At 44.7% G+C, this 243,793-nt stretch overlaps 1 protein-coding gene across 2 annotated transcripts; it reads right to left on the reverse strand.

Moving 5' to 3' along the window:
* Positions 1–102,719: 102,719 nt before the first annotated feature.
* RNF2 (ring finger protein 2) lies at positions 102,720–234,186 on the reverse strand. Of its 2 annotated transcripts, none has more exons than XM_069231508.1 (8): positions 233,944–234,186; positions 184,476–184,538; positions 177,497–177,585; positions 176,385–176,545; positions 160,654–160,869; positions 156,083–156,355; positions 129,637–129,808; positions 102,720–104,685 (listed from the first exon to the last, which is right to left on the reverse strand). In XM_069231508.1, the coding sequence occupies exons 2-8, from the start codon at positions 184,501–184,503 to the stop codon at positions 104,584–104,586; spliced, it is 1,041 nt and encodes a 346-aa protein (XP_069087609.1). In that variant the 5' UTR covers positions 184,504–184,538; positions 233,944–234,186; the 3' UTR covers positions 102,720–104,583. The 2 variants fall into 2 exon arrangements, with proteins under 2 accessions (XP_069087609.1, XP_069087610.1); XM_069231509.1 differs by lacking the exon at positions 233,944–234,186 and adding an exon at positions 233,774–233,793.
* Positions 234,187–243,793: the final 9,607 nt, after the last annotated feature.

Consider the following 243,793-nt stretch of genomic DNA (forward strand, 5'->3'; position numbering starts at 1 on the left):
CAGGCTAGGTCAGGTGCTGCTCTACGGTACCGTCAAGAACTTGTGATACCCTACCAGCCGTCCGTTATGCTCAAGTAACCTGTCCCTCTGCTAGTCTCTAAAGTTAAACTGGCATGTATGAGAGGCCGCCCCTTCTCATATTTGGGCCCCAAGTTGAGGAACGCCTTACCCGAGTCCTTGAGAAGTTGCACTTGATTGAAAAAGGGAGATAAACCAGTACATATATACCCTTACATCATTCACCTTCACCACCATTCAATTTTTAAAGGTTTTGAAGGGGCCATTTTTATGCTAACCAACACATACCGTTTTATCACAAAGCAGTATATTTCATTCACATATACAATACAGGAAAAGTGCAAGTCTCTAATGGTCACATTTCATAATCACATTCCAATCAATTCCATCTTCTTATCATAACCCGGTCCCAAATTATTCTGATAATTCACCATTCCAGTCCACATATTCCAGACTGACTGTACTCTATGATGACACCAAACAGATGAAATATAATTTAAAATATATCAAAATTCTATTAGTCATCCTTACATCCAAACGTGTTATACACCAAATCTTAAACCTCACAAAAATATTTCTAACTGCACAAAAAGTAAATCTATCCCCACATTGGAGTAAAAAATAAATCTATATATAATGCATCAGGAGAACTTTACTAACAACCCAATAATAAGTTAAGGTAACAACCAGCTTTGCCGGATTCCAAAAATATAAATAACATGTCCCACATTCCCATCACAAGGTAAAGTATTACAAAAATATGGACTAACACTATCTCAAGTAATAGATTGAATTCCACCTTCCATGTGTTAAAAAAAATCAAATCACAAAACAAACAGTCAGATTGGCATTGACCATAATCCCCTATTAGTAAGCTTTCACTGGGGGCAGCCGCAACCTCCAGTTCCCACATGAAGGTTCCAACCTGGGACATTGGAGGACCAGGGGTTCAGGAAAACCACACAGGAGGCCCTGACGCAATAATTGGCTGACAACTGGGGTACAGCAACCACTCTCGCAGTTGAGTGAGAGGCATTAAAAGCAGTAATACGTGGTCACTGTATTCGCACAATGGTGGGAGTTAAGGCAACAATACACAGGGAACTAATCCAACTAGAATCCAAGCTGAGGGAGCTGGAACTTTACTCACATGACTCCCCTTAGGGAAATCGCCACTTATTTACTGAGATGCCTAGACTTTAAAGCATATCAGGCTAGGATACATGCTGAAGGAAACAAGTCGGGTCATCGGTTTGCGTGGTTATTACGTTGCTCCACCCCCAATGCCACCAATCACAGTGATCAGGATATGCCCCACATGACTACTTACCAACCAGGTGGATGATCATGATACCCTTACCACCGAGACCTATGTAATCCCCGGCCGATAGATAGAACCCAGAGGATACGTACTTTCCTCCAGGAGGTCACACTACCAACACTACACCCCTCCAGCATAGGGGACCTTAATGCACCCATTACAACCCAAAATATACATGAGGCAATCAAGGCATCAGCTACGAGCAAAACCCCTGGGTTAGATGGGTACCCCAGAGAGTTCTATAAAGCCTACTTGCCGTTATTAGCCGCCAAGCTACTGGAGGTATTCCAAACCGCACTGCAGGAAAGTAGATACCCTCCATCCTTGAGGGAGTCCCTGCTAATATCCCTTCCCAAATCGGGTAATGACCCATAGGAACTAGCTTCCTACGTCCTCTCTCAATGCTCAGATCTGATTATAAAATTTTAGGCATAATTATCGCCCCCAGGTTACTGAAACAGATGCTCGGGCTGGTACACATAGACCAGAATGGTTTTATCCCAGGCAGGTCCACAACGCTTAATATCCGGAGGGTGCTTAGAATTATGGAGGGGGCGCTCCAGCCCAATGGCCATACGCTGCATGCCTAGTAATAGACCTCGAAAAAGAGTTTGATACGCTAGATTGGAACTATTTGTTTCCAACACTTCCTTTGGCATCACAGGCCATCTACACAGCCTTATACACCTCCTGTATGTGGACCCTATAGCACAAGTGAAGGTAGGACAATGTATTTCCCCTCCCTTCCCAGTAAACAGAGGCAAATGTCAGGGCTGTCCCCTATCCCAACTTCTTTTCATCTTAGCCATGGAGCCACTGGCACAGAAACTACGCCAGTAGGTCTGGGATTGGGGGATACACCTGGAAGGGACACTGCCTCCTTGTATGCGGATGATGTGCTGATTTATATTTGCGATGCTAGAAGTGGCATGAACGCCATAACTGAGATCCTATCTGAATTCCGAGCAGCATCAGGTTTAGGAGTAAACTGGTCTAAGTCCTGCTTATAGCCCTTACATCCACATAGTCCTCCAACAACAGTTGTTAGTAGATTCACGAGAGGTGCACTGGGAACCAAGTACCTTTCGCTATTTAGGTATAAACACTTATCATACCACCCAGGATTTGATGGATGGTAACCTTACAAGAGCTATTACATCTATAAGCTCTTAGATGACCTACTGGAGCACCCTCCAACTCACAGTTCAGGGTAGAATTGCACTATCTAAAATGGTTATATATGCACGTTTATTATATTATTTTCATAATCTCCCGCTGCATATCCTTAAATAAGGCTTCCATAACACATTGGGTACTTTTCTCTAGCACAAAGGCAGGCGTTTGGTGGCACTGCGTGAACTGCAACTCCCAAATGAGAAAGGAGGGCTCGGAGCCCCAAATTTTGAACATTACTACCTGGTCGCACAACTTGAATGCCTACCAGATGGCTAGCGGGTCACCTGTTAGAAGAAGTGGGTCAACCCACTACTATAACCGCACAACGTATAGTCCAGCAAACCTTTCTCCCATCAGCCGCACCACTGCCACACTGTAGTATACTGCTGACAGAGGCCCATGCTAACTACAGGCAAAGTATCAAACTAGTGCCCCCACTCCCTCCTTATTCCCCGGATAATGCTGGGAAGAGTGGGTCTTCAACAATGGGAAGCGGCGGAAATCAGCACAGTGGGAGCCCTATTCCGTGACAAAGTACTCAAACCTTTTGATCACTTACAAACTGACTGGGGTCTACCCACGGGCCACAATCTAGCACATGCCAAACTTCTTGCCATATTGGCTGATCTTTGGCAGATAACTGATTCGGATCTCAACCCTCAACCTTTAGTGCAAACACTACATCTCACGAGCAATGGTAGCCGCCTATTTACCTGGTTCACCCGGGCATTGATACATACGACCTGAGACCCCTTGTTGTTGATTCGCAGAAGCTGGGAACAGGATGTGGGAACAGAATTCCTAGATAAAGAATGGGATAGGGTGCTGATATACCACAAAAAGGTATCAAGGAATACCAGATTTCAATATAATATTTTGCACAGAGCCTACCTCACACCAGATACACTACAGAAAATGTTTTGGTCCCCTTTGGAGTGCCCTCAATGCCACAGTCCGACTGCTAACATGTTACACATGTTCTGGTCCTGCCCAGAATCGAGCCGCTTTTGGCTTCATATTACGGAGACCCTCGCAGAATTGAGTGAACGTACTGACATTCACACTACTGAAAGCACCCTCTTGGGCCACTTTAACCCCCCCAAATGAGCGAAAGTAACTAATCGCTTTATTGACTTTGTACTAACTATTGGCAGGCGAGCCATCACCATGAATTGGAAATCACCCATGCTCACAACTATCCCCCATTGGTGGGCAGCACTGTTGAAATGGGACAAAGCTGAGACAGTGGCAGTCAGACATGAAGAGGCTAGAGGATTGCACAGAGTCCATATTGCAAGCGGCTGGGACATGTACATGAAGGAATTGCAAATATACCGAGAGCGAATACAACCCTGAACATTACATTATGGCAGCAGGACTCACTTGCAAACAATCAAACATGGTAAGGGCTTGGGTCCTCCCAATATCTCCATCTCGGAGACACATTTTATCGTCTGCTACAGGACACATGGACGGCAAATACTTGTGTCCACAAACCACCAGAATCTGGCTGAAGTAGCCTCTGTATTGTAACCATACATGTGTCTTGCCAACAGTTGTTTGAATCTAATGTTGCTGCCTAATATACACCCTTATTAACCACTTTATGCAAATGTGTTTGACTATTTCCCCTTTTAAGTACTTGAAGTTTTACTTCCTTCTTTAGTTTGAATTCCAACTTCAGTTCTTAATGTTGTTAAACCTTGAACCAGCGAATCCTGCCTCACCATTAATGCATATTCAGGCATATTTCACCCACATACCAAGATAAATCCCTGTACCAAATGCACAGCTGTATTAAACAATGACCCCTATGTATGTATCGGAAAATTAACAAATTTGGTTCAAAACAAACAAAAGTACAATTGGAATACCAGGATCTAAAGTTATTAAACAAATACTACCTTCCTTAAATTAAAATTTCCAATCACAAAACAGCGGAACAGTCAAACTGACATACCAAGATCAGTGTTACCCATCGTGACAAGCACTCCAAGTTTCAAGTAGCTAAAATAGTGCCAATAAGAAAGTATCCTCCTTATATATTCATTACTAACTTACTCACAAGAAACATCAGTAGATTTCTCCAATTCAAGTCAATCATGAATCCCAACTTTCCATGGCCTCCATATTGTAATAGTTCTCGCTGCCACAAATATCCAAACTCACAATCGTCTGATCATACGACCAAACATAACTTTACATGTTTTTGAAAGTAATATTATCACTTATTATTCCCAATTCATCACTATTGCATTTCCCAAATCTGAAAAACCCAATGTTAGTGACAACGCATCTCCATTCCAACATTAGTTATGACACATCCTCGTTCCAACATAACACTATACCAAACCTTGCGATTCAAGAAGGCAAAATCACTGCCTTTCCATGGCCGCTATCTTATAGTAGGGAGAAAGAAAAGTTCTTGATGCCAGAAATACGCAGACTCACAACAGTCCAATCATAAGTCAAACCACAAACTCACATATCATTAAGATAATAATAGTATCTATTATTACCAATCCATAACTCCTCCATTCCTCATCCCTATTCCAGCAAAACACTATAACAAACCATGTAGTTCAAACCTATTACGAATCACGGCCATTCCATGGCTGATATCTTGTAATATTGAAGAACAAGTTACTTACCTTCAGTGATGCCTAATTTGGTAGAGACACAGACTAGCCGCAGATTCCTTATCTTAGAATTCTCCCCCAGGCATCAGCCTGGATCAGGAAACTTTTCTTCAGCAGTACCTCTGCGTGTCAGTAGAGGGCATTGAGCAACTCCGCAGCAACGTCATCCCCGGACATGGCATCAACGGAATCCATATGTTCCCTCCTCCAACACGCTGACGTCAGTTTCTTTGGTGAATTGAAGCCGCAGACCAACGCAGAGCCACAGAGAAACTGGCAATGGAATAGAAAAACAGTGCAATAGTGTATATGCCAACCAGAAGAGCAAGAGATGTCATGAGACATAGCAGGACAACAAAACACCCCAAACCACCGTAAGCGAGACTGAGGAGTACACAGTCCGCAAGCGGGCGGATGGATGGGTCCATAAGGAATCTGCGGCTAGTCTGTGTCTCTACCAGATAAGTCATTGCCGAAGGTAAGTAGCTTATTCATCTGATAGACAACTAGCTGCAGATTCCTTATCTTAGAATAGGATCCCCAGGCAATCCCAACCAATGGCGGAGGGAAAGAACAGACCACACCAGTCTCGCCCACCCAGTAACACAGAGAAAGAACCAGGCTCGAGACAGAGTGGCGAGAGAAAACTAGAAAAGACGTATACTAGACAAGTGAACTGCAATACCACTGGGGTAAAGCAAAGGTAGAGCTTGGTAGGAACAAACCTTCACCAGAGGCTAGGCAGTAACCCCAACCGAAGGGAAGGTACAATGGGACCAAACAAGCAGGAGGAGGAAAGAAAACCCCGTAAGGGGCACCAGAATGACACACATAAACGTGAAATTAAAGTGTCAAAGAAGCAAAGTAGAAAGACAACTGTGACATAACAAGCTCACAGGCAGAAGGAGAAAGAACTCCAGTCAGAGAAGCGAATGAAGACCAGATGGAGGGGCTCAGATGGCGCAGAGAAACAGCACCAGGCTCAAATGGGACAAAAAATTGGGAAAGACCAAGAAGGCTTTGCGTGAGTGCAAAGTGTATAGACATACCCCAAGCTGGGTAATGAGAGGAAAGAGAGAGAGAGAGCACTGAAGGAGAACCGAAATGCCAAGGTAAAAGGAGCAGAAGGTCTAGTATGAACACAGAGCAAAAATGTAGTCCAGAAAACCAGTCGACAGGGAAATTGGAGGCAGAATAAACAAAGCAAAGGACTGTGCAGTATGAAGCAGAGAGTATAACAGAAAGAGCATACTAAAATGTAAGAGCGGGGTTGAGACGCGAACCTCTGGAGAGGGATAGCTTACTACACCAAAACAGTAGACCTAGCCACCCAGCTGTAAATATACAAGGACACCAACTATGGCACCCCGCAAAGAATATAAGTGGGGGGGAAATACGGCATGTGAGACCCTTGAAAGGACAAAGGTCAAAAGGAGTGAGGGTCTAGGAATAGGTCCCAGAGGACAGGAAAAGACAGGGGAAGACCACCACGGCTTATGCCAAGGATAAGAGACAGAAAACAGGCAAGGTATCAAGAACACCAGCAGTAAGGAAAAAACCCAGATACATCTGGAGGTAGAAGGACAGAGGATGGTGGAGAAATCAGGTAGCAGGAAGTAAGATTGACCAAATAGTCAAAACCACTAGGGAAGAAACCCTAGAGGTATGCCCAGAAGGGAACCAACACATGAGATCCGCGAAATACCAACCAATGAAAGGAATTCCGACTTCGGACCCAAAAGGTATGACGCCCTCTAGGCCATCACAACTAACAATGAAGGCGAGGGACCAACAGGGCACCAAGCAGGGCGTAAGCCCAGCAGAAGACAGAAGTGGAAGTAACACCATACCCCACCTAGTGAAGTGTGTGGGGAGGTGAAAGAAAAAGCATCGCCACGAATGAAATCCAAGAATGAAGGATACCACAGTGAAGGTGAAAAAGAGGTACTGCACTGCCTCCAGAAGACGGAGTACGAGAAAAGAACCACATCATGTGGAAAATAAAGGAAGAACCCATGAATAATAGCACAGGGAGGGCCCAGTGTAGGATGGGGATAGAGGAAAAAAAAAACAAAGAGAAGAGTACAGTACCAGTACAGTACTACAGTAGAAATTCAAAACGCCAGAGATCTGATCCCTCGTAAAGGTAATCCAAAGGCAGCGTGCTATAGGTGGGATATGAACACTTGATGTATAGATGACCATGACACCAAAGGCACAAGACGTGACCCCTGAGCTACAATGCCTGCAGGAGACGAGGAGCCAGTGCCCTGAAAGGCAGAAAGCATAATCAGGGAGCCAGAGCAAATGGACTGGAAAGAAACATTAGCAACAGCGAACACCAAGGCCTGCAGGCCCAGACAGCAGTGGCAAGTCGGGGAACCCTTGTCCGGAGGAGCCTATACTTCTAGAGGCAGAAGACCCTGCCATCGAGCCATAGCTCCATAAGTCGAAAAGAGTGGAACCTGCAACAAGCACAGTATGAGACGTAGCAGAGGAGAAACAGAAAATGGAACATGGAAAAGAAACATTCCAAGGAAGGGATCCAGAGATAAATAACCTAAAAAGTAGGCAAGAATTGGCTCCAAAAGGAGTACAAAATATATGTCCACATGGGGAATAGAATAGAGAAATGCGCGAAACAGCATCCACTACAAAAAGCTCAAAGAGTGAATGTCCAACTCTTAGCAACAGAGATGGAGGGTAAAATGTCTGGGTAAATGAAAGGATAGGCAATAGGGCAGGTACGCCCAACAGAAAGAAATCCACCAACCGTGGTAGAAAAAGCCCAAGGGAAGGCGGACGTTCATCCAGAAATTGGGCTAAATGAGGAAAGGGCTCTCTGCCCGTCTCAAAAGTAGAGACACACCAAGCATGGCAAAGCCTTGCCTAAGGGAAACAAAGGGAAAGTTGAAACTCACCAAGAAAAAATCAGAGGACCATACTGTTATGGCAGCGGAAGCAACCCCATTAACAAAGAAGGCTGCACCAGCCGAGGCTCAAGAAATGCTCCGGGACCACTGCACCGCTGAAAGGAGCAACAGAAAAGAAAGGCGCTGTGCACACCAAAGGATGCACAACAAAATCCAACGTGGATGGCAAAAAGCACAACCCAAAAATTAGTCGAAAACGACTCAGCTAAGGAAACAAACACCAGTACAATAGACAAGGGGTGAGAATTACCCCACTTGAGAGGAACATGACAGTCCCCTGAAAGTCACAACAGACGAGGACGTGCGATAGAAGAGGAAGGCCACTAGTCCCCACCATGAGAATCACAGAAACGACGCAAGGCAGAATCGGCATGCGCCCCAAAAAGTGACTAGTCATCAAATGGCATATCAAGTACAGCATCTCTCACTGGAGATGACAAGTTGGAAGACGATAACCAAGCCCTGAGACGTATGGCAACAAAAGCAGCCATGATTTGTTGGAAAGTAATATCTTTCTTGACATGTTAACCCCAATGTCTGCCTGATTGTCAGTGTGTTTTGACTGTGTCACTGGGATCCTGCTAGTCAGGACCCCAGTGCTTATGGTTTGTGGCCTACATGTCAGTATGTTTTACTGTTTTGTCAGTTTGCTTGACTGTGTCACTGGAGTCCTGCTAATTAGAACTCCAGTGCTTATGTTCTCTCTGTTTCCAAATTTGTCACTATAGTCTAGTGACTACATATTTCACTCCAGATTGGCATACTGGACCCCCCTTATAAGTCCCGGGTATATGGTACCTACGTACCCAGGGCATTGGGGTTCCAAGAGATCCTTATGGGCTGCAGCATTTCTTTTACCACCCATAAGGAGCACATACAAACACTTCTTCAGGACTGCCATTGCAGCCTGAGTGAAATAGTGTAAGCACTATTTCACAGCCATTTTCACTGCACCAGGTCACTTTTAAGTCACCTATATATTTAACCTTCAGACCCTGAAGGCTAGGTGCATAATACCTGTGGGTGAGGGCACCCTTGCACTAGAAGGGGTGCCCCACGTCGTCCAGGCCCATTTTCCCGGACTTCGTGTGTGCGGGGACGCCATCATAAGTGTGCACTACATATATGTCAATACATATATGAAGCTTCACAATGGTAATCCCAAATATGGCCATGTGAGGTGTCTAGGAACTAGAAATTGTACCCCCAATCCAATTCTGTTATTGGGGGCCAATTCCATGCACCCTGGGGGCTCCACCATGGACCCCCAGTACTGCCAAACCAGCTCTCTGAGGTTTTCACTGCAGCCCCAGCTGGTGCAACCTCACAGAAAGGCTTCTGCCCTCCTGGGGCTTGAGCAGCTCAATCCCAAGAAGGCAGAACAATGCATTTACTTTAGGAGAGGGTTGTTACACCCTCTCTCTTTGGAAATAGGTGTTACGGGCATGGGAGTGGTATCCTCCCAGAGCTTCTGGAAATGCTTTGAAGGCCACAGATGGTACCCTCCTTGCATAATCCAGTCTACACCAGTTCAGGGACACCCAGTCCCTGATCTGGTGCGAAACTGGACAAAGGAAAGGGGAGTGACCATTCTGCTGTCCATCACCACCCCAAGGGTGGTGCCCAGAGCTCCTCTAGAGTGTCCCTGGGTTTTGGCATCTTGTTTTCAGGATGGTCAGGGAACTCTGGGAGCATCTAAGTGGCCAGTGCCAGCAGGTGATGTCAGAGACCCCTCCTGATAGGTGCTTACCTGGTAAGGTTACCAATCCCCCTCTCAAGGCTATTTAGGGTCTCTCCTGTGGGTGTTTCCTCATATTCAGTTTTGCAAGATTCCAGCAGGAATCCTCTGAAACCTCTGCTTCACCCTGTATCATCAAATCAACCGCAAAAATGCTCCAGGAACTCTACAACTGCAACAAAGTATCCAAGAAGGCTACTGCAACCCTGTAACTTCAGCTCCTGCCAGCAACTGCAACAGTTTCCAGGTCATGCACGCTCTGAGGGCTGCCTGTCTTCATCCTGCACCAGAAGAATCAAAGGAATCTCCTGTGGAATGACTGAGTCAATTCCCTGCTTCAGCAGGAACCTCACTGAAGTGACGACTGGTACTCTGGGTCCCGTCTCCTGACGATGAGCGTGGGTCCTAGAACACAAGTGGTGGACTGAAGTGACCCACACTATCCAAAGGTCCAACTTTCCAGATTTGGTGGAGGTAAGAGCTTGCCTCCCCGAGCCAAACAGTACCCCTGTGCACCACGTGTTTTGCAGCTCCTAGGGCTTCTTTGTGCTTCTCCAAGGAAGCCTTTGTGTACAGCATAGCCCAGGTCCCCAGTATTCTACCATGAGACGCTCAGCTCCTTGAGTTGTTCTCCGGCAGCATGGGATCCCTTTGTGTATTGCTGTGACGACCGCGAATTGCAACTCCTTTGTACCCATTTCCTGGGACTCATGTGGGTGCTGCCTGGTCTTGTGAGGGCTCTCTGAAGTGTTGAGAACCCCCTCTGTCTCCTCAGTATGAGTTGAGACCCCGAGGTCCCTCCTGGGCCCAGGGAGCGTCTTTTCCCACCAAATGCTTATTATGCGTGAGCCAAGGCTTGTTGGCGGTATCCAATTACAGAAACCAGCCTGCATTCTTCTATTCAACAAGGGACATCTCTTGCACCAAGCAGGAACCCGCAGCTGTCTTCTTTGGTGCATTTCTGACTTTTTCTTCCAACTGAAGAATCCATTTTTGCACCTTGATCTGGGTTAGCTGGGGCTCCAGTTCTTAGTGGACTCTTCAGCTGTTCTTGGACTTGGCCTCCTCTCTCCACAGGTGTTCAGGTCTAGGAATCCATCATTGGTGTCTTGCAGTCTTGCTTGGTTTTTGCATAATTCTTTATCACAACTCCTAGTGTGTTCTGAGGAAACTTGCTGTACTTTACTCCTGCTTTCCTGGGCTCTGGGATGGGGTACTTTACTTATCTTTTGTGTTTTCTTACACTCCCAGTGCCCCTCTACACACTACTCTTGCCTAGGTGGGAAACCGACAGTCGCATTCCACTATTTTAGTATATGGTTTGTGTTCTTCCTAGGCCCATTGTGATCTATGGTGATTTTCACTATTTGCATTATTTTCTGACTGTTTACTTACCTGCCTTTCGTTACTAGTGTATATTTTGTGTATAATTCTTACCTCCTAAGGGGGTATAACCTCTAAGATATTTTTGGCCTTGAGTCACTAAAATAAAGTACCTTTATTTATGGTAACACTGAGTATTGTCTTTCTTGTGTGTAAGTACTGTGTGACTACAGTGGTATTGCAAAAGCTTTGCATGTCTCCTAGTTCAGCCTTGGTTGCTCTGCCTACAGCTACCTCTAGACAGCCTGGCTTCTAGACACTGACTACATTTCACTAATAAGGGATAACTGGACATGGTATAAGGTGTAAGTACCCATGGTACACACTACAAACCAGGCCAGCCTCCTACATTATGATCCGGACAGTGGAATCGGTAGAATCCATACCGGAGCGAACTGCAAGGTGAGCAGCCAGTTGACCATCCCTGGTCAAAGACTTCAGAGCGAACATCCTCAGAAAGCGATGGGAGTAAACGTTCCACAGAGTCCCAAAAAGCATGGGAAAAGTGGGCCAACACACAGGAAGTGTTGATGGAACGAAGGGCAGCACTAGAAGAGGTGAAAATACGCCTGCCAGCAGCATCCAGCTGCCAAGAGTCCCTGTGCGGCAGAGCAGATGGAACCTGTTCCACAGCAGGAATGCCCAAAGCAGTTAGAGTAACAAATCCCAGAGGGGTATGGTGGTGGCGAAGACACAAAGGGTCTGCCTGTGCCGGCTGATGCCTGTGCGAAACAAAACGATCCACTGAAGGACCAGAGACAGGCATCTAGTCCAGACATCTAGAAGGATGTCGTAGGGAGCCTCACAAAAAGGCAGAACTGGTTTGGTGTTAGTTTGATCCGGGGTAAAAGATAACAAGGGATCAATAGACAATTGCTCCGTAGGAAGATGCAAGTCCAAAACATCAGACACCCGCCTCAAAACATCGGTGAATGCAGTGCTGGCTTCCGTCTTTTAGTAGAAAGAATAAGGGATTACTCTTCAAAGGATTGCCTAAATCTGGGCCACATCATTCAATCACATAACATTCCTGCATATTATTATTCAATAACGTGATCGATTAACACAAATCTCATACTTTTTGAAAACTAAAACATCCCCTTCCGAGTATAACTAATTTCCCTTCTGTCATCATGCTATAACGAACAATACAATTCCATGATCACCATCTTTTAACAGAGAAAACAAGGGATCATGCTTTGGAAAACATCCTAATTCTCAAGAGCACCCAATCCTAAATCAAGAGACCACCTGAAATGTTGTTATTCATACATAAATCAACAATGACAAAATTAATGTCATCAATCCTGAATAAAATGATCAAGGGGCATATATCAAAATAGAACCAAAATGTATTAACCCTTAACTTTTACTCCACAGAACTAAAGATCACCTTTATCCATATTTACAAAAAAATGATGAAATTTACAATCTATGTTATTGCCCTGTTGGACTTTTTTTGGTTATGCAGGGTCATCCCCAATCTTTTTGCCTCCTGCCTCCAATGTTGTCTGACCTGTTGCTATTGGCTTTTGAACTCTGAGCACTTTACCACTGCTAACCAGTGCTAAAGTGCATATGCACTCTGTGTAAATTGTATGTAATTGATTTATCCATGATTGGCATATTTGATTTCCTAGTAAGTCCCTAGTAAGGTGCACTAGAGGTGCCCAGGGCCTTTAAATCAAATGCTACTAGTGGGCCTGCAGCACTGGTTGTGCCACCCAAATAAGTAGCTCTGTAATCATGTCTCAGACCTGCCACTGCTGTGTCTGTGTGTGTAGTTTTAACTGTAAATTCGACTTGGCAAGTGTACCCACTTGCCAGGCCTAAACCTTCCCTTTTCTTACATGTCAGACACCCCTCAGGTAGGCCCTAGGTAGCCCCAAGGGCAGGATGCAGTGTATGGTTAAGGTAGGACATATAGTAATGTGTTTTATATGTCCTGGCAGTGTAATATTGCTAAATTCGTTTTTCACTGTTGCAAGGCCTGTCCCTCTTATAGGTTAACATGGGGGCTACCTTTAAATCTCATTAAAGTGTGGATTCCTTTTGGGAGCGGATGGACATTTGGAGTTTTGGGGTCTCTGAGCTCACAATTTAAAAATACACTTTTAGTAAAGTTGATTTTAAGATTGTGTGTTCGAAAATGCCACTTTTGGAAAGTGAGCATTTTCTTGCTTATACCATTTCTGTGACATTGCCTGTTTCTGGATTCCCTGTCTGGGTCAATTTGACAGTTGGGCTGGTTGCACCTCACACTAGACAGTGACACAAAGGGAGTTGGGGCGTAGTCTCCATTTCCTGATTAGCCATCTGTGCTAGGACGGAGGGGAGGAGTGGTCACTCACACCTGAAAGGGCTGTGCCTGCCCTAACAGAATGCAGTCTCCAACCCCCTGGTGAGTGTCTGGGGCCTGGCCTGGGCAAGGCAGGATTTCACATTCAAGAGAGACTTTGCTTTGAAGTAGGCCTACTTCGAAGGAGAAAAATGGTATAAAAGGGCACCCAAAACCACATACTTTGAAACACTTCTGGAAACAAGAGGAACCTCTGCTTGGAGAAGAGCTGAAGAGCTGAGGAAGAAGAGCTGCCCTGCCTGTGACTGTGCTTTGTAGAGCTATCCTGCAGTTGCTGCTTCTGCCAGAGTAAGAGGGCAAACACTAGAAATGTGTGCCTTCCATCTTGAGAAGAACTCTCCAAGGGCTTGATTCAGAGATTGCCTCCTGTTGTTTGAAGTCTCAGGGACAGCAAAGACTTCTCTCTGACAGCACCTGGAGTCTCTGGAGAGACTCCTGCTCTGCCCTGTGGTGCCCATCCAGTTCCTGGGACCCTGAAAGGAGAAGCTGGCAGCCTAAGAGGAGGAAATCCACACACAGAGTGCTGAAAAAAGATGCGCTGCTGGCTCTGCGACTGAAAATCTATGCTCTCCGGAAACGCAACTGAAGAATCGACGCACGGAGCTGGAGAAACGATGCACAGCATCGCTGACGTAGGCTGGGAGATCACAGCCCACGCTGTGTGGTTTTCAGTTCATCGTGCGGCTGGATTTCCGACACAAGCGTCGCTGGGCGTGTAAAAACAACGCAAGGCCTGCCCAGACCCGAGAGCTCCGACCCGACGAAAGGAGAAATGATGAAAGGTCCTGCTCGTGAGTGGAATCGACCGATCGCAAGCCCTTTTTGACGCACTGGAACCTGGTAGCGAGTACCTGGTTACTGATGTCGACCCTGGGCCGACCGCCCAGTGCCCCAGGGGCACCGAGGAGCGAAACAACACAGAAGAGTCCTACACAAACCCGGATATCCAGGTTTCCATGAAAATAAAGAAGGCACTTCCGACGCGTGCGGTGTCCGAGAGATACACCGAAGATGGAGAGGAGAGAGAAGAAGAGCGACCGATCCCGGAGGACGAAAGAGGAACCGCAGGAGGTCAAGACCCAGAGACGCTGTCGGTAAAACAGCGGACAGGAGCTCTTTCCCGCCACGTCCCTGGAGGGACATGGCTATCGCAGGTACGTACCTGCCTCCGAAATCCATAAAGTGCAATTTTCGGGCGGGAGGTGAAAGCGGGTGGTGTGGGGGCGAGTGCTGGGAAAAAGTTAATAAGGACAACTCAGCACCACTGCTATAACAAACAAAATACTATTCTTTTTTCTTCTTTCTTTCTTTGGGCATTATTTGAGTGTCTTACTAACACGCACCAACGACGGCTGTGATGCTAACAGTCTCACTGATTAAGTTCAAAAGAATAACTTGGAGCGTATAAAGCAACACCACACAATCTGGTGATATTCTGGGCACCTGTTAAGGGTTTCCCGGTCCCATCACCCACCATGCTACACTTTCTCTTCTAACCCCTACCCCAGAAGCCCCTGAATAGACAACTTACCTTTTTTTTTTTGCTTCTTTCCCTCCGACTTTCATCCTGGCGGTACTTCTGGTTTTGTTCGGACGACGGGGAGCGTCTCCCAGAAGAGAAGATTCCTAAAGAAAGTCAAAACAAGGAGTTAGAAACAAAGGGAAGAGAAGATTCCTAAAAGAAAGACTAAGCAAGAGAATTAAAAGCAGAGGGAAGAAAATAACGGAAAAGACAGAAAAAGCCAAAAGAAAGGAACTGAGAACAAAGAGAACACTGACTATGTAGAACACATGAGAAACGAAGAGAATGAAATAAATGAGGCAATAAAATAACAACACTACTAAAACCAGAGTATGTCTATTACAGAGTCCTTTACATTGTTTCTTTAATATCGCTATACACTCACCTCCTACAGTGGTGTCAGAAGTGGGGTAGCGACAATAGAAGAAGAAAGGGGCCATAAATCATCCTCTGCAATGGAGGTTAAACCCATGATCGAGGACATGATCCAGCAGCTGGCGGAGGGGCAACTCCATCTGCAAGTTGTATGGGAGGAACACCAAAGTGAAGCTAAGACAGACCGAGAAACCCTTCAAAGTGCGTTGAAGAGCCAGGCAACCATTATAGCAAATAACCAGCTGGTTCATGAGACTGCCTTGCAAAAACTAACGGATACCATAGCTGCAACGTGAGTCCATCCCAACGTGCCTAGCTCTGTCCTCCAGAAGTATCAAGAAGGTGAAGACCCTGATGCATTCTTCACCAACTTCGAGAGAGTAGCTACATCCGCTACATGGCCAGAAGATACTGACAGGCAATCTACAAGCTGCATATAAAGCGGTTAACCCTGGGGGAACTACCCCTTACGCAGATATAAAGAAAAGTATATTGGAGCGGGTTGGCTTTGATACAGAATATTACAGGCTCAAATTTAGAAAAACCAAGTAGTGTCCGTCAGAGAACCCCTGTGCCCTCTATTTCCGAGTGAAGGATTTGGGATTGAAATGGTTGGGACCCATTGGCACTGACAGAGAAGATGTTATTCGAACGATCCTTCTCGAAAAATACCCGGAGGCCTTACCGTCAGCCACCCACAACTGGATCAAACAGCACCCCAACGTAGCTAACACTACGGCAATAGACCTGGCATGTGCATACCATCGCTCTGCTGACTTTAGACCTGGACCATCAAAAGGAACCAACCCCACTGGTCGACCGATAGGACCCTCCTACCATCCTATACCTCAGAAAAACCCAGAGGAGACTTTTATTCCCAGATTCAATGAGAAAAATCCTAACCAACAACCCCAGTGCTACAGTTGTGGAGAGTGGGGTCATATCGCCCGCATGTGTCCCCACAAGGAGGAGAAACTGGAACCCATGGAAATCGGCGTTACCCGTGGAAGAGTCTTTTATACCGGAAAAGAGAATTTGAAGTATATGAAAGAGATGGTTGTTAATGGACACAACACTACCGTACTGGTTGACTAAGGTTGCAGTCAATCTGTCATTAGAGCCAACCTGGTGGACCTCAACACTCAAATACCCAGGAACACTGTCTCTATATGTTGCATTCACGGTGACATGAGGGACTATCCTTTGGTCTCTGTCTCTGTTGAGGACCGACAAGAAGTAATAGAGATGGGAGTCATCGACCATTTGGTAGAGGAAGTCATTGTGGGCACCGATTATACATATTTTGCTGACCTATTGGGTAGTATACAAAGCAAAAGTCAGATGGACCTATGGTGGGAGGAAGCACCCTTCACCAGAATACACATAAGTCCGGGGGGAGACCGGTACAAACCCAGCAAGAAGTTAAAAAGAGAAGAAAAGAAATTGCATCACTTAAAAGAAGAGAACAACGAAAGGAGGGATGTAAGAAAGAAAGCAGTTACCTCTATTCCCCCTTTCCGCAGTAGCCAAAGAGAGGATCCTACCCTCCAACATGCCTGGAAATCATCCACATCCGAGATAACGGGAGAGGTGGGTCCCTATTTTGTTGTACAAAGAGGCCTCCAATATAGGATCACAAACTATAATAATCAAGAAAAGACACAGCTGGTGGTCCCAGAACCCTACCGCGTTCAAGCCTTACATCTAGCACAAAGTCACATGGGGGGGCATTTTGGAATGGAAAAGACGGAAGAATACCTGCTGCGCCAATTTTACTGGCCTGGGGTAATTTCACACATCTGACGTTTCTGCCAACAGTGCCCTAGATGCCAGTTAGTAGACCTGGGGCCCAAAAAGAGAGCACCCCTATATCCACTGCCTTTTATCGACGTCCCCTTCTCAAGAATAGGTATGGATTTGGTGAGCCCACTCGTTCCCTCCTCCAAAGGATATACCTATATCCTCGTCGACTATGCAACTTGGTACCCAGAGGCTATACCTTTATCTAGTTATGACCACCAAAAGTGGGGCGCATGCCATGGTCAGGTTTTTTTCGCGAGTAGGGTTTCCCTAGGAAATTCTATGTCACATCTAATGACTCAGATATGTCAGATAATAGGCATGAAACACTTAAGGACCTCCGTATATCACCCCCAAACGGACGGCCTCGTGGAGAGGTATAACTATACGCTAAAATCCCTTTTGAAGAAAACCATCTCTGGATCAGGAAAGGACTGGGACAAAAAGCTACCCCTGGTCCTTTATGCGAAAGGACTCATGTACAATCCTCTACAGGCCATAGTCCCTTTGAGTTGGTTTTTGGTCGACAACCCCAAACCCTCTTAGACATGGCCGTAGAGCTGTGGGAGGAAGAAGAGGGTGGGGAGAAAGCCCTACTAGAGTACACCCAACAACTAAAGTCCCAACACCAGACAGTATTGGAGGATGTTCGAGTACATCTCAAGAGAGCCAAAACAAATAAAAAAGATACTATGACAAGAAGACCCAGCTCAGACAGCTACACTCAGGGGATAAGGTCCTTATATTACTACCTAGTTCAGACAACAAACTATTACCGAAATGGCAAGGTCCATATAGAGTGCTGGGAGCCATGACTCCTGTAACCTATACGATTGAGTTGTCAGAAAACCCTCAAAAAACACAAAGACACCATATAAATCTATGAAAGAAGAGGGAGGAACCTAAAGATACCACCCCTGCTCTGACAACAGGATTCCTCATAAACACAGTTAAAGAACTAGAAATCGGGTTATGTCCAACAGGACAGAAATCAGTCCCCAAGAAACCCCATATAAATGCCTCCCTCCTACCTGATCAACAAAAACAACTAAGTTCTCTCCTTACCAAGCATAAATCGCTATTTTCCTCAACCCCTGGGAAGACCACCTTGACGCAACATCAAATTAAAACCCAACCGGGAAAGATTGTTCGCCTCCCACCTTCTCGAATCCCAGAAGCCCGAAAGCAGCTAGTGGAGCAGGAAGTGAGGAAGATGCTACAGATGGGTATCATAGAACCCTCTGTGAGTCCATGGTGCTCCCCAGTCGTTCTTGTGCCTAAACCGGATCGGTCCATCCGATTTTGTATTGACTTTAGGCAGTTAAACAATATATCGCAATTCGACACCTACCCTATCCCACGGGTTGACGAACTCCTAGAACGGCTGGGAAAAGCCCAATACATGCCCACCTTGGACCTCACTAAAGGTTACTGGCAAATCCCTTTGTCACCAGGGGACAAAGAGAAAACAGCTTTCTCCACTCCATCAGGCCTCTATCAATTTACTGTACTCCCTTTTGGGTTACATGGGTCCCTAGCAAACTTCCAGAGGCTCATAGACACCTTATTGCGGCATCATAACACCTATGCTGCCACCTATCTCGATGACATAGTGATCTATAGCGAATCATGGACAGAACACGTGACTCACCTACACAACATATTCTACCTGCTACAAAATGCAGGACTCACTGCCAACCCTTCTAAGTGTCGCCTAGCATGCAACGAGATTGAATATCTTGGCTATTATATAGGAAAGGGTCAGATCAAACCCCAAATGATTAAAATAGAAGCCATCCTCCGAATACCTACCCCGTCCACGAAAAAAGAGTTACGCTCCTTTCTAGGTCTGGTGGGTTACTATAGAAGGTTTATCCCTCACTATTCCACACTGGCTGCTCCTTTAACCAATCTCTTAAGAAAGGGGCAACCCGCTGAGATAACAAGCCTAACTTCTGCCCAACAACACAGTTTTTTCGTCCTACAGAAAAGTCTTACCACCGAACCAGTATTACGTTGCCCAGACTTCCGTAAACAATTCCATCTTCAGACGGATGCTTCTGACGTGGGAATAGGGGCCGTATTGTTTCAAAAAGATGAGGCTGAGAACAACCACCCCATCGTGTTTATAAGTCGCAAACTTCTACCCCGTGAACAATGCGAACCCCATAATCGAAAGAGAGTCTTTAGCGATCAAATGGGCCATCGAAAATCTTCAGTATTATCTGCTGGGTCATCCCTTTGTACTATATACCGATCATGCTCCCCTCACTTGGTTGTCCTGACATAAGAATACTAATTTGCGCATACTACGTTGGTTTATGGAACTGCAACCATTTACCTTTCAGGTGCAACACCTCCCGGGAAATCAACTGTTGTCTGCTGATTATTTGTCAAGATACCCCATTGACCAGGAACTCAAACAGTCCCTTTCTAGGAGAGGGATGTGTAACTGGGTCACGTGGTCCCTGGTTACTGATGTCGACCCTGGGCCAACCGCCCAATGCCCCAGGGACACTGAGCAGTGAAACGACACAGAAGAGTCCTACACAAACCCGGATATCTGGGTTTCCATGAAAATAAAGGAGGAAATAGTGACGTGTGCGGCGTCCGAGAGATACACCGAAGTCGGAGAGGAGAGAGAAGAAGAGCGACCAACCCCGTAGGACGAAAGAGGAGCCACAGGAGGTAAAGTCCCAGAGATGCTGTCTGTGGAACAGCGAACAGAAGTTCTTTCCCGCCACGTACCTGCCTCCGAAATCCATATAGTGCAATTTTCGGGCAGGAGGTGAAAGCTGGTGGTGTGGGGCGAGTGCTGGGGAAAAGTTAATAAGGACAACTCAGCACCGCTGGTATAACAAACAAAATACTATTTTTTTCTTCTTTTTTTCTTTGGGCGTTATTTGAGTGTCTTACTAACGCGCACCAACGATGGCTGTGAAGCTAACAGTCTCACTTATTAAGTTCAAAAGAATAACTTGGTGCGTATAAACCAACACCCCACAATCTGGTGATATTTTGGGCACCTGTTAAGGGTTTCCCGGTCCCATCACCCACCACGCTACACTTTCCCTTCTAACCCCTACCCCAGAAGCCCCTGAATAGACAACTTACCTTTTTTTTTGTTTGTTTTTTTGCTTCTTTCCCTCCGACTTTCATCCTGGCGGTACTTCTGGTTTTGTTCGGACGACAGGGAGCATCTCCCAGAAGAGAAGATTCCTAAAGAAAGTCAAAACAAGGAGTTAGAAACAAAGGGAAGAGAAGATTCCTAAAAGAAAGACTAAGCAAGAGAATTAAAAGCAGAGGGAAGAAAATAACGGAAAAGACAGAAAAAGCCAAAAGAAAGGAACTGAGAACAAAGAGAACACTGACTATGTAGAACACATGTGTGTTTTAAACTACACGAAGACTCTTTTTGCTTTTTAATTGATAACTTGACTTGTGTATTGTGGATGTTTTCGTTTTGGTCTTGTTTTGTTTAGATAAATATTTCCTATTTTTCTAAAACTGTGTTGTGTCATTTTGTAGTGTTTTCATTAGGTCACTGTGTGTGTTGGTACAAATACTTTACACCTAGCACTCTGAAGGTAAGCCTACTGCTCGTGCCAGGCTACCAAGTGGGTAAGCAGGGGTTAGCTGAGGGTGATTCTCTTTTACCCTGACTAGAGTGAGGGTCCTTGCTTGGACGGGGGCAACCTGACTGCCAACCAAAGATCCTATTTCTAACAGGCCCCATCCTATAGACCAAAAATGTCAAATTAATTTTGCCTCAGTTTGTCTCAAAAGTATTACCCCTGTATATTAATTGATTGATATGTGGTCAATTCCATGTAACCATAGGTTTGGATTATCTGATGTTTCTCATTGTAATGCTGTGCAATAGGGTATTTTGTGTCCCCATTCCATAAAGCCCTAGAATATTCCTGAATCCGAGATTTTAATGTTCGAAGTCTGCTCCCCACATATATCAAGTTACAATCACAACCAATGACAAATGACAAACAGAGTATTACAATCATTAAAATGCCTTATCTCATATTCCTTGGTAGTCTTGTACTTAAAACTCAATGTCTTATTCTTGCTAAATGTACACACATTGTAATCAGTTCATATAAAACAAAAAACAATCGTTTAGATGGTATCCAAATGCCATGTTTCTGTATAGGGGCCACATAACTAGGATATAATAAGTCCTTCAATGACTTACCCCTCCTAAAGACCACTTTGGGGTTCTTAGAGATGTAATTTTTTTAACTGAGGAACTTCTAAAAACAAGTGCCAGTGTTTCTTAGAGAATCTTATAAATGTTATTACAGTGTGTTGTGTATTTAGTAAAAAAAGGCTGTCGCTCTTTGTTCTAAATTGCCAAGGTCTTTCTTTTTCAGAGTGCCATCCTGAGCGACCCTCTGTATTTTCATTTCTGCATTTCTTAATGTTCTGATTTTAGTACTCTCTAAATCAGCCTCAAATGTGCTTTGGATGAGCAATAGAAGCATGTAGAATGCACGTGGTTGTCTTTCGGAACATTGTACTCTGTACTACACTACCCTTTACATAGAACTGTAGGTCTAGAGAGTCAATGTTCTCCTTATTGAAATTCAAAGTAATTTTCATGTTTAAAAGATTATCATTAAGATATCTCTGTTACACGCTCAACTGATCTACCAAATCCATCCATAACATAATGAGGTTGTCAATATACCTTCCCCAAAAGACTATGGGGGTCATTATGACCCCGGCGGATGGTGGTAAAATGGAGAAAAGTACTGCCAACAGGCTGGCGGTACTTTTCCCCATATTAAGACATTGACGGTTTGACTCAAGCCAAACTGCCAATGTACCAATCCGTCCGCCACGGCGGTAACGACCACCGGGCTGGAGACTTCAGTCTCCAGCCAGGCGGCCGTCACTAGCCCACCCGCGGGATTATGACCCCAACTACCGCCATGGGTTTTGTGGCTTCCTTACCACCACGAAAACCATGGCGGTAGGCACTATCAGTGACAGGGAAGGAATTCCCTGTCACTAATAGGGGTCTTCCCCGTCCCCTCCCCTGGTTTCCCCCACATTTCCCCCTCCCTCTCCAGAGCCCCCCACGACATACACGCACCTTCACTCACCAACGAACACACATATACACACACTCATACCCACATTCATCCACGCATGCATACATCCATTCACACACACACTGACATACATATATGTACACACGCATGCACACAACACAACATACACGCACTCACACATCCATACACGCACACAGACAAAACGCATCACACACCCACATACATGTACACACAGACATACACACATGCCTCCACACACTCACATAACACCCCCCCACCACCCTCCCCTGTCAGAACACCCAACTTACCTGATGTCAGGGGGTCCTCCGGCAGGAGGCGGGATGGGGCGCTGCTGCCAGCAGCAGCGTCCGCCAGCAGAACACCGCCAGGCCGTATCATGGGTCATGATATGGTCGGCGGCGGTCTACTGCTGTGGAGGTGCTGCTGGCAGCAGCGCCAACTTACTGCCATCCGCCGGCATGACCACAGACGGATTTCTGCAATCCTTCTGGTGGAAATCTAGCTGTGGTCATAATCCAGCTGACAGCTGGTAGCCGCGGCGACGGTCTTCTGGCGGCCGTCGCCGCGGCGGTTGGCGGTATATACCGCCAATGTTATAATGAGGGCCTAAATATTCAGGGCCATATTTATACTTTTTGACGCAAAACTGCGCTAATGCAGTTTTGCGTCAAAAAAATTAGCGCCGGCTAACGCCATTCTGAAGCGCCATGCGGGCGCCGTATTTAATCAATGACGTTAGCCGGCGTTAGCCACCGGCGCTGCCTGGTGTGCGTGGAAAAAAACGACGTACACCAGGCAGCGCCGGCGTAGGGGGATATGGAGCTTGGGCGTCAAAAAATGGGGCAAGTCAGGCTGAGGCAAATTTTTCGCCTCAACCCGATTTGCGCCATTTTTTCCGACTCCCAACCCCCATAGAAATGACTCCTGTCTTAGCAAAGACAGGAGTCATGCCCCCTTGCCCAATGGCCATGCCCAGGGGACTTCTGTCCCCTGGGCATGGTCATTGGGCATAGTGGCATGTAGGGGGGCACAAATCAGGCCCCCCTATGCCACAAAAAAAATTAAAAAAAATACTTACCTGAACTTACCTTCATGTCCCTGGGATGGGTCCCTCCAGCCTTGGGTGTCCTCCTGGGGTGGGCAAGGGTGACAGGGGGTGTCCCTGGGGGCATGGGAGGGCACCTCTGGGCTTCTTCCGAGCCCACAGGTCCCTTAACGCCTGCCTTGTCCAGGCGCTAAAAAACGGCGCAAAATCGGCCGTACGTCATTTTTTTTTACCCGCCCACTCCCGGGCGTGAATTTTGCCCGGGACTGTAAATACGGCGCACATGCCTCGGAGTCAATTTTTTAGACGGGAACGCCTACCTTGCATATCATTAACGCAAAGTAGGTGTCCACGCTAAAAAATGACGCAAACTCCATGGACTTTGGCGCTAGACGCGTCTAACGCCAAAGTATAAATATGGAGTTAGATTTGCGTCGGAATTGCGTAAAAAAAAACGACGCAATTCAGGCGCAAACAGAGTATAAATATGCCCCTCAGTTCGGGGGGCCCATCAGCTTTCTTAAAATACTTTGGGAATTCTCAACTGTCCCCAATGTATTCCAAGAGTTGAGCTTGAATAGCAAATAAGCCTCTTAGCATCTTTTGTGGAATGTTTCACTTTCCCCAATATTCTACATCTGGAGTTAGCATAGTAAATGTAACTTCCCAGCGTTCGACATGCCCCTGTGACCTTGGAAGATGGGGTTCATTCACAGCCTATTCAATTCTTTTGGAAGCCTATATGTAGACTATATTGTCCAATATTTCATGTACTTTTCTTCAATAAATAATTAAGGAAAGCAGCAATAGTGTAGACAGGTACACTCACAGCCTTTAAAGGTTTTTAAAACTGCCACTGTTAGTTTAAGGAATTGCATACCTCCAGTGTCCAATCATGCCCCATGCTAGGGCTAGGTCAGTTGGAACTGATTTTACATACAAAGGATCCTGGAAAGACAGTACACATGTCATCAGTATTTTCTGTCAGGCAAAAGGAAAGTTGTTAATGACTAATAAAGATTACTCTGTAAAACTAGGCAAGTAGCTTTTCCTTTGCCTATGTGGTATATAAGCACTGAATAGAATAACACAACTAACCCTACAGAAAGCAAGGAAACTCAGGTAGGTAAAAAATGCACTATGCAAACTATACTCAATGAAGCCTGTTCTGCTTGAGCATCATCTCTGTGGTCTGATTGCAGGGAGTAAAGCCTTGATAAGGAGGGGCCAGGCTTCAAAGTAGCTGCTTTGCAGAAGTCTGCTTTTGGTATGTTGCTTAGCAGAGCAGAGGTAGCGGCCTTGCCACTAAAAGAATGAGCTTTGGGTTTACCAGCCAAATATTTGTTGGCCTTTTGATAACAAAGAAGGATACAGGAAAGAATTCAAATTGAGATCAAATCTCTCAGTTGCAGCTACTCCAGTCCTTAAAACCTATAATAGCCAAAAGGTTGCTTTGCTTCTTAGGGTCCTTACTTTTGTCAAGATACATTTTCAGCACTCTTCTAGTGTCTAGGGAAGAAGTTCCTAAGCTTTCATTCATCAAACAAATACACAAATGATGAAATATTTAATTTAACTCACAAATAAACGTTTTAAAAAAAATAAAAAATTTATGGGAAGGTTGGAGTTTTTCTAAATTCAATTAAGCCAACTCACCATCCGTACTATATTCTGTTTGATGCACTTGCACTGTTCTCATGACTCAATCTGAGAACACATACCTAATTTTTAGCCTCTAATTTCAAATTCCTTCAGGTTTACAGAACATTTTTACATTTTTAAATGTACTTCTTTATTTATCTACACTTTATTAACCTGTTAATTGTATTTAATTTACCAAGCAGTTGCAGATGCCCAGGGATCTCCGGACCACAGGTTAAGAACCACTGGTCTAGGGTGTGAAACATTCGTTCTGCAGTGGTAGATGGATTTTGAAAAAAATGCAGGCAAGGTAAAATTAATCTACTTTGGGAATTAAATCCGTATGTTCCCTGACATTATTCTTGTCAAAAAACGTTTGGAGTTCACCAACTCTACGTGCTAAATTAATAGCTACGAGGAAAGCTGCCTCCCAAATTGAAAGCTATAACTAGGCTTTGCGGATTACTTTAAATGGAGGGCCCAAGAGCTTAGGGTTAACTAAGAAAAATGGATCGTGGAGTTTGCTGGGTGACAGTGGTTGGCATCTCTCACTGTGTCTTGGTAGGTTAGCTTTTTAAATATTATAAAGGCCACTAATCTGATACTGTTCCATGGGAGGGCTTCCCATTATTACAAATCTCATAAAAAGGGCATAACAGCAACACTGCCTGCATAACCAAAACAAAGAAGCATTTTACACAAACCAGTGAATTATCTCCAGAGATTATTTTTTGGGAAAGTCTTGTTGTAAAGTGGAGCACCAACTTTAAAGGAGGAAAAAAACGTTAAATGAAATGACGAATTTCAAAAGTGTCAAAATGCAAGTGTTTCTCATTAAAAGAGTGCTCTTTATCATTCTAAAAAAAGTCCCGCAGCCTTACAATTCAATAAAGAAGATATGAGCAAGACAACATTTTGTAAGACACTGGGTTTGGATGGGAACACTTTATGAATTACCTTTACATTGTTTTTGCACGTTTGCTCCTGCAGGTTCCTTATCTAAGCCATCTCTTGAGGTGCCTGGTTAGATCTGGAATATTTTCAGCACTAGTCACCTGAACCACGTGGGCTGAATGAAGTGATCTGTGGAGCCTTAAGTCCACTGAAAGAGACAACATTGCAATACACAGGGCGCATGTCACATAAGGTGTTGACATCTGTTCCTTTTTCCCCCATGCCATTATAGCAGAATGATTTATGGTCACCAAGATTGTTTGTTTTGGAAATATTGGCAAAGATTTGCGAAGCTTTTCTCCTCCCATCCGTCTTCAAGCCCAGTGGCTCTTATCTTAAACAGATTCTCACACCAATTGTCTCTGGTGCTTTGGAATATTAACATGAGGCCATCTTTGTGTCCTCCTGCACTCTAAGGCAATTAGGGAGAGGGATAGGGAGGCAAAGCTGCTGATGACCTCTTTTAGACAGAAAACAAAAATCTCTTTCCATGGCTAGAACACATTGTCTAACCAGTTCCATACAGCACCATCACAAGTACCACAAGAACGATAAATTATCTGTAGTCCTAGTTCTCCTGGAGGAGAACTCTCATCGAAGTAATAAACAGTGAATTATCCTGCCTGAGGTACCTTGGAGCACATTATTAATAATCAGTGTATATTCATGTAAAGCTTTCCAGTAAAAACGTATGCTCAATTAGAGAAAAAAAGCTCTCCATGCAGACTATAAGTAGGCTAAAAATCGGGAGATGTATTTTTTATTTTAAAAAAAGAAGTCAATTATGCCAAATAGTCATTACATTAGTGTGACTAGAATCTTTTACAAAGCTTTTCAGAAGGACAAACAATTAAGGGCAACATTAGCAGATAAGCTGCCATGCACATGAGTAAAGGCTGACACTGCACCTTTAAGGGCTTCACTCTTCCTCCAGTTTCCCATCATGTCCCCCAGGTGGCAGTTAGGTCAGTACATTTCTGCAGAACCAAGAGGATCCTGGGAAAAACATGCTTTCTTGTCTGGGATAGTAGGAGGGTTGCTTATGATTTTAATAAGGAATCTCCAACAGAAGTACATGAATTTCAGGAAACTTTTCCTTCTGGGGGATTCTCATCAACAGACATAAGCGTAGAATAACAAGCCCATCACTTTAGGAAAGAAGGACAAGAAAGCAAAACTCGATCAACAATCACCCAACAAAGACTCCTCAAAGAGATCTGACCTACTGAGGTCCACTTTGGGGTCCAAATCAAGGCAATCGTTCCTTGTAAATGTAAGTATGAACCGCCATGTATCGGCCTCACAAACCTCTGAAATACATTTCTTATAGTTACTGTAGCACTTTTTCCAGCTCTCATTTCCAACAGGTTAATATGATAGGTCTTTTTCTTTGATAATGCTCCTTAAATTTAGAGATGATCGATGTGTGCACCCCATCCTTGAAGGGACGCGTACATGACTTGTCTGTGTTGCCACATTGTAGTGAAAGGGAAACTGCCTCACCAGATGCTTTAACTGGCACCACAAGGAAAATGAAAGATGCAAGAGCACATCTATCCTAGAGGGGATATTATCTTGCATGTCATCAGATGAAGTGTTCATAATAGACTGCAGCACTTCAGCTGGATTGAAGATAGCCTCTCCTCAGAAGGAAACACTTGTGAGTATCCAGAGTTGCATTCAATTAGTATAACCTTTGAATTGGAGAGGCAGTCGACTAATTTAGGTTGACATGGAGATCCAGGCAGCAGCGAATATCTGAAACATGATCAAAATTGTTCAGAGCTTCCTCTGCAATCAGAGCCTTTTTTAACCAGTCACCCAGATAGTGCTAAACAAAATTCTTCTGCCTTCTGAGATGTGCTTCAACAAATGATGTTGGTATTTGCTGAAAAGGTTTGTGGTGCTAACTTCAGCCTGAACAGGAGGACATTGAAATGGAAGTGATTGTTGCCTACCGCAAACTCCAGGGAAGGGATCTGTCACATTGACCAGTAATATGGAGGCACTCGTAGACTTCATCAATGTAACTGAAGTCCCCCCACTTGCTCATATTGTCTGGAGGGACAGTGGAGGTCAAAGATACCACATGTGATTTTCTGGTTGCCAAAACAATGACATACTCCAGGCAAGGAACAGAAGATCTTGATCCGGTGGGTTTATACTTTTTCTGAAGCCTATGCAGAACTCAGGAATAACTGCATCATATGCTCCAGAAGGCAGAATACCAGAAGCAGAAGAGGTCTGGAAGTATATTTGAAGTACTGTGGACTCTATTTTGCGCTGTGGGACTCCACGTCTCAGGATACCTTTCTGAAAGGGGCAGGGCCCCTTGCATAGTAGTATAAAGCACGTCCACCTGTCTGTTGGATGGGACACTGTGAACTCTGTTTAGTACTGTGGGACTCCAAGTCCCAGGATACCTGTTTGAAAGGAGGTGGTGGAGAATGAGAAGGGCCCCTCGTCTTACACTATAAAGCGCAACCATCTGTCCTGTTGCAATGGACTCACACAGGTAAAGCCCGGGCAAAGAACGGGCCTGCTCACACCTTTCAAAGTCAAGATAAGGAAGGGTCTCCCGTCCCCTGGCTGTGATTTTTTTGCTTTGGCACATTGGGACAGGACTAGACTTTTTAAAAGTACTGAGCATATTTAAGGTTATTTAATGCACTTTGCCTGAGTCAATTGGGAATCTGCATTGTATGGCCCTTTCTTGGGTCTTATATCCCGTTACATTGAGTCTGCAAATTCAGTATGGGAGAAGAGCTGATTGTAGCCCACAGGGATCCCCAAATTATAAAAAAAAACACTCTGCTAAAATGATATATTTAGGAACATTGGTAATCTGATAGACGAGGTTAAATCTAAGCTTAATGATAACGCCCCAAGACAAGGTGCTCCAACTAAAGGAAACAAACTGGCCAATATATTTGAGAAAAAATATAAAGCACACATAATTCATCTGGTACATCAAAGTCTGAAATATTCAAGAAGCATGTTCCCAGCCTGTTGCTTCCAGTAGCTATGGGTACCCCAAATCGAACTAGTGACTCTATTCTTGTAGTTCCAAATACTGATTGCTCGAATAGATTTCAAGCCTTTCCACCTAAAGAGGGTAATACTTAGGAAAAACAGGAGGGAACTCAACTAGAGATTCGCCTACCAATATCATTGCTGGGAATTCCTCCCAGGAACTCCTAGCAACAATATTAAAAGAGACTGGTGATTAGATTAATTCCATGATAGCAAAGATTTGCGATCTAAGGCAAGTGGTTGCTATGTCATGCTAGGTTAGGTTATAAGCACGTAGTATAGAACAACGAATCTCCCCCGAATGGGGTATCTCGGCACTATAGTGCAAAATAGGTAAAAAGAGAGGAGCACGAGATTCAAAAGAGCCAGTTCTGGAGAAGCTTTATAAAGCAGGCTAAGTCTGAGCAAGACCGAATGTGAAAAGGCAGACTATTCCAGTGGTGGCGACCAAGGTAAGAGAAAGATCGACCACCATATTTAACTGCATCTATAAGACAAGGGCACAGTAAGAGTTATCCTTTCAATCTCAGATTCCTAGTAGGAAGATATGGGAGGAGTTTATTTTGACGATAAGCAGAGTCCTTACCAGACAAAGATTTGTATACAATGCACAGGAGTTTAAAAATGGAAAGTTTCCGGACTGCATGCCGGCAACCAAGCCAAGCAATATTAATCAGGTACAAATCAATAAGGATGCTCAGTAAGGAGCAATACACCAACAGTGAGTACAAGGTAGTTTTAATAAGATCTTAACATAAACACATATAGCATCAATGATGGTTATACATTAACCTATACAGAGGCAGAAGGCTGAAACTACTCACAAAACATTGAATGTAAAGCACAACAGTGACTGTGTCAGTTAGACTAGCACAGAATTTAGTCTTTCACTCCGGGTGCTGAAGGACATACATGCATACAGTGCACTACTAGCAAATTAGTAGTGAAACACAAGGTCTGAAATCAATTGCAATGCAGTTAATCATAGATGCAATAATGAATATGACAAATAATTACTAGATTCAATAATGGATGAACAATATAAGAACAACGGCTTGTATATTTATAGCCCAGTGCTGGCACAATGATAGGATAGGAAAGAAACAGTTATTCACAATGCAGTAAATCAAGAGCCACACAACGATTCTATAAATCAAAATAGAGCATGAGGATCAGGCCCTTCTCCCCTGGAACTTAACACTGGGAAGGCCGCTCCCCCTACATCTCTAACCACTCGGAAAGGGTGTGACATGGGCTGGCGGTGGGCACGAGGATGGCAGCTCTGCACAACTCCATTAGTGAGCTTCCCAGAGGTGGCCACCATCTCCCTTTTTGTATCCTAAAATTGGCTTGCACAACGTTCTGTTGCCTTCTCGCAGGTTCTTCTCCTATTATCGGTGTTTACAACTCCATTCTTACTAGTACTCATTAATGATTCTTTCAGGGCCTTTAGACTTCTCCCAAGCCCCTTCAGGGTCAGTACACCGTCAACGGTATGTCTCTCCCACGATTCACATGGCTGCCTGGTACCGTAAATAAAACAGTGTTGCCTTGGGAATGGTGAAACTAAGCATCATACACATAGTGCAACCTGGTACGATAAACAGAATCTTTTGACCACTGGTTGCACCTGTAGAATATCAAAAACAAGCATCACAGGCTGAGGCGCAGTACATGGGTTTTCTGCATGGATTTCCACTTATGAAGACTACCTCAGCTAGCTAACCCTTTTATGTCACAATTGGTTCCACAAACTTTTCCCTATGTACAGTACACTCCACCCCTTTTGATGACTGTTAATGCATGTGAAAACCAAGTCATTTGATTGCACACAGATGCAGATCACTAGGGGATTCAGTTAACATTCTATTAAGGGTCTTACACACATACGTTTAATACTTACATATAGAATAGCTATGTCTTGTATACTTAGCAGCTGTGTCAGATTTAGTGGAAGCAATCTCTGCATACTGTCCGCTACTCTGCAATCTAAACTAAATGGCGAGTGGTACTTCCCATTCCCGTGGTCACAATATTAACATATATCGTTTGCTCCCTGTGTATGAGGACATACCCACCCCTTTGGTGATACTGATTTTCAATATAATCTGATTAATGATAATTGAAGGCAGAGCTTGTTTGCATCTTATCCAATAGATATCTACAGAATAATTGTCTAAGTTGCCAGTTATTTACTTCTCAGCAACATAATACATGCCTCTTACAGTGATACATTAAGGATGGCAAAAAGAGCAAAATTTCATTATAGTATTTACATGTCATGGTCAAGATAGAAGTCAGAGCCTCACAGGCGCTCTTTTTAGCTCAGTTAGTCCAAATGTATGGTGTATTTGTGGTCTTGTCACCTTCTGAGGTCATCACCTTGGCAGTCATCCATTTGCATCCAGGGATCATCATGTTGCTGAGCGAAACCACCCCTTCATTAGCTGTGATGATGGGTGGTTGCAGTACACAAAAGACATGGAGGTAATCGGTTATATTCTCATACATTTGGCTGTACCCTTATGACTCCCACAGTTGTAGCCGTCAAGGTGGACAGAAGCCCCAGTGTTGGAAAGTATCTCCCCCTTTATGATGGCGAAGTAAGCCTCACTGCAGGTATAAATACAAGCACATTAGAATTCTTTGAAAGCACAACATATGTACTTCCTTTTCACTTACTTAGTATCTCTCCAGCTTTTGCCTCCTTTCCTGAATGGTGTACTCACACCTTTTTTCTACTGCTTCCAAATCCACCTTCACCCTCACCCCCACCCCCACCTTTGGGTAGTATCTGTGGGCCCAAATCGTTCCTCTATGTGTGGGATTTGTGCTTTCTCACAGATAAATTCCACAATCCTAACATGTTTGATATGACACAGCAGTATCTTCCTGGGTCAGCTCTACCCCCTTGATATCCCCTTGGTAATCTGAATCAATAACTCTTCCTGAAACTGATATGCCTTAACCCCCAGGCTAGACCGCAGGCAGTCCTGCCATATGTTCTCTCTGACACTTTCACTTCTACTCCCAGGGTATCACCTTTGTCTGTCCTGTCTGAATTTCCTCCTCCTCTAGGGCACATAGGTCTAATCCAATACTGCCAGTAGAGGCCTGTAATGGAAGTCTGACTCTGTGGTCTGTTTTCCAAACAGTCATAGTAAGTGTAAATGCAGTGTCTACCGCTGTCATTTGAATAAGTGGAGGTTACTGTCCTATTGGTCTATTGTTCAACTTAAACAACACTGGGTTTAGATTGTCACTCCATCCTATCCTAAAAAATGTGTGTCTCTGTTTGTCTGAATTTCTTCAAGCACCCCAGAGTGTCTAATTAGGTAATTTAGCCTAAGCAAAGCGGATTGTTGGTCTGCAGACTTACAAGGCAAGCCCAGTATGGAAATAGAATGAGTGTGCACAACAGTCAATGCATAGCTTCTACCCCTTTCCTTCGCCAGGGGTCCAGTACAGTCCATTTACCACACTATGGCAGCTGCAGTTCCTCTTTCGATGTGTCCGCTCTGTCTTCCAAGCCCATTCGGGGTCAGTACACCGCCAACGGTATGTCTCTCCCACGATTCACATACCTGCCTGGTACAGTAAATAAGATAGCAGTGTCTTAGGAACGTTGAAAACAAGCATCATACACTCAGTGCAGCATGGTACAATAAACAGAATATTTTGAGAAATTGTTGCACCTGTGGAATGTCGAAAACAAGCATCACAGGCTCAGCACAGTACACAGGCTTTCTGCATGCATTTCCACTCATCAAGACTGCCTAAGCTAGCTACCCCTTTCGCATCCCAATGTCTTCCTTAATTTTTTCCCTATGTACAGTACAGGAAGACAATGCAGATATTTTAGAGTGATCTCTGATGGAGAGCAGGGAAGAAATTGCAAGCCAAATGTGTAGCGGTATTCTGAACCATTTGTAGCTTGGACATCAGCAATTCATTTGCTGGTACCGGAAGGGCATTGTCATAATCCAAGAGGTTTACATTGAGTGCCTGAGTAAGAGTTCTTCTAGTGTGTAGCACCAGCCAGCGAAAAACCTTTCTAAGCATATGCATAATTCCAAAACAGGCCCTGCAAGTGGAAACTACGTGCAGTCTCATGGAGAGGTCCTCATCAATCAGGATGCTGAAATGTTTTGCCACCTATTAAGGGTGAGGAGTCGCGCCCAGTTCGTCACCAATATGACCAGTAAGCGTGAGCCTTGCTGAATAGCATGATCTTTGTTTTATCACTGTTTAGCTGAAGGCAATTCAGGGACATCCAAGAGGCATCTTTACTCATGCATTTCCTAAATCTATTTGGTGGATTCAGGACTAGGACCCATGGATGTGATCAATTGTTTGTCATCTGTGTATGATATGACTTCAAAACTGTATTTTCTTACCACTTGAGCTAAAGGTTCTACCCAATGTCATAAAGTTTAGAGCTCAAAGAAGAGCCCTGCGGTACCCCTTTATCTAAAGTCATCGTGCGAGATTTGAAGGATCCCAGGTGTATTCTCTGAGACCAAAATGGTCTATGAGGGAATCACATCATTTCTGAGAGGCCGAGATTGTGGATGCACAAGCAGTGGGCTTCATGAACTCGTTTGAGACTTTAAACAATTCTTTGGCTGAATTCCCCGTGTTGTCTAACCTATTGACAATGAGGGACTTTCGGGCTCTTCTGAACTTTTAATGATAGCTTCCTAGTGCAAGTTTATATGCAGATTTGTCAAGAGGAGATTTAGAAATGTGCCATCTTCTCTTCAATTTTCTGCAGGCAGTTCCTCTTGTTTAAATTCTTCTGAAAACCAGGGGTAGTGAGACTTAGAAGAGTTGAGATGGTACTGTTTAAAGGGAGCAACTATATCAAGGGCCTGGGAAATAGAGTCCTGAAAATCCATGACAGCACTTTTAATATCAGAGGTCTTAACAGTGTATTTGGTAGGGAAATGAGGGAAAAATGAGGAGTTGGAGACTTTTTTGAGGGCCTTGTCTTTTTAAAACCTTGATTCTTGCGGCCAGACAGTTTCCCTTAAATAGGGAGCTAAAAACGAATGGAGGAATAGTCTGTCCAGGCTAAACGTAGAGGAGAGTCTACCTGTAGGCCTGAGGCGTTAGTAAACACAAGATCTAGGGTGTGTCTGTCTGTGTGTGTGTGTGTGTGGGACCCATTACTTTCTGATGTAATCCCAACATCTCCAAATCAGAGAGCAGAAGTTGCATCTCTGGGTCATATGCATGAAAGGTAAAATCACCTTAGTGAAATTTGTTTTAGAGGCAGGCACATGGGGGGCAAGACATTCAGTCAATTTGTGGCTAAAGTCTGTTTTTGGCCTAGGGGGGGCAGTAAACTACAAAGTAACTGATTTGCCTAAATACTTACCTGGGGCCTAACAGGGAAGCTCAGTTTTATCCACTTCTATCTGCAGTACTGAAAAGAGACTTCGGCCCTCATTTTGACTTTGGCGGGCAATTTCCCTGACAGTCAAAGCCAAACCCACCACCAGAACGCCAGCAGACCACCATACTACGCGTGCTTGCAGCCGTCCACCACATTTGTGGTGGAAAGTCACCAGCACTTGTGCTGGCAGTCGGCGGTGCAGAGGCAGGTGGATTGCCAGCGCCGCCACAGCAGCAGGACTCCACCCGTGTATTACAAGCCATTATACGGCTTGGCAGAGTCCTGCTGGCGATGCAAGACAGCCAGGACCCATCTCCTTTTGGATGATGTCCTCGACTGAGAAGGTAAGTGGGCGTCCGGAAGGTTGCCTGTGTGTGTGGGTCCATGTGTGCGTGTCTGCGGAGGAGGGTTGTGAATGTATGCGTGTATGCGAGTAAATGTGAATGTGTGTGTGCGTGTCTGTGTGGATGAATGTGAGTGGGGTTGTCTGTGTTGATGAATGTGAATGAGTGGGGGTGTCTGAATGCATGTATGCGTATGCTGAATGGGTGTTTATGTGAATGTATGCATGTGTGAAGGAGTGGGGGGTGTTTGTAAGTGTGTGGACCGGAGGGGGGGGGGGATGTGTGCATGGGTGGGGGGGATGTGTGCATTTGTGTGCCGGTGACAGGAATGGAGATTCCTGTTGCCAGGTGTGTGACCGCCAAGCCTTTTGTGTCAGAGTGACCGCCACGGAAAGCCTGGCAGTTTGCAGCCTCGTAATCTGGACGGCAGGCTGAGGCCTGCCGCCAGGTTGGAGGTGCTCACCTGAATACAACAGGTGCATGAATCAGCAGTGTACGGTATATACAGGATATTGCCCCTTTGCCAAGGTGGCCCATCAGAAACTTGGCCTCAAGAGGGCTGAACTTAGGTAAGTTGCTGGAGTCACTTAAGTTAATAAATATTTCTAATACGAGCATGAACAAGCCTAAAGTATTTTCTACCCTTCATTTTCTCGTTAATATTTTAAAATCCCATACTAATACTGGAGCTGACTTCAACACGAAATTTACACCGCTTGGTTTAACTAGATCTGGCCTGGGGCAAGGATGCATACCGGGGTATCTTCAATCTAGCAGCACCCTGTAGGAAACACTTGAGTAAGTCTGCACTCCAGCTTGTGGATATTACTCCATTGCATGGCTTGCAAGCCTGTAATAGTTTCATTGCTCAACAGCAATTCCGCTCCCACATTTTAGAGAAGTGACTGCACAAGTAACATAGATTACATCCTTTTGGATCTTTGTTTATGGTGTATAATGGCTGATATATATGTAATCCCCAGGCATGAGAGTGATCATGATCCACTAGTTCTCCATCTAGACAGTACACTGATAAGTGATCTGTCTAGATCTGCGAGCCCAAGTATGGATATTCTGACAATCACAAATAAAATATGAAATGGAATATGGGTGGACATTAGTAGATGTCCCAATGTTATTAAAGTAAAATGTGAAAATGTAATCCCTGCACTGGTCATTTTTAGGTCGCGCATAGCAGCACGCAATCGCTGCTTTTCTGACGTGTTGAAATCAATGTAGGCTTTTAGCTACGCCCACCTCAAGCCCATCACTTTAATTCGTTTGTGGGCTTGCCTTTAAAAAATATTTTGATGACATTGGTAAATGCTTAACGTTTGTCCCGCCTTGGAGTGGTTTTGTTACTGCCTTGGGGACTGGCCCTGTTACATGGATTACTGCACGATCGCAATATACTTCTGCATGGGCGAACTACTTTTTTTCTTTTGTCTCTCTCGCTACATTTGCTCTTTGTGGGCTACTGCCGAGTGTGCCTGCGTGCGATCCCTGGTATTACAGCCTTTCACTGACTGGGGCCCAGAGATGCATGTTGTTTGCAAGGCTACAGTACCTCAACTCAAGGTGGGACGGACTCAGTTCTTGGTGAATTCTTTAATAAACCCCCACCCCCAGACGCGCCTCCTGAGAGCTCTGCTCTCTTCACCTGTGCAGAGAGAGAGCACGTTCTGCCGTCCGCTGACGATCTTACAGAAATTTCCGTGGAGTCATTTTAATTCCTGTCAGATACTCCTCCCCGATGCTTCCCTTTCAAGCGCTCCTGCTGAGGCCCATAGGACTCTTGATTTGACAGCCTTCTTTTTATGTAAAGGAGGAGAGCATGCCAAAATGGCTGCTGCAACACCACTCGCTGCCTTGCGATGTGGCCTCTCAAGGCCGACAAACACTTGGCTAAGCACACCAGGCATAATTAAATCATCCCACCCAGCTGCACACAACACGGAGCGGCTCCTTGGCAGCACTTTTGTCCTCCCCATGACCTTTCATGTTAACAAGGCTTTATATACGTCTTTGTCTCCTGTCTGTCTACAGGACCACAGCGCTCCTAAACTGTCCCTGGAAGTACCTTGAGGTAACCAGCTGTCCCTGAAGCCCCTCCCCTCCTATAAACTCACCAATCCCTAGCTACCTAAGCTTGGCCTGCTCCACCCACCAAAACCACACCGATGGTGCGACTCCTTCCAGAAGGCCGCCACTGGGGCCCCATTCATGTTGCTCATGGGTGCTTTATGAGGCCCACGGTACAGATCCACTCCACATTTCCTGTATTATGGACTCCTTAGTCTTGCCTAGGGTGCAGTCCCTGCCGTCCGTGGCCCATAGAGATCAGCAGGTGCGCAGACTCCCACAAGTCTCTCCAGGAATCGAGACCAGTGGCAGCCAGTGCCTCCAAGTGCGCTCTATGCTCCTTGCGCAGCGTTGCAGTTGCTATCTTGTCCGTCTCACCACTCTGATTTGGCCCTGCTGCACATCTGCTCACCCTCAACACAGCTCTCTTTACCTCCATAGAGGTCCACTTATAATGTTAGGAGTTCTTTCACCCAATCTGCTTCAGGTTGGCCTCCATGCGTGCTGGGAGGTCTCCCCAGGTCTGCACCAGGAGTGGAGCAACAAGACAATGCATCCATTGCCATCTTGGCTGAAGCCACGTCCGTCTCAACCAATTTTAATTTTAATAAAGGTGTTGTGTGCCCCTTTATTTTTGACACTGACTACGCTGTATAACTGATAAAGTTGGGCAATGCTCGTTTTCCTTGTCCTGAATGTCAGATGGGTTTAAAATGTGCCCCAGGTGATTTTTGTCCCTGCAGGTAGTGCAAACGCTTTTAATTGCCTATTTTTGTTTTTCTTTTAACGCATGACCACGCTGCGCTTTTCATGGAAGCAGCTGTTGAGTCATGAGCTAGGCCCCTCCGCGACTCTTGTTGGTATCGGCAAGAACAATAATCAGACAAGGACACCTTTGCCAGTTACTGGACATGCGGGATCACTCCCCGGTCCCCTTTATTCACTCTGGTTACGTCACCGGCAAAACCATTGTCCCACTCTACTGTAGGGGAGATTAGCGCCATCTCCCTGTGACAGTGAGCGTCATGGGGGGGCCCATGACCAAACATAACATTCCTCCTTTACCCAAAACAGAAACACAAACAAAAACACCAAAACACATTTCAAAATGACTTATGAAGATAACACAGTGTTCATCCTGAACTTTACATACAGAATACATTCTTTGCATGATCAGTCTACCACAAACCCTTTCAATCTTGTAGAACGTGATGGGTGTGGCCGCAAACTATAACAATCTAACCGTTGCCTTGATGTTGTTGAGCCAATTGCCACCAATCCAGGTACCTCAGGCTCTGAGAATGGGTGACGCTCAGAGTTCTGCACATCTGGGCTCTGTATACCAAAGGATAAAGAGCTGTTGGCAACCAACCTTGACTCTGAGATGTGGATTCACCTTCATCATGACCTACAATGCTCCCACTGTCTGAACCAGCTGATGACACCTCTCCAGTCCTTACCACATCACAGTCCAGCATAAGCACCACTTTGAAAAACGAAATGTTTCTCGTGACCGTCTCCTGGTCTTTCCTGGCAGTGATCATGGTGTCTTTTATGCCACTCACCACCCACAGATCTTTCTAGAAAGGTAGCACAAATTTGCTTCTCCCTCTCCTGTTTCTTACAAGAACCAGATCCCCTATGTGGATAACTAGTTTCTTCGCTCTCCTCTTTCTTGACATCTTGTCATTCCTGTCCTTCCTTTGTGACAGTGCCTTCCCCACACGACTGTGGAGTTCGGATGGTTCCTGAACATGAGGAATGGTATCTCGTACCCTTTGATTTATGCATAAAGAACCAGGTGTGTCACCAGTGGTGGTATGAGGAGTAAGTCGATACTCCTGCAAGAAGGCATATACAGCACAATCCACATTGTGACCACCAGCAACTGCAATCCGTAGCACTTTGTTGAGTCCTCATGAAATGTTCCACTTCTCTATTAGCCTGAGGCCAACAAGGGGAGATCTTTTCATGGACAATTCCTTGAGACTGCAGGTACTCAGTAAACTCTTGGCTTGAGAACAGGGGCCCGTTGTCAGTGCGAATCTCCTTCAATAACCTATGGGTGGCCATAATGTTCTCGAAGCGAGGAATGATCTGAGACGCTGTGGATTACACAATCTCAACTTTGGGATACTTTGAGAAATCGTCTATCACTACAAACGTGTGACGTCCATCTGGCAGACTCCCGAAATCAGCACTGGCTCGAAACCACGGAATAGGATGGATAGGCTCGGTAAGAATTGGTGAGGAATGTTCGGCTCAACCAACCGCTTGACACATCATACACTGACGCACTACTCATTCAATGTGGTCGTCAAGCCCTGGAAACCACACCTTACTTCTCAATCTGGACTTTGTCTTAACCATTCCTTGGTGAGAGGCGTGGGCCAGCTCCACTACTGGATGTTGTAATGAAATTGAAATCACCAGCCGGTGTCCTCTGAGCAGACATCCTTCGGGAGACACACCCAGCTCTTGTCTGACCTTGTGCAACAAGGACAGCATGGTTCGGGCCTCTGCCGTCCTGAGAGTCACATTTTGAAGCACATGATGCCATTTTCCGGAAACGACAGCCGACATCACCAACTGCAGACACTTATCGCCATCTGTGGCTACCTTGATTTCATCAAGTGAAAGAGGCAATGGCCGGGATCTCTCCACGATCAGTCTTACATACTGTTCTACCTCGTCCGCATCCGCGACCTCTCGAGAGGTAGCAGGCATGTCGTGAAAGGTAGTCAGCAGGATTCAAAGAGCTAGGTCAATATACCACCTGAAAACGATAATCTTGCAATTGCAAAATCCACTTTTCTATTTGTGGCGGGGGTTTGGAAGATCCATTAAACAAAGGTATCAGGGGCTTGTGATCAGTGTGCACCATAAACCGCTGACCATACAGGTAGAGGTGAAAGTGCCTGCAGCCCCAGTGCACCGCAATGGCCTCCTTCTCGATTTGAGAATAACGTTGCTCAGTCTCTGTCAGAGCATGGCTGACATAGGACACAGGAGCCCATTTCCCATCCAGCTGTTTTTGTGCCAACACTGCCCCCAACCCAGTGGGGCTAGCATCAACGGATAGCTCGGACTACTTCTGAGGATCAAAATAGACTAGGGTAGTGTGTTCTGACAATGCTGACTTGGTAGCTTGGAATGCAGCATCTTGTTCAGGTCCCCACTCCCATACCGCATTGGCCTTGATGAGGTCTCTGAGAAGAGCCGTCAGTGCTGTGAGGTTTTTGATAAAACACCCACAGTAGTTTATCATTGCCAAATAGCTGCGAACACCGGATAGATTGGTGGGAGCCGTAGCAGATAGAATGTCTTTTACCTTGGCAGGATCCGGCATGACTCTCCCCAGAGAAACAGTACCCAAAAAATGCCACTTCCGTCTGCAAAAAGGAACACTTGTCTCTATGAAGAGTTAGGCAATGCTCTTGAAGTCTATGGAATGTCGCTGAGAGCTGAAGAAAATGTGATTCTGTGGTGGGAGCATGCACAAGTATGTCATCGCTGACATTGATGACTCTGGGTAGACCAGCAAGCAGCCCACGAATGGTGTCTAGAAACACCTCTGCGGCGCTGGAGATCCCAAAACTCAAACGCTTATACCTTCTGAGGCCCACATGAGTGGAGAAAGTTGTTATGCCTCTGGAGTCAGGATGTAACATGAGCTGGTGGTATCCAGCTTGCTGGTCCATCTTCAAGAACCACCATGACCCTGCAACCTCTGCAACAATATCATCCACGGTAGGTGTTAGATGACGTTCCCGCTTAATGGCGACATTTGGCAGACACATGTCGACAGAGATCCTCACCTCTCCCGGTTGTTTGGGTTTCCTAGCAATCACAATGGGTGACACCCACGGAGTGGGACCGTCAACCTTCTCTATTACATCAGCCTGCTCAAGCTTCCTGAGCTCTTCCTCCACCTTTGGCCACAGATGGAAAGCAACTTGGCGATGCTTTTATGCCACTGGCTGTATGGACTTGTCAATGTGTAGACGTAGCATGCGGTCCTTCAGGCAACCTATGCCTTCGAATAATGGCCCAAATTCAGTTAACAGACTCTCCACAGTTTTGAGGTGAACACTGAAAGCAAAAGAAATTAGATTGAGCTGCTCTGCCGTCTGGCAGCATAGTAGAATGTCAGATCCAGTTTTTGTGACAAACACTCTGGTTTGCACTGCATTTTCCTCATGAGGCAGTGTTGTGGTGAAAACACCTGCCAAAGGCAGTGGCTGCGACGACCCAAATGCATACACCTGAGTCATTGTAGGTCACAACTTGGGTTGAATGGGAAGACCTTTCAATAATGATTGCACCAGTATATTAACGGAGGCACCAGTGTCAATCAGCGCATCAATCTTTTGGCCTGCCAGAAAAACAGGACACTGTGGTACCCGCTTCCGAGGATACTCACCAGGCTGCAGAGCATGTATCACGTGGACAGTCCCTTCATATTCCTCATCCTCATCCAGATCATCATCTTCTCCTGTTACCATGGGTGGTTGCACTAAGTTGATGGCGTTGGACTTCTGTGACTTTGGAAGGACAGCCGACCAGCATACCTTGGCAAAATGATTCAATTTGTTGCAGCTCGAACATTTCTTGCCTTGCGCAGGATACACACCTTGATGAGGGAATGGACCAACACAAGAAAAACAGGTTTGTGACGACGTGGTAACCTTTGGCGTTTTTTTTTTTTTTCACAGCAGTTGCGGTGATGGCATTCACTGGCTCAACTTTGACCTGGGTTTGCAGCGCTGCTTCCATAAGAGCTACGCATACTTTAGACAGTTCCTTGGATCTTCCCATCGTGAGGATGTTTGCCATGGACATGCCAGGTACCTCTAATATATGTTCCCTCAATTTTACAGATGCACATCCCTGTATGAATCGCGCATGGACCTCGTCTTCCACATCCAACAACGTGCAGGTGCGGGATAGTTCTTTTAACCTGGCATAAAAAGTGTCAACTGATTCGTTTGGGAGTTGTCTGGCCTGTCTTAATAAGAAGCGCTCGTAGTCCGGATTCGCCGAAGGTTCAAAATGAGCTGTTGGCGCCTGTTTTAATGACTGATAGGTGGAAGGTGGACCCTCTTCTGCCACCGACCGTCCAAGTTTATGAATAGCTGCACCTCCTAAGTGTAGGAGCATGAGGCGGCACCTCTCATTGTCCAGTGCCGTTGCCGCAAAGTAGGTTTCCAACCTGTCCACCCACTCCTTCCACCGAGCTGCTTGAGCGGAAGGAGGACCTTCCATAAAAAAAGGTTCCAACGCCGGGACTGACGACATGACTGCAACGCGAGCTTGTGATGTATTAGCACTCCTCCACCTGTGATATGCATGTGACCTAATTACCCAGGTGCCGTCTCTTGCCGTTGGGAGGCTTTCTGTCACACCCACACCACTGCAGAGCCAGCTCCCGTGTGAAAACAGAACGTGTGTAATGTTCTACGCAACTTCAGGCGATATGCCTTTGCAAAGAGTGCGTTTGTGACTTTGGGACAGTGAAAATGGACCACGCCACCCCTGGGCCAGCAGACAGGACAGTGTCCTTCCAGAAATGGTGTTGCTTGCTGTACTGTACTCTGTGTCCTTGTATTGACAGTTTATCTGTTCTTATTTGATATGCTTTGTTTGCTGTTTTTTATGTTGTTGCTTGTTGTGTATTTTTTCTTTTTATATTTAACACAGTTCCCAAAAAAAAAACAAAAAAAAAAACTCTTGCAGACTGCAGTGCGCTGAAAGGCAGATCCTGCGCACTATTTGCAGCAAAGTCAATCTGGGCAGCGTCCTGCCACTTAGCACGCCGAAACCTGTGCACAAAAAGAGAAGCAGGGGGCCTCACACACCCAGCGCCGCTGCTGCTCACCTCGGGGAAATCCCTCCTGTAGGCTGGTTGCTCCAGCAACAGCCGAAAGACTCGCTTCAGGCGCGTGTAGTCAGGCAGCACAGCTGACACGCCCCCGGCACTCGGAGCCAGCACACCTCAACCGACAGAGCGTTGAGGCAACCACGAGGCCGCAAGACAGGCAGGGGCCGCCGAGGGACAAAGCACTGCTACAGGCGGTGCACACCGGCAGGTAAGGGCGCGAGGGGCACCGACAAACAGGATCTACCTCCTCGCCGCCAATTTGTTGGGTCGTGAGCTAGGCCGCTCCGCTACTCTTGTAGGTATCAGCACAAACAATATTCAGACAAGGACTCCTTCGCCAGTTACTGGACACGTGGGATCACTCCCCGGTCCCCTTTATTCACTCCGGTTACGTCACCGGCAAAACCATTGTCCCACTGTACTGCGCCATTTCCCTGCGACAGTGAGCATCATGGGCGGGCCCATGACCAAACATAACAGCAGCATACAGAGGGTAGCTCGTGTACCCTGTGTAGCTTCTCTTTTGATCTTTCCTGTCAGCTGTAGTCGGTTGATGCACAAGCAGTCAGTTGTCTTCTTTTCCCCCATACATTGCCTGTCATTGCGATCGCATTAGCTTTGACAGGCAGCTGCCTTCCAAAAGAAACGCTTCGTGATTTCAGATTAGTTTTGTTGATAGCCATATATTAAAAAAAGAGACATTGAATTGTTCGCATTTGTAAAATATAGCTAGAAGCACATATTTTTGAGGAGGTGTCAATTCAGGATTTTTTCACTTATGGTTTTGTGGTTTATATTTACTTTAGTTATTTAATGGAGGAGACATTCAATAGTGGCTTGCATAAGCTGAAGTTTCCTCAGGAGCTGGCTCTGAGTAAGAGAGTTTGGGCTCCTCCTCAGATTAGGATACTTCTTTCAGGAAAGCAAGCAGGCGTCTGTTAAAGAGGACACCCAAGTAACATGGGTGTTGATTCATCGACATGCCAGGGGCAGCGGAGGTGACATAACATACCCTTTGCCCTTAATAACATCACAGGAAGTGCCATCATATGCCCCTTGACCTTTATTTATTCCCAAGAAGGCATGTGACATGACCCTAACATCACAACCCTTCACATCGATGACGTTCCACAATAATTGCACAATTAGTAGGACTGCGTAACACAAACAAATGCCTATTTTAGATACCACTCATTCTATGGTGCAGACTTGATCTTTGAATGCTCTAGAGCATAATACTTACCCTGAAGTGCAGTGAGTGAACAAAGTGAGTAAGTCAGACCTCTTTTAGGAGGTTTCCCCATCTGAGAACATTTAGAAAAGAATGTGGTGAAACTGTGCATTTTAAAGAAAAATTTTCACAAAAATTTGCTAAAATACCATGGATACTTAAAGAGCCTATTTATTTCAAAATGTTGCAACATGTGCCCTTTATGTCAAAAATATCTCCACTGAACGAGACCCAGAATTTTGTCATGGGTGCCCCCATATTCCTCAGGTGCACCTTATAGGCTTTGTTTGTGATTCATAATCATACTTATACAAATTTTATCCACTCAGAACCAACTGTTTATATAGCACAGTTATGGACACAATCCTTGACCGCATATCAACAGGATTCAAACGTAGAAATTAGACACATATACGTACATTCACAGAGTGTTACAAGAATCAGCCATTTGTTACTGTCTCATTGTCCCATTTCACAGAGCCTAGATCTCCCACATATCTTACAGTATTCCTAAGGTGAAAAACCATTAAGGCGTATTACACAGATCGATCATTCTAGTTCTGGTCCCACACCTATCTCAAGAAACCGCTCTTACTGAGAAAAAAACACAACGTATAGTTCCCTAAAGAGTAGAATAAATGTTTATCAAAACAAACATATCTCTGTAATCAAAATTGCACATAATCAAATTTGCACATAACTCAAAAACTGTAAATGAACCCCCATAAGGAGGATCCATTCAAACTACACTATGGTCCATATAATCACCCCTGCTGACTTTTTCAAATCAAAATGATAAACAATCACAAAGGATAATAAACATTCTAAGGTCAATGTGGGGAGTTTTTCCTCAGTTCCTCATAAAAAATAGTGTAAATCATGTTCTGAAATGTGTCCCTTTACCACAGCCCGTAGTCTACTGATCCATTTGACTCCTGTGATAGAAATAACTCATGGTTTCCTCCCTATGGCACAAACATTATTTTCTGAATACTATTCCATTGGAATGAAAAGTCAGATGTCACTGTAAAGTTATCTGTATGTTTTACTACTGTATAACATAGATCACTGTTTCTCATTGCCCTGCAGTGTTCCTGTATGCGTGTCTTAAGGTGTCTGCTAGTACTTTCTACATACACTCTCAAACAATTACATACTATTGTGCAAATGACATACATACTGTTACAGTTAATAATAAACTGTTCAATGTAATGTTGTCTTTAACCACAACATAACGCGACATAGCACAGCGTAGCATATCACAACATAGTATAACATAACACAACATAACATAACACAACATAGATTAGCATAACACAATACAGCACAGCATAAACACAACATAGCAAAACACAGCAAAGCATAACATAGCAAAGCATAACATAACACAACATAGCATAACTAAATAGCAGAATATAGCATAACACAACAGAACATAGCATAGCATATCAGACCACAACTTAGCATAGCATACTACAACATAGCACAGCACAACATAACATAGCACAACATAACACAACATGGCATAACACAACATAAGACAACATAGCCTAACATAACACAATATAGCATAACATAACAGCACAGTATAACATAACACAACGTAGTATAACTTAACATAAAACAACATAGTATAACACAACATAGCACACATAACATAACAGAACACAACATAGCAGTATAACACAACATAGCATTACATAACACAACACAGCATAACACAACATAACACAAGACAAAATAGCATAGAACACAACATAAGACAGCTTAGCATAGCATAAAACAACAGAACATAACATAACACAACATAAGACAACATAGTACAACATAACACAGCATAGCATACCACAACATAGCATTGCACATCACATAACAAGACAGCATAACAACATAGCATATCATAACACAAGACAGCATAACAACATAGCATATCATAACACAATACAACACAACATACCATAACAACACAGAGCAGTATAATATACCACAACATAGCATAACACACCATAGCATAGCATAATACAACATATCACAGCACAACATAACACAACATACCATAACATGGCATAACACAAGACAACATAGCCTAGAAAACACAATATATCATAACATAACAGCACAGTATAACACGACATAGTGTAACTTAACATAAAAAACATAGTCTAACACAACATAACACACATAGCATACAAATAACAGAACATAGCACAACATAGCATTACATAACAACATAACACAGCATAGCATAACACAACGTAACACAAGACAAAATAGCGTAGAACACAACATAAGACAACCTAGCTTAGCATAGCATAACACAACAGAACATAGCATAACATAACACAACATATGACAACATAGCCTATCATAACACAATATAACACAACGTAGCATAACACATCAAAGCATAATACAACATAGCACAGCACAACATATCATAGCACAACATAACACAACATAACACAACATAGCATAACACAACATAACAACATAACACAGCATAGCACAAAACAAGACAAAATAGCATAGAACACAACATAAGGCAACATAGTCTAGCATAGCATAACACAATATAACACAACATAGCATAAAACAACATAAGGCGACACAGCATAGCATAACACAACATAACACCACATTACATAGCATAACACAACATAAGACAACAGGCTAGCATAGCATAACACAGAATAACACAAAACAAAATAACATAACACAACATAGCATAACAACATAGCATAACACAACATAACCCACATAGTACAACACCATACACATCCACTTCATTCCAAACCAAAACACATGGGTATCTGTGTCTAAAGTGTCCCCTCCAGTCTCTGCCGTAGCGCTCCCCTTGTCCTCCGTCCCACTGGTGCACTCATCGTCGGTGGACTCTGCCTCCTGGGTCCTGTGGGATGCAGCTCCCTCCATCGCCAGTGCCTCTGCTCCTCTGCCAGATGATGCTAATGCACATAAGGAAAGGATGACAAAAGAAGAAAGGGGGGGAAGAGACAAAGGATATACTGGGCCAAAGGCTGAACCAACACCACCGTTGGCGTACACAGCACACTCACACACAGGGAACAGCCCTACGCACTATGCCTTGCACTACCAGAGAAATTGCTAGCCACCAAGGCATGGGGAGGGGCACACACCGCCAAATGTAGCACACATGGGACCCACGCAGCACTGACCAGTAGTGGATGCCTACGAGCTAGGTAGCAGGATTATCCCTTCAGAACCCTAGCCACCAGGGGACCTACGCTGCAATGCCAGGCCTGGCCTGTGGGCACCCACTGACACACATCCACCACCCGGATACCACCCTACCATGCGTAAGTTGTAATGATGGGCACTGTACTCACCCCCTTGTGGCTGCTGTGATGCCCTCAAGCGCCCATCCAGCTCTGGATAGGCCACCACCAGTATGTGGGCCATCAGAGGGGTCAGGGTTCGATGGGCACCCCTTCCTCATTGGGAGGCCATCCTCATCTGGGCCTCCGCCATCTTCCTTGCCCAGCGTCTCAGGTCCTCCCACCGTTTGCTACAGTGGGTGCTCCGCCTGCCATAGACCCCCAGGGTCCGCACGCCCTTGGCGATGGCACGCCATATACCCTTCTTTTGATGGGCACTGACCTGCAGAGGCAATACACACAGGGAAATACCACTAGACAAACAATCCTGCCTGTTACACATATGGCCCACCTTACCCGTTCCCATCGCCATTGCCACTCACATAGCCCAGCACACAACGTGTACACCGCCAAGAGGACAATATTTCCAACCCCCCTTACATGAGGCCTTCACACACACAACTCCATGCATTCATGCCACATGCATCGTGCCCACAGTGTACTCACCTGTTGGTCTAGAGGCCCATACAGCAGTCCATACTGGGGTAGGACCTCATCCACCAGTCTCTCCAAATCCTCCAATGTGAAGGCTGGGGCCCTTTCCCCGGTCACACAGGCCATGGTAGGTTCCAGCCACAGGTCACAGCAGCACATGCAGTGTAGGTCCTCTCCTATGTAAGGTCAGGTAGCAAGTGAGGAATATGATAGAAAATGGGTGTCCCGTCCGCGGCGGTGCATACCGTCACCGCCGGTGTAGATCACCATTGGCCACTGTACCCTATAGGGCCCAATGTTAACCAATGAGGACTTGCACGGCCAATCCTGACAGCCTCCCGCAACGGCACACAACGTCAGTAGAATTACCTCATTTCCACCTGTCCCTCCACACAGGACAGGCAGACACCATTTCGGAGGGGGGCAGGCCCTGTATTAATTCTGTGTCACAAGAGATATTATCACATACTGGACAAATCACACTGCCCCATTACATGTTTACAGGATGCAAACTACTGTTGTAGCTCCATTGTTCAGTTTGTGACCGGCTCCTCACTCTTTGGTCCCTTAGATTTCTACCGCTGAGGAAGAATACGAGATGGAGACATACCCCTGTGTACAGACCCTTGGTGGACTTGGCAACATTATCCTCACCTATAGACTTGACAGGGCCACAATCACAGAGCTGTCTGCCCAGTTGGAAACTGACCTGATATCTGCTATCTGTCACCCCACTGGGATCCCACCTCTTGTGGAAGTGCTATCAGTACTCCATTTCCTGGCAACTGGTTCTTTCCAAGTGACAGTGGGCTTAGCAGCAGGAATGTCACAGCCTATGTTCCCAAACGTGCTGACAAGAGTGTTGTCTGCCCTGATAAAACACATGTGCAGCTACATTGTTTTTCCCCAGGTTGAGGATTTGGCAACAGTGAAGGCAGAGTTTTATTCATTGGGACATATCCCCAACATAATTGGGGCAACTGATGGAACATATATTGCATTTGCCCCCCCCCAGCAGAATGAACAGGTGTTCAGGAATTGTAAGTGTTTCCACTCCATGAAGGTTCAGATGGTGTGCTTGGCGGACCAGTACATCTCCCACTTCACTGCTAAGTATCCTGGGTCGGTGCATGATGCCTTTGTCCTGAGGAACAGCAGCATCCCAAATGTGATGGGCCAACTACAGAGACACAGGATGTGGCTAATAGGTGAGCCCTGGTTCCCACCCAGTATATGTTGGTGTATGGGTATGGTGTGGGCCATATAGGATAGTGTGTGGCTAAATGTTGTCCCTCAATATATGAAGGTGACTCTGATTACCCAAACCTATCATGGCTGCTGACCCCTGTGAGGAATGCCAGGACAAGGGCAGAAGAATGTTATAATGAGGCACATGGGAGAACCAGAAGGATCATTGAGAGGACCTTTGGCCTCCTGAAGGCCGGGTTCCGGTGCCGCCATCTAACAGGTGGTTCCCTGTGCTACTCACCAAAGAAGGACTGCCAGATAGTAGTGGCATGCTGCATGTTGCATAACCTGGCCCTCAGACAACATGTCCCATTCCTACAGGAGGAGGAGGCTGGAGATGCCCATGTGCCAGCAATAGACCCTGTGGACCGTGAGGATGAGGATTCAGAGGATGAGGATGAGGACAACAGAACATATGTGATCCGACAAGACTTCCAATGACACACAGGTAGGACAGTGTTACTTTATATTTCAATGACTTTAGTTGTAATTTGTGTGGCAATGGCATGCTAATTTCCACATTTATGCCCACTTACTGTTCTCTCTGGCAAATAATTTCGCAGATGTTGGTGACCGGGCATATACTCCTGGTGTGATCACTACAGCCAGCTACAAGTCACTATTCTATGCTCATTCTCTGTACAGTTAATTTGCAATGTTTGCACCTGTTTCAATGAATACATATTTGATATACATGACATACTCCAAATGTTTTTTTTTTCAAAAGTGTTTATTGAAGTGCTAATATATAGAGGGGCAAGTGCAATGGGATGGAGTGTTGATGGAGGAAAGTCCAGGGTATTGTTTCAGTCTGTTTGTAGCACAGGTTCATTGTCCAAGGGGACATAGGAAGGGTAGCAATGGCAGTTCAAGGTGGACAGGGTGACTGAGTGGGACACAAGGGTGACAATCAGGAGAGTCTCATTTACAGGCAGAGGTCTTGGAAGTGTCTCTGGCTTCTGTCTGGATCGCAGGGAACGTTTGCCGGGTGGTTCACCTTCTGCAGGGGGAGGGGTGCTGGTGGCCTGTGAGTCCTGTGGAGGGGTCTCCTGGCCATTAGCGGAAGCGGAGGTGGAAGGCTGTTCAGATGTCTGGCTAGTGGAAGGGGCCCGCTGGTGTGCCTGCCTCATAATGTTGGCTATGTCTGCCAGCACCCCTGCTATGGAGACCAGGGTGGCGTTGATGGCCTGCAAGTCCTCCCTGATCCCTGGTACTGTCCCTCCTGCAGATGCCTGTTCTCCACGTTGTCCAGGATCTGGCCCATCGTGTCCTGGGAATGTTGGTAGGCTCCCAGGATCTCGGAGAGTGCCTCCTGGAGAGTCGGTTCATGGGCCTGTCCTCCCCCTGTCCCTGTTGGCCTGTGCTTCTGTCCCCTGAACCATGTGCCAACTGCCACTGACCCCAGGTCCCTGATTGTCTTGGGTGTGAGGTGTGCTCTGGGGTCCCTGTAGAGGTGGACACACTGCTGATTGACATGTCCTGGGGACAGAGGTATGGGTACGCTGGGTGGGTGCTGGGCATGGTGTTTCCTGATGGGGGAGGCTCTGTGGTGGTGTGTGATTGGGCTTGGGGAACCGACTGTCCAGTGGTCCCTGATGGGCCAGGTAGGTCATCCAGATACTGAAGACCAGAGTTGCTGTTACCACTGTGGGCCTCTTCAGTTGGGGGGACTGGGTAGTGCCGGCACCTCCTCTCCGCTGACATTGGCCGGGGTACCTGTGGGGATGTAAACGATGCGTTATGGTTTCTGTCTCTGACATATTGTTCATCCGTGGCTTTCCCTCTATGGTTGGAATTGCCCTGCCAGCTTTCACTTGTGTATGTTAGTGTATGGTGGGATAGTTAATTCCCTTTGGTATGCATGCTTTAGTGATGAGTGTCCATGCAGGGCTGAGGGGTGTTCTTGCATTGGTACAGCATGCAGGGCTTGGCATTGGGATGAGTGGGTTGTGATGGTGGGATGTATGGGATGTTGTGGAGTGAGGGTATGTGATGGCATGCAGGTAGGGGGGTGATAATAGTGGAGAGTTGACTTACCAGAGTCCAGTCCTCCTCTGACTCTGGCCAGGCCCTCAGGATGCAGTATTGCCAAGACTTGCTCCTCCCATACTGTGAGTTGTGGGGGAGGCGGTGGGGGTCCACCACCAGTCCTCTGGATAGCGAGCTGGTGTCTTGCTGCTATGGAACGTACCTTCCCCCTTATGTCGTTCCACTTCTTTCTGTCATCATCCCTAGTTCGGGGTGCTGTCCCACTGCGTTGACCCTGTTCACGATTCTCTTCCGTAACTCCATCTTCCTGGATATTGATATCTGCGGTACCTGTGCTCCAAATAGCTGTGGCTCTACCCTGACGACTTCCTCCACCACGACCCTTAGCTCCTCCTCTGTGAAATGGGGGTGTCTTTGTGGTGCCATTGGTATTGTGTGATGTGTGTTGGTGAGGCAGTGTTGGGTAATGTGTTGTGGAGTGCATGAGTGGTGTAGAGGTTTGAATATTGTGCAGCTCTAGTAGTATCAGTGGTCTTGGTGTCTCTCAGCTGGTAATGAATTGTATTTGTGAAGGGTTGTGATTAATGTGGGTGTTTTATAGTGGTGTGCGTATGGTGTGTGTATGAGTGTCAGGTGTGTGTTTTTTTTAATGGTCCAATGTGGTAGTGTTTTCTTTGTGAATGTCCATTTTGAGCACGGTGGTATGTACCGCCAATGGTTTACCGCCGTAGAATGTCCGCTGTGGTGATTCGTGGGTCATAATGTGATGGGCGTAGTTGTGTTGGCGTAACGGTTTGGGTTTTGATACCGACCACTTTATCACTGACCTTTGGGCTGGCGGATTTGTGTGTGTGGCAGAATTCTGTTGGATTGGTGTGTGTGTGTCATAATATGGTGAACGGGTATCCGCTGCCGCGGCGGTAAGTTGGCAGCCGTCAGCTTGGCGGTAATTGGGATTTACCACCAATGTCATAATGAGGGCCATACTATTTTATGGGGATGGGTGCAGAATAATTAGACCTGAAGTTCACACTCAGGTGAGCGATTGGGTTGCACATTTTAAGGCCCTCTACACTGTTTCCTCCTAGACTGATATTACTGATGCCCCTACAGCCGTATGTTATGACATGAACATATTGAACAGTAACTGTTCCATTTGATTATTCCTCTTTGTTTCCCTTAACACTAGTTGTGCCTAGACACCGTTTAAGGCCCCGGGATTAGATAAGATCCCAGGTGATCTTTTTTGACTGAGTCCTTAATCTGGGCACCTAATATGAACACCCTGTCAAATGCTAAAACAGCAATTTCAAATTCTGGGATGGGCACAGAGATAATTCTCCTACCTAAAAAGGGCTGACAAAGTCTGCTGGTGAACTAGCATCCAAAATGTTTTGCAAGGAGGTTTGTGATAAGTTGTCAGCTTGGCTTTCTAAAAACAAGCATTGGCAAAGCCACTTGGTGTTGCATATAAAATAGCTATTGGCTTTGCCAATGTGTTCTAGCCATGTTGTATACCAGCATGGCTACTGTTCAGCATGGCTAAAAATTAGTGGCGTAGAGGAGAGCGGCGAGGCGTTGAGAGTGAGTGGCAAAGAGCAGAGTGGCGAAGAGTGAAGTACAGTGTCCACAAGTGTACAGAAGTGTTGAGGAGTGGAGTGCAGAAGCCTATAGTGGAGTGTGGTAGAGTGGTGCAGAATGTTGTGGAGTAGAGGTATAGATTGGAGTATTGTAGAGTGGAGTGACATGGAGTGGCATGGAATGAGGTTGCATAGAGTTGAGCGATGTATAGTGGCAAACAGTATCATTTAATAGAGTGTCGTTGAGCAGAGTGTTGTAGAGCAGTGTGTCAGAGTAAGGGGGTAGAGGGGAGTGGCATATTGCGTTGTGAAGTGTTGTTGAATGAGAACAGCACCTCTTCCTCTGATGGTCTCCCTAATACATGGTGTCCTTATGGAATGATGAAGGAACTGTTGTAGAAGACCCACTTTTCCACCCTTCCTGAAGACGCCTTCTGGAGTGTCCCCTGCATGCGTCCCAGTCTGACCCAGTCTGATTTTCTGCATGTGAGGATTTGGGTGTAGTATATGATATGGCTGTGAAGCCTTATCATGGAATACACTTGCAAACACTGTCCTGAGTCCAGTCAGGTTTGTGTCTCTCACCTTCAGCTCAACCCTGGGTAGCTGTGGCTTCCAGGAGCAAGGCTCAAAGTAACATAGTATAAAGCATTTAACAGTACCAAACAAAAAAAACGAAGTCACAACACCAAAGCTCCAAGACACCAAATTCTAAAAATAGAGTATATTTCATAAATTTGTACAGACCTTAATGAGCATGAACCACTGGAGGGTTGCCGAGATACAGATTTTAGAAGATGCTATCACTTTTAAATGCAACTGCAAACAAGCATTGGTCAACAAAGTTTGTAAACTTTTGAAAAGTTTGAAAGATTTAGGGGGTCATTACGACCTTGGCGGGCGGCATCAACCGCCCGCCAAGATCTGACCGCCGTACGGCCGCACCCCGCCACGGCCATTTGGAGATCCCTGCTGGGCCGGCGGGGATCACGGCCGCAACATAGGAGCCGGCTCCAAATGGAGCCGGCGGTGTTGCGGCTGTGCGACGGGTGCAGTTGCACCCGTCGCGCTTTTCCCTGTCTGCATAGCAGACAGTGAAAAGCTGCATGGGGCCCTGTCAGCAGTGCAGGGGCCCCCAGGGGCCCCACAACTCCCCGTTCCGCCAGCCTTTTCCTGGCGGTGCAAACCGCCAGAAAAAGGCTGGTGGTCGGGGACTCGTAATACCCTGGGCAGCGCTGCAAGCAGCGCTGCCCTGGCGGATTATCACCGCCGGGGCAAAAGTGACGGAATACCGCCGGCCCCGGTGGTGCGACCGCGGCGTAATCCGCCTGGAAGCACCGCCAGCCTGTTGGCGGTGCTTCCGTCATTTTAGCCCAAATGACCCCCTTAGTTTGGCTACTCCAGGCTGGCTTGGGCGAATAAATCCAACAGCTTGGAGGTCTGGGGGGCTATAAAGGATAATTTGGGCAGGTACACCTAACCAGAGCTTTTTTAAAGTAACTTCCAAACTTTACAGGATGACCGCGTAGACTTTAACGGTGTGATCCTGATGCTGTGGATGCAGGCGAAAAGATACTCAATGATGCTCTTGGTGAGGAGCGGTCGACAAGGGTGCCTTTGTGGGGATTCCTCGGTCCATGGGTGAAGTGGGGAGACTTTGGCCATGGAGGCTGGGGTCATTCGAAGTCGTCTTTGTTGGAGAAGCTGGCCAGCCGATGCTGGTCTACTGGTCTCTGTGCACCACAGTTGGAGCAAAATCTTTAAGTGGGGGCTAGTGTCCTTTGTGGGCAACAAACTCAGACTCTGGTAGCACTCCTGGTTACGGCAGACACAGGTACAACTTTTGGCTGTCTAGGATTTGTCCTTTGGCGCACCCAGCGACTGGTAGCAGCAAAACATCTGCCGGGGCCACCAATTTGCCGATTTGGGCTTCTTCAGCTCTTTTGTCCCTGGAGCAGGTCCCAACCAGGTAGTGGTATCAGGGGAGCCCTTGGCTTTTGCTACTTGCTTTGCCACCAGCCTGGTAGGTAATACAGTAGTGACCGAACTCCTTCACCTTTTCTGACATCTGAGGCCAGCAAAAATGGTGAACCAACCTGAGTCTGCCTCAGAAGTGCAACTAAGGGGGTGCCATGGGACACATTAAGGAGGAACTCTCTATACTTTTGGGGGTCACCACTCTCCTGGTTGCCCCTTGTTTGGGGTCCCCTGCCTCACTGTACAGGCTTCCCTTATTCCAGTATACCTTATGGGTATCAGTGACATCACCATCCTCCTGTCTGAGAGCAAAATGCCTCAGGCTCTCAAGAGTGGGACAAGCCTCCTGCCCCTGGCGGACGTCCTCTCGGGAAGGACTACCTGCTCCTTCGAGTTCTGTCAGGTCAGGAAAGTCTCTCAAGGTAGCATCCTCCTCTTCAAAGACCAGGCCTTCCCCCATGAGGGTTAGGGTCCCTTGATTTTCCCATAAGACCTTCTGTGCTCTACTGGACACACACACACCCACTCAGAGATCCAGCATTGGTAAATGAGTCCTCCTCTCCACCTTTACCAAGGCAGAAGTTTCAAGGTCATTGCCCAATAGACACTGAAATGGGATGGCAAAGGGGCATAGCTACTTTCTTAGGGGCAGCAACCCTCCCCGCTCAAAGTCTACCAAAGTTACGGGATGAGACTTTGTAACAATGTCAGAGTTAACTATCTAATGCACCCCATCAGGAAGAATCTGGCTTATGGAAACCAGCGAGGTCATAACCATGGTGATGCACTCACCTGTATCCCTCAAGGCCTGGACTTCAATCCCATCATTGTCACTGTCTATATTTTACCATCCTGGCAGGCCAGTGGGCCAAGGGTTCAGTTTCCTCCCTGAGGGAATCGAGTGTGGCTTCAGTATAACCACTGCAACTCCAGTAAACAACCTCTACCTCATCCCTAATCTGGGAATGCCCTTGGGAGTGTCACCAGTGGGTGACTACTTGGTGCATGCAGAATCACTCCCCCCTCGTGTCCTGGTTGTTTACAGTCATAGAACACCCCAGCCTTTGATTGGTCATAATTCTTTGCCAGGTTCCTGGTTCCCTTTGATGTGGGTCTGGGCTCTCCTCCTTGGGAATCTCCTGCGGTTTCTCTGAGCTTTTCTGACTTTTTAAACTTGCGCCCCCCTCTTTCCCATGGGGGTGTGTGGGGCTGGTCCCTCATGTTTACCACTTGGGAATTCTTGAGTAACCTAGTGCAGTGGTTCCCATCCTTTTGACTTCTGGGGACCCCCACTTTATCATTACTGGAACCTGGGGACCTCCACTGAATCATTTCTGGAACCTGGGGAAACCCACTGAGTCACTACTGGAAGTCGGGGAACCAGGCTTAAACATTGTCAATGATTGAACCATAAAACAATAAACAAAAATACAGAAACAAACATTCTATCAAAAAACACACAAATGATAACACATTTTATTTGATTTGCAAACAAATAAAATAAAAACAATGAAAATGTTAATAGGAAGGCTGTAGCTTTTTTAAATTCAATTAATTAATCAATCAATATTTGTATCATGCACTGATCATCCGTGAGGGTATTGAGCTGCTGAGGTCTGTGCTGCTCAATAGGCATCAGTTGAAAATACAGGTTTTGAGTACTTTTCTGAACTCCTGAAGAGAGGGTGAAGATCGGAGATGGAGGGGAGGCAGTTCCAGGATTTTGCAGCAAGATAGGAGAAAGAGCATCCACCGCAGGTGCTTCTACAGAGGCAAGGGGGGGGGGGGCTGAGGTAGAGGGAGGGAGAGCGTAGGAGTCTGGAGGGTTTTGGAAGTTCAGGAGGTGGTTGATGTATGCTGGACCTTGGTTATGCAGGGCCTTGTAGGCATGATTTAAGATCTTGAATTGGCAACTCTTGTGGATGGGGAGCAAGTGGAGTTTCTTCAGGTGTGGGGGGGATAATGTGAGTGCATCTAGGGAGGTCGAGTAGGAGCCTTGCTGCAGTCTTCAGCCTCTTGAGGTAGTGGGAGGTGATTCCTGTGTAGTGTCTGTTGCCGTAGTTTAAGCGGCTGGCGACGACTACTTGAGTGATGGTGCGTCTGGTGTAGATGGAGAGCCATTTGAAGACCTGCCTGAGGATGCACAGGGTAAGGAAGCAGGTGGTGGAGAATACATTGATCTAGTTCTTCATGGTGAGTTTGCTGTCCACGATGATACAGAGGTTTCTGTTGTAATGTATAAAAAGTAAACGTAGTGTGTTCCTACTCCCCTCTACCCTTAGTGTATTAGTACATTGCAACAGTTGTTAAGGAGCTGGACTTGAACTGGAATGAAGGTCTGAGGAGACTGGAGGTGTGAAGATGGAGATGGGACTAAAGGATAGAGATTAAAGGAGATTGTTGTCTTCATTATATCACTGGCGACGAGCTGAAGTGCATAAGGAGGCATTTTCCATCTTCACCCCATTTCATCTACTCATTCCTACTTCATCTATTTAATATTTTTCATCAAAGGTAGTGTACTATTTAAACTTTTTTACAGACTAATCAGATAATCAGTGACAAGCAATATAAATTAAATATATTTTCGAGCAGAAAATTAATTATTAGTACACCTCTACTTAACACAGTGAATTAATTTTGGAGCTTCAAATACTAACGCTGTGCTAAGATTAACTAGCCTGCCAGTGTAATAAATTAAGACATTATTGTCAGAAGCAGCAAAGATAGCATCTACTATTCTATCAATAACTAGAATTTACAGTGTTTGGCAGCCTAAAAAAAAAAAACCTCTAATGAGCACAGTAAATCATAACTGTTTAAAAAGCTTCATTTCTGGCTGGCAAAATAACACACGGACAGGCACAGCAGATTTGAAATAAGCCTGTCAACATCGAAATTATACATATCTCAAGCAGGTGGAACAACACGCTGACAGTCACAGCAAATTTAAAAATAGCCTGTCAACAGCAGAGGTAAAGCATATATTAAAGGAATCCCAGACCTTCACAGCAAAATGCATACATCGATCAGCATATCTGTTACAATATAAGGTTTATTAGGAATAAAAGGAATAGACTCTCGCTGCGTGAACTAACCGCTAGAAGCTTGTTATAAAGCATTGGTTTCCGTCCGGCAGTTCATGCGCTGACATGCAAAGCTGTTCTGGATTTGACCTTTCAAATCGAGATTGTACGCATTTCATAGCATACTTCTGCTTCCTGACAGAAATCTTTCTCCGAGGTCGAAGTTTCATGCTGACAGGCACAGACAAATCGTGGGGCCTGTCAACTTCGCACATGAAATATTTTGTTAACATTTGACGAGACAAATAGAGGGATCTACATAGCAAAAAAAACAAAAAAAAACTAGACCGTATTTTATTGTGTTCACACAGGAATTTTTCTCAACCATAGTGAGGGGCATGTTTATTTCAGTAATCTATTAATTTGGAATGGTGGAAAGGATCTGTGGTACTGTGAAACCAACCCCTTCAACTTGAAACTTAGCAGACACAGACTAGAGCGCATTACTTTTTAACAGTGATACGCACACCTCCATAATGCACTATATTTGGTTTAGTCATATTAAACAAACTTCTACTGCCATTTAATTTGATTGAGTTCTGACTCACCCAATTATATGCAGTGTTATCACCATAACGGGGGTAATTACTTGTGGATCATTTTCTAACATATCCATTGAAATTATCAGTAGTATTTAGTCAAGTGTACCATCTTAACTTTTCAAATATAAATACCAATGTCATTTTCATTCATAAGGTTTAGAGTACGTTATACAACTAATTCTTTCAGCTGTTTTGCTTTATAGTAACCATATTGTTAGTAAAATAGAAACAAGTTATTTATCCATTTTAATTACATATAGAGAAACGTTTTCAAGTATTATATTTATTTTATTAACAAAATTGTGCAAATCTTAAATAGTATTGTAGAATTATTGCACTCATGATGGCTGCCGCAGGAATGTCTCAACCTGTTCCATTTTTAAATGAAATTGGGGAGCCGAACATTCCATGGAAGGAATTGGTGAGAATATTTGAGTCCTACTTATTAGCTATAGGGGGTGACAAATTTAGCCCTGTAAGGAAGCAACACGTATTAGTACATAACATGCGTATGCACGGCAGGAAAATTTATAAATCCTTACCGGAGCCAGAATTACCTGAAGGTGATTATGACGAGTATAAAATCACATATATTAAAAAAGAAAAGCAATTTTGAGACAGAATCAATATTGTATTAGAACGCCACAATGTTTTCTGTTGCACTTAGGGTAATCAGGAAAGTGTAACAAATTATATAGGTGCTTTAGGAGGACTGAGCACATTGTGTAACTTTGGGAATCTTAATGATTCCCTCATTCGTGATCAATTAGTACGATGTGCTGCTAATACACAAATACAGGAAAATTGTTACAGAAACAACCAATTTACAGGATGTTATAGAAGTAGCGAAATCAATTGAACATACAGCAATTTGTTTACAAGAAATCGGATCCCAACCCTCTTCTGAACAAGTATCTGAAGTTATGGAAGAAAAATCAGAAGTTTACAAAATAAGGAGTAATGATAAATTACGCCAAAGAAACAATAGTACAAATCTAAATTGAAAGTGCTATTGTTGTGAAAGCAACAATTATCTTGCAAATTTGACTTCATGCCAAGCAAGAACCGCCACATAAAGGAAATGTAATAAAAAAGGTCACTTCGCAAGGGTATGTAAGGATCTTTCCAAAAACAACAAACATTTTGATAACAAGAAAATAGAAGAGAACCCTCAAGAAGTGAAGAGAATAATTTTACAAGTAAAAAAAATGAGAAAATCCATACCATCCAATATACAGAATGTACAATATACATTGATGATAATCCTATCTAAGTATATGCTGACTCCTGTTCTCTTTTCACCCTCAAATGTTTCAGAAGTTTAAAAAATGGCAGACAAGAATGTAATAAATGTATTCAATCACAACATCAAGCCTAGTGGATATAATAAAAACCCCATTCCTCTCAAAGGGATGTTTAAATCCCTCATAACATTCAAAAAACGTTCCACAGTAGGAAAAGGTTATGTAGTGGAAATATTATCCATTTTATTGGGTTGGTAGCACCAGAAAGAACAAGAATTGAATTGGATCTCAAAAACCCAGACAGGTGATGGTAATCAATCACCCAGCTCACATGAACAAATTTACAAGGAATTTCCAGAGGTTTTTAATGAGAATTTAGGGTTATTCAAGAACTTCCAACATAAAATTAAACTGAAGTTAAATGCTAGACCCACTGTACACAAAACTAGACCTATACCACATTTAATGAGGAAACCTCTTGAAAAGGAACTCAATAGATTAGAATATATGGGAATAATACAACCCACTGAAAGCTCAAATTGGCTAGCCCCCATTGTAATCGCAATAAAAAAACCATGGCAATGACATCAGAGTGTGTTTACATACGAGATTTAAATAAAAGCATTTGGATTGAAAGGCATCCTCTTCCTAGAATTGATGAAATGTTGAGCACTATGGGTGTAGCTGTGTGTTTCTCAGTTCTCGATTTGCTGAATGCTTACCACCAGGTAGAGTTACATCCTGAATCCAAATGGCTAACTGCGTTTACCACTCCCATGGGTTCATTCATGTTTAACAGGATGCCTTTCGGGTTGGCGTCTGCCACTGCGGTATTTAAAAACAAAAAAATGCAGCGCACTTTAAAGTGGTTTCCTAAACGTCTATGCTTCGAGGATGATATTCTAATATATGTAGCCACAGTTGAGGAGTATGACATGAGTCTGAAAACCGTTCTAAACAAACTTAAGGAAGCTGGGTCCACGTTAAAAAAAAGAAAAATGCCAAATTGGAGTGAATACTGTGGAATATTTAGGGCATACCATTTCCAAAGATGGGTTCAAACCAAAATTATGCTAATTGGAGGCAGTCATAAAAGTGAACGCACCCAGAAATAAAGATAAACTTAAGTAATTTTTGGGATTCCCAAAATTCATTGCTAAGTATGTTAAAGACTTTTCAGAGCTTACATACAACCTAAGAGATTTATTAAAAAGTCACATCTCCTATAAATGGTCTGAAAACCATCAAACATCATTCAAAAATGTAAAACATGCCACATTATCGGCACGTTACCTATGCAATTGTGAACACAATAGGAAAACTGTCCTTCGAACAGATGTAAGCAACAAAGGGTTGGGTGCACCTCTATCTCAGAGCATACAGCAGTGGTTCCCAACCTGTGTTCTGGGGTCCCCTGGGGGTCCGCAAAGCATCCTCAGGGGGGGCAGCGATTGCTTAGAAAATTAAATGATATTAACAGATTAGATCACCAGGTTTCAGTAATGACTCATTGGAGGGGGGGGAGGGGGGGTCCCCAGATTCCAATGATGATTCAGTGGGGGTCCCTGGAGTCCAGTAATGATAAAGTAGGGGTCCACAGAAGTAAAAAGGTTGGGAACCACTGTCAAAGAGGGTAATGAAAGAATTGTAAATTTTGTATCTAGGGCCCTTAGTAAAGCAGAATGTAATTACTCAGTAGTAGAAAGAGAAGCACTTGCTTGTTTTAGGCTATTAAAACACTTCAAATTCTTTCTATGGGACATACAATTTGACATTAGCATAGACCACAACCCCCTGGTCAACATGTTCTCCACAAAAGGGTCTTACAACAGCACACCAAGGACCGCCAAATGGATCCTGTGACTGGAAAGTTTCTGTTTTAGAGTAGAATATGTCCCTGACAACGAAATCACTGCTGCTGATTTATTTTCTAGAGCTCCTTTAGATATAAAGGAAGACTATGGAACACCTAAGTATCCATCGTGACAGTTAGTACTTCTTCTATTACAAATGATTCATGAAATACAGCTAATCAGCAAGATGATTCCCTGCCCAAGCTTAAATTGTTTGCAAAAGAAGGTTGGCCAAACACAAGAAGTGATGTCGAAGATGACAAAGGTTACTGGGAGGTAAGATATGAAATCAATGAAAATAATAACTTCTTATGCAGGAATGACCAAATCATACCTCCAATAAACGTAAGTAGTAAAATAATAGAGCTTGCCCACGAGGGTCGTTTGGGCAGAAGCCTGACCAAAGCTTGTATTAGAGAACAGTATTGGTTCCCTAATATGGATTCCATGATAGGAGCTAAGGTCAAGGATTGACCAATATGCGCAAACAGTGACAAATCAAGAGTAGTCCGCAAAGTCCCTACTTCTCGAGTATCCATCCCAGATAAGACCTGAGAGAAATAAGCTCTTGATATAATTGGACCTATTAATATGTCAGGAGTGGTAAAACGTTTTGCATTTGTATTAGTTGATTACCACTCACATTGGATTACAGGGAGAATGGTTACCCAAATTACAACGGGGTCACTCATAAAAACTTCTAAAAGACATTTTCAACAGAGGATATACCAGCTACTATGGTTACAGATAACAGTGTACAGTTAACATCGTCAGTAATGACAGAATTTCTCACACATCTCAACATTGTTCACCAAAAAAACTGCTTTATATTGTCCACGGGCAAACCGTCTAGTTGAAAGGGTTAACTGTATGGTCAACGAGTGTATCCAGCTGGCTAGCATAAATCACTTAGGTGTGGAAAATGCTATTCAAGAGATGCTGTGGGCTTATCACACTACACCTAAATCCATTACTAATATATCTCCCTTCTCAGCATTGAAAGGCAGGAAACTCAGCACAACGACTCAACAAAAAACAAAATCACTTTACACCAAAATAAATATAAAAGATATTAGGGCATCAAACATGCCACAGAACATCAACTATGGAAAGAGGGTGATTGGGTGTATGTTAAAAAAAAAAAAACAGTTGGGAAGGCGGGAACAGGTTTGAAATATTTGGAACCCACACGTATTGCAGATATCAAACATAATGTGGTTGTCATGGATAATGGCCAATGCTGGAGTATGGATAGGCTTGTCAAACAGATACCATCATCTAGACCCAACTGGAAAAATACCTTTAAAACCCATTGTAGAATTGTGGACACCTCAAGTCAAAGAAAAGGAGGAGCCTATTTAAGAAGAACAACTGGTAGACAAATCCATGCTCCTGTTTGGCAAAAAGACTATGAAATTAACATGTATTCTTGAGGAGCCTATTTAAGAAGAACTAGTAGACAAATCCATGCTCCTGTTTGGCAAGAGAACTATGACATTAACATGTAAAATATTCTTCAATTTATAGGTTAAATTCTACATGTTGAAATTTTGGGAATATAATCCAATGTTTCTCCTGGTAATATAAAGGTACATAAAACTGTATTTGTTTATTAGGTGGGAAGATGTGTTGTAATGTATAGAAAGCAAAAGTACTCCCCTCTCCCCTTAGTGTGTTAGTACATTCCATCAGTTGTTCAGGAGCTGGACTTAAAATGTTGAGTGTGGCATAGAGGTCTGAGGAGACTGGAGGTGTGAAGATGGAGCAGTGGAGATGGGAATAAAGGATACAGATTAAAGGAGATCATTGTCTTCATTATAACAGTTTCAAGTGTGGTTGGTGGGGATGGGCCCTAAATCAATAGGCCACCAGGAGTCATTCAACAGTGATGAGTTGTTTCCGAAGATCAATACCTCTGTTTAGTCAGTGAAGAGCTTGAGGCAGTGGAGTTGCATCCAATTTGCGATGCTGGTCGTGCACTCGTGAAAGACGGCTTTGGTGGTGGAAGAATCTTCAGGGACATAGGTGGTAGTTTGAGTTCATTTGGATCGGCAGAAGGTTTCTTGAGGAGGGTTTGAGTTCAGCGTGCTTCCACTCCTCCAGGACGGTGGCTGAGGTGATGGATGTAATGAGGATGGCTGTCAGTCTGCTGCTGATGGGGCTGTTGCCAAGGCTGAACATGTGGTGTGTGGACAGGGGTCTGTGGGAGCTCCTGATAAATTAAATTAAAGTCATGTATTGTCCATACTATATTCTGTTTAATGGGCATGCATTGCTCCCACAAATCAATGAGGACAGTGATTTAATTTTTAGTCTCCAATTTCAAATGCCTTGACATTTATAGCACGTTTTAAAATTTTCAATTGTACATTTAGCCACTTTATTTATATACACTTTATTAATCTGTTGATATTATTAGTTAATTATCGAAGCAGTCATGGACCCAGTAAGGAGGCTTTGCGGACCCCCAGGTGCTCCCGGACCCCTGGTTGGGAACAACTACACTAGTGCATACCGACCCATCAGCTATCTTTCCCAGCTCTCTAGGGCTAAATAGCTTAGAGTGAACCAGATGCTGGTGTAACTTCTCTGAGTACAATTTGTAAGAATGTATTCCTTCACCACTAAATTGATGAGCCCCTCATAGGTATCAATCCAACTTGTTAGTCTTAATCCAGCCTTCCACTGACTTCACAGAGGCATTTACAAAGTCAACCCATGTCTGTGTTACCCCCTTGTGTATGTTCCTAAATGCCTGCCTATACACCTCTGGGGGTTAGACCAAAAAGCTCAGTGAGCACCACCTTCATGTAGATGCAAGACTATCACCTAATCCGCAAGTGTGAGTAGCCCATCTCTTCCTATTGTTGGAATGAGCTCCCATAGCAAAGTCCCGGAGTGTTGTGCACCCACCCTTCTCATCCTGAAACCTCTCTCATAGAATGCCAGCCACTTGTCTATGTCATCCCCATCTTTGTATTTGGTAAAAATATCCTTGGGCAACCTGGGATCATAAGCAACCTCTGCCTCTCTGTTACTGCCACCATGATCTTGAGGTTTCATCTACAGATTGACCCTACTCTCCTCCCGGGCCAACTTCATTTTCACCAGGGCCAGCTTCCTCTCTTGGATCTCTAAGATGTTGAGCTGGGCTGCTATGTCCTATGGTCTCCCCACTGAAGAGATTCTTTCACTCCCAGACAGGGTGTTGATCCTTGATCAAATTGTTTGGACTCCACTGTCATTTTCCCCTTCTTTTCCAGGGAACTCCATCATCTCCTCATCCCCACTGTCAGCGGGTGCAATTTCTTCTTCCAGCTAAACTTGGGCCCTCCTGGATTCTACTCAAGCTTTGGGGGCTGTCTCGAGATTCTCTTTTGAGGCAGGACTGCCTGAAAAGAGTTTTCTCTCCCTGCGCAGGGTCTTTAAAGTGTTGATCTTGAGTGTGTACAGGGTAGCCAAGTCAATTCCCTTGGTCTTTATCTTTGAATGCTTTGCAGAGACTTTTTGCTACTTCAGGAAAACCATTGGAATATCAGAACTCGGCAACTTGTTAAACTTCTTGCTCTATGTCGACTTGGCAGGTTCCTTCTGAAGTTACTAACTTATTAATTGTATGGTACAGCTAAATACACGTTCTGAATCCCACTGCTAGGCACCAATGTGAGGATTTGGGTGTATTATATGATATGGCTGTGGGACCTTATTGTGGAATATACTTGTAAAAACTGTCTTGGGTCCAGTGAGACTTGCTTGTATCACCTTTAGCTCAAACCTGGGTAGCTGTAGCTCCAAGCAGCAAGGCTTGACAAAGGAACTTAGTGTAAAGAATGTAACAATACCAAACAATGAAATATGGTCATACAACATGAAAAGCCAGGACATAAAGTTATAAATAGAGTATATTTTTAGGACATTTTAGAGAACTTGAAGAGCAAAATCCGCTACAGAGTTAAGGAGATACAGATTTAAGATGATGATTACTTTTAAATGCAACCACAAACAAGCATTGGTCAACAAAAAGTTTGTAAACTTTAAAATTTAGAATACGTTAGTCCACTGCTTTGGTTCAGCATGGGTGACCAAATAATAAAGGGTGGACGTTTAGGGGATCAGAAAGAATACATTAGACAGTTACCTGGCCACCAGAGCATGTTCAAAACAAGTTCCAAACTTTACAGGATGATCAACATAGGCTTTAATGAAGTGGTCCTGATGCTGGGGATGCAGGCTAAAAGATGATCAACGATGCTCCAGTTGAGCTGCAGTCAACAGGAGTGCTTCTGTGGGGGTTGTTCGATCCTCAGGTGAAGTGGGGTTACTTTTGCCACAAAGGTCAGGGTCCCTCGAAGTCCTCTATGCTGCAGTAGCTGGCCAGCCAACACTGGGCTTCTGGTCTCTGTGCACCGTGGTTTTGACAAAATCCCTAGGTGGGGGCTTTGTGGGCTAAAAATACAGACTCTGATGGCACTCCTGGGTCCAGCAGACATGGGTGCAACTTTTGGCTATCTGGGATTTGTCTTTTGGGGGCCTGGTGACGGGCAATGGCAAAACTTCTGTGGTGGCTACCAACTTGTTGATTTGGGCATCTTTAGCTCTTTTGTCCCTGGAGCTGGCTTCACAGGATCTGCTAACTGATCTTTGGGGTCACTGCTTTGATTTGGGGCCAGGAATCAATTTTTCCCTGAGCCAGGAGCCACAGACGGTCTGAACTTCACTAGCCAAAAGTGCAGCAGGTGCAGTCCTTTAGACGGTGCAGCCTCTCTTTGTAAAAGGTTCAAAGGCAGCTTCACTGTCCTTCTTCAGTCCTTGCTCCAAATTCAACGTGATCTGTGGGGCAGGGTGCCATATTTATCCCAGGAAAGCGTCCTGAGGGGACCACACTGTCACTGGCCAATGGGCTACTAGGTCCCCTTCCATCTGGTGACGTGTTTCCTGCAATGTGTGGCGTCTGGTTATGCCAGAGTGCTCTATTCTAACGGTTCTGAAGATGTCTGAAGCCCTCATCGGTCATCAGGAGCTTGGTAGCACACCCTAGAGGTATGGATGCCTGAGGGCTACAGGCCCACAGGAAAACACTGGGTTTCTCCCTTTGTCCCACTGTCCAACTTGTCTAAATGAACAAAAGGCAGCCTGCCCCAAGAGTGTTAATACCATTTGCTCAACAAAGGTGGTTTCCCCTTTGAGAATTGGCTTTTGGGCTAACATTCCTAGCAGCTATCCTGGGAGAGGTCGTCACACCTCACTCTGTGGCAACTGCCTTTATTCTTAAATACATATAAGAAAAAAGGTGGCTGTGTAGAGGAGAGAGCGCACTTTCCAAATATAAGCTATTGTTTGTTTACAAAGTCCATGATGACGTAGAACGATGGGGGGAGTGCTCGAAGTGGTATGCACCCAGCCACAGAGTGCGGAAACTGTTGCCCCAAAAGAGGGTTGCAGTTATGATATGCAAAGAAGAAAAACCACGGCACATCCCAAGTGGTTATAATGTTCCAGTTTATTCCTCGTGATGTCTTTAGATGAAACAATAATCTGTGGCCCAAGGTAACATCTTGGAGCCAGAGTCAAGAGATGACAACAGAAATCCTTTTCAAATGAACATCAGCCCAAATAGACAACAGCCGACACGTGTTTCGTCTGGGTAGACTTTATCAAGGCTGTGGATATACACAAGGAAATAGAGTATCAACTACTGGAAAACAATTTAAATGAGAAAAGAAGTGTTTGTGACCAATGAAGAAAACAATTATTTGAATTAAATTAAAAGTAGGGAAGCCCGATTGTTAGCCAAAAAACGTGGCCCGAATAGAGAGATGTCGTTATTGCTCTCCATATTCATTTAGGATGTAAGTCACCAAAAGAGTGTCAGAAAAAGAAATGTGATCTGAAGTAGGTGTATCACAAATAGAGTGCAAAGGGAAAAAAACCAGAGCTGGGGAATGTGAATTATTGTTTTTGAAGAGTACAGTCAAGTAAAGTTAAAAGGGAAACAAAGACAACACACACACCTACAGTATTCTAGTGATGCCATAAAGTATAGGGAAAACCATGTGTTGAGATAAAAGTGTGTCCTAGATGTTGAACCACGAAAGGGAAGACATGCATCATTGGAAACATTAGTATTATGTGCAGAAAAATGAACAAAAGGTGGATTAACTGATCCGATAATCGAAAAAACATACCTATGATGCAGATAAATAGCTCAATATTCCAAAGTACCAGAGACAAATTGATGTCTTATGTTTTGAGAAGGAGGTCGAGTAAGAAGAGGCTAGAGGACCATGGTAAGCCTGTATAGTGAGAAAGAGGGCAAAGAAACCTGGTAAGGGCGGTCCATGAAATATATATTGACCCTATTATAATGGTTATTCAAAATTAGCATGGACTAGTAGGAGTGTCGTTATTTAGAATGTGTTATTGCGAGAAGAATGACATGGTGATCATAACCCATATGGTGAATGTATAGATTGCCGAAGTAAGAATATATATAAATAGAGAGTGGCGTTTGCGTAAAACCTAATGTATCGTAGATTATATGTAATGTTTAAGACAAATAGCAGGCGATGTATAGCATCCGTGAAACTCCCATGGAGTTTCCGGGCTATATCGTTAATGAAAGTGAATGCTTAAGGCCATCGCCAGTGATGTAAAACATCCACATAAACCCCATATAAGACCTGGACTAGCGCACTGCACTATCAATTAATAAGTGTCCATACCTCAGATGTCTCCAAGCGTTTCTTTCGGCGTGGTATGGACGGCGCTGCAAATAGTAATCGCGCGCCGGTGGCGGACTCCCTCTATTTGAAGCCCAATAGGGAGTGGAAATGGAAAAGGGACTGTAAAGCTGGAGCTGTAGCCAAGTAGGGATGGAAAACGGGCGCCACATTGAAATGTCAAAGAAGGAGATAAAACAGAGGAAAAGAGAAATATATGTGAGACACCCACTGAATAGTGGAAAAGAAAAAGAAAAAAGAAGAATATGGAGAGTTATTTCTGAAGTATAATGTCGTATAGGATCTGAAATTTGTTGAAAAAATATAATAGTAAAAATATGAAAATGGCCAAGAAATAGCATTGCATGCTAAATTATAAAATCGAGAAGGACGGAAGGGGTAATCCCATATTGTTGCATGTAACAAGTCTATTCAAATTTTCATAGGTGCTATGCATGAAAGAATGATGCAGAAATTGACAGACGCTAGAAAATAATGTAATAGACCAGTGATATAGAATAGTGAAGAAAAATAAAGAGAAACAAAACAACATTCCTGTACATGCACGGATAATACATGGAGAGAAAATATTTGCAAAACATCAGAGATCAATGAACAATATGAAAATCGACAAAAACACATATGTACACTGCATCATGAAATCAAAGGGGATAAAGGAGATAATCCGATGTCTTTGCATCTAACATATATTTCAGAATATCATAAATACTGTACATGGAAAGGTGATGCAAATAGTGAGGGCAGATTTGGAGATGCCGAAAGTGCTAGAGAAAGACATGTAAGTCTTTGTCCGAGTTTAAACCCATCTCCACTGCTCGCAATCTTATAATCCACCTACTCTCTAATTGCCTTAGTTGAAGGGTTTTATTACCACCCCTAGGGCAGCCGCCCAGGGTGGCGATTCCAAAAGTCTGCACATTTAGCCTCTCTTGTAATGGATGTTTCTTGTTGAAATGAGCTGCAAGGGGGTAGTCAGTGTTGTTGTTTCTGATTGCCCTGATGTGCTCCTGTAATCTTTCCTTAAAGGGTCTGATGGTGCTCCCAACGTATATCTTCTTGCATGTGCAGATGATACAATATACAATGTATTTAGTGTTACAGTTCATGAACTGTTTGATAGTATATGTAACATCCGTGTTGTGCATGAACTGTTTAGTTTTGTCCTGTACATAATCACAGATATTGCAGTGTCCGCATCTATAGAAGCCTAGGGGTGGTGAGGGAAGCCAATTGCTTTTAGTGATCGTGGGCAGGAAGCTGTGACAAAGGTGGTCCCTCAAGGTGCGTCCTCTGCGATAAGTCATGTCCGGTTGTGTCCGTAGACGCTTTTCCAGTGTCGCATCGGATGTAAGAATTTTCCAATGCTTTCTTAAGATTTTAAAGATGTCGGCACTAGCGCAGCTGTAGGTAGTTATGAAAGATGGTGGCTTCCTTGTGCCAGCCTGTCTATGTTGTTTTTTGGAGAGTAATGTAGTTCTATTAGCTTTCATGATTCGATCATGTGTGTGACTAAGCAGTTTATTGGAATATCCACGTTTGGCAAAACGGTGTTCCAAAATTTTCAATTGTGTGCCAAACTCCTGGTCATCCTGACAGTTCCGTCTCACTCTAGTGGCCTCACCATACGGAATAGCCCTGATTTGTGAGTGTGGATGTGAACTGCTGGCATGAAGAAGCGAGTTGGTTGCCGTGGGTTTCCTATATAGTTTAGAGAAGATACAAGTATCTTTGATGTACAGTGTTAGATCAAGGAAGTCCACACAGTTGGTACTGGAATGGCTAGTGAACTGTATGTTGTAGCGGTTATTGTTTAAATACTGAATGAATGTGTCTAATGTATTGAAATCACCTGACCAGAAAAGAAGAACATCATCAATGTAGCGGCCCCAGTAAATGATGTGTTGTGTAAGTTCTGGCGGGCCGCTATTCCATAGATGATGATGCTCATAATGACCCATGTAGAGGTTTGCAAAAGATGGTGAGAATTTGGCTCCCATGGCAACACCCTGTTTCTGTCTATACCAGGTCCCCTCATGTAGGAAGACATTGTTGTCCATGGCAAGCTCAATTAGGTCCATAACCATATAGGAGTGTTGTAGAAAGCTTGCATCCCTCTTGTCCAAAAAGTATTGTATGGCCAACATCCCCTGTTCTTTGGGTATACAAGTGTATAAAGCGGTGACATCTAATGTTGCAAGAATGTGGCCACTGGTCCATTCGAAATCAGCAATGATACTAAGAAGATGGGAGGTATCCCTGATGTACGAGGGTAAATTACACACGAAAGGCTGTAGATGAAAGTCGATATATTCAGAAAGTTTTTCTGTGGGAGAATTGATACCAGAAATGATAGGTCTCCCGGGAGGAATAGTAGCCTGTTTGTGTATCTTGGGGAGAGTGTATATACATGGAAAACTAGGTGTGGGGTTGTATAGATATTTGTATTCTAGATCCGTGAGCAGACCCTTGTTTTTCCAGAAACAGAGCTTTGTCTCTATGGCCTTAGTGATATTTGCAATGGGGTTGCCCTGTAGTTTACAATAGGCGTATGGGTCTTCCAATTGTCTATCAATTTCTCTGATGTAATCCGACCGATTCATAATGACGATATTACCGCCTTTATCGGCCTCTTTTAGTACTAGGTCCTCATTGAGTTGCAGAGTATGTAAGGCCCTATGTTCCTGTGGGGTCAAATTATGTGTGCGAGTTTTACGTCCAAGTGTGTATTGGTCTTCAAGATGATATAGTTCCTTAGTGACTAGTTTTTGGAAAATGTCAATTGAGTTATCTGGTGGTAATAGTGGTGTGAATTTGGAAGAAGGTCTAAGACCACTGTTACAGGTTGCTGAGTGAGTCATACCTAAATCAGCCAAAATGTCTTCACAAGTAGGTACTGTGTTGTGGCTATTATCCTCCAAGGAGAGGAGAGTTTGAATGTCCTTAAGATTGCCAATGGACAGATCATAGGGCGTGATGTTTACCACATCATCTATAGTATATGGATGTTTAAAGTCAAAGTGTTTCAAGAGTTTGCACTTCCGCACAAATTTGAAAAGGTCAATATGTGTTTGTGTGAAGTTGGGAAACGACGTAGGTACAAAGCCTAGACCCTTTTTGAGAACACTCAATTGGTCACTATCAAGTGTGGTGTTAGACAAGTTCATGACACAAAGATCTTCATTGTGATTTAAATCTATGTCTAAGTTTTGAGATTGCGGGCTGTCGATCTTGTGATGACCCTGGTTGTGTTGGTTACTGGTTCGGGCACTCTTTCTCCGACCCCTTCTAGTTCTCTTGTATGTGTGGTAGGAGGCATTTTGTTGAATTTTTGTCCTCTGCGAAATCTTTCCATTTCCAACAAAAAAGTAGATTTATTGCTGGAAGTGGTTGCCTGTTGTGGTGGGACACTGTTGGTGTCATCACTTGCGAGACTAGAGCAACTAGATAGGTCAGTATCGCTGGCGGTGACATTGGAAGTACCAGCTAAAGATGCTGTAATGGCCCTGTTGTCTGATCTGTCACTGTTTACGTTGTCGAATTTGCGGGCAAATGTAAAAACCCTGCCCTTGGCATAGTCATTTGCATCTCGTCTTAGTTTGTGTAATTTCTTCTCTTTTATGTATTCCTGATGTTTTTGAAGTACACCATTTAGGATGTTATAATTTTTGTCTATGGCCTCTGTGAGATTGGTGTCCTGAATCTCCTTTTCTAGATTTTTTATGTCTATTAGTAGTCGTTCTCTTTTATCCTTGGCGTCCCTAATCAGTATGTCCATAATTCCGAGGGAGGAATTGATCAATAATTGTTCCCATTCTTGTAATAGGACGGGGTTGAGATCCCCAAAAGAAGGGAACAAGATGACACGAAGCCCCCTTGGGACTTGTTTGATTTGAATGTATTTTTCAAGAATGGTGAAGTCCCACCATCTCGAAAGCTCCTGTTTTTTTAGTCGTTCCAACCTTATGAATTTGATCCTAAGTCCCTCTTTCGTGTTACTCGTTGTGATCATAGGTGGTAGTGTTTGTGTTCACATTGAAGAGTTCTTCTAATAGGGCTTCCCTATTATCATTGAAAGTTGACATTCTTATAAATTAACAGTACAGGATAGTTTTAGTAACATGTACACAATGTATAATAAAGTAACACAAACTATTTAAATAAATACAATCAATGTATAGCTATAGGTGCAGCTCTAAGACACAGAGTATATAAATACATATAAGAAAAAAGGTGGCTGTGTAGAGGAGAGAGCGCACTTTCCAAATATAAGCTATTGTTTGTTTACAAAGTCCATGATGACGTAGAACGATGGGGGGAGTGCTCGAAGTGGTATGCACCCAGCCACAGAGTGCGGAAACTGTTGCCCCAAAAGAGGGTTGCAGTTATGATATGCAAAGAAGAAAAACCACGGCACATCCCAAGTGGTTATAATGTTCCAGTTTATTCCTCGTGATGTCTTTAGATGAAACAATAATCTGTGGCCCAAGGTAACATCTTGGAGCCAGAGTCAAGAGATGACAACAGAAATCCTTTTCAAATGAACATCAGCCCAAATAGACAACAGCCGACACGTGTTTCGTCTGGGTAGACTTTATCAAGGCTGTGGATATACACAAGGAAATAGAGTATCAACTACTGGAAAACAATTTAAATGAGAAAAGAAGTGTTTGTGACCAATGAAGAAAACAATTATTTGAATTAAATTAAAAGTAGGGAAGCCCGATTGTTAGCCAAAAAACGTGGCCCGAATAGAGAGATGTCGTTATTGCTCTCCATATTCATTTAGGATGTAAGTCACCAAAAGAGTGTCAGAAAAAGAAATGTGATCTGAAGTAGGTGTATCACAAATAGAGTGCAAAGGGAAAAAAACCAGAGCTGGGGAATGTGAATTATTGTTTTTGAAGAGTACAGTCAAGTAAAGTTAAAAGGGAAACAAAGACAACACACACACCTACAGTATTCTAGTGATGCCATAAAGTATAGGGAAAACCATGTGTTGAGATAAAAGTGTGTCCTAGATGTTGAACCACGAAAGGGAAGACATGCATCATTGGAAACATTAGTATTATGTGCAGAAAAATGAACAAAAGGTGGATTAACTGATCCGATAATCGAAAAAACATACCTATGATGCAGATAAATAGCTCAATATTCCAAAGTACCAGAGACAAATTGATGTCTTATGTTTTGAGAAGGAGGTCGAGTAAGAAGAGGCTAGAGGACCATGGTAAGCCTGTATAGTGAGAAAGAGGGCAAAGAAACCTGGTAAGGGCGGTCCATGAAATATATATTGACCCTATTATAATGGTTATTCAAAATTAGCATGGACTAGTAGGAGTGTCGTTATTTAGAATGTGTTATTGCGAGAAGAATGACATGGTGATCATAACCCATATGGTGAATGTATAGATTGCCGAAGTAAGAATATATATAAATAGAGAGTGGCGTTTGCGTAAAACCTAATGTATCGTAGATTATATGTAATGTTTAAGACAAATAGCAGGCGATGTATAGCATCCGTGAAACTCCCATGGAGTTTCCGGGCTATATCGTTAATGAAAGTGAATGCTTAAGGCCATCGCCAGTGATGTAAAACATCCACATAAACCCCATATAAGACCTGGACTAGCGCACTGCATTATCAATTAATAAGTGTCCATACCTCAGATGTCTCCAAGCGTTTCTTTCGGCGTGGTATGGACGGCGCTGCAAATAGTAATCGCGCGCCGGTGGCGGACTCCCTCTATTTGAAGCCCAATAGGGAGTGGAAATGGAAAAGGGACTGTAAAGCTGGAGCTGTAGCCAAGTAGGGATGGAAAACGGGCGCCACATTGAAATGTCAAAGAAGGAGATAAAACAGAGGAAAAGAGAAATATATGTGAGACACCCACTGAATAGTGGAAAAGAAAAAGAAAAAAGAAGAATATGGAGAGTTATTTCTGAAGTATAATGTCGTATAGGATCTGAAATTTGTTGAAAAAATATAATAGTAAAAATATGAAAATGGCCAAGAAATAGCATTGCATGCTAAATTATAAAATCGAGAAGGACGGAAGGGGTAATCCCATATTGTTGCATGTAACAAGTCTATTCAAATTTTCATAGGTGCTATGCATGAAAGAATGATGCAGAAATTGACAGACGCTAGAAAATAATGTAATAGACCAGTGATATAGAATAGTGAAGAAAAATAAAGAGAAACAAAACAACATTCCTGTACATGCACGGATAATACATGGAGAGAAAATATTTGCAAAACATCAGAGATCAATGAACAATATGAAAATCGACAAAAACACATATGTACACTGCATCATGAAATCAAAGGGGATAAAGGAGATAATCCGATGTCTTTGCATCTAACATATATTTCAGAATATCATAAATACTGTACATGGAAAGGTGATGCAAATAGTGAGGGCAGATTTGGAGATGCCGAAAGTGCTAGAGAAAGACATGTAAGTCTTTGTCCGAGTTTAAACCCATCTCCACTGCTCGCAATCTTATAATCCACCTACTCTCTAATTGCCTTAGTTGAAGGGTTTTATTACCACCCCTAGGGCAGCCGCCCAGGGTGGCGATTCCAAAAGTCTGCACATTTAGCCTCTCTTGTAATGGATGTTTCTTGTTGAAATGAGCTGCAAGGGGGTAGTCAGTGTTGTTGTTTCTGATTGCCCTGATGTGCTCCTGTAATCTTTCCTTAAAGGGTCTGATGGTGCTCCCAACGTATATCTTCTTGCATGTGCAGATGATACAATATACAATGTATTTAGTGTTACAGTTCATGAACTGTTTGATAGTATATGTAACATCCGTGTTGTGCATGAACTGTTTAGTTTTGTCCTGTACATAATCACAGATATTGCAGTGTCCGCATCTATAGAAGCCTAGGGGTGGTGAGGGAAGCCAATTGCTTTTAGTGATCGTGGGCAGGAAGCTGTGACAAAGGTGGTCCCTCAAGGTGCGTCCTCTGCGATAAGTCATGTCCGGTTGTGTCCGTAGACGCTTTTCCAGTGTCGCATCGGATGTAAGAATTTTCCAATGCTTTCTTAAGATTTTAAAGATGTCGGCACTAGCGCAGCTGTAGGTAGTTATGAAAGATGGTGGCTTCCTTGTGCCAGCCTGTCTATGTTGTTTTTTGGAGAGTAATGTAGTTCTATTAGCTTTCATGATTCGATCATGTGTGTGACTAAGCAGTTTATTGGAATATCCACGTTTGGCAAAACGGTGTTCCAAAATTTTCAATTGTGTGCCAAACTCCTGGTCATCCTGACAGTTCCGTCTCACTCTAGTGGCCTCACCATACGGAATAGCCCTGATTTGTGAGTGTGGATGTGAACTGCTGGCATGAAGAAGCGAGTTGGTTGCCGTGGGTTTCCTATATAGTTTAGAGAAGATACAAGTATCTTTGATGTACAGTGTTAGATCAAGGAAGTCCACACAGTTGGTACTGGAATGGCTAGTGAACTGTATGTTGTAGCGGTTATTGTTTAAATACTGAATGAATGTGTCTAATGTATTGAAATCACCTGACCAGAAAAGAAGAACATCATCAATGTAGCGGCCCCAGTAAATGATGTGTTGTGTAAGTTCTGGCGGGCCGCTATTCCATAGATGATGATGCTCATAATGACCCATGTAGAGGTTTGCAAAAGATGGTGAGAATTTGGCTCCCATGGCAACACCCTGTTTCTGTCTATACCAGGTCCCCTCATGTAGGAAGACATTGTTGTCCATGGCAAGCTCAATTAGGTCCATAACCATATAGGAGTGTTGTAGAAAGCTTGCATCCCTCTTGTCCAAAAAGTATTGTATGGCCAACATCCCCTGTTCTTTGGGTATACAAGTGTATAAAGCGGTGACATCTAATGTTGCAAGAATGTGGCCACTGGTCCATTCGAAATCAGCAATGATACTAAGAAGATGGGAGGTATCCCTGATGTACGAGGGTAAATTACACACGAAAGGCTGTAGATGAAAGTCGATATATTCAGAAAGTTTTTCTGTGGGAGAATTGATACCAGAAATGATAGGTCTCCCGGGAGGAAAAGTAGCCTGTTTGTGTATCTTGGGGAGAGTGTATATACATGGAAAACTAGGTGTGGGGTTGTATAGATATTTGTATTCTAGATCCGTGAGCAGACCCTTGTTTTTCCAGGAACAGAGCTTTGTCTCTATGGCCTTAGTGATATTTGCAATGGGGTTGCCCTGTAGTTTACAATAGGCGTATGGGTCTTCCAATTGTCTATCAATTTCTCTGATGTAATCCGACCGATTCATAATGACGATATTACCGCCTTTATCGGCCTCTTTTAGTACTAGGTCCTCATTGAGTTGCAGAGTATGTAAGGCCCTATGTTCCTGTGGGGTCAAATTATGTGTGCGAGTTTTACGTCCAAATGTATTTTGGTCTTCAAGATGATATAGTTCCTTAGTGACTAGTTTTTGGAAAATGTCAATTGAGTTATCTGGTGGTAATAGTGGTGTGAATTTGGAAGAAGGTCTAAGACCACTGTTACAGGTTGCTGAGTGAGTCATACCTAAATCAGCCAAAATGTCTTCACAAGTAGGTACTGTGTTGTGGCTATTATCCTCCAAGGAGAGGAGAGTTTGAATGTCCTTAAGATTGCCAATGGACAGATCATAGGGCGTGATGTTTACCACATCATCTATAGTATATGGATGTTTAAAGTCAAAGTGTTTCAAGAGTTTGCACTTCCGCACAAATTTGAAAAGGTCAATATGTGTTTGTGTGAAGTTGGGAAACGACATAGGTACAAAGCCTAGACCCTTTTTGAGAACACTCAATTGGTCACTATCAAGTGTGGTGTTAGACAAGTTCATGACACAAAGATCTTCATTGTGATTTAAATCTATGTCTAAGTTTTGAGATTGCGGGCTGTCGATCTTGTGATGACCCTGGTTGTGTTGGTTACTGGTTCGGGCACTCTTTCTCCGACCCCTTCTAGTTCTCTTGTATGTGTGGTAGGAGGCATTTTGTTGAATTTTTGTCCTCTGCGAAATCTTTCCATTTCCAACAAAAAAGTAGATTTATTGCTGGAAGTGGTTGCCTGTTGTGGTGGGACACTGTTGGTGTCATCACTTGCGAGACTAGAGCAACTAGATAGGTCAGTATCGCTGGCGGTGACATTGGAAGTAGCAGCTAAAGATGCTGTAATGGCCCTGTTGTCTGATCTGTCACTGTTTACGTTGTCGAATTTGCGGGCAATCTTAAGGACATTCAAACTCTCCTCTCCTTGGAGGATAATAGCCACAACACAGTACCTACTTGTGAAGACATTTTGGCTGATTTAGGTATGACTCACTCAGCAACCTGTAACAGTGGTCTTAGACCTTCTTCCAAATTCACACCACTATTACCACCAGATAACTCAATTGAAATTTTCCAAAAACTAGTCACTAAGGAACTATATCATCTTGAAGACCAATACACACTTGGACGTAAAACTCGCACACATAATTTGACCCCACAGGAACATAGGGCCTTACATACTCTGCAACTCAATGAGGACCTAGTACTAAAAGAGGCCGATAAAGGCGGTAATATTGTCATTATGAATCGGTCGGATTACATCAGAGAAATTGATAGACAATTGGAAGACCCATACGCCTATTGTAAACTACAGGGCAACCCCATTGCAAATATCACTAAGGCCATAGAGACAAAGCTCTGTTCCTGGAAAAACAAGGGTCTGCTCACGGATCTAGAATACAAATATCTATACAACCCCACACCTAGTTTTCCATGTATATACACTCTCCCCAAGATACACAAACAGGCTACTTTTCCTCCCGGGAGACCTATCATTTCTGGTATCAATTCTCCCACAGAAAAACTTTCTGAATATATCGACTTTCATCTACAGCCTTTCGTGTGTAATTTACCCTCGTACATCAGGGATACCTCCCATCTTCTTAGTATCATTGCTGATTTCGAATGGACCAGTGGCCACATTCTTGCAACATTAGATGTCACCGCTTTATACACTTGTATACCCAAAGAACAGGGGATGTTGGCCATACAATACTTTTTGGACAAGAGGGATGCAAGCTTTCTACAACACTCCTATATGGTTATGGACCTAATTGAGCTTGCCATGGACAACAATGTCTTCCTACATGAGGGGACCTGGTATAGACAGAAACAGGGTGTTGCCATGGGAGCCAAATTCTCACCATCTTTTGCAAACCTCTACATGGGTCATTATGAGCATCATCATCTATGGAATAGCGGCCCGCCAGAACTTACACAACACATCATTTACTGGGGCCGCTACATTGATGATGTTCTTCTTTTCTGGTCAGGTGATTTCAATACATTAGACACATTCATTCAGTATTTAAACAATAACCGCTACAACATACAGTTCACTAGCCATTCCAGTACCAACTGTGTGGACTTCCTTGATCTAACACTGTACATCAAAGATACTTGTATCTTCTCTAAACTATATAGGAAACCCACGGCAACCAACTCGCTTCTTCATGCCAGCAGTTCACATCCACACTCACAAATCAGGGCTATTCCGTATGGTGAGGCCACTAGAGTGAGACGGAACTGTCAGGATGACCAGGAGTTTGGCACACAATTGAAAATTTTGGAACACCGTTTTGCCAAACGTGGATATTCCAATAAACTGCTTAGTCACACACATGATCGAATCATGAAAGCTAATAGAACTACATTACTCTCCAAAAAACAACATAGACAGGCTGGCACAAGGAAGCCACCATCTTTCATAACTACCTACAGCTGCGCTAGTGCCGACATCTTTAAAATCTTAAGAAAGCATTGGAAAATTCTTACATCCGATGCGACACTGGAAAAGCGTCTACGGACACAACCGGACATGACTTATCGCAGAGGACGCACCTTGAGGGACCACCTTTGTCACAGCTTCCTGCCCACGATCACTAAAAGCAATTGGCTTCCCTCACCACCCCTAGGCTTCTATAGATGCGGACACTGCAATATCTGTGATTATGTACAGGACAAAACTAAACAGTTCATGCACAACACGGATGTTACATATACTATCAAACAGTTCATGAACTGTAACACTAAATACATTGTATATTGTATCATCTGCACATGCAAGAAGATATACGTTGGGAGCACCATCAGACCCTTTAAGGAAAGATTACAGGAGCACATCAGGGCAATCAGAAACAACAACACTGACTACCCCCTTGCAGCTCATTTCAACAAGAAACATACATTACAAGAGAGGCTAAATGTGCAGACTTTTGGAATCGCCACCCTGGGCGGCTGCCCTAGGGGTGGTAATAAAACCCTTCAACTAAGGCAATTAGAGAGTAGGTGGATTATAAGATTGCGAGCAGTGGAGATGGGTTTAAACTCGGACAAAGACTTACATGACTTTCTCTAGCACTTTCGGCATCTCCAAATCTGCCCTCACTATTTGCATCACCTTTCCATGTACAGTATTTATGATATTCTGAAATATATGTTCGATGCAAAGACATCGGATTATCTCCTTTATCCCCTTTGATTTCATGATGCAGTGTACATATGTGTTTTTGTCGATTTTCATATTGTTCATTGATCTCTGATGTTTTGCAAATATTTTCTCTCCATGTATTATCCGTGCATGTACAGGAATGTTGTTTTGTTTCTCTTTATTTTTCTTCACTATTCTATATCACTGGTCTATTACATTATTTTCTAGCGTCTGTCAATTTCTGCATCATTCTTTCATGCATAGCACCTATGAAAATTTGAATAGACTTGTTACATGCAACAATATGGGATTACCCCTTCCGTCCTTCTCGATTTTATAATTTAGCATGCAATGCTATTTCTTGGCCATTTTCATATTTTTACTATTATATTTTTTCAACAAATTTCAGATCCTATACGACATTATACTTCAGAAATAACTCTCCATATTCTTCTTTTTTCTTTTTCTTTTCCACTATTCAGTGGGTGTCTCACATATATTTCTCTTTTCCTCTGTTTTATCTCCTTCTTTGACATTTCAATGTGGCGCCCGTTTTCCATCCCTACTTGGCTACAGCTCCAGCTAAAGACATCACGAGGAATAAACTGGAACATTATAACCACTTGGGATGTGCCGTGGTTTTTCTTCTTTGCATGCCTTTATTCTTAAGCCTGGGAGTTGTTCACACGTCTCCCGAAATGGGCGGAAAGCTGTCTTTGAGCAAGAGCCTGTGTTAGGCTACTGGACCAGCTGGTGTACAGTGTGTCAACTTTCTAAGTGTTGCAGAACTTCAATTGTGGCATTAAATTTGACCTGGGCATCAGATAAGTTTAATGCCACAATTAATTTGAAACCTTACAGTACCCAGTTAGGTAGTCTCATTCAGGATTTAGCCAGGCTGGGGTGCCAGCCAGTAACCCATATGTTATCCAATGGGGCTACTAATTTTTCTCCAGAAAACGACATTTAAAAGTGTTGCTCTTAAGACTTGTGAAAAATATATGTTTTACTTAAAAGTATATAGCTCCCTGACATAGGGCTCCATAGGACTTCCTTAGGGGAGACCTACATATAGGGTTATGGAAAGTGATGGGTTTGCCATTGGTTTAAATGGCAAAGTCAAACTAGCAGTGTAAAACTGCTCTTCGGGTCTACAGTGGCAAGTTGAGAACCATTTTGTATTTTGTCACACTCAGGGTTGCACAAATAGTGCTTCAGCCTGGGTGGCTGCTCTGTCTTACATGCCCTTGATACCATATACTAAGAACTTATAAGTCAGTACTCGCCAACTGGATATAGCCAATTTAACATATCATTTGTAAGGGCTTAGAACACTGGCACGGAGATCTGGTCAGCAGGCCTCAGTGCACTCTCTGAAAAAAACAGCTGCATCAGCCCAAAAATGTGGAGGTGAACATGCAAAAGAGGCATTTCCTTACACTGGATGTCCTTCAGGGTTCTCCTGGACATCTTCAGGCAGTGGCTGCAATTTTCAAGGCAATGGTCTTCTGGAAGACACTTTATACACAGGTCACAGGGGTCTGTTGGACCTTCTTGCCACAGACAGGGCACTTCACAAAATGTGAAGGCTTTCGAACAGCAAAAATACACATTTTCTATCAGAAAACATCGACAATAGCAGTTCTTAACCTGGGGTCCATGAGCCCTGGGTTTCTATGATGGCTACTCCCACGAATATTTAGAAAATGAAATAATATTTGCACATTAATAAAGTACATAAAGACAAAAAAAGTAAAACTGAAAAATGTTAAATGCATGGAAATGTAAATGATTTTGAAACTGGAGGCTAAATAGTAAGTTATCTTTAGATTGACTCGTAGGGGTAGCACAATTACAGCAAACAATCAAGTATGGACAATTAGTGGCCTCAGTTTAAGCTCTGTTATGCACCGACAAAAAGGCAAACTGAAATGCTAGATTGTAGCAAATCGCTTTGCCTTTTAGAAATAAAACTACATTTTGAAAGGCTCTACCTTTCCCATTAAAACTTTTGTTTATGAATTAAACTATTTCATAACTTCTGTATTTATTTGCTGAATATGTGTCTGTATTGTTTTGAGGTACAAAATGCAGAAATTTCTTAGGCTGGGGTCGTTGGTTTCCCTTAGTGGGGTTTATCCGATGATCTATGTCACACTCATACCCCTAGGGAGGTCGAGCAAAGTAAGTTTGGAAAGGTTTAGAAAAGCATTCAGAGAAGAAACAACCACAAAGGCTGAGATCAATGCTCCTGAAATCATGTTATGAGGAACCAGAAAAACCAAAAGAGAACCGACCTGTCACCCCTAGGCATGATGGGATGTGGGCGCAAGGGTGAGGCCCTTGAAGGCATAGTGCCGTTTTACTCATGTTTATGGCAGCCTATCTGATAACATTGTCTTTCAGTTAATTATTTTTTGTTCTAAAATAGGTTGTGAAAGATGTTTCTAGTCACTTTTTTTTTTAATATAGTGCCTCTATTTGGCTGAACTTTTTAATTAAATATAAATTAAATTTGGACATTTTTAGTCTGCTAATAGTCTGAAGAGAGAGTTTTATTTGTATTTAATCTAATTTTCCTGCTGAAAAACCTTGTGCAAATGTATATATGGAAATATTTACATATATTTTTCAAAAAGTACTCCGGGGATGCGGGTCAATTCAGTGTTCATTTTGATTGATGAGGATTCCTGGAAGAAGAACGAAGCATTCTTTCGCAACCTCCCTTTAGAAACATAAAAAGTTATAGGGGTGTTCTTTCTGATTTGTGCCCATCAGTGTGCTTAAGAAAGGCCTTCACACAAGTTTCCGCCCTTGGGCCCTCTGAAGGTCAGACTGAGGTTTTTCAAAAGGCACAGTGGGAATGGGCTTTACTCAACTCTATTGTAGTACAGTAACGCCACTCAGTCCGTTTCTACTTTCACTCCTTAGAAGCTGTCATCTCATCTGAGAAAGAGTATGGTCCTAATCAATCATTTGCCTCCTGTTCTCTCTTAACAGCTTAATTTAGGCCACTGTCAGCAAAGACCAAGGAAATACGTGTCTCTAATTAAAAAGGTAGCCAGGGGCGTGGTTTGGCCACATACGAGAATGGCCGTCTGAGGACGAAGCCCTGCGCACCGAGTCGGATCTCAGCCCCGGCGGGAGCACTATACGCCTCAGGCAGCCTCGCAACAGCCTCCCGGAACCACAGGATGTGCAGTCCGGGGAGACAACGGATTTTCCCGTCGGTACTCAGCGGCCGCGGCAATATCGAACGCGGAGCCATTTAAGGCCTGCGGCCGAACGCCCAGCCGCGGGCCACAGTAAGAGGCCCGCCCGTTTAGTGACGCGGCCTCGAAGGAACCTACGCAGCGGCCGCATCCCAGCACAACACGGCCAGAGATACCAGCTTGAGACCGGGCGCCGGAGGGCACGGGGGTAAGAATCAGCAGCATCGGAGCACCTCTGCCCCCCCAACTCACACCCATGAACCGCGGGCAGCACTGCAATCCAGGATTTATTTACCCTACAGCATGAAAGTAATGGCCCAGCAGTACTCAAAAGGGGACACGTGGCTCCAGATGATTCCCGATATGAAGAATAAATAATGCAGGACATTTCTCAATAAAGGTTATTGATCCCTAATTGCAACACTATGCTTTAAAGGGAGAAATCCTCTCCATGCAACTCTATGATAGAAACATGGGAGGCCCTTATCAACAGGATCGCTATAGCCCCCCCCGTCCGCCGCAATCTGCTATTCTGCCCAGAGGCCCAGAGAGTGAGAAGGCAAAAGTGGTAAAGAGGTGCGATACCACCAGAGAGACAGAGTGACAAGATGAAGGTGGTGAAGAAGTGGAATGCCACCAGAGGGACAGACTGAAAAGAGGAGGGTGGTGGAGAGGTGAAATAACAGCAGAAAGACAGAGTGAGAAGACGAGGGGGGGGTGAAGAGGTGGAATACCACCAGAAGGATGGAGTGAGAAGGCGAGGGCGGTGAAGAGGTGAAATATCACCAGAGGGGCGGAATGTAACGAAAAGGGCAGTGAAGAAGTGTAATACCAGCAGAAGGATAAAGTGAAGAAAAAAAAAAAACGAGGGTGGTGTAGAAGTGAAATAACAGCAGAAGGACAGAGCGAAAAGACAAAGGCGACACAGGTCCCCACACCAGAGCACCACAGGGAAAGAGGGACAGGCTTTGATACCCATCGACAATTTCATCCTCCTCAACTCAGTGGGCACTCTGGTTCAATTTAGAGGCTCTCCCCTCGCTGTAGATTCCGTCTCCTTTTTAATAATCCCATTGCCTGAAGACGGTCTGAAGGCATACTTCTCGTACCACCTCCACCCCACACCCCCAACCATTGTCTACGAGGACCAACCTCCTGCAACAGACACGGCCTCAACCCCTAAATTAATAGGGCATAAGGATAGCAGTCGGCACAACTCACCCTCACCACGTGCCCACACAACAAATTCTGCCCTCCAGAGACCCTCATATCCTGAAGGAAATGCCCAGTGGGAAGCCTTCAGGCAAACACTCCAGACAACTCCTGTTCTCGAGGCTATCACTCAATCAAAAACCATGGCGGCACAAACGGCAACACCGGGCCCAACGTCCTCGCCAACGGACCATCCTGCCCGATGAAGCCACAGTGCGTATACTGCAGGAGATTGCCTCAGTGGGACGTCGTCTCAAGGCAATGGACCTGAAGATAACAGATAACCATAACCTCCTCCTCCATCCGAGCGGATATAGCCAGCTTCAAAGAAACAGCGGATGCCCTAGACCAATGACTCACTGCTGTGGAGGATCAAGTGGCAGCATTACCGGATCAGGAAGCAGAACTACGATCCCTCTGAGCAAAGGTCACTGATCTAGAAGACCGTAGTCGTCGAGACAACATACACCTTTTCGGTATCCTGGAACGCAAAGCGGGATCCGATATCAAGTCCTTCCTCCAATCACTCCTGCCCGATCTCTTTGGTATTGATTTCTCACCACCACCAGAATTTCAAAGAGCACACAGAATCGGTCTGCCCCATAAAGCTACCTCAGACAAGCCACGACCTATCATAGCATGCTTTTTATGACATGAACAGGCTGGACAAGTCCTCTCTGCAGCTAAAACGCAAGGGCCGGTCTCCCTAGACGGTCACGAGATTAGAGTGGCTGCCGATTTCTCTAGACTGACAAATGAAAAACGAAAGGCGTTCCTAGCCCTTAGACCGCAACTCAGGAACCTAGACATTAAATATGGCCTTTTTGAACCTGCAAGGATGTGGATCACTCACCGTGGTAAATCCAAAGACTTTCCCGAACCGGATGACTTCAGCTGATTTCTCAACGATCTTGCCTCATATCTTATGGACATGTCTTCAGGACGTGAAGATCCTGACCCCTCTCAAACTGAGACCAACCCCTCTGCTGCACTATTACAAGCCCAGCGCTCTACTTCACACAAGAGAGGCAGAATGTATGACAGCCTCCCTAAGCCACAAGACAACCGTGAGCAAGTACTGCAGGCAGTAATGGACCACACCCAAGACACAGGCAGGGACAAATCTCGCTCCCCCTTGAAACCGTCACTGGACGATCACTCAGCTCACTGACAAGCATGAATACCCAGAACCCTGAAGGAATATCAGATCTGCATTCAACAACAGACCTGCCTATCGTCGTACAGATAAGTGGCATGCCCAACTGTTCTAAACCAAGACTGCATCTTTGATGGGGTGGGACCCAGGCGGTTTGGGATTCTACTGCCACCCTCCAACTATGAGACGCAGTTTCTTAACAGGTGTTGTCTGTTGATTAGGACACTATTAAACCAACTCAGAGCCATAATCAAGCTCCCTACACGGATATATAGTAATAATTCCAAAGGGTATAAAAATTGTTTAGAATGTGCCATTTCCGACTGTACACTCTATTTTTTAATGGTGTATGACCAAACCTTCCTAATACCTGTACTATGAGGTTGAATGCACGTCCCTCCCTGAGGTACCTTTAGCACACATAACTTTACAACATGCTATACCAATTAGGTATGGGAAAGACTGTCCCCATGCTATCATACTGCCTCACTCACACGCGACAAATAGGGAAAATAGGCAGGGCACCAGTCTAACAAGGCCACATAGCTATATTAGATCATTAGTAAACCCATAGATCCCTTATACACACAGTCGTAAGACTTCAGGCCCGTGAACAATTCTTGATGACCAGGTCGCCACTAACAGAGACACGATGAATAACACATGCTTATTCGGACCCATGTGGCAAGACCTACCTCAGACAAACACAACAACACCATTCACACTCAATGCCCCTCAACATAAAGCCCCTGCTCTGAGTCCCCACATGACCCCCCACAGCCTGCATTATTATACACTTTAATTTATGAAGCTTGAGGCACTATTACCACATACATGTTAAGAATTCCACATACATACCCCTAACGCCCTGTTATTTACATACATGATATGTAACACAAGGAGGCTGCCTGATGGCCCCTCAAAACTATTTAAGAAATACCAAAACGCCCCTCATTATACTTATACCCCATACCAATATCCTTCTGGCGCGCGGACCCTATAGGTTCAAACCCGCAGATTAATAGTTTATAGGTAGCAAGTTTTCTCTCTCTACAGGTCTCTTTCCCATCCCTTTACCCACTAGCGTCCGAATCAATTCTTCACTTTCAGAGCTTATTAACCCTTCCTCTAATCATATTGACCTTCTTTATCCCCCCTGGTGACCGAGGGACCTAGACACACCACTATCCCCTCTACACATCCCGGTGAGGTTACTCTCCATCCGACACCCCCCTTCCCTATTATCTCCCCCACCCTCTCCCCTTTCCAAGGAGAGAGGGTGCTCCCATAAAGCACCCATGGGAACTACGACCCCGCTCACAATCCTCTCCTGGAACGTACATGGTATGACCCACTATGTCAAACGACAGAAGATACTATCCTATTTACGTTCTAAACATGCTGATATTTCCCTATTACAGGAAACGCATCTCACCTCAGCAGAATCTGAAAAACTCTGCAGAGACTGGGTGGGCAAAGTGCTCTATAGTAGGGCCATCCATGCCCGACGAAATACAGGGTACTGGAAGGAAATGCGGGGTGGCAATCTTCATACGTCGTTTGCTACAGTTCCGATTGCTTAAAACATGGCATGAACCCAGAAGGACGCTACGTCCTCGCCAAAATCAGGGTAGGCCTCTCCACGATCTGCATAGGCTCAGTATACGCCCGATAGGCTCTAAGCGTACTTTCTTCCTCTCTCTCAACCGACTACTCACACAGATTGGCGCCTCACAATACATACTGGGAGGAGACTGGAACATTGTACAAGACGCCATTCTTGACCATACAAGTTGCCTCGATATATGCAACAATGCAGACCAGACCCTTCTACCTCTGATCATGGTTTATTAGACTGTTGGCGTCTACTACACCCCTCTGACTGCCAATACACCTTCCTCTCCTCAGTCCATGGGACCCAATCGCGATTAGATTACTTCATGATTGACCAGAGAATGACGCAATCGATAATAGTGTCGGACATCCTTACATCTGCACTATCTGACCACTCCCCGGTCCTAATAACATTGGAACAAGGGATGATCAGACCCGGTCGTAAACCTTGGCGTCTCCCCAACTCCAGATATAGAACCCCAAAAGAAAAGGAACAACTTAAAGCTCATTTAACCACATACCTGAAAGACAATAAAGGCTCGGTATCCTCACCCCAACTTCTGTGGGCAGCGGCAAAGGCAACTATTAGAGGCCAGGTAATGAGGGACGCTGCCATTGCCAATGCTCAAAAAGAGATCAATAGGCCAAACTGGAAGACAGGATAGCTCACACGACTAGAGAATATACGCAAACCTCTACTTCACTTAACCGCCGCTATCTGGAACAAGCTAAAATGGAACTCAATTCTCTCTACACTTCGCGGACGGAATATGCATTACAAAAGCTAAAGTGCCGACACTATGAGCACAGCAAGAAAGCGAGCCATCTACTAGCCGCCCAACTACACCAAAGAGAAAACACTCTAGCCATACCAGCGATTAATAACCGTAATAACTATCTCCTTACACACCCGCAGGCCATTGCGAACGAATTCGGCAGCTACTACCAAGCCCTCTATACCCCAGAAACAGTAGAAGCCACTGACCGCTTAGATGCTTTCTTGCAAAACGCAAATATACCCTGTCTTATGGCCGAAGGTAGGGCGCTCTTAGAGGCGACATTAGTAAGGTAGAGATCCAACAGGCGATAGCCAAATTATCATATCACAAAGCTCCAGGGGAAGATGGGTTCACGTCCGAATTTTTTAAATGGACCGGGACCGATACAGTAGAAACCCTATACGAAGCTTTCCAGGGTGCCGATCACACGGGATCCTTACATCCTTTCTCCAACAAAGCCACAATCACAGTTTTACCTAAACCAGGGAGAGATACCCTTCTCTGCGGAAGCTACCGCCCTATTTCACTACTTAATGGAGACACAAAAATACTAGCAACGATATTAGCAGCACGACTCAAAAAGTCATTCCTTCCCTAATCCATCACACCCAGGTAGGCTTTGTAGCGAGCCGCTCATCGAGGAACCATCTCCTTATGTTATTTCATAACATCTGGACAGCACAAGACTCACAGGAAGAGGCTCTTGTCCTCTCATTAGATGCAGAGAAGGCATTTGATCGAATAGAATGGTGGTATCTCTTTGAAATCCTAAAACGCTTTGGATTGGGGACTAACTTCATCAATAGAGTACGATTACTCTACGACTCCCCGACAGCCCAGGTAAACTGTGGGGGGTTTCTGTCTGACACCTTTCCGATATACAGAGGAACCCGACAGGGCTGCCCACTGTCCCCCTTGCTATTCTTATTAGCTGTAGAACCCCTAGCGGCGGTAATTCGGAGCTCTAACCTAATATCAGGAATTCCAATCCCAGGCGGATGTTCCACCATCTACCTCTATGCAAACGATATTCTGCTCACCCTCACTGACCTACCCAACTTGCTACCAGCACTCAAACAGATAGTAACCAAATTTGAACATCTCTCGGACTACCGGGTTAACTGGGATAAAAGTGAGGCTCTACCTCTCTCCCCCATAACAGTCAGTTCTTCACTACAAGGATTACCGGTTAAATGGAGACACTCACGCCTTAGTTACCTGGGCATAGATATAAATAGAGGCTTAGAAAAAATAGTGACAGATAACCTAGATCCCTTAATTAATAATATGAAACGAGATTTCGATAAATGCAAACAACTAGGATTTTCCATGTGGGGCAGGGTGCAAGCAGTACTAATGGTAACCCTTCCAAGGTTCCTTTATGTACTAGGTATGCTCCCCCTGTATATACTATTAGCCCTCCTCCGAGAGATCGACCACAGCATCCGTGCCTTTGTCTGGGGATCCATGCACCCACGACTGCCTAGAGCCACATTATTAGCCCGACGTGAATTTGGAGGTTTAAATCTCCCTTCTGTAGAACACTATTCTTCCGCGTTACACCTATTGCAGCTGACCCTCTTACTTCCGAATGTATGAGATCCACCATGTTGGGTGATAGTAGAAAGAACACTCACAAAGGCTTCTCACGACCTCCAGATAATATATAACACAGACCTGATGGGCCAACGAACCACCAACCCCATAATTGGAGCCATGAGGAAAGCCTGGCAACAGGCACACCGCTCTCTGAAAATAGACCCATATCTACATGACAGAGCCCTCCTCTGGGGCAATAGAGGGTTTCAGATAGGGGGTAAGACTATTCACTGGAGAGACTGGTATCTAAAAGGTATCATGAGGATAGACCAACTCATCTCTGGAGACAGCTGGAAGACGTTCAGGGAACTCCAGGACGAATTCAATCTCCCCGAACACTATAAATGGCGCTACCTACAACTATGACACTGTCTAGTACAACGGCTGGGATGCTCCCCCTGACGTCTCGCACACTCTCCAATACTTCAATACCTGGAAACATGGGGCCAATTAAAAGGGGCCGTATTGGGACTACAGGCGGTGTTGAACCGGCACCTTTTCTCACAGCCACTACTCAACTCCCTTAAGGCTAAATGGCAAACCCGCCTACAGAAAGATTATGATCTAGATGAGGCTAGAGATCGAGGAGCCCGGGAGTCATGCCTAAAATTCTGTCTTTTCAAGACTCTACACGACTGGTACTGGACCCCCCCAGAAGCTATGCGCGGCACGACTTCTGCCCCATGCGTCCTGCTGGAGATGCCCTCACACCCATTGTGACCTCACCCACATCCTGCACGATTGCAGCGCCGTACAACCCTTCTGGCGGGTGATAGGACGCACTCTTAGGGAGGTCTTACCCTTACCACCAACCCTTACACCCTCCCTCATACTCTTACACGATACAGAGGAGCTGCATCATCTCTCCCGACCCCAAAGCCGATTACTGCATACCGCACTAGCCACGGCAAAACTATGTATCCTCAGACATGGGCGGGCAACAGCTCCTCCCTCCCAAGAAGAGTGGATTGGCGCAATGTATCAGGCGGCCTCCCATGAGCGCCTCATATACGATCTACAGGACAAAACTGACATTTTTACAAACGTGGTCACCCTTCCTACCGAACCTGACGAGCTAAATTTATCCTACGAGGACCCACAGACACCTAATCTACGCAAACAAAAGATCACCATCTCCCCATTGCCCTTCGCTATATCATATCCCCCATTTTTTATCCCCTTGATAGAGTCGCCACAACAGTGACGCCTCAACAATGACACCCTGTAAGGAAATGCCTCCTTGGCATGGTTGCCCCCTGACTTTTTGCCTTTGCTGATGCTATGTTTACAATTGAAAGTGTGCTGAGGCCTGCTAACCAGGCCCCAGCACCAGTGTTCTTTCCCTAACCTGTACTTTTGTATCCACAATTGGCAGACCCTGGCATCCAGATAAGTCCCTTGTAACTGGTACTTCTAGTACCAAGGGCCCTGATGCCAAGGAAGGTCTCTAAGGGCTGCAGCATGTCTTATGCCACCCTGGAGACCTCTCACTCAGCACAGACACACTGCTTGCCAGCTTGTGTGTGCTAGTGAGAACAAAACAAGTAAGTCGACATGGCACTCCCCTCAGGGTGCCATGCCAGCCTCTCACTGCCTATGCAAGTATAGGTCAGTCACCCCTCTAGCAGGCCTTACAGCCCTAAGGCAGGGTGCACTATACCATAGGTGAGGGTACCAGTGCATGAGCATGGTACCCCTACAGTGTCTAAACAAAACCTTAGACATTGTAAGTGCAGGGTAGCCATAAGAGTATATGGTCTGGGAGTTTGTCAAACACGAACTCCACAGCACCATAATGGCTACACTGAAAACTGGGAAGTTTGGTATCAAACTTCTCAGCACAATAAATGCACACTGATGCCAGTGTACATTTTATTGCAAAATACACCCCAGAGGGCACCTTAGAGGTGCCCCCTGAAACTTAACCGACTGTCTGTGTAGGCTGACTAGTTCCAGCAGCCTGCCACACTAGAGACATGTTGCTGGCCCCATGGGGAGAGTGCCTTCGTCACTCTGAGGCCAGTAACAAAGCCTGCACTGGGTAGAGATGCTAACACCTCCCCCAGGCAGGAGCTGTAACACCTGGCGGTGAGCCTCAAAGGCTCACCTCTTTGTCACAGCCCAGCAGGGCACTCTAGCTTAGTGGAGTTGCCCGCCCCCTCCGGCCACGGCCCCCACTTTTGGCGGCAAGGCTGGAGGGAACAAAGAAAGCAACAAGGAGGAGTCACTGGCCAGTCAGGACAGCCCCTAAGGTGTCCTGAGCTGAGGTGACTAACTTTTAGAAATCCTCCATCTTGCAGATGGAGGATTCCCCCAATAGGGTTAGGATTGTGACCCCCTCCCCTTGGGAGGAGGCACAAAGAGGGTGTACCCACCCTCAGGGCTAGTAGCCATTGGCTACTAACCCCCCAGACCTAAACACGCCCTTAAATTTAGTATTTAAGGGCTACCCTGAACCCTAGAAAATGAGATTCCTGCAACAACAAGAAGAAGGACTGCCCAGCTGAAAACCCCTGCAGAGGAAGACCAGAAGACAACAACTGCCTTGGCTCCAGAAACTCACCGGCCTGTCTCCTGCCTTCCAAAGAACTCTGCTCCAGCGACGCCTTCCAAAGGGACCAGCGACCTCTGAATCCTCTGAGGACTGCCCTGCTTCGACGACGACAAGAAACTCCCGAGGACAGCGGACCTGCTCCAAAAAGACTGCAACTTTGTTTCAAGAAGCAGCTTTAAAGAACCCTGCAATCTCCCCGCAAGAAGCGTGAGACTTGCAACACTGCACCCGGCGACCCCGACTCGGCTGGTGGAGAACCAACACCTCAGGGAGGACCCCCGGACTACTCTACGACTGTGAGTACCAAAACCTGTCCCCCCTGAGCCCCCACAGCGCCGCCTGCAGAGGGAATCCCGAGGCTTCCCCTGACCGCGACTCTCTGAAACCTAAGTCCCGACGCCTGGAAAAGACCCTGCACCCGCAGCCCCCAGGACCTGAAGGACCGGACTTTCACTGCAGAAGTGACCCCCAGGAGTCCCTCTCCCTTGCCCAAGTGGAGGTTTCCCCGAGGAAGCCCCCCCCCTTGCCTGCCTGCAGCGCTGAAGAGATCCCTTGATCTCTCATTGACTTACATTGCGAACCCGACGCTTGTTCTAACACTGCACCCGGCCGCCCCCGCGCCGCTGAGGGTGAAATTTCTGTGTGGGCTTGTGTCCCCCCCGGTGCCCTACAAAACCCCCCTGGTCTGCCCTCCGAAGACGCGGGTACTTACCTGCAAGCAGACCGGAACCGGGGCACCCCCTTCTCTCCATTATAGCCTATGCGTTTTGGGCACCACTTTGAACTCTGCACCTGACCGGCCCTGAGCTGCTGGTGTGGTAACTTTGGGGTTGCTCTGAACCCCCAATGGTGGGCTACCTTGGACCAAGAACTGAACCCTGTAAGTGTCTTACTTACCTGGTAAAACTAACCAAAACTTACCTCCCCCAGGAACTGTGAAAATTGCACTAAGTGTCCACTTTTAAAGTAGCTATTTGTGAATAACTTGAAAAGTATACATGCAATTGAAATGATTCAAAGTTCCTAATGTACTTACCTGCAATACCTTTCAAACAAGATATTACATGTTAAATTTGAACCTGTGGTTCTTAAAATAAACTAAGAAAATATATTTTTCTATAACAAAACCTATTGGCTGGATTTGTCTCTGAGTGTGTGTACCTCATTTATTGTCTATGTGTATGTACAACAAATGCTTAACACTACTCCTTGGATAAGCCTACTGCTCGACCACACTACCACAAAATAGAGCATTAGTATTATCTCTTTTTACCACTATTTTACCTCTAAGGGGAACCCTTGGACTCTGTGCATGCTATTCCTTACTTTGAAATAGCACATACAGAGCCAACTTCCTACATTGGTGGATCAGCGGTGGGGTACAAGACTTTGCATTTGCTGGACTACTCAGCCAATACCTGATCACACGACAAATTCCAAAATTGTCATTAGAAATTGATTTTTGCAATTTGAAAAGTTTTCTAAATTCTTTAAAGTCCTGCTAGGGCCTTGTGTTAGTCCCTGTTAGCATTTCTTTTAGAGTTTAAAAGTTTGGTAAAAGTTTGAATTAGATTCTAGAACCAGTTTTAGATTCTTAAAAAGTATTCCAACTTTTAGAAGCAAAATGTCTAGCACAGATGTGACTGTGGTGGAACTCGACACCACACCTTACCTCCATCTACAGATGAGAGAGCTAAGGTCACTCTGTAAACTAAAGAAAATAGCAATGGGCCCCAAACCTACCAAAATACAGCTCCAGGAGCTTTTGGCAGAGTTTGAAAAGGCCAACCCCTCTGAGGGTGGCAACTCAGAGGATGAAGATAGTGACTTGGAGGGAAATTCCCCCCCTCCAGTCCTACTTAGGGAGAACAGGGCTTCTCAAGCCCTGACTCCACAAATAATAGTCAGAGATGCTGGTTCCCTCACAGGAGGGACCAACAACTCTGAAATCACTGAGGATAACTCCAGTGAAGAGGACATCCAGTTAGCCAGGATGGCCAAAAGATTGGCTTTGGAAAGACAGATCCTAGCCATAGAGAGGGAAAGACAAGAGATGGGCCTAGGACCCATCAATGGTGGCAGCAACATAAATAGGGTCAGAGATTCTCCTGACATGTTGAAAATCCCTAAAGGGATTGTAACTAAATATGAATATGGTGATGACATCACCAAATGGTTCACAGCTTTTGAGAGGGCTTGTGTAACCAGAAAAGTGAACAGATCTCACTGGGGTGCTCTCCTTTGGGAAATGTTCACAGGAAAGTGTAGGGATAGACTCCTCACACTCTCTGGAAAAGATGCAGAATCTTATGACCTCATGAAGGGTACCCTGATTGAGGGCTTTGGATTCTCCACTGAGGAGTATAGGATTAGATTCAGGGGGGCTCAAAAATCCTCGAGCCAGACCTGGGTTGACTTTGTAGACTACTCAGTAAAAACACTAGATGGTTGGATTCAAGGCAGTGGTGTAAGTAATTATGATGGGCTGTACAATTTATTTGTGAAAGAACACCTGTTAAGTAATTGTTTCAATGATAAACTGCTTCAGCATCTGGTAGACCTAGGACCAATTTCTCCCCAAGAATTGGGAAAGAAGGCGGACCATTGGGTCAAGACTAGGGTGTCCAAAACTTCCACAGGGGGTGACCAAAAGAAAGGGGTCACAAAACCTCCCCAGGGGAAAGGTGGTGAGACAGCCAAAAATAAAAATAGTAAAGAGTCTTCTACAGGCCCCCAAAAACCTGCACAGGAGGGTGGGCCCAGAACCTCTTCACAAAACAATCCTGGGTACAAGGGTAAAAACTTTGATCCCAAAAAGGCCTGGTGTCGAAACTGTAGTCAGTCTGGACACCAAACTGGAGACAAGGCCTGTCCCAAGAAAAGTTCCACTCCAAACTCCAATCCAGGTAACACTGGAATGGCTAGTCTCCAAGTGGGATCAACAGTGTGCCCAGAGCAAATCAGGGTCCACACTGAAGCTACTCTAGTCTCTGAGGGTGGGGTGGATTTAGCCACACTAGCTGCCTGGCCTCCTAACATGCAAAAATACAGGCAGCAGCTCTTTATTAATGGGACAAGTGTAGAGGGCCTGAGGGATACAGGTGCCAGTGTCACCATGGTGACAGAGAAACTGGCTGGAAAAACCTATACAGTCACCAATGCTGACAATCAGACTAAAGCCCATCCCATGGCAATGGTAACTTTAGAATGGGGAGGGGTCAATGGCCTGAAACAGGTGGTGGTCTCCTCAAACATCCCAGTAGACTGTCTGCTTGGAAATGACCTGGAGTCCTCAGCATGGGCTGAGGTAGAACTAAAAACCCATGCAGCCATGCTGGGTATCCCTGAACTGGTGTGTGTAAAAACAAGGGCACAATGCAAGGCACAGGGTGAAAAAGTAGAGCTGGAGTCTGGAAAAATGGCCCAGCCTACCAAGAGAAAAGGAAAGTCAGTTGGGAGACCAACTGCAACACAGTCAGAAAAAGAGAACCTCTCTTCTCAGGAAGAAGTTCTGCCCTCTGAGGGAACTGAGCCTTTGGAGCTTGAACCTTATCAGGTTGAGCTCTTAGGCCCAGGGGGACCCTCAAGGGAGGAGCTGTGTAAGGGACAAGAAACCTGTCCCTCTCTTGAAGGCCTTAGGCAGCAAGCTGCTGAAGAGTCCAAGGGCAAGAAAAAAGGAACACATAGGGTCTATTGGGAAGATGGACTCCTGTACACTGAGGCCAGAGACCCCAAACCTGGTGCCACTAGGAGAGTGGTAGTGCCTCAGTCGTTCAGAGAGTTTATTCTGACCTTAGCCCATGATATTCCCCTTGCTGGGCATTTGGGACAAACCAAGACGTGGGAGAGGTTAGTCAACCACTTCTACTGGCCCAATATGTCCCAGAAGGTTAAGGAGTTTTGCCTCTCCTGCCCCACCTGTCAATCCAGTGGCAAGACAGGTGGGCACCCAAAGGCCCCCCTCATTCCACTTCCAGTGGTGGGGGTCCCCTTTGAAAGAGTGGGTGTGGACATAGTTGGTCCACTGGAACCTCCCACAGCCTCAGGAAATATGTACATCCTAGTAGTAGTGGATCATGCTACTAGGTATCCTGAAGCTATTCCCCTTAGGTCGACTACTGCCCCTGCAGTAGCCAAGGCCCTCATTGGTATCTTTACCAGAGTGGGTTTCCCTAAGGAGGTGGTGTCTGACAGAGGTACCAACTTCATGTCAGCATACCTAAAACACATGTGGAATGAGTGTGGAGTGACTTACAAATTCACTACACCATACCATCCACAAACTAATGGCTTAGTTGAGAGATTCAACAAGACATTAAAAGGCATGATCATGGGGCTCCCAGAAAAACTCAAAAGGAGATGGGATGTCCTCTTGCCATGTCTGCTTTTTGCTTACAGAGAGGTGCCACAGAAGGGAGTAGGATTCTCACCCTTTGAACTTCTGTTTGGTCACCCTGTAAGGGGACCACTTGCTCTTGTTAAAGAAGGCTGGGAGAGACCTCTTCATGAGCCTAAACAAGACATAGTGGACTATGTACTTGGCCTTCGCTCTAGAATGGCAGAGTACATGGAAAAGGCAACCAAAAACCTTGAGGCCAGCCAACAGCTCCAGAAGTTTTGGTATGACCAAAAGGCTGCACTGGTTGAGTTCCAACCAGGGCAGAAAGTCTGGGTTCTGGAGCCTGTGGCTCCCAGGGCACTCCAGGACAAATGGAGTGGCCCTTACCCAGTGCTAGAAAGGAAGAGTCAGGTCACCTACCTGGTGGACCTGGGCACAAGCAGGAGCCCCAAGAGGGTGATCCATGTGAACCGCCTTAAGCTCTTCCACGACAGGGCTGATGTAAATCTGTTGATGGTAACAGATGAGGATCAGGAGGCAGAGAGTGAACCTCTCCCTGATCTTCTATCATCAGACCCAAAAGATGGCTCAGTAGATGGAGTGATCTACTCAGACACCCTCTCTGGCCAACAGCAAGCTGATTGTAGGAGAGTCCTACAACAGTTTCCTGAACTCTTCTCCTTAACCCCTGGTCAGACACACCTGTGTACCCATGATGTGGACACAGGAGACAGCATGCCTGTCAAAAACAAAATCTTTAGACAGTCTGACCATGTTAAGGAAAGCATCAAGGTGGAAGTCCACAAGATGCTGGAATTGGGAGTAATTGAGCGCTCTGACAGCCCCTGGGCTAGCCCAGTGGTCTTAGTCCCCAAACCTCACACCACAGATGGAAAGAAAGAGATGCGGTTTTGTGTGGACTACAGAGGGCTCAACTCTGTCACCAAGACAGACGCCCATCCAATTCCTAGAGCTGATGAGCTCATAGATAAATTAGGTGCTGCCAAATTCTTAAGTACCTTTGACTTGACAGCAGGGTACTGGCAAATAAAAATGGCACCTGGAGCAAAAGAGAAAACAGCATTCTCCACACCTGATGGGCATTATCAGTTTACTGTTATGCCCTTTGGTTTAAAGAATGCCCCTGCCACCTTCCAAAGGTTGGTGAATCAAGTCCTTGCTGGCTTGGAGTCCTTTAGCACAGCTTATCTTGATGATATTGCTGTCTTTAGCTCCACCTGGCAGGATCACCTGGTCCACCTGAAGAAGGTTTTGAAGGCTCTGCAATCTGCAGGCCTCTCTATCAAGGCATCCAAATGCCAGATAGGGCAGGGAACTGTGGTTTACTTGGGCCACCTTGTCGGTGGAGGCCAAGTTCAGCCACTCCAACCCAAGATCCAGACTATTCTGGACTGGGTAGCTCCAAAAACCCAGACTCAAGTCAGGGCATTCCTTGGCTTGACTGGGTATTACAGGAGGTTTGTGAAGGGATATGGATCCATTGTGACAGCCCTCACTGAACTCACCTCCAAGAAAATGCCCAAGAAAGTGAACTGGACTGTGGAATGCCAACAGGCCTTTGACACCCTGAAACAAGCAATGTGCTCAGCACCAGTTCTAAAAGCTCCAGATTATTCTAAGCAGTTCATTGTGCAGACAGATGCCTCTGAACATGGGATAGGGGCAGTTTTGTCCCAAACAAATGATGATGGCCTTGACCAGCCTGTTGCTTTCATTAGCAGGAGGTTACTCCCTAGGGAGCAGCGTTGGAGTGCCATTGAGAGGGAGGCCTTTGCTGTGGTTTGGTCCCTGAAGAAGCTGAGACCATACCTCTTTGGGACTCACTTCCTAGTTCAAACTGACCACAGACCTCTCAAATGGCTGATGCAAATGAAAGGTGAAAATCCTAAACTGTTGAGGTGGTCCATCTCCCTACAGGGAATGGACTTTATAGTGGAACACAGACCTGGGACTGCCCATGCCAATGCAGATGGCCTTTCCAGGTTCTTCCACTTAGAAAATGAAGACTCTCTTGGGAAAGGTTAGTCTCATCCTCTTTCGTTTGGGGGCGGGGGGGTTGTGTAAGGAAATGCCTCCTTGGCATGGTTGCCCCCTGACTTTTTGCCTTTGCTGATGCTATGTTTACAATTGAAAGTGTGCTGAGGCCTGCTAACCAGGCCCCAGCACCAGTGTTCTTTCGCTAACCTGTACTTTTGTATCCACAATTGGCAGACCCTGGCATCCAGATAAGTCCCTTGTAACTGGTACTTCTAGTACCAAGGGCCCTGATGCCAAGGAAGGTCTCTAAGGGCTGCAGCATGTCTTATGCCACCCTGGAGACCTCTCACTCAGCACAGACACACTGCTTGCCAGCTTGTGTGTGCTAGTGAGAACAAAACGAGTAAGTCGACATGGCACTCCCCTCAGGGTGCCATGCCAGCCTCTCACTGCCTATGCAAGTATAGGTCAGTCACCCCTCTAGCAGGCCTTACAGCCCTAAGGCAGGGTGCACTATACCATAGGTGAGGGTACCAGTGCATGAGCATGGTACCCCTACAGTGTCTAAACAAAACCTTAGACATTGTAAGTGCAGGGTAGCCATAAGAGTATATGGTCTGGGAGTTTGTCAAACACGAACTCCACAGCACCATAATGGCTACACTGAAAACTGGGAAGTTTGGTATCAAACTTCTCAGCACAATAAATGCACACTGATGCCAGTGTACATTTTATTGCAAAATACACCCCAAAGGGGACCTTAGAGGTGCCCCCTGAAACTTAACCGACTGTCTGTGTAGGCTGACTAGTTCCAGCAGCCTGCCACACTAGAGACATGTTGCTGGCCCCATGGGGAGAGTGCCTTCGTCACTCTGAGGCCAGTAACAAAGCCTGCACTGGGTGGAGATGCTAACACCTCCCCCAGGCAGGAGCTGTAACACCTGGCGGTGAGCCTCAAAGGCTCACCCCTTTGTCACAGCCCAGCAGGGCACTCCAGCTTAGTGGAGTTGCCCGCCCCCTCCGGCCACGGCCCCCACTTTTGGCGGCAAGGCTGGAGGGAACAAAGAAAGCAACAAGGAGGAGTCACTGGCCAGTCAGGACAGCCCCTAAGGTGTCCTGAGCTGAGGTGACTCCAACTTTTAGAAATCCTCCATCTTGCAGATGGAGGATTCCCCCAATACGGTTAGGATTGTGACCCCCTCCCCTTGGGAGGAGGCACAAAGAGGGTATACCCACCCTCAGGGCTAGTAGCCATTGGCTACTAACCCCCCAGACCTAAAGACGCCCTTAAATTTAGTATTTAAGGGCTACCCTGAACCCTAGAAAATGAGATTCCTGCAACAACAAGAAGAAGGACTGCCCAGCTGAAAACCCCTGCAGAGGAAGACCAGAAGACAACAACTGCCTTGGCTCCAGAAACTCACCGGCCTGTCTCCTGCCTTCCAAAGAACTCTGCTCCAGCGACACCTTCCAAAGGGACCAGCGACCTCTGAATCCTCTGAGGACTGCCCTGCTTCGACGACGACAAGAAACTCCCGAGGACAGCGGACCTGCTCCAAAAAGACTGCAACTTTGTTTCAAGAAGCAGCTTTAAAGAACCCTGCAATCTCCCCGCAAGAAGCGTGAGACTTGCAACACTGCACCCGGCGACCCCGACTCGGCTGGTGGAGAACCAACACCTCAGGGAGGACCCCCGGACTACTCTACGACTGTGAGTACCAAAACCTGTCCCCCCTGAACCCCCACAGCGCCGCCTGCAGAGGGAATCCCGAGGCTTCCCCTGACCGCGACTCTCTGAAACCTAAGTCCCGACGCCTGGAAAAGACCCTGCACCCGCAGCCCCCAGGACCTGAAGGACCGGACTTTCACTGCAGAAGTGACCCCCAGGAGTCCCTCTCCCTTGCCCAAGTGGAGGTTTCCCCGAGGAAGCCCCCCCTTGCCTGCCTGCAGCGCTGAAGAGATCCCTTGATCTCTCATTGACTTACATTGCGAACCCGACGCTTGTTCTAACACTGCACCCGGCCGCCCCCGCGCCGCTGAGGGTGAAATTTCTGTGTGGGCTTGTGTCCCCCCCGGTGCCCTACAAAACCCCCCTGGTCTGCCCTCCGAAGACGCGGGTACTTACCTGCAAGCAGACCGGAACCGGGGCACCCCCTTCTCTCCATTATAGCCTATGCGTTTTGGGCACCACTTTGAACTCTGCACCTGACCGGCCCTGAGCTGCTGGTGTGGTAACTTTGGGGTTGCTCTGAACCCCCAACGGTGGGCTACCTTGGACCAAGAACTGAACCCTGTAAGTGTCTTACTTACCTGGTAAAACTAACCAAAACTTACCTCCCCCAGGAACTGTGAAAATTGCACTGTGTCCACTTTTAAAGTAGCTATTTGTGAATAACTTGAAAAGTATACATGCAATTGAAATGATTCAAAGTTCCTAATGTACTTACCTGCAATACCTTTCAAACAAGATATTACATGTTAAATTTGAACCTGTGGTTCTTAAAATAAACTAAGAAAAGATATTTTTCTATAACAAAACCTATTGGCTGGATTTGTCTCTGAGTGTGTGTACCTCATTTATTGTCTATGTGTATGTACAACAAATGCTTAACACTACTCCTTGGATAAGCCTACTGCTCGACCACACTACCACAAAATAGAGCATTAGTATTATCTCTTTTTACCACTATTTTACCTCTAAGGGGAACCCTTGGACTCTGTGCATGCTATTCCTTACTTTGAAATAGCACATACAGAGCCAACTTCCTACACACCCTCTTCGATTATTCCCCCGTAACCCAACTCTGTATAGCTGACTCATGGTTTCAATTCCAACGCCCCCCCATCCCTGCACTTCTACATCAACATCCCCAGTAAACTACTATCATCACTCCACTCCCTATCTCCTAGCACCATCATTTCGCCTGCCCTGTAACCCTGACTCTACTTATATCACCATTACCTCCCCTACCCCTCTTTTTCTATAATCTCGCCCCCCCCCTCGGTCACCATTGCTCTCACTATCACCACGATCATCATTTTTATTCTCCTTCTTCTTATTATTGCTATTATTATAATTGGTGTTATTATCATTCCTTCCTTCTCAGGATTATCGCCATTCTCATTCTCCCCAACACTATTCTACTAAACTGAATTCCCCCTGCTCGCAGGAATGCCCCCATCCTTAGCACTAGATTATTTTATCATCAAACCAACCCGTACCGCAAAATATTCTCCCACATACTAGGATAGAACAATGCATCTATTTTCGATTAGCACCCCTCTCAAGGAGACCACCCGAAACTATTCCTCCCACCTCATTATCCATCGAGTCTTTATAATCCCCTCCGTAAAACTATCCTCCTTTTGGTCCCCTGAACTCGTTAGAGGAGGGTTATTACTAGGGATAGACACAAATAACCATACAATGACCCAACCCCATGAGAGACACAGATTATGCTAATGAGAGGTTATTAAACAATTGCTGAATACTACCACTAGCATACGGGTACTGTTCTATAGCAGTACCACGGTATGGATGTATCCGACGACTACAGTTATATCATACGCTGACGAGATTTGAACACCCTCCGATCTCTACACCTTGACTGTTGACACAAGGCCATTATGCTAGCAATACTGGCTCTCAAATGTAAATATTAACACTGGTTTCAATTGCTTTTTTATTTGGCATGTTTGTAAACAGTGATTATAAACTGTAAAGATTGTACACCCCCTAAAAGGTGGGATTCTGTTTGCTCTATGTACCTGTCCAATGATACGAAATAATAATAACAAATTACAACACACACAAAAAAAAAAAAAAAAACTAAAATAAAATAAAAAAAGGTAGCCAAAACATTGCCTACCTCCCTGCATAGGCAGCATCTTAAGACTTCGCTATTTATAGATACTGTTAGAAAATCTGAACTAATCCTCATTTCCAACGAGGCACTGATGCAACATGTAAAAAAGGGCATAGGACAAACCTGATTGGGCACCAGCCTTTGCTAGGTCGGTCTTATGCAAAAAAAAGAAATTCCTCATTGGACTTTTCCTTCCTTTAGGCGCTCCTGCTGATGCCGACATCTTGATGCAAGACTTAAAAATATAATTCCTTCTATTTCGTTAGGCTGGGAGTCAAAGAGAATGAGCGCACTGGAATATAAAATGTTTTGTTTGCGCAGTGTAACCCTAAAATCATCTGCCACTTGATTTTCGGAAATATTCATCCCTGCCTTCTGGAAAATAGGTGCGTTAACTACTCCAAAATATCAGAACCCTACATTCAATCCTCTAAGGAGCTACTGCTGGATGGCATGGCAGCACCACATTAAGATACTCCAAGTGGCTCGAAAACTGAAAAGACACTTTCTATGCAGTCAAAGAGTGTTCCACGGGGATGCCTGGATGAAAAACAGATTTTTCAGATGTTCAGGCACCATTGTTTGATATCCCCTTCGAAAGTTGGGGAAGTTGTGAAAAGGCTGACACACTGCTTGGGCACTGGAGGTAGTCTGGCTCTCCTCACAAATGTTTTCATCAACAGCATAGGAAATGTAAAAAGAAAACGAGGGAAAATGGTAAAGTTGTTTAAGGTAAGGAGTTCATCAGGGTATTGCAGCTGACTAATGTTTGACTCTAATGAAACATTAGGCATTAAAACATGCTTAATTCGCAAACGAATACACCTCACACTGACGTCACTGTTCAACAGATGGTTTATCAAACGCATATATGTTTAAACAAGAACATAAATACTGAGTAAATTTAACATTGTTGTGAAAAGAAAATGATGTTCACAAATCGGCTGCACGTTTTTTATACATATTATATCGATACCGAAGAAAAACAAGGACACTTTCTATACATATACACAATGCAGCTTCACGCTTGCCTCTTTCACTTTTGTACCAAAATTCTAATATAAACCACAATGAAAACTGGATATTTTGCAGCTGCAGTGACTACTTTGTCTGCACATTACCCTACGTAGCATGTAAAATAGGCTTGTAATCAGTAGGCATGCAGAGATTAAACATAGCACAGTAACAAACTGCATTAAAAAAAGAGGCCCTCCAGGTGTACAAAGTCAGTGGCTCAATTTCAATGGCATGGCACAGTCGAAAATTTCATTTTGGAAAATGTACATACCTATTGTTTAAAGTACTAAAAACAAATATAAAATTGTATACCAAAGTAGCCAATGAGGTGATGTTCATGCAGGACTCTGCCTGTGGACCTTCAATCAAAACGGACTATTCTGCATTTACAAATAGCTGTTGTGCATGAACAGCGCCTTTTTTGTTATTTTTACTAAGTTCACCTTGTTTTTGTTCCCACCTCAGAACCAGAAGGAAATTTGTGCCTCAAGTGGAACATACCTAGGTTCCAAAGAGAATGTGTACATGAGATGCTAAAATGTTGATTTTATTAAATAGAACCAAAAAATGACAATGACATGCAGCAGAAAAGCGCAGTTCGACCCAAGAAGTGCTGTAGGTGCAGAGGCGTTCCCAAGGTTTGGGACCTCACTGTTACGTATTTAGACAGAATTCTTGGTACCATTCTTGTTCAACACCGGCAGCCAAGAAATGTTTGGTTCTGCTTCTCTTGTGTGGTGAGACAGAGTAAGCGTTCAGAGCTCAGGCTACTTCGCCTCTCAAGGTGAAAATGTTGATAGGGATAGCAAATGCATAGCGATGGGAATCAAGCAATCGGTAGTCTCTTGCATTAAATATTCATTTGGGTGAGTAGTTTTACAACCACATTTTGCTTCAGAAATAGACCTTAGGGCTGCGGTAAATATATTAGGATCGGTGAACCGTTGAAAACAAAAACACAGAGAAATAACCATTTGGGAACATAGGAATAACTTGGAAGTGCTGCTAATCCTAAATTCAACCTCCATTTTCTTCTTTGCTTTGTGGCCATCGGAAGTAATACTCTTTATGCAGCTTCAGTCAGTGGGCTGGAAATGCTTGCCTTTAGATGACCTTTCACGTAACCTGGATTATCCGTGTCTGGAGATTAACTATTTAATGGAAATGTAAAAAATAAATAATTCAAAGTGTCCTTAAAGCCACCCTGCGCTTTTTCGAAATTAAAGAAAACAAAATCGGAACCAATTCTGAAACAAAACCTTGCCAAGCCATTTGGAAGAAAGAAAGCAGAAAAAAGCTTTAGGCAATAGACCAACCAGTGATGCAAGTTCTAAGGCAGCCTCGGCTGCCAGGAGGATCTGGCCTGCTTGCAACCGAGTCAAAATGTTGCTTTCTGTAATTCTAGTAACCTGGTTGCTACTTTCAAACTGGTAGCTTAAATGTCAATTGCTGGTGACATGTTACGCCTGTGATATTCACATGGAGATGTCTGCGCTTTTCTGCATCAAAAACGCAAAGGAATGTAGTAAGCATACTGATGCGCAAAATGAATGGAAAAGGTGAGCTCTGTCAGTCTAAGCCTTGCAGTATTATTTTCTTGATTCAAGGGAAGATGATGTCAGTCTCTTAAGAAATCACAGCTATAAAAGGGCAAGAGTCTTTGCTTCCAGCTTTCTCAAAAAGCTTATTTGTGCTCCTTAGTAGGCGCGTAATACAGTTCCATTGGTTTGTTGACTTTCCAGTACTTCTCGCTGACCAGTTCCAAAGAAAAAGAACCATTTAGTACCTAAGCGGAAAAAAGAAAGTACAAAGGTATCAGACTTAAATATGAAATGGTCGTTATATATGAAGAAAACAGACTGACCAAGTTTTCAAGTGATCAAGGCCTCTCATAAGGACTGAAAGGTGCAACTGTAGTGTACAGTAAATAGGACTAAACTTATCTGAGAAAATAACACTCAACATTGCATAGTATTGCTTATGCAATTCAGGCTTTGCCGGTCTGTTTAAAACAAATATCACGTTTTATTTATTGTATTTATTTATTACATTAAGAAGATGTAGAGTATATTTTACTGATTTAGGTCCAGAACCGCATATAAAACAAAGTAAACTTTGAATCAAAACGCCTTTCTCTAAATGTGTAAATGCAATTGTCCTAAATAGCCTAAAGCATTTAATATTCTTTGCCTTAGATCTGAACTTCCAGAAAAGGGTAACTGTTCTACTTCATCATTCTCTCCCGGCTTCTAAAGAAGGCTTAGATATGGATGGAAGAACAATGGCAGATAAGATCACTCGCCTTAGACTGCTCTGTAGCTTTAAGAAAATCAAGAGTGAGATGGATGGGAGACATCTGCAACATAAAAGATACACTCACAATACACGACTGCTGCTTCTTGCTTCTGTGTTTACATGGCCTTAATGACCAAAGTCTAGATGTTGAAAATATTTAGCATCATTAAGATAAACTAGTTCAAACGTTACAGATTTGTTTTGGAATTTGTGTTGAATTGATCTTAAGAGCTCTTGGTGCACTTTTCTTCTTAGACAAAAGAAGGATGGAAATTAATGTTTTGCATTACTTTAAATCATTAATGTTTATGGTTAGGTTCACATAACAGCATAACCTTATTACCTCTCCTATAGGTCTAGTCTCTAACTCTACTGTTGCCCTTTGGGAACATATTAATTTAATACAAATGCGATCCATGTTTTTATAGGTTTTGTTATTAAGTTGAGTTATAATTAGGGGTTGGGTAATTTCCCGTTTATTCTAACAATTTGGATTTATTTCAAGAAGATTGTGACACACATGATTTAAACTAATGGACACAATTTTAAACAATATTTTAAAGTCAGTATATGCATACTTGGTCCATTAAATAAATGAACACAGCTCGTGGGAAACTCATCGAGATAAAGGTTCTCGACTCCATGGTCACTTCAACCTAAACTGTGAACCACTTTATATAATGTGGCAGGACAGGGCTTTGCAATACAGCCCTACTGGGCCAGTTACTAGTGATGAAGCATGGTATGAACGTGAAGTTTCCTTCAATTTCAGACTTGCTGGAAAACTAAGTAATACCTTGCATTTACCCTGCCGCTAGAGAGCGGTCATTGTACTACAACAGGGACTGTGGCTGGCATTCAGATGGCAGCTACAGAGTAAGAGAGGTTTCTGACATTGAAGAATACCATGGTGGTATAAGCTAGTGGCATTGGACACACCCTTCTAGTATCTACAAAGCAAAATTTACTGAAGGCATAGGAATCAATGCAGAAATATCTACAATGAGACATGCTTTTAAATGCTGCAGTCCTGCCTATATTTTGTAATGCCTTCACTTGAAAAATGTGTGGGTAAGAGATGATGAAAACTGCACACCAGTCTTTGGAAGGGCACATCACTGAAATCCCCTAAGTGTTCAACGTAAACCCACAAGCTATCTTTCTATCTGTATGGCTACTAAAGCATGACTCAAGTTGCAGTTATACACCAAATAATTGCCTAGAGTTCACCCTTTTGAGAGCACACAAACTAGCTCAAACAGCCTCCAAGAGGAAATCAACTTAGTTAATGTGGCATAGCAAACATAGTTTGCTTATGAATGGTTTATGGTTCCTGTGTGCAGACAAGACTTTTGGGCGACGGTCCATTACACCACTACGAAACACTCCTCGAAGGTCAGCCTTGGCCAAAATAATGTACTATAATGTACTAAAATGCACTGATGCACCTAAAACCACTGAAAAGGAATACCGATTTAAAAGACAATCAAGTAACCAATGATAAGAGACTTTTTAACGCATGGACAAAGTGGGCTATTGCCTGCGGTGCCCACCTTCAATGGGATCTCCCTGTGCACATTAACTTTCTCTCGAGCTCACTTCTGCGTCTCTATCCTAATCTTTAACTTATAATTCAATATTGGTAGGCAACCTAGGGCTTGAATTAGCAACAAATGAGTAAGAAGAACGAGTTACTTACCTTCGGTAACGACTTTTCTGGTGGATACATTAGCTACCTGTGGATTCCTCACCTAATGAATACTCCCATGGCGCCAGCATTCGACGGAAATCTTCTTACTAGTCTCTGCACGTCGACGAGGACGTCACTCTAGCCCACGCGACGCCGTCTGACGTCATACAGGCAATAAGAGGTCCTCGACGACGTGCGGACGTCAGTACCAATCATTTTTTTACGTGCATGAGAACAACCAGGCAATGCAATGAAAGAGCAAGGCAACATCCCATTATATTGTAAAAATACACAACATTGCATGAATAACTGTAAATCTTTTATATATATATATATATATATATATATATATATATATATATATATATAACTCTCTCTTTTTTAAAAATATATACACACATCAAGTATATACACAAAGATATATACATATATATAAATATATTATATACAACATCTATTGCACCCTCAAAGACCAAGAGGAGCGCACTCAAGGATTACTTGGAAAGACCAGAAAGGCAATGGGGAGGCGGGTGGGACCGTGAGGAATCCACAGGTAGCTAATGTATCCACCAGAAAAGTCGTTACCGAAGGTAAGTAACTCGTTCTTCTGATGGATACAACTACCTGTGGATTCCTCACCTAATGAATAGAGTCCCAAAGCAGTACCACGCCCGGCGGTGGGTGCCTAAATGGTCAAACCAAGAAATCCTGCAGCACTGACCGTGCAAAATGGCCGTCCCTTCTAACCTCAGAATCCAAACAGTAATGTTTTGCAAAAGTGTGAAGGGACGACCAAGTTGCGGCCTTGCAGATGTCAACCACAGGAACACCCCTGGCCAAGGCCGAAGTGGCCGACTTAGCTCTGGTGGAATGAGCTCTAATGCCCTCAGGAGGATCCTTCTTTGCCAAAGAGTAACAGATTTTAATGCAAAGAACAACCCACCTGGATAGTGTTCTCTTGTGGACTGCCTTTCCTCTCCTCTTGCCCACGTATCCAATAAACAGCTGATCCTCCAGCCTGAAATCCTTTGTTCTATCAATAAAGAAGCTCAACGCTCTCTTTGGGTCCAGACGGTGCAGTCTTTCTTCCTCTTTGGAAGGATGAGGCGGAGGATAGAACGTGGACAAAGTAATTGCCTGAGCCAAATGGAAGGGTGAAACAACCTTCGGGAGGAAAGCAGCCTTGGTCCTCAACACCACCTTATCCCCATAAAAAGTTGTATAAGGGGGCTTTACTGATAAGGCCTGCAACTCACTCACTCTCCTTGCTGATGTTATAGCTATCAGGAAGACTGTTTTTAAAACCAAATACCTTAAGGGGCAAGAATGCATAGGTTCAAAAGGGGACCCCATAAGGAAAGTCAAGACCAAGGACAAATCCCATTGCGGCATAACGAATGGTTTTGGAGGATATTTATTTAGAAGACCTTTCAGGAATCTGATAATAATAGGGGATTTAAATGAAGATGGTTGGTCTGGAAGACATATGAAGGCTGACAAGGCCGATAAATAACCCTTAATGGTAGCCACTGCACAACCTTTCTGCGCTAGAGACAGAGCAAAAGACAAAACGTCCGATAGATGAGCATGCAAAGGATCAATCTGCCTCTCTCCACACCACGCAACAAATTTAGACCATCTATTAGCGTAGATAGATTTAGTGGAGTGTCGCCTGGCCGCTAATATAACATCCACTACCTCAGGCGGGAGAGAGAAGGAACTCAGGTTGCCCCGTTCAATCTCCAGGCATGTAGGTGCAGACTCTGGAGGTTGGGGTGTAGAACCTGCCCCTGCGACTGCGAGAGGAGGTCTGCCCTGAAAGGGAGATGGAGCGGAGGGCACATTGAGAGTTGGAGAAGGTCGGAGTACCATACCCTCCTTGGCCAATCCGGAGCTATTAGGATGACTAGAGCCCGGTCCTGGCGAATCTTCCTCAATACTCGAGGAATCAAGGGTATGGGAGGAAACGCGTAAAGCAACTGGCCGCACCAGGTTATTTGAAACGCGTCCCCCAACGCTCCCTGCATCGGATACTGGAGGCTGCAGAATAACGGACAATGCGCGTTCTCTCGAGTGGCAAACAGATCTACCCGAGGAAACCCCCACCTCTGGAAGATTAAACGGACTTGATCTGGATGGAGACGCCACTCGTGGTCTGCCGAGAAGTGGCGACTGAGACTGTCCGCACGCACGTTCAAGACTCCGGCCAGATGGTTTGCTATCAAGCAAATCTGATGGTCCTTTGCCCAGGACCATAGTCGAAGAGCTTCTCTGCAGAGAAGGTACGACCCCACTCCTCCCTGCTTGTTTATGTACCACATCGTGGTAGTATTGTCCGTTAGGACCTGTACCGACTGACCACGAAGGGAAGGGAGGAAGGCCTTGAGAGCCAGACGTACAGCCCGTAACTCTAACAGATTGATGTGAAACATCTGTTCCTCTGGAGACCAAAGACCTTTGATCTCCAGATCCCCCAGATGAGCTCCCCACCCTAGAGTGGAAGCATCCGTTATGACTGTGGCCACTGGTGGCGACTGCTGGAACGGCTTTCCTTGTGAAAGATTGTTGCTTGCAATCCACCACTTCAAATCCACAGCAGCATCTCTGGAGATCTTGACAGTACTCTCTAGATCCCCTTTGTGTTGAGACCACTGCCTTCGGAGGCACCACTGAAGAGCCCTCATGTGCCAGCGAGCATGCGTGACCAACAGAATGCAGGAGGCAAACAGACCGAGCAGACGAAGGACCTTGAGGACTGGAACTACCGCTCCATTTCGAAACATTGGAACCAAATCCTGAATATCTTGAATCCGCTGAGGCGGAGGAAAGGCCCGACCCAATGTTGTATCCAGTACTGCCCCTATGAACAGGAGGCGCTGAGAGGGCTCTAGGTGAGATTTGGGCTCGTTCACCGAAAAACCCAGGTCGAACAACAACTGGGTTGTTGACTGCAGATGATGCGACACAAGCTCCGGGGACTTGGCTTTGATCAACCAGTCGTCCAAGTAAGGGAATACTGCTATCCCCTTCCTTCTGAGTTCTGCCGCAACCACCGACATCACCTTCGTGAAGACTCGAGGTGCTGAAGTAAGACCAAACGGAAGGACCGCAAACTGATAGTGTTGCGATCCCACCACAAACCGGAGATACTTCCTGTGTGACTTGAGTATCGGGATATGAAAGTAAGCATCCTGCAAGTCGACAGACACCATCCAGTCTTCCTTGTTCAACGCCAAAAGCACCTGTGCTAGGGTCAGCATCTTGAATTTTTCCTGCTTGAGGAACCAATTCAAGATCCTCAGGTCCAGAATTGGTCTCAAACGACCATCCTTCTTGGGAATCAGGAAATACCTTGAGTAACATCCTCGACCCCTTTCCTGCTCTGGGACCAACTCCACCGCGCCCTTGGAAAGGAGGGCTTGTACCTCCTGTTCTAGCAACAGGAGGTGTTCTTCTGAACAATAAGAAGGGCGGGGCGGGATGAGGGGCGGGAACTCCCGAAAGGGAAGGGTGTAGCCTTTTCCCACAATACTGAGAACCCAAGTGTCCGTTGTAACAGTCTTCCATTTGGTGAGAAAATGCTGTAATCTTCCCCCTACAGGAGAGGAGTGAGTGGGAAATGGTGGAAGCCTAAGGCTGCTTCCCCTGCTGCACCCCGCCAGAGGATGAGGAAGAGGCAGAGTGCTGCTGAGAGGCTCCTCTGGTGCGGACCCTACCTCTCCCCCTGAAAGATCTATAGGGATGGGAAGAGGCAGGTTGCTGATATCTTCCCCGAAAGGAAGAGGAGGAAGAGCCACGCCCAAATCCACGAAACCTCCTGAAAAATCTGGTAGAGGCCGTGGAAGATGGAGCTTGGAGCCCTAACGACTTAGCCGTGGCCCTGCTTTCCTTAAAACGTTCCAAGGCCGAATCAGCCTTGGCTCCAAACAGTTTGTCCCCATCAAACGGGAGATCCAACAATGTGGACTGTACATCTGCAGAAAAGCCTGAGTTACGGAGCCAGGCCTGTCTCCTTGCCACCACAGTTGTGCCCATTGCTCTGGCTACCGAGTCGGTGGTATCCAGTCCCGTCTGGATAATCTGGGTCGCAGCAGCCTGGGCATTTGAGACAAGATCCAAAAGACCCTGGGGAAGCTCTGCAAACGATGAGGAAATGTCATCCATCAGAGCATGAATATACCTCCCCAGGATACAGGTTGCATTGGTGGCTTTTAACGCCAGACTGCAGGACGAAAAAATTTTCTTCGACTGCGCCTCTAGCTTCTTTGAATCTCTGTCCCCAGGCACCGTCGGGAAAGAACCAGGCGCTGACTTGGCTGAACAGGAGGCCTGCACCACCAAGCTCTCCGGCGTAGGGTGCCTAGATAGAAACCCAGGGTCAGTCGGAGCCGCCCGATACCTCCTGGCCACGGCTCTGTGAACTGCTGGGGAAGATGCCGGCCTCTTCCACACCTCTATCACCGGATCCAGCAGAGCGTCATTAAATGGCAACAGAGGCTCCGCCGCAGCTGAGGCCGGATGTAGCACCTCTGTTAAAAGGTTTTGTTTAGCCTCCACCACCGGCAAAGGCAGGTCCAAAAAACTAGCTGCCTTCCGTACCACTGCATGAAAGGAAGCAGCCTCCTCAGTATACTCCCCCGGGGACGAAAGATCCCACTCAGGGGAAGTGTCCAGCCCACTGGCCGACTCCAGTCCACGCAGCCCATCACCCGAGTCCTCTAGCTCTCCTTCCTCCAGGGCTCGTTGGTACTCCTGCTCTTCTAATACACGGAGAGCACGTCTCCTGGAATGAAGTCGCTGTTCAATACGCGGAGTCGACAATGCCTCCGCCGAAGTCGAAGATCGGCGCCGATCTTCAGAAGCCACCGACGCCGCGTCCGGCGCCACAGGTAACTTCGGCGCCGACAAAAGAGCAGCTGAAGCAGATGGACCCACCGGAGTCACAGGCCGAAATCCCGACTTCGACGTAGACGGGATGGAAATCCCCGGGGCCAATCCTTCTGAAGCCACCGGAGCGGCCACCGGCGCCGACACTGGCGCCGAGCCCACGTTCCCAAAAGGGAGAAAGGGCATAAAGGGTGCCGGCCGAAGAGGCGCAGGATCACCCAAAGAAAAGGCCAAAGGCCCAGCCGGAGCACCCCCTGGAGCCATCTGTTGGAAGATGGCATACATCGCATTCAAGAATGCGGAACTATCGGCTCCAGGTGTGGGAAAAGCCGGATACTGAGGTGCCTGTCTCGGAGGCGACCCCGACGCCGGCCTCGGCGTCTGCGCCGGAGAAAACACCTGAGGCTCCAATACCTCAATCACCGACGCCTGTCCAGGTGAAGTCGGAGACGCCGGAGAGGGCAACGGCGTCGAAGGATGCGGCGTAACCGTGGGACTGATCTCCCATGTCCTTCGGCGCCGATCCGAAGACCTGGAACGAGTCTCCTTCGAATGACGCCGAGATTCTCTACGGCGCCGGGAGTCTCGATGACGCCGATGTCTTGGAGAAGAAGACTTCTTGTGATGCTTCTCCTTCGATTTAGCCATAAACAGCTTCGCCTCACGTTCCTTGAGGGCCTTTGGATTCATGTGCTGGCATGAATCACAAGTCGAGACGTCGTGGTCGGAGCTCAAACACCAAAGGCAATCGGAATGAGGATCCGTCACCGACATCTTGCCTCCACACTCACGACAAGGCTTAAATCCAGACTTTCTCTGCGACATTATTACCACAGCGAAAGACTACGCAGCAAAAATACACTGTAACCAAAAAAGTAACAGTTGCTCCCTCGAAGATAACCGTTTCGAATGCACGGAAAAAAGGGAACCGACGTCCGCACGTCGTCGAGGACCTCTTATTGCCTGTATGACGTCAGACGGCGTCGCGTGGGCTAGAGTGACGTCCTCGTCGACGTGCAGAGACTAGTAAGAAGATTTCCGTCGAATGCTGGCGCCATGGGAGTATTCATTAGGTGAGGAATCCACAGGTAGTTGTATCCATCAGAACATTTAATTTTGTTGCAAACAGGGACCCCAAATATTTATTGCTCCTTAGGTTGACACTGTAAGCAAACTTCTTGTCACTAAAAAGAAGATAATCTAAGGCAAATTAAAAGTATTGAAAGGGGATTAGGTTTAGGCATTCTATAGTTTACTGGATGATTGAATCAAATAATGCAATGCATGAATTCCCATGATCTGATAAAGTGAAAAAGAGAGAACAAGGTGTGGCCAGGTGCCCAGGTTGGCAGATTTGTGGTAGCTTAGCTCTGTGCCACTTACACCTTGCTCCCTTTTACATGGTAGGAAATCAACCTGGCTCTTTCCTGCTCTTGGCATGCTTTGAAACTGAGGTGTGTCACAGAGTTAGACCCAACCAGCAACCAAAGAGTGGAAGTGGACTGCACCTACATAGTCACCAGCACAGCCAAACTCATGCTGCAGAGGACAAACTTGGCTCCCACTGGTGAACAGTGAATTAGGCTGCGCTGCAGGTGGCAGAAGTGGGCTGCCCAACCATACACATAAGCAGCTCCAGGCAGATGCCACCTATAGGGGAAGCGGTCCAGTCCATGCTGCCAGCCCCCAAGACAGTGTTTGGTACGGTGAGCAGATTCTGGCACTGGGCCGCCAAAACTACCAGATTCTAGGCGACGAATGAGGCTATAATGTGACTCTCACCACTTTAAGATGCAGTTCATCAGCGGGCCAAACACAGCAGCGCTTTTCATGACAACTGACCTCAAATTACTAGCAACCTCAAAGCAACTACCTGTAACACACCACTGTCTAGCGAGCCACCCCCTCTTTATTTTGTTCAATGAGAATGTTATTAGAGTGCAGTGGGGGAGTGCAAGGGATGCTGGCACCTCTCTCATTTGTGCTCTTTGGTGACGCTGCCCTCACAATGGGACCATGAGACTTCTTTTGGCATTAATCACTTCCTGTTAAGTGTGGGTAAGGGCTACATTCAACTTCTCATGTCTGTCCCATTACCACACAGACACTATCAAAGACCGAAAATAAGGGTGTGAGGGCGGACTGATGGTGCTTCGTCATCCCGACCTTATAGAGGTAACCTTTGAATACCATTAATCCTGCACAACAAATCTGTGGGCTCCAGCAGACTTAATGGGCTGATTGAGTTTCCTTGTGCTCCAGAGACTGCCTTGAACTTGCACTACAGCACCTCATAACCGGTATCTGCTTCCAGTTACCCGATTCATCCATTTAGCTGGTATCAAGTAACTCTCCTTTCTGCCTGCACCATTGCCACTCGGTGGCCAATATGGGTAGATTTAGACTCACGAATAACTTGCGTCAGGTGCTAAAATGAAAACCTCAACACCCTTGGAAATAGCTTCTGTGATAAGAGAAGCAGCTGCTGTGCAACCCTCTGGATTTAGATAGTGACACCCTACACAAACTGAATGCGATTCAAGGTATGCTTAGGAGTTAAAAATTGATGTAGTTGTCAGAAGGAATGCAAGGAAAGGAACGGACGTCAGCCCACAGGAGTGGAGTACCAATAAGAACAGCCCATCGCACAACAAGAGTTTGGTGGTGGCCTGGGCAGCTTAACAAATGGAGGAACCCCTGATATGGACACAGTTCCAAATGAATTTTATAGAATCTATACCAGAGTATTAGGTCCTAGGTTTGCAGCTTTAGTCTAAGCGACTTGGAAGGAAGGTTGCTTGCCTCCCTCGACCAGTGAAGCTATCATATCCTCAGTTTCTAAGCCTGACAGGGATCCATTACTGCTTACATTTTTGCCTCTCCTTCCTGGACTAAAACTGTGATCAGTTTGAATTCATCCTGGGACGTAATATCTTCTAGAATATCAGAAGTTATTTTGCACCCTAGAAGAAGCCCCAAATCTTGGTCTGATTCTGTGTCTCTGGTCATAGATCTCAAAAAGGCCTTCAACACTGTATATTAGAGTTAAATTATTAAGGTCCTCAAGAGGTTTGGATTTGGCAAACTGATGACCTGATAGATTAGGTGGCTCTATTCCAACCAACCTGTTAAAGTTCACAGAAGGGCCTAGAATTTTTCAGTCAGAGGGTCAACTTGTACAATTACGCTATATGTTGATAATATCATGATGTATGTTAAAGAGGCAAGACTGTAAGGGGCATGGCTTGACCATCCTGCAAATGGCCGCCACTCAGGAGTTTCAATCCAGCATTTATCCTACCGGGACCGGCTGCTGGTGCTAGCTGAGGCTGTCCCCAGGTGCGGGGAGACGACGTGCAGCGGTGGAGACCAGAGGCGTGAGGCCTCCCTTGTGGGAGCGGCTACTGGCGTGCGGGCCGCAGAGGCGGCGCTGGGCTTGGCACTCGTCTCCTTAGATTCGCGCGGAAGCGGCCTAGGAACGTGGCGCTCCCGCGGTTGGAGGTGCAGCGCACTGCCCGCCTCTCCTTACCTGGCTCTCGGCCCTGCGGCTTCTTGGCAGCGCCACGGGGGCCATTGTGGATGGATATCCCGAGGGGCCTAGTCAGCGGGTAAGTAGACTTGTGGGCCCCTCGGGTGCTGGCGGCCTAGGCGGACAGGGCTACGCTTGTGCTCTGCTCCGCCGCGTGGCCTGCAACAGACAGTGGCTTGGATCCATTTGAGGGGGGGGTGCGTGTTGGTGTCTCAAGGACATGCCTGAGGACTGGCACGAGGGGGGGGGGGTGGCTTGGCTGGATGGCACCCTCCCCCCCCCCCCACTGATTTCAGATGTGTGCTCTGGTGGCCTTGACTGTGGGCTTCCTGCTGCGGCCTACTGGGGGCGGCGCTCGAACTGTGCTACACATGGCCGCGGTGACTGCTGCTGGGACCAGGAAGTGGCACTCACATTGGAGTGAGTTGGTACTGCAGTCGGGGGTCCATCTGCCTCTACTTTTTGACAGGGCGTGCTGATACCATCTGGAAGCTGTGTGTGAGGGCGTTTAGCCCCAGTCAAGTTGAGAGATAGATGACGTCCCCTGTCCTCCCTTTGGACTGGGTAGCTACCCGGGTTGGCGTGTTTCATGGTGTAGCCTTGTGTGGTGCGGTGGGAGCTGTTCGCCATGGGAAAGGCGGATCAGAAGCAGCCCAAACTTACGTTTGAGGGCAAAAAGAAAAGCGCCGACCTTCCCCAAGAAAACACGCAATCACCCTCTGTGAAAGCTATGTTCGTAGACTTTAAACATAGCCTGGCTAGCATTGATGGGAAACTGAACCATCTAACTGAACAAATGGAACGCTTGAAGGTGAGGGTGGATGGTCATACCACCTGTCTTGAGCATGTGGAGTCGCACACATCGGATCTAGAAGATGGTCATAGAAGATGGTCATCGCGAAGATGGAGAAGCTACTGCGGATAGAGCGGGTGTTAGAACTTATCCGCAATAAGAATGAGGACCTTGAAGCCTGATCCCAATAATGTTCACATTTTGGGGCTGCCGGAGTCGACGGCCATGGGACGAATGGAGGATTATATGGAGACTATGTTTACATCACTTTTCCCTAGTGAGCTCTCTCAGGTGCTGGTGGTGGAGCGGGCGCACCGGTCGCTTGGCCCCCGGCTCCCTCCGGGAGCGCAGGCACGGCCAATCATTGTGCGCTTACTGAATTAGAGACAAGGACACAATACTTCAGCTGGCTCGAGAACGTCGCCCAGTGATATATAACAACGAGGTCAGCATTTTTCCGGACTATACTTCAGGGGTGCAAGCCGCTCGTAGGGCATTTCTTCCAGTTAAGCGCACCTTGAGTCAGATGGATGCCAAGTTTTCCCTCATCTATCCTTCCAAGCTGCGTGTACTACACAAGGGCAAGCTACATTTCTTTACGGACCCGAAACAGGCTGCCAGATGCATCAAGACCATCCCAAAAAAAGCACCTCTGGCTTGCGTACAGGCGGATGGGGCTGGTGCAGTGCTCCCTGATGGTAGTGACACCAACTAAACTTTGTTCTGATGCTGAGATCGCGATGGCCCCCCTGCCTGTTTGATGAACCTGGATTAGATTTGACTTGGGCTGGCTCTGCAGTGGTTGGTCCTGGGCTATGAACTGTATCTTGGTGCTTCAGCCCATCCACCCCACTCGGCGGCTGCTGGTATGGTGACGCAAGCGCGACGGCTGTTAGGTGTCTCACTTGGAATGTCAGGGGGCTGAATGATGGACGCAACATACAATTGCTGTCGGCCTATATGCAGCACCACGCAATTGATATCTGCATGCTGCAGGAGACCCACTTGGTCGAGGGCACGAGAGCGAGGGTGAGGGCTGGCTGGATCGGCGAGAGTCACATGGCGGTGTATTCGGGCTATGCGCGAGGGGTGGCGATTCAGAAGGGACTGCCGTGGCATACAGACAGGGTGCTAGTTGATCCGGGTCGGTGTTTTGTCATGCTCAGGGGTACTTTCTATGATAAGCTGTTCTGTTTGATATCCCTATATGCCCACATGTCGACGACCCTGAGTTTTTTTTGGAGAAGTTTGGCGCTTGATTGGTTCACTGGGTCCTGGCTCCACCTTAGGGAGTGACAATTTCAATGTGGTCTTGGACCCGGAGGCGGACCGCGAGAACCGTGCCAGACCTCAGCATGCGGCGGCTGCGAGTGCACTGGCGCACATCATGGCTGAGGAAGCTCTGGTGGATCTGTGGAGGGCCAGACATGTGTGTTAATAATGTGCCTGACAGCTGGTCTAGACTAGATAGATGGCTGGGCACCAGAGACGTGGAACTTTGGACCAAGTCCATTGAGCATATGCCTCGTACTCTTTCGGATAATTCGCCGGTCCTGTTGGAGCTGCATGTGCCCGGGGGGCCTGGCCGTTCGTTTTCGTGGTGGCTGCCTTGTAGGGTGCTGAGAAACCGTGTCTTTCGGGAGGAAATTCGGGCTGCTATCATGGACTACTTTGAGATCCATCAGGGCTCAGTGTCTTCTGCGGGCACCCTCTGGGAAGCCTTTAAGGTTGTGATCCACGGTCTTTGTCTGGCTAAGCAGCATGGGGTGCTGAGGGCAATTTGACGGAAGTTGGCGGATCTGGAGGCACGACTTGCAGATTTGGAGAGGCGGCTGGCTTCTGACTGGTCTGCGGACCATCTGGCTGAGGTTCGGGATGCGCTGACCTGACCGGCGCTTCGTGAGGTGTGCTTCCTGGGCAGGGAGGCGAGGGCGCAGCGCTAACGTGAAGGTGAGCGGGCTGCAAGACATTGGTGGCTATGCTTCGTAGGCCGTGGGCTGGGAATTATATCGTAGAACTGATTGACTCAACGGGGACGCTTCGGACTGGTACGGCAGAGGTTCAGCGGGTCATGACAGACTTCTATACGGAACTGCATGCTGAACGGCCGGGGTTGAGTGGTTCGGATGCTGCTGCTTATTTTGAAGAGATTAGCCTGCTCTGGCTTGAGAACTCCCATAGACAGTACCTGGACGCTCCTTTTTAGGGTCAAGCCTGCATTGCATGCGCTCGCGCATGCGTATCGCAGCGAGACGCTTTAGGGTTTAGAAAAGGGCTCGGAGCCCTGTCGACGTCACGTCAGTGTTTTTCATTGGTTCGCGAGCTTGCCTATTTAAATCTGCTTGCTTTCATTAGTCGAAGGCATGCATACGCCATGCCTTTTCCGGTGGCTAGCCCTCCTTGAGCTCAACGACCAAGTACAGTAAACATGCGAGGCTCGCTGTTTTCTGTCCGGCTCGTGGACTACTTTTTACTAGCTCGATTTTGCTTGGCAGGAGTCGAGCGCTTTACACAGTTAATTGCACTTTTTCGGGTTAGGTACATAAATGCACTTTTGCCGATAGCGTTGTAAACTCCTAACCCGGCTTTTCACCTATCAGCCCTAACATGAGCAAACGCGAGACCCGTTGCATTGCAAATGCTTGTTTTGGTTGAGGATGTGATACAGGCTACAAGTAGTTTGCCTAGTGATAAGGCCCCGGGACTGGATGGCTTGACGCCTGCCTTCTATAAGGAGTATGCAGATGTCCTGGCGCCGCACCTTCTTGAGGTCTATGCTGAAGCGCTCGAGAGTGGTATCCTTCCGGCTTCATTGCGGGAGGCTCCTATAATGACGATTTTGAAATCCGGGAAAGACCCTAGTAGTTGTGACTCATATCGGCCACTCTGACTTATAAATATAGATAATCAGAGCTTAGCAAAACTCATTGCAATGCGTCTGCAGCCCTTACTTACATCCTTGGTATTACCGGACCAATCCAGCTTTGTGCCAGGGCGTTCGACATTGTATAATCTGCGTACCTTTTTTTCTATTTCTCACATGATTGGGCCTGATGATCGTGTGGCGGCAGTTTTTATGGATGCTGCGAAGGCGTTTGATTCGCTGGATTGGTCGTATATGTTCGCCCTACTAGCCAGAGTGGGGCTTAGCACTAGGTTCATTCAACTAATTTGTCTGCTATACTCCTGGCCGACTGCTCGATTGAGAATCAACGGGATACTGTTGGCATCTTTTCCGATTGCAAGGGGCAGTCGTCAGGGTTGCCCCCTTTCACTGCTACTTTTTGCGGTGGCGATGGAACCCCTTGCAGCTGCAACAGCATCACTACCATAGGGGGATGGCGTTCCGGCAACACCCTGTTCTAATTTAATTGTATGTGGATGACGTTGAGTTGTATATCTGCGACCCGCAGTTGCATCTTGATGTTCTGCTGGACGAGGTTTTCCAATTTGGCTCTCCAAGATTATGATTAACTGGTCCAAGTCAGTGGTGTTACCCCTGCATCACGCCACCGTGCAGTGCCGATCTAACTACCCCCTGTGTTGGGCGGACGGGCTGGTGCGATATCTGGGTATCTAGCTGAGTCGGAAGGTGGATGAGCCTTCGTCGGCTAACTATGGCGTGGCGATCTGGTGCTCGCTGCCGTTGTCGCTGACCGGACGCATTGCAATTGCAAAAATGGTGGTTCTGCCTAAATTCCTGTATCTTTTTGTTAACTTACCTCTGGTGCTCATGACTGACTTCTTGAAGTGGCTTCGATCTACGCTTGTGGCTCTTGCGTGGGTGGGGGGTCAGCCCAGACTTTCATGGGAGACTCTGACTCTACCGTTCGGGCAGGGAGGGCTTGCGGCCCCAGATCTGGAACTTTATTATTACTGCACGCAGGCTCACATTGTGTATTTTTGGTTGCATCCCATTCACTATTTACCGCACTTGGCTCCTGAACATGACTCGGTTTGGCCGGACAGATTGGAGAGGGTAGTCAGTGGACCGTCTAAGCCCCGTCGGCGGGATGTGGACACCGTTGTATGTTCGGGGCGAGCTTGGACATGCTTGCTGAGGTGGGCCGGACTGCGTGAGGTGTTTGCGCCTTTGATAACGGTGCCAGATGCAGTGGGTCTCCCCCCGTTGGAGGATGGCCAGATATCTGAATGCCTCTGGGAGTTAATGAAAATGTCACTTACCCAGTGTACATCTGTTCGTGGCATCAGTCGCTGAGATTCACATGGTATGCATGAGCTCGCCATCTGGTGTTGGGTCGGAGTGTTACAAGTTGTTTTTCTTCGAAGAAGTGTTTTCGAGTCACGGGACCGAGTGACTCCTCCTTCTGTGCTCATTGCGCATGGGCGTCGACTCCATCTTTGATTGTTTTCCCCGCAGAGGGTGAGGTAGGAGTTGTACTATAGTAATAGTGCCCGCGCAATGAAAAATGTAAGTATGTACCTATTAAAGGATTAAATAATATATATACAAATGTACAAAATTGAAGGTAACTTCTGAACTGCTACAGGCTTCCGGGGAGGTGGGTGGGTCCATGTGAATCTCAGCGACTGATGCCACGAACAGATGTACACTGGGTAAGTGACATTTTCAGTTCGATGGCATCTGTCGCTGTAGATACACATGGTATGCATAGACTAGTAAGCAGTTAGTTCCCCATAAGCGGTGGTTTAGCCTGTAGGAGTAGAAGTTGTCTGAAATAGAGTTCTTAATACAGCTTGACCTACTGTAGCTTGTTGTGCGGATAGCACATCTATACAGTAGTGTTTGGTGAATGTGTGAGGCGTAGACCAAGTGGCTGCCTTACATATTTCCTGCATTGGGATGTTTCCTAAAAAGGCCATTGAAGCACCTTTTTTCCTTGTTGAATGTGCCCTGGGAGTAATGGGCAGTTGTCTTTTTGCTTTAAGGTAGCAGATTTGGATGCATTTAACTATCCATCTGGCTATACCTTGTTTTGATATTGGGTTACCTGCATGAGGTTTTTGGAATGCAATAAATAGCTGTTTAGTTTTTCTGATGTTTTTTGTTCTGTCAATGTAGTACATTAATGCTCTTTTGACATCTAATGTATGTAGTGCTCTTTCAGCCACAGAATCTGGCTGTGGGAAAAAAACTGGTAGTTCTACCGTTTGATTTAGATGGAATGGTGAAATAACTTTGGGTAAAAATTTTGGATTAGGTCGTAGGACGACCTTATTTTTATGTATTTGTATAAAAGGCTCTTGTGTTGTGAACGCTTGAATTTCACTTACTCTTCTTAGAGATGTAATGGCGATGAGAAAGGCTACTTTCCAGGTTAGGAATTGTATTCCGCAAGAGTGCATGGGTTCGAAAGGTGGGCCCATGAGTCTTGTTAGAACCACGTTTAGGTTCCATGAAGGAACAGGTGGTGTTCTTGGTGGTATAATTCTTTTAAGCCCTTCTATGAATGCTTTGATAACTGGTATCCTATACAAGGAAGTTGAATATGTAGTTTGCAGGTATGCAGATATTGCTGCAAGGTGTATTTTAATAGAAGAGAAGGCTAGCTTTTCTTTTTGTAAATGGAGCAAGTAATTTACGATATGTTTTGGAGTTGCGTTTAGTGGTTGTATCTGATTATGATGGCAGTACCAAACAAATCTTTTCCACTTACTTGCGTAGCAGTGTCTAGTGGATGGCCTTCTGGCCTGCTTTATGACTTCCATACACTCTTGGCTAAGTTGTAAGTGTCCGAATTCTAGGATTTCAGGAGCCAGATTGCTAGATTCAGCGATGCTGGGTCCGGGTGTCTGATCTGTTGGTTGTGTTGCGTTAACAGATCTGGTTTGTTGGGCAGTTTGATGTGTGGTACTACAGACAGATCTAGCAGTGTTGTGTACCAGGGTTGTCTTGCCCACGTTGGTGCTATTAAAATGAGTTTGAGTTTGTTTTGACTCAATTTGTTTACTAGGTAAGGAAGGAGAGGGAGAGGAGGAAAAGCGTAAGCAAATATTCCTGACCAGTTCATCCATAGGGCATTGCCTTGGGATTGCTTGTGTGGGTATCTGGACGCGAAGTTTTGGCATTTTGCGTTCTCTTTTGTTGCAAATAAGTCTATTTGTGGTGTTCCCCAGAGTGTGAAGTAGGTGTTCAGAATCTGTGGGTGGATTTCCCATTCGTGGACTTGCTGGTGATCTCGAGAGAGATTGTCTGCCAGCTGATTCTGGATCCCCGGAATAAACTGTGCTATTAGACCAATTTGATGGTGGATTGCCCACTTCCATATTTTTTGAGCTAACAAGCTTAACTGCGTTGAATGTGTTCCTCCTTGTTTGTTTAGATAATACATCGTTGTCATGTTGTCTGTTTTGACAAGGATGTATTTGTGGGTTATGATTGGTTGGAAAGCTTTTAGTGCTTGAAAAACTGCTAATAATTCTAGATGATTTATATGCAGTTTTGTTTGATGTATGTTCCATTGTCCTCTTATGTTGTGTTGATTGAGATGTGCTCCCCACCCTGTCATGGAAGCATCTGTTGTTATTACGTACTGTGGCACTGGGTCTTGGAAAGGCCGCCCTATGTTTAAATTTATACTGTTCCACCATAGAAGCGAGAGGTAAGTTTGGCGGTCTAGCAACACCAGATCTAGAAGGTGACCCTGTGCTTGAGACCACTGTGAGGCTAGGCACTGTTGTAAGGGCCTCATGTGCAGTCTTGCGTTTGGGACAATGGCTATGCATGAGGACATCATGCCTAGGAGCTGTAGTATTGTTCTTGCTTGTATTGTTTGGTTTGGAGACATGTGTTGAATGACCCTGTTGAAATTGTGGATCCTTTGTGGAGTTGGCGTTGCTACTCCTTTTGTCGTGTCTATTATGGCTCCTAGATATTGCTGTACTTTGCTTGGCAGAATGTTTGATTTTGCAAAGTTGACGGTGAACCCTAGTTTGTAGAGGGTTTGTATGACTTGATTTGTGTGGTTTGAGCATTGTGTGAGCGAACTGGTTTTGATTAGCCAGTCGTCTAGATACGGGAACACATGTATTTGCTGCCTTCTGATGTGTGCAGCGACTACTGCTAGGCATTTTGTGAATACTCTTGGAGCGGTTGTTAAACCAAAAGGCAATACTTTGAATTGGTAATGTATTCCTTTGAATACAAACCTTAGATATTTCCTGTGTGATTGATGTATTGGTATATGGAAATATGCGTCCTTGAGGTCTAGGGTTGTCATGTAGTCGTGTTTTTTGAGCAATGGTAACACTTCTTGTAGTGTGACCATGTGAAAGTGGTCTGATTTGATGAATGTGTTTACTACTCTGAGGTCTAGAATTGGTCTCAGTGTTTCGTCCTTTTTTGGTATCAAGAAGTACAGTGAATAAACTCCTGTGTTTATTTGTGTGCTTGGTACTAATTCTATTGCATTTTTTTGCAGTAGTGCTTGAACTTCTATCTCTAGAAGCTGTGAATGGTATTTTGATAAATTTTGTGATTTTGGTGGTATGTCTGGAGGGAATTGCATGAATTCTATGCAATAACCATGTTGGATAATTGCTAGGACCCATGTGTCTGTAGTTATTTTGTCCCATGCTTCGTAATATTGACGTATCCTCCCCCCCACTGGTGTTGTGTGGGAGGGGTGAGTGACGTGTGAGTCACTGCTTGTTGGTAGTGGTTTTGGGGCTTTGAAATCTTCCTCTATTCCTAGGGAATTGCCCCCCTCTATACTGGCCCCGAAAACCTCCCCTGTACTGTCCCTGGTAGGTGGGCGGTGCGGACTGTGAGGTGCTAGCTTGTGTGGCCTGACCCCGAAACCCTCCTCTAAAAGGTGTTTTGCGGAAGGTGTTATAAGATCCTCTGCTCTGCGGGGAGTAGAGTGCGCCCATGACCTTGGCAGTGTCAGTGTCCTTCTTGAGCTTTTCTATGGCTGTGTCGACCTCCGGACCGAACAGAAGTTTTTCGTTTACTGGCATGTTAAGCACTGCCTGCTGAATTTCTGGCTTGAATCCAGACGTTCTGAGCCATGCGTGCCTATGGATGGTAACCAACGTATTAATGGTCCTTGCGGCCGTGTCTGCTGCATCCATGGAGGAGCGTATTTGATTGTTGGAAATGTTTTGACCCTCCTCAACAACCTGTTTTGCTCTTTTTTGCAGATCTTTTGGGAGATGTTCAATGAGATGCTGCATCTCATCCCAGTGGGCTCTGTCGTATCGCGCTAGCAGCGCTTGTGAATTTGCGATGCGCCACTGGTTTGCTGCTTGGACAGCAACCCTCTTCCCGGCTGCATCGAACTTCCTGCTTTCTTTATCTGGGGGAGGTGCATCCCCAGAAGTGTGTGAATTTGCCCGTTTTCTGGCAGCCCCTACCACCACAGAATCTGGTGGCAGCTGAGAGGTGATGAATACAGGGTCCGTAGGAGGCGCCTTATACTTTTTGTCCACCCTAGGCGTCACTGCCCTACCTTTAACTGGCTCCTTGAAAATGTCCTTTGCATGGCGTAGCATGCCTGGGAGCATCGGCAGGCTTTGGTAGGAGCTGTGGGTTGAAGAGAGGGTGTTAAATAAAAAATCATCCTCTACTTGTTCCGAGTGTAGTTCCACATTATGGAATAGTGCTGCTCTAGCCACCACTTGTGAGTAGGCTGTGCTGTCTTCCGGTGGTGAAGGCCTAGTTGGGTATGTGTCTGGGCTGTTATCAGACACTGGTGCGTCGTACAAGTCCCACGCATCCTGATCTTGGTCATCGTGGCTCATGGCGGTGTGAGCTGGCGAATGTGACGGGGTGTAAGTTGGCGAAGCCGGAGTTACAGGTGGAGGCGAGGGAGGAGGTGTTACTTTTTGTGCTGTTTGTTGCTGAGGAGTAAACTGAAGCGTTCTCTTTCGTTTGACAGGTGGAAGGGTACTGATCTTCCCAGTCCCCTGCTGAATAAAGATACGCTTTTGCGTGTGATCCACGTCAGTGGATTGCAGTTCTTGTTCAAATCTATGTTTCTTCATTTGTGAAGACATAGAATGCTCTTCAGTATAGGAGCCTGAAACAGGGTCTGATGTCGCTTTTTTCGGCTCCGAAAACCCTGTTGATTGTTTTTTCGGCTCCGAGGTAACCTTCCTCTTTTTCTGTGCCGAAAGTTCTTGGCCTCTATGGTCTTCGGCGCCACTGTCTCGGCGTCGATCCGTGTCGACACCGAACTCTCGGTGTCGATGCTTCTGTTTAGCACTCTCTCGGTCCCGAGGAGGCTGCGTGCCGGTGTCTCGACCGAAGTCGGACGATCTTGACACTGAATGGGCCTTTTTCGGTGCCGATTGTTGGTCACCGAGAATTTGGGTGGAGCCATGGCCGGTTGGCAGTGGCGTCCCCTGGGCCTTCTTTCCTTTTTTAAGTTCTGATCTCGACGTCTTACTCACAGTTTTTGTAGAGTCTAGCTCGTCGGAGTCTGAATCCTGGATGGAAAAGGATTCCTCCTGTTCCTCTTCTGTCTCGAACTGTCGACGCTCCTTTGGCGTGGACGCCATCTGCAGTCTTCTCGCTCGACGGTCGCGCAGAGTTTTTCGGGACCGGAACGCCCGACAGGCCTCACAGGATTCTTCGCTGTGCTCGGGTGACAGGCACAGGTTACAGACCGAGTGTAGGTCCGTATAAGGATATTTGTTGTGGCATTCGGGGCAGAATCGAAACGGGGTCCGTTCCATCGGCGTTGTTCTCCACGCGGTCGGGCCGACTAGGCCCCGACGGGGTGCCGAAATCTACCCCGAAGGGCACCGAAGCGCTTCGATGTTCAACGCGTCGTCGTATGTGTCTATCTCGAACCGGATCGCAACGATACCGTCGAAAATCTTCCGGTTTCAGCTATCTTTCCGTTCGAAACTCGGAGCGACAGGAACACGTCCGAACCCGATGGCGGAAAGAAAACAATCGAAGATGGAGTCGACGCCCATGCGCAATGAGCACAGAAGGAGGAGTCACTCGGTCCCGTGACTCGAAAACACTTCTTCGAAGAAAAACAACTTGTAACACTCCGACCCAACACCAGATGGCGAGCTCATGCATACCATGTGTATCTACAGCGACAGATGCCATCGAACATATGGTTACTCTGGGGTCTTGGTTTTCAGGGAGAACGTTCACCTCCTTGGAGGACGCGCTGGGAGTGCATAGCGATACTACGATCTATTGCCTGTTCTTTTTTTTTTAAGGATACGGGCCTTGTTGCAGGCGCGGTACTCCTGCTTTCCCGCAGAGCTTCCTCTGTGCTGAGCGCTGTAATTATTGTACAAGGCGTTGTCCGCCTGCTGTCTCATTACGAGTCTGTATGGTTGCCTGCAGACTACGGAGTCTTTGGCTGAGTCCAAGGCCAGGGAGCACTGGGAGGTGGACTTGGGCGCGCCCATCCCGGAGACGAAGTGGGCCTATTGTTGTGCCCAGATGCGGGAGCTCCCCCCTAAGTACAGGCTGCGCCTTATACATTTTAACTTTTTACATCGGCTGTACTACACACCTAATCGACTGAAGAAAATGGGTCTTAGGGCGGATGCTAGTTGTGCATGTTGCCCAGTCTTGGAGGTGGACTTTCTGCATTTGGCGTGGGACTGGGGGGGGAGGGGGGGGGCGCTGCGCGGTTACTGGTCTGAGATGTTGCATGCACTTGATGAGATGACTGGGCTTGTGTTGCTGAGTACTCCTGAGGTAGCGCTTCTGGGATATGTGGAAGAGATCCCATCTGCATCCAGACGGTTGGTGGGATTGATGTTGCTGCTGGCTAAGCGCAGGGTGGCAATGTGCTGGGGACAGAAGCGGATACCGTGCTGTGATGATTGGTTGAAAGATGCTGCGTACTGTCAGGAGCAGTTGGCGGTATATTGGGAATTGATGCCGGAGGGTTCCCGCCCGAGGGATATATGGGCCCCCTTGATAGCATTTCTTGCAACCCGAGAAGGCGGAAAAGATTAGCTTTTTATGCCTTCCCAAGTATCTAGTTATGGCTGTTTTACTTCTATGGCACACGGGTGTGGGCCCTCCTTATGCGGACATTATGATGGTAGCGCAGATTTTTTCCTCTCTTCCTTTCTGTCCTCTTATCTTTCCCCCTCTCTGCTTATCTCTTTTTCTCACATTCACTTGCGATACGGTAAGGAAGTGCTCACGTAGGGGATCCGTCTACCATGGTGTTCATTTTGATGCCTGGTCGTGTTTGCGCTTTTTGTGAACCCTCCTACCAGACTTTGTTCGATGTACACTGTATGTGAATGATGCTTTGTGCTGTTTGATAGTTCTTGTTTTCTAACTGCAAAAAAAAAAACAACAAAAAAAAAAAAAAAGATGAAGCAAGACTGACTTCACTCAAATTATTTCAGGCCTTGGACTCAACTGCAAAAGTTCCTGAGCCTTTTCTTTAACACTGTTAAAGCTTCTTAGTATTATCAGTCTATCAGATGGGAAACGTAGATGGGAATGACATGCACTGATATCAGGATTACCATTCTGACATAGATCTGCTGGACAGCAATATAGAAGAAGCTATCAGTTTTCTTTGGTCACAGGTGATATTCTGGTTATTTCTATGTGGTCAGCTCCTGGCAGGGTTGCCCTCGCAACGATGGTGGTGGTGCTGCTGCACCTCCTTTATCTCTTTGCCAGCCTCCTCATGGTTATAACCAAAAGATATTTGAAAGATTTAAATTGTTTCCTGATTTAATTAATTTGGACAGTAGGCATAGAGTTGTGTTGAAGAAGCTGCTGCTTCATTCTGGTAGAGAAATTCTGGGAGGCCAGTATTTTGGGGAATATTACCTTACAGCTTAGTTGCAGTGGCTCACCAGCTTGTTGGTGGGAAGGAACCTGTCATAGACTGGCCTCTCCATCTCCCAATAATGGGATGGGCTTCAGCATGTTGCCTTTTGCCTGGAACCAAAAAACCCCAAAGGCTCTCCCAGGCTTGTCTGGACCTTGTGACCTGCGTAGAGAGTGTTTTGTGCCTTTCATGACTAATACCATAATACACTGCAAAAAAGCCTTTAAAGAGGCTCCCAACATTGGCAGGAATACGTTTCGCACACAATATTATCTAACAGGAGGAATTGGAATTTCACAATTAGACAAGCTTTTCTGAGAGGGAAGATTGGCTAGCTTCTTACAACTTGCTAGTAACCCTGCATACCCTTAGGCCAATTTCTGCTCCAGTTTACAATTGCTAAGGCCCTTCAATTTCAAAGTGAAATTAAACAAAAAGAAGCATTCCACAGAAGCAATATTATATTCCCTACATACTCTGGGTGAAGGATGTAGATTAATTAGTAATTTCTATAACCCCTTTCTTAAACATTCTATGGTATCCCTACAACCACTGATTGGTAGATGTGAACCTGATGTAAGTAGAGTAGTCAATGACAATGAATGAGGGAGGATACGGCAATATCATCAAATGGTATCCTAGAATGAACTTATACAGTTCCTTATTTTGCAACAGGTATATTTAATACAGAGTAAAATCATTGAGATAAATCCAAACTACCCCAAATCATGCCCCAGGTTCCCCAGTGAGGATGTCACCATTAAGCACATGTTGTAGGATTAACCCACGTTAACCACCTCCTTGATAGGAATAAGTAACACTTAAAAGCAGACTTGCCTGTTTTGTGCACTGCATGTTTGGACTGTTTAAAATAACAAAAAACAAAGAAAGACAATGCAATGACTAAATGTATGGACCTTGCACTTTTAATAGCCAAAAGGGAGCTGAAGTTTCATCAGAAGATCTCAAGATCCCCATGTCTGCAAAGATGGAGGCATAATGTGATCTACTTGGTAGAAGGTGAGAATACCATCTTCAATGAAGAAAAGCTCAGTGGACTACATATACACCCATTTGCTCTTTAATAGGGATGCTTTAATCCAAGTTTTTAAGGAACTAAGCAAAAATCAAGGCAAAGTTCCCAGAAATTGTGTGCTATCCCTGAAATGTTAATCATAGCCCAGATTCGACTATCTATAATATCAATGGTCTGGATTTTATTTATAAAAAGAAAAAAAACTATCCTGGTATTTGATATCTAAGCCTAGAAGGCACTGCTCTCAAAGTCACTGCCTTAGTACTATATATTATGGTGTAACTTGTGTACTGTTTATTCTGTTCAAAATTTCTATGTTTCACAGAAAAAGCTGCTGTGTGAACCATTACTATTTTTAAAACAACTAAAGGACACTACCTTGCGGGCCATTACCCAATCTGCATCACTTCACTGATGAAATGTAATAAAGATTATAATGTTCGTCTTCTGTAAACTGAAAAAGAAGTCTTCAAAAAAGAAAACAAACTGACAAAACAGAACCAAACTTCACAGTCTTGGAAGAATGCTAGGGGCAAAATGGTCAATTTCAAACTCACCAGCCCAAAAAGCAATTAGCATTGTTTTCAAAATCTGCGTACTTTACCAACACATTTAAAAAATGTGTGTCTTAGTATGATATGCAACAAAGTTTTATTATCTCAGCAGAACCTATAGTCAACCAACCTAAATAAAAAGTCTGGCCAGTTTATTACTAAACCAAAGACAACTAGGTGACAAGACTACTCACGGTGAACTGTCCATTGGCTGTGGCAATGTAAATGGTGTACTGCTTCTCACTGGCTGTGTCAAGACTCATCTGATTGGATTCTCCCTTACTCCGTAGCTCCTCCAATGCTAGCCTGACAGCAAGGTACTTAGATAAGTGATCCACAGTTGCATTGCCTGAAGTTTTAATGTATCTGCAAATAACAGAAAAATAAACAAATCACTAAATCAACTACCTCCAGAAAACTGCCAAAAAGAGAAACATCCTGGAAATACATTTTGTAGTCTGTTCATCATGCAAATGATTGAATGCTTTTTAGAATCACAGATCTGCATCTGGAAATATTCTAAGAGCACTACAAAAACCTTTCTGGAGAAATTTCAGTTATAGTGGTGCTCCATTATCGAGTACATAAGCATCCTTAAACCAATAACACCAGTTTCAGTTTTTGGATTCCTTGATAACACACCTGCTTCAGAAAAGGAGCAACTAGGTGCCCAGCATGGGCTCTTTTAAGAGAAACTCTCATCCGAATACCACTTTATCAAGGGAGTAACATATTCTTCAGTAAGGATCATCTCAAAAATCTGGATACTAAGATGAGAACCACCAGAGGGCAGGAAAGTTTAACAGTGCTCTATAAACATTGACCAGGTGTCAGTTTTAGAAAATGAGTCTACCTAAGAAAGTTTACACAGTGTGTATATAGGTGCATGCTGATGTATTTCAAATTCCAATAAGATCGGTGTTACTTAAAAGTTTTTCTGCAGCAACCTTGCCTATTGCAGTAAGCTCTAGGCTTCTCTCGAGTTGTCAGCTTTGTAATGACATACTTAGAAGTAAAGAATAAAAATGTTACTTGCCCGAGTCAATGGTTTTGATGCTTGATGCTCTTTTACATTAACAAGCATTGCACAATCCAGGGAAATGAATTCAAATTGTGTCTACTGTAGGCACATCAAGATTGACAGAGGATATTAATCCAAAACCTACAATCTATCACACAATTGTTGAGGAAGATTTTTCTATGACATTAACAGCGCAAGCTGCAGCAAATTGCACTGACTCTCAGTGCCTATTCATCTCCTAATAGTGTTAAAGGACCTTTTTCACATCTGGGCTAGAAAGCATATGCGCTGTCTCTTGAGGCATGTTGTTTACAGTGAGTGGGCTTATAGCCCACCCACAGGTTAAGGGGTGGTTAGCTGCAGAGTCATTAACCCACACTGGCCAACACCCACACTACCTCCCTGGTGGGGGTCACGATCAGTGACCGACACCAGGAAGGGGATTAAAAAATACCCCAGGAGACACGGAAGATCTTCTGTTTCTCCCTCTGCACTCCCACCCACCCCTTTGTGATGTCTGAGCGCTGTGAAGCATGCTGACGTCATTATCTGTTTTCTCCACCAGAGCAGGAAGTGTCCTTGAGGCTGCTTCCTGCTCCAGTGGGGAAAACAGCCCCAAACGTCCTTCCTGAACGGGACAGTTGTGATTGAGGGCCAGGAAACCCCCACTAGACACCAGGGATTTCACTTGGGGGGGGGGGGGGGGAGTGGCCCACTCGGCAAACGGGCTGCCCCCATCCCCCCCATGGCAGCATATATATTTTTTTGTAAAGGTAGGTTTACCCCTGAGGGGGTGCGATTATATGTGTATATTTATATATGTGTGTGAAAAACAAAAAGGCTCAGAAAAGGCACTGCGCTCCAATTACCGGTGCTACTGCTGAGGCGAGCCAACCCAAAACAATGTTTTTAATCAAAAATTAGCAGTGCACTCCATTAGGGGTGATAATTCTCACGCTTATTTCAAGTTCAAGCTGGAAAAATAAAACGAACGACGCGTTTCGACCGTCTGGTCTTTTTCGAGTTCGAAGAATCTCATTACTCTTGCAGCTTCTATTTATAGAAACGAAGAACGAGTTACTTACCTTCGGTAACGACTTTTCTGGTGGATACATTAGCTACCTGTGGATTCCTCACCTAATGAATACTCCCATGGCGCCAGCATTCGACGGAAATCTTCTTACTAGTCTCTGCACGTCGACGAGGACGTCACTCTAGCCCACGCGACGCCGTCTGACGTCATACAGGCAATAAGAGGTCCTCGACGACGTGCGGACGTCAGTACCAATCATTTTTTACGTGCATGAGAACAACTAGGCAATGAAAGAGCAAGGCAACATCCCATTATATTGTAAAAATACACAACATTGCATGAATAACTGTAAATCTTTTATATATATATATATATATATATATATATATAACTCTCTCTTTTTAAAATATATATACACATCAAGTATATAAACAAAGATATATACCTATATACATATATATAAATATATTATATACAACATCTATTGCACCCTCAAGAACCAAGAGGAGCGCACTCAAGGATTACTTGGTAAGACCAGAAAGGCAACGGGGAGGCGGGTGGGACCGTGAGGAATCCACCGGTAGCTAATGTATCCACCAGAAAAGTCGTTACCGAAGGTAAGTAACTCGTTCTTCTGATGGATACAACTACCTGTGGATTCCTCACCTAATGAATAGAGTCCCAAAGCAGTACCACGCCCGGCGGTGGGTGCCTAAATGGTCAAACCAAGAAATCCTGCAGCACTGACCGTGCAAAATGGCCGTCCCTTCTAACCTCAGAATCCAAACAGTAATGTTTTGCAAAAGTGTGAAGGGACGACCAAGTTGCGGCCTTGCAGATGTCGACCACAGGAACACCCCTGGCCAAGGCCGAAGTGGCCGACTTAGCTCTGGTGGAATGAGCTCTAATGCCCTCAGGAGGATCCTTCTTTGCCAAAGAGTAACAGATTTTAATGCAAAGAACAACCCACCTGGATAGTGTTCTCTTGTGGACTGCCTTTCCTCTCATCTTGCCCACGTATCCAATAAACAGCTGATCCTCCAGCCTGAAATCCTTTGTTCTATCAATAAAGAAGCTCAACGCTCTCTTTGGGTCCAGACGGTGCAGTCTTTCTTCCTCTTTGGAAGGATGAGGCGGAGGATAGAACGTGGACAAAGTAATTGCCTGAGCCAAATGGAAGGGTGAAACAACCTTCGGGAGGAAAGCAGCCTTGGTCCTCAACACCACCTTATCCCCATAAAAAGTTGTATAAGGGGGCTTTACTGATAAGGCCTGCAACTCACTCACTCTCCTTGCTGATGTTATAGCTATCAAGAAGACTGTTTTTAAAACCAAATACCTTAAGGGGCAAGAATGCATAGGTTCAAAAGGGGACCCCATAAGGAAAGTCAGGACCAAGGACAAATCCCATTGCGGCATAACGAATGGCTTTGGAGGATATTTATTTAGAAGACCTTTCAGGAATCTGATAACAATAGGGGATTTAAATAAAGATGGTTGGTCTGGAAGACATATGAAGGCTGACAAGGCAGATAAATAACCCTTAATGGTAGCCACTGCACAACCTTTCTGCGCTAGAGACAGAGCAAAAGACAAAACGTCCGATAGATGAGAATGCAAAGGATCAATCTGCCTCTCTCCACACCACGCAACAAATTTAGACCATCTATTAGCGTAGATAGATTTAGTGGAGTGTCGCCTGGCCGCTAATATAACATCCACTACCTCAGGCGGGAGAGAGAAGGAACTCAGGTTGCCCCGTTCAATCTCCAGGCATGTAGGTGCAGACTCTGGAGGTTGGGGTGTAGAACCTGCCCCTGCAACTGCGAGAGGAGGTCTGCCCTGAAAGGGAGACGGAGCGGAGGGCACATTGAGAGTTGGAGAAGGTCGGAGTACCATACCCTCCTTGGCCAATCCGGAGCTATTAGGATGACTAGAGCCCGGTCCTGGCGAATCTTCCTCAATACTCGAGGAATCAAGGGTATGGGAGGAAACGCGTAAAGCAACTGGCCGCACCAGGTTATTTGAAACGCGTCCCCCAACGCTCCCTGCATCGGATACTGGAGGCTGCAGAACAACGGACAATGCGCGTTCTCTCGAGTGGCAAACAGATCTACCCGAGGAAACCCCCACCTCTGGAAGATTAAACGGACTTGATCTGGATGGAGACGCCACTCGTGGTCTGCCGAGAAATGGCGACTGAGACTGTCCGCACGCACGTTCAAGACTCCGGCCAGATGGTTTGCTATCAAGCAAATCTGATGGTCCTTTGCCCAGGACCATAGTCGAAGAGCTTCTCTGCAGAGAAGGTACGACCCCACTCCTCCCTGCTTGTTTATGTACCACATCGTGGTAGTATTGTCCGTTAGGACCTGTACCGACTGACCACGAAGGGAAGGGAAGAAGGCCTTGAGAGCCAGACGTACAGCCCTTAACTCTAACAGATTGATGTGAAACATCTGTTCCTCTGGAGACCAAAGACCTTTGATCTCCAGATCCCCCAGATGAGCTCCCCACCCTAGAGTGGAAGCATCCGTTATGACTGTGGCCACTGGTGGCGAATGCTGGAACGGCTTTCCTTGTGAAAGATTGTTGCTTGCAATCCACCACTTCAAATCCACAGCAGAATCTCTGGAGATCTTGACAGCACCTTCTAGATCTCCTTTGTGTTGAGACCACTGCCTTCGGAGGCACCACTGAAGAGCCCTCATATGCCAGCGAGCATGCGTGACCAACAGTATGCAGGAGGCAAACAGACCGAGCAGACGAAGGACCTTGAGGACTGGAACTACCGCTCCATTTCGAAACATTGGAACCAATTCCTGAATATCTTGAATCCGCTGAGGCGGAGGAAAGGCCCGACCCAATGTTGTATCCAGTACTGCCCCTATGAACAGGAGGCGCTGAGAGGGCTCTAGGTGAGATTTGGGCTCGTTCACCGAAAAACCCAGGTCGAACAACAACTGGGTTGTTGACTGCAGATGATGCGACACAAGCTCCGGGGACTTGGCTTTGATTAACCAGTCATCCAAGTAAGGGAATACTGCTATCCCCTTCCTTCTGAGTTCTGCCGCAACCACCGACATCACCTTCGTGAAGACTCGAGGTGCTGAAGTAAGACCAAACGGAAGGACCGCAAACTGATAGTGTTGCGATCCCACCACAAACCGGAGATACTTCCTGTGTGACTTGAGTATCGGGATATGAAAGTAAGCATCCTGCAAGTCGACAGACACCATCCAGTCTTTCTTGTTCAACGCCAAAAGCACCTGTGCTAGGGTCAGCATCTTGAATTTTTCCTGCTTGAGGAACCAATTCAAGATCCTCAGGTCCAGAATTGGTCTCAAACGACCATCCTTCTTGGGAATCAGGAAATACCTTGAGTAACATCCTCGACCCCTTTCCTGCTCTGGGACCAACTCCACCGCGCCCTTGGAAAGGAGGGCTTGTACCTCCTGTTCTAGCAACAGGAGGTGTTCTTCTGAACAATAAGAAGGGCGGGGCGGGATGAGGGGCGGGAACTCCCGAAAGGGAAGGGTGTAGCCTTTTCCCACAATACTGAGAACCCAAGTGTCCGTTGTAACAGTCTTCCATTTGGTGAGAAAATGCTGTAATCTTCCCCCTACAGGAGAGGAGTGAGTGGGAAATGGTGGAAGCCTAAGGCTGCTTCCCCTGCTGCACCCCGCCAGAGGATGAGGAAGAGGCAGAGTGCTGCTGAGAGGCTCCTCTGGTGCGGACCCTACCTCTCCCCCTGAAAGATCTATAGGGATGGGAAGAGGCAGGTTGCTGATATCTTCCCCGAAAGGAAGAGGAGGAAGAGCCACGCCCAAATCCACGAAACCTCCTGAAAAATCTGGAAGAGGCCGTGGAAGAAGGAGCTTGGAGCCCTAACGACTTAGCCGTGGCCCTGCTTTCCTTAAAACGTTCCAAGGCCGAATCAGCCTTGGCTCCAAACAGTTTGTCCCCATCAAACGGGAGATCCAACAATGTGGACTGTACATCTGCAGAAAAGCCCGAGTTACGGAGCCAGGCCTGTCTCCTTGCCACCACAGTTGTGCCCATTGCTCTGGCTACCGAGTCGGTGGTATCCATCCCGTCTGGATAATCTGGGTCGCAGCAGCCTGGGCATTTGAGACAAGATCCAAAAGACCCTGGGGAAGCTCTGTAAACGATGAGGAAATGTCATCCATCAGAGCATGAATATACCTCCCCAGGATACAGGTTGCATTGGTGGCTTTTAACGCCAGACTGCAGGACGAAAAAATCTTCTTCGACTGCGCCTCTAGCTTCTTTGAATCTCTGTCCCCAGGCACCGTCGGGAAAGAACCAGGCGCTGACTTGGATGAACAGGAGGCCTGCACCACCAAGCTCTCCGGCGTAGGGTGCCTAGATAGAAACCCAGGGTCAGTCGGAGCCGCCCGATACCTCCTGGCCACGGCTCTGGGAACTGCTGGGGAAGATACCGGCCTCTTCCACACCTCTAACACCGGATCCAGCAGAGCGTCATTAAATGGCAACAGAGGCTCCGCCGCAGCTGAGGCTGGATGTAGCACCTCTGTTAAAAGGTTTTGTTTAGCCTCCACCACCGGCAAAGGCAGGTCCAAAAAACTAGCTGCCTTCCGTACCACTGCATGAAAGGAAGCAGCCTCCTCAGTATATTCCCCCGGGGACGAAAGATCCCACTCAGGGGAAGTGTCCAGCCCACTGGCCGACTCCAGTCCACGCAGCCCATCACCCGAGTCCTCTAGCTCTCCTTCCTCCAGGGCTCGTTGGTACTCCTGCTCTTCTAATACACGGAGAGCACGTCTCCTGGAATGAAGTCGTTGTTCAATACGCGGAGTCGACAATGCCTCCGCCGAAGTCGAAGATCGGCGCCGATCTTCAGAAGCCAACGACGCCGCGTCCGGCGCCACAGGTAACTTCGGCGCCGACAAAAGAGCAGCTGAAGCAGATGGACCCACCGGAGTCACAGGCCGAAATCCCGACGTCGACGGGATGGAAATCCCCGGGGCCAATCCTTCTGAAGCCACCGGAGCGGCCACCGGCGCCGACACTGGCGCCGAGCCCACGTTCCCAAAAGGAAGAAAGGGCATAAAGGGTGCCGGCCGAAGAGGCGCAGGATCACCCAAAGAAAAGGCCAAAGGCCCAGCCGGAGCACCCCCTGGAGCCATCTGTTGGAAGATGGCATACATCGCATTCAAGAATGCGGAACTATCGGCTCCAGGGGTGGGAAAAGCCAGATACTGAGGTGCCTGTCTCGGAGGCGACCCCGACGCCGGCCTCGGCGTCTGCGCCGGAGAAAACACCTGAGGCTCCAATACCTCAATCACCGACGCCTGTCCAGGTGAAGTTGGAGACGCCGGAGAGGGCAACGGCGTCGAAGGATGCGGCGTAACCGTGGGACTGATCTCCCATGTCCTTTGGCGCCGATCCGAAGACCTGGAACGAGTCTCCTTCGAATGACGCCGAGATTCTCTACGGCGCCGGGAGTCTCGATGACGCCGATGTCTTGGAGAAGAAGACTTCTTGTGATGCTTCTCCTTCGATTTAGCCATAAACAGCTTCGCCTCACGTTCCTTGAGGGCCTTTGGATTCATGTGCTGGCATGAATCACAAGTCGAGACGTCGTGGTCGGAGCTCAAACACCAAAGGCAATCGGAATGAGGATCCGTCACCGACATCTTGCCTCCACACTCACGACAAGGCTTAAATCCAGACTTTCTCTGCGACATTATTACCACAGCGAAAGACTACGCAGCAAAAATACACTGTAACCAAAAAAGTAACAGTTGCTTCCTCGAAGATAACCGTTTCGAATGCACGGAAAAAAGGGAACTGACGTCCGCACGTCGTCGAGGACCTCTTATTGCCTGTATGACGTCAGACGGCGTCGCGTGGGCTAGAGTGACGTCCTCGTCGACGTGCAGAGACTAGTAAGAAGATTTCCGTCGAATGCTGGCGCCATGGGAGTATTCATTAGGTGAGGAATCCACAGGTAGTTGTATCCATCAGAACAGTGCTTTACAGTGCATGTTGGGACTCGTGGTTCCAAACCACTTAACCCTTCGACAAATATAACAAACAAACAAAAGTAATGTGTGTAAATATTATTACATTTCAAAAAGAGGACATGGGTCAATTTATTTAAACACCAATGTTTTGAATTCAAAAACTGTAGTACCACCATATGTTGACAAATGATTATAAATGCATGTAGTCAAAAATAAATTATTGAAAATGTATCAATTTAATTCTCAAATAAATTCGTTGATTTTTATTGAAAATAACCATTATTGTCGTACTACCAAAAGTAGTGCAAAATTTCCTCCAAAATTGGTTAATTCATTTATATAATTCTGTGTAACTTATACTAATATAGCTATTGAATTGTAAGAAAGAAAAAATAAAGAAAAAAGAGAGAGGAGAGATCCAAAGGAGTCAAATTCAATAATTTTCAAAATAATATATCTTATCTTATGTTATACAGGTGATAAGAGCAAATGTTATTGTGGTAGAATTTATAACTCCACATTAACATTAGATATTCTTTTAAAATTAAGGCTAGAACTACAAATGAACAAATAATTCTTCATCATTGTTCATCCCAAAAGGGACCTTAGTTTTCATCTGTATTATGAATCTTGATTCAAGACGCCTTAACTTTTTAACTCTATCACCTCCTCTCTCATGCTCAGGAATGTGATCAATACCATAGTATCTCAGAGTTCTCCAATCATTCTGTGTGTGAGTTTGTAAGTGTCTAGCTGTGGCATATGTGAAATCCTTATGATTGATTGCTCTTATGTGTTCCAAAATTCTTTTCTTTAAAGCACAAATTGTGCTCCCAATATACTTGGAGCCACAATGACATACACCACAAATTTTGTGTCACATGTGATCTTATGCTTAATTACCAACTCTTGTCCATTTGGAAATGTGACCTTTTTCAAAGATTTTCCAATTTTACAAGCTTTACAATGATTACATTTAAAGAACCCCTTTTGGGTTTCCCCCAGCCAAGTGTGTTCCTTCTCCAGGCAAAAATGACTTTTAATAATCATATCCTTTATACTGGGTGCTTTCCTGTATGAAAATAAAGGCATAGGGCTCACTAGGGATCCTAAATCCGGATCTCGTTTTATAATTTGCCAATGTTTACATAAAATGTTTTTAATAAAATTACTTTCTGTACAACTGCATTATCATTCTTATTGGCTCTTTTGAAGTTTTCTCCTTGTTTTGAAACAGGAGGACTTCTCGTTTTCTTGACTGAATTAAATTGAGATTTTTCTTGAGAATGTTCTCATTATAACCTCGAGTTTTGAACCTCTCATAGGTTTGATAACATTTTAATAAATTACTCTCTTTCACTGGAGCAATTTCTCCTCATTCTAATGAATTCACCCAAGGGTATACTGTTAATCAGAGATTTGGGGTGAAAACTTCTACCATGTAGTATACTGTTGCATGCAGTCTCTTTTCGAAAAACCGTGGTTTCCATTTTGTAATTCTCAATATAAATCGTAATGTCTAGAAAATTAATCGTTGTATTACTTATATCACAAGTGAATTTAAGACCCACTTCATTGTTATTCAGAATATCAAAATATTCCATAAATTCCTGCCTTGATCCATTCCAAATGATAAAAAGATCATCTATGTAGCGAACCCAAAGTAATGCTTTTTCAGCATAGTGTTCATTGTTTTTACTCCACGCTATCTCCCTTTCCCACCAACCCATTACCAGGTTTGCATAATTTGGGGAAAATGAAATTCCGATAGCAGTACCACATAATTGATGATAAATTTCATGATTAAAAATGAAAACATTGTTTTTAAGACACATATCAATCATGTCTAGTAACATCTTTGAATGCTCTAACTCCGAAATATTTCGCTGTTTCAGAAAGTATTCACAAGCATTTAACCCAATTTCATGCCTGATTGATGTGTAAAGAGAGACTACGTCTATTGTAACTAACAAATAACTGCTATGCCAATCTAAATCTAGTAGAATTTTAAGAAGATCTCCAGAGTCCTTGATATATGAACTTAAGGTTTTTACTATGGGAGCTAGATAAATGTCTACATAATTCGAAACTCTTTCAAATAATGAATCACATGCAGAGACTATTGGCCTTCCCGGTGGTGATTTCAATGATTTGTGAATTTTCGGCAGAAAATATATCGTTGGTAAAGTAGAATTCTCTTTCTTTAAAAATGTGTATTCTTCACGATCAAGTAACAGTTGTTGATACCAAGTCTCCAATTTAGTATGTAAAAGAAAAATCAACTTTTTTATAGGATTTGATGTTAACTTTTTATATTCAAATGGATTATTCAGTTGTCTGTAAGCTTCCATCATATAATCGGAAATATTTTGGATGACAATGTTGCCTCCTTTGTCTGCTGGTTTAATTATAATCCGATTATTTTGTGTTAAGTTCTTTAGTGCCAGGCGCTCATTTTTTGTCAAATTCTCCATGTTATTTCCACGTTTTTTATTTTGTAGGCGCTCTAAATCTTCTAAAACTAATTCTGAATATAAATCTATTTTATTGCCTGGAGATAAAACAGGACAAAACTTCGATTTCTCTTTTAAACCAGATGGTATATGATATTTGGTATGCACGTTTAGTTGTTGTAAAACTTCCATTTCCGTATATTCATCGTCCTGTAAGTTATGAAATAAGTCAAACATTGTTTTTAAATCAGTTGCTTGATCAACAGTTAATTGAGTTTCATCTGATTCCCCTGTGGTCTTATTCTCTAAATTAGACAAAGTCTTTTTCTTTTGCTGTGTATGAAATTTCAACAATTTTAACTTTCTTATGAATTTATAGATATCAATCCGAGTATCTACATAATTATGATAAATTTCAGGGCAGAATGATAGGCCTTTGTTAAGAGTTTTTAATTCCAATTCTGTGAGTTTGTAATCAGACAGATTAACTACTAAGTTTGGAGATTCGCTTATTTCCTTAAGCTCCTGAGAGAGTATTGTCTTTTGCCTGTTTCTTTTTGCTCTCCTTGATTTTCTTTTTTTGATTCTGCCTGATTTGATTTTCTTCCAAAGCCACGGCCTGTTGTTCTGCCTCTTCCTCTTGAAAGTTTTTGATCCAAACAAAGTACTTGCATTTCTTCTAAAAAAGTGTTTCCGTTATCAATGCTATCTCCTTCACTTACTTCTACTTCTGACTCTGTGGACGTCTCATCCCCACTTTGGACCGGTTGTGCTCTTATAGCCTTGGAATTACGTTTTAATTGATCAAATCTCTTGGCAAATGTATATATTCTCCCAAATTTATAATCTTTTTCATCCCTCAAGAATTTACTCTTTTTTCTTTCCTGAATTTCATCTTCATATGAATTTAGACATTTTTCCATAGCTTGACGTAATGAAGTTTGGTCACTTTTGTCGTTTAGATTATTTAACTTTTCTTCCAGATCTCTAATTTTAGCATAAATCTCTTCCAAGTCTAATTTAGCGTGTTTAATCAGAATTCTCATCATGTTTAAGGAACATTGTGTATTATTTTCAGCCCATTCTGTGAACAAGTCTGTTTTAATGCCAGTGTATGTTGGCATTAAAAGTATCGTCAAGCCCCTTGGGATCCTTTTAACTTCAATGTATTTTTCTAATGCTAAAATTTCCCAACTCTTATTGATTTCCCTTCTATAAAACTTTTCAAGTTCAACAAAATTCTGTTGTGTTGAGAGATCTTTTCTTGAGTTAGAGTTAGTTGGTTTCTCCTCCATAATTATACTACTGGTATCGAAAACCTTTGCAGCTGTTATAGCCCTTTTGACTTTTCTGTCCTCCATTGCTAGCGTGCGATGTGCTTAAAAAATAAACGGTAACAATTTTCCAGCTTGTAGATGTAAAATAATCTCCGTAGAGTTACTCCTTAATGGCCCCTTTGTCTTTGTAGTGAAAACGCAATAAAGATTGCTGCAGGGGGCTGTAGCGGCAACAATTTAGCTAACGTATTCTTGTAAACCCGTAATGAGACAGCCAGCTATATATGTGTGTATATATATATATATATATATATATATGTAGAGAGAGAGAAAGAGAGAGAGAGAGAGATCGATCACTTTTGTCAACGTGTGTGGTTTTCCTGGGGTCTGCGAGCAGCACACACACACACACACACACACATATCTTCACACCAGTTTGACAATTATGTCAAGGACGCAGCACTCACAGGATTGTACAAATCTTCAGTTAATACATGAAATGACCCCAAACAAACTAGGAAACGCGTTGGTGTTAGTTTGTTTGGGGTCATTTCATGTATTAAATGAAGATTTGTACAATCCTGTGAGTGCTGCGTCCTTGACATAATTGTCAAACTGGTGTGAAGATTAATTAAGGGAATAGGTACTTCCCTAGGAAAATGTCACTTACCCAGTGTACATCTGTTCGTGGCATGAGACGCTGCAGATTCACATGCTGTGCATTATCCTGTCATTTAGTGTTGGGCTCCGAGTGTTACAAGTTGTTTTTATTTGAAGAAGTCTTTTCGAGTCACGAGACTGAGGGACTCCTCCCCTTCGGCTCCACTGCGCATGGGCGTCGACTCCATCTTAGATTGTTTTTCCCCGCAGAGGGTGAGGTAGGAGTTGTGTATATAGTAAAGGTGCCCATGCAATGGAGTAAGTATGTATGTACATAATGTGTCTAAAAAATAGTATATATTTACAAATTTACAAGTTTCATCCAACTTATAACGGCTACAGGCTCCCGGGGAGGCGGGAGGGCGCATGTGAATCTGCAGCGTCTCATGCCACGAACAGATGTACACTGGGTAAGTGACATTTTCCGTTCGATGGCATGTGTAGCTGCAGATACACATGCTGTGCATAGACTAGTAAGCAGTAATCTCCCCAAAAGCGGTGGCTTAGCCTGTAGGAGTTGAAGTTGTTTGAAATAATGTTCGTAATACAGCCTGTCCTACTGTGGCTTGTTGTGTTGTTAACACATCTACACAGTAATGTTTTGTGAATGTATGAGGTGTAGACCATGTGGCTGCCTTACAGATTTCTGTCATAGGTATATTTCCTAGAAAAGCCATTGTGGCGCATTTGAAATGGGTGCAAACTGCGATTGGTTTGCGCCCGCGTTCACAAAACAATCCTACATTGCAATGCGAGTCGCAATTAGGAAGGGAACACCCCTTACTAATTGCGAGTCGCAAACCAGTTTTGCGATTCGGTAACCAGGTTACCGAATCGCAAAACTGGGATTGTGCATCGCAATGTGCTTTTTGCACGTCGCAAACAGCGAAAGTCGCTGTTTGCGACATGCAAAAAGCTACCTACATGTGGGTCTTGGTCCCTAATTAGGTCTGGTGTTAACAAAGACATTTTGTTTTTATTAAACTTCTATTTCTCTCTCTTTCGGCTGGCTTTACTGTGAGTGATCGCATTCTGCTCTTCCACAAGGAGCATATTGCCACACAAAGTAGTTTTGTTCAGTGTCAGGAACTACAGTGGCAATCAGTGACGTAACGAAACTGGAGGGTGCCCCTTTGCAAAGAACATGGAGGAGCCCCCTCTCCAGACTCACTCAGGACAGGTGCTGTGCTGAAGGGGCCCCCTGGAGGGCGGCTGGGGGGCCTTTGTTATGCCGCTGGTGGCAACGTGTGCTTTTAGAGTTCAAAAACTTTTTGGGGGTGTTTTGCCAGTGTTTGTTACAATGTTGAGGGCCTGGTAGCTCCCACAGCAATAAAGTGTTACAAAAGCCATGTCAAAACTAGACACGCATTGATGAAACTAAAAGACTTATAAAAATATGTCAGATTAGTTGGCTTTGTCAGTGTTTGTTTATTTTCATGCTTCCCATAATCGTGTTGAAAATGGTTACACTGATTTTCCATTCGAAATATTTTTGGGAAATACTAGCATGCATCAACACATTGTACTAAATGACACTTCATTTGCATCTAATCAGAGAGCATTCTGTGAGCATTATATTTAGCCTCATAGCCTAAACTTTTCAAACATGTGTATACAGTTATTATTTTTTTTGTACTGGAACCAACGTCAGTAGTGAAGTGTGACCTTAAAACATTTATTTACAGCACTCACCCTAATAATGAAGGCTTTCAAATAATGAACCATAAATACAAGTTCGAACAGCATTATCTTTAGGAAACACATTACCTCAACTGCAGAGAGTTCCACTCTCTGTAAACAGGCAGCCAAAGGGTTTGTGCTGCAGGGGGTTGGACCTACTTGTCCCAAGGACAAAGTAAACATAAAAACTTGTTGCCCTTGACCCCAAACAAGATGTCCCGGGCGTCGGGCCATAGGAATTCCACATCCCTGTATCCACCAAAACAAAAAAAGCGCTATGACGTGGACACTGCCACCTGCATCAGAGAGACTTTTTTTTTGTTTCAACCTTCTTCCCAGATGGACTCCACCCCTTCCTGTGTTGCGTTGCTTGCCAAGCCCCCATGTTGTGTTTCTTGTCCCTCCCTACCTGGCAGACAAAAAAGCGCTATGACATGGCCAGCACTGGCCGCATCTTAGCACTTTTTTTCCATGACCTTCAGTCATGCCTAACAGAAGCTGTGCTGCTCTACCACACTGCTAAAAGACATTGACAACACCAATAGCTCTCGCATTGCAGAGACCTACTGGCTTTGACAATTTGTATAAGGGGTATTCAGGTTTTCCTACACTGGAGCTAAACAAGGGGAAAACGGAGAGAGAAACTTTCAGCAAAAAATAAGATTTTCTGAACGGTATTAAATATACATTTTAAATTCTACAACTTGCAGATTTGCACAGTTGCAACAGTATGTTTAATATTACTTGATTATGGCCTATCTTTAAATCTAGGAGCTCCTTTGAGTTTTCATTAAAATTGGTGGATCCTGCATTATGGCAAACACACTGTTATCTTTTCATTATCTTCTTCCACAATTGCAGCGAAGGCCGAGGGGTTGTGCTGCACCTATACGTATTTGTTTTATGTGTTTCAAGAAATATTGCATCCTTCCCATAACAGTGAATGCCCTATGTTGCAAAAGAAATGAGCTCAATAATTATTTTAGAACATATATAGAGGCTGATAGGAAGCCTTCACTAACTAAAGCATTAGTCCTATGAAGAAACAATGTATTTGTATTATTATTTATGCAATATGTGAATACACATACACCTCCATCGTATGTATCCCAGTTGTTGACCTCTGGGATGCCTTGGTACTTGTGCATAAAACCATGATTTCTAATTTTGACCTCCCACTTGTAATGGGCATTCAACCATAGCCAAATGTTGAATGTTGGGCTTAGCCCTTCCTCTCTTGCATCCAATTACACATCTAATGCTTCCCCATGCTGAACCATAAAGGGATAGTTATGTATTACTATAATGCTAAATACTGTGCTGCTCAAGACTTTTTTTAATCTGTGCTGAATTGCTTCATAATCATGCTGAGATGTTCTAATGTGTGCCCATTATGCTTTAGTTTCACTAAAGTGTTAATGTTTAGACTACATCGCTATAGACTACATTTGATCAGTGCTACGCTTATTTTGCTGTAGTTGTACAGAGGTATGACATCTTTTTTGATGTATCTATGTGTGACTCCTTATAGTGTATCTGTACAACAATATATGATTATACTGAAAAAATATAAAAATAGTTTTGAAAAAAAATGTGCATATACCTACACCTAAACAGACGACTGTTTACTTCATACAAGCAAGAGGCCTTCCTGGTGGGATTCAACTCAATATTCTTTATGGGCATGGCATGATTGCACCCAGAGCAATTGTAAAGTTCTTAAATAGAGTAGTCATCCAAAAGGAATCCAGTTGTGATGAAAACTCAGTGAAGCACATTTGATGTTTATTTCATTAAGAAGCAGCAGCTGACACGTGTTTGTCTTTGACAACTTTTTCAAGGCTAGATGTATATAGTCACCAAAGCAGAAAGCATAATCACATCTCGAGGTAAACAAATATTTGGCCACCTCAACTTGGATCCCAGTCAATATAACTGTTGTAACATGAAGTTAAGTGAACTCAGGGTGGACCATGATACAGCCCCCTGAAAAGAAAAGTCTAGGCTGCTACCACATACGTCAAGTAAGAGACTCCTCTCACGTTACAACAGTTATACTGACTGGGATTCAATCGAGGTTTGACCCCTAAACATTTCATAGCAATGTTGCACTTCGAAACAGATTTGCATTTATAGATACGCTTTGCATTCGCATTTTGCTGTGACCAAATACTTTTTTACTTCGTGGTGTGACTATGCTTGCTGCTTTGGTGACTATATACAACTAGCCATGAAAAAGTCATCATAGACGAAACAAGTGTTGCCTGCTTGTCCTTAATGGAATAACCATCAAATACACTTTACTGAATTTTCGTTACAACTGGATTCCTTTTGAATGACTACTCTGTTATTTATAAACTTTACAATTGCTCTGGGTACAATTGCCATTGTGTTTGTGGGGGGTTCTCTCACCATTTGCTGCACTAGTTTGGTAGCCTAGTGCTTCCACCTGTTGAGCAAATGATAATTTAATTATATTTTTGTAACTTTGCTCACTCAAGTGGAGTGCAATATTCGTTTGACCACTGCTACCTTTCTCTTCACCTGATTGTTTATGGGAAAACATAACATATTATGCTTGAATGCCTCCAGGCTAGCAGCTCATGAATGGTGGTTCCTGATGACTGTTGGATCGCTTGCACATAATTAGGAGCCTTGTAGATGAGAAGAAGGCAGACATACCCGGTCTGCCTACCCCATGTTGAGGATCGTGCTCATTCAAGACATTCCGAAGGCCAGAAGATACATAGGTAGAAGAGGAAACAATGGAGTTTAGCAAACAAAATATCTAAACCAGTGCGCTAAAAGGGAATCCATTAGAAGTATTATCAGATGTGAGAATCAATTTGCAATGTGGAGAATTTGCCTTATATGACTTTCCAAGTTAAATGTTAGCTTATGGAATTTTAATTTTGGCTTCTTCAGCATTTTACCTCTGATGGTATAAAAGCTGGCAAGCCTATTAATGGAGGTCCAGAAACAGTTGGTCAAGTGCTAGTAAGGGTTACTGAAATTCTTCTAGATCATGGTGAAAAAGGCTCACATCAGGAGGGGAGGTGGTAGGATTACAGTGCATATTAGCTGAGATTCGAAGCTGTAATGACTACTACATTCTTTAGTTGATATCGGAAATGGGTTTGTTCATCGTAAATCTATTAGGATAGTTTCAGAGGATGATATCAGTCATGGAGAGGCAACACCATTTTTGCCTTATTCACTACTTTTGCGTGTGCTCACTTTATAGTTTGTGATGGAGCATATGTGGATATTTTTAAAGCGTTAATTCAGCTGGTAAGCAATAGGGCAATGTAACGAATGCAGGCCCCAATGAGGACAGTGCAATGTAAAGAGTGCAAGCCGCAGTAAGGACACACTGGGGCTACCGAGAAGGCACAGAGCCCTCCAGTCAGCTTATCTGACAAATCAAGGACATAACCACAAAGACGAGAACATCAGCCGCTGGTCTTTGCTGAACACTGCTTCCATTATTCATATTGTATATACTAGGATAGGATTTATTTTTTTAATAAATCTTGAAAATATTGGTGTCTGACAAAGACTCTTTGAAGAATACTACAGTTTTTGCCTTATAAGTGATTGCTATTGCTCAGACCATCTGAGCACACAATTCGTCTGAAGTTATTTTAACAGTCTAGTAGAAGAAATGTGATTTTTATCACCAGTTTGACAGTTGCTGGTATGTAAGCTGGAGTGGTAGGACTGGTTCGTTTTGTTTGATCTGAATTCTAGGGTCAATAGTTACCTTGCATGAACTCATCTTGTGGCTCGGTGGACTAAAGCATCACTGCACGGAACTGTGAACTGTGTTTTACCCCACGTTCGTAGATTTAAATCTCAGCAAGTCCACTGAAGCTTTCCTGGAGAGGGCTATCTGAAGTACTGTGTGGACAGAATGTTTTCTCCGCTGACACAAGGCTGTGGCTAGTGCAGCTCATAATCAGTGTCATCAGGAATAGTGGAAAGAAAACATTCAGATCTTGCATATTGGAGGCCTTCTCAAATAATATATCTGCCCTTTCATTTTCTGCTAGCCAAGGTATACAAGTCTTAAAAAGATATATTCATGGGGCATGGAGAACATAGTGGCTGAGCAGCAGCTAAACTAATGAGGTTCCATGCTTTGAAATCCCCTGCCTTACATCCTAGCCCAATAAAGAGAGATTTCCATAAACAAAGAGGGACACCTGTAAAAAGGGAAATGATTCAGAAAAAATTGTGGCTAGTATTTAAAGCACAACTAATGGCTGACTTATGGCCTGGCTCTACCGGAGAGTGACCTGGAAACGCCACAGCCTTTCTGGTTGCCACTGCAAAGATTCAGATAAGCATACCCTGCAGTGCTGAATTGGTGCTGGGTGGAAATAAAAATGAGAATGGACAGCAGAAAATGCATTGCTGCGGAGTCACAGTTCCAGCACAAGAGCTCCAAGAGTCTTGTGGCAGCGGAAAGCTGGCAGGGACAGCCATGGTTAAGAACACGAGGCAGCCAACATTTCTAAAGCAATTACAAGCCATCTAAAAAAGGAGTGGCTGAACATATTTGGACTTCCGTAGTTTTAAGCTTTAACAGCAATATGTTTCAAGTTATTACAAGATGACAACCAGCACTTTACAAAGCTCTTAAATGATCTAGTTGCGCACAGTGGTTTGCCTGAATTAAAATGCCCGTTCACAACGGAAAACATCAGGAGAAGTAGAGAGAAAACTTCTCCTCCACGACATCTGCCTCTATATTACAAGAAGGTGAAAAGGACAAAGCATACTCCCCTATACATCATTGCAGAATCACTGAATCCAAATATACAATCAGTTACTGTTAAAAAATGGGATGAGCAGCTGTAGAAAGACTGTTCTTAGAAAAACCAGTGTGAGCAGTTTTAGAAATGAAAATAAGTTATTGACAAATCACAATAGATAGGAACAAAGGTTACTAGACAGCATGAAGTCAGCATCGATCGAAGGCAGAACTTTTGGAAAGTGCTATCTGAGCCAAATCATGAAGAAGCAAGATGGAAATCTCAAAAAAATGAGAGTGACTGAAGACGATAAGAGGGCCATTAAACTGAATGTGTGATCTCTAGCAGGAAAGGTGCAGAAGTGCTTTCACCTGAGTTTACCCAAGTTGACAACATCCAGCTATGGAAAAGGCCCCACAGTCGTACTAATCTTGTGAGATGAGGACACAATACTAAAGACTGACCCACATAAAAGCAAGCTTCAGAAGGAGAGGCCCCATGCCTCTATAAATAGGTAAGGATTTTAAGTTGAAGGGAATGCCGAAAAGACTGAACCTTACCCGTGACGCTGAGCCTACATTTAGGATTAGATACCACTTTTGTGACCTTAAGAATGCGCAACAGCAACTGTTTCCAGAGGAACTGTGAGAAATGCAACATTTGTGGCAAGTGAGAACATAAGACCATCACAAGAGGGCATATGGGGATGGAGACACAGCAAATGAGGTGCCGGAACCATGAGGAAATTTCCCAAGTGACTGTGGATAAAATGTGAGGTAGGAATCTAAGATGTTAGGGCACTTGAGGATGAATGACTGTGGATAAAATGTGAGGTAGGAATCTAAGATGTTAGGGCACTTGAGGCTGAATCAAACAGTAGTACGTTTGTCAGACACATCGCTCCTCACATGACCTCGCTGCCATTTCATTTTCATAGGGACCCCTGCTGGAGCTCTTCATTCACCCCCTGTCTCCCCCTCCATCCGATCACCCTGGGTTCTCCTGCCCTCTGTTACTCCATAGACCGTCTCACCGATCCTTAAGGATTTTCATTGCTCCTGTATCTGGGGGTCGGTCCGTACAGGCCAGGAATGTCGTCTCTCCATGTAAGGCGGAGAAAAGCCTGCATTCTAGAGGGGTGAGTAACAAGCAGTGGGCAGTGATTATAGCCCAAAGTGGGGACAACAACTGAGCAGTAGAGATGTGATGGTTTTATATATATATATATATATTGTGTTCATCAAGACCGTCACATTAGAACACCTATTTTGTAGTCAATAGTTACAATGGAATACTACCAAGGGCATAGTTAAGCATTCACTATAGCAGCTAGTGCTGGGGTATGCACAAGACAGGTTCATTTTTTTATGGCTCTTCTTAGCTATGTACTGTGACTCTCAGGTCAGAAGCAGAAGCTAATAAATAACACTTCCATTATGAACTCGGTCCACTCAGGGTCCCCAAATGAACTATGCACTCACCACATCTTCAAATTAGGTGAAGCCAGAATAAGCTACGTACTCACCACCTTGTTCAACACCTAAACTGCCATGGTCACCTTTCCATGCTGAAGTCAAAGCCCTACTAAAGAAACCATCAGCAGACCCCGGAGAACCCAACAACTACTGACTGATCTTCCTGCTCCCATTCCCAGGCAAAGTATTAGAGAAGGCCATCAGCCAACAACTCTCCTCAAATCTGAAATAGAACCTCCTACTCCACTCACCCAATCAGGAATCCAGAGCAACCACAGCACTGAAACAGCCCTCATCGCAGCTACCGACATTTGAGCCCTACTCCACCAAGGAGGCACTGCGGTTCTGATTCTCCATACCTCTTGGCAGCCCTTGATATCAACCCCCACCAAACACTCATCACAAGGCTGCACAACACAGGCATCCAAGGAGCCGCCCTATGATGAATCGTTTCTTTCCTCACAGGAAGAACGCAAAAAGTCTGCATTTCCCCTTCACCTCCAAACCCAAGGAAATCATTGGTTGAGTACCCCAAGGCTATACCAACTGAATGAAGGACAACAACCTAAAGCTCAAGACAGAGGTACTGACTTTCAGAAAAAAAAAAAAACTCCCCGTGGGCGCATGTTGGTGGCACTTAGAACTCGGACCTACTCCTACTCCCACTGACCATTCTAAGAACCTAGGCATCATTGTGGACAACAAGCTAACCATGAGGACTCAGGTCAACTCAGTCTCCTCCTCCTGCTTCTTCATTCTCCATACGTTTCGTAAGTTATTCAAATGGCTACGCCAAAGACTCACCGCCACTCAGGCCCTCATCTCCAACCCACTGGACTATGGCAAAGCTCTCTACAAAGGAATCACAGCTCACCTCCTCCAAAGCCTACAGACCATACAAAATGCTGCAGCCAGACTCCCTGGATCTCCCTAGAGGAACCCACATCACCCCTACCTCAGGGAACTCCACTGGCCCACTGTAAGGAAAAGATGGCAGTTCAAGCTTCTGATCTATGCACACAAGGCCCTACACAACAGTGGACCCACCTACTGAACTCTCATCAGCCCACAAGACACCTACACTTTGAGTCACTATCTCTAACCATTGCATCCAACATAGCAAATGCAGAGGTCGCTCCTTCTCCTACCTAGCAGCAAAGACATGGAATGAGCTACCCTTCCATCTATGGAATTCCCCATCTTTTCCAGTGTTCCAAAAGTCTCTGAGGACCTGGCTATTAAGCTAATCAACCGAAACCTGCCAGCATCTGGATACCCTCAAGGGTGACAAGTAGTGCTCTAGAAGTCTACTGATTGATTTACTGAACCATAAAAGAACATACCATGACAGTTGTGTGATGGCAGCCAAGGAGTAGCAATTGAAAATATTTATTTACACAAAGAAATAGAAATGATGAGTCACATAGAAAATGAGAGAGGCAAATAAAATGGTGAAATTAAAAGAAGAAACAAAGATGAAAAAAGGAGAAGGGAAAGCATAGTTTAAGGAAAAAAAGAAAACTGTAAAGTTGAAAATAGGAATCAACGGCAAAGCCCATAAATCTCTCCTGTGTGACAACTATTGACTTTGTAAATATAATAGACCTGTAGTACATCAGCGCAGGTGCTGTGCAACACAGCTAAAAATTTGCATAGTAAGTGTTATGGAGGAACCGGCGCTGTCCACTTCGTATTGCTTTTTTGTTCTGGTGGGAGGCAAGCAAGAAAGATGGGAAGCAGAAACTCTGCAAGCGCTAATACGCGGCCAATGCTAGCCACATCACAGCACTTTTTTTCTGGCAGGAGGTGGGGCAAGGAACAATGATGGGAGGGGGACAAGCAACGATGACAAGATGGGGTGCAAACAACAATTTTGTTAGGTCAAGCAACATTGGTTGGAGAGGGAGAGAAGGCAAGTAACAACAGGAGGAATGCGAAGAACAACAATGGGAGAGAAAGCAACAGCGACAGGAGGAGGGCAATTAACAATAATGAGAGGGCAAGAAATAATAAGAGCAAGGGGCCGGGAGCCATGCAACAATGATGGGTGGGACATGCAAATAACAATGATGGGAGTCAGCTGGATGCAAGTTAAAAGGGGGGACTGTGCAAGAAACTACAATGGGGTAAGTAGCCAGAAAAACAAACATTGGCAAAGCAATTTGGTCTCACCTATGCAAGAGCTACTGGCTCTGTCAATGTGTTTTAGCCATGCTACACAGCAGTATGGTTGCTGTGCAGCATAGTTGAAAGTTAAACAAAAAAAATAAAAAATGCACTATGACGCGGTCATCACTGGCCTCGGCATAGTACTTTCTTTCCCTTTACTTTCAACCATGTTGCTGTACAACATAGCTAAACAAGCTATTGACAATGCCAATAGCTCTTGCATAGGTAAACCTTTTGGCTTTGCTTTAAATCTACTTCCCTGATTTCCACAGAGAAGCTCAGAGGACAGGATTTGCAAAACTGCAGAACTTCTGCACTAGAAAAAAAAATACTGAAATTCTACAGTGGCTGGAACACCCTACATGTCATTTCGAACACACTGATGGCAAAGTATGTGACCTCTGATCCCATCGTAAACAAAAAAAAAAGTATCTCTAAATGATCCTTCGCAGAACAATGCTCGGGATGATGGGATGTGAAGATGGGTAGCTAGAACCCAGGGTTTGGATCTGGTGAGGAATGTGATGTTTTGTCCCTAAGCCACAGAAAGAAACTCTTCATTTTCACAGTTTGGGATAACTAGTGAGACAGATGCTCCTGCCCAGTACTGTGTCTGGGAGGAAAGATTAAAGGTACTTGCGTAAGAAGGAGAAGCCTGTGGGAGTCTAAAATCTAATGATGGATTACCAAGAAAAAGAAAAACTAGGCATTCGCAGAAATATCTTCAATGGACGGGTTGATGGGGTTACCAGTCTCATAGATTAGTGGAAGTGTTGTATTTTAGTATAAGAAAAATGTAAGATGTTTCTTGAGATAGGTGAGCGGGTCTGTAGTGCACCTCTCTAACTTCATAAACACGTCTTTTTCTAAAATAGCTAACTTTTTAGTGCTGTTAAATATGTGGTATTGCTACTCAACACGGTACTCATTTTATTTTATTGATATTGGAGGGATAAAAATCTGGTATGGCCCCTTTGAGGTTCGACCATAGAAGCAACAGTTCCCACCGATCTCTTCAGGAAGTCAATATTTGTATTTTTTGCAGTTTTACATACTCGGCCCAAGGCCTTTGGAGAGCTTTAAATGAGCATCTGATTAGTAGCTATCTGTTATGTCACAACTGATAGACCTGCCTTCTTTGCTAATGGCATGCCAAATGACTTCTGATGCCATCAACGATAATAGTAAAAGCATCAGATATAAATATTGACATCATACACAGGCTATTTGCAAAATAAAAGATCTCCAGAAGTGGTGAACAGCAGAACGAGTTCCCGCTAAATGAATATAGTTCACTAACATGGAAGAAGGAATTTCACAGAAACACACTGTGATTGCAAGCAAAAATGGGGAGTGGGTGGGAAGCATGCATTAGCAACAGCTAGATAAAACATGTACTCTCGTTGAGTGCTTCAGTAACAAGCAACAGTGGAATAAGCGACAACAGAGGAAGAAGAAAAAGAAAGTACCTCAAGTGCGAGCAGCGGAATGACACCAATTAATACATTAATCAGTAGTTGGTCCATACTCCATTAAAGGGACGAACACACAAAAAGGAAATGAAGCCAACCAATGGTAAGTAACGGAAGGCTAAAAAACCCTTTTAGATTTTTAAGAACCAATAGATTGTCACAAGCAACAGCGCATGTGTGCTGCCTGTAGGTGAGACCTAGCAAAGTACCTCCACCCAAGGGCAAGCAGCTGAAAGACACTAATAAGTCAATTAATCAATACTTGGTGCATGCTGCAGGAAAGGGACAAACATACAAAGAAACTGAAGCTGGCACACACTGATCAACGAGAAGCAAGGAAATGAGACGAACAATGAAGCCAGCAAGTGGTAATTAACAGACAGGCTCCAAGCCCCTTTTAGTCTCATGATCTCTCGCAAGCGACAGTGCATGCATTATATCAGGCAAGACCAAAAAATGAAAAGGAGAAAAGAAAAGGGGAGAGGAGTATAGAAACAACTACCGCAGACCTTACTTGGAAGGGTTGGAATCCCATCCTCCACTCACTAAGCAGCAGCCCTATACTACAAAGTGAGGGGTATTTTATTTTTCTGTCTACTGCCTCGAATACTACACTCATAACTGTAGTTGTTGTAAAGCCTGAAAACACCAATACAATTTAAATAAAAAAGATATATAAAGTCAAGTCATAATCCAAACAAACCTACGGACGTTAACGTCATACTTAGTCAGATTACTGAAACAGACAGAAAAGCGCTCAATAAAAAATGCACAGCCCTCCCAAAGCTCTTGGCACTCTGACAAACGTGACGTAAACAACGGTGTTTTTGCACTCTCTCACACACAGTACAGTAAACAAGGAAGTCATATAAGCATCTAATGTAATTTCGTCTGCTGTATAAGTGTAAGTGTTATTTAGTAAGGGCTGCTCTGAAATGTGACTCAGTGCACACTGTTAAAAACAGTAAATTAATTCCAGAAAACTAGCCAAATGAAGAAAGGCGCAGTCTTGGGAGGCAGTGGCTAGGTGGGCTCGCCAAATGGAGAAACCTTCTGTCATAACAAAAAAACAAAAAAAAACACAGACAAGTCTGTAGGAGATCCCATGCTGGAGACGCCAACATATTATTCCAAAATGTCAAAGTGTATTAAAAAAAGGAAGCAATTTATTAAAATGTATCACAAATTTAATTCAATAAACCCATCCGCATGCATGAGGAATACTTAACAAAAACTTAATATGAGCTCACGGAGTTCATTTGTTTAGTTTATATTTTGACGTTTTCAGGCGGTACTCAGGAAATACTTGCTGCAATTAAAGAAAGCACTAATGATCTTCGCGATAGAGTTAAACACAATAGTTATTAGAAACTGCAAAGCCAAATATTTTAATTGAGTTGATGTGTTGGTGAAGATGAAGGTCAGCACGGATGATATAGCATTTGAACTAATATTTCAAAAACAGCTGTATATGTATGTCCCTCTCTTATTGCATAGATTAATAAAGAGAATACCGTTTAGGGGCTCTGTGGCACAGATGGAGCCACTGTAACGAAATTATGATAACTTTTTATTATTTTCACATTAACATTTCCAACACCTGAACGTAGGGTTAGATAGCCCCTTTAAAATCCCATTATGCAAAATGTGGTGGCAAAATGCTATTGATTTTCAAAGAGACCTGGGAATGGATGGCATATTTCAGGCATTTTAGCTACAACCTTCAATCTCTTTGAAATGCCTTTGTGCTCCTACGAGGATCTACAAATGTTTGAAACCCACACAGATACAGGAATCTTGGTGGTGAAACTTGAGTAATTTGCAAAATCAACTGAGAGCAGCTGGTTTGCTAAATCCGAGAACAACATGGTTGAGTGACCTTGCTCTGGCCACAGACTGCTATAAAACCAGTAAGTCTTGCATATTGGCTAGCAACGCAAGCGCATCGGCTTTGCCAAGTGCTTTTTTGCCAATGGCGCTCAGCATTGACAAAAAGACGTAAAAATAACTGCAATGATGCATGTGCACTTGTGTCATCATGCAAACACAATTAAGCATCATAATGCTACGGTGGCCCCACCATCACCATTCGAGTGGGCATTAGTCATGCTATGGTGGCAATTTTGAGTTTCTCTTTTTCATTTACAGTTTCAAGGTGGTGTACAACTATCTTGTAAGGGTAGATGAAAAACACCTAACTAGCCCATCAAAGCATTTTTTTCCCTAACTGTAGTTGTTGGGTCCTCTCCAAATTTTTTTTTTTTTTTTAATAAAAAAAGATATTAAAAAAAATACCAAAACACCAATCTATGGAGTGTGCAGCAACAGTGGAGGGTTGGTTTGCAGTGTGCAGCAGGTTTAATCAGTAGGACGCAACAGAGGAACTGTTAAAGATAAATGGAAAAAGGCAAGAAACCCGAAAGGGATGGGGGGGGGGGGGAAGTGAGAGGCAAAAGAAGAGCTTTGGGGTTAGGGAGGAATTGACAAATGTGATGCGATTTTTTTGTATATATTAATTTCATAGTTTTTTTCACTGAAAAAACACTTTTGTATTGGAAACTCAAAGCAATAAGAAAAAAAGATCGTTATGTTGTACAAATTAGTCGTACGCATCTTGCTGGTGAGCACATACCTTGTCTGTGCACTATCATCTTTCTCCATGAGCGTTGGATGGGGCCGGAAAACAAGCTCTATTTCACAGGATCCATCCAAGCTGGGATCCATAGCCACAGTCTCATTGTTATTGTCCAGTTCAAGACCTGAATCATCCGAGGTCTTGGTCTTCTTGTTGCTAGGTCCAGCCTCTTGATTGCTGTGCACTGATGCGTTGCTGCAGTGCGAGCTGTCCCCGTTGTCTTCAGCGCCACTCCCATTCTCTATCAGCTGCTTTTTACCTCTTTGTAACCTGATTAGGTGTTAAAAAGAAAAGTTAAACATGTGAATAAAGGTGAGATAAAGGCATGTGTCCAGTAATTGTAAAGCCGACATTATACCACTGCTACAGTAAAGATATTGTAGTGGACTGCCTGGCATGTGCTTTTCCAAACAGGTTTTGACCTCACCGATCAGAGTCCACAAGGGCAGAGCAGTTTATTTAGTGTATTACTTCCACTCATGTGCACTTGCAATGCTAACATTTATCAGCTGTGGAGGGTCCGGCCTTGAACTGGTGCTTTTAGCTGTCTGGTAGGAAATGTTGGTCTTCAAAACATGGGCAAATAAGAGAATTTAAGAAGACCAGCTCTGCGTTTTGGCATGCTGAGCGACTATGCTTCTGTAACGTTCCATACATAAGCATTTTTACAGAACACACATAAGCTGCTGCAAATTGAATAATTAAATTCAATCAATACATTTGATCAGACTTTCAGGAAATTTCAATATGTAAGTGTTTGATATATGATTTCAGAGCTCTCGCTCATTAGCAGGTGAAAAAGTGGTTGAGAACTTTAACCCAATACAAGTTATTGGGATACATTAATATTTCGGAAAATTATTCTGACATCACTAGATGGACCTGTTAATGTTAAGATTTGTTTAAGATTTCATGACATTTATAAACATGACATCTTTATAATCAATATTTTTTAAACTGTATGAAGAGCCACGGGGGCTATTTATTATTTTTCCTCACAACTTCACTCAGTAGATGGACAGTATGGGGTATGGGTCTGTGTAAGGAAATGGCTCCCTGTTGCAATTACCCCCCACTTTTTGCCTGATACAGATGCTGACTTGACTGAGAAGTGTGCTGGGACCCTGCTAACCAGGCCCCAGCACCAGTGTTCTTTCACCTAAAATGTACCATTGTCTCCACAATTGGCACAACCCTGGCACCCAGGTAAGTCCCTTGTAACTGGTACCCCTCGTACCAAGGGCCCTGATGCCAGGGAAGGTCTCTAAGGGCTGCAGCATGTCTTATGCCACCCTGGGGACCCCTCACTCAGCACAGACACACTGCTTGCCAGCTTGTGTGTGCTGGTGGGTAGAAAATGACTAAGTCGACATGGCACTCCCCTCAGGGTGCCATGCCAACCTCACACTGACTATGGCATAGGTAAGTCACCCTTCTAACAGGCCTTACAGCCCTAAGGCAGGGTGCACTATACCACAGGTGAGGGCATAGGTGCATGAGCACTGTGCCCCTACAGTGTCTAAGCAAAACCTTAGACATTGTAAGTGCAGGGTAGCCATAAGAGTATATGGTCTGGGAGTCTGTCAAACACGAACTCCACAGCACCATAATGGCTACACTGAAAACTGGGAAGTTTGGTATCAAACTTCTCAGAATAATAAACCCACACTGATGCCAGTGTTGGATTTATTAGAAAATGCACACAGAGGGCATCTTAGAGAAGCCCCCTGTATTTTACCCAATTGTTCAGTGCAGGACTGACTGGTCTGTGCCAGCCTGCTGCTGAGAGACGAGTTTCTGACCCCATGTGGTGAGGGCCTTTGTGCTCTGAGGACAGAAACAAAAGCCTGCTCTGGGTGGAGGTGCTTCACACCTCCCCCCTGCAGGAACTGTAACACCTAGCAGTGAGCCTCAAAGGCTCAAGCTTTGTGTTACAATGCCCCAGGGCACTCCAGCTAGTGGAGATGCCCGCCCACTGGACACAGCCCCCACTTTTGGCGGCAAGTCCAGGAGAGATAATGAGAAAAACAAGGAGGAGTCACCCACCAGTCAGGACAGCCCCTAAGGTGTCCTGAGCTGAGGTGACCCCTGCCTTTAGAAATCCTCCATCTTGATTTTGGAGGATTCCCCCAATAGGAATAGGGATGTGCCCCCCTCCCCTCGGGGAGGAGGCACAAAGAGGATGTAGCCATCCTCAAGGACAGTAGCCATTGGCTACTGCCCTCCCAGACCTAAACACACCCCTAAATTCAGTATTTAGGGGCTCCCCAGAACCTAGGAAACTAGATTCCTGCAACCTAAGACGAAGGAGGACTGCTGAGCTGAAAACCTGCAGAGAAGACGGAGACACCAACTGCTTTGGCCCCAGCTCTACCGGCCTGTCTCCCCACTTCTAAAAGACACTGCTCCAGCGACGCGTTCCACAGGGTCCAGCGACCTCCGAAGCCTCAGAGGACTACCCTGCATCTAGAAGGACCAAGAACTCCAGAGGACAGCGGCTCTGTTCCCCAAAGACTGCAACTTTGCAACAAAGAAGCAACTTTGAAACAACACACTTTTCCCGCCGGAAGCGTGAGACTTTGCACTCTGCACCCGACGCCCCCGGCTCGACTTGTGGAGAACAAGCACCACAGGGAGGACTCCCCGGCGACTACGAGACCTTGAGTAGCCAGAGTTGACCCCCCTGAGCCTCCACAGCAACGCCTGCAGAGGGAATCCCGAGGCTCCCCCTGACCGCGACTGCCTGCTTCAAAGTCCCGACGCCGGGTAAAGACACTGCACCCGCAGCCCCCAGGACCTGAAGTGCAGGAGCGACCCCCAGGTGGCCCTCTCCCTTGCCTAGGTGGTGGCTACCCCGAGGAGCCCCCCCTTGCCTGCATCGCTGAAGAGACCCCTTGGTCTCCCATTGGATTACATTGCGAACCCAACGCCTGTTTGCACACTGCACCCGGCCACCCCAGTGCCGCTGAGGGTGTACTTTTTGTGCGGACTTGTGTCCCCCCCCCCCCCAGTGCCCTACAAAACCCCCCTGGCCTGCCCTCCGAAGACGCGGGTACTTACCTGCTGGCAGACTGGAACCGGGGCACCCCTTCTCCATTGAAGCCTATGCGTTTTGGGCACCACTTTGACCTCTGCACCTGACCGGCCCTGAGCTGCTGGTGTGGTAACTTTGGGGTGGCCCTGAACCCCCAACGGTGGGCTACCTTGGACCCAACTTTGAACCCCGTAGGTGGTTTACTTACCTGCAAAACTAACAAACACTTACCTTCCCCAGGAACTGTTGAAAATTGCAGTGTCTAGTTTTAAAATAGCTATTTGCCATTTGTGTGAAAACTGTATATGCTATTTTGCTAATTTAAAGTTCCTAAAGTTCCTAAGTGAAATACCTTTCATTTAAGGTATTGTTTGTGAATCTTGACCCTGTGGTTCTTAAAATAAACTAAGAAAATATATTTTTCTATACAAAAACCTATTGGCCTGGAATTGTCTTTGAGTGTGTGTTCCTCATTTATTGCCTGTGTGTGTACAACAAATGCTTAACACTACCCTCTGATAAGCCTACTGCTCGACCACACTACCACAAAATAGAGCATTAGAATTATCTCTTTTTGCCACTATCTTACCTCTAAGGGGAACCCTTGTACTCTGTGCATGCTATTTCTTACTTTGAAATAGTATATACAGAGCCAACTTCCTACAGTCTGCTTTATAAAGGGTGCAGAAAAGAAACTAGCCAACAGTAAGCAGACAAGACACTAGCCAACTGTAATTTTAATTATAAAATTTCTTATAAATTTTGGAATACACTGGATATGTAGCTTGAACCCACCCCGCTCCCTTTACCCATGGTAAAACACATCTGATTCTCTTAACACCCAAGGAGATTATAGATAGGGTCCTTCCAACCTCACCCTACCTCACTTTTTATCCTTCCTCGTCCTTTCCTGATTTCCCTGTTCTGCTTTTACTTTCATCTGCTGCACTTTCTTCTTTCTCCTCCTTCCTCCCTTTCTACATCATCATCCTGACAGTTATGTTACCCTAAGAATCCTCCCTCTAATGGCACATCCTTTTTCTTCCCAGTTGTTGCTCCTTGTCTGTCACTTAGTACAAATTTGTACAGTATGTACTGTGAATGAGTGAACTTCACTATACGCTTTTCACACAGCTATCGATGCTGGTAACTTTTTTTTTCTTCTTTAGAAAATAAAGATTACTATGATATCATAAAATAAGATAGTATGAGGTGAATTCCTTGTTATACGTTATCCTTTCACTCTCACAGATGAACTGGAGGCTTGGACAGCTGAAATAAGTTAAATGCTCTATTTTGTTCACAGATCCCCTTAAATGACTTGTCACAAACTTCAATTTGTTTACAATTATTTTATGTTTATTTACACAAGTGCATGATAATTTCCTGATCTTTGAACAGTTAACATTCCATCATCATTTTTTCGATATTTGCATAAGTAGATGGCAATATAAAATGTAAGAAATGTAATGTCCTACTCTACTTCTGTAAGAATCACTCAAATTCTAACCTCAACTGTACTATGGTCTCTCACCTGTTCATCGCCTGGATCTTAAGCCCCTCTTCAATACTGTGGCTCAGAGCTTGCTGGTTGTTGTGCTTGTTGATCCTCTGGAGCACTCGTTCCTGGTGCGCTTCATACTCATCGCGGCTCGGATAGATTTTGCTGATGAGTGCATCAAAATTTGGATCTGGGCGAAGGGATCTTTTGGAAACTAGCTTCTTCCGACACGTGGGGCACTCCTTGTTCCTATGAGATCGAAAAAAGAAGATTAAAGGCAACACTCCAAATAAGAGAAAAAATTCACAGGCTTGTTAGTTTGTGAATTAATTGCTGCTTCCATAAAGCTAACTCTGACAGTTTTCCAAAAATGCTACTTGGAAAGATTTGTTACACAGGCTTTACTCCGTTTACCCTTATTAGACTGAGAATATCTCTGGGTCAGTATACTATGTCTTACTTAGGTATGAGCTACCACCTTGAACAGACCTTGCCCCAAGGCAGTACCGTAGTGAACGCCAGTCAGCCACAGAACCACATGTGGTATCTTCTGCCAATACCTGTTGCGTCATGTTTTTTTTGTAAAACGTTATTGGTGGATCTGCAAGACCCCTGCTAATATTAAAATAAAATTGGCTAAAACCAAAAATATTTTGGGTCTCAAAAGATCCAAACCGTCGTAGTAGTCCCTGACACTGAAGGCAACTACTTTATGTTTGGGTATGCCCCATGTGAATGAGCAGAAAGCCAAAAACACAACAAAATGCCTAGGTCTGAGAAGCTAAAGAAACTGTATACAATGTAAGATGTAAAAGGATATTCCTTATTAGGAAGAGCTACCTATGTGAGTTTGAATGCTAGCAAACACAAATATTAGATAGGCTGAAACAGCGCACTAGCTGTGCCTTCTTTCTAATGAGAACGTCCCTTTTAACCAGCGCAGACAAAAAAGCAGTTGGTATTTTCTTAAACACATGGCATGAAAGTACAATTTACAATCATGCACTCCAAATGTGACTTCATACCAAAAGCAATCCAATGACTAAGGTATTTCACTTAATTTTTTAGAATTAATGAAAGGTTTGTAGGTGTATTCATGGAGACCATCTTGGTAATGGGCAAAGAAAAAAAGTACGTGTTGCACCCAACAAACGTCTTTCACTCTAGATATTACAGGTCCCATCACAGCTCGAGAACTCACCATGCATCACAGATTACACATACACAGAAGACTTCCAACACAGTTACATAATTGGTGACAAATAATTCACTTACTTCCTGCTCAAACAAGATCTCAATGCTGTTGAAATTTGACATGTTACCAAAAAAAAAACAATTAAATTACAAAGCCAAAAAAACATAAATCAAACGAGTTCCTAAACTTCTACTACAATTTTTTTGAGATGAACATATGCCCTCGTTAAACAAATGCGTCGATACATCACAGGCAAAAGTAAAATAAAAATGTATTTTAAAAATAAGATTGATGCAGAAGGAATGAAAATTTGTGCAGCTCTGGGAACAGTACTTAGCTTTGAACTAAGCTTCACAGTTTCACTATGTCTCAGGCTTTGGTTCTTAGGTGACATTCAAAATATTTCGAATGGGACACAATGTTTTAGCATATGTTCTCTCCAGCACAAACGAATATGCTTATAGAGATTTCATGATACATTCAAAATAGGACTTTATTTTGCTTATTCATGAAAATCAACTGTCTGGCTCACACAGTGTTTGCCAAAATTGAGAAAACATTTCTTATGGTTTAACTCCTCTCCTATATATAAACACAACTGTTTTAGAATTCAGATGACTGCAATAGTCACAGCCCGCTTTAGGGCTGTGCCAGCAGTGCAGCTGCACTGGGTGCTGACCTGAATTGGGGGGCGCTGACCGGGGGTGGGGGAGATGCGCTGTGCTTAGCAATACCTTTGAAACTTGCTATTTAAAAGTTACTTGTGCGTCCAGCCTTAGGGAAACAATATGTCAAGAGATTGGGAGTAATGATCCTGCTAGGTACAGAGATGGAGTTTTATGTAGTGGCAGCTTTGACTCGATATAAAGTAGCATAGAGGGTTAATGTGCCTGCTGCAGTGGATTCGTAAAGCCAGCCTTTGCCAGCGCTATCAATCAATCAATCATTTATAAAGGGTGCTACTCACCCGCTAGGGTCTCAAGGCACTGACAGCAGGTGGGGGGAGGGGGAGGAGAAAAAGTGCTACTGCTCGAACAGCCAGGTCTTGAGGGGTTTCCTGAAGGTCGGCAGGTCCTGGTTCTGTCATAGGTGGGTAGGGAGGGAGTTCCAGGTTTTGGCGGCGAGGTAGGAGAAAGATCTGCCACCGGCTGTAGTGCGGTGGATGCGAGGGACGGTACCTAGAGCAAGGTTGGCGTAGCGGAGTTGATGGCTGGGAGTGTGGAAGGAGAGTCGCTCACTGAGGTAGGCAGGGCCAGCGTCGTGGAGTGCTTTGTGAGCTTTAAAACTAATTAATGTATGTGAAAGGGGGGGGTTATGGAGAGATGAGGGAAACATTTACTCTGTGGTAGTGAGGAAATCTGAGGAGGTGGTCATGGGGTGGGGGAGTGCCAAAATAGATTGCCGCACAGGTTGCCACCAGCGCTAAAGTCGACCCTGGCAATAGTTACCATATTGGCCAACAAGGGCCCTTGGCTCACCTTAAATACTAGTGCACTGCAGCTAGATTTTCCACAAGCTGTAGGTCATTATTATACCATAATGTTACAAGTGACAGGTTTTTCTGTTCCAACACACTGCTATCAAGTGGGTCAATATCATTGGCTCGAAAGAAGCAGACCTAGACTACAAATCTCAGAACACCTGAGATTCTCAAAAGAAAGCCAAACCTTAAATAGTGCTATTTTTTGCAGTCCCTCGTATGAATATATATTTTTTCTTAGAACCCATGTATGCAAATTATAAGAACACTGATGATTTTCTTATGAGATTATTTCTGCTCCAGTTTGTATTCAAAATATTCATGCTAAACAGCCATTCAATGTATATGATGTCAAATTAGATATATTGTTAAACTGACATTGAAAATATTTTAGACAGATTCTTTGCTGTTCATAGATCCTCTGTTATTGGTGATGATATCTTAGAGCAAAGGAAAGTGGAACCATCAAATCAAGTAACTGAGGAATATCACTATCTCGGAAAGCTGAAAAACTGTTTACTGAATATCGGTGCACACTTTCTGCACAAATCTTACTTGAAAACTGATATCAAAGCAGCTGCTCAAGTGAGATAATCAATCCTCAAAAATATTGTAAAGTGAAAGTCTTCAGTGCCTACCATTCTATAGAACACACAGTCCTGGATGATTAAGCCACCTTCATGGTAACTCATCACTCCTAGTCCGTTGGGTGTCGCTTCTTTCAAGTGCGTACCACCCTACCTGGAAAATGTAACTTACTCAGTAAGCATCTGTTTGTGGCATGTAGCGCTGTAGATGCACATGCGCTGCATACCCCTGCAATCTAGTGTTGGGTTTGAAGTGCTGCAATTTGTTTTTCTTGGAAGAAGTATTTTTATGAGTCACAGGATCGAGAGACCCCTTTTTCTCTGTGATACTACGCCTGGGCATCAACTGCTTTTTAGATTGTTTTCCCGCAGGTGGGTGAGAAAAGGAGTACAGAGGAAGTATAGAGAAAGAGATGTCCATGCAAATGTAACTAAATATGTACATATGTACAAGTATATATAAATATAAAGGAACTGGAATGGCCACAGGCGTCCAGGGAGGAAGGAGGGTGCATGTTAATCTACAGTACTACATGCCACGAACAGATGCTTACTGGGTAAGTAACATTTTCAGTTTGATGGCATGTGTGGCTGTAGATACACATGCTCTGCATAGAATGTAAAGCAGTTCCTTTGTGAAAGTGGTGGCTAGCCTATAGGAGTTGCAGTTGACTGGAAAAGTGTACTTAGTACTGCTGGGCCTACACTGGCTTGCTGGCGAGCAAGTATATCCACACAATAATGTTTACTGAATGTATGTGGTGTAGACCATGTACCTGCATTACAGAGGTCAGGTATGTTTCCAAGGAAGGCCATAGTGGCTCCCTTCTTCCTAGTAGAGTGCGTTCAGGGAGTGACAGGAAGTTGTCTTTTTGCCTTGGCATAACAGGTTTGTATACATTTCACTGTCCATCTAGCTATGCTGTTTTTGGAAACAGGATAGCCTTTGGGAGGTAATCGAAAAAGCTACAAAGAGCTGTTTGGTTTTCCTAAAGTCTTTAGTTCTATCAATGCAAAACATCAATGCACTTTTAACACCTAAAGTGTGGCGGGCTTTTTCTGCAACTGAGTCAGGCTAAGGAAAGAAGACTGGTAGTTCAATTAGTTGGTTGATATGGAATTGGAAACCACTTTAGGAAGGAAATTCAGATTTGTGCGAAGGACCACCTTGTCTTTATGGATCTGGAAGAAAGGTTCTTCCAAAGTTAGGGTCTGAAGCTCACGAACACATCTGAGTGATGTGTTATCAACTAAGAATGCCATGTTTCAAGAAAGATACTGAAGAGGGCATGAATGAAGTGGCTAAAAAGGTAAGCACAATATTGAGGTTCCAGGATGGTGCCGGAGGCACTCTGGGTGGAAAAACCTTTTCGAAAGCTTTGATAGTTGGAATTTTGAACAAGGAAGTACGTTGCCAATTTTGTAAATATGCAGCTATAGCTGTGAGATGTAAGCGAATGGAAGTGTAACCCAGATTTGCTTTCCGTAAGTGGAGCAAGTAACAAACAATGTCTCGGTCAGTAGCTTTAATGGGATTAATATGTTTGGGTTGGCAGTAGCACACAAAACGTTTCCATTTTGCAGTATAACATCCTCTAGTTGTGGGTCCATGAGCTTCCTTGAGGATGTCCATACATTCAGTAGGCAAGCCCAAGTAACCAAACTCTATGACCTCAGGAGCCATATCGCAAGGTTGAGTGACTTGAGATCTGGATGTCCGATCTGTCCTTGAGTGAGAAGGTCCAGCCTGTTAGGGAGCTTCTCGTGGGGGAACTACTGAGAGGTCCAGAAGTGTGGTGAACCATAACTGACACCCCCAAGTGGGATCATGGTGAGATATGTCTGCCTGATTTTCCAAACCAGAAATTGAATGAGACGGAGTGGTGGAAAAGCATAAGCAAATATCCCTGGCCAGTTCATCCACAGAGTGTTGCACCTCTGGATGGAGGAGGGGGGTGGGGGGAATTCTTGGAGGTGAAGCTTGGGCATTTTGCGTTTTCTGCTGTGGCAAAAAGCTCTATCTGAGGAGTTCCTCACTTAAGGAAGTATTTCTGAAGGACTAGAGGGTGGAGTTCCCATTTGTGGACTTGTTGCTGCATCCTGCTGAGCAGGTCTGCAAAGTCGTTGGACATTCCTGGGAGTCACTCTGCCACCAGGTGAATGCAGTGGTGGGGAGCCCACTTCCATGTGGTGTGAGAGAGACTTGTGAAAATTGGGGCGACTGTGCTCCCCCTGTTTTTGTAGGCAATACATGGCTGCCATGTTGTCGGGGAGGACTAAGACAACTTTGTGGGATAAGTGATGAAGAAATGCTTTCAATGCTAGAAAGACTGCCTGAAGCTCAAGGTAACTGATATGTAGAGATTGGTGACTGAGATCCCAAAGACCCTGTACTGTGAGGTCTTGAAGGTGAGCACCCCAGCCTGTCAGTGATGCATCAGTGGTCAAAATGATCTGAGGCACAGGGTCCAGAAAAGGCCGCCCTTTCAACAGGTTGGTGGTGTTCCATCACTGCAGTGAGCGGTCAGTATGGCGGTCTAACACTGGATCTTCCAGGTGCCCCTCTGACTGAGACCACGGACGAGACGGATAGTGCTGTAAAGGACACATGTGGAGCCTGGCATATGGATCGATGGCAACGCAGGGAGTCATCATCCCTAACAGGTGCATGATAGTCCTGACTGTGTATATACGATTCTCCTGATACTGGGAGAGAAGAGACTGAAAAGTGTGAACCCGAGAAGGATTGGGGTATGCTAGCTCAAACAATTATTTGAGAATATCTCCTACATAGCGCTGTATCTGAAGAGGTTGAAGATGGGATTTGACAACGTTGATTGTGAATCCCAGTGAACAAAGTAGGTCCACTGTAATTTGAGTCTAATGTTGGCAGTGTGGTAGTGTGCTGCTTTTGATAAGCCAGTCATCTAAGTAAGGGAACACATGTATGTATGTTTTGTCTTCTGAAGTATGTGGCAACTACTGCTAAGCACTCCGTGAAAACTCTGGGAGCAGTCGTGACTACGAAAAGCAGGACTTTGAACTGGGAATGTTTGCCTGCAACTACAAATCCTAGGTATTTTCGATGTGCAGGGTGGATGGGGATTATGGATTTAGACATCCTTTAGATCTAGGGCCGTCATAAAGTTGCCCTGCTGAAGGAAGTGAATTGTGTCTTGAAGAGTGACCATATCAAAGTGTTCTGATAGAATGTAGTGGTTTTAGGGTCTGACATCCAGAAAGGCCTGAGAAAGCCATCCTTTTTGGGGATAAGTGAGTATAGTTCTATTCCCTCATGTTGTACTAGAACAGGCTCTATGGCCCCTTTGAGAAGAAGGGATTGCACCTCTTTTTTGAGAATGGTGAGGTGTTTGTGGGATAGCCTGTGAGAGCGAGGGGAAATGTTTGGAGGGGTGGTAATGAGCTCCAGGCAGTAACCATGTTGGATACTGAAAAGGACCATTTGGTCCAAGGTGATATTGACCCATTCTGTATAAAAAAAAATGTAAGTCGTCCCCGGACAGGTGTAGAGTGGGGGGTGGGAGATGCAGGTAGTCACTGTTTTGATGTGGAGGTAGAGCTGCAGGTGGTGGTGCTCTTACCTCTGCCTTGACTATTGCCTCTATTGGCTCCCCTGAAGAAACCTCAGGAAAATGAGGTTGAAGGCTGTCTCAAATGGGGGTAGAGGCTTCCGAGGTTGTTGTTTTGTAACCACCTCTGGAAGTGGGGCGACAAAAAGTGTCTCTTTGTGAAGGGGACTGAAGAGCCCCCATGGCTTTTGTGGGGTCTGTATCTTTCTTCAACTTCTCAAGATTGGGATCCACTTGAGGGCCGAAAGTTGTTCTTTGTTTTAGGACCTATTGAGCACCACTTGCTGGCCCTCTGGCTTGAAGCTAGAGCATTGAAGCCAGGCAAGTCTCCTAACCAAGATACTGGTGTAACACCACGTGCAGTCGTGTATGCAGCATCCAGGGCACAACTGATGGAATGATTAGTGATTGCTTGCCCCTCTGCAACAATCTGCTGTCCTTTTTTGCGGTGCTCTTCTGGGAGATATTGGAGGAGCTCTTTCATTTCATCCCAGTGAGCCCGAGCGTACATGGATAGCAATGCCTGTGAATCTTTTGCCAGCAGCATCCAGCTTTTTGCTCTCCTTGTCAGGAAGAGGAGAGTCTCCTGTGGCCTTGACTATTGGCCCATTTATGTGCAGTGGTGGCCACTGTGGAGTCTGGTGGGACCTGCGATCTGATCAGAGGGAGCAGTCTTATACGTTCTGTCTACTCTAGGGGTGATAGCCCTAGAGTGAACCAGTTCTTTAAAAATATTGTATGCATGACGAAGCATTCCAGGGAGCATGGGGAGGAACTGTATTTCCCTTTGTGTGGACGTTAGGTTATCGGAAAGGGAGTCCTGTTAAATGGGGTCCCTATGCAGCTCAACATTATGGAAGGCGGCTGCCCGAGCTACTACCTGCTGGTAGGATGTAATATCCTCTGGTGGGGAGGGTAGTGCAGGGTACAAATCTGGATCTGTACTTATTATGGGATCATCATATGTGTCCCATGGATCTGAACCCTGCTGTGGGTCCTGCGGTGTCCAACCCAAATCCTCCCCGATAAATAATGGGGAGCCCTGAGGTGTCAGAACTCCTGCAGTAGGAGAGGCAGGTGAATGAGGAGGGGAGTGGGTGGAAGAGAAGCAGGGAGTGGGGGTGGTGGAGAATGTGGATCAGGAGTAAGAGGGGGAAAGAGGAGAAGGCTTGAGAAAAGTCATGGTAGCCTTGTCCTTAGTGACTTTCTTTGGGGTTAGTGAAGTGCCCAAAGCCCCTTGGAAAGACAGTTTCCTCTTAAATGTGACGGAGGGGGGCAATAATGTGCCCTTTACCCTCCTGGATATGGAGGTGGCGCTGCTGAGTGTCCAAAGTTTTCGAAATAGGCTCCACTGGTGATGGCGTAGCTGAAGACTGGCTGGAGTCTTTACGCTCTGAAGAAGTTGGCTCTCTTGTTTTCGGCACACAGGTTTGGTCTGTGTCCTTTTGTTCGCACTGAAGCAGCAGTGGAAGCTGGTTGGCTCAGAGCCAAAGTACTCTGTGCCGAAGTCCGGATCAAAATGGCTATGACCGAGGAGCTGGAGGTCAATGCCTTAGATGGTGGTGTAGTCTTGGCTGTTTTTGGAGAGGAGCTGGTGAGCAGGGCAGTCGAAACTGTTTTTCGAATCGGACCATGACCTGGTGGCATGGCAGTCCGGTGACCTCTGTAAGGGGCTTTTTAACAGTTTTAGGGTTGGCAGGAGAGGCCACGGCATTCATGGGTTGTGCTGATCTCACCTTGTTGCTTTCCATATCCAACTGGGCATCGGAGTTGGCGTCCTGGATGGAGAATGCCTCCTATTGTTCCAGCTCCTCCTCGGTGTGCTCCTCCCAAAAGATGTCCGGGGTGTCGAACGGAGTCTTGTGCGCCATCTCCAACTGACGAGTTCTTGTTGGTTGGCAGATGTTTTTTGGTGGGGGCACTTTCAAGTGGCACAGAGTAAAGAAATTAAATGGCGTCCTTTCCATCAGCTATGCAAATTCTGTTTGAGGTAGGCCCAAACGGGTGAGAAAAACACGAAGATGGATATACGCGATCAAATGAACAATACCGTTGATAAAGGAAAAACGGAAGGAAAGTTTCGAACCGGAGCGAGTCCAAAGACAGAACAAAGACACGTCGGAACCTGATGGAGGAGAGAAAACAATCTAACAAATGGTTCAATGTCCATGCGCAGTATCACCGAGAAGGAGTCACTTGATCCTGTGACTCAGAAAAATACTTATTCGACAAAAAACAACTTGCAGCACTCCGAATCCAACACTAGATGGCAGGAGTATGCAGAGCATGTGTATCATGCTTCTCAAAGGTGTTTAATGCAGACTTTTGTGGGGCCAGGATTTCTAGGGAATCTTAGAGCAAGAGGGAAAAAAGCAAGCAAAGCCAATAGGCCTGGCCTTGGCAAACTGGAGTGATGGTTAATTTTATTTTATTCTTTATTGCACGCATATACCAAAGAAAGCTATTAAAAAAAAAAAAAAAAAAAAGACACTTAAAAGTGGCAATCAATGCATGCAACAAAAACATTAACTAGAAAATTATTGTATATTTGCATATAATTCTAACAGAATAATATGTGTGCTTTCCAACTAGTATACTCGGTATAGGTATACAAACTCGTTTTAGTTTTAATGGACATCAAGAGAAAATATGATTCCTAATAGCAGAAAATAGACACTATCAGCTTTAAAATGTTTTAACAGAACTCAAACAATAAGAATGCTAATAATGGATAAAGACTATGAAAAAAAAAGTATTGGCAAAGTAAAGCATAAGTCCACTAACCCTGGCACTGAAACAGATTATTTTTTTTTTTGGGCTTGATGCGCTTATGTGGTCCAGGCACAGTGCAAGACAGCCAAAGGCTGAAGTGGGGTGACCTCTTTCCCTGTGCTGTACTCTCGAATGGGCAGAAGCAAAATGTAAACTACACATGAACAAACCAATGGACGATGAGGAATGACCCAAAGTCCCTCTATGCATCTATAAATGTGTGTATTTTGTATTTAAGATTCCTTTTGATTATGTGAGGCTGTCAAGACAGCTAAAGCTCCCTCTAGGCCAGATATAAAGGTAGGAGGAAACAAATGATTGGGCAACTATGGAATTTACAATCAAGGTCAACTGAGGGCAACATTTGCAGGGAGTATGTGGGGTGGCCCATGAAGTTGAAACGAAAATATCTGCCGAAGAGTGCAGCACATCCCGTCCTGGCTCTGGAGGACTGGGTATGGCATCTGACACTTAAGACGTCCGTCTGCAGATCCCTCCAACAATAAGACGGAAAAACAGTCTAACCCCTTACTGGAATAACCTAAGCCATTACCAATGCCCCAGGCACGAACCCCTGCATTCTTGGCAGCCATCATTTAACAGGACAGCAAGACTTAGGGCTAGACAATGTATTTGCCCTCTATGATCAACAGTATAAAAGATAAAGGTCAGGGTCTTATAATCCTCATTCCAAGAACGTAAGTCAGTAAAGGAGTAACTGTGCCTTTGTGTGGGTGACCATGGAAGTGGATTCAGTAGGTTCTGAAGCCTACCGGCATCTGGGATTGTTCCTAGTCATTACAGAACTGTGGCAGCATGATACATACTTGAAATGACTTAGCATGCGCTTCTTTATGTGACGAAGACCCTCTCAAAACAAGTCGGTGGCCTTCATCCTTTAAACTACCTTTAGGGAGTGACAAATGACTAGTAGCAAGCAGTAGGTGTGCTCCTACAGACGGCTTGGATCACTAGAAATGTAAGAAAAATGTGCAGATGAGACCATGTGAGTGGCATTACTAAGCTCAAATGGAAGCAGGTTCCTCTTGACACCTAGAAGTAAAGGGAACTGGAAAAGGAGTGGTAGGAGAGAACGTGGCCAGCTATGAACAAGGAGAAATACAGTATGTGTGTGGCACCACGCTGTTAACTTAAAACCTCAAGAAGTGGTGCCTCGTCCTGCCGCTAATTGGCAGCACAGCCACAGATTCAGAGCAGTAAACGAGGATTCTGTTCCAATGGTTATTCAGCAATGGTGTTTTCTAGTCGTTAGCAACAAATTAACCTCCGATAATCTAAAGGAAGGCTGCTCTCGACTTTCATTCCAGTGTCTCAAGGGCACTAAAAAAGCCTAAGAAAGCTGCCCATTTTGTAAGGTCCCTAACATAATAAGAACAGTAACGTGAAATGGAGAAAGAAACAAAAACATTGTCTTGTCAAACGTTCAGAGCACTTCTCCCTAAGGCCAGAGTAGTGCCATGAAAAAAGATTTGTTCAGGCAAGGTTTTGGTGATACTGCAGAACTACCCACTTAAAGCAGAAATCTAGCCCCCCTCCCTCCTGAAAGGCTCTCTAAACCTCATATGTTATGTGTACTTACAAAAAAGGGACTTAGCCAAGCCTACCTATATTCTGCCACAGTAGAGCCTACAGCTGGGCCTTTATCCACATTACCTTAATGTCCAGGTGTTCGTGTCTGACAGGCATAAAACCAATCATGAAACGTCACTCTGAAATGGCTGCAAGGAGACATGACCCTCAAAACAAACACAATCACATATACATTTTCCTTGTCGAAAGAATCACAAGTCCGAGTCGGAAGGGCTGATCTTTTCCAGCTGGTAAAAGAACAAACAGATAGCCTCCAACCTACAACAAAATGTAGGAAAAGCATATGCTAAGCTGTAAATATAATCTGGAAGCTGAATTGAGGCCCATGGAGAAGAAAACAGTTCCCAACCCACTGAAAATGTAGTCTAAGTTGTGAAATGCTGTTTGATAGCAGCATGAGTCTTTAAAGGCACCATCAATCATTAAAACAAAAAGTACAGCAAACAAAGAACAACATTCTTCGGGCAAATTTTTCATTCTAGGCTCAAGAGGTTGTGAACAGACGTATGCCACTTATATTAGAAGTTACTACACAAATCTGGAAAGAAATAGAGCAATAATGATTCGTACATTAATTATGATTTTTGTTCACCTGCAGATCATTTGCAGCTAGAAAAAGAAAACTTGAGAATTACTATACACCGGGTTTCAAGTACAAACCAGAGCACAGCTGCTTCCGCATCTTTTTCAGATAAATTACTTGGTATTCAGATTTATTGATGCATGGCGGTTTTTGCAATGGAAAAGTCCCTCGCATGGTGATGAACATGTAAGTCCTGCCCAGAGTACCCCCAACTGCAATGATGTCTGGATTCCTGGAGCTGGTTTTTGTGTCATGGGCGCACACAAATTATGCGCCATAACACATCTGTGTCACAGATTGCAGTATTGCTGGACAAACAGGGGCACCCAAAGCGCTACCCTTATAGTGGTGAAAGGCTATTACCCTTTTTAGATATCACCTACACAGCGCATGTGCTGTGCTGCGAGATGTATTGTTTACAATTCAGTTGGTTTACAACCTGCTCACAACATGCAATTACTTGCTTTTGTTGTCAATCTCATTTGCAGTCTTTCAATTTCTTATCTCCCATAGGCTTCTCTTCCTTTCTTGTGTTATCTTCTCCCCAGAGCATGGAGATGGTACATGTGATTCTCCTCCTTTGTTCTTCCTTGTCTTTTTGCAACACATTACATTTTTTTTATTTTATAAGCGTTTCAGTATTATTCCTTCAAGTGCAATGAACTTTCCTACTTTTAGCACAGGCATAAGGCTTCTTATTGATGTTGTTTTTACCCTATCTGTAGTCTTTATCGACCCATTAGTTACTTGCACCCAGAACCACTACACTCTACTTTGTGCCACTCCACAAAATGCCACTCTGTGGCATTCTACTCAACACCACTCTACTCTATGCCACCCCATTCAACACTACTCCACTCTAAGCCACTCTCTTCCGACGCACTCCTCCCTACTCCACGCTACTCCACTCCAACCACTCTACATCACTACACTCTATGACACTCCACACAATCCCTCTCTACTCCACTTGAAGCCAGTCTACTCTAGGCCACTTCATTCCACACAATGCCACTCTACAACACTCTATGGCACTGCAGTCTACGCCACTCAACTCACTGCCAGTCTGCAGCACTCCAATCTATGCCTACCTGTCCTATCTGAACCTCTCCACTCTATGCCAATCCATTCCACTCTAATCTACGCCACTCCCCTCTAGTCTATGCCACTGTACTTTACGTCACTCCACTGAACTCTACACCACACTACAATATGCCATTCCATGCCATTCTCTCCTATGCCACTCTACACTAAGTCGTGAACTTTTAGTCATGCTGAAAAACAGTGCTGCTACTGTACTACATGGCTAAAAGACAGTGGCTATAGCGGTCACATAGACAAGGGGCTGACTGGAAGAGCATGAGTAGGTAGAGGGCCACCCTAGACATATTTGTGGATTGTTGCATTCCTATGAATTAGGTGAGACGCACATTGGAAGAATAAGAGCGGTCTGGAGTCACTCCTGCTGTGAGACTGCTTTCTGGGGGAAAGGGCACTTCAAAAGAAAGCAAATCCAGAACACAAACTTCAAAAACTCAGACCCTAAATCCCATCTGGTGTCTGGCAATGGACAATAAAAAGGGGAGATCAAGACCTCCAAAATTGTCACCTGTCAGGCAGCCAGAAGGGCTGTGTCAGAAGGGGAAGCTCTACAAGACTAGTGCCTGTGACAATAGCTGGAAGCTAAGGCCTGCCAGACTCCCAGCTGGGTGCGACAACATCACCCAGGGACATCCAAGATCATCTGCTCTGTGGCAGCAGTGTCTGCTTGCTTGCCATGAACAGTAAGCCCTATGAGGAAGAAGAGAGCTGGAGGGAGTGATCACCAGGGTGGGGATCCTGGCAAGCGGATCCCTGCAGTAAGAAGACAGCTGCTGCACCAATCGGGTCATTGCCTGTATGCAGTTTTAAGTCAGCAACCATTGTATGCCAGTGAAGGGCCGCCATCAAGTGAGCTATGAACTTTTCTACACCGATCATCATTGCCCGTATGTACGTTGAGGTCGGCGACTCCTATCTAATAGCGCAGGACGCCATTAAGTGAGAAGTGAATTTGCTGCACCAATCGGGTCACTGCCCATGTGCAGTTTTAAAATGGCGACCCTGTATATCAGAGGGGGCAGTTTTAAAGACTGCCATGCCATTTGGGCCATCGCCCGTGTGCAGTTTGAGACGGCAACCCTTTATACAAGAGGGAGCAGCCGGAAAGAACAACGTACTACTGCGCAGTTAAGCCACTGCTCGAGCAAAGAGCAGGTATAATGACCCTCATAAGCCAGAATTGTCCACCAGAGGAATACAAGGAGCACTGTTGGTGGATGCTACTATCGTGAGGAGAGGTTGCTGTGTTGATCCACGCTGGCCTGAGCCTAGACTGAGGATTGGTCCTAGGAACTGCCAACACTACCCATCCCTCCACACCCTCTCCTCCATGAGAGAAAGACCAAGCGAGACTTACCACTGTACCCAGCCGTGGCCTCTACAGAGTCGGATGTGTGATACTCACTAGAGACAGCCGCTGCCGCGCCCACGAGAGAGATGGTCTCTGATACTTCGGTGGGACAATCCCTGCTGGTAAGGATAAGACTGAGCTATGGGTCGGAGAACCCCAGGGGAACCTGTATGCCACAGCGCTTCATTGCTGAAACAGTTTTGCCTTTTCTGACTGAGTTTGAGTGGGACTCCTGAGACCCAGACTGCTAGTGGGGCCCAACCTGAATGTGACCTATAGTGAATGGGGAATAACCGCTATCGCTTGTGAGAGGGAAGTGGAATTCAGAGGACTGCCACGAAACACTTTAGCCCTCTCTTCACGGGGTTGTGTGTATTCTTTGTGTATGCTTTTTTCACTTTGTGTTTCTATATAAATACTACTTCTGTCGTAAAATAAAAGTATTTTACTGGGCAATCTTTTATTGCTGCTATTGAATGTATTTTGAGTTGTGTGCCTGTGCTCACCCCCCTGTATCTACCCCCTCCTCCCAAAAGCCTAGGACTACTAACACAGAGTCAACTACTAAAGTGGTACTTGGCCCAGTTGCTCAGGATCCATAGTAGGTCTGGTCCTGGCACATAGGGAGTAAAAAGCCTCAGCCCCGCACAGTTCTGCCCAGTAGCTCTTCCTTGTGCTGTGACCATCTGAATGGAGCTCCGACAGTGGTTTACTGGTCTATGGATGGAAGAGGGTTTTTTTTTTTTTTTAGGTCTTGTTGTCTAGATATGGTATGTGCAGTCTGTTGCAAGAGATATTGTGGGCTTACCCATTTCCCTCATGTACTCCCCCATTGTATTCTTGTCCATGTGGTTCTCCCTTACCCACTCCATGTTGCTCGCTTAACTGGTGCTTTTCTCCCTATCCTCACACTCTATGTTGCTTGCCCCATCCACAACCTCTTCTGTGGCCCATTGCTTCTCCTAATCACCCATGTACTTCCCCAGTTGCCTACTCGAAGAGTGTGGTCCCCCTGCCTGCTCCACATTGCTCTCTAGCCCACTGCTGCCCCAACTCCACCCACGCCCCATGTTGCTCCTGTCTCCCCCCAACCCCCAGGCTGCTTTCCCAAGCCCCTGTTTAGAAAAAGAATACTGATCCAACTCTAATCAATAACTAAACAGAAAAAAAGCTCCCCACATCATTTTGTATCCACATGCATATGTTTTATACTTTAGCCATGCTGCACAGCTTTAAGGATGCTATTCAGCATGGCCAAAAATACAGGCAAAACCAATAGGTCCCAAAGGCCAAACCTAATGGCTTGTTTAGGAGTTTGTAGCTTGAGGGCTATTGGTGTAAGAATGAAACAGTAGAATATATTTGGAGGAAACCTTACAAATTTTTCTTTCTTTCTTAATGGCTTGGTCATACTCTGCTGATATTTGCAACTCTAAACACCAAACTAGATAGTGGTTATGCTTAATATAAGGATTTTGAGATTGATTGTTTACGAACCCGCTTCTGAGGGCTGTGATGATGCAGTCGGCACAAAAGCGATGCAAGCACTCCTTGGTAGTCATGGTGTTTTTCAACATATCCAGACAGATTGGACACATTAACTCACTGTGCAGGCTTCTCGGAGATACCACAATTTCAAGTCCATCTGTAATTGCTTCCTGGAAACCAAGGTAAAGGCATGGCATGTTACTTCAAAAGGCCAAAAGTAGTGGCTGAAAAATTTGGTGACTGCATGATACAAAAACAACATTAAAAATTAAACCTGTCAGCAAAAGGTTCACACAGTGCGCTGTAACACTTTATAAGGTTGGTGATATCATAGAAGACACAATCCCACAGAAAAGCTTTTGTGCCTGTTGGAGACAGTTCATTTTATGAGAAACCCAGCGCAGAAAGGTGGCTCTAAGTGAATACAAGTGGTTGTGCATTCAGACATTTAATCCATCACTTTTTTGTTTCAGTAGATGCCACACTTGTGACTGGTATTCCCAGACACAAGTCCTTTGCTCTATGTGCCACAGGACTCCAGCTCTACATCACAGATGAGGCCTAAGCATGGCTGTTCAATAGGAGTTCCTATGTTGCCATCTCGAGGTAACCTGGCCTAGCAGTCTGGCCTGGACATTCCTAATGTAGCAGGACTCAATTTTTGGCTCTTATATGCCTGGGCTGGCCACATTGGACACAAAATGATGGGATGGAATGCAGCCCCAGCAATAGCCAGTGGTGGAGATTAATTAAATTGTTATTTCCATCACTTTATTGTTTGCTTCAGTTGGTCCTTAACAGGCCAAATAAGTAGCATTTGTTTACTTAGTAGCCTATCAGCCTTCCCTCATCATTATAGTACCTCTTTAAAATTGAGTAATGTTAACACAGGATAGTTACAACATTATAGAAACTTCAAAAATTATGCTATAAAAGAGTTATTATTAACATCACATTTAAGTTGACCAATATCAAACTAATTATTATACCTATCACTTCAAATAGAGCATGGCCTTGTTGGCCTGGGATTTAAAAAGCTAAATCTCTTGTACATCGTAACACATACATATTGACTAGTAACAATTGCACAATTTTACCATGATGCATTTTTTTGGCTTTACCTGAGGGGTCCTCTGCAATTCATACAAACTGAGCTCCCAGGTTTTGCTCAAAGGCTGAGCTCCATTTGTCTGCACAGCTTGAGCCATGGCTAGAAAGAAAAACAAAATTAATGTAAAGACTTTGGGCTATGTTAACCTTGCTACTTGTACCGAGCAGTTACTAGCCCAACGATTTATTCAGACAGCCAATAGTGACAATTGTGAAAACATACAAGAAGCACTGTGAAGCCCTTACGTGCACACAGAACACAATCTTCAGAGCAAGTTACACAAGATTGCATGGGTCACAAATAGCATGAGAAAATCTACTGATGAATCAAATTAAAAAAATTTTAAGTAAAGAAAATGTTCTTTCAAATTGATTTTCAGCACTTTTTCTGCTAAATAGCCTAAGCAACACAACATTAGTCAAACCATAGCATTTATTGCACATAGAAATACAGGGGTGTGGAATTAAAAAAAATATTCACTTGTCCATGGGACAGGTTGCTTCATAAATCTACTTGTCCTGTAACAAAATCCACTTGTCCCTTTGGTGCTATGTAGTGCGGTGACAAATTATGACAGCTATATCGTTATAAAAGGGCTAGGATAATAGCCTCTATGATTATGCAAGTGCTCATACTATAGTAGGGTTGGAATACTAGAAAATCCCTTATTTTGCCACCTTTACACAGATGTACATACTGGGGTTGGAGGTAGCAGTTAGCAATAGTTCCAGGGTTGGAATGCCCTTTTGAGTCTGTGCAAACCTACACTCTTGCATGTTTTAGGGGTTTTCTGCAGGACTTCTGTAATCTTTTCCCATACTGAGAAAGCTTGGAAATTTATTCAAGACCGTGGGGGGGAAAAGGAATTAGAGGGAAAAAAAAAGACTCAAGAACTTTTTCGCATGAGCAAACCTACAAATACATTTGTGCTCGACCTAAAATGCAATTCACAAATATTTTTTAGGAGTACATTTCCTTCCCTGCTTCTGTAAATTCTTGAAAATTGATGAAAGTTGTAAATCTGCACTAAAGCAAGGACAGGTACACTTTTGTGACTTCCGTTAAGATTTTGACCCATAATTAGTTCTGGCTTTAACCAAGATCTTTTGTTTTTATTAAAATTCTATCTCTCACTCCATCTCTATCTATTGGCTGGCTTCACTATGAGAGACAGTATTGTGCTCTTTTACAAGGAGCATATGGGCACGCAAGGTAGTTTTAGTCAATGCCAGGAACTACTGTGGCAGTGTGTGCTTTTTGAGATCAACAAAATATTTGTGCTTTTTGACAGTGTGTGTTATAATAGGGAAGGCCCGGCACCTCTCCCCCTCCAACAATAATGTTTTACAAAAACCATGTCAAAACAAGACACACATTGACAAAACCAAAAGGCTGACGACCAGTCTCAAACCCACTGGCTTTGCCAATGCTTGTTTATTTTCATGTTTCCCATAACCTTGTTGTAACTGGTTACACTGATTTTTCCATTAGGAATACATTTTTGGGAAAAACTAGCATGCATCAACACATTTTATTAAAATAATGCTCCAACGGACCTAATATTTCCCAGGAGTTTAACAGAACATTTTTTTCCCTAGTCACATTTTTGATTTTGAAAGCAAATAATCCTCAAGCTTGCTTTCAAGCATCTGCAAATATCTGCATCTAATCAGAGAGCATTCTAGGAACATTACATGTAGCCTCATATTGTTAAACTTTGCAAACCGGTGTACACATTTTTATACTGGAAGTACTATCAATAGTGAAGTCCAAGCTTACAACATTTCTGAAGGTCACTCACCCTAATAATAAAGGCTTTGCATTAATGAACCATAAATACAAGTTCAAACAGCATTAACATATGAACATAAATGTTACCTTAATTGTAAACAATGCCTTTTCCTGATTCATAATGTGATACTGTAAGCTGGCAACCAAACTGTTTGTGCTGCAGGGGGTTGGGCCTACTTGCTCCAAGGACAAAATAAATATGAAAACATGTTGTCCTTAACCTCAAACAATATGGGCTATAGCAGTTTCCAAACTGTGCCTCACTGCACCTTGGTGTGCCTTCAAAACCAGCCAGGGGCGCCGCAATCGCAAAGCTATCACTACTGCACACCTTATGGTTTGTTCAGCAGTGAGGATTTAGCAGATCGTGTAAACAAACTTCAGTTCTTACTATAGCCACTAGATGCCAGTACGAGCACACGCCTAGGTTAGCAAGCTTAAATTGTATGCATTTGGCAATGAAAGGTCAGTAATGAAAACTAAGTCACAAAGAGAAAGATTTAGGGTTTTCTAAGAATGTGATTTAAGGTCGTGGAAAGTATTTATATGTTTTAAGAAAACATTGCTGAAAACATCGCAAATGTCAAACATGCAAACAAGACAAAGTTGTTATCGTTTGCTTCTTTTATATTTCATATCTGCATCACTGAGCAACCTATGAAAACCTTATTTGTATCTTTGATCATAGTTCAAACACTTTCTTCATTGCATTTTTTAACCTCCAAATAGACAGCAAAATGCATTAATGTAATCTCAACTGTGTGTGTTTTATGACAATGTCAGGCAGTGGTAAAGTATCAGAGGTGCGATAGTTTATTGAATGTAGTGCTCACCCTTGATATATATGGTGATCTATAGGTTACACATTCGAGTCCCCTCATGGCCAACTTAGCTTTCCTTTCTTCCAAAGTTGGTAAATTGAGTACTTTAAAGTCTTTGCTCACGTAAAAAATAATCTGGTCACCTGTGGCATAATGAGAACCGGTAGCCATTGTAACCTTCACCAACATACAAAGGATGGTTGTGAAAAAAAATGTGCTGCCTCACTTAGTATTGTAATGGGCGGACAATGGGCAATTGGTCAAGGGAGCTGCAAGTTGAAAAGGTTTCGGAATCACTGGGTGATAGGAATTCCAAACCCCTGAAAATACATAAAATCTTAAACAAATGGCAGCAGGCTAGGGAAGTGAGGATCTTTAAAAGTAACAATAAAAACGTTCCAAAAGAAAGAAAGAAGTGAAATTAATTTAAATGGAACTATAACAGAAGAGGGTACATGTGGCACAACTTGAGATAGTAGAAGGTGACTGGACTAGATGGAAGTAGGTTCAAGGTGCAACCATTAGGTATCTGCTAGGATAGCTAATGGGGGGATTAATTTTGATCCAGACTGGTATGGTCTTTGTATTAGTCGTGGATTAATTTGCAATCTGAATCTTTTCAACTGTATACTTTCCCAAGCCAGAGGCTACACATTGATCTGAAAAGAGTGCATTATATTTTGGAGTGGAGTAAAAGCAATAATTGTTGCAGGTCTGGTCCTTAATATTTACTTTCCTCAAAACCTTTACGTATTGGAGACTCATGGTTCTTTGATCCACACATTTGCTCAGCTATGCTAAGCTTTTATTTCTGAGAACATCTCTCCAAGCTTTTTTTACCCAATTTTTAAATTGTATCTTTTTTAATAAGTTAAAAAGACACTCTACAATTGATACATATACATATAAACTGAGTAAGAAAGTGGCAGCACTAGGTGCGTAGTTAAACTTCTCAGTTAGCCTCGGGGAGGAACGGAATGATGGTCAAAGATACAAAAGGTAAAATGACAATACAGAATTCTAAACATTAGTAAATATTATACAGATAACAGTGGATAAAACAACATTGTGATGTATTTATAAAACCCTTTGTAACCCAACCTGGGCCCCAATTCTGTATTGAAAACAGATTATCATCTTCCTAATGACATTAAAGTGACCATGCTACGTGAAATATAATAATTCTAAAAGGCTATAAAGATAACAATGCAAAATAAAATATTGTTTTTTATAATATAAGACTTTTGGTAATTCAACCAGGTGCCAATCCTGTAATTCTTATTAACTAGCGTAGCGTGGGCTAAGGGTATCAAACCTAACAATGCAGTGATAGGTGAAGGAATGATAGTTCCACAGAATCTGAACCTGAACACCCAAAAGGTCTCTGTCCAAAAGCCGAACAACGCTGCATATGACCAAAGCATTTGCACCCAACCATTTTAGAAAGCCATCCAACGAAAATTAGCCCTATGCAGAGAAGTCTACCCCAGCTTTTAAAAAACAATTAGCCAACCTTTGTGATCTAACAATATACTACCAGTCTGATTCTCCCATTTGGAACAAATGCCTGTTATTGCCAAGCTGTCCTCCTTTTTTAATTCTAAGCACCAAAATCGGACAGAGGCATACTGATACACAGGGGAGAAAACTTTTCTGACAAGGTCACTTCACATATCAACAATTTATTTAAAATGGAATAGATCTGTATAAAAGAAAAACTGTAAAAAGATGTGTGAGATGTATCCATGGGGCATAATTTGGAAAACATTTGTACCTGAGGAGCTGTTACAAATTCACCTATTTTAGTAATTCTTAATTAATGCCTTTTTATTATTAAACCATCTGATAAGACAAGTAGAAAGATGTTTACAATTCTAGAGAGGTGTTTCGCTGTGTATTATGGGGATCTTGCATTGAAGGAAGAAATGCTGCCTGCAGGCTCATAAATATTGCAAGGACTTGGATCAAAACCTTTTCAGGTACAATGGACTCTTTTATTGCACAGAATAAGCTATTTATTGCACACCATTTTAGCATCGCTGAAATTATGCAATCGTCCTATTTAGGTGTAAGCCAAGCAAAAGGCAATATCTGTAAGACTTGTGAAGCTGTATAATATGGACTAAAATTGGGCATTCCTAATCCACCTACCATTTTTGATAACTGCAAAATTTGTATTTTAACTCACAGCTTTTTATGGGTACAAGGCTATGTGCCAAGTTCGAAAAAAATATTAGGTTAAATTTACACAAAATGGATGTTAAAAAAGTGTAAGAACAGACATTTTGATCAAAGTTGTTCTGCCAACCAGAGAAAGGGGGGGAGATTTCCAAATGCTGCCAACCAGAGAAAGGGGGGGGGGGGGAGATTTCCAAATGGTGCTTTGTGTCCACTAATTGATCTGAATAATAGATCCTCATGTATCCTTTTGGTTGTTATAATTTGCCTTTAATTTTGGGAGTTTATCTGGGGAGCTATTAAGTAACAGTGCTTCTGCCTTGGAGTGCATGTGTCGAGTCTTGACAATAGTTGGTATCTAAATCATCCAACAAACATCATGTGAAAATATGATTGTATTTTTAAAAGCCTCGGACACAAGTGCCTAGAGGTGATTGTTTACTTATTAATGGCTCAGAGCATCATTCACTCCCCAGGAATCTCTTGGCACGCTATATAATGGGCCAGTTAGTCACTACTCCCAGAATTTCGGTAGCCCCGATATTGGGAAAACTGGGGATAGGGAAAATCTAGACCACTTACTGGGCAACTCACAAGGGTCTAATTGCTTTTGTGCGGTGGGGAGCTTACAAATGTTTGTGTTGGAGGAAGTCCATTTAAAATTCTATACTCTTAACATGTGTCTAGCTACTTGTCTAGGAGATATCCTTTTTTTATAACACATTTGGTTAAAAATATTTTAAAATTGGATCATTTTGCAAAAAGAAGAAAAACAATGGCTCAGGGATACCTCTCTTGTGCCTAACTCCAAACCAAGCCCAGTCTAAAAGGAATAGGTTATAGACACAGTGCCATAGGCTGTAATACCGTTTTGCACAAGGATGAGAGAAATGTGCATGCATACAGTCTCTTGCTGCACATGCAGAAATAAAACTAGATGAAACATTGATGGTAAATTACCTCGCTCTTTGGGTAGGGAACAAAAATGTATCCAATATTTTAAGCAAAAACCTCCATGAGGTCTCAGAGTTCCTCATGGGAAAATGCTTTACTGGGAAATTTTTGTGATCACGAAAAAGATGCTATAATTTGGCATTATTTGTAGTGTTGTAGTATTTTTATGGTATGATGAAAAAGACTGACTGAATCACTTGATATGCGCTGTTTACCTATCTTACTTGTTTTCTTTTCTTCCTTTTTGTAACCTAAGAAGCCTGTTACAAAAAGCATATCAGGGAATAAGATAACATCAGAAGCATTCACCCACATCTGTTCAGCCTAGATGTAAGTGAGGTCCTCTGATTTGAGGTTATTCTCATCTTGGTATTTGCCTGAGATCTTATGTCCTTTCTCCACCTCATTCGGAGTCTCTATTTGCACCTGCATCTTTTGGGTGTGTGTAGCACTGCTGTGAATAAAGTTCAACCTTAAAATTATTTCAGTGTGTTGAAGATGGCTTCTCTAAGGGCTACAGTTAAACTATTCTAGTGGTCTCCAGAACAGCTCTCGAAGTGCCAACATGTCAGGCTCTCCAAACAATTTGACCGTATATTTAATTAACTTACATGAAATTGATTTACAAAGTTGAGTACCCCATAAATCAGACCTGGTCCTGGTCCTTCTCAGCCTACGCAAGACATTCCTTCATTAATTAAAGCTGTGGATGCAGGTGCAGCTGAGCGGAGACTTACTGGCCAACAGCTCAAGAGATCTTCCACTTTCTTCTAGGCTTGAGGCTGCTAGCAACGTAGTGAGCAGAATGTACTTTTAGTCCAAGAAAAAACTCTATCAAAGACTAAGGTAATATAACACGACTCTTCCGCTTCTCCGAAGGCATTACAAACACATTTTGCTGCTATGCCACTCTATCTCTTCCTCTCTGCAGATAGTATGCTGCTCCAGGACTTGGCTCACTCATTCCCCTCCATAACCTAGTGTGTGTTTCATGACCTAATGTTTTTCACTGAATCAAACTGCACCAAAGTCTGCATCTCTCCCGGTTTCAGCAACTATTTAAAACCAGAACCACCAATCTTTTCAAATAACTCCCTGTATGTACTGGCTGCTCTCTCCCCAAAGTAGATTCAAATTAGTACAAATTTCAGAAGAGTTCCTTGCACACAACACACTATACATAAACATTTTCCATGCGCTGTAACCCTAGGTTGTTATAGGCATATATAGGCAACTACATCTCACCTTTCTTGCAGTGAAACTCCTGTGTCATCACACGAGTTCAAACCACGTCTACAGAGGACGAGCCTAGGAAATAAAAAAATGGTTTATTTAAATTAAATTTTCTATGGATAAGAAAATGAGAATAGAAAATTCACATTATCAAATTAAAGTGATCTTGAAAGCCTACCTATACTATCTTTCTAATATAAGCTTATTCAGGTCACTAGTATTCACCAATAGAGGCTACAGAAACCGAGAAATGTCAGTTCTTAAATCTATGTCTTATGCATGTACCACCACCCAGGTAGCCAGCGAACAGCTCTATGATACGTGGGTTAGCCAGTCCTAGTTAGATAGGAAAGTTCCAACACTAAAAGTCTCTGTTAAAATGTAGACACCTAAGAATAACAAATGAACAGTAATCTTCAAGACATAGGCCCTGATTATGACCTTGGCGGACGGCGGAGGCCGTCCGCCAAGGTACCGCCGCCAAATGACCGCACCGCGGTCAGAAGACCGCGGCAGCCATTCAGACATTTCCTCTGGGCCGGCGGGCGCTCTTCAGAAGAGCGCCCGCCGGCCCAGAGGAAATGCCCCTGCAACGAGGACGCCGGCTCAGAATTGAGCCGGCGTAGTTGCAGGGGTGCGACGGGTGCAGTTGCACCCGTCGCGTATTTCAGTGTCTGCTTTGCAGACACTGAAATACTTTGCGGGGCCCTCTTACGGGGGCCCCTGCGGCACCCCCTACCGCCATCCTGTTCCTGGCGGGAGACCCGCCAGGAACAGGATGGCGGTAGGGGGTGTCAGAATCCCCATGGCTGCGGAGCACGCTCCGCAGCCATGGAGGATTCTGTAGGGCAGTGGTAAACCGGCGGGAGACCGCCGGTTTACCCTTTCTGACCGTGGCTGAACCGCCGCGGTCAGAATGCCCTCGGGAGCACCGCCAGCCTGTTGGCGGTATTCCCGTGGTCGGTGACCCTGGCGGTCACCGGCCGCCAGGGTCAGAATGACCCCCATACTGTCGAACCTGTAATGTGGCCTGCCGTGAAGGGGGTGTTTGCAATTTACACCCAGCCAGAGCTTAACAGTTTGGGTGTACCCGGTCATGTGACCGCGGCCATAAACAAACAGGTGGTGCTGCACAGAGGCAGTTCCCGCAACAAATCGGAAAATAAGTGCGTGCCTCCCATTATTTGTTGCTCAGCTTGCGGCCTGCGCACCCTGCACCGGGCTCCGACCACAACAACTGGCGAAGAGGACGGGACCCGCCGCCCTCCGCACAGCACTCAGTCATATCTGGGTTACCATACTCATCGGCATCCCTAGCACTGAGAGACAGCTCGAAACTCTCCAGCGCAACTCCGATCATGGGCCACATCCGATCTCCGTAAGTTGCACAGACCGCAGCCCTGCAGCACCGACCCGCCGTTTGCATTGCCTCAAACCTCGTTTGCTTTACATGCTCAGCGAGCACACTTTTTGGACTCTTTTGGGGCCTAGGGAGTGGCCCAGGCATACGCTGCTACCCTACTGGAGCCCCAAAAAATATCTTAAGGCCATCAGTCTGCCAACTGCCATTGCCTGAAGAGGGTGTACAATGTAGAGGCCCTGCTGGCACCTCGCACGAAAGAGGAAAGGGCTCTGCCTGCACCCCATTAAACTTCCCAGGCTATGGCACACACTTCTAGCGTAAGGTAGCTGACAAGGTCACCATTGGAGCCCCCCCCCCCTTTGTCCATGCTACCACCAGGCGCAGCTAAGGAAAGTAACAGGCTGGTAAGGCACCACCGCCATTCCCCATCTGTCTCTGTTTACCTTTTGACACCGACAGCACTACGACAAGCATTTAACACAAGCTCATGTCATCCATACCCACCAACAAAACGTTCATGTCTGGGGCATTGTCTTCCCAGGCCAAGTGGGCAATGTGGGTGGACTGCCTCGACACATTTTGCAGCAGTCAGAGTCGAGGTGGACAAGAGACGGCCGAGGTTCCTTCACCTCAGTGGCACCACTATCCACAAACTATCTAAAAAGGAGTGCGAAGCCAGCCCTCTGCACACCTATGCCACAATCAAGACAGCTCTCACAGCTCATTTTGCACCCCTGGCCAATCCAGACTATGAGCGGTTCCTGCTCAGACAGGCACGGAAGACGCCTGAAGAGTCAGTAGATAGTAGACAAAGGGGTGTTTGCAGTTCACACTCTGGAACCAGCTTAACAGTTTGGTTGCACCCACAGTCATGTGACTGCGGGCATAAACAAACAAGCAAGGCTGTGCCTCCCATTTATTGTTGCGCTGCATGCGGCCTGCACAGCCTGCACCGGGCCCAACCAGCATCTGGGCCCAGAACACAAGAATACCCACCACACAGATGCCAAAAGCACCAAGTAATAACCCTGGTTTTCTAGTAGGCTTTGCAGATCCCCCTATATAAGTGACAGTCTTATAAAACGCAGGGGAGGGTGACAGAGTCTAGACCTAGCCAACCTAGATCTGTCAGAGACCTTCAAACTATAGGGTGCTACTTCAGTACTTGCACAGCAAGGCAAGTGTATAAGGGAGTGATTCATAGAAGGTTTACTTCACTTTGGTAAAATACAACTGAGAAGGAGGCTAAAGAAAGGTGCCAACTTTTGATTAACGGCCCAACCCCTTTTGGATACTACATGAGTGACTTCTTTTGACTGTTACTAAATGTGCATAAGAGGCACCAGGAGGAGTCATCAGCAACTACAATTATCCTACCTCTCACGAAGTCTGACCATAGTCCCTTTCTGAGTGGCGCAGATCTGGCTAAAGTCAAGTGCTGGCATGTTATAACTGCAGGACCGAAGTGCCACCAGAGGTTTGGTATGGGATCCCTGAAAATGGTTTAAAATGTTCTGAGCGTCAGAGCATTGTAAGTATTGTAACAGATTTAGCAGAATGAGGATACCATCTTTTCTTGATATCCCATGGATGGTATACTCATAAATTCTGCTCAGGATTTATAACCAGTAGCTTAGGTATTTTTCCAAAAATGTTTAAGGTACATTTGGCGCAGAAATGTTTTATATAGGGCCTCCGTGTCAGTGACCTTCTGGATGGATGGGTGAGCACCCTATACTTCTACAAACGGTCAAGTAATTTTTAATATCCAGTATAAGAAATTAAGAGAATCAATTTAAAAATACAGGACTTAGAATTGAAATCAACTTTACACAGTAACATAGTAGGACAAGAGAATACTTTCCACACAGATCACGCTGCAAAGAACATATTCTATGAATCATGCACGGCGCATTGAGCACCTATTTACTCGACCACCAGAAAACATTTCAGGGCCTTGTCAGTAACAGAGCACAATCCATGGGTCACTATGTGCTCTGCAGACAGTGTGAGAAGCTGACCTGCCTTGTAAATTTTTTACTTTAGAGTAAAAGGTTTCAAGTTTATTTTTATTTATGATACGGAACTCCTTGGAGGAGCACATAAAGCAAACATGCAGAAGGAAGACCATAAAATAAATAACCTAAAAGTCTTCATGAGCAGATTATATTCCACATTTCTTAAAAAGTAGTTTGATAATTAAATTAATACAAATTTAAAGAACATTTTAAAAAGTTAAAAATCTGTAGTAAAACATTTCATTTGGGAGGGCCGAAAAGGCCTGCAATACTTCTGATGCAGTACATAAGGAAAGTTGAAGACAGATAGGACGTAACGATCAACGATGATATAACAGCAAGAAGAACGAGTTACTTACCTTCGGTAACGACTTTTCTGGTGGATACATTAGCTACCTGTGGATTCCTCACCTCATGAATACTCCCATGGCGCCAGCATTCGACGGAAATCTTCTTACTAGTCTCTGCACGTCGACGAGGACGTCACTGTCTCGCACGCGACGCCGTCTGACGTCATACAGGCAATAAGAGGTCCTCGACGACGTGCAGACGTCAGTACCAATCATTTTTTACGTGCATGAGAACAACCAGGCAATGCAATGAAAGAGCAAGGCAACATCCATTATATTGTAAAATACACCACATTGTATGAATAACTGTAAATCTTTTTATGTACATATATATATATATATATATATATATATATATATATATATATAAAACTCTCTCTTTTAAAATATATACACACACCAAGTATATACATAAAGATATATACACATATACACATATATATATATATAAATATATTATATATACATCTATTGCACCCTCAAAGACCAAGAGGAGCGCACTCAAGGATTACTTGGCAAGACCATAAAGGCAACGGGGAGGCGGGTGGGACCGTGAGGAATCCACAGGTAGCTAATGTATCCACCAGAAAAATCGTTACCGAAGGTAAGTAACTCGTTCTTCTGATGGATACAACTACCTGTGGATTCCTCACCTCATGAATAGAGTCCCAAAGCAGTACCACGCCCGGCGGTGGGTGCCTAAATGGTCAAACCAAGAAATCCTGCAGCACTGACCGTGCAAAATGGCCGTCCCTTCTAACCTCAGAATCCAAACAGTAATGTTTTGCAAAAGTGTGAAGGGACGACCAAGTTGCGGCCTTGCAGATGTCGACCACAGGAACACCTCTGGCTAAGGCCGAAGTGGCCGACTTAGCTCTGGTGGAATGAGCTCTAATGCCCTCAGGAGGATCCTTCTTTGCCAAAGAGTAACATATTTTAATGCAAAGAACAACCCACCTGGATAGTGTTCTCTTGTGGACTGCCTTTCCTCTCCTCTTGCCCACGTATCCAATAAACAGCTGATCCTCCAGCCTGAAATCCCTTGTTCTATCGATAAAGAAGCTCAACGCTCTCTTTGGGTCCAGACGGTGCAGTCTTTCTTCCTCTTTGGAAGGATGAGGCGGAGGATAGAACGTGGACAAAGTAATTGCCTGAGCCAAATGGAAGGGTGAAACAACCTTCGGGAGGAAAGCAGCCTTGGTCCTCAACACCACCTTATCCCCATAAAAAGTTGTATAAGGGGGTTTTACTGGTAAGGCCTGCAACTCACTCACTCTCCTTGCTGATGTTATAGCTATCAGGAAGACTGTTTTTAAAACCAAATACCTCAAGGGGCAAGAATGCATAGGTTCAAAAGGGGACCCCATAAGGAAAGTCAGGACTAAGGACAAATCCCATTGCGGCATAACGAATGGCTTTGGAGGATATTGATTTAGAAGACCTTTCAAGAATCTGATAACAATAGGGGATTTAAATAAAGATGGTTGGTCTGGAAGACATATGAAGGCTGACAAGGCCGATAAATAACCTTTAATGGTAGCCACTGCACAACCTTTTTGCGCCAGAGATAGAGCAAAAGACAAAACGTCCGATAGATGAGCATGTAAGGGATCAATCTGCCTCTCTCCACACCACGCAACAAATTTAGATCACCTATTAGCGTAGATAGATTTAGTGGAGTGTCGCCTGGCCGCTAATATAACATCCACTACCTCAGGCGGGAGAGAGAAGGAACTCAGGTTGCCCCGTTCAATCTCCAGGCATGTAGGTGCAGACTCTGGAGGTTGGGGTGTAGAACCTGCCCCTGCGACTGTGAGAGGAGGTCTGCCCTGAAAGGGAGACGGAGCGGCGGGCACGTTGAGAGTTGGAGAAGGTCGGAGTACCACACCCTCCTTGGCCAATCCGGAGCTATTAAGATTACTAGAGCCCGGTCTTGGCGAATCTTCCTCAATACTCGAGGAATCAAGGGTATGGGAGGAAACGCGTAAAGCAACTGGCCGCACCAGGTCATTTGAAACGCGTCCCCCAACGCTTCCTGCATCGGATACTGAAGGCTGCAGAACAACGGACAATGCGCGTTCTCTCGAGTGGCGAACAGATCTACCCGAGGAAACCCCCACTTCTGGAAGATTAAACGGACTTGATCTGGATGGAGACGCCACTCGTGGTCTGCCGAGAAGTGGCGACTGAGACTGTCCGCACGCACGTTCAAAACTCCGGCCAGATGGTTTGCTATCAAGCAAATCCGATGGTCCTTTGCCCAGGACCATAGTCGAAGAGCTTCTCTGCAGAGAAGGTACGACCCCACTCCTCCCTGCTTGTTTATGTACCACATCGTGGTAGTATTGTCCGTTAGGACCTGTACCGACTGACCACGAAGGGAAGGGAGGAAGGCCTTGAGAGCCAGAAGTACAGCCCGTAACTCTAACAGATTGATGTGAAAAATCTGTTCCTCTGGAGACCAAAGACCTTTGATCTCCAGATCCCCCAGATGAGCTCCCCACCCTAGAGTGGAAGCATCCGTTATGACTGTGGCCACTGGTGGCGACTGCTGGAACGGCTTTCCTTGTGAAAGATTGTTGCTTGCAATCCACCACTTCAAATCCACAGCAGCATCTCTGGAGATCTTGACAGTACCCTCTAGATCCCCTTTGTGTTGAGACCACTGCCTTCGGAGGCACCACTGAAGAGCCCTCATGTGCCAGCGAGCATGCGTGACCAACAGAATGCAGGAGGCAAAAAGACCGAGCAGACGAAGGACCTTGAGGACTGGAACTACCGCTCCATTTCGAAACATTGGAACCAAATCCTGAATATCTTGAATCCGCTGAGGCGGAGGAAAGGCCCGACCCAATGTTGTATCCAGTACTGCCCCTATGAACAGGAGGCGCTGAGAGGGCTCTAGGTGAGATTTGGGCTCGTTCACCGAAAAGCCCAGGTCGAACAACAACTGGGTTGTTGACTGCAGATGACGCAACACAAGCTCCGGGGACTTGGCTTTGATTAACCAATCGTCCAAGTAAGGGAATACTGCTATCCCCTTCCTTCTGAGCTCTGCCGCAACCACCGACATCACCTTCGTGAAGACTCGAGGTGCTGAAGTAAGACCAAACGGAAGGACCGCAAACTGGTAGTGTTGCGATCCCACCACAAACCGGAGATACTTCCTGTGTGACTTGAGTATCGGGATATGAAAGTAAGCATCCTGCAAGTCGACAGACACCATCCAGTCTTCCATGTTCAACGCCAAAAGCACCTGTGCTAGGGTCAGCATCTTGAACTTTTCCTGCTTGAGGAACCAATTCAAGATCCTCAGGTCCAGAATTGGTCTCAAACGACCATCCTTCTTGGGAATCAGGAAATACCTTGAGTAAACTCCTTGACCCCTTTCCTGCTCCGGGACCAACTCCACCGCGCCCTTTAAAAGGAGGACTTCTACCTCCTGTTCTAGCAACAGGAGGTGTTCTTGTGAACAATACGAAGGGCGGGGCGGGATGAGGGGCGGAAACTCCCGAAAGGGAAGGGTGTAGCCTTTTCCCACAACACTGAGAACCCAAGTGTCCGACGTAACAGTCTCCCATTTGGTGAGAAAATGCTGTAATCTCCCCCTACAGGAGAGGAGTGAGTGGGAAATGGTGGAAGCCTAAGGCTGCTTCCCCTGCTGCACCCCGCCAGAGGATGAGGAAGAGGCAGAGTGCTGCTGAGAAGCTCCCCTGGTGCGGACCCTACCCCTCCCCCTAAAAGATCTATAGGGATGGGAAGAGGCAGGTTGCTGATATCTTCCCCGAAAGGAAGAGGAGGAAGAGCCACGCCCAAATCCACGAAACCTCCTGAAGAATCTGGAAGAGGCCGTGGAAGAAGGAGCTTGGAGTCCCAGCGACTTAGCCGTGGCCCTGCTCTCCTTAAACCGTTCCAAGGCCGAATCAGCCTTAGCCCCAAACAGTTTGTCCCCATCAAACGGGAGATCCAACAATGTGGACTGAACATCTGCCGAAAAGCCCGAGTTACGGAGCCAGGCCTGTCTCCTTTCCACCACAGTTGTGCCCATTGCTCTGGCTACCGAGTCGGTGGTATCCAGTCCCGTCTGGATAATTTGGGTCGCAGCAGCCTGGGCATCAGAGACAAGATCCAAAAGACCCTGGGGAAGCTCTGTAAACGAAGAGGAGATGTCATCCATCAGAGCATGAATATACCTCCCCAGGATACAGGTTGCATTGGTGGCTTTTAAAGCCAGACTGCAGGACGAAAAAATCTTCTTCGACTGCGCCTCCAGCTTTTTTGAATCTCTGTCCCCCGGCACCGTCGGAAAAGAACCAGGCGCTGACTTGGACGAACAGGAGGCCTGCACAACCAAGCTCTCCCGCGTAGGGTGCCTAGATAGGAAACCAGGATCAGTTGGAGCCGTCCGATACCTCCTGGCCACGGCTCTGTGAACTGCTGGGGAAGATGCCGGCTTCTTCCACACCTCTAAAACCGGATCCAGCAGAGCGTCATTAAAAGGTAATAGAGGCTCCGCCGCGGCTGAGGCCGGATGCAACACCTCTGTCAAAAGGTTTTGTTTCGCCTCCACCACCGGCAAAGGCAGGTCCAAAAAACTAGCTGCCTTCCGTACCACTGTATGAAAGGAAGCAGCTTCCTCGGTATATTCCCCCGGGGACGAAAGGTCCCACTCAGGGGAAGTGTCCAGCCCACTGGCCGACTCCAGTCCACGCAGCCCATCACCCGAGTCCTCTAGCTCTCCTTCCTCTAGGGCTCGTTGGTACTCCTGCTCCTCTAGTACCCGGAGAGCACGCCTCCTTGAATGCAGTCGTTGCTCAATCCGCGGAGTCGACAATACCTCCGCCGAAGTCGGAGATCGGCGCCGATCTTCCGAAGCCACCGACGCCGCATCCGGCGCCACAGGTAACTTCGGCGCCGACTGAAGAGCAGTTGAAACGGATGGACCCACCGGAGTCACAGGCCGAAATCTCGACGTCGACGGGATGGAAATCCCTGGGGCCAATCCCTCCGAAGCCACCGGAGCGGCCACCGGCGCCGACACTGGCGCCGAGCCCACGTTCCCAAACGGGAGAAAGGGCATAAAGGGTGCCGGCCGAAGAGGCGCAGGATCACCCAAAGAAAAGGCCAAAGGCCCAGCCGGAGCACCCCCTGGAGCCATCTGTTGGAAGATGGCATACATCGCATTCAAGAATGCGGAACTATCGGCTCCAGGGGTGGGAAAAGCCGGATACTGGGGTGCCTGACTCGGAGGCGACCCCGACGCCGGCCTCGGCGTCTGCGCCGGAGAAAACACTTGAGGCTCCAATACCTCAATCACCGACGCCTGTCCAGGCGAAGTTGGAGACGCCGGAGAGAGCAACGGCGTCGAAGGATGCGGCGTCACCGTGGGGCTGACCTCCCATGTCCTCCGGCGCCGATCTGGAGACCTGGAACGAGCCTCCCTTGAATGACGCCGAGATTCTCTACGGCGCCGGGAGTCTCGATGACGCCGATGTCTTGGAGAAGACTTTTTCTTGTGATGCTTCTCCTTTGACTTGGCCATAAACAGCTTCGCCTCGCGTTCAAGGGCCTTCGGATTCATGTGCTGACATGAATCACAAGTCGAGACGTCGTGGTCGGAGCTCAAACACCACAGGCAATCGGAATGAGGATCCGTCACCGACATCTTGCCTCCACACTCACGACAAGGCTTAAATCCAGACTTTCTCTGCGACATTATTTCCACAGAGAAAGAGTACGCAGGAAGATATACACTGTAACCGCAAGAGTAACAGTTGCTCCCTCGAAGATAACCGTTTCGAATGCACGGAAAAAAGGGAACTGACGTCTGCACGTCGTCGAGGACCTCTTATTGCCTGTATGACGTCAGACGGCGTCGCGTGCGAGACAGTGACGTCCTCGTCGACGTGCAGAGACTAGTAAGAAGATTTCCGTCGAATGCTGGCGCCATGGGAGTATTCATGAGGTGAGGAATCCACAGGTAGTTGTATCCATCAGAAAGAGCAAATTAAAACAACATGATTCAGGTCTTGATTGCCATTTTGACAAAAATTACAAGTAGCTGAAGATCCATAACATCTAGCCCGTAATGTATTAAGAGGGAGCAGAGCCTATCGCAAGAGGAGACAGAATCATCTGATCTCATGTGGCAGGTTCCAGCTAAGATAGGGCTGTATTTCCTTCAATAGTATAGTATCTGTTACAGATTGGAAGCCCTGCCTCTGTGCACAGGCCTTCTAATCCAGGCAAAGGATTGTAGACCAAGTTGCTTGCCTAATAATGGATTTTAGCTGTAACGGAGAATGTGTAAGAATAGAGGCAGGATCTAACTGTGGTATGTCTGTGGCATAAGTGAAAGTCCTGCCAATGGTGTATTTCGCCCTGCTGCCAGTCAAAATTAATTTTTTTAACAAAGACCTTACAGAATCATCACCACACTCCATCAGACTAACCACTCAATGTCCAAACCCGGCGAGACCTTGCACAAATGTGCTTTTTAAGCCCATCCCAAACCTTAAGGTTGCTGCTGAGAGGGCCGAGTTAGCAGATGCTAAATTCCTAAGGACGCGGCCCTCTAACGTATCTAAGAACCCCCATTGCTGCAGGCCATAAAGTAAGGAGGGAGGTATCTTGGGTCAGCATACCTCTAAGAGAAGTTTAAAATGTATCCTCCCTGTCACCCTATAAAGGGCGTTTAAGCCATTAGATTGGAGTAGAGCCTTGTTTAGGTTATGTTCTATGTGCGTCATGTCGCGATTCCCACAAACAATTTTACCCAAAAAGTACGAGTTTACTCTTTCAAGTTTCTGAGCTCCCAATGACCAGCAGAATCTGTCATATTTAAATCTCTTTTTTCCATGGAAACACAGGATTTTACTTTTGGAGCAATTAATTTTTAGAAAGTGGGCTTCTATGAATTGCCGTAAGGCAATTATTTAGCCCTTTTGGTGCATGATCCAGAATTATCATATCATCGGTAAAGTAAACAGGATATTGGCTTTCCTCCCTCGCTCAGAGTTAAATGACTAGGTAAATCTGAGATATAAAAGGAAAACAGCAACAGGGCCAACACACAACCTTGTTTTAAACCATTCTGAGCTGGGATTTCTTGAGACAAGCCTCTATCTCCACCTAACAACACACTACACCAGGAGGAGGAATGGAGGGCACACACCAGATCGGAAAGTATACCTGGCATGCCTAATCTTGAGAGCTTTCTCTTCAGCCTGGCCCGATCTACTTTGTCAAATGCCAGAGAGAAATCGATGAAGGCTGCATAGATCACCCTCTTTCATGAAGACATATTTCTCATTTATTACGTGAAAGGACGAGATGTTATCAATTGTTTAATGCTTTTTTCTGAAGCCAGATTGCTCCCGAGGGATGATTTTGTTTCTGTCTGCCCAGTCACCAATCTTAGATAGCAAACATTTAGCAAATATTTTGTCAACCACATCAAGCAGAGCGAACTGGCAGTAGTTCCCGGTACAGTTACGATCCCCTTTCTTATATAAAGGTACAATAATACTTCCAGGACAAATGAATTTTTGTCGTTTCATAGCAGCACTGGAAGACCTACCACAAGATTTTACTCCAGTAAAGAACATCGTATTTTATAACCACTATAGGAATTTCGTCTGAACTCATTGCTGCTGAACGATGCATGCCTATAATAACCTCTTCAATCTCTTTCACAGAGGGGGAAGTATATGCAAAACTATCACCAGCTTGAGGAAGCTCCTCAGTAATCCCATTGGATGCATAGAGAACAAATATGAAAGTGGACTAGCTTGTTTCATTGATGGCCATTGGAAGAGATCTAGTGCTCGAGCCACAACCTTCTGCTACCAATGACGAGAAACGTCTTGTTTGGCCATTAAAAGCGGCTTTCCTTACATTAATCCAAAATCTGTCAATTGCATCTCTTTTTAGATATGCTGTTAAGCACGTCCTTCTTTTTAATTGGCCCAGATGAATATGTCTTTCTAGAGAGTATTCCCTGTACTGCTTGCGGGTAAGGGTATTGATTTTTCTGTCAATAAAAGTAGGGGGCAGGGATTTACCGTATGCTTGCTCGGGCCTTCTGGCAGGTGATCTCAGGTAGCTGCTGCATAACTTCTGAGAACTTCTCCAAGACATTTCCTGCCCAGTTTTCAAGGTTGTGTGAGACCTTTTCAAGGTTTACCTTCTAGCCCCTTGATCCTGTCATGGGTCCAAAGTGTTACAGTTTTAATATTAAACTTTGATTTCGACCCATCAAAGCTCCAGGAGTCGACGCGGAGAACTTTCAAGTTAAAAGATGCTACCAGAGTATTATCATCACCGAGTACTATCTCTATCACTTTTATGTCATGTACCAATGGGAATGTCTGATAGCTAGTTACCACATAATCTAGAATTGCTGCCTCTCCCCCGAGATTTGTGCGTATAATGGTTTGGCGAATCAGAGGGAAGTCTACCATGGTAATTCGAGTTGCAGGCTCCCTGTCGCAGTGCTTGTTAAGAAAAATAAATATCTCAGCTAACAGGCTATCATTTGAGGCACCAGGAGGGGTATAGGAATTGACCAATGCCAAGGGAGCACCATCAGACCCCTCACCAACACCATATATAATTACAGTCAAGAACAGATTGATGGGATCTCTGAGACATTTATAACACCAGTTAAGCTTATTGGACAGCAGGCAGGCTACCCCAACCTTAGCATGGCCTCTCTTTGAGGGGGTAGCATTACAGCAAACTGAATAATAATTGTCGCACAAGAGTTCCGACAGACCAAGTTTTTTGCAGACAGATTATGTCTGCATTTAAAGAATTCAAGAACTCAATTTTTTCCCAACAATTTTTTATGCCAGCAATGTTCCAGGATACAACAGTGAGCTCACTGCTAGTGTGATGGTACTGTTGGATGAGACATTGAAGAAGAGCTGCTTAGAGCAACCAGTTGCCAATTCCAAGAGTAGCTGTTGGCTTTTGATTCTTGGGGGAAATGCTTTGGGGGTTCCTTAAATGACACCTGCCTGTCGTGCTTCCTTAGAGAAATTTTTAAACCCTTTTGACTTAGAGAGTAGTTAAAGGAGTTACTTCGGGGTTGGGAAATAGGCATGTGCCTCCTTGCAACTTCATGGGGATGCTGTGTGTCCTTCCCAACAGACTTGCTCCCAGCCTCCCCCAGGATAGGAACAGCATCAATACCTTTACATTGCAGCCATTCATAGTTATTTAAAATGTTGTTGACTATCAGTCTCGAGTAAAAGAACACTCTTGTTTTAGGGCCAAAACATGAGTCCTCAATAGATACCAAGTGTATATCATTACTTTCAATTAGTCTAAGTGATTCTACCTCCGAAAAACACTTTAAAAGATGCGATCTATTTAAGATAAAATCTGTGTCAAACAGAAGCATAAAATCTAAAGTCAAAGTGTCCACATTATTCAGTCTCTGCTTCCTTCTCGTGGGTGGTGACCGGTCTGGCCTGGACTTGAGCCACGTTGGGTCCCCCAATGGTTGCGCAAGGGGATTCAAAAGTTGCATACTTGTCTGTGATGGAGGCGTATTATGACTCAAGGTTGGGCCATCCTTGCCTGACCCACAGGGAGTACGTAATGGAGGTCCCAATACTCGAGATTCAGAGATTGCAATATGGTGATGTCGAGCAGGTTCCTCCAGAGTCAGAGGTTCTTGTGGCAAAGGGGGGGCCCCTATGAAACAAACTTTTCTCTAACCTTTTTCTTTTTATTATTTTTATTTTTTACAAATTCTACGATTTTGTTTCTTTGTCCTCTTATGTTTTTTTTTTTTACATATATAGTCTTTTGCATCGATAAACAAGTTTCACGAGTCACCATATTTACCATTGTGCGAGATTAAAAAATCGGAAATACTTCCTGTTCCATACTTTGGGGTTCACAATTCAGGCTTCTTTCTGGAGAAAAGTCACTCAGTACAAATCTGATAAAGTCTACCGGGCTCTTGATCGGCCTGACAGCAGAAGTCAATTCCAGGAAGAGTAACCATGTTCCCTGCAACACCAGACTGTGTTGAAGATCCTTCTAGATGTAATGGGATCAATTTGTGATTGCCTCCTTGCTAGCGATTAGTTCTTTTAGTATAGCTGGAACAGTGACAAATATACAGTCAGATCCCCCAAAAAATGTTTCCAATAAATTTAAAATAGATGATAGAAGTCTCTCTAGGCTGAGAGAGGAAGAAACATGTGTATTTTGATCCAGAGGATTGCTTGTGAAATTAACGTTTATGCCCAAATCAGGAGTCACTGAGAGATGTGAGCACAATGAGGGATGGTTAGAGGGGGTACTGCTAAAGAACTGCAGGCCCGTAGACAACGGCTGGGGAGAAGACAGAAGAGTATCCACCCCCTGTTGTGGTCCATATCTTTTCAATAATTCTAAGTCCAGGTCTGGGAGTGTGAAGTCATACAACGGATGTTCCAAGTCAATGCTTTGTGGGGGAGCTTCTTTCACGACTCCTGCAAGAAAGCTCTCCCTTTTAAGAGGGAAACAGTTGGGGTTACAAGCTGAAGGGAGGATTGTACTATGGGGTGGGACGGACGCTTTGTTAAACCATGCTCCTATGTAAGGGAGAGGGCAACTTGAGATGCAAAGGGACCCTGAACGGCCGCTTCAGGGATGTTAATGTATGCTGACTTGAGACTAGAATGCTGTGATTCTCCCAACAGCATTATGTTAAGTATGGCTTTGTTGCCAGAGGATGTAGCTTCCTGGGGTTCAGGTGGGGCCTTCTCCGTTTGCCAGAACGAAAAAAATGTATTTCTACATTTCAGCCGGGGGCTCCTGCACCCTTATTGCGGAGCGGGTTAGATTTGGTTTTTAAGCAAGACCTCCCTGGGAGTAAACAACATGATCTCAGTTTTTTGGTTGGCATTGTGCCCTTCTAATGCCTATAGTAGTCAGTCACTTCCCACTTTCACTAGGCAACAGTATTTTATTCCGGTGGTCAGATATTTCAACTAAAGAAGCTTAGGGCGTGAGTGTCAGACCAGCCAGGAATAAGATATGCTTCTTTGGAGGGTTTGGATCAGGGTAACTTTTTATTGAAGTCGACAATTCCCTTTTTCCAGAGTTTTGAGCAGACACAGTTCACACGGACCCTTCAGAAGCAGGCTCCATGGCAAGCCAGATCCGACAGATTCGCTGCCCCAGGTGCTGCAGCCTCCCTCGTTCTTGGACTCACTGCTGCTCTTGGATTTGTTGCCTGAAGCTTGTGGTCCCTCCCAGCCTGAGACCAGCATTACTGCTTCTTTGGGTTTCGGGCTGCGCTGGCAAAAAGCCTACTGCACAACCTATAGTGCCTGCTTAGCCCCCACAGAGGTGGACCGCGTTGGGTTAAGGAAGCCAGTGGGTGAAGACTGCACCTGTATGGCCCTGCTCAGTGCTGTAGTGGCCAGTGACCTGCTGCTGCCTGGCCTCTTGATCGCAGCAACTTCATGCCTGAAGATTGGTGCCCAGGCCTCTTGGCCCGTGTCTCTGTGTCCCTTTGGGGGTGTGGCCACCAGCTGCAAGCACGGCCTGTGTGGCTTCCTCTTTGGCAGGAGCTTGGAGTCCTCATGTTCCATGTCCACATCAGACTCTCATATGGCCACCCTGCCTCCAGATCGCAGCAACCCCCTGCTAGTGGGTTATCTAGGTCTCCCATCCTGGGTCTCCCCGTCTGTGTCCTTCTGGGGCACAGCCACCTTGCAATGTGGCCTGCGTGGTCTGTGGTGCGGTCTGTGGCCTGCGCGGGCCTCTCAGCAGCGGGGGCTTGGGTGCCAGGGAAGAGTCGGGGAGGTGTTGTCCTTCTGGCGGGAAGTCGTCAGAGCCTCCCAGCCTGCGTCTTGGCGTCTCTGTACGGCCGCCGGGCTGCCTTGCGGTGCGGCCATGCAATCTGCGGCCTGCATTGTTGTCTGACAAGTAAGGTCATTGAGCATAAGGAAAGCATAAACAGTATTCTTGTGTCAAATATTACATTTTTGAGGGGGCGATTAAGTGCTGTGGTACTGTCAAAAGTACTTCTGCGTACTTCCTACTAGCTTTATTCAGTGATTTAATGCTTTTGAAAGGCAGGCATGGACAGATGTTCCAAATATTACACTGTTGGAACCGGGTTGTACTGACTGCAACGGTGATAAGGGACTTGAGGGGTGGAATCCTTGATGCACGGGAGCTAGTGGAGTAGGGAGAAAATTTGAAGATCTGGGGAAAGAATTAGGGAGGCCAGCATTACAGAATTGGAGGAAGCTCGGTTTTTGATGAGACAAACATAAGGAAGCAGAAGCCATCCTTTTCCCAATCACGATAAGATTTGTAGTTGAATAGAAGGTGTGAAAGAAGATGTGTGTTGTGGCATAAGTATATGTTCCTGAAATAGTGTAGAGAAAACAGGAGATTCTTGGAGAGAGAACACCAACATGTAGGAAAGTGGTGGGGGGTAGTGATAACTGACTGACTGATTGACTAATATCGAAAAAGACACAAAAGGATACCACACTGCCCAGGGAGTGAGAAATGCAAAATGGTGAGGTGGTAGACTGTTAAATGCTGTGGAAAGATTGGAGGGGACTGAAACAAGGTTATGGTTGGTGGTTGTGAGAAAATTGTAAATATGTAGAAGGGTTGGCTCCATGAAGTAGAGCTGAACAAAGTTATGGTGACTGGGGTATTCTGCTGAAAGAAGGCTACCTACAAAAGTAAATTATGAGCGTGCACCAACCTGACCATTTTCTCAGCTACTCATAAGTGAATTGTTCACTACACTATTTGCATTGGACTTCTTTTGATTCTTGTACACATTTGAAAAGTTTCTCTTTCTAATGCAATTCTAACAAACTGTCTGAAGACAGAAACCATTTATAACTAGCAAACAAACTTTACCACTGCATCCAAAACATCATCACTCCTCATCCCAATCTCCCTACTAGTCTATCTTCCATTGAACAGGGCACTATCTTCTTCATTATCAATTTCCTTTCTGAAGAATCTCTTAGTTATCCGTATCACATAAGACAAACTGCTCGGCATCACAAGCTATTGGTCCTGTGGTGTGCAGACTAGGATTTTCCCAATAGCATGTCTTTCAGCTCTTCAGCTCCTTGTTTAAAAGTACTTGTGGCTGCCAGAACACTTTAGGACATCTACATAACACACAGCAATTTCACATAACCCTTGATATCACAAACAGATACTGCTTTCAGTATGAACTATTCATATACATTCACTTGTTTTTATAAATTGGTCCTTGCGGGGGAAATATTAGCATCGACTTCCATGGCAAAAGTACACCCTCCCAAAAGCTAAGGCTTTTTCTTATTGATGTCATGAGAAATTCTTATTTTTACTTTTGCAAAACAAAATATGCAAATCAAAAGCAAACTCAAGAGTCACCATCCAAAGTAATGATAAAATTACTACAGAAAGCTCCATGTTCTAACAAGATAGTACTGATTATTTAGCGTGTCATAAATCCTCAAATCAGTATTTGCAAAAAGTCCACATTCAATATCTGTCGATGTTTTGACACCAACAGTAGAAACATTACCAACAGGTCATCATCAGGATCAAGAAATAATGTAGAAAGCACCTACAAGGCACAACGTGGATAAATCACAACAAAATCAAGGTTGAATTCACAAACATCAATGTTGCATATGTCCCCATGGGAGCAGGCCGGAGCTCGACAATAAAAGGGGCGCACGTGATGTACAGAATATCACTGCCAGACCGAGGAAATGGGCTGAATCCTCTTCAGTCACAGTCCTGCAGGTCTCTGGGCTCCAGCTCCCGTGAACCTGGAAGATGCTCATCCTTTGAGTGCAAACACAAGTCAAGCCATGTTTCAAGAAAAATGTAATCCTTTGAGGGCAACCACTTATCAGCGTAGAACCTTTCGTTACAGTGAGAAGTGGGTTAACCGGACTGGAGGATGTGGTGACTACCACATGAAAATTGAAAACACTCTAATTTTCAACACTCAAGCTCTTCTACTCAAGAGTGCACAGCCACTCAGCATCCACGTAAAGAAATGACCACAATCATTAACAAGCATTTGCAATGCAACGGGTCTCGCGTTTGCTCGTGTTAAGAGTTAATAGCGTTGTAAACTCCTAACCGGACTTTTCTTGCGACATAAACCATGTACGTAACCGGAAAAAGTGCAATTAACTGTAACAGTGTCGCTACTATGCAAAACGCTCGACTTTTGCCAAGCGAGATCACGTTGCGAAAAGAGAGAAAAAGTAGTCCACAAATCGAATGGAAAACAGCGAGCCTCGTATGTTTTCTGTACTTGGTCGATGCGCTTGAGGATGGCTAACCACCGGAAAAGGCACGACATATGCGTGCCTTCCACTAATGAAATCAAGCAAGCCCACGAACCAATGAAAGACACTGACGTCACGTGGACGGGGCTCCGAGCCCTTATTAATTCCTAAAGAGTCTCGCAGGCGAAACGCATGCGCATCCGCATGTGACGTTGGCTCGACCCTAAAAACACCCCCCATGAGGACTGAGGGGAACATGCACACAATCTGCTGCTGTCATACGTATAAGCACAACCGCGCTACACATTAGTACTATTTAGCAGGGGGAAGAGCATATTGTGTCCCACTCCAGACTGCCAGCAACCTGCACGAGTTACTGGCAAAAAAAAACTACCAGTACAAACATAACACTTGAGAGTTCGAAGGAACAGTTTAGCACGCAATTAAACATATATAAATGAGTGTACCACTGTGAAAACAGCTAGCTAAAGCACATGAAAGGCCCAACAAGCTCAGTACGTGGCTACACAGCAGAATCTACAATCTTCAATCCGATATTACCGTCAAAAGATAACTGGTCCATTTCCCCTGTAGTCTTCTCTTCGCAATCGTTTCCATGTAGCCAAAACCTCCTTCAATTCATTAACAATTAAAATAAATATCAGAGGGCCCGTGGGCTACCTACACTAACTGTGAATCAAGTGGAATGACTAAATTACCACTTCAAACTGTGCACTAATTTGATAGATGCACAAAAAAAGTATTGCACACAACCCGTGTTATAGAATTTTAGCAAGTTAAGTTACTTTCTCGCAAATCATTGCGGACAACAAGTAACAAACAACACCTTTACCAGGTCATCAACAGAGCTCTTTGCATTTCACAAACTACTGGTCTTAATAATTGAATTACTCAATCCGTATCACCACAGCTGTGCTGGTAAATCCATTGAATACGTATTGCCAAAGCCAATAGGTCGTGCTTTTAGGACCTAGTGGCTTTGGTTTTCAGCGATGCTGTGCTGCATCGCTAAAGGAGAAACACAAAAAACAACCATTGGCAAATTCAATAGGTCTCATCTATGCAAGAGCTATTTGCTTTGGCAATGTGTTTTAGCCATGCTGCACAGCAGTGTGGCTGCTGTTCAGCATGGCTAAATGTTAGTGGCGTAAAGTGGAGTATGGGGGAGAAGAATGTTGAGGAGTGGATTTGTTGTAGCACAGTGTCGTGGAGTGGAAGAGTAGAGTTAGGTGGTTCAGAGTTGTGGAGGGATGGAATAGGGTGAAGTTGGTTGGAGTGGATTGAAGTAGTGCAACAGATTGGATTGGGGTACAGCGGGGTGGATTGGATTTGGGTACAGTAGGATGGGTTGAGTGGGGTGGACTGGAAGAGAGTGGGGTGGATTTGATTGGAGTGGGGTGGGATGGACTGAGCTGAGGTGGAGTGTGGTAGAATGGATTGGGGTGGGTGGAGTGATTTGGGGTGGGAGGATTGAAGTGGGTGGACTGGAATTACTGGACTGGGGTGGATTTGTGAATTGGAGTGGGGTGGACTAGATTGAGGTGGGGTGGATTGAACTGAGTTTGGGTGGATTGAATTGAGTCGATTGAATTGAGTTGGGTGGATTGAATTGGGGTGTAGTGGATTGGAGTGGGGTGAAGTGGATTGGAATGGAGTGGGCCGGACTGGATTAGGGAGGGGTGGTTTGAACTGCGGTGGGGTGGGTGGATTGGATGGGGGAGGAGTGGACTAGAGTGGGGTGGCCTGGAGAGGGGTGAACTTAAGTGGGGTGAATTGTATTGGAGTGGGGTGGATTAAAATGGACAGGACTGGAGTGGGTTAGACTGGACTAGGGTGGGGTAGATTGGACTGAAGTGGGGTAGATTGGACTGGAGTGGGGTAGATTGGACTGGAGTGGGGTAGATTGGACTGGAGTGGGGTGGATTAGAGTGGTATAGACTGGAGTGGGGTGGAGTGGATTGGTGTGGGATGGACTGGAGGGGAGTGTGAGTGGGGAGGATTCGGTTGGACTGGGGAGGATTGGACAGGGAGGATTGGAGTGGACTGGATTGGGGTAGGGTGTTTTGGAGAGGTATGGAGTGGATTCGAGTGAAGTGTTAGCGGGTGGGAGCCAGGAAGCCAAAACATAGTGGAGGAAGAAAGGGTACTAAGTAGCCTTTTCACTGAAATGGCACTACACAAAGTTTGGTTTCAATCTACATCACAAGATAAGGATAGGTTGACAGGAGTCATTTAGATAGTGGCTTGGCTACATAATGCAATCTGGCATTTAAAAGTATAGTGCATTTCTTTCAATCTTACAGAATTGACAAACTGGCATATAATATATTAATTAGTATGCTCAGACACTGGCAAGAGATACACAGTTAACAGAATCAGCCAAAGAGACACGCACCAGTCTGTACCCTTATTTCAAGGAAGGAAGGAGTAGCCAGAGATCGAGTGAGATTGGTTGCCCTCTCCCATTGAAGGCATGCCAATGATAACATTAGGGGGCTGATTGAAAGAGGATGTTTAGAGTTAAAGATGGGCATTAATGGCATATGAACAAAGCTCTATGCTCTACACTGTAAAGCAGAAAACACACAAAAGAAGCTAGACTACATTGGACACGCTGAACTATGTACTCCAAACCTTGAAGATGCCAGAGCTTCCAATGCCAGTCCTCAGGGCAAGCTAGAATCACATACAAGGCTGCAGACCTGGAAGGACGATTCCAGAGAAACAATCTCCACATTGTTGGTATGATGAAAGCAAACAGATGGGGAACAAGGACGTATGAGGACTCTCTTTAGAAGTTCTTGTTCAGACACGAGACGGCTCAGCAAATCAGACAGATAATACTCTGCTCCTAGGAGAAAACAGTACCACAAAAAAGTGGAAGACCTCAGCCAGTGCAGAATCTGCCCATTCTAACATGGAATGTGAGAGCCTTAAGTGCCCATCAAGGACATGAAAGTGATCAATTATGGAGATATACAAAGGGAACAGAGCAATGAAGCAGGAAAGTCACTTAAAGCAAGAGTGACACACAGGTTTTGCATAGAAATGATGATGGCAGATTCTACTCATTCAAGAGGAGTAGTTACACTAATACATAGCTCTAATAACTGCAGAATGTTGAAGGCAATTGTGTGTTGACTGGGCTGTTCTGTGATAGTACACAGGAGTATAGCAAATTATAAGGTCCCATTAGTGAATACATGGGGTCCTTAAACTAATGATACATCCTCTGATGTGGAAGATAAATGGGAGGTCCGGGATTCAAAATTCATCTGTGCTGTGGATTTCAGCACAATACCGGCATAGATCATAACAGGTCTACTACAAATACTCCGGTGTTGTCCCAGTCTGCTAGGACTGTTCTAGCTAACTTTTTGGGATGAGACGCATGAAGGCACTTACTCTCTGACAGCGTATAAATCCCCTTCCATAGAACATCTATCAACCTGTAAATCAGACAGGGTCTTATTGACACCGGGACCTATTACTTGCACTTAATCAGGCTAGTATCATGCCTAAAGCTTTGTCTGGCCATGTAGGAAGTTGGCTCTGTATGTGCTATTTCAAAGTAAGGAATAGCATGCACAGAGTCCAAGGGTTCCCCTTAGAGGTAAAATAGTGGTAAAAAGAGATAATACTAATGCTCTATTTTGTGGTAGTGTGGTCGAGCAGTAGGCTTATCCAAGGAGTAGTGTTAAGCATTTGTTGTACATACACATAGACAATAAATGAGGTACACACACTCAGAGACAAATCCAGCCAATAGGTTTTGTTATAGAAAAATATCTTTTCTTAGTTTATTTTAAGAACCACAGGTTCAAATTTAACATGTAATATCTTGTTTGAAAGGTATTGCAGGTAAGTACATTAGGAACTTTGAATCATTTCAATTGCATGTATACTTTTCAAGTTATTGACAAATAGCTACTTTAAAAGTGGACACTTAGTGCAATTTTCACAGTTCCTGGGGGAGGTAAGTTTTTGTTAGTTTTACCAGGTAAGTAAGACACTTACAGGGTTCAGTTCTTGGTCCAAGGTAGCCCACCGTTGGGGGTTCAGAGCAACCCCAAAGTCACCACACCAGCAGCTCAGGGCCGGTCAGGTGCAGAGTTCAACGGGGTGCCCAAAACGCATAGGCTAGAATGGAGAGAAGGGGGTGCCCCGGTTCCGGTCTGCTTGCAGGTAAGTACCCGCGTCTTCGGAGGGCAGACCAGGGGGGTTTTGTAGGGCACCGGGGGGGACACAAGCCCACACAGAAATTTCACCCTCAGCAGCGCGGGGGCGGCCGGGTGCAGTGTAGAAACAAGCGTCGGGTTCGCAATGTTAGTCTATGAGAGATCAACGGATCTCTTCAGCGATGCAGGCAGGCAAGGGGGGGCTTCCTCGGGGAAACCTCCACTTGGGCAAGGGAGAGGGACTCCTGGGGGTCACTTCTCCAGTGAAAGTCCGGTCCTTCAGGTCCTGGGGGCTGCGGGTGTAGGGTCTTTTCCAGGCGTCGGGACTTAGGTTTCAGAGAGTCGCGGTCAGGGGAAGCCTCGGGATTCCCTCTGCAGGCGGCGCTGTGGGGGCTCAGGGGGGACAGGTTTTGGTACTCACAGTCGGAGAGTAGTCCGGGGGTCCTCCCTGAGGTGTTGGTTCTCCACCAGCCGAGTCGGGGTCGCCGGGTGCAGTGTTGCAAGTCTCACGCTTCTTGCGGGGAGTTGCAGGGGTCTTTAAAGCTGCTCCTTGAAACAAAGTTGCAGTCTTTTTGGAGCAGGTCCGCTGTCCTCGGGAGTTTCTTGTCTTTTTCGAAGCAGGGCAGTCCTCAGAGGATTCAGAGGTCGCTGGTCCCTTGGAAGGCGTCGCTGGAGCAGAGTTCTTTGGAAGGTAGGAGACAGGCCGGTGAGTTTCTGGAGCCAAGGCAGTTGTTGTCTTCTGGTCTTCCTCTGCAGGGGTTTTCAGCTGGGCAGTCCTTCTTCTTGTTGTCGCAGGAATCTAATTTTCTAGGGTTCAGGGTAGCCCTTAAATACTAAATTTAAGGGCGTGTTTAGGTCTGGGGGGTTAGTAGCCAATGGCTACTAGCCCTGAGGGTGGGTACACCCTCTTTGTGCCTCCTCCCAAGGGGAGGGGGTCACAATCCTAACCCTATTGGGGGAATCCTCCATCTGCAAGATGGAGGATTTCTAAAAGTTAGAGTCACCTCAGCTCAGGACACCTTAGGGGCTGTCCTGACTGGCCAGTGACTCCTCCTTGTTGCTTTCTTTGTTCCCTCCAGCCTTGCCGCCAAAAGTGGGGGCCGTGGCCGGAGGGGGCGGGCAACTCCACTAAGCTGGAGTGCCCTGCTGGGCTGTGACAAAGGGGTGAGCCTTTGAGGCTCACCGCCAGGTGTCACAGCTCCTGCCTGGGGGAGGTGTTAGCATCTCCACCCAGTGCAGGCTTTGTTACTGGCCTCAGAGTGACAAAGGCACTCTCCCCATGGGGCCAGCAACATGTCTCTAGTGTGGCAGGCTGCTGGAACTAGTCAGCCTACACAGACAGTCGGTTAAGTTTCAGGGGGCACCTCTAAGGTGCCCTCTGGGGTGTATTTTGCAATAAAATGTACACTGGCATCAGTGTGCATTTATTGTGCTGAGAAGTTTGATACCAAACTTCCCAGTTTTCAGTGTAGCCATTATGGTGCTGTGGAGTTTGTGTTTGAGAAACTCCCAGACCATATACTCTTATGGCTACCCTGCACTTACAATGTCTAAGGTTTTGTTTAGACACTGTAGGGGTACCATGCTCATGCACTGGTACCCTCACCTATGGTATAGTGCACCCTGCCTTAGGGCTGTAAGGCCTGCTAGAGGGGTGACTGACCTATACTTGCATAGGCAGTGAGAGGCTGGCATGGCACCCTGAGGGGAGTGCCATGTCGACTTACTCGTTTTGTTCTCACTAGCACACACAAGCTGGCAAGCAGTGTGTCTGTGCTGAGTGAGAGGTCTCCAGGGTGGCATAAGACATGCTGCAGCCCTTAGAGACCTTCCTTGGCATCAGGGCCCTTGGTACTAGAAGTACCAGTTACAAGGGACTTATCTGGATGCCAGGGTCTGCCAATTGTGGATACAATGGTACATTTTAGGTGAAAGAACACTGGTGCTGGGGCCTGGTTAGCAGGGTCCCAGCACACTTCTCAGTCAAGTCAGCATCAGTATCAGGCAAAAAGTGGGGGGTAACTGCAACAGGGAGCCATTTCTTTACAGGCCACTTATTGGCTATTGTTCAAGCCAAAGGGAGCCACTTGCAGCTGATGACAGGTTAAGAGCACAGCTCTGCTATCTACAATGTTCTGCCAATAAATTAAAGTACACTCCAAACTTCATGCTAATATAAACATAAACTTGGCGGCTAAAGTGTGCAATACTTACATGCAGGACAAATGTAGAGACAAAGAACATGGGGTACTCAGATAATTCTTAGAACCAAGGTGCTGGTTGACAGTGCTTTAATTGAAGCAGAGAGATTTGGCAATATTGGTCGAGTACAGAAGCTGAAGCACTCCAGGTAAAATGTATGTGGGTGCTTGATGAGATTAGGGAATCAGAAGGAGAAAGTTGCCCTGGTGTAAAGGAAGTCCACGATTGGGCACAAATGTGTTCAAGGTCTGGCTGGCACAATCAGCTGCGACGTCATCGTTGGCAACAATTTCAGCACACAGATCATGTTTAGTTTAATGTCCACTTTCACCATAACGACTTCCTACATCGCCAAAGTTTATGCTGTCAAACAAATTAACATATGCATTCTTCTAACGTTCTTTTTTCAGGCTCTCCAGCAGGATGACCGCCATTATCCATGCCTCTTTTGCTTTTAGCTGTGAAAATGGCAAGAATAATTCCTTCTCTGACCCTATTTGGCATCAGTTACCTTCTTTAGAGCTACCACCCAAACTCATCAAGCACTGGCAAAGCCAAAATGTCTTGGCTATGCAAGAGCTATTGGCTTTGGCAATGTGTTTTAGCCATTATGTACACCAGTGTGGCTGCTGTTCAGCATGGCCAAAGGTACACGGCATGGTGAGGATGGCGTTCGGTAGATTGGAGTGAGGTAGATTTGGAAAAAGTAGAATGCAGTATAATGGGGTAGGGTGGAGTGGAGTAGATTGGCCTAGAGTGAGGGTAGAGTAGAGAAAAATAAAGTGTAGTGGAATGGGGTAGATTGGAGTGAGGTAAAGCGGGATAGATTGGGAGTGGGTGTTGGGTGGATTAGCGTGGTACACTGGAGTGGGGTAGATTGAATTGGGTAACTAGGATGGAGTGGTGCAGAATGGAGTTGCGTAGACTGGGGTAGATTAGTAGTGGGGGTGCATTGTAGTGGGGTAGATAGGAGTAGGGTAGGTAGAGTGGCTTGGGCTATGTTGGGGTAGATTGGATGGACTATAGTAGGGAAGAATGGAATGAACTGGGGTAGACTGCCGAAGTCTGGGGTAAAGTGCAGTGGGGTAGTTTGGAGCGGTGTGGGGTAGATTGCGATGAGGTGGGACAGAGTGGGATGGGGTGAGGTAGACTGAGTGGGATGGGGTGGGCAGATTGGAGTGGGGTATAATGTAGTGTAGTCGACTGGAGTGGACTAGTGGGGTAGATTGAACTGGGGTAGATTGGGGTGGAGTAGATTGAGGTGGAGTGGAGTGGGGTAGACCGGAGTGGAGTGGGATTTACTGGGGCTGATTGGAGTGGAGCGGAGTGAAATGGAGTGGGGTCGAGTGTAGAGGGGTAGATTAGGATAGAGTTGCTAGATTATTACAGGGTAGACTGGAGTGAAGTGGGGTAGATTGGAATGGAGCAGGGTAGACTGAACTGCAAGAGATAGGAGTGGAGTAAAGTGGAGTAGAGCTGAATCAAGTGATGTGGGGCAGATTGGGACGTGTTGGTGTAGACTGGAGTGGGGTAAACTGGGTTACGGTTTGGTAGACTGGAGTAGATTAGGGTAGACTGGAGTGGGGTAGATTGAATTGGGGTTGCTTGATGTGAAGTGGAGTAGACTGGGTTTGAGTGGGGAATAGATTGGAGTGGGTACATTGAGTTAGAGTGGAGTGGGGAAGATTGGAGTGAGGCAGGCTGGAGTGGGGTAGATTATGGTGGAGTGGGGTAGATTATTGTAGGGTAGACTGGAGTGATGTGGGTCAGACTAGAGTGAAGTTGGGTGGAGTGGTGTGGGGTAGGTTGGGGCAGTGTGGCATAGACTGGAGTGGGGTAGATTGAGTTACGGTGGAGTAGACTGGAGTAGGGTAGATTGGGGTGGACTGGAGTATGGCATTTTGGGGTGGAGTGGGGTAGTGAGATTTGAGTGGGATGGAATGGGGTGGAGTGGGTTAAATTGGATTAGGGGAGATTTTGGTGTCCTGTGGTACAGTGAAGTGGAGTGGGGTAGACTGGAAACAAAGTGTGGTAGATTGGGATAGAGTGGAGGGTGGTAGATTTGAGTGTAGTGAGTAGATAGACTGGGTGAATTTGAGTAGGACTGGTTAGATTAGAATAGTGTAGAATGGAGTGGGGTAGATTGGAGGGATGACCGGAGTGGGACAGTTTGGAGTGGGGTAGACTGGAGTGATATGGGTGCAGAGGATTGGAGTGGGTTGGATTGGGGTGGGGTACACTGCATTGGGTAGACTGCAGTGGGGTGGGTAGAGTAGGATAGACTGAGGCAGACTGGAGAGGGGTAGATGGGGTAAATTGGAGTAGGGTGGATTGGGGTGGGGTACACTTTAGTTGGGGTGGAGTGGTGTGGATTGAGGTTGAGTGGGTGAGATTGGAGTGGGGTAGATTTCAGTGGAGTGTAGTAGACTGGAGTGGGGTATATTGGATGGAGTGGGGTAGATTTGGGTAGAGTGAAGTGTGGTAGGGTAGACTGGGTGGATAGGAGTGTGGTAGATTGGACTGGGTTAGATTGTGGTGGAGTGGGGTAGAGTGGAGTAGACTGGAGTGGAGTAGACTGGGGTAGATGATAGCAAAGTGGGGTGGGGTGCATTGGGGTATATTGGAGTGGAGTGAGGTAGACATCGGTAGGGTAGAGTGGGGTATGCTTTGGGGAGTGGTGTGTTATGTCTTGGAGTGAGTAATGTAGATTGAAGTGGTGTGGAGTCGAGTGGCATGAGACACCCTAGGGAGGAGAGGTATAGAGTAGAGTGGCATGTCGTGGAGTAGTGTGTCACAGAATGGAGTGGCGTAGCATAGATGTGCATAGAGGGGACTGCAGTAGTGTGGAGAGAGTATGGTGTGGTAGCGCTTTGCCATTATGGACAGCACATTTTCTGAAATGGAAACTACATTTGCACAAAAATATGGTTTTACTACACAAACGATAATGTGCGCAAATGTCATCACCTAGTGTATCAATGTGTTTTGATTGTATCCAAATATTTGTTTCCACCGCACTTCAGAATTACAAAGAAAACTGTGCTTCATTTGTACTAATTCTGATATATTCTGAAATATCAGCACAGTTATTTTTTTGTGTGTACTAGAAAGAAACATCCTACACCCTCTCCTCTTACATGGATACTCAGCAGGATTGCCAAATAAGTTCTCTCACATTGAAGTCAGAGAAAGAAAAGAAAACTCTAAGCTTCCTCGGAAGACAGAGATTGACATTTGACCTCTGTCTTTAAATACACCGCAAACGTGACGGATAAGAACAAGATTCAAAAGCCTGTTTAAAGAAAGCGAGGTTGTGGAAGAATAGAGGGAACAAGGTTTGGTCAACGGGAGAATTAACTCAAGCTGGACGGCCTAAAGCAAATAAAGGCAGCAAATAGAAAGCCAGAAATTTTGAGTTCTAAACCACAAAGTCAATGGTAAGCTACGGTTGAATGTATTCCTAGGTCAGCGTTCTGAATGTTCGCAAGATGTCTTTAACGAACAAGACAGCGATTCAAACTAAAAAGTGCTATGATGTGGCTGCTGCAGGCGAGTCATTTTGTAAGCTTGCACTTGCCTGCAAAATGATTTGCGGGTGATTTTCTACCTTTTTAGTTACTTATCTAAGTTGGATTCATAAATAAAGTGAAAAAATTCCAAGTTGAAAGAAAAAAACTGCGCGATCGCGCTGCTACAGTTCCCTCGTAATGAAACCTATCGGCGTATGCGTGCGTTCCACTAATGAAAGCAAGCAGATTTTAACAGGCAAGCCCACAAACCAATGAAAGACAACTGACGTGACGTCAATGGGGCTCCGAGCCCTTTTCTAACTCCTAAAGCGTATCGCAAGCGAAAAGCGAAGCAGGCTCGACCCTAAAAAAAAGAGTGCCTGAAAAGTTAGCAGTGGAAATCGAACAAGTAAAGACACCATACTGCAGGGGAGGGCCAAACAAAAGTGGCTGAAAAGTCGACACAGCCAGGATTCGAAGCAGGGTTGACTGCATTTGTAGGTTGCTTTACTAAAATCACACCATGAACACTATATTTTCTTATTCCCACTGTACAGCAAATAAAATAAACACAGCAATCAAATATGAAGTTTATGCAAATGCCAATAAGCCCCGGGAGCACTAATCATAGGGTTCACAGCAAAATCCTACCATAGAGCTCCTTATTAACTTTCACATATTGATTTCCTTCCTGACATATTGATAGCTAGCTATATATGGTGGGTGAATGCTTCTTAATCTTTGATATGACTTGGCTTTACTAGATTCCTAGATGCACAGATTCAGTTGAAAACAAATTACCTGAATGTACCAAATGCAAAAATATGACACAACTTTCCATGAAAACAAGAACTTCCACAGTAACTGAGAGCCATGATGAATAAAGTAGCCGTTGGTAGGACGGTGGTGGTGAGGGTGGTAATGGTGGGGAGGATGGTGGTGAGGTTGATGGTAATGATGGTGGGGATCACTGTGGTGGTGAGGGTGGAATGTTGACAGTGGCGGTGGTAAGGGTGGCATTGTTTAGGGTGGTTGTGGTGAAGGCTAGGATGGTGGTTTTAGGGTAGGGTGGTGGTGAAGGTAGGGGTGTTGGTGGTTAAGGTACCATGGTGGTGATTATGAAGGTAGTGTTAAGGGTAGGGTAGTGGCCTTAGTCTGGTTAGCGTGGTGGGTAGGGTGATGGTGGATGTAAGTGGATGATGGTAGGGTTATGGTGATAGCGGTTGTTAGGGTAGTGTGGAGGTGATTAGGATATTGCTGGTTATGGTATTGTGGTTAAGGTGATGGTGGGTGGGGTGGTAGTTAGGGTGGTGGTAGGCTGGTAGCATGGTAGGTTGGTGTGGTGGTGATGAGAGTTGATGGTAATGTAGGAGGGGGCTGTTGGTAGGTTGTGTTTGCATTTGGTGTGCCTGTATGTCTGAACAGATGTGTTTGAGAAGGTTTGATCCTTTACTTACCCAAACAAATATAATGGCAGCAATTTTGTTTCTAAAAGCCTCAATGGAATATAATTTTAAAAAGGCAAAAGGAAATATTGAAAAAGGCAAGCTAACTGACTGGGTGAACTTCACTGTAGCCCTTAAGAGAAGCTTATTAGCTTCAATTCAGGAGCCCACATATTTTATACAGTCTTTATTTCATTATCTCAGGAGCTATTGAAAAATATCAGATTTTCGCGTAGGGCTACACTTCTCATGTTTTCATAAGTTTATTATGTTTCTCCTGTTATTTCAGCACCCTGAAATGACCGAGGTGAAGCACTTTACAAAACATCTAAATATAGTAGTTACAGAACTATAGAGTTCTGCTTGCCAATACATGTGTCCTACAGCCATAAATAGAAGTATTCCATCTTCCTCCGGAACTATGACCTCAATTATCAAGCAATCGCTTCAAGCAGAAGCATGCCAATTCTGAAAGGATGACGACACTGCTTTACTGAGGAATCGGGAATGTAGCTCTGCATGGTATCCATATGCACTAAAACACATCTTCCCTTCAAGGTCAAACATTCATGTACACAATGACCACAAACCAATACTTGTACTGTCTAGTCGACTTGTAGCTGTCCACAACTAATTTTTCATTTATCCACGCCGCTATAAGACATTCTGGAAGATCAGCCTCAAGCTGACTGTTTCACGTTTACTGCAAAGATTCTCCAGAGGCTCTTAATCCTACTGAGTTCATAAAAAGAGAGGTACATGTGACTGTCCGAGATGACACAAGGTAAATGGGAATGCATAGATCTTCACTGGCTTGAAATCCTGTTCCTTTACTTACTTCGCCACTACAGACCCGATTTCGATCAAGATCAGGCTGGGTGGTGACTTGGTTGAGCTGGCTGCGTCTTCATTGTTACCTCCACCAACCCTCTTCCGACCTTTGCCTTAGCTACCACTCTCTGGGCAATGCTGCATTTGCCATCATCTGAGCTTTACTTGGCAGCCAAAATGCCAGAAGGGAGTATTTGGTGAGCCTGGGCACTATCATTCTGCTTTTTTTGCTGCTATTTCAAACACACGCTAAAGTGCAGTGGTAGCCCTGCTGGAGTACCACTGTGCCAGGCTTGGGAATGGAGAGCTGAATAGAGTTCATTGTGCACTCATTTCCCCTTCTGTGGCTATGTGGGATGTCTCAAGAGGGCAGGTGGTAGACCAGAGAGGGGTAGCCTCTCTAAAGCTGCCAAGATGTCATGACACTTTTATCTGGCAGTGACCTCAACTCTTATTAACACTGAAGTTCGGGAACGACTGCCACTCACTCTAGCCAGACAGCCATCATGGAGTGGTTGAAGTATTTTCAGTCCAGCAGAAGATTGTAGTCTACACACTCTGTAGCTCTGAATTTTAACACTCTGGAGAGAGCTGACTTGTCACACAAGTTTGAAGTGCAACATATATCTCTCCTGATGCTGTCGCACTGCTGTGTTGAGACTACATTGCCCACAATCTATTGCGTCGTTAGGGGAGGGCTCCCACACTCTTTGAGCTTCGTAAGCGTTCTTGTCTACACACGGCGTGCGGCACTGTTGTGCTGCTGTGTGTGGACTCTTTTCTCTTAATCCACTGAGCCCTTAGCAGAAAGAAGAGGGGTTACTAAGTGCTTTGCGCTTCATTAGTGTTCGCATCTCCCCGGGAAGCGGCCTGGCTGTGTGCCCAGGCCAACAGCGGCCAGTCTTCATCTGCCCCTCTTGGCTGGATTATACAGCGGATGCCCTGATGGTGCACGGGTAACACTTGAGAGAAAGAGAACACAAAGGACTTTAGAGAAAGGTACAGTTTTGGGCTTTAGCTGTCCTTCTTTCACATATGCCCAATGGCTTACTAGACCTCATCAAGAATGTAGTCCAGTTTATAGACAATGTGGATCTCGTAACTAATACATCTAACTCACTTTATGGTTTATATGTGTCAAAATCCCTTCAGCACTTTGAGACCCTAAAGGGTGATTTGCCGCACTTTATAAATGATGATTGAACTGAATCCCAAAGACAGGCCCATCTCCATTAAGAGCAAAAATATTTCTAGGGTGACAGAAGTCTCTTAATTTGGGGTCCCCTTTGATTCCTGAAGCCACTTTCTTACTTGCATTTCCAATCATTGTCTCAGTTTTAACCGTTCTCTTGGGGCCCTGCAAGATGTTTCCTTTATGGCTGGAAGCAAACCTCTTCTACGCCTAATAAATATCTACAAACTGAAATGCCTACCAGTTTTTACTTCTGGTGGTGCAATACAGGTGTTTCAAGATTGCACCAGGATACAATAGGAAGAGAACCGTTTTTGCTAGGACTCGGCCCAAGTAGTTCACATCGTTTTATACATGCAGAGCTGGGACTGACCTGTGTGAAGGATCAAGTAGAGCTTGTTCCATAACTTCCTTGGATCTCAATATGAAACAACCAGAAAGCATTTTTTAATCAGGAAATTATAAATGACTTTGAGCTCAGGATTCTATGGTTAGCTCATGTAATGGAAGCCCTGGGCTGAACTGATGTGTTTTTTTCAATTCGCTACATTACAAGAGTAGAGACTACAAAGGTAAGGGAGCTGTAATTGAGTATTGCGGCATCTAACAGAGTACAGAGTGTTGACATAGGCACCATTGAGGGACTCGGCTGTAATTCAAACTGACCCAGGCCCCGACCCTTGTCTATCCCTAGTAAATAATGTTTGAGAACAGGTGGCTTTGACCAAATTTCATCTATTGCACTTTATTCTCTTTCGTGAATCACAGGCAATTTAGGTATTATGTAGGCCGGAAAACGTATTTTAATTAAGTGATTTTATGGTCTGTGATTTCTTATTTATGTGCTGTTAACTATTTTTATACCTATGTTGCACACTGATTTTCTAGACCGCTTATTATACTGTGTACTCAGTTTTGATGGCATTCATCACAGCTGATATTTGTAAGTAATATTTTATGGAATATTTTATCTGACATTACTTTTTTTTGCAATTTTTGAATTCTAATGTACTGTGTATTTTATCTTTTATTTTTTCGTGATTATATATGTATTCTCGAATAACGTCAATCAATCCGTCCGAAACTACAGTAATTGATAAGCAATGTTACCCAAAATGCACTCTTGAATTCTGCAACAACTATTGATAATGACCACTATGTCCCACCATCACTGATAACTTGGGGAATTAAGAGTCCGATATTGTGGAGCTTGACAATCACTCCACTAGAACAAACAAAAGGCAAGAGAGGCCAGACACCAATGAAACAACCAAAGGGCAAGAGAGGTCAGAGCCTAATAACCACAGTGAGGCATTTGGGCAGTGAGTATTCTACCCAACAAGATAAGTTCGGGCATTACATTACTGAGGAAGACGACTGTCTGGTGGAAAACTTTAGAACCTTAATTATGATACAGTGCATTGGTTTGGATTTGAATATGCCTCACGTATCTTAAAGCAAACATTAAATGGCAAATTACTGTTAACCTAAGTCATTGATGATTAATGTACCTGCTGGAGAGAGATGGGAATTTTGTCTAGTGGCAGTTTTGACTCAAAGGTAGCGCAGATGGTTAAGATGCCTGCTGCAAAGAACGTTTATCATGCAGAAAACAGTATTTTATGTGCATAGCACCGCGGGTTACTGCTTTTGTGACAGTCTTTTGCTATTGAGGAGTTCATAAATTACAACCTTAATCTATCACAGTGAGCTATATACTGCGATCCAAGAGCTGCATGCAAACTGCATGGCACAAATTCGAAAGTTATGTTTTTTCCCCCCCAAGTCTTTGTTTTTCCTTATGCTGCTAAAAAAGGTTTGCTTGTGTAGACATACATTCTTATTATTAAAGTCAATGCTAACCACTGTGTCATGTTCTGAATCCTATGTTTTTGCTTCTCCAGACCAAGCACTCTTAGAAAATGCCTACAAGTGTGGATGACATGTGAATACTACACCTTGTAGTCCCTGTGAAGTGCTCCGACACCCTACATTGGAATGAGAGTTGCTATAAAACAGATGAATTACATGTGACAGAAGTTATGAAGAGGACAGAGGCCCTTATGGCTTTACTTCCTTTCCCCACCACATATTTAGGTGAAAAAGTTCTCTCACGTCTTGTGTACCTAAAAATAAGAAGAGAAATTGCTTGGGAAATGAATAATCTGATCTGAGGATTCAGCTTTCCTAAATAAAACCAACACTAAAAAGTTAGTTGTCGAGATGCAATGCCAACCTTCCCATTAACATTTTTCAATTTTTGCATATTTTTTCAATATAAAATAATGATATCTTTAGTAATTTGAGTATTTGTTTGGCTGGTACTTGTTTGTGAATTTTTTGTGAATTACTGTTTTAATGTTTGAAATTTTAATTGCACAAATTGGTTGGGGGTCCCTGGCTTCCACTAATGATTCAGTGGGAATCCTTAGGAGTTAAAAGGTTGGGAACCACTGATTTAGAAGTCTGAGCTTAACACAACACTCTAAGGTGAGCTGGCTTGGTACACCGTCAGATGATAAAAAGATAGGTTTCTGGAGTCACACTCAAAGACTCCGGGGCTCTTAAAGACATTGCCAATGCCTGACTCTTCATACACCTTCCTAAAGACGTATGCCTAGATCTTCTCCCATGATGTGAACAATATGAACACTCACATATCAAGCCCTGTTGAAACCACAGCTCCAAAAACTCATGTCTGTGATGGACACCCCAGTTTCAACATTCCGAGAGTCCAGAACATACTGCAAAACTAAAGCACTGGCCAACTGTGTGACATGCATTTCAGCCCAGATTGAAGGTTGAAAACACCTACATGAATCAGGATATTATCACCCAGATGACAGCAAAGGGGCTCAAGCTCGAAACTTGTATTTGATGGTGTGCAGAAAATTATCTGAAGAAAAAAGAGAGATATACACCATTACCACTGGTCAGGCCACGTAATGCCATATTTTTCACTGATCTGGGCTCCAAGTACATAAGAAAGAAACTGTGGGTGAAAGAGGATGACAAGATTAACAGAGCAAGAAGATTTAAAGGTCTGTCAGTTACACCCTTAAAGCTAATTCCCAATTGATAGCTCTCAGCATCTATGAGGCGAGGCCGACCACTGTGAGGGTGTGAATGCACTGAACGCTGTCTGTGTACATGGTGCAAAGGTTTGGACATAGACTGCATTTGCTGCCCAAGTTAACAGCACAATGCGCTGAGGCGCCACTGCCTGGGCCATTTTCCACAAGCACAGTACTTGGAGATCGTTTTCTCCTCATTCCAGGTTGAGTAGACTCGAAAGGGGTTCTGCATCACTTTATACGTTTAAATGGGTTTAATCACAGCTTGCTTTCATTTTTTCTCTTCTTTAAGGTCAATTTAGTAGGGTATCTGTATCTCACACTACACACTGAAATTTATGTGTGCACAAGAAAGAGGTGTTCAGATATGAGAAACCTTTAGTTAGATTATCAGGGTATGAGATGTCCAGTAAAACGTGATGAACGTCTCCTGTAAGATCAAGCAATGGTTTAAAAATTCCAGAAGCATAAACATCCTAACTTTTGGAAACAGAAATGGGGCACATATTCAGAGGGGGAAATTACAATGGATATGCTGCAGAAATGCACCTTCGCACAAACACACTGAAACCTGAATGGAAGATTAAGTTACCATTTTATTTCTCCTCATTGGCTCTAACAGATTACTTAGAGAAGTGTGAATAAGAAAAAATTACTGGTGGAACAGAAGTGTTTCTACTCAGTTCGGACTCCCTCAATCTAAAAGATGGAAAGCTCTCTCATAAAATGAAAAGGATAAATGGCTATAGTCATATTGTTTCCTTATCACGGGAACAATTTCAAAGGCATGTTGGACTTGCACAAAGACATTTTTGCACGAAACCAGGCCACATAAAATGGCTTCCAAACTCTCATTTGTTTGATGGAACAATCTAGTCTGAAAGAAGGATGACAAGCAACCAGAGGTTCTCTTACCAGTCCTATGGGCACTATTCAAGTAAACAAATATATCTGATGCTATTAAGTCCCTTAAGAGGCAAAGGCCATTCACTTTGAATGTCTGGATTGCATACTGTTAAATTATTCCTCCATGAGCGTTTGTCTGCAGCTTTCCACTGACAAGCCTACCACCACCACTTTAAGATAAAATGTGTTGGACCTATTTGACCGAGCATTTTTATACAGTCTGAAAAGAATGATCACCGGGTTTTTGTTGAACAATGAAAAGTCAGCTGTCTCCTCCAAAGGCAGGATTCACAAGACAATTAAAGACTAACGGGAAAAGCAATGTCAATTCACTGAACAATACAAAAAGATTGTTAAAATGAAGTTCATAATCTTGAGGGGGAAATAAAAGAAACAGGATAGTAGAAATATTAGTGGAAAGACCCAAACAGATAAATTGAAACCTCCAAGAATAGTGCAAACCATCTGAACAAATTTGTTTACCAAGAACATATGTCAAATACTTTCATAATCAGGGAGACAAACTAGGTGATCAAGGGATGGCATAGAAAATTCATCACCAGGATTGGACATGGAGGCGGAGTCTTATCTAGTGATCAGATTGAAATACTGTTTTATAAAAATGTTTACACTCAGCAAACACGACAAAGAATAGATCAGCATTTACAACATGTTGAGGCAAACTCGCCTTCAGTGACTTCTGCAGGGGCTTTAGATGCTCATGAAGCCATGCTAACTGATAAAGAAACTAGACGGGCAGTTAACTCTTGGTAGGGGTAACACAGGCGATGGTCTCTTGGTTGGGTGTAATGATGAATTTGTGGACATTCTGACACCCTGCTTGCTATGGAATGGGAAAAATACCTAAATCAAAGAAGGAGGCAATGGTAGCTTTAGTGTTCAATTTTCGGAAAGGATAATATGCAGCATTGTTTGCACAGACCACTCTCAACCGATGACGATCCTAAACAAAACACAGCAGGCTGGGTATCAGAGGAGATGAAAAGGCTGTCTTAATTCCATAAAAAGAGTAACACTTTAAATCTTAGGAGTCTATTCCCAGTTCTAAATAGAATCAACATCGATCTAGGAGACTACACTTTGCTAGCCTTAATACTGATAAGAAGAGGCAGGCCACAAGACCACTACGCTATCTGGGCAAAGTGAAATTCTTGCATCTATTCACTAAGCAGCAGCCCACTGCGAAGGTTAGCCAGAAACCGAGGTAAGATGTTATTAAGCTGCAAATTACAATGCAGAAGGACCTCAGTGCCAGTAGTGTTGCTTCTCTATGTTTAAAGTTGCCACTGCTGCTATGCTTCCTTGGCTCCCATTTATGCCACCTTCCTTTCTGATTTCCCTACATTCTTTAATCCGCTTGAAATTTCAGGCACGTGGAAAATTTGAAAAATGTCCAAAATGTGATGTTAAGTAAGAAATCTTGGCTGCAAATTTGATCACTCCCTAAAATAAAGTTTCTGACACATGGGAAAAGACTTCTTACACTGAATGAATTTGGCCACAGCCAACCCAAATAAAGTACAATAAACCCTCCCCTGGAAAGTTTCAAGATCAAGGACACTGTACCAGCAAGCTTTCTGGTACAGATCAGCATTTGTATAAGTGTTCGTAATGGGACTCCTGGCGTGCATGATCAAACTACAGTATGCTTTTTCTCTCTGCTTGGCAGGAGTGGAAAGAGACAGGTAGGTATTAGTTACTAGGCAGTATGAAGACTGGGTCACGTATCTGTTCATACCACCAGTTTAACACACCCTTTTTGTATGCTTGACTGCCCAAAGGAAAATGAGCTCAGCAGCCAAGGCTTACTCTAGTAGGACACAGTCATTTTTCAAACTCAGATACAATATGGCACAGTAGCCTCACAAGAAACAATGCACGGTCAAAGCTAATATATTTATAAATAATAGGTCTTTATTAATAGAGATAAACTGGTGCACGTGAAATTAACAACAAAAGAATCAACAAGTATTATTTCTGCACTGTGCACTTCTCTCATCTTTACAGTATGGCAGGTTTCAACAAGGCTTTTCAAACATATTGATAAAGTTTCACCAGCATGTCACTCTCACACCGTGATGGCGTCCTAAGTTCTACATATTAAGCCATAGAAGTTATTTTGAAGAAAATGGAACAAAGTTGTGACCGCAAATGGATTTTTTCATAGTGAGGTTTCAGAGTACAGAAAGTGTAAACTTCAAACGCTTGATTATGACCTGTAATTGAGGAGAACATTTCATATCAAATACTTCACAAGGTGTCTTAACTCATGCAATATGCCACTTTGCTTGCCCATGCTAAAGACTGTAAACAAGCAGTGCTATTCAGTAGTTAAAATGCTGCAACATTTTAATGTAACAGAAAAATATTTTGGCCCCTCTGGGGGAAGGATATGAATTAACCTCCACGACAGTGGTTGTACCATAAAGAACTTTCTTAACTGATGAGGTTTGTGAGTAATATATAACATTTATTAGAAACTTAAAAATTCAACAATTTAATGTAAAGTAATCGAGGTGCTCCTGTATAACGGCGCAGTGTGAGTGAATTATGTGTTAGTATAAGTGCTGCAGTGCTATTTACCTGAAAACTAAAACCAAACGGTGGTTAAAAGCATGAGGTCTCAAAGAGGCACCTATAACCATAGGTGCTGTGAGCCTGCTGAATTTTTCGAAAGTCAATCCACAATTTCTAATACAATGTCAAAGTTTCGACCCCAATCAAAGAAATTAATTCAGGTGGGTCATCATCAGGACAAAATATTGAAATAGGAAGCACCCTTATTTGATTGTACTCAGACACATCCTAGTTGTGTTAACAATAAAACTATACCAATTCGCCTTCCATCTCATGTAGCCCTGGTGTGTTGTTAATAATACCACTTTTTACTTCGCCATCTAATGGCTTCAGGAAAGTCTTAGATTGTTTCATGAAAATGAGCCAATTGTTTAAAATCCTTTTTTTAAACTTTTTGGCTTGGTCCTAATGTTAAAGTTAAGTATCTGCACCCCTGATTTAATCAGTTTAAATGCTTTGGTTGGTAGTTCAGCAGCACAGTGTACAGAGTACAACGTTATCAAGTACATTTCACTGCAGTACAGCTATACTGAGAAAACATGGAAGTGTGTGAAATGTTTTAGATTTTTTTTTAACAATTTAAGCAGCTTATACGATGTAGGAGAAAGTAAAGTGAATTACAGTCAATGATGTTATAAAAACATGGCTATGTTATTTGCGATCTAGAGCACTATCCAAATTAAGTTATAAGTGAAGCCTCTTAGTTGCTATATCAATCGGCTGTAATTACTGGATATTTCTGTAAAGCACCCAATAATATAAGCAGGTATCATTGTAATTCAAGTGCCCATTTTAATTTTATCTTTGTACATTTTTACATTTGTCTGGAAATCTACTCACATCAGATTGATAGAAATCAAAAGTTATGAGCAACTACAAAAATGTTTTGCTTTTCTAGAATTTGGGACTGATACAGGAGTATATGAAGCCTTCTGTCAAAATTCATAGTACTTTGTCACAATCATACCTTTATTGAAAGTTAGGCTATGAATATATCAATTTTATGTAAACAGTGGCTTTCTCTATGGCTCAACAGAAGTATCAAATGCATTATCCGCTCATTTGGTTTTCTTCTTTTAAACGATAAAGATCTAATTTAATGGCTTTTATGTGAGGATTTATCCTTTATTAATTTGGAGGAAACTCCACATGAGTGGAACTTTAAAGCCCATGTTGCTATTTCCCTTTTAACCAAACAATCCAGCATGTTTTAGCACCTTCTGTGGATGATATTCGACCAAAACAGTTTTGCAATATAGACTCAATAAATCATTGTTCAGATCTTGTGGATTTTTAATAACAATGTTATCCTCGGGGCACGATTATGAACTCTGTTTCCATTGTCTAATACTGAATTTGTTTATCAAGTCCACTCAATGGAACTAAAATGCTAGTATGTACTAATTAATCAAGTATACCTTCGACCAATGAGGAGTTGGGATTCCCACCAAATAAAAAATAAAAAAAACGTTCCACCAAGCTAACGTTCACTGTTTGGAACACCTGGCTTTCAGTGTTAAAGGAGTCCCATTACTTCTCTAATAATCCTCTAAAGCTAGTTCCAACACAGAGCCCCCTGCTCAGGATAGGTTACCTTTAGGTACCAAACAGTAAGACCCTAATTATGTGCTGCAAAGCTTCCCCAGATGATCCAACAATGGTATCTAACGTCAAGGGGTACCTGTCAGGATGGGAGCACTGTCAGGATGCCAATGCCAACCAAAAGGTATGTCACATTCCAAATACAAACCTTGTCTTACCACAACAAAGCATATCTTGCCTAGCTCCCTCTACCACGTTGAAGCAGAAACAAGGACAACATTCTCAAAGGGATGCATATTTCAAGTGGGCAGTGTAGACTTCCTACATTTGGGCTCTGCAATTTTCACAGCTCCAAACAGCAGAAAAAGGAGATGCCACAGAATATAAATTAAAAGATATGGATATGATGAGCTACATACACCAAGTAGAGTTAACTTCTTGCTCAGGAGATCCGCAGAGACAGATGCCCAAAGCATGAAAATCATCATTTACTCTCCAACAGGGTTCATACCTGACTAAACTTCGTACTGCAAAGGAAAACTTCATAAGCAAAGCAAGGTAACGTCTGCAAAAAAACATGGAGGGAAACATCAGACCTGAGCTACATTTACTGTGTCCTGAGCAAGGCATCGTACACAGATGAACCCACTTCTTAGTAGATGCGTGTCACTTTACCAAATTATGACTTCAAAGTAAAACCAATACTGACTACTTAGCTAGAGGCGATTGTGTGAGGAATAACAAAAGCAAAATAAGTGTTTTGGCGATCAGAAAGGTGAACGCAATTGGAAAGAGATGCCAAGCAGGGATACTAGAACAAGAAGTGGACAGCGGGAGTGAGAACACATTGAAAAGAAGGTTTAATGAAGGCAGGTCTATGAATAAGTGAGGTTTAAGAGGCAATAACCATGTAATGGTCGAAAGGTTTATGTTAAGAGAATAGGGGTTTCATAGCGCACATTATATCATCTCCGGCCCTTCCGGGAATACTTCCAAATCTGCAGTGGTAATGCCTATTCTTCAAAATAAAATTTAAAAAAATCTAAAACATACCCATGCTTGCATTTTCAAATGTGATTGGCCTAAACATGGACTTTAAAAAGAACTTTATAAACATGCATGCAGAGGTTGCAAGTGAAGCCCTCCTCTCCCTATCCTTACAGCTTTGCAATTCATACAGCACAGTCGGAAAATGTCACAAAAAAAAAAAATATCATTGCCAGAGCCCTTCCCTGTAAGTCTACATGTTCACTTCAGTGTCTTCATATCACAAGCCTCATATCGCGCTCAATTTCATGTGACTTTTTTCTGCCCAGCTTATTTCGGAAAAGTCTCCTCTCTGAGGTCCTTGCCCTAAGTGACATGCTGTTTATTTGAAATATATCTTTATTACTAGTTTGCAGAGTACTGTAACAACCAAAAGTCATAACTACACATGATCTCCCCTCCCTCCCCATTTTGACACTGTCTGTTCACACACACATTATTACAGTAATACTGTGCATTATATTATAATAGCCACAAATACACCTGGGATGTGGAATTCCTATCGCCCCACACCATGGACATATTGTTTGGGGACAAGGGCACATGGTTTTCATGTTTATTTTGTCCTTGGGACAAGGAGTACCCACCCCCCTGCAGCATAAACCCTTTGGCTGCCAGTGTCAGGGAAGGGAACTGTCTACAGTTGAGGTAATATGTGTTCACATGTTAATGCTGTTCGAACTTGTATTTATGGTTCAATAATGAAAAGCCTTCATTAAAGGGGTGAGCGCTGTAAATGAACGTTTTAAGGTCACACTGCTCTACTGACAGTGGTTCCAGAATTTTTAAAAAAGTGTAAACATGTTTGAAAAGTTTAACAATAGGAGGCTAAGAATAAGGCTCTAAGAATGCTCTTTGATTAGATGTAAATGTTTGCAGAAGCTTGTAAGCGTGAGTCATGATATTTTGTTTTCAAAATAATATGTTCAGAAAAAAATGCAAGTAGGAAAAAAAGTTTTTGCTACTATGACATTTTAGGGGCAATTACTTTGAAGAGTCATTTAGTCAAATCTGTTGATGCATGCCAGTATTTCTAAAAAATATTCCAGATGGAAAATCAGTGTAAACATTTTCAACAAGATTATGGGAAGCACGAAAATTAAACAAGCACTGGCAAAGCCAACATAGCCGACAAATTTTTATGAGTCTCTTGGTTTTGTCAACGTATGTCTTGTTTTAACATGACTTTATTGTTGTGGGAGCTGCCAGGCACTCGCCATTGTAACAAACACTTGCAAAAAGAAAAAAACATTTTTGGTCTCAAAAAGCACACTTTGCTACCAGTGGCGTAACAAAGGCCCCGCAGCCCCCCCTCAATGGAGTGCCCTCAGCACAGCACCTGCCATGACTAAGTCTTGGGGGGGGTGGGCTCCTTGTTCTTTGCACAGTGGACCCCTCCAGTTTTGGTATGCCACTGATTGCCACAGTAGTTCCTGGCACTGAACAAAACTAATTTGTGTACCAATAAGCTCCTTGTGGAAGAACAGAATGCGATCACTCACAATATAGCCAGCCAATAGATAGAGAGAGAAATATAAAAGTTGAATAAAAACCAATTGCCTTTGTTAATGCCAGATCTAATTTGGGACCCAATTCTTAAAGAAAGTTACAAAAGTGCACCTATGGCATATGCCTTTGAATTAGTGGCTTTCATAAATTCGCAAGAACTTACAGAAGTAGGCCAGGAAATCGTACTCCTAGAAAATATTTGTGAGCTGTATTTTAGCACAAGCAAATATGCATGTGTAGAGTAGCTCATGTGAAAATCTACTGAGCATTTACAAGTTCATTTCCCCTCCATCCACTTTTTCCCAACCCTGGAAGAACTACCATTGTCACGAGTAAATTTCCAACCTTTCTCATTATGGGAAAAGATTAGAGAAGAGACGGTGAAAATCCTTAAAACATGCAAGTTAATAGGTTTGCAGACTCAAAGGCATTCCACCTCTGTAACAATTGCTTACTGCTTCAACTAGCCCGAGTATGTAGATCCACGGAAAGGTGGAAAAATAAGGACATTTTTATAGTAGGGATTGAAATTGCAAGTATTTAAACCCTACTATAGAAGTAGCCCTGGCATAATCAGAGAGGCTATTATCAGAGTTCTTACATAATGAGATTCCTGCCATAATCTGTCATCGCACTACATGGCACCAAGGGGACAAGTATATTTTTTTTTACAGGACAAGAAGATTTAAGAAGCAACCCGTCCCATGGACAAGTAGATATTTTATTAAATTCCACACCCCTATCCACTCAAGGGGGACATGAGCCTACACCATTCAATAACTGTATATTAGCAACAGCAACCAACACTCAGCCATCCCACCTGTATCTCAGAGGAGGAGAACCTCTCCATCAACATCCAGAGGAGCTCGCAAAACTGACTTCTAAATCAAAAGCTCCCCCATTTCATCCTTCCTATAAAGAAGAAGGTGGTGGGTAATAGTATGGATGATACCAGAATTGGTTATTAGGTCAGTGGGAGGAATAATCAAAGATAGGTACAGCTGGCTGCTCCAAGTCAAGTTCCAAGAAATACCAGTAAATTAATAAAACCAACCTAATCCTCACTATAAAATATGGGTGGGAATAAAAGGCAAAGACCATAAGCCACCGGATCATACGGTATATGGTGGACAAGCACACCTTGGGCATTTCCAGGAGAAAAGGAGTCCAATTTTAAGAAAACAAAAAGCTTAACATGGGGTAACATTTTCTGACAGTGGTACGAAGGTGCAGTGGATTCAAGACTTTTGTAAACAGGATGTATGATGGATTACTGTTACATATAAAACCCAGCTGGATCAAGATACTGTTGAGTTTTCAAGTCACACGGTAAGAATGGCACATCTTCAGTAGAACCCTAACAAAAACTGCAATGATGTGGATATAACTGAGATCATCCATCAGCTGCAGATGCTTGGTGAGTTTTAACTGAAAGAATTAAGACATGACCTGGTATAGAGGAACTATTTCAATTCATCCCAAATCTGGCATTCAAGCATGTGAAAGGCAAAATCTTCATTTCTGCCTGTCCATGCTTGTTTCCAATTCTTGCAAAAACAACAGATGATGGACGGAATACAGAGCAAATCAAACATTCACCCCAAGTCACAGATCTGGGATTAATCCATCAGTGTTTTTTGCTTGCAATGTCATTCCAGTTTAGACCCAGCCATATGCAAATCAGTCTTGACACGGTTCCCCCCCCCCAATGGGAGCAGTCCAGCCCGAACTGCCAGGCCAGGTCCTCCCTGGGACAGAAACAAGCATCCTGGGACCGGTTTCAGGGTATCACCCTTCAGCATCCAGGCTAGCTTGAATCTGGTGGCATAGCAAACACAGGACCCACGTCTGGGCATACCCTTCCCACTTGGGGCGACCAATGCAAAAACAACATATGATGGGCGGAATGCAGAGCAAACCAAACATTCACCCCCAGTCACAGATCTGGGTTTAATCCATCAGTTGTTTTGCTGGCCATGCCATTTCAGTTTGGATCCAGCCATATGCAAATCAGTCTTGACCCTGTTCCCCATGGGAGCAGTCCAGCCTGAAATGCCACGGCAGGACCTCCCTGGACCAGAAACAAGCATCCTGGGAACGGTTTCAGGGTATCACCCTTCATCAGCCAGGCTAGCTTGAATCTGGTAGCACAGCAAGCACTGGACCCACATCTGGGCATACCCTTCCTACTTGGGGAGACAAATGCAAAAACAACAGTTGATGGATGGAATGCAGAATAAATCAAACATTCACCCCCAGTCACAGATCTGGGTTTAATCCATCAGGGTCAAGACTGATTTGCATATAGCTGGGTCCAAACTGGGGTGGCGTGGGGAGCAAAAAAAAACAATGGATTAAACCCAGATTTTTGTGACTGGGGGTGAATGTTTGCATTGTTCAGCATTCCGTCCATCATCTGTTCTTTTTGCATGTTTCCGATTCTTGGCACAGTTACACAAATACTGTATCAACAATGGATAAAAAAAGGATTGTGTATGTAAGAGATTTCAGAATAGGCTGTGTTTCAATAGAACATCGGGTCTCACTTTGGAGACATAAGAACCAATGCTTCCCTAAATTGTAGAACAGTACAGAAGTACATTTTCTTAAAACCACAGAAACAATCTACAGTTACGAACATTGGGCAAAAAAATGCAAAGTCTGAAATTAATACAGGAGAGCCTACGCTTTTGCAGACAGCTGTAGGGTGGAATATTTTTTGAGGCAACAACTGAATAAATCCGACTCAAAACAGGTACACCAAAGGAAGATGCCAGACCCTTCACTCCCCATTTAGAATGCTACTGTAACTCACTACTCATCAGTGCATACTGTGCACTGCACTGTGGAGTCTATTAGCGTGCTCCCTACAACTGGTAATATAATACACCAGGTGTTAAGACCAGTGCTGGGGCAGCATATTTAAATTAAATAACAAATTCTTTGGGGTGGCTGTTTAAAGAGTATATCTGACTGGTTTCAACCTTTGCCAAGTGAATCAGATGAGTCGTCCTAAGTGTTGCTGACTGGGCAATACAGATGTGTTAAAATGTCAACCAGCACTTGTCCCTGGCCATAATTAGATGTAATAATTGCAACACTTTGCATTAATATAAACTTCTCCTTTAAAACTAGAGACATAGGAAGACTCGGTTACCTTGATGAGAACTGTGCGACGTCTTGATGGTTGGAAGTTATTTGTATTACCGTATCAGCTTTTCCACTCCCATGTGTCACTAATTTTACAACCAGCATTTTAAATGACCTGGTATGGTCAGGTACAAAGCATCTGAACTTATTTAATTGGAAAGGGAGAGTACCAGCACTTCTCAGCAGTGGTGCAATTACACTTTGAATGAGAGAGTGCTGGTGATTTTGATGAGGAAACTGACCTTGTGAGAAGCACCCTACTTCTCTACATCACAATTTCAAGGCATGTTTAAAACCAATAAAAAATGTTAAACTTCCAAAAAGGTGAGCAAGGTTGATTCGCTGATCTTCGATGTTGAATAATTTCTTGAAGAAAAGAAAATTGCGATATCCTGGGCAAGTCGAAGACAAGTCTGTTGTTCGTAAGCAAGCCTACCCATTCATTACAGGTGCACAAGAGCAATGGCAGTAGGATCCCAACAGTAAGAGATATTATGGCGAAATAAAACCTGTTGAATAAATAAAGTAATATAGAAGTAGGCCAACTCTCAGTGAGTAAACCCAAAAGTAGGCAAATCATCCGTTTTTAAAACAAATGAGCATCAAAAAAGAATCCTAAAGGAGGGATGCCAATGGTAATTTTTAAGAACAGAGTTATAATGCAACACATCTTTGTTCAGAAAACAGTAGCTTTCTAACTGTGTTCCCCATTTCGATCCTTTATCCTTGAGAGGAAGACAGCACTAGAGCACATTACGGAGGCCTAGCTTGATTCGGAAATACAGTGTTACTCTTGCACACAACTCCGAACTCCACTGAAACAGACAACAGAAACTCATGCAGGTAGAGACAGCCCAGGGATTTAGCTCAAGTGAGAGCATCTGATTGAAGATGTACATAGTTGGGTGTACCCGGGTTGGTGTCACAGCATTGAAAACAACAGGGAATGTCGAGCAATATAACCAGTTAGGTTAACTTCAACTCCCCTTCTCGCTTTTGCCCCTTTTCTCCACCGAAGCTAATACTGCAGTCAAGTTAGTCGGAAGAGTTCAGACGTTTTACTATTTTCATGGATGGCAGACATGGGCCAGAGTCAAAACAAAGAAGTGATTGAGAAATCCATTTATTATACAAATAACAAACAAAAATACTCCCCACCAAACCATATCTCAAATAAGATCTTAATTGTAAGTACCTAATGTTGTTTTTTTAGTCAATTTTGAATAGAGCAGTTAATGTTTATTAACTGAAAAAAATTAATCTACCAAGTCCAGCTAAATTACTCTAACAGTAGGTCCGAAAATGATCACTTTTCTTGTTAAATAAACATCAACATTAGGTACTGTTTCAGTGGAGCTCGGAGTTGTGTGCAAGAGTAATGCTGTGTTTCCGAATCAAGCTAGGCCTCTGTAATGTGCTCTAGTGCTGACTTCCTCTCAAGGATGAAGGACAGTGCCACGGTATCCACTGACTGGAATATGACAAAGAAGAACATCATAACAGTGTGAACAGATGGGACAGTGTTAGGTTGTCCTGGGCTGGACTTGAAGCAAGTTGCTCCAAGAAGATTTTGTGCTGCACACCAGGCTCCAACACATATTGACTCAAGGTTGACTGCTTGTCTTCATCACCTTCACAAAACATTAAGCTGTACAGATATCTTGACACGTATGTCAAAAACGAGGTGGAGAGTGGGAAAGGATAAAGAGAAACATGACTGATAACCGTCCCCCTATCTGAAGGACTTTCCCAGACTAGCTTGCTGCCCAACATCCTTTCCCAGAAATAATGGAGGGAGGACAGATTGTTGACATTTTGTGGAATTCCTAACCTAGGCTTCCCAAAGACACTTCACTCTGCATACAGTTCGCAAAAATGTAACTATTTCAGCAACTTTATCTACAAAAAAAGAACGACTAAACCAACTAATTTTTGTGGAATGCCTGAGATATTCAAATCAACTATAGGTAGAGAGACCTGGCCAATTTATGCTGACAATATCACGCCCTCACTAACACAGAAGACTCTATCCCTATCTTTACCACTACACTAAAGATTCCTTCCTGATGCCAGTCTCAATTCTCAAGATCGTAATGTTCATTAAAGGACCACTCTGGATACATATGTCTGACAGGAAAAGGGAAGGCTGTCAAAGGGTTACATGGCAGAAAAGGGCCAAAAGAAATAGTGCCGAAAAATACACAAGGAAATAATTTTATTGTGTTTCAAAAGTATCTTAAATATTATGGTGCAGAATTTTACAGAAGTTTATAAAGGGGACATTTAGTTTAAAAAAAGCAAGTGTTTTAGGTAAATTAGATTAAGGACACAAAAGGTTTAGGAAACGAAATTTCATGGGAGAAAAGTCAACTGACTAACAACAGGGGTTTTACTGGGGCCAGCATATGGGGGTTTCGACATCTGTTGCATTGGAACAGATACATCCCAGAACAGTCTGCAAACATGTTGTTTAAGTATAATGTTATTTTTATTTATTTATTTAGCTATCCAAATATCCCGTTTTCAGCTGGAATGTTTTACCTAGATCATGCCATTCTCAAAAACCTATTGTACCATAACTTGAATCCAGTAGATTCAATGTACAACATGTCACATGGAATTTCTATCAGGTCATATATTTAATGTAAATAAATGCTAGACAAACAAAATCAGACTCCTTTTTAGTGGGGTTTCTTCTGGTTACTTCTTTTTAATACCGGATGTTAGCCGTGTTCTTTTCATTGTAAGAAAACTACATATACATAATATGCTTATTTACAGGAGCTTTCTGCCATCCCTCTTTATCTGTTGGTCTGTTATTATGCTATTCACTTATTTCTTCCGCTCACCATAGCAAACAGCATGAGGCAATATGTCAGTCTACTTCAGCCACTGGCAAACTCCACTATGAGTGACAGCATTCTGCTCTTTCACAAGGATCACATCTGCATACAAAGTAGATCACCTCAATGCCAAGGACTACTATGACAATGAGTGCTTTTTTAGATCAAAAATTTGCTTTTCTTATCGTCAACTGTTTTTGTAATATTGGCGAGGACCCGTACCAAACCAAACCAGTCACTTACAAATCTAAAAGGATTGCAGCCGGAGCAATTGGCTTTGTCAATGCCTGTCCCGCATCCAATTGTGCGGATACGATGTTCAGGTTGCTGCTGTTGGGTTATTAGAGTTCTCTGGAAACAGACGAACTGTTATGATTTTCAGGAAGTTACGATTGTGTCAAAATAAAAAGTACAAAGTAATTTGAGTTAAACTCAAGATGTTTTGCTTTCCACTGAGCGCCCGCGTATAATAGAACACTGGTGTAGCAAATGTGCATTTCTGAATGTAGCAGCATAGACAAAAACGCTGACAAGATTAATATATTTTTTTAAGTGGAAACAGAATTCGCACCAGACAGTTTGGAAGCCGTCTAGCCATCATTGGGAAGAGGCCAATATCACTTTCCTCTTTAATTTAAAGTCAAAAAACGAAAAACTTATCAAAACAAAGGCTCGCTTTGATATCAAGCGGAGGAAATTAGACCAATTAATGAGGTTTCTTAGAGGGTCACTGACATGCGAAGGAGGTAGGACATCAGTGTTTGTGTTTTCATGAGGCAGACGATGACAGTGTTGAGGGTCAATTACCAACTTTCCCTAAAGCCTAGGGGGTCTAAGTTTTTTTTTTTTTTTTTTACTTTGAATTATCGATAGATTTCGTCTTTGTGTTGCTTTCCCCCAAAGCATTACATCAGTTTTAATGCAGGTCAAACCCAATGTTTCCTCTTTATCGTAAGTCCCTTCTCAGGGCCAAAACATTGGAGCGTGTGACCCATTATCCCCTAAAAATGCATATTCAGCGTGGTAATTTAATGTTCTACGAAGGTTCCTTTGTGTGATGTTAAAGAAGACTACAAATAAAATATGACAGCCCTTTTGGACCGATACTTTGCATCTCCGTATAAACAGGAGGTGGGGCTCCTATAACATCCCCTGTTTACTTTTAAACGTTACAGAATATTAGCACACACTTCTCCAGCACCCGCGTGTTCGCCCCCTCCGGATGGATCCTTGAAGGAGACACAGCACTTTACCTGTGCAGCGCGGCCTAACACGGTGGGAAAGCCTCGGTGTTTCCTGGCGCGTCTTCCCGCAAGTCGGCTCTAGGGCCCCGGGGCGAACGCAACGGCAGCCCGAGGCTCTCCAGGCCGCGTCCCCTGGGACCCACGGTGGAGAATCGAGGAGAGGTACATTACGTACTCACCTGTCGCCCTCCGTCCCGGGTCGGGGCTGGCGGGGTCCCGCCGCAGAGCCCGGAGCCTGCCTGAGGAGGAGCTCAATCCAATATGGCTGAGGCCTGCGCTGGGGAAAAAAAGTGCCCTGCACAGACCACAGAGCCGAGCCACAGGCCGAGGGAGGTACTGCAGCGGCGCACGCTGCCGAGAGCGCAGCCAGGCACCCAGCAGCAGCAGGAGCAGGCGCTGCTGTGGAGTAGGATGGGTAGAGTGCACTGCACGGAGCCTTGCAGATTCAGAGGAGCTATTGGAGCGCCGCGGTTCGGTAGACAGTCCCGAAGCAGGGGCTTCTTTGGGGGAGGTGCTGAAGTAGCGATGCCCCAAGAAAAGTCATGAGATTTTCCAAAGAGCCAGCTGTGAGTGCGTTCAAAGAAGTGGCCTGTGTAACTTTTTTTTTCGTCGATGTCAAAACACTTGAAAACAGATGCAAAAATGTATGTAGAATGTGACATTCATATAAAGAGCTTCAACGCATCGTCAGGGGTAGTAAGCACTTTATTACTAAAATCACACTCTATAATCATACAGCGTGTTATACATCAAACGATACTGTTTGCAGGTAATACGTATAAATAACTTAAATAGTAATTGGATGTACGAATAGTAGACCTCTTCTGCCGACCTGAATAATGATGGCCCTGTATATTATCACCATTTACGCAGGGATCGCAACTATGGCCATCGGTAAGAGCTGGCTGATAAATTGCCATGTTTATTAATTGTTTTAACAATTCATATAGACATTTTGAGTGTTGTGATAAATATCGTAGCTTGAACCTAGCGATATTGAATAGGGAAAAATGCCTGGTAAATACTGGAACAGGTGGAAAGCTACATGTTATTCCCCCAAAACTTGTGCTAGGTCATATTTAGGGCTGTGTGAAATTTACCATACCCACATGGGGTGGTGAAAATGTGGCATGCCAAGGTCTCCAGTGACGTTTTGTACAAAACATGTAACTTCCTTCCTTTAGCTGCCTCGGAAGTCCCGATGAGGGCTTATTTAAAGCTTCAAGCCTATTCGGGGCTCCTAAGGCTGGATACATTCTCATGAATATCTCCCTCTGTCACTCAGAGTTCACAAATTATAAGAATGTGTAGTGAAACAAATAGTGCTATGGCTGGTGAGCACTCCGGGACCTAGGGTCCGTGCACATGACAGGGTCCCATAGGCCTGCGAGGGCTCCTTTGCTTGGCCAGATGAAGAAGCTCTGACCGGGTTTTGGGTCAGAGCTCTGGCTCGCCTAGGCTGGAACCTGCTGTCCTGGGCTCTGTTCCCCGGCCTGCCCTGCTTCAAAGTGTCAGACGGGGTCCTGCAGGGCAGGGACGGCTTCCTCTGCCTGGCCATGATAAGAAGCTTCAACCAGGCCCCCCGGCCAGAGTTCCTGGAGGGCAAGGTGTGGAAGCCCTCAGCCCTGAGCTCCCTTACCTGATCCATTGTGTCCCAGAGTGCCTGAGACGGGGTCCTGCCGGCACAGGAAGGACTCATCTACCTGTTTGGGTTAAGAAGCTCTGATCAGGCCCCGGGTCAGAGCTCAGGCTTGCCCGAGGCTGGAAGCCGTCATCCCTCAACCCCATTTCCCAGCCCATAGTGTTGCAAAGTGCTGAGAACAGGTACCACAGGCCCAGGAAGGCCTCCCCTGCCTGTGTTGAAAAGATCTGACTGGCCTCTGGTCACAGCTCCCGGAGTCCTGGTGGTGGAAGCCCTCAGCCCTGGGCTCTCTTCCTAAGCCTGCTGTGTCTTAAAGTGTCCTGGATGGGTCCCGCAGGCACGGAGAGGTCTCCCCTACTGGCCTGGGTTAAGAAGCTCTGACAGGGTCCTGGGTCAGGTGCATGGATGGACTTCCCTGTCCGTGGGCTCCATTCTCCTGACATCCATTTCACAAAGTGGCTAGGGCAGGGTCCCACAGGCACCGGCAGTGCTTCCTTGCTTAGGTAAGTGAAGAAGCTCTGACTGGGCCCCAGGTCAGAGCCTTGGCGGGCTCAGAGGTGGAAGCACCTAGCCATGTGCTCTGTTCTGCAACCTGCCATGTCCCAAGGTGCCCAGGACAGGGTCTGCCAGCCTGGAAAGGTCTCCCTTGCCTGCCCAGGTTAAGGAGTTCTAACCAGATCTGGGTTAAAGCTCAGGCAGGCCAAGGGGGGAAGCCCTCAACCCTGGTTCATTCTCTGCCCCACCCTGTCCTAAAGGGCTCAGAACAGGGTTCTACAGAGAAAGCCTCTCCTGCCAGCCCAGGTTAAGGAGCTCTAACTGGGTTCGGGTCAAAGGTCCAGCGAGCTGTGGGATTCTCTGGGCTCCAATCCCCAGCCAACAATGTCTCTTAGCGCCTGGTTGGTGCCCTCAAGGCCCAGGCAGGGCTCCCCTGCTTGGCTTTGAGAAAAAGCTCTGACCGGGCCCCTGGTTAGAGCTCCATTAGGGCTCCTAACAGCTCCATGGTTAGGGCCCAATACAGGTCCTGTTCCAGGCAGCCCCTGAGCCATTGAAGGGTGAGCTTAAACTGATTCATAAGACATGGTGTGACCAGATGGCAGTCTTTCAAGCCCATCCACCTATTTGCTCTTGGCCCAGCCATCTGGTCACGCAACGTATGCCTTGTGAATGAATGGTGTGCCCAGAGAGCTGGGCTGCTCCGGAAGTCCGGATGAGGGCTATTTTAACTCTTTGAGCCCAGCTAGGGGTTCACAAAGTCAAAACATTTTCTCAACTTCCCCCCTCGGCCACTTTTGGTGCATGGATTATATGAAATGCAGGTAGCCTTTTGCCAGATTAGTAGGGGCAAGGTGCTAAGGACACCCTTATCATCCATTTGTTCTCTCTGGGTGGCACAAGAGCCTTGGCCGGCCTGCTCCAGGCTCCCAACGGCCCAGTCTATGACTAACCTCCAGCCCTGTCTGATGGGCCTTTTCTTTCAATCCTGTCTTCCCAAAGAGTAGGCAGGAATGTAAAGCTGACATCCCAGAGTAGGTCAGCCTGCTTGGAGATGTCTTAGTTAGCACTGTACTCTAATTATCGGGGTCTACTTGGTCCCTTTATGGATGGACTGCTTGTCCAGCCTTGTCTGTTTCAAACAAAGAGCTTCCACGCTGCCTGGACTGTCCGACTTGAGGGTCTGCCTTTTGTGGAGGCCACTCAGCAGAACGAAAGCCAAGCAGCTTGGCAACTTCTGCCCACCCAGTAGTCGGACCAGAGTGGATGGGGTCAGGTGGCACTGTCCTGAATGCTGCTTGGTGGCCTCAGCTCTGTGCACCTATTCATTGCCATTTACCACCCCAAACATTTCTGCAGCATTTCTGCGCAAGCCAGCACCCCTGTGCCTCGCGCAGGCCTGCCTCTCCTTTCCATTGTTGTAGAGAAGGCTGGGCCCAGAGCCCCCATGTGGCTGCCCTGTGCCCTTAGGCCCCTGAAGGCAAGCAGAGGCTCCCACAGCAGGCTCCCAAGAGGTATAAAGGTCGGTTAGCGTCAGGCACGCATCCCCTCCTCAGTAGGTCTGGCTACCTGGTTGATCCTGGCAGTCGCATTTGTTGTCTCAAAGATTAGGCCATGTGTGGTACAGTGAAAGTGCAAATGGCTGATTAAATCTGTTATAGTTTCTTTGATTTTGCAATCTGTTACTTGGATAACTGTGGTTGCTCTAGAGCTAATAAATGCTGAAGATCGCTAACCTCCCAGGATGCATGCATTTATCAGACCAAGACCGATCTAGGCTCCCCCGGCTGCTTTGGTGACTCTAGTTAACCTTCGGGCTGATCACACGTCTCTGTAACAGAGATGATACATTCAGATGTCTGTCCTATCAATGTTCAATGGTACTTTCTGTGCCTACAGTGGTGACCATGGATAATGGGGAATCTGGGTTAGATTCTCGAGAGGGAGCCAGAGAAATGTCTACTCAATCCAAGGAAGGCAGCATGCATGCAAATTACTAATTCCTGAATTGGGGAGGTAGTGACAAAAATAACAACACAGGACACTTTGGAGGCCCTGTAATTTGTATAGGTACACTTTTAATCCTTTAACAAGGTTCTATTGGAGGGCAAGTCTGGTGGGATCAGCTGTGGCAATTCCAGCCCTTATAGCATATATTAAAAAGGTAGGGCTCCCGGGCAGAGCGCATAGAAATGCTGATTAAATCATGGAGGTGGATTTCCGTAAGGTAATCCAGGGAGAGATGGTGTAAATCACGCATCGGGCTGTACCCATAACCACAGCAAGTCTCCAAGGTGAACAGCCTCTGGCATGTCAGAACAATGCAGGTAAGGGAAGCTGGCAAGTCATATCAGTAACTTCGGGATAAGGTTTGGCTGTAAGGGCTCTAAGAGTTGGCTAAGCTGGGGCCTAAAGTGGGGCTGGATGAGCACCGCGGCTGGACAAGGTGTCACCCTACTGGGCAGTGGCAACTCTGGACATGAGCTGGGCCTTTCCTGTGAATCAGGCCATCTTCGAAGGTCATCTCACCTCTTGTCCATCCCCGCTGCGGGCGTTTGCCTCAGCTGACACCTAGCAGCTGGCATAGAACTGGAGTGGACCAGGGGAACCCGACTTGATTACATACTTCTAGATGACAGTAAGTGGTAACCCGGGTTGAACTTTGATCAGTGCACAAATCATGCAAAAACAGTAAAATAAATGAGGTGTTAACAAAATGGGCTAAAATCTTGGCAGTCCACCACTCAAACGCACAAATACAAATGCAATACTGTGCTGAAACCTGGTTCCCTAACTGTCATTTGTACTAGAAATAGTAAGCACAGAAGCAAATACTTATTGAACTAGATCAGACAATAAAGAAATATGTCAAGAACTATGTCCACCTACCTGCTTATACATGGGATGATCTGTTGTACTCAAAAACATAAAATGGTAACCTGGGTATACCAAAGCTGTCTGCAACTATCGGAATCAAAAAAGTGAACAAACTGTTGTATCTCAGGAAAACGTTAGACTTGTACATTGCTAACTCTTACATGTGTGCAGAAGATATAAAATACAATATCATTGATATTAATATTGAAACTTAAAACCTAAAACTATCTGACAACAGAATCCTCGACTTCTCATTACAATTATTAGCATCTTATGACTGGAGGAAAGAAGAATTCAAAATATGAAAGATCTTCCCGTACAAGAAGATGATATAAAATACCTAATTAATAATCCAACTTCAAACTTTTGTATTATGAGGGCATTAAACTAAAGGAAAATAGGGGCATAGCTGCACTCATGCTGAGAGCGAATGTCATGAATGCTAGAGAAACAATATTCAGTTGAAGAGATTGATTATTTGCTACTTGAAGATAAGGCAAAGATGTATGTGAAACAATTGTGCATGTGCCATATACAAGTCCCTAAAAAAAGGATATAAAAATTAAAAGACACAACATAAGTCTTGAGCTACTCCTTGATCAAGCAAAATGATGTGGTTGGCTAACATACAGAGAACCTCATGTAAAGAATAGTCAAGGTGAATTTAGAAAATCTGATGTAGTGTTCAGCAAAGATGGCACTGCTTTGGTGATTGATGAACACTTAAAAAACTCATGGAATTTTTTTGAAAATGCAAATGAAAGTAAAGTCAATTAATACAGTGAACTTCCCCAAGAAATAAAAAAAAAACACTCGCAACCTGCTATACTGTTCCATTTCATGGTTTCATTGTAGGCTGTTGGGAACATGGCCTCTGCTGCACTAATTGATCTAGTACTGCCAATGTAATTTCCCCTTCAAGGAAAATATAGGCCATAAGTATTCATGGACAATTAATAGATTTAATAGACTAGCAAAGCTCAATAAATGTATACCGAATTTGTGTTAAGAAATTAGATAATGTTACTACGTTTTAAGGTTTGAAACATTTTATAAAGTGAGTCATTTAAAATAGTATTAGAACTTAGTTAAGTATTAATGTATGTTATTGTTGTTATGTTTTGTGAATATAGTTATGTGTGATGCCCGGTTAGAATAGACAGAGTTGAAATACTCACTGCAGAAAAAATATTAATTAAAATGATTCGTAAACTACATACACATAATCAGAACCAGTACAGGTCACATTATTGAATGCTAATCCTATGCAAATCAAACCTTATGCTGCACAGGACATTCATAATCAGAAGATCCAGAAGTGCAATAAGAAATAACAATTATTAAATTACTAGAGAGATACTGTCTCTATTGGATCTGCGATTACTGTTTCCTTGAGGGCAACTTGAAATGTAAATGCACTCTGGAACAATCTTTGTGTTGCTGGAAGCAAGAGCGATATGAAGCTGATGCGCAGCAAAAATAACCCAGAGTGAGCCACTGCACGGTGATACAAGAATAGCCAAATGCATCATCATCTAATTAGTGATGCGCATGAATGGATGAACGAGATTCCCAGTGTCCCTACCTACTATCTAGCGAAAGTACAGCCAAGGAAAGAGGCTTGGCAGAATCAGCAGGGAAAGAAGTCCTGTTGACCTTGATTCTAGTCTGGTACTGTAAAGAGATATGAGAAGTGTAGGATAAGCGGGAGGCCCTCCGGCCACCTGTGAAATACAACTACTCGTATTGTTTTTAATTTGGTGGCTGGATGAACCCCTACATGCTCTCGCATCTGGCTCAAAGTGCCTGATGCATGCCGGGCGTTATTCACTCCAGGGATATTAGCAGTTGGGGTGTTGGACTGGGGCGGTACCTGCCAAATGATAATGAAGGCGCCCTAATCTAAAGGACAAAAACCTCCTGCAGAAGGGCAAAAGCTTGCTTGATCTCAATTGTTAGTATGAATGCAGACCGTGAAAGCGGGGCCTCACAATCATTTTAGTCTTTTGGGTTTCATGTAGGAGGTGTCAGAAAAGTTACCACAGGGATAACTGGTTTGTGAGCCAAGTGTTCATAGCAACGGCGTTTTTAGATCCTTTGATTTTGGCTGTTTCTATTATTGTGGAGCAGAATTCACCAAACGTTAGATTGTTCACCCTCTAATAGGGAACGTGAAAAGGGTTTACACTGTTGTGAGACAGGTTATTTTTACCCTACTGATGATGTGTTGTTGCATTAGTAATCCTGCACAGCATGAGAGGAACTGCAGGTTCAGACCTTTGTGGTATGTAGTTTTCTGAGGAGCCAATGAGATGAAACTCTCTATGGGATGATGACTAAACACCTTTAAGTCAGAATTCCTCCTAAACCGCAACAGTCCCACAGTGCTATGGAGCTTCGGATGGCCTGGGATAGCCAGCCTCTGGGCCTGTGCGTACAGCCGATCACTTGGGGTCCAGAGCACTGATGAATGTGGGCTGCCTCTATCACCCTTAGTGCACCACACGTTTGTGGGGCACTTGGTGCTAAATCATTCTTAGATGACCTGATTCTCAGGCAGCGTTTCATGAGCAGCTACCTCGCTGCAATATTTGGAAAGTCATCCTCTGAGCCAAGCTTTTGTCTCCGTCCATGATGGCCCATGCCCCCTGGGGTCCCTCTGCCCAGCCCAGCGGGATGGATGGGGTGAGGGTCCATGAGAGGCTTTCCCACCACATGCAGCACAGCATGGGGGCCTCTCTGTCCCGCCCTGTGCTGCTGGGTGCAGTAAAGAGAGCATGATGCTTCACAGATGAGCAGAATGACCAGATGGCTGGAGTGGGTACCAGCCAAATTCCCTGGAGGTAAGAAGCCAGTGGGTGGCTCTAAGACGGAGCCTCCTGAGCATGAGCCTCATCATCAGCTGCTGCATGGGCTCTCTGGTCGCCAGGGCGGGTTGCTCCATCGGATCACCAGGCTGGCCTACCAGATGACCAGTCAGTGGCTGGCTGACCAGATGACTGGCAGGCCAGCCAGAGCAGAAAGCTCTGCCTTGTGCCTCCACCTGGATTCTGTAAGTCCCCACTTCTTGGAGACTTAATAGCAGAGAAAAAATGGCTTTGCAAACAGGCCCAAAGGGAGTGGGGGTTTGCTGGGGACTTAACCCTTCTTAGCTCCCCAAGATCATACACCAGGTAGATGAATGACACTGACCCGGGGAACCCTTAGGCAGTCCACAAGGGTGACAGTCTCTTCTGATGGCATGATGGCTACAAACTGGGGAGGATACTCTTTCCTCTTCACTGTGAAGTCCCAGCCATTGAGCAGATCCCAAGGTAGGGTGGAATTGGGCCGAGGAGGAGTCTAGGCACATGCAGAATGCACAGTGCTAGGAATCCTCAATGAGAGGCAAGCAGAGCCATGGCTTTCACCTGGGAAGCCTAGCCCCCGCAGGTCAGTGCTCCAAGCACCGGGCAGGGTATCCTTCCCTACTCAGGGCATGATGGCTTCAGACGGAGGAAGAGTTGGGGCTCCTGAAGGCTGAACAGCTCCTGTGATCCTCGTGAGAGGAGGGTGAAGTCATGGCTTTTCTGGGGAGGCACTGTCCCTGCAGGCCAGGACTCCAGGCCTGGGCATGGTGAGCTTCCCCTCCCGGGGCCGAATGGTGTTGGACTGAGAAGAGGTCTGGAACTACTGTAAGCTTAACAGCTTCCTTAAACCCCCGTGAGAGGAGGGCAAAGCCATGACATTCACCTGGGAGGCCCAGTCCCTAAAAGCCAGGGCTCAAGGCACCAGGCAAGGCCACCATCTCTAGCTGGGGCAGGGTGGCTTCGGACTGAAGAGGAGTCTGCAGCTCCTGGGGTCCGACCAGCTCCCGTAATCCCCATGAGGAGTGAGCAAAACCATGGTTTTTGCCTAGGAGGCCTTGTCCCTGCAGGCTAGTGGTCCTCTCCAGAAGGGCCTGCTCACTGCAGGGTGCCACCCCACCTGGAAGGGTTTGCCAGTTTTCAAGATGCCCACCAGTTTGCTTGTAGGCTTTTTGTTGGCAAAAACATCATCAGTGATATTTCATTCTCAAGGCTGATCCAGCCAATGGAGAAGCATGGGTGTGCCAACTCAGTGAACCACTACAAAAAGAACAGATGATGGGCTGAATGCTGAACAATGTCAAACATTCACCCCATTCACAGATCTGGGTCCAAGTCCATCGTTTTCTAGGTCACCATGCCACTCCAGTTTGGACCAAACAATGTGCAAATCAGTCTTGACCCTGCTCCTAATGGGAACAGTCCAGCCTGAACTGCCAGGCCAGGTCCTCTCTAGACTGTAAACAAGCATCCTAGCACTGGTTTCAGGTTATCACCCCGCATCAGCCAGGCTAACTTGAATTCAGTAGCATAGTAAGCATGGGATCTAGGTCTGGGCATACCTTTCCCACTTAGGGGAACAAATACAAAAAGAACAGATGATGGATGGAATGCTGAACAATGTCAGAAATTCACCCCCAGTTACAGACCTGAGCCTAAGTCCATCTTTTTTTTGCTAAGCACACCATTCCAGTTTGGGCCCAGCCATATGCAAATCAGTCTTGCCCCTGCTCCCCATGGGAACAATCCAGCCCAAACTGCCAGCCCAGGTCCTCCCTGGACTTGAAACATGCATCATGGGACTGATTTTGGTGTTCACTCTTCATCAGCCAAGCTGGCTTGACTTCAGTGGCACGGTGAGCCCGGGACCCATGTCTGGGCATACCCGGCGCAGTTAGGGTGGCAAATGCAAAAACAACAAGGTGATGGATGGACTGCTTGAATTATTGTCAGCCACTGGCAATTGCTTTAGCTGCATCCCAATCCATTGTTTTTTTGCCCACCATGCACCCAGGTTTGGAGCCAGCTATATGCAAATAAGTCTTGACCCTGCTCCCATGGAACAGATGATTGTTTTTGTATACAAAAATTCTATGAATGGTCCAATATCATGCTTTGGTATGTTATGTTATGTTGATTTGTATAGCGCACTAATCTCTGCTAGGGTATCGG

This window comes from Pleurodeles waltl, chromosome 4_2 (genome assembly GCF_031143425.1).
Source record: "Pleurodeles waltl isolate 20211129_DDA chromosome 4_2, aPleWal1.hap1.20221129, whole genome shotgun sequence".
In the NCBI taxonomy this organism is placed as follows: domain Eukaryota; kingdom Metazoa; phylum Chordata; class Amphibia; order Caudata; family Salamandridae; genus Pleurodeles; species Pleurodeles waltl.

What these genes read in the sequence shown, in the direction of transcription:
- RNF2 (XM_069231508.1), bottom strand. Translation starts at nt 184,503, where the DNA reads ATGACACAGGAGTTTCACTGCAAGAAAG. An exon ending in GGAGTTTCACTGCAAGAAAG is followed by an intron (nt 177,586 to 184,475) that starts GTGAGATGTAGT and finishes TTTTCTTTCTAG; the next exon opens with CCATGGCTCAAGCTGTGCAG. An exon ending in GATGATAGTGCACAGACAAG is followed by an intron (nt 129,809 to 156,082) that starts GTATGTGCTCAC and finishes TGTTATTTGCAG; the next exon opens with ATACATTAAAACTTCAGGCA.